We start from the raw sequence: 221,029 nt of genomic DNA, 5'->3' as shown, positions 1-221,029 counted from the left end.
GAAGGATCGAGTGTGTTTACGGTGTATGGAACCACCGTAAAATGGTACTGTGACACTCAAACCAATGCTGGCACCAAAACAGTAACAGCACAAACTGCTGGCCAAGTGCCTAACGTGCCACTGAGCTAAATCCTAAGCGCAACTTCAACAGCTCTGAGCAGCAAAGCATTGATGCAGCACAGAGCAGTTGTGGTCAAACACAGAGATCAGCAGTTATCAAACGTGGTGAAAGGATGAGTACTGAGGAAGACCGAGCTGTAAAAAAACCAAAACCTACATGCACATGAACTTCAACAAGAAGAGAATTTGCTACTGCAATCAATAAGGAGCTGGATACTACATTCTCACCAATTACTAAAGACATAAGTTAGAGGTCACTTACTTGGTATCTTGAAATGACAGCGGGAACTGTCACTGTGTAAGCACTTCTTCCTGGCGGTGACAGGTGCCATCAATGACAGCAGATGCAGTAGTGATTTCATTGCTGGCATGAAAAATGGTTGTTGTACTCACTCTTCTGCATGGCAGGTTTTTTGCATTTGCTCCTCTCTACTCTGCCCTGGTAAGGCCTCATCTGCAGTACTGTGTCCAGTTCTGGGCTCCCCAGTACAAAAAAGACAGGGATCTCTTGGAAAGAGTCCAGCAGAGGGCCACAAAGATGGTGAAGGGCCTGGAGCATCTCCACTATGAAGAAAGGCTAAGTGAACTGGGTCTGTTTAGCCTTGAGAAAAGAAGACTGAGAGGGGACCTGACCAAGGTCTATAAATATCTAAGGTGTGGGTGGCAGAGCGGCGAGGCCAGACTTTTTTTTTTTCAGCAGCGTATGGAGACAGGACAAGGGGAAACGGCCAGAAACTGCAGCATAGGAAGTTCTGCACAAATGTGCGCAAGAACTTCTTTACGGTGAGGGTGACGGAGCACTGGAACAGGCTGCCCAGGGAGGTTGTGGAGTCTCCTTTTCTGGAGATATTCAAGACCCGCCTGGATACCTACTTGTGCGACCTGGTGTATGAACCTGCTTTGGCAAGGGGTTGGACTCAATGATCTCTGGAGGTCCCTTCCAACCCCTACGATACTGTGATTCTGTGATTCTGAGAAGCTGGCAGGAAGGAGGTAACTGTGAAAACTGTGGGTACCCTTATCCATGCTCTTGGGAGGTTGCACGTGACCACCACACAATTTGCTGTAGGCAGTAGGCATGGCTCAGAGCCATTAGAAATCTGTGCTCGCATGGAATTTCAGGTATTGGCTGGGCCCTTGCCCAAGCAATTTTCCAAAAATCCAAGCAATTTTCTTACTGAAGCATCCAGTGGTGTGCCAACAAATGCAGAGATCATGGCAGTAGCTAGAGGCAACACTTGCGTGTGTGCTCTATGGCTGTGTAAGGGGGGGAGTGTTCTCCAAAATGTTTGAGCTAAAATCTAATTCAAGTTACAGCTGCTATAAGAAAACACAATGGTGATATTTGTAATCTACACCCAGAGCATAGCTGTTTCCTTCAGCTGTGGTTAGGAAAAGGCTGGTGTTGCCCATAGCAACTGTGTGAAATTTTACTGCTTTTTTCCTTCTTTTGCTGTTGCCTGAACTTGGGAGAGATGTGATAAAAGCATAGCATCTTGTTCTTAACTATCTGATGCTGCTGGAACTGACCTCTGCACGGCACTTCACTCAGGACCAGCGTAGCCTATAATGCACACCACAATTTCAGAAGAGGATATCTATCACAAGAAGTCTGGATTCACTGATAAAGCTTGACAAGCAAAGGACAGATCAGACGATATGCTGTAATCTGAAATCAGATTCTGAATGTCAGTCTCATCAAGAATCTGAAGTCTTTGATAGAAAGTATCCCAGATTCTCCTCACACCACCCTTCATTTAAGCCCAGTTTGCAAAGAGAAGCTGTGGGTGCCTCAGCCTGGAGGTGCTGAAGGCCAGGCTGGATGAGGCCCCAGGCTGCCTCATCTGTGGGGTGGCAACCAGCCCACGCAGGGACTTGCAACAAGATGGTCCTCAAGATCCTACTTAGCTATCTATGCCAGCTGTCCGTGTGCTCCAACAGTGACAGGGCCTCACTCTTCAGGTCTGAACAGCTGAACTGGCTGAGAGAAGTAGAGGAAATGAGGGTGCAGGCAGGAAGAAAACTATCAGCCAAATTTTCAACAACCATGCCAGCAGATAGCACAACTCAACTGATAAGATTCTTTCTCTTTTCAATAACACAATGGTAGTAGTAGGATGGTAGAAGAGGTTGAAATCCCCCACAGATATTCTGTTGCATTTGTTGTTGTGTATTGATGGCAGTAGAGAGGTGGTCCGGCAAAATGGCGTCAGGCATGGAAGTGTGGATGAAGCAAAGGTGTGTCATTAAATTCCTCCACGTGGAAAACATGGCACCCACTGACATTCACCAGTGCTAGCTGAGTATTTATGGAGACTAACCAGTGGATGTGAGGCAGTGGGTAGTGTTTCATCAGCAGTAACAGCAACACTGGGTTACCTCTGTTGGTGCAGGTTTTTACAAACAGGCTCTTGTTCATTGTAGCTAATGGTGGTGACTACGCTGAAAAACAGTATTTTGTAGCTGAGAATTTGCTCTATCAAACAGTGTTCTTGTGCTCTTTGTATCTGCTTTAGTTTCTGTGGAAATAAATAGGAGGCATTGCCTTTGGAGCAACACATGTATCTAACTTCAACCATCTTGCTGTCTGCCAAGCTCATGAGACATATCTGTATGAGTGAGCCCCTTACAAGAAGTTATTGACAATATCTTACCAGTAACTACGCAACAAATCAGCAAGTGTATTGTGAAGATTCATGAGTTGGTTGTAACCAGTGAAAGCTTTTGCATGAAATAGAAAGCAGTAAAACAACAGCATAGTTGGTTTGGAAAGGTCAATTTTTTTTTAATAACTGCTCTTCTCTCCAGGTTATGTTATGCAGTTACAAAGTAGATAGAAAAAAAAACATAAGTTTCTGGGAGGAACTAGTTGTCTTTTAGAAAAAAACACTCATATTCATTACATAAATAACAACTGGCACTTCAAGGGGACACGGCTGGACAAAAGCCTTAGACTTTATAAACTGTGCTTGATCCAGTAATGTGTTGAGGTCCATTCTGTTGTATTTGAATATATTCAAAACTGTCACGACCTTCTGGTGGCAAAAAAAAAAAAAAAAGAAAGAAAAAAGAAGCTATGTGTTAAGACAGTGGATTAAGTTTACAGCAGCATTCTAGCTCCTCTGTAGTTTGGCCAATGATTTCTGGGTCATATTTCACGGTAGTTGTTCACTGAGGCAGTATCTAATTTTGAAAAAGCCTCTGGGAGGAAAAGACTGACAAAGAATGTTAAAAAGCAGGTATGATTGCTTAGCAAATTCAGACTATCCCTTTTCTTATAAAAAAAAAAAAAGAAAATCTGTAGTCAGAATAATTACATAGATGCTTGATTTAAAAATGTAACTATAATTGCTTGATAATTTCAGCTTATAAAAATATTAGTTTGTCAACTCTACATACTTCATGGTGGTAGCCAAGCTAACTTGAACAAGCAATAGGGCGCAGTCCTATAACAGCAGCAGTTAAAGAAAAAAACATTGCCTAGAGAGAATCAGGCCTGAAGCTTTACTACAAAAAAAATTAGACTCCTATCAAAGTTAATCCCTGCTGGAGGCCCATTCTTCCTTTGACAATGCCATAGCATTGATCATACAAGGCCTTACTGAAAGTGCCAAAGCCAAAATTATACCATTTAACAAAAGTGCATGAAGTAATAATGAGCTAAGTGCTCATCCAGTACAGTATCTGATCTGAAGTTTGAGAAGTGGCTCAGGTGGCAAGACCACTCTTTCATACATAAAATGTACCATTTTGTTTTGTAGGTGAAATACCCAGAATGTCCCCCACAAGTGCTGATGAACTGTTATCTTCAGATACATGCTTGTATACAATTTCCTAACCCATGGACTTTTATTGTAAAAAAAGACTAGTCTGGACTGAAACTAATTGAGAATAGAATCCACTATAATGTCAGAAGAAAAGAAATTTTTGTGGTTACATGTAAACTTGTGATAAGCTTTTCCAAGAAGAGGGTACATTGACAGTAAGAGGGATGGGATACAACAAGGAGCAGTGACAGCCTGCTTATGTAAAGGTCAGGCCAGCCTCGTTGTATACTTTGAAGACTTTCTCAATTGCATTGACGTAGGCAGCTGTTCTCAGGTCCAGACCCAGGTTGTACTTCATGGCAGTACGCATGATTTGCTGAAATAGAAAAGCTTGTATGAGATTTCTGCAAGTTTCCTATAGGAACCACATCAGATTCTGCATGCAGGATCCAAGTAGGAGCGTAAAAGCCCCTAATACTGCTCCCAGAGCTCCCAGAGCTCAGATTCTTTGAGAATAATGTCTAAAATTTCTCAGTTCTCTGTATGTCTACAATTTAAGAGGTCTCAAATCTCTACAGGGAAAAACAAGATTTCAAGTAGTGTTTCCATGCTAATTAGAAATACTTCATAAAGGGATCAATCTAAAACTGCTGATGCTAAACAAAGGTATTCTTAAGTACTTATTAGGCAGGTACAAAAAGATAACTAATATATGTTTCTATTCACCATAGCTTCCTCTAGAAAATACTTCCAGATATCATACATTAGTCTCTAATGTTTTCTACGCCCAGTCAAACTTGGTCATCACTGCACAAAACAGAAACATCTGAGAACAGTAGTCATAAACTGCATATGTATCTAATAAATTCTGCAGAATACATTTGTCAGGGAACTGTTAGGTCACAGCCTGAACTGATGACTGAGCATCTGGTGATGGGGTATGGCTGGCCCAAGGAGCACAGCTGCAGGCAATTTCCCTGTGCTTCTCAGGTGACTAGAAGTGGTGGACCCTAGGTCCATCTCCCCAACACTCCAGCCCATTTAAGGCCAGGCTCAGAGGGGAGAATGTTTTGTTGATGAAGGTCCTTTTTGGAGAGGGAGTGCTCTGTGGCCAGAGACCTGTATCACCAGCTGGGTGAGTCAGCTTTTTTCCTGTTTTTGAGTATTGGTATTCCAAATATTACTTTTCCTAGTATTGTAAAGAACTTATCAGAAGCAGTTTCACTGCTTTATGGGACAAACAGCTTTAAACAAGATGTAGCAAAGCCCTAAGTTCTTCTCCTGTGCATAGATTAAAGCAATACTTACTCGAGCAGAACGCTCCATTGTATAAGCCAACCCAGAATGGACAATATCCTTCTCAGATGCACCCTGCAACAATACACAGTAGGGTCAGGACTTATTCGTGCATACAAGAAGGTACTAATCCTATCTTAAGAACAGTAGATAAGATTCTTGTAGCTACTGAAGCTTGCTCTTTTTTTTTTTTTCTTTTTCCTTTTTTTGCAGTGACTGATGTTCAGACAAACTGAATTGCCATTACTTGAAGTGATAACTATGGTCAATTTGAATGTAAAACTTAGATGTAAGTCAGTGAAATGTAGTTTCCAATTGCATAATGCTAGTGTTTTCAGTGATGTTGTAACTACTGCTTTCAGCCTTGAAAACATGTCATAAATGTTAAACAGAAAGTCTCACGAATTAATAACTTCTCTAAGTTATTTCATTTATTTTGAAGACAAGTTTTAGGAAGGGCATAGATTCTCAATTCATAGATTAAAGCATATTAGCTTTGTGCAGCTCCTGAATGACTTAGTTCCCCTTGAAATGTAAATGCACTGAACAATAAATAATTGAAACGGCCTGACTTGGGATGTTAGTGTCAGTGTTCCATCATTCTGACTACTGTCATTTACTACTAATTTGAGACTTGGCTTCATGAAATAGATGCTTTCCCTCAAATACTCACTTGGACTGTAGAAATTACTAGGCCAGTTTATAAGGCTTGTGTTGAAGAGGTGACAGTAATGACTTGAAGCCACCACAAGTATTTATTATGCTATTCTTTCAGTGTAACACTTTTGCAAATGCCAGCACCATACTAGATCAGTCTACTCCTGTCATCTGACAGCAAACCAAGTTCACACGTGCCTCCCCTGATTTACTAAGGGAAGGATGTTCTGATAGTTTTTCTAATTCATTTTTTTCCCTTTGATTATTTGCCCTACCTTCTCCTGAGCTTATGTATAAAAAAACCACTACACCACTTATCACTTCCATACATCCCTTGGCAACAGTTCTACAGCTTAACTGACTGTTGGAATTGTTTATTGGCTTTGTTTGACAGCACCTTATTCTTGTTCACTCTTCCATCCAATGATGGCTGTTCTTATCCATCCATTTTCACATCACTCATTGATTACTATCTCTGTACTATTTCAGATTAATAGGACTTGGATTAGGTTGTTGTTTTATGTGGAACTTCTGTATCTTTGACTATTTTTTTCTGAGCTGTCTACATCACAACACGATAAGATACAGGGATGAAACCTGCATGCAGAGCTGAGAAGGCAGGCATATTCCAGACTTAAATTATGGCATTGTCAGTCTTACACTGCCAATCTTCTTTTCATTTCAGAATGATTACTAACACTGTATTTGTGTTCTAGTTGCTGTGCATTTCTAAGCTTATGCTCAGGGACATGATTTAGCAGAGGGTTATTAGGGTAGTATGGTTAGGTTGTGGTTGGACTTAATGATCTTTAAGGTCTTTTCCAACCTGAGCAATTCTATGATTCTATATTCTGTTGTTACCTCCAGATCTTCCTTTTGAGTTCAGATAGCTGAACTCACAACTTACCATTTTGTACTAAGATTTTTTTCCCACCCTATATTGGTACACATTAGATAACACTTAATTTAGATGACCTTTTTTGCCCATTAATACAAGTCTTAGAGGACATTCTACAGTCTTGTCTGTATTATCTTGAATTTACAGAAATACTATGTGAAGTTGTCTGTAGTATGGGTTCTTTGAATGAATCAGCAAATAACTTGCATTTGAAAGTTATGCAAGTTTCATAACTTTTTATGAAAATTTTAAGGATCACCAAGTTCCCATTGCCATTCTCATTGCTGCCAACAATCAGACCAGGCCTGATTCAGCTTGGCCTTGAACACCTCCAGGGATGGGGCATCCACATCTTCTCTAGGTAGCTGTGCCACTGCCCCACCACTCTTCTTGTTGAAAGCTGTTAGAAAACCCTGGTAAACTATATTAACAAGACTTCCAAAACAAATTCTGATAGTCTCTGAAGCAGTACTTCTTGCTATAAATGTTTGACAGACTTTGATAGCCAGGAATCAAAGAGATCATAGAATCTATGTATTGATCAGCTTAGCCAGCAGAAATATGAAGTATATTGTAGACAAAAGTATTGGCAAAAAAAAACAACAAAACGTAGTCATCTCTTGACTAGTTTGTTTAAAAACCAACAGAAAACCTTCCTCATTCTTCTCCAGGTTAAAAAATCCACACATCTCCATCTGAACAATGGATGGAGATGGTGGAGTTTCTCAGAGCAACAGACTGTTAGGTGAACAGCAACATGCAACTCTGATATGATTAACTCCTGAAATCTGAGGTAGTCATAGATGGAAAATATCCAAATTGCCATAGTGTTGTTTGCACAAAAAGAGATGGCACTTCATACTTTTCTAATAGGAGATGGGGGTAAGCACTACTCAGTGACAACTAAAACACCAGTGTTATCAACACTATTTTCATTCTAAATGCAAATCACAGCACCTTAACAGCTACTATGGAGAGTACTAACTCTGAAAACAGGGTAGTACTTTAAATACCCATCTAACACTACAGAACAGACATGAACACAGTAGGGGAACTGTTAGGATATGATTGAGCATCTGGTGAAGGGATTTGGCTGGTCCAGGGAGCATGGGCAAATTATTTGCACTTGTGCTCCCCATGTGACCAGAATGGAGCCTTTCTGAGCTCCATGTAAGGGCCAGCCACTGAACAGAGAGAACCACTGAACAGAGAGAACCTCTGACCAAGGCTGGTTCCTGAGAAGGAATGGTACATAGCCAGAGATCCCCTTCACCAGCTGGGTGAGTGCCATTCTTCTTTCTGTATGTGACTATTGGCCTACCTGCAAATACTTCACCTGTAGTGCCAAGGATCTGTCAGAAGCAATCCTGCTACTTCACGAGCAGAACAAACAAAATGAGTCTGTATCAAAATTGTAGCTTTATAATAATATTGGAGATAATTCACATGTGGCCAAATAGAAGGGAAAAAAATGGCTTATTTCCTGTATTCTTAAACAGTTCAGATCACTTGCTTCCTTCAATTGTTTGGCCATCTAGCCAATAGTACTAAGGTAAAACTTTGACTGCACTTATAATATCAGGATACAGCTACAGTTAAAGGGAAAAAAGCAAACAGAGCGACTACTTACTGATATCCTATCTTGAAATTCTGCTGTAGGCACAACTGGAATAGTTCCACCATGTTTCCCAAATTTTCTCTCCAAGCTTTCCTGTACTGACACTACAAATGAAAAAAAGCAGAAGAAATGTAATGGACAAGGAAAGGACAACTAACAAAAGGATTTGCCTCCAAATCTTCCAGCATTCCATGGCATGAAATGCAGACTCTGGGAGCAGGGCTGAAAGAAGGGTCATCTTAATTCTTTCCTACTAAATAGGAAATTTGCTGTTTGGTACTCCATCCTACCAATTAAACAGTGAATGAAAGCAGAACTGTGCACTTACTCAGCAAGTGGTAGTTTGAATCCCTTTCATATTTAAAAGTCAAGCGGCCATAGCTGACGTGGTTCAAGTTTTTCAGCCACTCAAAATAGGATACTGTTACACCACCAGCATTCAGGTAAAGATCCTGCAAAGAAACAGTAAGTGTGTTGAAATGTGATCATTAGATAAAGACAGTTCTATCCTACTAAGGAAAAGCAAGTATGATTTGCAAAATACCAAACCACATTATGGTAAGACAATCCAGTTGTTGTTCCTACATGACAAAGTATATCTCTTCTGATCTCTAGGGATTACTTCTACTGATTTACGGAGGACTTGACTTGAAAATATATGAAGTTCAGGAATGCTTGGCTATTCTATTTTAGCATAATTATTTAATAGAATTAATATATTTTTAGGCTAAGTCAATGAGTTAAGATAGATCAGCCACACCTTTTTAGGTATACTACTTGATCAGGATGCTCTCTTACTTTGTTGAAGAGGATGCTGTCATACTTTTAGATCTCATTCTTCCAAGTTACCACTCTAGGCAACTTTTACACTATATAGTCTGCAACTAACAATTCTGTTGGGAGTTCAACCCACAGACAAATTTTTACAAACTGGCCAGAGTGTTAAGTTAACTTGGCCTTCTTTCTTTGCTTACTGGACTACTTAGGTGACCAAATGTCAGGTAACAGACATGCCAAGCTACAGATTTACACAATCACTGTGGGTAGTTACCTCTTCTGAACATGTCACTTTCATGTAATTATCTCTGGGCACTTAGAGCTGTAATGAAGTCTCTTTAAGTAATTATTACAAATCTTGAGCAACACTAATGCTCGCTTCTAAGACACTAGCTGTTTATAGTTCACTGAAATATTATTCACTAATGAAAATCAAAGGTCATAAAGGAATCTTACAGGAATAACCATGATATTCCTCTCCAAGAAGATTTTGTCAGCTTCAGGAGTTGTAGGTCCATTGGCACCTTCAGCAATAATCTAAAAGGAACCACAACAGAAAAATTGCAAACTTGACAAATGTATGTTTCTGTCCATATTAATTATTGAATACTAGTATTTATAGTGTCATTCTCTATTTTTCATTTGTTTTTGAGTTCTCCAACTTACTTTTGCTTTGACTTTGTGAGCGTTGGCCTTAGTCAGCTGCTTTTCACTTGCAGCAGGGATGAGAATGTCACAGTCTGTTTCCAGAATACTGCCCTCAAGCTTCTGTGCTTTAGGGAAGCCCATGATTGTCCCATGTTGCTGTTGGAAGGAAACAAACCAGGGTGGCTTTAGTGCATGTACTCAATTTACTTCCCTTTTTCTAACTTAAAAAAGGGAGAGAAGGAAGAAGCAACGCTCTAGAAAGATAGGGATGATACGTCCTATCTTTAATTAGCTTGCTTTTTGTGTTTTATTTACTAGTCTTGTACCTCAGTCCAATATGATTAAGGTGTAATTGCTCTGGCCAAAGACACTGATAAATGTCTGGGCTCTGGTATTAAAATAAAACCTGCTGTTTCTTTCAACTCTTAAAATACAAGACAAATACAATCTTTATCAAATACTGAAATGATCCACTAGTCTCTTATGCACAGGCTAAGTTGCATCACATGAAATTCAGAAGCACCAGTTGTGAGAATTCAGTACTACAGTGACAGCCTTAACTTAATTGAGGGTCTTTCCAGCTTTCTGAGAAAGGGGGGTGAAGACATTCACATGCTCTCCATGCAAAAGATGACACCTGAAATAACCCCTTGGGAACTCTGTGGAATCATAGGATTGTCTGGGTTGGAAGGGACCCTTAAATGTCATCTAGTCCAACTCCCCTGCAATGGACAGGGACATCTACAGCTTGATCAGAGCTTGGACCGGCCTGACCTCGAACATCTCCAAGGTTGACAGCACCACACAGCTTGGTGTCATCTGCAAACTTGCTTGGAGGTGCACTTGATCTCACCATTGATGTCAATGATGAAAATGTGTCCCTCAGCGGTTCTTAAACCACTTGTCACTATCTCCATCCAGATATTAAACCACTGACCACCACTCTTTGGGTTATCTCATAACTAGTTCCTTGTCTGCTGAACTGCCCATTTATCAAATCCATATTTTTCCAATTTGGAGAGAATGACATTATGAGGGACTGTGTCTAAGGCCTTACTGAAGTCCTGACAGATCACGTGTGGCTCTTCCCTCGTCCATTAATGCAGTTACACCATCATAAAAAGCAACGAGGTTGGTCAGGCAGGACCTATCCTTGGTGAAGCCATGCTGGCTATCCTTTATCACCACCCTTTCTTCCATATGCCTTAGCATACCTCCCAGAAGAATCTGCTACATTATTTCCCCTGGCATTGAGGTAAGGCTAATAGGCCAGTAGTTCCCTGATCATCTTTCCTACCCTTTTTAAAGGCTATATTGCCTTTCTTCCAGTCACCAGGGACTTCACCTGACTGCTCTTACTTTTCAGATGTCATCAGAATGGCTTGGCAACTTCACCAGCCCATTCTGTCAGGACTCTGGGATGCATGTCACTGGGACCTTTCTGGATCCTTAGGATCCTCAGGCTGCTGTGAATCTGATTTTTTTTTTTTTTGCTTACTTTTTCTCCCTCCAGTTCACACCTTCTGAACCATTTGCTCAAGGGTTGTGAGTAGAGCAGTTGCCAGTGAAGATGGAGGCAAAAATGTTGAATACTTCCCTTCTCTTTGTCTGTTGTTACTACCCTGTCTGTGTTGCTCACTAGGGAGAGTATGCCCTTATGGACTTTATTTTTCTGGCTGATGTACCTATAGAAGACTTCGTTATTCTTCTTTGTGCCTCTTGCCAAGTCCAGTTCCAATTGGGTCTTGGCCTTTCTGACCTCATCCTTAGCTTTCACTGTCTATGCATTTTCTCTTTGCTCTCCAGTTTGACCAGCAGATCCCACTTCAGCCATGCCTGTCTCTTGTCTTCCTTTTCCGACTTCCTACACCAGGGGGTAGAGAGCTCTCATGCCCTAAGGAAAGCTTCCTTAAACATCAAGGGCAGAGAGTAATGGCCTAAAACTTGAACTTGCCCACCTGTGTGACCTGTTGTAGGCTGCATGCTTTTGTAGGGGATTGGGCTCTTGAGGTCTACAATTCTGATCTGACAGCTCTGCTGCACTCCCATGTCCTTGAGGAAAAACTCCTGGGGAGTTTTGTTGACTTACTGAAGTTCCAGTTGATCAACTTCCAGTTGATATGAAAGCTGGTTTTCCTAAAATTAAGCTTCCTGATTTTACCCTGCCTGATACCGCTCAGAAGTGTGAATTCCTCCGTTACATGGTCACTACAGCCCAGGCAGCCTCCAATCCTGATGTCACTACTCAGTTCACTTGATCTGGTGAGCAACAGGTGAGCAGTGCATCCCCCTTGCTGGGGCTGTCTATTATGTGGCTCAAGAAGTTACTCTTGATAGACTCCAGGAGCCTCCTGGATTGCCTACAGCTTGCTTTTTCAGCAGATGTCAGGGTAGCTATGAGGCATTACTTTCAGAGCAAGCTACGTATTTCATACTGGTCTATAGTCATCCCATATGTTTGCAGAGCTAGCAAAAATGAAAGTATTTCTGCATAACTAAGTTTCATACCAATTTGTAATCTTCTAGTTCCTTTGGGTCAATCCCATCAGGATTCCATATAGAACCATTAAATTCTCCAACAGCAACACATTTTGCTCCAAAACGGTGCAAGTATCTCATAGAATGTAAGCCCACATTACCAAATCCCTGAAAGTGAAAAGAGAGAGGAAAAATAGTCAACTCTTCAGCTAAAATGATTATTAGTAGGGTTTATATAGGTTTGAAAAGCTGTAAATAGTTCCTTATCTATTGATATGTCTTGGCATTTGATAGTGTGCATAGGAACAATGGAAGAAATCTGTGTTACTGGTCTGAATACTACTGTTGAAATTATGTATTTTAGCTGGCAGTGCAAAACTGAGCTACATTGTTTGTACTGGATAAAGACAAGAGAATTGTTAAAGTTACTGTGAAAGGTTCAAAATGATATTTTATCAACACTAGAAAATTATGACTATGTATCCTGTAAATGGTGTGGTCTTAAGAAGAATTCATGCATTTTTGTATAACCGTTCCAAGTTCCAACAGACATTTGCAGACCAAGAAATATTCAGTTTGTTTAAAGCTTACGAGCATAAAACTCTCCTGGAATGAAAAACAATAAACATAGCTTCCTGCTAGTTGTGTTTTAATATGAAAGGTTAGGTTGTTTCTTGAATGCTTTTGGAGCTGTCCTGTACAAAACAGATTGTTTAAATGTAGGTAATCCTGCATTTTGTTAGCAAGGAAAAAACCTACTGCCCTCCACGAAACTAAATTTTAAGTCATTATTCAATATTCTAGAAGTGCAGGGATAGTGTGATGCTGTCTCAGTGCACGGCAGAGATGTTTGTGTGAGCCCACTGGTTAACTAGAAGACAACTTAAAGGTTACAATCACAGTGTTTCTAAGAACTGATATACTGGTACTAACGACAACTCAAAACAAAGCTATCCCTCAAATCCTATATTTAGCTTTCTGTTCCAAGCTGGTGAATAGAACACAATACTTATTAAAATTTTAAGAATTATAATAAGTGTTACTGAATACCAAAGCCTTCCAAAATCCAACAATTAGAACCTCCAGAAGCTTTATGAATGCTGAAGATGAATATTGAATCCTAAAAATTTAGGATGATGTGTTGGATTTTTACTTTTCCAACTGTTCATTCCATAGTATAATGAGAATTTCTTTCTCTCCCTCATTTTTTTATAAATGCAATAAATGCAGTGTAGGCAGCAAAAGTGTCACAGCTCATTTAAAAGTATGCAGTAGTTCCTGGAACTCCTGTAATAGCGTTTCACTTTGCTCTTTGCAGCCAATGCTCATAAAGAGTGGAGTTTTGGCTCCATGCCCACACAGTGCCATTATAAGGTCTGTTCTTATAAAACAGTCCAAATTAAAGGGCACCTGTGTTGCTTGAAAAGCATTTCTAAACTTTGAGAGTAAAGGTTAACTCAGAAGTCATAAAACGCTAACAGGGTTTATTGCTACAGCCCTTCTCAAGAGTAGCTCTGTAACTTTCTTCATCACGTTTTTCCCTCCCATTGAAAGAAAAAAAGTTACCTGAACAGCAAATGTTTTATCTCCAAATCCTGGAGTCATTCCTAATATACTCATATACGATGCTTCATTGATGAAATTTTCAATTCCATGGAAGAGACCACGGCCAGTTGCAGATATCCGTCCATGGATCCCACCCTGGCTGATGGGTTTACCAGTTACACATGCGTGTGCATTAATATCCTGTAGAACAGCGAAGGAGTTGTGAGTTATTGAAGTAGTTAAGTAATAGTTAGAATGGAAACTTTGTACACCTCAGGGATAAGGGGAAATGGGTATTGAGAGAATTGGAACATAATTCAGTGTATATACATCTCGTTTGTAAGTTGGTCTCTTTCCTCAGCTTTTGTGAACAGCTTCTCAGAAGTACTCTTGCAGATGTCAGGGAAGTTGCATAATTGGATGTGTTCTACAAATTTTCTGTTGCATTAAAGTGCATGTGTTAATGAAAAACTGCAGCTAATTATAGTGACATCTTATTGCACTGTTAGCGCAGAGCAGATCTTTAATAAATCAAAAAGCTTTGAGGGATGTTTTTCAATATTCACTCCTATTATAGCCAAGCTTTTCATCATTACTCTTGACATTTCAGCTTTTTAAAGGGCTCAGACATGTTCTTGTACTAGTCCCAACTAAAGCTAGTTAATCATTTAGAAGCAGTGTTTAGTGTTCCTTTATAACAAATTCAGTTGATGAACTACATGTCCAATACCTTCCTGTTGAAAGAATACAGGTATAACTTGATCTCTGGGGAAAATTGACAGTATGAAGATCATACAGGAAAGTAAGATATTTTAGTGCTTTCATTCAGAAAAGCAGTATATACAACCAAGACACTCTTACTTCATACGTGCTAGACAGCCAGCCAAGGAAACAGTAGACTATTTAAAACCAGAATGAAATTTTCAGTTGAAATTAATAGTTTGAAAAAACTTCTCCTGAACTACACATTGCTGGGCTTTGCTCCTCTGTCACCACCAGTTCCCATGCTCCCACACCCTCGAGGCATGGTCAGACAGTGCCTTGGCACCTAATGTGAGTGAAAGAGCAGGGATGAAAGGGAATCCACAGTAATGAGTCTGCCAGCAGCCGGATGGGTTTCTCTTTTGCCAGCAGCGTAGACGCTGGGAGGCTCCCTCCCAGTACTTGTGCCAAATACATTTGCATGCCAGTGGCCCGAGTGCAAGATGCTTGGTGAGAGGAAGGAAAGGAGCGGATAAAAGTGGTGGCAAAATGGCAGGAAACAACTAGAGCCATAATGGAAGCTAGAACTATTTATTGTGTGAAAATGATAGTGAGTTAACCATAGTATTTAACAGCCCCTTTTTGAAGGCAATAAAAACAATGGTGGACTTGACCACAAAATTCACTAATTCAGTTTCCTTAGGTGTAGCTGCATTTCTTTCGTAAAGCTGTATGCTCCCTCTGGTGGCATATCCACTATAAATGAGATTTGTGGTGGTGGTTTGCAAGGGAACAAATTGGCGCAGTGTTCTGAAGTACTACCAGATTTTCATTCTGTTCTTTAGGCTGAAAATGGATATTTTTTTTTTTTGTCTTCATGCATTCACAAAGGAGGAAGTAGTTTTTATACAGTCTTCTTTCACACAGGAGAGCGTACTTATTTAAGTTCCTTCACATGTCATATCAGACATTGGGGACAGGAAGTACAGAAAAGTGGAAAGGATGACTTAAATCAAGAACTTTAGTCATATTCAGTTCAATGATCTGGAAACTTGGGATGGATTTTCTGGAACAGTTAATGTGGTAGTTAAAGACTTGCACGGTTTGGCAAGAAAACACAGCGTGCTCATGCTGAGGGAAGGTTCCAGTCGTCTTAAAGCCACATATAGGAACCACTGTCAATTTGGGGAGGGTGGGGGGTGGAAAATTAGCACACCTCAGCCTGCAGAAGAGGCAGCCTTCTGATAATGAAATTTTCGCTCCTATTTATAAGCTCCTTTTTTACATGGGTAGATAGTGACAGGACAGGGGAATGGTTTTTAACTAAAAGAGGGGTGATTTAGATTGGATGTCAGAGGGAAATTTTTCACTTAGGGGGTGGTAGGGTGCTGGTACAGGTTGCCCAGAGGGGCTGTGGGTGCCCCATCCCTGAAGGTGTTCAAGGCGAGGTTGGATGGGGCCCTGGGTGACCTGACCTAGCGCCTGATTCAGTGGTTGCAGCCATGCCTGCAGCAGTGTCAGAATTAGATGATCTCTGAGGTTCCTTCCAACTCAAGCGATTCCATGGTTCTTATAATGAGGAGATTATACAGTATTTTCTTTTTTTTTTTTTTTGGCTGGAATTAAAGACTTCTGCATTAGTCTCTGAACTTAGCTGGTGAAGTTCAGACACTGAACTTTTGCTTGTATCTTAACCCTTTTCTCTGGTGCAGTAGTGTTCTCCTTCCTTCTCCAACTTTCTGACTTTATATGTTAGGTTTCAAACAATCTCTCCCTATCTAATTCTTTTATTTGATTTTACCTTTTCACTTCAAGCTCCATGCACACATCCTTTGCATCCACTAACGAATCAAGTCTGTAGATACCTCAGATAGCTCCCATTCTCCACAGTAATCTTTCCACTCAAGTGAATACAGTCCTTTTTATAGCTTTCACTTTTTTTTTTTTCCTCCCCTGAGTTATAGTTAGCTTCAGTTTTGCTCAGTAGTCATTTGTCTCTTAGCCTGCTTCCTCCCTTCCCCCTTGGTCACTTCAATCTATTTCATAGTACTTCAGTCACAATTTTAGTTCTTGCTGTCTCAATCAGATAGGAATATCTTTCAAATAACTCTATAAACTACTTCTCATAGTAGAGGTATGTTCCAGAGGTGTTGCCCTCTTCTTCTACACCTGGCCATTTTCCACAATAGCTTGCAAGTCTCACTATAGCTACTGTTTTCTCTTCCATGTAGAGTCAACTTCAGAAAATGAAGTATACTTGATTTAACCTTTTTATTTAATTTTTAATTCACTTCTCAGAAAAATCCATCTAAACCCTCTCAATTGTCTTTGGTCAAGAATGAGACACTGCCATTCAAGGAGAGCCTAGGAATAAGGAGCTGTTGTAGCTTAATTCAAATTGTAATTTTATCCTCAGTAGTGGCTTTTTTCAGTGATACGTGTATGCCTAGAACTATGTAACAAGCTGACGTGAATGAATGGAAAGAATAAGATTTGTTTCCTTGTTTAGTGTGTAATATTCCACTACATTTAAAACACATTTCTGTACAAAATAGTGTATGAACTGACTATTAACAAAACTGGCTGTGTGCTGAAAGCCTTCCATATCACTTTTAATAGAGCAATGCTGTTGCATTACAGTGGAATATGCATTTCAATGCAATGAGTTAAATGTTAAAACAAAATGCCTAGATACAGTTTCCTTCAATGTTGGAATGTTAAGTTGTAACAGGGGAGCAAGCTGTCACTTTGCACCTTCTAAGTCTTTCTGACATCTTCCAGCTTTTCATCAGTTCTAAAATTTTATTTAAAACATTTACATGTGAGTAACAAAAAGCAAGTAATGTTTCAGACCTCAAAGCTCTGTACACATGCTATTTAACTTGACTAATAAGCAAGCTATGGCCTCTTCCTCATGGTGTTTTTTCTCCCATAAGGTAATTTGTATTGTATTTCAGATCTAGAATAAAGCATGCCATCCCCTCCTCCTGCTGTTAAAGGACAAGACACCACAGGGTTAGCATTCTGACAAGAGCCTACTTTCTCAGGAAAGGCAGGCTTGTCTTGTACAGATATACCAGAGAGAAATGTGTGTCAGGTAGCTCTAATGCCTTGCTAATGGGAGCATATATCCTGCTGTACTGAAAAACTGTTTGAAATAACTGCAAAAGGTGAAAAGAAAGCATCTTTACAATTCAAAAGTCACTTGGTTAGGCAAACATGCAGTTGCTCAGCATATTTACACCCTAGTATGAAGCTATGGCAAGACTCCTTAGGAAAGTCTGACCTGCTGAAAAAGCAGAAAAGGTCTGAAAGACAAGCTAGAAAGATTGGATAGCATAACAGCAGAGTCCTAAATAACTTACCCAGATTTTTTTTGCCCTATTTGTCAAAAATATACAATATTAAAGGTTGCCTAGTCAACAGTAATACTTTTGGTACAGTCAAAACGGGTACAAATAAGGCAACAAAGATGAAGGTCAAATAATGTGGGTTTTCATCTTAGTGTTGTACTAATAAATGAGAACTTATTTATATGGTCTGGAGTGCTCAAAATCAAAGCTTTTACTTAATGCTTGTAAGTTCAGTAGTCTGAAAGTGAAATATTTCAGTACTTCTAAGACTATATCCACTATTAGTAAACCAATACTTAGCAAATTTAAGTTTGTAATTATAGCACTGATGAAAAAGTAGGAGCAAACAGTAGAAATAGAAAAAAAAAAAAAAAAGAATAACTTAAAAAACAATACATTTTTTCTGAACAACCACAGTTACAAACAAGCTTAATTGAAGCCAAATAAATAAAGCGTTAGCCTTTAAAGTTGTTTTTCTTCAACTGTCCCCTAAAAACCTTCTAACAGTTTTTGAAAATACACTTAGATCCACATAATCAAATAAAACCATATGGTTAAGCATAATGATGATACATTTCTAGACGTAAGTATTTCTGCAAAGACTAAGAAAGTTTTCATACTTCAAAGCCTCTGCTCAAAACTTACATAGTGTCCTATTGTACTGGCGTAAGTGTCAGCAATCCAAGACATCTCCCTCTCTCCTGTGCTCATATCAGGAGCAGGCACATCAACTCCAGGACCTGTTGGCAACAGTGAAAACAGCTTTTAAGGATCGCACCTTAATAGTTACCTTCAAACATTATTCCCCTGGGAATTGAACATGGCTTGGCAGAGGGGAGCTGTATTCCTGCTTAATCCTCTGTTCATTATTCAAGGAACTGATTCTTCTGGATTCAGTTCAGTTTTAAATGTTGTATCATGCATTTGTACAATACTATCAAAAGCATCAACCTTTCACACAAGATGCTCAGTAAAATAAAGATCAGTCTGTCACAATTCAGAGTAAAATAACCCATCAAAAGTGCAGTTTCACTTTTAGCATCATCACTGTAACAAGAAGGGCGATATTTAGGTATGATTTCTGTATACCATGCTGTTATTTTTGCATTAGAATTTTTTTTGCATCTGCTTGAGTTAATAACTTTTATTTGAAAATTGAAGATAGGACACTCCTTGCCATTGCACTGTAGTACACATTTGATTTTTGTCTTTCGAGAGACATTACATCTTAGGCTTTTGAGAGTACTTTCACACATCTGTTGCAATAGAAGCAAGTTCTGTTTTTTCTAGGTAACTAAATTTAGCATTTACACAACCTATTTAAGATGTCTCACTCAGCAAGATCTTAAATCTAACTCAGTCTCTACAAAGTTGTTTTCTAAGTATTTGGAAAAGGCTTGTGGAAACTACATAGCAACAACCACAGGTTCTGTTACAGCAGGCACCTATACTTCTTGCCTGTGTTTCCCCTGCAGCCTATGGTTGTCATGGGTGAAGTCAGCAACTTTCTCTGATGTGGACCTTCCACTTCCTTCCTCTGTTTCCTCAGATGTATGCCAAAAGCCTCAACTGAGATGACAGTTACAGTGAAACAACTTGAACAACTAGAAATTCGCATTGCAACAGGTCTGGTCACAACTTTTATGATGTTTCTAAGAGAAATGTGAGTCATTTTGGATCCTGTGAGCTCAGCTGTTGTGGCTTTTCAGAGCAAAATGAAGATCACAAAGAAAAGTTAAATACAGTTCATTTTACAATTAAATTGCAATGACTCAATTTCTGGCAGCATTTTGCTGGAACTATTACGTCAAAATTATTTTCCGATCTCAAATGAATTTAAGCATATTGTTTAGTGGCTCCTCCTAATGAACAACAAATCAGATTCCTAAGTCTTGACAGTAAAAATTGTATGCAACATACCAATGAAACCTTTTTTCGCCAGCTCCATGGTAAATCTTCTTGTGATCTTTTCCAATTCATTGTCCTATAGAGAAAATGTAATAAACATTACAAGAAATCATTAGTGTTCATAACTACTTGCTAAAGCCTATGCGCAAGACACATTTCTTTTTTTTTTTTTTTTAATTTAGGATGATTCATGTGCTGCTTATACAGTTTATATGCCTTTTCCTAACATACCCTTGGTATTCAGACAGTACAAGGAAATGTTTGACTTTCTTTCTGTACATTCTGATCCTTGACAAGTTAGGAGTGCAGCACAGGAAGAACCACCTGTGCAGAGATTTCCATCACACAAATCTGATATCCTATGTGAGAGATTTATACCTAGTGACAGCAATAGCCAGCCTGGGGGTTACGTTACGCAATCAATGCAATTTAATTACTTTGCACAAATCCTTACAGACTTCTGAGCTTAGAATATCTGCTATCTACTTCAGGAATCTTTTGTATGCAAGCTACTTTAATTAGGGAAAGAAGGCAAGCCTGTAATAAGCTTTTTATAAGCCAGGTTTGTTACCATTTACACTGGAACAATACATTAAAAGGTTTAATGAAGCATAACACTATTTGTCAATATGAAGAGAAACACTAACTTTTCTAGAAACAATTAAATGTGAGCTTTTTTTTTTTTTTTCAAGTTGGTATTGTTACTAATCAGGTTCCAAATTACTTGTTTTCTTCTTCTGACTTTGAGGAAAAAAGTAATGACTAAGTAACTGAAGGATCCAACCTTGGAAACAGATCTGTTTTGTACCTATTGCAAGCACAAGCTAAACTCAGCCTCTGCAGAGGCAGAAGTGGCAGGAAGTTTCAAGTGGTCAGTAATACACTTAGAGCCAGTAGGAGCTGAAGTACTGAAGCTGGCAGGCTTCAGTACTGCAGTTAACTATTTTTCATCTATGATTAAGCTTACTGTGTAGTTCTTGGGATTGATCTTCACACCAGCCTTTGCTCCACCAAATGGCACATCTACAGGAATGCGAAGGAAAATAATTTTATTTTTTTGACAGTAAAGGCAGAGCACATCAATAATGTGTGAGCAAATATGTTTGTTTTTTTTTTTCCTGATGAGAATTGAGTTTTTGCCATGTTTAGGTCTTTTCAAGTGTAAGCTACAATCTGATCTGGGTCCTATTAAAAACAGGAAATCTTTCAAGGGCAGCTTGAAATTTGTCTTTCAAATTCCAAAGTTGGTTGTTTTGAATTTTCTATGTTGCAAGGTTTCGTGCTTAACTTGTTTCCAGGAGGTGCTACAGCTTATACTTTACTGTTTTATCTCAAATTTAGGAGTCCTAAGTGATGCACCTCTATGTTCAATGAGATACTGTTTACAATCAGATAATGCACAGATTCTCTCCAACCTGCCCTACACTTTAGCAGTCACACATGAATTGTAATTCATTATAACCTGTAAAAAAAAAAGTTTATCACTCCTCCATCTCCAAAGCTTCTGTGTGTGAATCCTTTACAGCCTCTATCTGTTCCCTTAAAACTAGCAGCCTACTAATAAGAGCTTGATACACATTCAAGAAGCACTTTTACAGGGAAGAAGCTACCAGAATTTGGACTTAGCAAATGAAAATGCAGCTTTATTTGAGCTTAGGTGTCAGCAGTAACAGCAGAAGGAATATATGCAATTTGTTTTGGCCCCTATATTTTTGTTTCCCAACTTGCTAAATATTTTAATCAGATTAGTGTCTAAAACTTAATCCTTTAGATGCTTTTCACTGCTGATGGCAATTGAAGATTATGTCTTTGCTTGAAAAATCATCACTTACCAACCACAGCACATTTGTATGTCATTAGAGATGCTAAGGCTTTCACTTCATCCACACTAACATCCAAGCTGTAACGAATACCTGCGGAGGACAGGAGGAAAAAAGAGAATTCACTGAACAACTTCACAGACACTTACAAATTGAGAAAGTTAACCCCAGGCCTGTATTTATTAACTGCTTTAAGTCTTCGATCCTCCATTCTCCTACTTATTTATCCATTTTTTAGCTAGAATTCAAGACTTCAGCAATTCTGTTAAGTAGTTTAACAGAAGCAATCAAGCTTGAGAGGAAGACAAAGCACACTGATCGATGACCTAGAGTAGAGTTCTTGAGGGGCTGGTAAGGCTCACCAGCATTCTCTAAGATCTTTAGCTTTGCACTTCATTCATTGTTTATACAAAATCAACTGTGTAGCTGAATGTAACTTACTAGTACATGTTTAAATCAAGAACTTGCTAGAGTAATGCAAGCTGCTAAGTTGTCGTGTGTTGGCTATGGTCCAACAAAACCATACGTAGCATCAGAGCTCTGACTACTAGATGCTGCCAAGTAACAGAGAGCTGCAAGCCACTCCTCTAATTCAAATCTGTTCAAAAGATTTTGATGGAATAACTATTCCAGCCAGCTCATGTGTGACTAGGCCACCCACCCCACAATGTGTGAAAGACTGCCCTCGCTTGTATTTCCTGCTCTTACTCTTCCAGCAGCTTTGCTGACAAACAGTCTCAGTGCAAGTTCAAACAAATTGCTGTGGGTTGACAGCAGTGAGAGTGCAAAAAAATAAGAGATCACAGCCTTCAAAGTTGTTCAGAACTTAGAAGGAAACGATTACACAATGGCAGGGAGACCTGTCACCTGCCTGACTCTTGCTCATTTTCTAAAAATGGGTTGTAGCTCCCCAGTAGATTGAATTTGATGTTAAAATGGTGGTAGTTGCAGTGGAAAATATTTTCTAGCCAAAATGATAGGATGTGTATATGCAGAAGCCTAAAAATGAAATTTAGGACCAGCACAATGTCCAATGTTGTGGGACAGCAAAAACAAACAAAAAAAATACTTCTAGTGCTGTGTTAGCTTATATTCAAGTTTCTCCTACATCACTAACTAGACAACAAAACTCTGGAGGATTTATTCTCTTCTCCCTCAGCTTCCCAAATTCTTGGCAGTAGGTCGTGCCAAGTTTCACGGTGGATTGTAGCAGGCACAGAGTGTCCTTTAGATGCTAGGACAAGGCATCACTAATTCCTTATTATGTAAAGAGAAGACCATGTTCAGGTCCTTAAGAGTGAAAAAGGCCAGCATACATTATCCAGACTAAAGCACTGTGCCACTATGAAAGCCAGGCCTGAATGATCTGGAAACCATCCCAGTTTCAGAGGAACTGAGTGCTGCTCAAAACTGAGGGCCAACCTCTGCTTTTTTTAAGCCTGTTCAATTGGGAAAAAAAGGCCCAGTCCTCTACAGAACAGAATTTAAATTTAGTGTGTATATGGGGGAAGGGTGGCCTCCAAAGGCGAAGTAATGAGTTTTTGACTTAGGCAGATGTGAAGGTGTTACTTCTGAGGTTCAGGAACCTCTCTCAAAGGAAGTAATCTTTGAAATATGGGATCTATTAAAGTCCACCACAACAGCTGAAGATAAAACATACCTGCTTTTGTAGCAGGTCTTACTCTGATCTTTTAGAGGAGCGGTTAAGCTTTTGTGGAGCCTTGAGCAAGAGCAGACTCCACAGTGTCACCGACTGTCCTGCTTGGTGGTCCTGGCCCTGTAGGTATGCTCTGCAGAAGGTTTCCTCCAGGGAATGGCTGGAGCCAGTAAAGTCTGAAGCCCCAAACCCTGCCAAGCAGGAATGAACTCTGCCCCTCCTGCCCCACCAGAACCAGGACGTTGTGTATTGATTCAGCCCACATAGTTACTCAGACTTCACCAGGTTATGTACACAAAGCTGTTCTGCCAGAATGATGCCAGTACTACTCCTGCAGGCACCTAATGTGTCCTTTGGTGATATATGGAATCAGCAGGGAGGTTAAATAATTCAGGATAGCTGTTTTGTACAGTTTTAACAGGGAACCAAAGTACAAAAGGAGGGATTAGCTCCCTCACGCTCCATGTGGAGGATGCAGTATGAACAGGTGAACAAAGAGTAGTTTGACTGAAGACTCATGCAGAAGCTCTGGTTTAGTAGCAGTAGAGTCACAGGTTGCTGTAAATTTTATTGTAACAAACATTAAACTTTTATACCAAGTGAACTAGGGAAAAAGCCCCGAGGCTAATAAAGTATCAATGTGCTTTCATCTGAAACGCCTACTTGTCACCCATCAGAATAGGGACAGCTTTTAGAATTGAGACTGAAATTATCCTTTTATATTTTGAGCAGAATTGAGCCTTAAATAGTTGTAGTTGAAATGGCTTGTCACATGGTTTGCTGTAGTAAATGAGAGACTAGGGAAATCTGACTTGAACCAACTTCACTAGGCACTTTATTCTAGTTTATCTGCTAAAATGTTTTATTATGATGTCAGGTATAGCTCACAGTGTGGATTTCAGGTTCCCTGACAGGAAGTTCTTGCCCTCTGTGGCATGGGTGGATAACACTGAGGATGTGCCAACAGTTTGTTCTGCTTCATGGCTTGGCTAGGTACTAATTTTCAGGAGCTGTCATTCTTCTGCAGCAGGCCCACCTCTCACCAAGGATGTTTTCTGTGCTAAGCTGGTAGGACCGATGAGAACCAGGCATCTGAGAATGCTGTCCATTCCAAATGCAAGGGGATGCACAAAGATAAAAGACTTAATTTCTGTTCTATTTAGATGTGAGTGGAATTTAGTTTGACAGCTTCCTAATTTGGCAGGAGTAGAGCATTGCCATTCATTTGTATGGCTCTTTTGGCAGTGTTGCTATGTATTCAACAGTCGGATTCTAAAAATGGACCGCATACGAGGATAAAAAATTGTGGGGTTTTTGTGGTTGTTTTTTGTTTGTTTGCTTTTAAAGACTCTTAATACATGAGCAGTGAAAGTAACCACTACACAGCCTTACTGGTTTTTGAACCCTAGTACGTTCTACACAGTAAGTCACTGGAAACTTGGGGCTCTCACAGCAAGCTAGCCAGACAACATAATTTGAAGAAAGCCTCCAGTTACAGTATGAGTCACTGCCATGGAAAATACTTTTCGTTGCAAAAACATACAGATTCTTGTTCTAGTTAAGAATTCTCCTTCCTTGCCCCACCCCAAGAAATTAAACAGCGTGCTAAGCCCGAGTTTGTTTTTCTATGCGCGAGACATTCCATATGAGGAAATATTTTCATTTTAGTGTTGTTTCATTACTGGTCAGCAGAAAGGTCAGGCTCTGCATTGTTTTAGCTTTTAAAGCTTCCATTTTCTGACCTGTATTGTGGAGATACACTCCACCCGATTACCTCCTGCACTGAGCCCAAAGCTTACTTTGGTCACAGTAAATTTTGCTTATGCTATAAAGTTAGATTCTTAGATATCACGCATTCATCTTCACTTAGCCAAAAAGAGGTAGCAAAGTTCTCAAAGTACGGTACTTTCTGAAACAAATGTCAAAGCAGTAATTATCAGCATGACTGCATTTTGGACGCTGTGATTATAGAAGTCAGTTACCGTTTTAATTAGCAGGTCTGTACCAACAGGCATGCAACAAAGATCTTTTTCTTTTAAAGAAGTCTCCACACCCTCCTAGATTTTATGTTGTATAGATTCCAGCCCGTTCCGTCACACTCAGCACGTGTTACGCTGCCTTAGTAAATGCTGCATACAGAATCATCAACTACTGGAGGATGATTACTGCTCTTCTATCATGCCTAAGGGTCTGTTTAAATGTAATACCGCACACTTAAAGTTGGTGTCATTGTTTCCTGATCAGCGATGACAAATGATAGTGCCAACATACGCTCTTACCACTAATGAGCATGAAGCACTCAAAGCCAAGTCTCAAAACTAAAGCATTGCCATAGCAACCAAGCAAAACACTCAGAGAGCTGCACCTCCTGCACTGAGCTAATCTTAGCAAGTCTCTCAGCTTCACCACAACACGGAACAGATTCCTATCTCAGTTTGAATTATTCTTGCCTAGCAGAGGCTTTTGTCCTGCGCTGACTTCAGTGTTCTCTTCTGGTTGTAATTATCATTTGAGCTTTGAAACTTAAGTGGGTATTTTACAGGTCAGTACTCTTGTTCATATGGTGCTCTGCGTCTGTCTGCAAAATGCTTGCTCATCACAGCAGGCATTTCGGGACAGAGCCATCCTATACTATCTATACAGCACGCAGCTGAACAAGCCTTACGATCTCGTCTGAAACTTTTTTAGGAGTCGCTATGGCTGTATTATTCTCCCACTCAGCAACACTGGTTTCTGCAGTGGCTATGTGAGTTAACAGCTCATCTGACCCCACCCAGAGGCTGACACCACATCTAGAGATTCACTAAGAATGCCCGTGCTGTTAAAACTACTCCACAGAATCCGTAAAGCAACTCCAGCGTTTATTGCAGTGCCTTAGTTCTTCATCTCTAGATTATGTATATGACTTTCATATACATAATCTAGAGATGTTTGGGAAGTATGTTTGGGAAGTAAACAAATGAGACTATGGAATGTACTGATTTCAAACACTGCGTATTAGCTACAAGGATATATATATAACACAGTAGAAACAGATCTTCTAGGCAATCCTTAAGCTCTTTCAAAAAAAGTACATTTCTCTAAGTCCAAATACCAGCAATCCTTTTAGCCTTCCCTATAAAGAAATTACTCAACCTTATTTAACCATATGAAAAGTGTGGTAAACAGTACAATGACAAATTAGTAATTATGGAAGACTAAGAAATTGCAGACAAATCTCTAACAAAGCAGGATGAGTAATTCAGTGCTGGAAAATAAGAATATTGTTCAACAATCAGTTGCAAGAATTACTCATCCCTAAATTCAATTCACTAACTGCCAAGGGAGGAGTATTTGGTTCTTCACATGCAGCATTAACCAGCTCCAACCTGGGGCAGGGGAGATGCTTCCCACCATTCTGATCTGCTCAAGAGCATTTCTTCAGTGAGCATTAAGGTACTCAACCAGGCAGAACTCGTCAGTATACAGCTCCCTGTGTACTATTAACAAGCTGTTCTATTACTTGAAATGTGTATAAACATACATGCATGTACGTTTATTTCATTCTGTGCAGAGAAAAATCAAGAATACTGTATTACAACAAGCCTCTGAGGGCACTAGTAAGATATTGCATTTTGAAAGGTGAATACAGCAAATGTTGTCTAACACTGGGCAGGCACATCCTACCTGAAAGAATACATGCAGAATACTGCTAGAAGGTTGGATCTTATCTACAGAGCTACCTCAGCACTACCTAAAGGATGAGGTTGTCCATCCAGCTGCACTAAGGACAACGAAGTGGTAGGTAAGGACTGACATAGGGAGAGGCAGTGACACTGCTTCCATGCAGACATTAATACTATCAGCATGGGTGTGTGCAGTGGGCGGAAATAACAGGCTGGCCATGGCAGCTCAGATGCCACCGGAGCTGCAAAACAGTAAGCCAGTGCTGGCACGAAGCAGGTAGACTCTACGCTGTGCTTAAGAGTCTAGATCCTAATGAGGTGGAGCTGACGCAATTTATGCAAATCAGATGCATAGAATACCTGCCTGGATGACCCAGAGAACATGAGGGAAACTCAGGCGAGAGGTTTCCCTTCCTCACTCCCCCACGTGTTTATCCAGCAAGCCCAGAGCTGAGCGCTTTCTCTATAAATAGACAAGGAGCCAACAGTAGCGAGGGAAAACAACTATTTAAATCAAGGACAAAGCTGGCTACTACACAAACTGTGGGAGATAACTGCGTGAGAAAGCAGAGACTAGAAAGATTAAAAACCAGAAGGAGGTATAGCCTGTTACTGGAGTATCAGTGGCAAAAAAAAACAGTGCTAACGGTCCACTGAAAAATACTAGGTTAGAAAAGGACAGCAAAAGCATAGGCTGCACATTCCTTATCCTGGGGTTTTTTGTTTTTTATTTTGTTCTTCGATTTATCTACATATCCATTACTAGTCTAATTTAAAAGTTTGTTATCCTACAATAAGAAAACAGAAACACAGAAAATAAGGCGCTTGTATAAGCTTTAGCTCTAACACTGCAAGTGTTACCAGGGTTAGGCTAATTACCCTTTTTTTGTTTAACTTTCAGATTACTTCAAAATTAGACCTGTTTCCATGGTTTATTTCAGGTTGCTGATGGTCTGTTTATTGTTCATTTCTATATCTTATCCTCTAAGACCAATTGGGACGAAGATACAACCTCAGGACTTTCAAGCAAAATAGCAAAGCAACCCCAGATCAACATGGTTGAAGTAAAACTGAAGTAAAGGTGCCTTACATTACTATCCCTTATTTTTCCCTCTTAGGGGAGTAAACCATGGCAGCCAAGCCACCACAAGGGATTGTACTGGTCTGTTGCAGACAAGGCTACCAGCATCTATGCATACTGTTCAAACAAGGTTATGTGCATAACTGCAGCTGTTTGGTGACTGGATGCTGAGATTAGCTTTAGCCATTGTATGGGGCTGCTGAATCATGGCCTGAACCTCTGATTGATCACCTGAGGCGAGCAATGAGTCAGCCACGGGAGCACAAGTGAAGGCAATTCACCTGTGCTGCAGGAAGGGGTGGAGCCTGGCTGCACCTCTCCTAGAGCCATTTAAGAGCTGACAGCCAGTGGGAAAGGATTTTATTATTTTAAAATAATAAAATATAAACTTATTTTAAGGAGTTTATTTTGCGAGCCCAGGATAGGGTGAGTGACTTTCTTTCCTTACTCCAATATAACAATTACGTTAGCCAAGCTCCTGGATATACCATACCATCTGTATATCCATTGACTATACAGCTATAGATTGCTGCAATGAAGAAACTGCAGCAAAGGTAAGACAAATAGATGTCACCTTATGCAGTACGAAACTCATTAACATGAACTTGGGACAAGTAAGAAGGAAAAATGCTGATAGGCAGAAGAAAAGCTGCCAAAACCAGAAAATAGGATAGTTCTGTAATACTGAAAAATCTCCTTCCATGAACCAGCCAAAGCAGCACCATGTAAAAAATCATCAGATTTCTCCGACTCCAAGTCAACTGAGCAAGTGAAATAGATCATCTGTATTCTAATACAGATCATAAACAGAATTTTAAAGTAACATATGACAAAATTTTTTGAAACCCCTATAGAAGTGGAAGTCAGAATCTACCCTGGAACTGAAGATTTTAAAATTTTTCTGAACTGAGGAAGCAGATAAAACTCGGGGCAAGTTGGGTGAGCACAAACAAAAGGTAGGTTGTTTCCCAACTCGGATTTATTTGGTTTCATTGATAAGAGGTCTGTTGTGCAGTCAGCTAATGTGAAAAGGCTTTAAAAATTTTAAAACCATTTTATAGCTGTATCTCCACAGTAAGTGCTGCCTAGCAAACATGGAATCAGTTCCATACTACTGAGTAGGTAGGAACTCAATAAGCTTACTCGTATTTGCACAGTGGTTACTTTCACTAATCTAGTCCTTCATGCTAACCTATGAAGGAAAACAGTTGTCAGCAGACACATGAAAAAGTAGCTTAACCAGTTGTATACCTTCCTCAGAACCTGATAAAATTATTTACAAAGATTCATTATTTTAAATAGTAACTGTGTGGATACTTTTCAATGGAGTCATTTGTATTCAGCCATTTCGTTTCCTGTACTCTATTTGTTTTGTTTTAGTTCTTCAGCCAGCTGTCAGTGCAATGAATAAGAGCAGCTGTGGTTTCCTGTTAATTCCGGCCACTAGCATGCAAGTCACTACATAAGCAAGGGAAAGAATAATCTGACCCACTGCATGGATCCAGCTACCATGAGCATTAGTCCCGTCTTAGCAATGCTCCATGCAAGAAAACTGCTCGTGTCCACGAATATCTGAAGGACTGGTGGCAAGTGGATGGGGCCAGGCTCCTTCTGGTGGTGCCCAGGAACAGGTCAAGAGGTAGTGGGTACAAAGTGGAAGAAAAGAAGCTCCACGTGAACGTGAGGAAAAGCTTCTGCCAAGACAGCCCATGGAGTCTCCTTCTTCGGAGATACTCAAGACCTGCCTGGATGCTTTCCTGCATCCTGCATAACCCACTATAGGGAACCCGCTTTAGCAAGGGAGTTGGACTCTGATCTCCAGTGGTCCCTTCCAACCCTTACAGTTCTGTGTTTCTGTAATATGTTTTCAATGGGATGTGGAGGTACTCAATCAGTTTCTAGTCCAGCTAACAGCTCACTTGCAGAAAACGGAGTGTTTAAACCCTAGATTTGAGTATTGTGAGATCTATCGCTTAAATTTGTGACCGTTTTGGAAAGATTCCAAAGCACAGGAGAGAAGCCTGTCAAAAGAAAAAGAATTGCTACCTTTCCGAGTTGCAAAGATTTGCAGTTCTCAGAGTCGAGAATTATTTTATCTAAAAATTAAGTGTTACAAGATGCAGAAAGTTATTTCTATTTTCTCTCTCTCAGCGATGTGAAAAACAAATAACAAAGTTACAAACACAGACTTCCTAAAACTGCTTCTCTTGGCCCAGAGAAGGGCTACATGCAGTGCTGTGCAGTGACAGTGTCTGACGCAATCAAGTTGGCTTGTGTTTCTAGACCCACTTGGTGGGAGAGGGAGATTAAGTAAGCTATTAAATAATTTCCTATAATATTAAATGTGTATTAGGATGTTAGAAGTAGGCCATTAAGAGCATCATGCTTGTTCAGGAACGTGACAGCCAAGATTCCATTGAGGTACAGAAGTTTGTCTACAGAAAAACTTAGGGCTGATCTTGAATTTGCCATCATCCAGCCCAACCCGTGTGCTCTGCCATTCCATCTCTGCACCAGGCCAGTCACCTGCTCAGGACCCTGACTTTCAAGGCAAGCCTCTTATGACATTTGCTCTGCTGAGTTCTGCCTAATTGCAGGCAACAGAAATGACCACAGGAGGAGGTATGCATGACCAGTAGTTTCTACTGGCATGCATCACCTGCATGCGCTACGAGTTTTGAATCTGCTTTATAAAGGTCAACTTTAAGGAGTTTGGCACTTTCTAGTGGACTACTAGGCAGGGTTTGAGGTTTCACCAAGGGGTGAAAGTACAGACAAAAAAAGTTGAAGATGACATCAGTAACTGAAGAAAAAAGATTCTAATGGCTACAGTGCTAAGCTATAAACATAGGTGTTCGGTAGAAATGGTAAGGCGCTGCTTAAAGTGCAAATAATTCAGTCTCTGTTCCCCCAATAACTGAGCTCTCTCCAGGTTTATAGTATTTAAATAATAATTTTTAAAAAGTATTTGATTTACAGTTTCTCTTGGTTAGTTCCTGGTTAAATCTGTGAATGAACACAAACAAGAAAGTACACAGAAGTCATACAATCATTCATGAAGAATTTTAGTATGGATGTGTGTCCAGAAATAAGGAGTAAAACTAGACAACAACCTTGAAAATTTTAAAATCCTTTATTTCCTGCACTCACACTTGAATCTTCAAGTGTTCTTCCATCACCTGTCTAAGCTGCAAACAATGGTATTTAATATTCATCAAAGCTTATTAATATGCATACCATGTACTTTTTCCGTAGAGGTCCCTGAAGATGCAAACCTAAATCCAATTACAATTGTACAACTGTACAATATCTCAAGCTCCAGGAATGCAAGGAAGATGAGAAGTATAGTGCTTCTTCAAAGAGTGACAGAGATGACAAAGAGTATTGATTTGCTAGTGATTACCTAGCTGTTAAATAAAGGCTCAGTACGAATTATATGTCCTTAAAAACATAACCTGTGGTATGGGGAACAATTGATCAAGCTACTTCACACTAAGTGCAAAGCCAAACTTCACAAGCCTGCATCAGTGATATTAGGAGCTGTGCGACTCCTACTGCTCTGAAAGTCTTCCAGCTGCCAGCTCACCCCCTTCTTTTAAAAGGTGACCTTATGTCCCTTGCTGCTTCTTGCTGGTGCGAATCACTTAGGCTGTACTCTGGACTCAGTGCGTGGGACACTCACTGCAGCAAGTTTTTCCATTTCATACTAGGGAGTTTGAGTTACAGTGCACTGGGCTTTGTGTATTTTTTTTTCCCTCCTGTGGAATCTACCAAGATTCTAGTTTTAAAATCACTTTTAGACAAAAACTCACATGGTTGGTGCACTCCAGACGGATGCAGAAATAACTTTATCACCTCTTTTCCTAGCAGCTTAAGAAATGTTTCTGGTTTGCACACCTCTTTAATAGCAGGTTTCAAGCAGCCTATCTACACGTACTGTATCTCACGTCCTGTTTAAATAAACTATAAATCCAGGTCTGTCATCTGATAATAAGCAAATCCCTACACAGCACTGGAAGGTAAAATCCATTTGCAATCGCACTGCATTGAATAGAGGGTAAAGAAAACATCACTGTCAACTCCTTCCTTAACCCACGGTGTGGAATGGCACAGGGAGAATAAAGACAAACCCTTAGGGCTGGCTATTTTCCTTAGCTGTGATTTCTAACTGCCTTGAAGTTTTCAGTGCATGAGAATCATGTCTCGAGCCGCATTATTTACTTCTTGCATCTTTTGGATCTTATTTGAGACTGCAAGAAGAACAGTTGTCCATAGCATCAAGCAGTAAATCCAGGAGCCTACTGGACTGAGGAAGCAGCCATGGACCACAGCCCGCAGGGCACAGCTGTAACTTTCCACACACGCTCCAGTGCTGGCTCCAGGCTCACAGCAGACAGGCTTAAGAGACGCTGCTGAAAATCAGGGAATTCTGCTGAGGATTTATAGAGATGCTGATGTGGAACAGAGGGTAACTGATAGCCAAATTGGTTGTTTGTTCACGTGCAGAGTGTTTTGTAATTCTTCACTGCGAAAACAAACATTCCTCCGGTTCTGAGCAGCGCCGATAGCTTCCAATACGTCATGTCAGATCTTAAATAGCATCTTATAATTTCATTTGCTCCCGAACTGTGCTTCATTACCCGCCCGCAGCTCTCAGGAGTAACACAGGCAGTACCGAAAAGGGCTTTGTGTGAACAGCAACAGCAAACAAGCGTAGCGTAGGCAATGACAGCTCAGCCGCCGGTGTTTGACAGAGAGGGCAGCCGGGCAGGCCGGCGTGCTGCGGGCAACCCGGTCAGCCACCGCCGCGGGTTGTGCGGGACGTTACGAAGGGGGGAGCCGCGTCAGCAGGGCAGACTGTGCCGCAAGGACGGGGGCGCTGCTCTCGATAACGGGCCCCGCAGCTCCGGCGCTAACCGCCGCCCGGGCCGGGCCCGCCACCGCGTCCACCTCCCCCGTTCCCCCGGCCTCAGCACGGCGCGTTCCGAGGCAGCCCGAGCTCGGGGCCCCGCGCGGGGCGGCGCGGCGCGGCTCTCACCTCCTTTGCAAGGGGTGCGGTGCTGGCTGTGCTGCGCCCGGTAGCCCTCGATCACTTCCCACTCGCCGTTGTCGCGCTTGATGGGGAAGGAGACGCTGAGCACGTGGTTGCAGGGCTTGATGATGCGCAGGATGCCGCGGACGCGGTGCCGCCGCTCCTCCATGCTCTCGCGGGTGCGCAGCCCCTCCACCAGCTTATCCTCCACGATGCTGGCGCCGCGGTCGAAGAAGCCCTCCACCATCTTGAAGAAGTTGGGGTCGTCCTCCTTGTTGGCCGCTTCGCAGTAATGCCGCCGCGGGCAGCGACCCCCGCCCCACGCCGCCGCCGCCGCACCCCCGGCCGCCGCCGCCACCGGCCCGCCCGGCTCCGCGCCCGCCAGCACGGCGCTGCCGGCCAGGCGAGCGGCCAGCTGCTCCCCCAGGTAGCGGTACATGGCGCCGGCGCTTCCGCTAGACACGCAGGGACGACGCGTGGCGGTGCCGGTGCGGCCGCCGCTCCACAATAGGCGCGGGGCGCCGCCGCCGCCGCCTTTAAACGGCCTCGGGGTGGGGGGGGGAACTTGCGGGTAGTACGGAGAGGCAGGAACGCGCCGCTCCTCGGCTCTGCGCATGCGCGCCCCGCCCCCGGCGGGACGCGGGGGGAGCGGTGCGCGCCGCCGCGGCCCTTCCTTACAAAGGCGCCTCCTGCGCGCCTAGGAAGGATTGCGCGCGTGCGCGGGCTCTGCTTCGCTGCCGCCTTTCGATCAGGCCCGCGCTCGGCCTCCGCCGCGGGTAACGGCGCCTTGCAGCTCCGCTCCTGTGGCGGATTACTGCGTCCTGGTGGCGTGAGTAGCGATAGCAGCGAGGCCCTGCGTGTGCCCCGTGCCGGGCGGCGCGGCGTGCCGCTGTGAGCGGAGCTGCGGGCTCTGCATGTGACGGCGGTGGGGCTCTGAGCTTTGTCCGTGCTGGTGCGTTTGGAGCACCGGTACTGCTGCTGTCCCGTGTGCTGAATGAGCTGCACGGCCACCTCGTGAAAATAAGTAGCTCCCTCCCGTGTTAGTGCTTCAAATCGCCTGCGGAGGTGGGAGTCAAAAAGCAGCCGAAAATTATGTGTGCCATCCCGTGTTCCCTTATTACAGGTGGTGAGCGGTCAAAGGTAAGCTGATTAGAGAGGTTTATAAAAAGCCTGTCAGGTATGGAAGTGGCAGTTGTAATAACTAGAGGTTAACAGCATCTTCTTTTTCGTAGTGTGCCATCAGGAGGCTCATCTTTGAGTAGCAGTGTTAAGAAAAACCAACTGGTTTCTAAGGTAACTTTTATTTCATCTTCACATCCAAGAGTTCCACTAACCTTCAGTTTCCTGTGAAATATCAGTCTTATATACGTGTGCCCTTCTTCATACATGGAAATATATATACGTGCATGTATAGTATATTAATGTTTTTTACACTAATACCTTCATGGGTAGGCTCTGAGTATTAATCAGACTTTGCAATGGGGTCATTTACCATTCTGTGTGAAAGATTGCTCTAAGTTGTTACTAAAAATGTGCAATGAGGGAGATGAACAAGCTGATGTCACTTATCTAAGCTTCTGAAACATCTCTATGTACTACTTGATTACTTTTTAGCTATGCATACAATAAAAAACCACTGTATTGTGCCTCCATGAGGAAATGCAATTTTAAGGTGTAATAGTTTCAAAGCAAACAAAATCAAATCTTATGTGTTGAATTTTAAAGCCTGATGGATAAAATCAATTCTGAGTCTCATATTCTTTTTGCCTTAACACCAGAATATTATGTGGCTAACTAATTGAAAATCTACAGCTGACCAAGGTAATCCCTTTCCTATGTCTAGCGTCATTAGGAGCTATTTTATAAGTGAAAATAAAAAGCTAAGAGGTCAGTAAGGCTCAGCATAGTTTTTTCTGTCAGTATTTTTCAGTTGAACTAAAATGTCCCTAGGATGAATTGCATTATCTCAAGTTAGAATAGCTACTACTAGTTAGCATCCCAGTTGCCATCCTTGTTGGCTCACCAGAGCAGGTGAGAGAACACAGAAAATGGAAATGAGGACTCTGTGCAAGACTTAGCAACTTCACTCCTTTTGGCTGAGCCATTTTGAATCCAGAGTAGACCCAGGATTGCCTTCAGTTCTGAATTTTCAGTATGAGCATCCTTTGGGTGATGTTCATTCAGTGCATTTGAGCTGAGAACTAATCCTTTTGTGTGCTAAACTGAGAAACTTTCTGGTAACAAAAATGCAGTTTGAAATGCTCTGCAGGTGGAATTGGAGTTGTGTCAGCAAGCTTTGAGTATTTGGCCTTAACACATGAAGTGTTTAGCATTTCTCATGCTTTTCTTATCAGATAAATTGATTATGCAATAAAATCCAAATGTTGTTTGTTTGCATATCTAAGAACTTTTTTCTAGTGACTCTAAAAATGACTTGCTTTGTGAAATTAAGGCTGTAGTCCAGTGGGGTAATGAAGCATCTCTTGAAGTTGAAATGAAGTCTTGTTCCTCATTTAATTCCATGTATCAGTAATTTTATATCCCTAACTTATGTCATCAGAAAACACAGAAAATGTTTACTTTTCTTGGACATGCCGTACAGCACTGGTAATGTTGCAGTAGTACATACACAGGTGGATCTCTCATGAGGAACATAAAATGGTGCCATACGAAATTGCATTTGGGGTACGTGCATAAAACCATGGACAGTATTGTGGATACAGTAATGCGATGAAAACAAATTTATGTTGTTTAAAGTATTCTGAGGTCTTCTGGAAAGGAACTTGGTACTTTATATTTAGTGCCATTAAGATCACTGGGCGTGGAAACAGTGCGGTGTCTCAGTAAACTGACTAGATAAGCACAGAACTTGGCACAGTTATTCTGCGAGAGTTGAGGCTGTCATTGCAGCCTGAAGGAAAACTGCTCAGTCTCTGAGATGTGTGAATGGTTGAATGATAGCTACTGTAGAACAGGAGCACGTAGATCTGTCAGGAGTACAAACTGCAGTCATATTCCTTTTGTTTAAAACACTGTACATGTCTTTAAAATATAGGGTATGCAGTAGGCCATATGTATATGAGGTCTCACAGTAACATTGGAATTACTTGCATATTGTGGCTAATTATGTTACAATACTATCAAACAACAATCTAATAATTATACTGCAGGTCTCAAGGCATTGTCTAGCTTTACAAATTGTGATTTCTACCTTGACAATGATTTTAAGTTTCATGTTAAAGAAAATGTAGAAAGCATAGATGTCTCTACTTGAAAATCTTGTACGAGCAATGTCTTCAGAAAAGTTGGGGGAAACTGTTTAAGAGTGCGTTCCTTCTTACATACGTAGGTTTCTCTGACATTTATGCTTCCTCCTTTTTCCATGGGAACTACATCAGATTCAAAGAGCACAATAGCACTCTAGATAGATCAAGTTCTCCGCAAAAAAAACATTTGTTTTTCAACATTGTCTCCACCATTAGTTATGCATTTTTGCCAGCCAAGAACAAGGGTTTGTATGCCATGCTTGTAAAAAAAAAAAAAATATATATATATATATATATATATATATCTGTGTGGTGGTTTTGGAACATAGCTTGTCTTCCACATTGCTGTTGCCACTGTTGAAATGTGCCACCCACCACCTCACTGTGCTCGCATCCACTGTTTGGACTCTATAAATGTTTGGCAGGCGTTGGTGGTTGTTAACAGGTGCCATTTCTTCTGCATGGAGGAATTCAGTTCTGCCCATTTACTCCACATACCCTTCCATGTCAGATGCCATCTAGTTTGATTAGCCCTCTGCTGCTATCTGTCACACGGCAACAAAACATAAGAGAATATTGATGGGAAGGTTCAACCTCTACTGCTATACCATCAACATCTGCCTCCAATGCTACAGGCCAACATAGTAACATAGGAGGCATTACGTTTGGAGCAGCCCTCCTATATAATTTTCATAAGGTATGCCGTGGTTTAAATATCTAAGGAAGCTTTACTGATCTAAGCTTAGTTTTCATTCACAATTTGTGAATAAATTGCACTATCTTTTAGAGCTAAATCTTTGTATCATGTTTTTTACTTGTGTTCTTTTTATACAAAGCCACTACCTGACGTAACAGGGAGAAAGTGAAAAGTGTGGCACAGTCATCTGGCTTCAAGATCCATTGCTGGAGGGCTGGCTCTGTGAGAAGCCATTAGAGGCAACAAATTAATTAGATGAATCCCAGAAGACTATGTTTTAATTTGACTTTACTACATAAGCACTCTTCTAAAATGAACTCCTGACTAGAAATCTTCAGTCACCTCTTAACAACAAATTAGAGGCTGAAGTTGATGGGAGGATGTTTCATAGGCAGTGTAAGATAACAATACCTAAACATGTCTGCTTAGAATCGTGGAATTGTAGGGGTTGGAAGGGACCTCTGGAGATTGAGTCCACCTTTCCTGCTGAAGCAGGTTTCCTACAATAGGTTGAGCAGGAAGGTGTCCAGACTGGTCTTTAATATCTCCAGAGCAGGAGACTCCACCACGTGTCTGGGCAGCCTGTTCCAGTGCTCTGTCACTCTCAATGTAAAGAAGTTCTTCGTTGTGTGTGTGTGTGTGGAGCTTCCTGTGTTGCAGTTTGTGCCCATTACCCCTTCTTCTATTGCTGTGTACCACTGAAAAAAGTCTGCCCCCATTGGCTTGGCTCCCCTCTCAGCATTCTCTTCTCCAGTCTGATGAAACCCAGATCTCTCAGCCTTTCCTTGTTGTATGGGAGGCACTCCAGGCCCCGCATCTTCTTTGTGTCCCTCTGCTGGCCACAGAGACTCTCTGCAGAAGTTTTTGAACTGAGGAGCCCAGATTTGGATGTAGTGTTCCGTATGTGGCCTCACCAGGGCAGAGTAGAGGGGAACGATCTCTTCCCTCAACCTACTGGCTGCACTTTTCTTGATGCACCCTAATATACCATTGGCCTTCTTGGCCACAGATGCACTGGCTCAAGGTCAACCTGCTGTCCACCAGGCCAACCCCATCCTTGGATCATCTTTTTCAGAGCTTGTTTCCAGCAGGTCTGCCCTTAACTAGTACTGATGCATGTGATTACTCCTCTCAGGTGTAGGACCTTACCCTTGTTCTTGCTGAAGTTCATCAGGGTCCTCTCTATCCAACTCACAGTCTGTCCAGGTCTCGCTTAACTGCCGGCGCAGACTTCTGTGTCAGTTACTCCTCACAGCTTTGTATTGTCTGTGAACTTACTCTAGATTGACTCCATCCCTTCGTCTAGGTCACTGATTAAGGTGATGAACAGGACCAAACCCAGTACTAATCCCTGGAGAACACCCTAGTTACAGTGCTCCAACTAGACTCTGTGCCACTGATCATGACCTCCTGAATTCTGGTAAAGAACTATTAATCCCTTATATGTTTGAGGTATCTAAGCTAATTCTTAATAGCTTCAGCTGTGTTTAGCTATACCAGTGCTGGGAAACAGGCTGGCAGAATTTTTCATGGGCTCCTTGATACAAAATAACCTGAAGTCAGTGATTCTCTAGGTAAGCTGCAGAAGTTAGGTATATACATGCTGGAGGTTGGAAATGTGCACTCTGTATTGTGGTTAAGTTGGAGAAGAGGTATGTGGATGACTCAGATAATGTTTGAAAGCTTCCAATACATAATGTTACTAGTGAGGTGCTTAGACACCATTGGTCTGATTTTTTTCACGTTTTATTTTCATGACTACTAACTCGAGTCTAACATCTTGTTCATGTGTATATGCTAAGATTTGTCGCTCTATTGCGCTATAGAGAGTGCAACTTTGAATTGTGTGGGAACCTGTCAGATTAAGGTTGTTAGGGAGTTTGGAAAATGAGAGTCTGAAGTGTGAAGGTTTTGTTTTCTAAGCTGGAAATGTTGCCACAAAAAAGATGGGCAGCTGAGCGAAATAATAATAATTCAATTTATTATTGAAACAATCTGAATGCTTTTCAATTGTCCTGGAAATCTGAAACAAGGTATCATTTCTTGTTTCTGGTGATAGAGTTAGTTGTGCAGAATGTCAATGTGATATTTTCCTAATTATATCAAGTGAAAGGCAGTAGAAAAACCCTCAGTAAGGGGAACGCATCCTGTGCCAGTTTGTCAGAGCACGTGTCAGAGGGCAGCATTCTGAGCTTTTTAAACGTTAATAATTCTTCTGTAGAAGTCAGAAAATATTGAATTGATTCTGATAACTGCCTCATGAGTAAATATGCTTTTGATTGCTGTGAAAAGTGGCGGTGCTTATGTTTGTCACTTTGAAAGACCTTCTGTCTCCATCTGTTTATATTGTTGCTGTGCGTGATGACTGAGGCTGCCAACTGCTTACTTCAGCTCTGTGACAGAACAGATATAAAAAGCTCTTCAAGTACACAGGAGATAATGTCCTCATCACTTGTTTATACAGTCCATAGATATGCAAAAATTTTTGGTGGCGTGTTTTGGTACTGTGTTGCCCTCAGTGCATTTACCTACTAGTAGGCGTTTCCAGGTAATACGGTGGAAATATAAAATTCTTTTTATAAAGCTTATTTTCTGTAAATTCATTTCAGGTCTTCAGATTTGTAGGACAAAACAGCTTTCAGGTTTGATCTGAAGCATGCTGGAGTTGACAACAAATTAATCTATTTTCAGTGACCTTCCAGTCAACGTGGCATTCATTAAGCAATAGAGGCTTTTGCAGGTCAATTTAAAGACTTCTCTCACTTCCTGTATTAGTAGGAATCTGTTAAAGCAGCTGTTTTGACTCTGTGGAATAATAGCTGGATTTCACTTGGTTCTTTCTCATGTCCACTTTAAAAAACAAAAGAGGAGATTATGCAGCTACCAAACAATATATTTGAGCTTCTCACCCAACTGTCAGATGTGTTTGAAAAAGCTAGCAAAGGGAAAGCTTGCATGCATAAAAACATTCACAGATACACTGTGAGCTTGCAAGCTTCTCTGCCCTGAAGAGTGGTAGGAGTAAAAGTGCTTTAGTCAGTTTGCTTACCAGGAGTTGAGATATTTCTTTAGAGCAGTGTTTGTTTTAGTCAGCATAACGTAGTAGAAAGTATGGCTTGACAGGGCAAATTAAGAGTAGTTGGAGAGTAGCATTTACAAAAAAAATCTTGATGGCCTTGGGTATCTGGCTGAAAATTGTACCTGAGATTCTAACAGCCTGGAATCCCAGCATCAGAGATTGCAAACCAGCTTTTTCTTGCTTTTAATACTTAATTGATAATCAGAGGTTCTTGTTGATATAAACCAAGAGTCTTTTTGTTTTAAGTATAAATACTAAAGCTATTATGAACTAGAGGATACTAGTCTCCTGTAGTGCTTCTGTTCATATTTCTTTGAACAAAGTCAGCTTTATCCTTTTGTTTAGGAAGACATTGGTTATTGAATCTGTTGTTAGAATGTTTTAATGTTTAATTCAAGGCAGATTTATAGCATTAGTGTCCTTTGTGGAAGATGGTAGTGGCTGAAGTGCAGAGTGAAAAAATAAGTTTGTTAATTCATTTGATATTGGAATTGTTCATCAGAGTAGCCTGAAAGAATGCTAGATAGTATTTTTTCAACACATAATGGATTTTCCAAAATTTTTCACTGGCTATCCTCAATGTTATAAGTGCATGTGATGTCTTTCCTTAGTTATCTTTCGCAGACCTCAGCATTGTTCATGGTGGCCTTGGGATCTAGAGATCTAAAACAGGATGTGAACTTGATCTGACTCATCCAAATGGAACCACAGAATGGGATAGTTCTGTTTTAGTTAAAGTGTCCCGCACTCTGAGCTCATTTGTGAACTTTTTTGTCTTAAATAATTTATTTCAAAAACCAAACTAGATATTCCTGGTACTTTTAGTCTGTTTTCTAGTTAAATGAACTGGTTTTTAAGTCGTGTCCTCCTGTGGAAATACTGGAGCTCCTTTTCTCTAATCATTTTCTTGATTATTCTTTGTTGTCTAAGACTGTCAGTGTTGGCAAGATAATGCCTTACTATCTGTTTTATTTTATTGCCTCTGATTTTATTTTTCTTTACTGGAAGTCGAAGTTGAAGATAACCAATCGTTGTTGGTAGCTGATTTTCCTTAATTTAGGAGTATTTTATTGTTGTCATCTGACTGTCAGTTTAAAAACATCAAGGATTTGTAAAAACACTTTTGAAGTTATTTTTTTGCTGCCTTATCTGTTTTGTAGGTAAAGTGGGGTTTGTCTTCAGTAAAGATCTAACTGGCAGTCCAAATAACACGCAATTATTGTTAGTGAAGTCAGCTTTCTTGAACATGAGTATATGCTGTGTGTTCACCAAATTTGTAGGGCGTGTTGGTATTGTGGCAGTTGTATAAATACAAGTGCTGTGTAACAACATGGTGCTATGTAAGCAGAAATAGAGCTTCTTCCTCTATCTGTTGTATGCCTTGTGAAGGTAGGAGATTAGAGGCAAGGGAAAAGCCAGGCTCCTTCACTGTTTCTGTTCCTTTGGTATACTTTGTGCCTCACTGGTGAACCCATACTTGTAATGCAAGTCTATGAGTGTTATTGAGTTCTAGATTTAGTTCATTCTTCATTATGTGACTAACTCAATGAAGGCTATTTCAAGTCAAGGAAATTAATGGGCCTGTTAACTTAAGGAAATATATATTTAGCAAAGTGTTGTACTCTTATCACCTTTTTTCTCCCAGAGCATGCAGGTCTTAGTCATATCAGAACATTGTACACTGCCTCAGCACTTAAATCTCAAAGGAGTTCTTAACATTTTGAAAACCAAGACATATTTGTGTGGGTTGGTCCTTCACAGTACATAAAGTAGGAGGGAACCTGCTTCAAATAGTATGAAGTTCAAGAATGGAACAAAAAAAAAATCTAACATCAGGCACACTAATAACAACTTTGAATTATTTGATTATTTTATACTTATATAAGTGAGCACCTGAAACCTTGCTGAAAATATGAAAGCATTTGACTGAAGGCAGTAACTTATACTGCAGGCAGAGAGGAAATTAGATATAGAAATGGACTAACTGTTTTGAAACGTCAATAGGTAAACTGTAAAATTGAGTTGAAAAGGTTAGGTTTGTGATGGTTATCTAAAAGGCAGAGGATTAGCATTGAGCAGTGGTAGTGCAGTATTTTAAGTATAAGCATGGAACACTTGTAGTAAGTTCTCTGCTAGCTTCACTATACTGTGTGGGCTGAAGTAAATTACTTTCCTATCTTCAGTTCCCACAAGAAAAGAAGGTAATTAGGTCTTCTCTACTTCAAGATATGGGGATGACAAATACATTATGTATCATTTAGAACTTGAGCAGGTTTTGCAAACTTCGGATTAGTAATAGATGTAGGACAGAAATTATGAGCAACTACAGTATTTATCCTCTGAGAAATGATCCTCTGAGGAACCTATGGAATTTGCTTTTGTAACAAATTTTGTATACAAATTTTCTGTCACATATAGGTTTTCTCAAGCCATAAAGTCTTAGATTCTCTTATGCAATAAATAACATTTCTTGTCTGGAATGTTTATTCCTTGTATCGGAGCACAATAAATTTTCTCAGATATTTTCCTTGCTTGGAACAGAATTAGCTGTAATGAAACTAGAGTTCATGTATGTTTTTGTAAGTATTGATGAAAATTAGCTTATGTAAAATTTCCAGCTTCTATTGGATTGAAATTAATACTAGGGAAATGAGCAAAGCCTTCCCTGTGGGAGCAGCACATGCTCTCTGTAGCTGCCTCTGTACGTTATTTTGGTGCATTAGTTTGAATGAGAGTGGTTGTCGAATACAAAGTAGGTTTTTCTAATAGATTTCAGTTGTGTTTGTTTAGTGTGTCTGAAATAGTGTTTTTTTTCAGGATGTCTTTATCTACCACTTCAGAGGATGACGGGTGGAAGGAGGGTAATATAACTTGATCTATGGCTATATTTTGTTATAAAGTTTACTTGCTAAAGTGCTGAGTTAGGTGAAACTACTCAAAGGAAGTAGATATTGGAATTGGCATGGACTGCTTGGGAGTATGCCAGTGTAGATATGATTGTGACTTTGAATGTGCTGAGAAGTCCTGTTAGATCAATTGAAAACAGTATCGTTTCTTGGGCTGCATTAGTACTCTTTTTCTGTTTTGTTTTGCCATCCAAGGTAGATCATTAGAGAATATAAACTCTGGAGACACAGAGACCAAAGTGACTTTCCCTGTCAGATCATTAACTGCCAATCCTAAATTGACCTGTTGCAGTAACATGGTGTAGTTTAGTTATTCCCTGATCTTCCAGTGTACAGCAAGGTGACCTCAGCAGACAGAGCTTTGACTTGTCAGCCACGAGGTCTTTTCCTTTCTAGAGTAGGATCAAATCTTTTATTTCATCAAAGTTTGTTAAGCATTATTAATCTGGAAAATCAGTGGCAGGCTTTCCACCAATAGTACTGCTGTTGGCATCTAGCTCTTGACCTATGAATTCAGTATTTCCTTCTAAAGATACTGGAATTGGACCAGTCATAAATTACAGTGAGTACTGTTACTAGTACAAAGTGTGGTGGCAGATTTGTTGTGGAGCCTGGATCTAGATTGGCAATCTAATGGAATATGTAAAACCTATTATAACCTTCTAAATAGGAACAACTTTGGTCCCCCTTAAAACTGCTTGTCTTCATATAAGATTAGCAGCTGAATAGGTGATTTACAGTCCCTTCAAGCCTCTTAAGATTTTTCCACCTCTTTGTAAAATACTAACATTTCAGTGAGATTGGTTTTTGAAAGTTATGTTTGAGTCAAGACCTTTCTTTACGGTCTTTCATAAAGCTGTCTTAAGTGTAAGGCTGTGACTATGGGGAGAAATACTAACTTGGTGCTTTGATACAGCAATACACACGCCTTTGCATTTCTTATCAGTGCAGGATGCTACTTACGGATATTTTGTTTTTACTTGCCAAGTAAAAATGTTCAAGATGTCTCCTAAACAATGTGGCATTTGAGGGATACTTGGAAAATAGTATTTGGAAGTCGAATGGCTTCCAGGATCAGAACCTCAGACATGAAAATGTATCTGGATTAAGGTAAATACTGCTTTAGAACATTTGATTTCCCAAGTTAAAGGGTAGATGTAAGTAAAAGGGTCAACCAGGTCGTTTCCATTTGGGATTAGAATTTTAGTTTCCTTTACAGCTGGAAGAATAAAATGTGGGTTTTACAGGTTGAGAAAAGAACATCAAGTGATGTCAGTGTACAGAGGAATTAAGTGCACAATCAGATTTCGAGGTTCTTAACTCTTTCAGTGTTATGCTGATACCTTTTCCCTCTCACATTTTTGCAGCTATTAACAGTTTAAGATGGCGGTACTTTGGATGCTTTACTCTTCATTCCCTACCAAACCAAATATTTGCTCATCCTTCATATGGATTAAATCTTTGCTAGTTTTTTTTTTTACTGTGATCCAGATGTTCAGTTTTCTGCATGGTCTTTCTATTGGCAGCCACAGCTTATAATACATTCTACCCTATATTGTGATGTTATAGGAGTTCTTCTTGACAAAAGCTTCAAACATCAATGAACAGTTGCTCATTTGTTACTGAATACCATATTTGTTGAACATTAATCTGTGTTTTGGGAAAGATATCTTTTCAGTTACTTCTGATATTTGTACCATAACTGTATCTCTACTTGCTTTTTGGGTTTTGTGCTGATACTTTAGCTGTTTATCTTTAGTTCTTAGATTTTTTTCTGTTCCAGTGTTTCAAAATGATTGTGTTAAATGATAAGTGATTACATTTCATTTCACGTTAAGTTGTTAGGAGCTCACAGCCCCTCATTTGCATGATATATTGGCTTTACCAGCACGATAAATCTCTCCGTATAGAATTATAAACATCAATGTAGGATTTGCAGTGACATGTCAGGTAACTCAGAATATCAGCAGAGATAAGAATTCAACAAGTAGTACATTTTGTTCTTTGATCAGTTGTAAAGGTTGCAAATACCTGAAAAAAGATAGTAGGTGGTCTGTTTAATGTAATAGCTTTTTGTTTTTCTGCTTTATCTGCTATCTTCTTAAGAGCTCACAAATGGGGTTTTAATTGTGAATTTTATGGGAAAGGCAAGAGCAATGTGTATTTACTCATTAATTGTTCTGTACTCAAGACAATAGCTGGTTATACACCATGTCCTTCAGGCATTTTGAGTTCCTTCATATTTTGTTTTTCTACTGGTCTTGTAACTTTTGGTACAAAGATTGATCATCATCTGTTATGCAGAGCACCATCTTCTCTCACTAAAGATAATTTCACCTTAAATTGGGTTGCTAGCGTGAGTGAATGTGATGAGCATGTAGATATGTGGCTCAGTTTTATCCCAAGCTGTTTGAGGGAAGAATTAGGGGTGTCTAGAATATTCCCAAGGGTGAAAATAAGTGAAATAAATGGTTTTAAAGATTGTTCAGATAAGCTACTTGTAATGCAGCAGGTGGATAAAGCTGTTCTCATCCTTAATGTAATACAGCTCAATAATGAGGACTGTGTACTACTGTAAGTAATAGTTCTATGTTAGAAAGTTATTGAATTCAAGGCAATTGAGTGCCCAACAATAGAGTGATAATATCTTGGTACAAACAGTAATTGAGGTATTGCCTCTAACATTAATACAATGAGGAGAAGATATATCTTCACTGAGAATAATGAAGATACAAGAAGGCTTTAATCAGTAGTTATGCTGCTGAGGGCTTAAAACAGTAGAGGAAGATGAAAGATGATTTCTAACACCTCATCTTGAGGTTTTTAATTTTGTCAGAGGTAGGTTTGGGTTGCTGGATTACTGTGGGAACAGGTGTTTGTATAGCCTATATATATATCAATGCTTCAAGCATTTTGTGCACGGTGATAGACGGATTTTCTCCAGTGGTGACATCTTCTAGCAAATACATGGACCTACCTTTTTACTGAGTAGAATAGAAGTTGTGATTTACAACTTCTAAGTTGTCCAAATTACTTCAAGTTACTAGGGGAGGGTGGCTGGGGAGCAAGAACTTACCTGCCTTTGAAATGGGGGAAATTTACGTCTAAAAGGCACCTTTGGTTCAGTCAGCTGTGTTGATAGTTACTCAGTGTCACCTGTTCTCTGTTAAAGCTTAACTAGTTTGCTAAACTAACATCTATCTAAACCATTGAAATGGAAAGGCTTATCTGTTAAAAAGCTGATGGCAATTAATTTCGTTTATGTATCATTTCTTAATTTCTTGATAGGCAAATGCTAAAAAAAAAACCTTCTAAACTTTTTGAGTCTTGAATTTTTAAAGCAGTTTAATTTAAAATAATCTGAAATTTTATCCTGATTTTTTTCTTTTTTTTTTTTCCCCCCTGCAGCACTGTAGTAAATTAACAACTTTACTCCTTATCCATAATGCTGTGGAAGTGTTTGCTTGGTTGACGTTCATGGAGTCCTATAAAGAAATGGGCAGGTACATTGGTTCTGTAGCCACAATAAGAAACAAGCATGTGCAGTGAACCATCTGTGATCTCTGTAGTGCCATTCACCGTTGTACAGAACCAGATTGGCCCTACTCTGAAGGTTAGAGCTGCTAAAGGTAGCTTTATCTCTGAAACGAGCCTTGCTGTCCTTTTAGATCATATCTTTCAGTTGCTAAGGCTGAAATGTATTTCTTGGGAGTTAGAGGGAAGGAGAGAGTCCAAGTTGGCCTCAAGTTTTCTCTGTATCTTCAAGAATGGAAGCTGCCTTGTATCCAAATTACTGGATTGTATCACTATTGCTTGTATCACTATCATGTAGTTAAAAATCTGACTTGTTTCAAGTGCAGTGCTCACATCAGAAGCATGTTGTATGCTTTTGAGGTCTAAGATCTATGGAAAAACTGTATAAAGCCACCTTTCCTTTCCTTTCTTCCTGAGCTATGAAATTATCACAAGAGATCTTCTGTATTAAACATAAAATCGTAAGTTACGTTGTACCGTACAAAAGTAAACTAATATCCCTACCTGAAGGATGTAATTGCATACAGAATACATAGTTAAAATGTTCAGAATGTGGCTGTTCTGATGGTGCCTGGTACCATGTTCTCAGTCTGGTCAAAAAATACTAGTTCCTGTTTGTAGAAAGGTGAAGTGTTTGTTCTTATGGAGGGCTCTTGCATATAGAGCGAGGAAGAGAACAAACTCTTAAGCTGTTGGTGTACAGAGTTCTTGTGGACATGTACGTTATCTGGTTGCTACCAGAACTGTTCAAGTAGTTTCTAGTTTTACACAGTCCTTGAGCACAGCTTGATCCCAGTGATTGCTGTTATGACTCCTTTGGGTGAGTGGGTGGCCTTTTGAGTTAACAAACATGTAACTTGAGTTGCTTAATGATTCTGACGGGTTAAAAATATACCACTAGACTTCAGAACGCAACGGGAAGTGTGACTTTTTGTTAAACTCTAGTGCTAACGTATCCAGTTGTGAAGAGTGAAAGGTATTTTAGTAACACTTACAGACAACTGATTTGCATAAGGCTTTTTTCATTTCAGGAAAGATAGGTTTTCACCACCCTGTCTCCCACAGTGCAAAGGCACAAGCACAGCAGTCTTACCTACAGCTTTTGTCCGAAACATTGATCTCCAGTTTTTATAATATCCTTTTTTGAGTCAATGCTTTGTAAAGAAAAAAAAATGTTATTTTTTTGCCTGCTGTAGGATGGGAGCCACATACAAAATGGGTGAGTAACTTCAATTTCTTGACTCACTACGGTGAGTGCAGTTGTGAGAGCTCCTTTGATTATGGCTATTTGTATGCTACAACCAGTTAATCCAAGTGCTGCATACATGTTGTGGAAGATGGATATTAGAAACTTCCATGAAACATGAAATACCAGCTTACATGTTTTGAACCTAAGTGGAATCTTGGTTTCTTTGAGAAATGCATTAGATATCATAGAATTGCTTGGCTTGGAGGGGACCTTAAAGATAGTATAGTTCCAGTTCTCTCCCATGGACAGGGTTGCCACCATGTAGATCAAATGGCCCAAAGCTCTGTTCAGTCTGGCCCTGAATATCTCCAGAGATGGGACATGAGCAGCCTCTCTGAGCAGCCTGTTCCAGTGCCTCACCACCTTCTGAGTAAGGAATTTGCTCCTAACATCTAGCCTAAACCTCCCTTCTTTTAGTGTAAAACCATTCCCTCTTATTCAATCACTATCAGGCTGTGTAAAAAGTCAATCTCCATCTTTTTAATCAACTCCCTTTAAATTTGGAAGTTTATATGAGAAGATGTACTTGTCTGTTGCACAGTATAATAGTGATGTACTGGTATTTGTATTATTAACTTGAAAGGCATTTACTGTCTTAAAAATACATTTAAGAAAACCTCACTAAATCAAAGGTCAGTGAATTGTTACTCAGTTTGGAAACTAATTGTTCTCTTGATTAAAGAATTTGATTGTTTTTTTTTTTTAAATAGCTAAACTTTTACAATAAGAAAATAAAAACCTGATGCAAGCCTTGTATGTTTTCTTTTTTACCTTGATCCTAATGAATAAACAGGCATTAATCTGATGTAAAGGGCTGCTAGATCTTGTTTCTTTGACAATGACAAACTGCCTCATTTTCATCTTACGTCCAGTATTTATTAATCAACCTCAGTTTATCAGAAGATTTAAATTGTGGAATAGGTTTTTACTGGTAGTTATGTTTGTGGATAATTTTCTGCAGACTTGACCTTTTTTTTTTTTTTCCTGGGGGAAAAAAAAAATCAACCCCTCCCCCAGCATTTTTACTCTAAATTGTGAAGTTTTGGACTATACTGCAGTATCTGGAGGAGTATCTTTCCTTGGCAGAAAGTACAGTAGCTCAGTTGTCTGCAATACTTCTCAAAGTGAAGGGTTTATAGAATGCATGTTCTTTAAAACATGCACATTGCTTCTGTGTATCTCTGACCTTTTACCTTTATCTTTCCTTCCTACTCATAAGGTCACTGTTCTAAAGAACTTTTAACTTCTTTTGTTTGTAACAGACACTGTTCATCTCTAATTATGTGTTTTTAGTGTATTGCAAAAGAAAAATCAATAAGTAATGTTTGTTGCCTAAAAGACAAGATCTTGCAAAGCACAAAGGTGGTGAGGAAAGAACTATCACATGAATCAAAAAAAGTACTGCCTTTACCTTTATTCCAGTTCTCAGGCAAGAAGGATTATCTCAGTGACTGAACTGGAAATGTGTAATGTTTGAGTTGCCAGATTTTTTGCATCATTTGGTTTCAAAAAATTTTTTTATATTCATATTTAATGCACCTGTTGAATAAATACCTAAATACAGTCCAAACACTTAGAGAAAACATCTTAATCGCAGATTAAGAGAAATATTTCTGATTGGAGCTTTTTTTCTTTTCTTGCCCAAGTTGCTCAGACATGTTGTATGTTCATATCTTTATCCCAGTGTTGTTCAGAATTTAAAAATGTGTGAAACTGTCACTACACTGCATGCAGTTGGCTCAGTTTTTTGAGGTTATTGCACAGCTAGCTACAGTACCTGGCTTTTTAAAAGACATTCAAGTTTTAGAGTGAGACTTGAGCTTCATAGTAAAGGTGTCAGAAGTGTTGCCTGTGATATAGTTAGCATTCTGCATCCATTTTTCCTTTGGCTGGTGAGTGTCTTAGGAGATTTTCTACTTAACAGTCATACTGCATGACTTCTTTCAAGGAAAGAAACTATAGGATGAATTTAACTGGAAGTGAATGCTGTGAAGATGGCTATTAAGAGTTGTTTTTCTGTTAGGTCAGTGCCACTGTCTTCTAACTACAGATAGAAGTGTAGAATCAACCATGCAAATGAGAGAGGGGTAGAAAAGCTCACATTTAAGATTTAAAATATCCTACTTATATGTATTTGTTTTCTGAATAGCCAAATTTTCAACAGGTAGTGACCAATGAATTTTTCATATTGTAGGAATCAGTTTATGAACTACATACTGGTTAAAAGGTTCAGCATCAAACAAGATCAGAACTTCAAGTGAAAAGAGCACACTCTACTTATATCTCAAAAAGAATTTGAGAAGGGGAAAGATGCACGTTTCCATGATATTGCTTTAATTCTTTTTCTGACACATTACTGTCTGTGTAATTTTATTTATTGCTTAAAGCCATACTGTGTAGAAGACAATGAAATTGTAACCTAGAGGTAGAACTTCTGCAGCTTGCTTTCTGTGCATAGAGCAATAAAGCCTTGATGACATCTTACTTGCATATCATTTTTAAAATCAGGAATTTATGCCTATGACTATCATTCATCACAACTGATGAGCAGCTGAATCTGTCATGCTCCTGCTCCCTTTAAATTACCTTGGCCTAATGCTTAAGTGATTATCATAATGAGTGGATACCCTTAATGAAGAGTAAAACAGGGAATAAAGCAATTTTTTTTGAGGTAGTTTGGGAGGTATTTAACTTCACAAAAGATTTCTGGAGTACCTCTATCAGAAGAGGAATTTTCAAGCAAATTTGGATATCTCGTTCTATACACAACAAATTACTCTGATTTAACCTTTAGTGATGTAGTTGTGCATTTTAAAAACTTAATTTGAAAAATTCCTGTCTTGCTGTGTCCGTTGAAGGAAATATTGTGTACCGTGATGTATTTCTTGCAGTAAGTAACTAATGTTTAGTTGCAATGTCTTGCAAATGTGAAACTTGCTGATGTAGCTACAGTTTTTTTAAAGATCATTGACCCGTCAATCAGACTCTGACCATTTCAGAGATAAAAGGGTAGGCTTTTATTGGCTCTCCAGATAAAGCACCTTTTCACAAATTAAGAAATGGTGTAATAATTAACAGGTATAATGGATATGTGCATTCAGTTTTTGGTTATCTTTACGAGCTTTAGCTCCTGTTATCTTTGTAGTTAACCCCTTTCTATCCACAGATTTCACACAGAATCACACACAGAATGGCCTAGGTTGGAAGGTACCTCAAGGATCATGAATCTCTAACTTCCCTGCCACATGCAGGGCCACCAACCTCCCCATTTAATACTAGACCAGGCTGCCCAGGGCCCCATCCACCTGGCCTTGAACATCTCCAGGGACAGGGCATCCACAGCTTCTCTGGGCAGCTGTTCCAGCACCTCACCACTCTCATAGTAAAGAACTTCCCCCTGACATCCAACCTAAATCTTCCCTCCCTCAACTTAAAACCATTTCCCCTTGTCCTGCTGTTATCTACCCTTTCAAAGAGTTGATTCCCCTCCTGTTTGTAGGCTCTCTTTAGGTGCTGAAAGGCTGCAATGAGGTCACCCCGCAGCCTTCTTTTCTCCAGGCTGAACAAGCCCAGCTCCCTCAGCCTGTCGGATCGCGTAAATACATGATTTAAAAAACAAAAAATTTGTGATAGTTGTGCATCTGTAATATGGTTAGACTGGCCGTTTTCTGCATTTTCTTAAAAGATTAATAGTAATTCTTCTTTCTCTCTAGAGCAAGAGAACTTTGGTAGCAAAATTCATTACATAAATACTAATGTTGTTCTAAAGATGGCATAGTAATGATTGTTTTTAAACAATTTTACCTACAGGGAATTTGCCCAAACTATTTAAAAGTATTTTTTATAGCTGTGTGCCTTGGGAACCCAAAGGGCCAACCATAGTCAGGGGTTCGTCAGGCCCAGCACTGCCATTGAGTGAGGGGAGGGATTGTCCTGCTGTGCTGTGGGGCCTCACCATGAGTATTGGGTGCAGGTTTGGTTATAAAAGGTATGTAAAACTATTGTAGCCCTTATTTCAATGCTCTTTTAAGATGGCGAAGACAAGACATACGGGGGAGTGGCCGATGTCCTTTGGTTTGTTCAGTCTAGAGAAGAGTCTGAAAGGAAGCCTCGTAGTAATAACTAGGTTTTTGTAAAAACAATTATGGCAAGATACTGGCTTTGTATCTAATTCAGACACTGAAAGCTCTTGCAACTCCAGCCTTATAAACTAGCCTCTAAATGTCGTATTATCCCTCCTCAGCAGCCAAATTGCCCTTCCAGTGTCCCCAGAACTTATCAAAGACTAATATTGGTGGGCTCGTTGACAGTGCAGTTGAATCCCATTTGTAATTTTTTTAAGAGCTCTTCTGAGCATTCCTTAGGCCTACTCTGAGGATATAGAAAAGAGGAAATTATTTTTACTGGAACACATAGTTTACTTAAGGTTTGATGCACAAATGGTTGAGGTTTCCTTGTGGAACTAAGAAAAGCCTCTGATATCTCTTGCAGGTTAAAAGGACAAGCAATGGACAGTAGGACTGGAGCACCTGTGGCAGGTTAGTATTCAGCCCTAGTGAAAGTTAGTTGAAATGAAGGAACTGTTCCTCACAAAGCCCATTATTTTGTTGATCTCTGCTAAATACTTTAGAAATAGCACAGGTCAGCATGAGAACTTAAGTGCTTTTATATTTTAGCACACACGTAGAAGAGATCTTTGTCTTTGGTTTGAACGTCTCTTTCATCTGTTCCTTCTTACTGAAGACCTAACATTATGTTACAGTGCACTTGCTTTAAAAGGATACCCAGTGACTGATACTGACATAATTTAAAAAAAAAAAAAAAAAAGGAAGATGGTAGTAGGGTAGTAGACTTAATAAAATTTGAAATGGAAGAAAAAATTTAATCTTTCCAGTCAGGTTACAGTTCTGAAGTTCACATAAAATAGGAGTAACAAGTTCTGTTGGTTGTAGTGGATCTGTTCTTGAAATTATTTTGTGTTGTGAACTGGAGGGCTTTTTTTCTTACCTATCTCTTAACTTGTTTAAGGATTCAGCCTCACTGTCATAGATTCGTAGAATAGCTCGGGTTGAAAAAGATTTTCAAGATCATGAAGTCCAACTGCATCCTAACCATACTACCCTGACTCTCCACTTCTATTGTCCCTGAATAATTCATCTGCCTTTCTTTGCTTTCTTACCTGATCCATTATTTTCTATGTTGAACTGGTAATTCTTCTTGCTTATTAGTGTTTTATCATTCCATAGTTATGTAATATACAGCTTTCACACATATAATTGTCCTTTAAAAGTTGTATTCCTTCAAGCAGTGATTTAGATGTATGAATATAATAGAAATGTGCATACCTTGCTCCAGTTTAAGTATGATTTATTTTGCAGGTGAGCTTATAACCGCAATATCACTTGCTGTGTTTTGCAGCTTTTTTTCTATTTTGTGCTGTGTTCTGACTGATTTCAGTGCTGTTTCCTCAGGTGCATCTACAAGGCACCTGAATTTAGGCTTCCAGGATGTTTGTAGGTTTTTTCTGTTGCTATGAGCATTTGACTGTGCGGATTTATCGACCCCTGGTGGATTGTTAAGAAAACGGCCGTTAAGTGCTAACTGTAAGGGCTGCTCCGAAAGTAATGCCTCCTGTTTTATCTCAGCTCTTGATGTCAGAGGTGGATGTCAGTGATATGGCAATAGAGGTTGAACCTTCCCACCAATACTGCATTATATTTTGTTGCTGTGTGACAGATGGCAGCAGAAGGGCAGTCTGACAGAATGGCGCCTGACATGGATGAAACAGAGGTGTGGAATTGAATTCTGCCGTACAGATACAATGACACCCACTGGCATTCACTGATGCTTGCTGGACATTTATGGAGCCCAAAGTGTGGATGTAAGCACAGTGAGGTGGTGGATGCCACATTTCAGCAGTGATCAGTCGGTTATCTCCACTGGTGCATGTATTTGTGAGCACGGTGTGCAGGCTGTCATTGATTGCTGGTGAAAATGCACAACTAATGGTGGAGACAATGTTGAAAAATAATGTTTTATAGCTGAGAATTTGTTCTATCAAAGGGTGTTATGAGGCATTACTTCCAGAGCAACCTGTATTTTTGATTGCTGTGTCTGTTTTAATGCTGTTTCTTCTGTTTACAGCTGGATTTGTTCCTGAATTTCTCAGCTGGTGCTGTTTCCTACCTCCACAGAATTTCTGCTACGACAGCTCTTATTAACATTGCTGCTAAAACTTAAACATGTCACTAGGTGCCTGCATTTTAATGCATACAATGCTTTTAGCTGTATCTGAGTATTTAAAAATGATAGTTTAGCAGATATCTTAAGAGAAAAACGTATCTTTTTTAGTATGTGAGCTGAATTTTTTTTTAACAAGCTGGAAAAGCTAGGAACTTGGATAGCATGATAAAAAATATGAATTAACTTCTAAATCATTTGCTCAATCTACACTGTGACTACTTTGTTTTTATTAAAAATTTATAAAGATATTGGTAATATCCTGAGACCTGGCCTTAAAATATTAGATGACCTAATGTAGTGGTTTTTCTGCTAAACCAGGCTTGTTAATTTATAGCTGCGTAAAATCATGCATTTCTACCAAATTCTTCTAAATTAACCATAAGTAGCTCTACTTTTATTATTTATAATTTTAACTTATGTTTATAATATCTAAACACAAGTCTGCTCAGATCACGAGTAAACTACTAATAAAATTTGATTCCTGAGAACTTTGTAGAATCTATTCATTAAATTCTGATCTTCACTACAAATCTACATCTGCCATGTTTCCAAGTATCAGAATGAGAAATGAATTGGTATTCTTTACTTACTTGTAAAGTAAGTAAACAGGAAGTAACTTCCATTTTTTAATAGTACAGACTTTAAGTGATGTTTTCTATCAGTGGTTAAATATTCCTTCAAAGTTTATATACCTTAAAATAAGGAAAAGTTTGCATATAATATTTGGCAGCATTTAGTACTGTAGTTACTGTGTAAACCACACCATTTAAAGTTTAAAAAAAAAAATAAAATAAAATGTCAGAAAGACCTCAAATTCATATCTTTGTTGGAGCACCCAGTATTCCAAGCCTGCTAGAGGTGTCGGAACAAAGTAGTTCAGTACCTGCTGTTGAGAAGTGGAAAGAACTCCACTGTTCCTACGATATACACAGTTTTTTTAATGAAGAAAACAAAGGCACTGACCATTTAGTGTTTCAGGCAGGAAACTCTGTAGTCACAGCAGTTCCCACAAATGATTACAGTTCTCAGCAGTCTGAACAGAAGAAATTAATGGTAGAAAAGGAGTGTTTGAAACCTTTTGTACCTGTGGTAGTAACTTGTGCTACTTCATCCCAAAAGACGAGAGGTTTAACTTATTCTGGTTTTCAAATATCCAAAGATAGGCACATATGTGCAAACACAGATGAGGCTCCAGATTGCCTTCCTCAGAAATTAGTGAAATCAGGTAGACAGGATGAACAATCACAAGGCAGTTGTTCAGACCTCACTGAAAGAAAACCCAGTCACTTAGAAATTAGGGACTCTGACATTTCTGATCTGGTTGGTAGTACAAAGCAGATCAGCATACACCTAAGGTCTGTGGAACAAGGTGTTGAATCGGATCACAGAAATGATCACCATGAACATTTAAGTCGATATCTGAATATGTTTTTCCCCAAAAATCAAGAGTCAAAAGCAAAAGGAGAATTAAGTGACTGTTCAGATCTTGCAGTGTCGACTGATACTGAATTTCGTAGCATAATGACTTCAAGTCAGATAGCTGCTCTTGCACAGGATCACTTTAAGAACCGGAATGCGATGCAGAAAAGAACTGCAGAACTATTGGAGACAGAAGGACAGAGTAAGCGCAAAGAAAGGCAATGTGATGACTACCAATTGGAATCTGATGCTGGAAGATGTCTCTGTTTGGCTGAGAATGAGTGTAAGCAGGAGTATACAAGTTCTCCTGAACTTTTCAGTTCTGATGGTGATGAGAAAAACATTGGCTTTGAAGATACAAGAAGAGAAGAAAGCTCTAATGAAAACACGGGGGAGTCTCATGAATGTAAGGTTCCTGCTGGGCAATTCATAAATGAAATCCATATTGAACCATTGAGCTCGGGGATACTGTGCTCTCAAGTAGAAAGCTCTCATAAGAGCTCTTATAAAAGAGCCCACGAGTCTGAAGATCTTTTTCATATTTTTAACACAACGCTTAAGAGGCAGCTTAAATCAAAGAGAGCTAAATTGAATTCTTCCCCATCCGGTCCTGGAATGACAGTGGGTCAAGAGAGGATGGAGTTCAAGCCTCAAGGGAAACTACTATCATCACTTAAGGACTGCTGCTGCAAAAATCAAAAGTACAATGTTTTGGTCACCGTAGTACACCCATGTCTTATCAAAGAAATACAGATGAAGTCCAGACCCAAATCTTCATGTAAAGTTCCTGTAGCAACAATCGTAGTTATTGATCAGTCAGGAACTAAGAGAAAGGTGGTGCTGTGGCGTGGTGCTGCGTTTTGGTCACTCACTGTGTTTCCTGGAGATGTCGTATTACTTACAGGTGAGAAGTGATTCTGGTTTGTTTTTAAATATGGATCTTAAATGCCTGTTGGAAGTAGACCAGTGTGTAATTAGTAACTTGGAATTATGGCTAAACATCTGTCAGTTTTTTTCTAACGTCACTTGTATCACTCATATCACTCAGTCAGTTTGAATTATTATGGTCATCCTGACAGTGTAACCTGTCAGTGTTTTAAGGGGAGAGTGCTGTTACAGACCAGATGTTAGTTATTTCTTTTTTGAACTTCTCTACAGCATATGACGATGGGTACTGATGAATACTTCGTACTTGTTAAAACATATTAGAAGCAAAATGCTCCCTTTGTTAAGAGAATACTATAAAATAGAAAACTGTATTGCATCTAATCTAGGTCTGGAGTTGATAAGAACTTGATAGCTATCTAAATGTTCAGGTTTTGCAAAAAAAAAAAAAAAAAAAAAAAAACAGGAAAAAAAATATAGAAGTATTTTTGTTTGAGTAGTTCAGTGATATCTTAAAGATGCCTACATCTCTTTCTTAACAAGAGTTCCTAAAGTAAGCACTTATATTGCATTGGTAGTTATTTTAAAGCAATTGAAGGTAAGGTGGGCTTTATTTTCTGCTTAGACTTGCGTACTCCAAAATACATCAAAAGTATTTCTAGGTAACCTCAGTACTATATTATTTGCAAGAAGTGTTGCACTGTAATAGCTTAGCAATTTTGCTTATACAACACTTGCTGTTGGGCTATTAAATATTTTATATGAAGGATAAAGCCGAGCAAATTTGATTAAGTCTTCTGAAGGGATGTTGGTAGATTAGAAAAATCGCTGTGCTTCAAAGTGATATCTCTGAAATTCTTACTTCATATGATCACTCCTGAAAATGTGGGTGGTGTTATAGCTTTGGCACCTTCCTGCCATCTTGCAGTTGATTAAATTTGGCAGTTTGAATGACTTAATTGGTGTGTGTACTTTTCCCACATTTTTGTGCAAGTCCCTTGCATACATCAATGTCAACCATAGGTGTCTTATACATTAAGATGCAACGTGTCCTTGGTAATGAAGAAGGCATAAGGCAGGGAGAGAAGGAGAGGGCAGGCAAACAAGTTGAGGATGAAGAAGACATAGCAGATGATGAGAGACTGAGAGAATAGCAAGCTAAAGAAAGAGGAGAGTCAAAAGTAAAGATCTGATGTGGAGCCAACCTCAAGGTTTTTGTTTCCGTAGCTGAGAAGATAAATATGGTACTTCAATACAGTTTGCACAGGAATTAATAAGGTTGCTTTTTTCTTGCAGATATCATGATGCATGAGAATCACTGGTATGGAGAAATAATGCTGCAGTCTACATTTACCAGTCAGTTACTGAATCTGGGCAACTACTCAGTTCTCAATCCAGAAGAATGTAAGATACCATTGCATAAGTTTCCTTCATAAAATTGTGTTAAAATACTAGTTTGAAGTAATGCATTTATTAGCAATGCCTCACATGTAGATAAAAGTAGAAATGCAGGCAGCTGGAAAGTACAAAACACTGTAGGTAGGTTCACCAGGATCTTGTAAGGCTTAAGAAAATGAGAAGATCAGGGAAAATTATTTACAGACTAATAAGCATGAAGACTTCAAAGATAACTGAGTTGTGGAGCACTGGGGGAAAGGGGAAAGATAGCACAAGTGTTCCTGTGTACTTGCTTTGTTCTTAGTCTTCCTGACATTGGCTACTCTTACCTATTTAAGACAGGTTTGGGTAAATGATCAAGAATGGATGTTCTTATGAAGTTACAATACCATGCCTCTTTCTTCTTTTTGGTGTAACTTAAAATACTGCAACTATAGTTAATGTTGGGGATGTTATTAAGAGGAGGCAGATGAAGTACAGTTTAATTTTGAATCAAGTCTTGCACATCTCAAGCATTTCTTGCCTTAGAATTCTCAGAACAGATTTTTTTGTTAGTTTAAATTTTCACAGGTGATAGATTTTTAAGCTGCTAAGCTCAAAAAAAGGAGAGTCCCTCTAATTTTGGTTGTTTTTATTTAAGTTTACCCTGTAGTGAATGGTGATGTTCTCCATGGCTTATTGGCATATGTATCATCAGAATTTCCTCACTTTAGAGACATTCCACGAAGGCAAGTTCAGAGACTGGACAGTGTTCAGTATGTTCAGCTCGACCAGCTTCAGCCAAACACTTTGGTTCACTCAATCTTAAAAATTATCAGCATTGCCATATTAACAGGTAAGTTCATGCTCTGAACATCAAATTTCAGAACTTCAGAATCGCCTTGTAAAAATGCTGTTTACATTTTACCTATGGTGGGGTGTTTCCTATTCCATGCTCAAATTTTTTGATACGATTCACAAATAAAACTTGTGAAGACCCACTCATTGAGGTCACCGTTGGAGAAGTAGGACTAAAGAGGACGAAAATGACTGAAATCAGCTGCTGAGTGAGGTTATTGCATGCTAGCTGATCAGTAGCATGTAGATCTGTGTGAGAAGCATGCAGGCAGTGGACATGGACATGGTGTTCCTGCTCACTGAGTGGCTGATGTGTTTTCACTAAGGAATGTGTAGTAGGAATGCTGGAAAGACAGATATACTTTATCTACAGTGAAAGAACATGAGTTAGTTTTAATGGCTCTTGAAACTCAAAGGTGCATTCTTGTTGTAGACTACTGCTTTAGAAAAATGGCTTGTTGATTAAAGCATTGTGTGAGATAGTCAGGCTTCACTAATTCAAACCTTGCTTTCTATCTGACTTCCATTGTGCCTCACGCCACCAAAGGAAACTTATGATTAGACTGTAAACCATATGATTTCCAGAATTACACAATTTTTATAGAATTATCTCTTTTCTTTATAATAGAACTGTGCTCCTTTTTAGTGCTTTGTTCAGAACGTTTTTGTTTTTTTTCCTTGTTAGTGTAGATTTTAAAGCTAAGCATTAAATTCCTCATTTCTTAAATATCTGCAGTTTTTTTTATTGTCCTTACGTGTGTGTCTGTGCAAGTTCTCTATAATTTTCAACACTGAATTTCCAGTATGAATCTATTAAGATGTCTCACGGCAGTACTTGTATTTTCTTCATGTAAACAGAGCAGGAAGTGACCTCGTTAAGGTGATTTGTTCTGGAAATTTAAGTTTCCTGTGTATTGTGAGGACTCCCAAAGTATTTTTGTCACCAGTTCATGTGTTTAATGCACTATTGCTTTTCACAGAATTGTAGAACCATGGAATGGCTTGGATTAGAAGGAATCTTAATGATATATACTTAGTTCTAACAGCAGCAATGCCAACCACTGCATCAGGTTGGTCAGGGCCCCATCCGACCTTTACTTGAACATCTCCAGGAATGGGGCATCCACGGATTCTCTGAGCAACCTGTTTTAGTGCCTTTCAAATAGTCACATTCCTTTCTAATAGAGAATGCAGGTATTTTGGAATTCCTTTTACAGAAGCCTTTTTTTTTTCATGTTAAAATTAATTTGCTTCCATTGTTTTGTAATCAGGACATACATCAGCTCTTAATATAGAATCATAGAAATGCTCACAAGGCTACATGAGCTTATTACACTTACTGCAGCAGAAATAAGTGATGCCTTTTAGATTTCTTGCCAGGAGGAAATAACAGTTTCGTCGCAATTTCACACAGTTGGAATCAGTTTGAGGGGCTAAATGAACAAAACCAAACTGAATCAGGGTCATCTTATGCAGTGTTTTGCCATGTTTTTTCTAACCACTGGAAAAGGACTTCCCCTTTTTTCCATGCTTATCTGCTCTGATTGACTTATTTTATATAATTTATAATATATAATGATATTCATCTTAATTTGATCTTGTTGCACTGTCATCTTGTGTTAGTGCTTGTATTGGTAGGAAGGAGAAAAATGCATCCATTTTGTCAACTGAATTGTCAGAATCACCTTTACTCATTATAAGTTGAGATTTTTGAAGATAGGAATCTTCTATTACATTGTACATATCTCTGATTAGGACATACTTAAAGCATGAGGTTTTGTTCAAAGATTCAATTAATAAAAATAATTGTTATTTAGTGTGGAACTGAAACTTAGGCATTATCCATAGGTAAGGATCTGTAAAAAATCTTCATTTTCAGTTTATATATACTGTCTATATTAATTTGTACTGTACATGACTGTAATGAATTGTGAAAATTTGTAGAGCTGTTACTTGAGTATATTGCACAGAAAGTACATTAACTTCAATTTCCAATTATGGCAGTCTGTTGCTAAGAGGTTGAGTACAATTTCTTTCTACTTACACTAGTCAGGATGATGAGTAAGAGATGCTCAAAGATGCTTAGATACATGCTAGGGTTGCTAAGTAGTGAGGTGGATAAAGGTAAATTAATATTCTGTGTGTTCCTTCAAACCAGATTGATCTTGCTGAAGAAATCACAAAATGTTTTCATTCTGTCCTGAAGAAGTCATAGGTATTTTCTTGTTTACCTAGAGTTGCACTCAAAACATAGTAGCATGGTTTTATCTTGATATTGAGGTGTGTATTTTTTTTTTTGTTAATGTGCTTTGTGCCATATAACAAGTCATAATTTCAAACTTTCCAGAATCTGTGTATAGCTACAGAGGAGGCTACCAGAGAAAAATTATTCTAACAGTAGAACAGGACAAAGGTCAACAGTACAAGATGGTGCTGTGGGGAGCAGGGGCTGCCTGGTACCCTCAACTTCAGAGGAGAAAAGGTAAAAACCTTTATAGGTTACTATCATAGGATTTCTCTGATTACAGTAAAAGCTTTAAAATGTTCAACTGGTCATGTTTTCTATTCAGGTCTCCTTGAAAAGGTCATATTTTGAAATAGATTTTTAACAATTCTCATCTATTTGGGAGTCATGGCATCAGCAACTTATCAGCATCAGTGAGCTCATTTTACAATACTGAGAAAGTGTGAATATTCCCAAATTTGAATCTAGTTACAAGATGCACTGGAGCCTAGTTTCATAACTGCAAATAAAACCAAAAGAAACCAAGTAAACAAAAAAAATGGCGTAAAGTAAGCTACTAGTTTTGGTACTAGTTTTTCTCAGTCTTCCAGTTGCTGTCTTTTTTTGCATGAATTGCTGTTTTTTCTAATTCCCATTTGTGCCGTCTGCTTCCTGCCTCACCAGAATTAGGTTACGTATCCCAGCAGTCCTGCTATCTAGCCCAGCCATTAACTGACAGCAGCATTTCTTGCAGAATTACACAGCCTGTGTTTTAACTGTGACAGTAATTGTTCTTTTAGAAAATCTGAATCTAGGCTTCTAAATTGATTACTCAGAATTTGCATTTCTCATTAGTGGATACATTTAGGAAACAAATACTGTATTACAGACCCCTTAATAAAGTTAGTTGTCATATAGTACAGAATAAAACCCAGAAATCTTCAACAACCTCAGATAAATTTTCACTACAATAATTTTTACATATAGATTCTAAATTCTTCCTGTTCCTCTTGAGTTTAGAACTAATTTGTACTCCTAAATACATAGCTGCAGGACCTCCCACCTGGACTATTTGAAGAAGGCAGTCCAATTTAAATACTCACCAATTAACTTCTTTACTTGAAATCTGCATGGCTTTTACTTTGTGCATACTGTGCTGTGGGCAGGTATGTGCTTTTTATTAGACACGTGTTTAGAAATTTTATGTGCTGGAAAATTACTGCTTTAAATACAGAATTTCTAATGTATTTTTAATACTGTGTATTGAAGCTTAAAAAAAAAAAATTGACAATGTCACAAATAATTTCTAAGACACAAAATGATATAATTCCCTGATGCTTCAGTAGAAAAGCAGAATGGGTGATGCAACTGTTTCTAACTTTGAGCACTTATATTTCTCTGTAAAACTTGTCTTATTCTCCAGCTAGATTTCTGTGTATCTAGTAGCTAGTGTTTTAATGATTAAAAGATTATATCTGAAATTCAAGATAAGAGTGTTTTCACAACTGTTCAAATATGTATCATAGACCAACCATGAACATTTGGTCCAGGTAAGACAGCCAGAAAGATAACTCCCACGATACTGAACAAGAATACACAAGACAGCAGCTAATAGTGTGAGTGGGTTACATGAGGAAAGCGCGTGATCCCGTTCTTGCTGCTAGTGATAGAACAGCTGAGGATACACACTAGGTAGCCCAGCCTTCTAGAGCAAGGAATGAGGACTTGTGATTTTTAAGCTGTGTATATGCTTGGATTGCACAAAATTCTACCTCTTCTAAGAATCGAACAACTGTTGGCAGTAGAAGTTCAGTTTTTCATCTCATGATTTAAAAAAAAAAAAACACTCAAGCTTCCAGTGTACAGTCATCACACATTCAGTTCATATTTTATTTTTTCTTCTTTAGATGGTGGTTACTGAAAACATTAAATGCGTTTTTGTGAACCAGTATTCTTGGGGGACTGTTATTAACATGGGGTAAAATTCTGAACTCATTGAAGATGGGGAAAATGTTGAGTAAGTTTTCAAGGCAAATATGAAAAGCGGTGTATTTTCTTGTGTTGGATGAATACCTTCATGGTTTAAAAAGGAATGTACAAAAGTATTGCAGCAATGTTTGGTATATTGACCTGAAAGTATTTATGCAAGGATATGAGAATGTGAGGAAGCGTGCCATGTATGAAATCAGTCAATATTTTGTTTGGCTTAGTGAAAAAGGGTTGTATTATGATATTTAAAGGGACTGAGTCAGATCCAGGGGCATTCTCTTTCCTTTGAGGGTGTTGAGTAGCATTTGACCGCTGTTTGATAGGCACAGTCCATATGCCAGCACAGTGTGGAAAGCTGTAACTCTCTGGCGTTGCCAGGATTGAAGCATACCTTTATTTATTTATTTATTTTAAACATTCTATCTGTCACTTAGGATTCTGCAGTTATTCAGGAGTGAAGTCTAAAACCATTGGAGGTGACAGCCACGTAGATAACTGCCCATATCCTTCTACAAACATTACCACCCGTAACCGTCCTGCTTTAGGGCATATCTCTGGATGGTATTCCTCAGTAGTTGCTTAATCTTAGGCAAAATCAGAAATACAAGAGACAGCAATAGGATCTTGCTAGTGTGAACATTCCAAGGATGTTCTAAGTTCCAGCCTTCAGGAACAGGGGAAGTTGAAGGAGATAGAGAGTATCCTTCATTTCCTCATTTTCCAAGAGCACAAGGTAGCATGTCATAGGTAATGTATGTAAGGGATGGCTCCCAAAGTATGAAGATGATGCCAATGCTGAGTTCCGAGACCAAATTAGGCTTGCAACCTGTACTTTTATCATACCATAATACTGTTCAAACTTGTCTGGGACCCTTTGGATGGCTTCTCTTCCTTCTTCGATGCTCAGCTTGGTGTCATCGGAAAAATTCCTCAGGATGCACACAAATCATCACTGTGACTAAAAACTGTTAAATATGATTTATAGCAAATGTTTCTGGTTTTGTTTGACCTAATAGACAGCTAAGCACCATGCAGCTGTTTTCTCCCTTCCCAATGCTTCCAGTAGGAGGAGGAGGAGAACTGGGGAGGAAAAAAAGAACTCATGGGTTACTCAGTCTCATGACTTCAGTTTCCTATAAATTAACCAAGATATAAAAATTAAACTCTCGTTTACTTGTTTTCTGTTCTGAAGGTCATCTGTGGGACTTCAAATACCTTCTGGTCCAACACAGTTCTGTCTCGGGTGACTTTGAACTGCACTCAACTCCATGGTCATCCTGTGAGTGTTTGTTTGATGATGACAAAAGAGCAATTGCATTTAAAGAAAAGTTTCAGAAAAGCAAAGCATCCCTTATGAAAGTGACAAATCTCTCAGCGCATTTGGAGGAAAAATGCTCAGGTAAAGTTGTTATACTTAGCACTGTAGTGTCTATGTAGTGTAATACATAGCTAAATAAAATATTATTGCTGTCTTTCTCCAAGTAATTATTTCTTAAACTTAACGCAGTTCTGAGAGCCTGAATTTATTCAGCAGGCTACTGCTTGGTGTCCAGCCTAACTGTGAATGCAGCTTTAATTCTGTAAGCACAGAGGTAAGAAACTATTGCCGTGTGGTGCTACACCACAAATTGCTTTGGAACATATGGAGAAGTACTGCTTCTTGTTGCCCACACCAACTATTGTAATAATGTGATTTGCCTCTAAAAGAGTTTGTGGGATACTCTTTGATTCTCTAGAACTAGAGTAAAACAACTGCTGCTGTTGAAAACTTCAGAAATAACTTAGTGTTAAATGTGCAGAAGTAAAAAAAAAAAATTAATTTCAAAGCATTTATGTATAAAACCAGTGGAAGGCAAATTGTTAAAGCTCTACTTTTTAGTGTCTCTCTGGACCAGGATGGAGGCAAATTAGTTTCTACTTCTAGTTGTGGTTTATATTATACTTCTACCCACCCCACCCCACTTTTGAGAGCAGAGTGTATAGGTGATTTTACCAAACTACCGTGTGGATGTATCAGATCATGGGCTTGTCACATTGTCATATCATAGTATTTTTCTGGATCCATAACCTGTATTTAAAACTTATCTAACATAAGATTGGATTTGCTGGTATACATTGAGATCTATAGATCTTCATGAAATAATTTTCCATTTGTCTTTTGAATGTTTCTATTTCACTCTGTGCAATTACACTCAATCATCACCATTATATTCATCTTATAGAAGCAACTGAATCTTCTCCTAATGATGGTGTTTCTTTTACTTCCACGGTAGATATTCTGTTAGCCACAGAATAATGTTCTTCAGTTTGGCCTATCTCATCTGAAAACTTGTGTTCCAACATCAGCTTTCTTCTGAAAGAAAATAATTTTGATTGCTTTCTGGTACTGATGGACTTTGCCAATTTTTTGCAAATAATTGCATTTTCTTGATATTTATTCAGGCTTTTCTATGTTGGCATTTACTGCAGCAGTAACTAAGAAGGAACTACATCTGTAAATTTTTAGATTTAGTATTAGGCACAATAATTCTTCACTGCAGAATAATCTCTTAAATATGACAATGAGCTTCTAATGAATAAAATTCATAAGGCCTTATTTGTGATTTTGTTTTTGAATCAGCTATACCTGTTCCTTTTGCTTTATCTATAAAACTGATTGCAGTTTTATTTGAAATTGTTGTTTCTATAGGAGTGATCGAAGTGAAAGCCCGTGTCTTACAGCTGAAGTTTACTATTTCAACTGGTCAGTACAGGCAGCTCATCTTTCATGCTGACACTTCGCTGGAGTTTGTTCTGGCTTCTCTGCCTATAATTACATACTCGGGTTGTGCTAAATGTGGCTTGGAACTTCAGGCAGATGAGAACATGATCTACAAGCAGTGTTTTAGATGTTTGCCATACAACAAAGTAAAAATATTCTACAGGTAAACAAGGAAAAAAAAATAATAAAATCTTCTATTAGAGAAGTGAACTAAAATTTTCTTTCCTTTAAGTTCTTGCCCTACATAATAAATTGTGTACTTCAGGTGTGATTAGTCTTCTCTGGTTTTCTAGGCAATTATCGAAGATCAATTCATGAATTGCTATATTAGTTTTATACAAAGAATTCCACCTAATCCTTGTGCAACTTTTTTCCTTCCTTTGAATATTGTGTAACAAGGTTTATCCAGTTCTGTTTCATTGAGTTAGGATGAAGGAGGAGCTTAAGGACCAGAGTAAAACTCCTTGTGCCTCTTCTTCCAGCCCAAGGTTGTGTGTTCACGCATTTTCAAACACATTTTTAAACTGGTGGAAGTAGTACTAACAAATGATTTCAAAAGCATTCTTCAAGAGCAGGGATGTGAAGCTATCAGTAGATGGCACTGTGACACAAGAAGTATGCTTACTTTAAGAAACAAAACAGATCTAGTTGATGTAGAAACACCATTAAGTAGTTTTATTAAACTCATACATTTCAAAAGCCCAAAGTAAATTCAGGTATCATAGCAAAATTATATGCTGCTTTTATCCTACGAGGGAGAATGAAGTGCAAAAAGTTCCATTTTTAACTGAAAAGATTCCCCCACCTCTTTCATAAGATGAAAGTGAATTGCATCCATTTGCCCTCTCACTGAAAAGGAGAGAAAAATGAAAACAGATTTCTAGTGTTTGGATCGTCAGCATTTGAACACATGTTGATGTTGAATGATTAGTCTGTAATTTGACATGCTTCTTCAGGGAGGAATAGGAATTAATAAGCCTAATATAATGTTATTTTAAGAGTGCAAATATTTAAGATACTAAATGGATAGTATGGTAGGATTTTTATACTTAAGAGAATTATGTTGTCTTAAATCTATGGATCCACTTGTGCACATCAATGTAGTAATTCCCTGTGTCAGTGCTATAAATCACCAACTTTGTCACTGAACTTTGGAGCCCAGTTTTGTTCATCTGCTGTGAATCCAATTTAGCATCTAGAAAAAAAAAAGCTAAAGATGCAAGCTTAGATGTGCGTATGTGTGCTTAAATGGTTTTCTTTTATCTGTATTATTGTATGACTGGAATGCTGAACATTTATCTTTACTGAAGTGCTGTACAGTGTGTAAGTACTTCCATAATCCTTCTGGGCTGTGATGATATGAATAAGAGAAGTTAGAAGAATTCCTGAGAACTAAGAGACAAGGAAGAAGAATTTCTATTGAAGAACTTACCTACTATCTTTAGACCACCTTCGTCTTTGGTTTTCAAAGCTTTACACTTCATGTAGTGGTACTTGGTGGTAGCAACAGGCAATTGCAGATTAATTACTTCTTATTCTTTCATATTTTTAATGAGTTTGTTAATATTCAGTGGAAGCACAGCATAGGTGGCAATGATCTCTTTGTATGTCATTCTAAACTTCCAAACAGGTTTTTACTATTATGATTGAGGGTTACTAGTATTTGTGAATAAATTGCTTCCCAAGGACTTCCTTGGTGCTCTCTGAAATCACTGCAGTTTACAGCAGTGGGATTTACTGACACCCCACAGCAGCAAGAATGCGGGACACTGTGCAAAGTAATTAAAGATCAGTAAACATTAGAAGCACCCACTGACAAATACCAAAAAAGGAACTTGTGTTAATTTCCAAATGGTCATACGAGCTTAATTTGTAAGACCATCTCCTCTTTGGATCTGATATTAATAACCACTGTGCTGACACCTCCGTTGAAATACTATGCCAGCTTACATAAATCATGGATGTATTTTCGAGCATTTGGTTTCTTCAGTAATGGCACAATAAGACTGTATATTAGTCTGGTGTTGTTTTACTTTTGTTACATTTTACGGAAATTGAAATGGTTTTTTTCAGTGTTTTCCTTGGCATTTAATCTTAGTGATTGGAAGTGTCAGTGGGAGATAAAGTGCTTGCAAAGCTGCCAACAGATTCTGACAGTTTTAGTTTTTTTCATATAGAGTAGACTGATGAAGTTCCACAACTGGTCAAGTGTAAAATGTTAAATAAGAGCTGTTATTGATTTTTGAAATGCTGTAACTTTAAGTACTTGAATGTGTGTGACTTTGTTGTCATTCACAGAATCACAGAATGGCCAGGGTTGAAAAGGACCCCAAGGATCATGAGATTCCAACCCCCCTGCCACAGGCAGGGCCACCAACCTCCACATTTAATATGAGACCAGGCTGCCCAAGGCCCCATCCAACCTGGCCTTGAACACCTCTAGGGATGGGGCATCCACAACCTCTCTGGGCAGCCTTTAACTGTAATAAAGCATGCATACAGAAAACCTGTGGGTGTGTAAATTTTCCTGCATTATATTTTACTTATACAGGACTTCAGATAACTTGGGAGTCTTACTGGAATGAAAGACTCCTTCAAAAAAAACCTCCCTTTTTCAATAATCTCCCTTATATTTATGCTGTTTTGTTTTTTTTTTTTTTAAAGTCATTTGTTGCAGTTCTCATTCTCTTTCAGGAGAAGAGATTACTAAAGCCTGGCTTTCTGCAGTTGTCTCATAGTAGGGCTTACTTGTAGCTTTAGAAATTATGTTAACATTGTGTAGTGATATTTCGTGTATTTCAAGCTCATGTTCTAACTGTACAGATTTGACAGATGTGTGCATAGAAATTTTCCACTTGATATTTTGGAAGATTGTATTATATTGTATAACTTCAATTCACAAATTTTGCTTCAACTAGATGAAACGCAGCAGCTAATTTTTAAGAGCCTTTTGTTTTTGTACCTAGATCTGCTTTGATGACAGTGGAAGATGGAGGATGTGAGATAAATATACATGTGGTGTCTGAGCTGATGGAAAAAATCTTCCTTAATATTCCTGCAGACTGGCTGAACAGATCAGTAGGTACTGTTCCATGAATGAACTTGCAGTACAAATACTATAGGCAGCAAAGTTCTCAGTGAAAAGAAAATTTTTACTTACTGACAGTTAAGATATGTATGGGATTGTTGTTTTGGATAAGTCTGATGAACATTCATGTGGTATATGAGACTTAGAAAACAAAGGGGGAAAAAAAGCAACCTAAAGACAACAGAATTTTTCAGATAGCAACTGAAACGAAGTTTAGAGTTGAGTAGCAACAGTAATAGGTGAGATTATATGAGTATCTATTATACAGTATGTAACTAAAGATTTGGCCACTAAATGGATTCCTTACATGCAAAACAAAATCTCTTTTAAGCTTTGAAAAATAGCTGCCATACATTGGTCATGTAAATAACTATGAACGGTGTTTAATTTTAATTTCAGGGGTTGGAAGGTCCCTCTAGAGATTGAGTCCAACTCCTTGCTAGGGCAGGTCCCCTACAATAGGTTGCATAGATGGGCGTCCAAATGGGCTTTGAATATCCCCCAGAGAAGGAGAGTTCACAGCCTGTCTGGGCAGTCTGTTCCAGTGCTATGGCACCCTCACTGTAAGGAAGTTCTTCCATATATTTGTGTGGAACTTCCTACACTCCAGCTTTTGGCCATTACTCCTTGTCCTATCACAATACACCACTGGAAGAGTTTGGCTTCTTCCAGTTGCCTCCTGCACTTTTTATAAACATTGATCAAATCTCCTCTCAGTCTTCTCTTCTTGAGGCTGAACAGGCAAGTCTCTCAGCCCCTGTGTTGTTTCCATTGGTACATCTTCATTTTGTACATAACTTACAAGTGTTACGATTCAACAGTTGAGAGAAACACGTTTGATATTGTTTTCTTAAGAAAAAGGTGAGAACCAAATAATGTCTTATTTGGATGCTAGTTTATTCTTCTGATAATTCAGTGTAGCTTTCATAAAACTTGAGGTAAAACTTGAATGTTAGGTGGTATTGTGAAAGTTAAGAAGTAAATTGAATTGTTGTGTCTTTTGCAGTGCCCTCCTCGGATATAACCTATGGCATGATAGTTGCAGATCTGTGTCATTCACTGCTAGCAGATATGGAAGCATCCTATTTGATGGAAATCAGAAGCCATTTTGTGCTAGATGAAAACAGCTATCCTTTGCAAAAGGACTTCCACCTGCTAAATTTCCATCCTGATCTTTGAAGCATCAACTTTTGCAGTGACTGAGTAAGAGACTGTAAGACATGGATTGCAAACCTAAGGAAAATGAATTAGCTCAAGGAAGCAAATATTTTAAATATAAATAATCACAAAAGAACGGGTATGGAATATGTGCTGATTATATATAGTATTGCTGTAAAACTTTGAAATTGTTGTAAAATAAATGAATATATACGTTTTTAATCTTAATAAACTCTTGCTGATATCTCAATTTTCTTCTCTCTGGTGTTATCTCTAGTGTTGAGACTGACTATTTTTCATATGGCAGATTGAGGAAGACAATTGAAATGCAGTAGCTTGATTTTAGTCACAGACAAGATAAAAGAAAAAGATCACCAAGTTACAATTGATTGTTTTTGTGCTTGCTCTCTGTTGTGAGTCTCTTAACAGCAATATTTCTACTGTTCTGCCTCAGTGGTTTTGCTGCTATTTTCTCTTGTAACATCTGTCTGAGGATCTAATCTTGTGTAGCTAGAAGTTGTTGCAGTAATCTCAGAGGTTTCAAATAATTGTAAATGGTGCGTTCTTTTAAAGTAGTTCTTTAGAATAATTACATTTAATGCGTTTAGCTGTAAGGTAGCAAATAAATACGCATAGTCGCATTGAGCCAATTTCAAAATTGGTTACAGCCAATTTAACACAAGTTTCTCCTAATTCAATCAGATTTAGAAATTAAATTGATTCTTTTTAAGGTCTTAGAAAATACTATCAAAATACACTTGTCAAAAGATAGAATAAATGATGACGTTACCTGACTTTATAAAGCAACAGTCTGATAACTATTACTCTGAAAGTGATCAGATAGTGATCAATATTCTATTCTGATGTAAATTATGCCTCCAACTAAGACTAATTGCCTCTTATTATCTCTCTTATTGAGACAAGCTGTAAGGTATAAATCATATTTTCTATATTCTTTTAGATTGCATTCTTGCATATCTTTACCTGTGTTGTTCTCAGTTAGTAAATGTCTCTACATAACATTTCAGCTATCCACAAGCTTCAGACACATTCTCAATAATATAGACTTGATTAAAAAGAGAGCACCTACCCTCCCCTTAAACCCTTCTGTTTTAATCCCTGGCTATATTCTATTAAAAAAAAATTCCCATTATTTTATTCCATCTCTGAATGTGTGACTCTTATCTCTTACGACTAAAACTGCAGTTTTCTGAAACTTTTTCAGATGAGTTGCAATGAGTGCTACCTCACTGTTCATATTTTCACCATTTGTACCTCATCCCATCTATACTTCACACAGCACTCCCCGATTCCAGATTGTGGGTTACTTAGTGCTGGGGGAGAACATACAGAAAGAAAGAATAATTTCAGTGTTTGTATTTGTTTAAATGAGGCGTAAACATGAATATTAATCTGGTATGGATTAAAGTATTCCAGGAGTTCTTTTAATAAGACTTAGGAAAACCAGACATCAATTATGTTAGAGAAATTCTAAGATTGTTTAACATCCTGTTGCTGTGCAGCCTCATTAGGATGATTTGATAGCTTTGGAAGGAAGTTGTGCCATCTGGATTTGCTGAACTATGTGCATCTAACTGCTGAGTTCCGTGTATTGTGGTTGTGTTGCTGGCTGACTTGGTCCTCATTCTCTTCTCATGATCCTTTCAGGTCCCTCTCTCACTCTTAATAGTGTTCCTTTTTGAAATCTGATTTGTGTCATGTAACAGTGTAGTTCAACGTCAGTTTAATTTATTGTAATGCTGTAGCTTCACTGATCTTTGCTTTAGTAATTTTTTCTTGGAAATTGTAAGTCCCACTGCCTTATGTTTTTTACTTTAGACTTCTTTCCATGCATTCCAGATTGGAAGTCACTCTATCTTTCTGTCCTACTGTCTGGCATGAGTTCTCCTTCCCAGGAGCCATCTGGTCCATGATCATCTGTAATACTGTGTTGCCTTTCTGTTATATCAAGATGCTGTTTTTAGAGTGTTTTGTTAGGAGCAGGTAGTCACCAAATAAATGCATCTGGCCTCTCAGTTCTTCATTTAGGGGAAGGAGGGACTAATAGAGCTCATTCGACTTAGAAGCCTAGTGTAAGAATAATTGTAATTAGCAAAGAAGTTATGGTAGAGTATGACGTACAGATAAATGTTCTGGTTGAGTAGTGGCAGGGTTTCTTCTCTAAAAAAGTAACTTTTAGAACAAAAGTGTATTCTTCGTTTCTGCTGTAAAACAGGCAAATTGCTGCTCACTACTACTGAAAGGGATTGTTTTTCTATGAGTACACGATAGCGTTATTGTAGAGCTTTAGAAATACTGAAGTTTTTCAGTAGCAATGGGAGTATTGAGAAGAGCGTCACATTTCGTATAATCTTACATCTCTTTGCTGCATGTTGGGTGAGGGCTTTCTGTGCTATGCATCTTAGTGTGACAATAGCACTGCATTGTAGTGCTTTGATTAATCATATCTTTTTCATTACTGGAATAATTGCTGTGCAGGAAGAGTCAAAATGGACCTTTTTCATTTATTTTGCTTGAGAAACATGAAGTACGCTGGTAAGTCCATTTAAATATTCTTTCATTATTTTTGGAATTTAATACTGCATATTGGCTACACTTTCTGTGGTTTTGTAGTTAAATTTAGGTTCGGGACAGTATATTCATTTGATGGAGATACGATATTTTAATATTTGATTAAATTCTAACAGCTGCACTCTTATATCCAGTGATGTAGCAAGACAGACCTAGAATACCATTTAATGTTTCAGATGAGTGATCAGGTGAAGAGGAGTATTCTATTTTAACAGTTCCTCTCAGGTATATTTTCATTGGTTGTATTTTCCTGTAGATGTTGAGAAATTGAAAGGTTTTTTAATATTGAATTAACATAGTATCTTGTTTGAAAGGAAGTTGACTTTATAGAAATTATGGTCCTCTTGAAACATAATTGTACAAAATGCTTTTCTGCAGTAGCCTATCTGGTTTATGACTGTAGGGTGTAAAAGGTGTGAAGGTCAGGACCCTAGTGAACAGTCAGGAAGAGAAGAATTGTATTTATTTTGAGAGAAAGTAATTGCTTTGAATTACGTTGCAGAACAGTAATTTAATTAGTGCAGGAAACTACCACTAAAACAAACATAAATTCTAAGGGCTTCCACCAATTGACTGAGTTTTCCATGTAAGAATGTCCATAGTAGGTCAAACCTTAATCTGTGCTCTGTTTCCAGCAGAGAGATATCTGAGGAGACGTACAAGGACAGGTTGGGGTTGGGTTCCAGACTGCCAAGGACCAAGTCTTCTGATTGTGTTTGGAGAAAGAAAGAATATACTTTTATTCCTGCCTGCGTAGGAGTGTTAACTGTTCAAAGATTTTATATCCTTTATCATTAGGTTTTAAAAGGCAATGAGAGCTTCTCCATTTGTTTTTTGTCCATAGACTAATGCTGTTTAAGTGCTGTAGCAGAGAGCATGCCACTGTTTAACCAGCTCCTTAGGCTTGCTGATCATTTCATTCCAGTGTTCTAGTTCTTTGCCTCGGCTGTACATGTATGGCCCAACTACAACACGCCCCAGCACATGTGATTCTGAGGGGAAAGAAAAGCAGTTAGTAATTAACACCCATGAGTGCTTATCTGGAATATACATTAGAATATTAACCTTTATTTCTCTAAGAAATTCATGTTCTGAAAACTATGTTTAAATACATTTCTTTTTGCCAAGGAATCTCCACTGGATCTACACTGGAGAGTTCCCTAGTTTTATGTGCTTCCTAATACTGAAAGTGGCTATTTGGTCAGTTCAGACCATGTTGCCTATGCTCTAAATTACAATGAGATTAAGGCACACAGTTCTGTCTGTCTAGATCCTCTACCCAAGTGTACTGTTCAAGTGTGCCCTAGTTTAAGGCACTGACAAGCTCAGCAGGAGTTGTATGATACTCTACCTTGGGAAATAACAGATCTAGCTACTGAGACATCAGGTGGGAGTCAATACACGGGTTCCATTTCATGTTCTGCCACCAGCTAACTTTCTGCTCTGGGATTAAGCTGATTGTTTCTTTTTAACTATGTAGCCTCGGATGGGGAAGATAATTTCAGGATTTTTGTAAGGCATTTCATCATCTGCAAGTAAAAAATGATGAAAGACTCAAACACCGATCCTAATCCTTGTCAATCCTCCAAGTCAAACCACCTACCCATAAACTCATCTCAATTATTATTATTTTCTTTTTAGATCAGTATGAATCCAAAAAAGAGTATTAATGTTAAATTACTGAGATCAGATTGGCACAAGGGAGGATTTTGCATTGTGAGCAGTAGAAACACTGAATTCTGATTTGCTTCTCTAAGCAGAACTCTTTAATGGATTCTCTGATAATTATTAAAAGGTGTCCTCAAGCATTAGACTTTCCGCTAGGCAGGGGAAATGTTTGTAATCTTTCTTGTATCCCACTGCCTGAACTGCTGTGATAATTAAAATTACTGCTCATCTTCCAAATATTGTAAATGGCTTCAAAATTTTGGAGATGGGGATTTATATGCATAAGCATTCACAAATGATAGTTGTATAAGCTTGTTTCCTTAGAATACCAGAATGAAACAAAAATACAGCAGTTTGTGTTCTGATAGTGACTAGCCTACAGTTGCCTTTTGCTAAATTTTTCTCTTCTGAAAGAGACATACACTTACTGCAAATAAGTTGTTCTCCTTTTTAAAGAGAGCAAATAACACTCCAAAGCTTTTTGATATTATATGATTAAAAGTTGATGATTTTGAGTCCCTTCCAGGTTTAATCCTCTCTGCAATGTAATAAGAGATTTGACAACTGTAATATGTAGCTTACTTTGTTCAGTGTTCTGGAGCACAGATAGACTCAGGCTTGCTGCATCCAGCTCTGTCTGATTTGCCTTGAAACTGAAGGATTCGTTATACTCTGGATTGGGAGATCCCAGAACAGCTGCTGTCTTTTTACTTCTGACTAACTTATTATGGTTCATTAATGAGACCTTGACATAGACACCTTGTAGGGGGAGAAAGGAATAGATATCAGAGGCAGTTAGGAAGGCTTGAGCAATTTTTTACTTTCAGGAGTGAATGCCAAGTATAAAACTCCATCATAAATGATTGAAATGTATATGGCAGTATGGTAATGTGTAACATTAAGCAGAGAGTACACAGAGGGTGCAGCTTCACCCTGCCCTTTCCAACGCAAGAACTGTTGAAAAGAGCAGTCAGGTTCTTACCCGTCATCCTTGATCCTACATTCCTGTACCCTCCTTCCATCTGATGTTTTTTTCTTTAAACTACTGATAAACAAACCTTTATTTTCATGTAAGTGGTCACAGTTGATCTAACACAAGGGTGGCCCTGTAGGCTATACTTGGATAGATAGAACTGATATCTGATTTCTGATAGAACTGTATCTGTTTGGGGGGAACTAATTCTCCTATTCAGTGAATATTGAAAAGGTACTATCGATGACTTCTGGTCGTGATATGAGGAATTTTGTAGAAAATCTGTAGAAAAGAGGAGAACAATTTTAAATGGTCTCTGCTTTGTCGTCTTGGAAGTCACAAAAATGGTGATAGGGTGGACAGGGTGACAACAAAATACTTTTATGCTTTCTGTAGGGGACCTGTACTGTATTGTGATCTTACTCAATCTTTGACAGGGAGATTCAGAGCAGACTAAAATTACCTCAGTTGTGATACTGTGTTTACTACGCCCTGCTATTCAGTTCATTAAGGTTCGTCTGTGTAACAAAAACAATCAGAAATGTCAGGACTGAACCAATGTTGGCAGGCTCCTCGTGTCTCCTGGTTATTTCCACAGATCCACAAGGCTCTCACTACTATTAAGAGTCTGCAGGATATTACCTGAGTGCTATATATGGAAAAGTGTAACTATGTAAATTGTTCCACACAATATCTAGCTTTTAATTACTTCACTACTTCTTAAAAACACACTTAATTCACCTGAATTTAAAAATAAATTTCTTCCTATGGTCTTACGCTATGCATTTTCTATCGAAGATTAGAGCCCTGTCAAGAGCTTCTCATTCCTGTTTCTGTAGGATTTGCTAGAGAATCTATAAACTTATTTAGAGGTTATCTCTGAAGTCAAACATGCTGGTAACAGCTTGTTCACAAGAAACCTTATGGTTTGTGATTTGTCTGTACAGAGAGAACTAAACATCCTTTAGCTGCTAGATACTATTTTGCACTTACATTGTTTAGTTTCAGAGCCCTTCACTAAATCACTAAAGTTCTGGGCACAACAAAATTTGTTTTCAACATCTGAGGCCAAAGGGCACTTCAGTAGGATGTCCCAGAGAAAAAAACAAAAAACAAAAAGCAGTGCAGGAAGGGCTAACCATTGTGATTCTATGCCATGGTCCTTGAAACAACAGCCAGGCCATCCTAAATTGGGAGTTTCCTCCAAGTTCAGTTCCCCCTGGGATAGCTGTTCAGTGCAAGCAGTTGTTCTGCAGCCCTTAACCTTTTGTCATTTGCCTCAGGTCTTTTCCCTGGGGCAGCTGTTAATTCTGCACTGGAGTGCAGCAAAGCAATGATTCTCACTGTGTTCAAACTATTAAGAACCAAAGCCAAAACACAGCAGAACCAACTTATCAAAATCTAATTACCTCAGTAACAAAATACGGTTTGTTTTCATTCAAACGGCTCTGTTTATTCGTTCTATTGAGAGTCACTCAGCATAAAGCTGGGTGGACTAATGAGGAAGGAACAAATTGGAGCAGGAATTCGGGAGCTGGTAGCAAAGAGGAAGTGACACTTACTGGCAGCACGGCTCTCATCCTGGAGCTTTAATCCCCTTGCCCTCAGAACCACCACAGTAAGACGACTCAGGTAGTCGTTGTAGCTGAGGGAGAACTGGATATCGCCGTTCTCTGAGGGAGTCTTGGAAAGCGAAATAGCATTCATCAAATGTCTGAAAAACTTGTCACACAAATGAATCGGAGGAGGGAGCTGTTTCTTCATGCTAGTGCTTTCTGCTACACCAAGGCAGTGAATAGCAATGGCTTTTTTTACGCTGTTGTGACATTTGATAACACCGGTTAATCAGCCTTCCTGAATCTTCCTTCCTCTTGAACTTTCTGCTCTCACAATTTCAAAACAGAAGGAAATAACATTAAGTACTTTCTCGTGTGACTCTGAACAATTGGATAATGCCTGTACAGCTGCTTTTGGGCTGCAGGTTCATAAGAGAGGAACTTGAAATCCAAATAGTTAGCAAACTGCAGCATCTGATGTATTCAGTACAACACATTTCTATCTTACCGTACCCTTCCAATACTTGCAAGAGAAGAGAAATTGAACAATGCCAAGCAGCCTGGTGCGTACCTACCTCGAGGTTTTCTTTCTCCAGATCTCTCCATACGACTACTTTGCTGTCATCAGTTAAGGTTTCATTTTTCAGTGGGAAGATGACTTGGCCTAGGAGGTGGTGGTGCTTCTGCTTATCAACATGATAAACCAAAAACTTCAGAGTCCTCTGAAGCAATGTTTTACTGGAAACCTGTACAGGAAAAGGAGGAAAATAATAGTTAAGCTATCTGAGACTTTTCCATGCAAGCATAGCTTCAGAAGAGGAATTTCACAAAGAGTGACAAAAGTAGGTGGAGATTTTCTTTGGTTATTTCAAGTCAGCACTCTAAATTTGCCCAAAATTTTAACTATGAAGGAATCTGAAGATCCAAGGTAAAGCAGTTGATTTGTTAAAAATGCAGAACTAGCAGTTTTTCAACCCATGAACATCTAGTGCTATGATAAATTCACTTCTAGAGACAAATGTTTAGAAGTCTGTGAACACTTTTAGTTGTCCGAAACTTAAATTTCCTTGGTTTTAATGCTTGTTCTGTGAGGGGCATGGTTTAGTGTGTATAGTGGTGATGGGTTGACAGTTGGAGTAGATTATCTTGAAGCTTTTTTCCAACATTAATAATTCAATGACACCTGCGCAAAGCTGCTTGCTGCAGAAGCCAAGCTTCTAGTTCTACAGCATTATACAAATACTGTTCCAGACACCTCATGGGTTCTAATTTCTAGTCTGTTTTCACTGTAAAGAAATTAAAAGCTATAAAAACCTCAATATAGGTATTCATTGGACATCTAGAGCTGCTGGGCTGCAATGCTCAACCACAGTTCATACTGGGGTTATCCTTCACAGGACAAATTCTGGAATCCTTCACTTGGGTATAGACCACAAGTAAGGCTGGTTCTGGAGCCACAGACTTGGGTAGGTAGCCTGGAATCTCCAGAAGGCCTAGTAATAAATTGCACCTCCAGTGAAAACACTTGTGTCTTGGTAGAAGTATGTAGAAAATTCATTTCCACAAAATGTGCTTTAGTTCAGTAAGACAAGATTTGGAAACAAAAATCTGCTTCATCAAAAGTACAGGTACCTGGAAAACAAAGTGTTCATCAAACTGCGGATTAAGGGTTTTACGCTTTATTTTAGACTGCAAGTAGCGTCTTTCATCAGGCAGCAAGTAGATTTTCACAAACGGACTGCAGGAGTCAGTGGGAGGCTGCAGCTTTCTGGCTTTTATCAAGGAGATGAGGAGCGTTTCTGATGCTTCCTTATATTCTATAGAGAACCAGAGACGGCCGATGTTGCCGTCAGGAAAGTCGGTCTCACTCTTGTCTTCTGGAAACTTGTACAGCTCTGGGTTAATGGTCCCTACAATGTAAGCTCCAGCTTCACAAAATAAAAAGCATCAACATGTTAGTTTCAAGACTGTTGTGGGCACTATTGTAACCATTGCTGTTCTAAGGAAACCACATTTATCCATCTTTGCATAATATTCGGATCTGAATTACTTTTCCCTCAAATCTGGGAGTAGTTGTAGGCTTGTACTGTGCAATGCAATGTCTGATGTGCCTTCAATGAACATGTTTCATAATCAAGCTGCCCTTCCAAGAGCTGTATTTTTGAAATTCATACCCAAAGAATGAAATGACGACCGTGGCCCAGACTGGGGAGTCATGCAGGAGTTACTGTCTTCCTGAATTTGTTCTTCATTTGTCAGGTTAATCCAGTCTCGCCCATGCAGTGTTGGTGGAATTATAAACGGAACGCTTTTGGATCTGCTCAAGACATCAACAGCTACTGATTCTTCTAGTTTAAATACAGAAATCAAACTTGGTAATAACAGTGATATGGTTACTTATCTTAGATGAAAATAAATAAATAAATACAGAGAGTCACAGGTGGAAAAAGTAAATATCCTTGTTTGTAAATATCCGTGTAATGCCTGGAGGTCCAGCAAGGGACCTCGGATCTGATGTCTTCACAGATCCTTCACCCCTTTCTTCTCTTTTACAATTAATCTTCCAAAGAAAATGAAGAACTAACTGCAGCTTGTTTTAGAGCTTCAAAGCCCTTGGTAAGAACTAAGAGAGTTTCCTTTCAGAACTGAAGTCCTAATGCTAAGATTCTGTATTCTATGTTTGAAACTACCAGGTACAACACGGACACCTGGGCCGTATTTGTCTACGTAACAGATAAAGCTATCCATACAGCAATAAAGCTCATCTATACTACTTTTTACATAAATTACAAATAATCATTGCATTCATAGTTTTAGAAGAAAACAAAGCAGAACATATATATTTAATCAGATCATAGCTGATTTGAATTTTGCCAGGTTAAAGTGTCTACTTTAAAAAAAAATTATATACCTTGTGCTTTTTGGTTGAATTTCAGAAGATGACTGATCTTGCAAAATGGCATTCACAGGTGTTGTTTTGACGGGATTAGGGAACTCTTCATAAGAATAAATAAGGCAAAACTTCTTCCAGAGCAAGTATGCAGTTATTCCAATGAGAACAAATAAAAGGATCCCCACTATTACACTTCCAGCAACAGTAACTACTTGTTCTGTACAAACAGAAGCACACAAAACATGACAGCAGGATCAAAGTTATGCACCTTTTGGAGGGAGATGGGAAAATTAAAAGTAACATTTTCCTTTACATTTTAAAAACATTCTAAAACGTTCTGCTCAAGTGCACTCTTTTGTCTTTGGCTGTATTGCAATATAACTCCTGAAGATGTGTGTCATCAGCAGCGAAAGGAAGTGTTCAGGTATGTTAACAATGACTGCAGTGTAAGAGTCGACAGATGGGGGAAGAACAACCCAAGCCCTAGTCCTTACGTATCCTTATTTTCCTGTAACATAAGCACTTACCTTAGCATGGCAGAAGTGCTGGAGCTTTTGTAACAGAAGAAAAAGAAAACCCAGGAGCACTTACATACAGGAGGTACTACTACTTTAGTTTGTTTTGGTATACCAATTCTTCATCTGTGAGACTAGTCCTGGCACAATGAACAAAGCAAAGGTCAGGATGTTTTTCATGTTTCCTGATTGGTAAAGGCAAACTTAAGTATCCAGTACACACTGTCTCCGGAATCCTGATTATTTCAGATAAAATCAAATCTTGCATTACGTGGGTTTTCCTATATTTTTTTCCAATGAAACCGGAAACTTAAGAAATTAATTAACAGGAATATAAGGAATTGCGTTGCGAAGATTTCTTTTTAGGCCAAGAGCAGACAGTTGATAGCGAACTTCAGTTCATTGTCTTACGTTTGCTGAATATCCTAGAGTAAAATGCCGTAGAGACAACTTCTGCACTGCAATTTACACCAGCTTGCCTTGGCCCAGCTCTGAGCTGTGCACTGACACATGGCTAGGTCTCAGCGAAGAATTGATCCTCTCTGACAGTGAGCCCGAACTGCAGAATTCTCTTTTTCTCTATACTGATGGGAGATGAATTCGGATCAGCTGAGTACTGTGCAGTGACTGAGCTTGGCTCTCAGGGTCTCCTCTGGAATCGCTGCGACAGAGCCCTGGTGTTCTCTCACAACTTACACTGACTTTCTCTTCTCCGGTTTTAGGGTGCAGACTGGTGGTTGAGAGTGAGATCTGAACCTGCCTTGAACGTTGGCTGCCACCAGTGAGTCATTTCCTTTTCAAATACCAGAAGGCAACCAACTGGGTCAGGCTTGTCCGTGTCTGACCTAAGGATTGTGAGGCTTAGGCTGGAGTGCTTTCTAGCTCATGGTTAAATGTTCTGAATGGGAGAGGTTCCTGACCAGAGTTAATGTAAGAAATAATGTGGGTAGGCTACGAATTTTGCTTTTTGGGAACAAAAATGGAAATCCAGAAATTCATAATTATGCTTCCCTCCTTTATCTGAGTCTTTAATGAGTGTCATGTACTATACTGACATCTAGATAGAAGAGCTTGATTAAAATCTACCCCACATTATCCGCTATCTCATACAATTCTGATACTGTGTGGGCAAGCTGAGGTAGTCTGCTGAGATGCAGCCTCCTCAGGAGGGGTCTGTAACATCCAGCAATAAGTAAGGCTCAGAAGAATTGGAGAACTGACTGCAATTTCACATGGCCTTCCTGCACTACTTCCAATAGGTAGGGACTCTTCCTGATTGGATCCCAGTGTCCTGGAGCACAGCAGCACCTGGGCTGCCTTTCTTTCTGGGCAGTCTTCCCAAGGTAAGAAGATGGCTGCTGCTATTCCATATATTCATTAGCACCAAGGCATTAACTCAAACTGTTTTCAGCACCTCTCTGATTAAAGGTTCCTGCTTTTTCATCTCTTTTCTAACTATTCCTGTTGCACCCTTTTTATCCGTGCTTCTTTTCTCAGTCTCTGAACTGTATAAAGATAGCCATAAAGCACCCATAACCTGTATAGATACGACTCATCTGGTAGTGGTGTAAGTATTTATGCTTTAGTTTTTCTGTCTGTGCTTGGCACATACCTTGCAATTAGTCACATGGCATAGCAGTAGAAATAAACACAACATAAGCACAAGGTATTCAGTCACTCGTGGTAGCAGTTTGGAGTAACAACTTCAAAACTCGTAGTATAGGAAGCAAGCTGCAAATAAATGTATTGCTGATCTTTTCTTTGTTACCATGTTGCAATGGGTGATATGGAATGTCCTTGGGCTACAGAACACTTATGTAAACACTCTGCTGTAAAATTAACCTGGCCACAGTGCCACCAAGGCCTTTTTCCCATCCTATCTCATTTTCCTGCCTTTGGTACAATCACAAGAGCCGGCTTTTTTTTTTCTTCTTTTTTTCTCAGCTCCCCCCCAGGTGTGTTCCCTTAGCTCTCTGCAGGCATTGGTTGCCTGTGAGCCCTCTTGTCAGCTGTGTATCCAGGCCCATGGAGCAGCCTCCCTGTTCCTGCCTATTCTACAGCAGTGAGCACTTTGCTGTGCCTTCTTCCAGGCTGGATACACTTTGGTATTTAGCCAGGCTTATTAGTGCAGTACTTACTCTGTGGAACATGAAATGAGTGCCCGTTTGATGTGGGTTAATATTAACATGAGGACAAATCTGGTTGTGCTACACTAGTAGCTCGGTTTTCCCTTATAAAAATGCACAGTATGAGGAAATATCTAACAAATTCAGCCCTGAGCACAGAAATCATAGAATCACAGAATGGTCTGGGTTGAAAAGGACCACAATGACCATCTAGTTTCAACCCCCCGCTATCTTCAGGGTCGCCAACCAGCAGCCCAGGCTGCCCAGAGCCACATCCAGCCTGGCCTTGAATGCCTCCAGGGATGGGGCATCCACAGCCTCCTTGGGCAACCTGTTCCAGTGTGTGTGTTCATAGGGCATGCTCAAGTGTGTCTTCAGACAGGCAGCCAATAGATCTATAGCTTAGAAGGCCTGATGCAGAAAAGTGCTTTAATTTAAAGCCAGTGAAGGTAAATAGAAATGAGTGATTTGCTTCATAGAGGTGTTGTATCAAAAATACAAATACTGATGGCTGGTGGTTCAGCTGTCTGGTCTACCTTTCAGATGTTAATATTTCAGCGAGCTCAGCTGGGCTCTGTTTAATGTGTGTCGTCTCCAATCCCCAGTCCTTAATGCGTCCAGCAGCAGTCCTGTGTTCTCCTATCACATCTGTCATTAAGAACAGAAAGCTGAGTTGTGCTGTGATGCAGCAAAGTACAGCAGCTGTGTCCTGATTTTGAGTAAAAGCATCAGTTCATCATTTCTTCTTTCATAAGTTTGATGTCATGAATTTGTTCAGTGCAAAATAAGTATTTCTGAGACATTCTCTGCCAGTGTGTCCAGTTCTGCTGGTTTAGTTATTGCACTCATTTCAGCAAAACTACCTGGGATTTAATGAGGGTAAGGAGCATTTGGCTCATTTTCTTTAGTTAGTTCATCTTATCTGATCAGATCAGAAACAGAACCAGTGGTTTAGGGCACAATGTAGCACTGCTTACAAAGCCAACCACTGAAATAAGTTGAATCCATTGTGTGCCAGGACGAAATATGTATTTTCTAGAACATCTACCTGCCACTGTGAGCAATTGATGTATTGTGTTGTGCTGTGGCATAGGATCGTGACAGCAGCCGTGGAGCCAACCTGCTGGCACTACACTTCGCAGTGGGGACGTGTGTATGCTGCTTGGGGTGCTGACAGAGTCACAGAATGGCCAGGGTTGGAAGGGACCTCAAGGATCGTGAATCTCCAACCCCCCTGCCACAGGCAGGGCCACCAACCCCCCCCATTTAATACCAGACCAGGCTGCCCACGGCCCCATCCAACCTGGCCTCGAACACCTCCAAGGATGGATGGGGCATCCACAGCCTCTCTGGGCAGCTGTTCCAGCACCTCACCGCTCTCTCTGTAAAGAACTATGTGCTGACAGCCTTTATCACAACACAGAGAAACACTGGTGTGTACCTTGTGCCTCTTTGGGTCTGGGCCCCTTTTTGTCTAGCATCTGTTTTTAATAAGCTTTACTCAAACTCCTCTGTAAGCCGTTTGGGGCGGTGGCCAGGCACTTCTGCATCACAACTTTTAATCCCCATATAAACACTCAGGTTTATCAACATTTCAGCTATTAACACAGGCAGAGCTTAAGCCGAATGCTGGATTGACCCATTTGCTCAGGTGCTTGGGGGCAGCCCCGCTGCTCTCGTTGCCATCTCCTCGGCAGCTGTGGGCCGCTTTCCTATCTCCCGCCTCCCCCTGACCCCCGACACCGCTCCCAGCCCTTACTTACCAGGCATGAGTGCTTGGGCTCCTCTCGCAGCTCGCCTCCATCTGCCCCGCCCGCGGCTGGCCGGGAGCTGCCGCCCCCCCGGGGGCCTGAGAACGGGCGGCCCCGCCCCGAGGCCGGCTGACCACAAAAAGCACCTTGGTGCTAATAGTCTAATCTTTTACACGCATAATAACTGCAACCAGACAGATCTTAACTAACACATTCACTTGTACGTCGTGCAGGAGTACTTCTTCATCCTAACTCCTTCCGCCTGCCAGTGTTGGCCTCTTAGCAAACGCAGTAAGAATCTGTACCTTCAGTTTAATGTGTGCTTTGCAGCAAGGAGTTGGAGGTGACTGTTCCCCTTTACTCTGCCCTTGTGGGGCCCCATCTTGAGTACTGTGTCCAGGTCCGGGGTCTCCAGCACAAGAAGGATGAGGAGGCGTTGGAGTGGGTCCAGAGGAGGACAGCAAGGATGCTCCAAGGACTGGAGCACCTCTTCTGTGAAGATAAGCTGAAGAAGGAAGCTGGGCTTGCTTCTCTTGGAGAAGAAAAGGCCGCAGGAAGACCTCAGTGTGGCCTTCCAGCACTTGAGGGCAGCTTATAAGCAGGAGGGGGACCGACTTTTTGTGCTGTCTGATCATGATAGGACAAGAGGGAATGGCTTTAAATGAAAAGAGGAGAGATTATGATTAGATGTTAGAAAGAAATTCTTTACTCAGAGGATGGTGAGACACTGGCACTGCTGCCCATGGTGGTTGTGGGTGGCCCTGGGCAGCCTGATCAAGTGGTCAGCAACCCTGCCCATGGCAGGGGTTGGAACTAGATGATCTTGAAGGTCATCTTTAACCTAAGCCATTCTATGATTGTATGCATTTATGCAGCACCGTTTTAAATTTTGCAACTACAAACCACATTTGCTGTTCTTCAGGATAACCACCGACACATCCTAATTTAGGATGCAGAGTAAGTGATGCTGAATTCTCCCTTTTTTAATGATTTTTGTAGTATTAGCTATGAGAACAACGAGTCAGGCCCCCAGCTATTTCTTGCGTATTTTTCTCTTCTGTTTCTTTTGTTATTAACTCTGATTGCTTATTTATACAGTGTTTTTGGAAATAGTCATTCTCAGGGAATAGTATAGCTCATGATATGGGGGAGGTACCAAATAGTCCATGATTCTACTGTGTGTTTGACACCACTTTGCATAAGGGTGCTTTCTTTACTTCAGTGAAGGTTGGTTGGCCTTGTTTAGTGCAGTGGAATGAAGATACTGCTTTCCTAGCTGCTCTCTTCTAACTTGTAGATGCCTCCTAGCTTCAGCTCAGCTGAAAGTGAGATGGAAAACGCAGATGTGATCATGGAGGAAATGTGTAGAAAAGGTATGCTGCTGTAATGTTGCTCTTAAAACTTCTGAAAAACAGAAGAGTTTGAAATGGATAATAATTTGTTAAGGAATTGTGGTTAAATGTCAGAACATTCAGTCTAAGGAGCATTCTATAGCAGAACAGCTTTCTAAAATGTTCTTTTTAAAAAGATGTTGTCGCCATGCTCCTGAGACACCAACCTAAGTAATGCACCTGTTTGCAGCCTTTATCTTATATCTTACTACTTCAGTTGGATAGCTTTCGGATGTTTGCTCAGTGTATTTTACACCACTGAGTTTCCAGTGAGGTGGATTGCATAGAATTACTTAATGCTGTTTGTGGGAGGAACACCCCGTGGCAGAGGATAGAGAAATACTTAGAGAAGATGCTGCTGTAGAATCACAGGCACCAGATTGTTAAGTAGTGCTGGCATAGTTCAGTTGCTAGATTCCCTCTAACATGTGGTCTCTGCTGTAATTTATTAACATTCTTAACGTTAGATCAGATTTCTTTCAATGAAAAGATTTCTTTTATTATTTTTCTTTAAATCCAGGCATTTTAAGTGAAATCTATTTGAGTTCTCCAGCCATCTCCACCACTTCCTTGCACTTGTGAGTTTTGACTTTCACATTGGTGGCACCTTCAGCTAGAATGACTTCTGTACAGAGGTAGGTTTTCTTTCCCAATTAATATGTGGCTAATTTAATTCAGACTAATGTTTCAATCAGGGACATAAAGGACACGAATCTGTGGGGAGCTCTAACAGCCACCCTCGCTGCAGCAAATAGATTACATCAGTATACAGAAGTATAATGGTGAATGGCAAAATTAATCAGGACTTAGAATTTCTATAGTACATTTTATTCACAGTCTCCCAAATTGTGCACCAGCCTTAATTACTGGTAGTTAACCATCGCAAAAGCATTTTGACATAATAGTTATTGTTAACATTATTTTATAGATTGCTTAATAACTGGAATTCCTCCAGATTCACACTTGTGTACTGGAGATAAGAATTTCTTCCCACAATCTGCTATTGGCCTTGAGCTGACCTCTAGTTCTTGGCTTTAGCGAGCTATGGATATGTGAGTATTTTATAAAGGAAGATGCAAATGAAAAATCTAGTCTGTCATAAAATATCCTCTGGTGGATCTGTTCTGGGAGCCATTTGTTGGTTTCCTTTCGAAAGAAAAGTTGGGAGTGAAAGAGAAAGAGAGCTGGGACGTCCAGAAGGGATCCAGTCCCCCAGAAATGCTTTCTTTCAGCTTCGCTGTTGGCAATTGTTGCCTTGAAGCGCTCAGAATGTCTCAGGTCATGATCCAGAACTGCTCGCAGTAGAACTGCAGGTATGAGGCAGTCAAGGCCAAAATGGGGAATAGGAGAAAATCTTCACCAGCTGCCACGTGTGCTGCCTCTAAAGGCACCTAAGAGAAAGGCAACCAGACAGAGAAAATGGAGAAGCTGAAACCTAACACAGGAACCCCACTTTGGGTTCCAACTCTGGTGTTTCATCTTGGCCCAGTGAACCCCCTGAATCTGTAGCTAAACTTGATGTTCCCCATGGAGAGATGGGCAGAATTCTCATTGGACTTGTGCAAACCTCCCACCTGAGTCTATCTGTCCCATCAGCTTCTTTCTGAAGCAGAACAGCTCAGAGGTGCCTGTGAGCATGTGAAAAACAGGGCGTGCTGTGCAAGACAGATTTTTCCATGCTTTGATGCTCTTCTATTGCTATATATTTGTGTCCCCGACAGCCAGGAGCACAATGCATTCACTGTCTCCTAAGGGCCTTCTTAAAGATCTTTTCAGCTGCGTTACAGTATGCCTAAAAATGTACATAGTCTGCATGTCAGGGCTTCTATGGAATTTAGAATGTTTCTTTTTCTGCCTTGTATTTTCCTCTTGCTCTTACTGTGCTTTAACAACTGGTTATTCCTAATCCTATTAGGAATAGCTCATCCTCCTGCTCAAAGTTGGGCTTTGGTGTGAAAGTGAAGCAATGCAGTATCACAAAAAGCTTTTTTGAAGGTGACTTCTCTGCATTCTGTTTCATACAGAGGAAAAAAAAAAAAGTGAATATATGCTGTTTAAATGCATTCGCTTATTTTACAGTAAGAATTTTGGAGATGGTGTGTGCTTTGTTGTAATGTGTTTGCATGGCATATTTTTGCGTTGAGAAGGTTAACAGCTGTTGCTGTTCTAAATAAAAATCAGTACAAAATGTTCCTCTAGAAAGGCATTTAATAACAAGCTCCAAATTCACAGATGTTGTGCATGAGGCCTACAGGGGCTTCTTGCAGAGGAGGTGGCTGGGGAGCTCTGTGTTGCTTGATTTTAGAGCTTTTAAAGGCAATGTCTGCCTTCTTGTTCTGGCTCTTACACCACTTGGCCTTGGTAATAGAAGTCTAAATTGTGTAGCTGGGACAAGGCCTTGCACGGTTACTTGTGTACACATACAAAATGAACCCCTTGCCATATCTTTGTTTTCATACTTTCCTACACGTATGATGGCATAGCAATTGCACTGTGTGCAATGCAGCCCCAGTGGGTACACTGGAAATGTACAACTGTGAGCAAAAATTGATCTTTCTTTTGGGGAGCTTGTACAATTGGAATGAAACACTGAAATCTGAAGATCTATGGCTTCTGTAGTTGTTTCTGTAGGCGCAGTCACCCAGTGACCTTTCTGTATATAGCAGTGGCAGATTTTCAGAGTCTATCCCACACATTTGTATTTAAAAATAATGGTAAGGTAACAGTGCCCAAAATCTGAGCAAAATTAGTGAGATCTGGAGGATCCTGACTGGAGGGGAAAAAGGATAAAGTTTTCATGTAATTAAGTCCTAATGGTATGGAGTTCAGTGACGCTCCTCTGCAAAGCTGCTGGAGGCTGTGGGCCACCTGCAGCTCTTTGACTCCATCTGCTGGGTTGCAATGTGCAAACGGCTGCACAGGGCTGTGCTGGGTGACTGACCCAGCTTTTGGCTCTGACACGGATTCAGTGTGGTCACAGGATGCACTGGGAAAGCATCGTAGTATATAAAGGGGCTCGGTATGAAACGACTCTGTGCCTGTCCTTGTACTGCATTTGCCACAGAAATAAAGATAAGGAAGACCATTCACAGAATGGGTGGTGCTGTACAAATAAATTGTATGCACCAAAAATAAGTTATGACATCTCCTAAGTATCATTGATACAATGGTATTTGGCCCTAAATGCATGTAATTCCGTGAGATATCAGTGGGCTCTGGTCTGTGTCGGAACCCCCTGTTTTATTAGAACTGAAATCAGAAATCAGTCACATGGGCAACATCACAGAAGTTCACATAACTTCAATTGATGGGGGGGGGCGGGGGGAGGGGGGAGGGGGAGTTCATTTTGATTCAAATAAAAAATCTAGGCTAGAGCTTGGCCAGCCAAATAAATGGGAGGGGGGGGCAAAAGAAGCAGATGTGGGCAGGCTAGCAGTGACTGAACCTGCTTGCTGCAGCCTGTTGCACACTGCCTGCTCCCACTGCTTATACTTTCTTCTCCTAGGAGGCAACCTAACCGTTTCTGTTCCTTTTCCAGCCTGAGGTCTGGTGGTACAGCGTGACTTTGGAAATTCTAATCTGAAGGACACCTGCCTGCTGTTATCCAACTTATTATAAAACTTGGATTGTGTTTACAGAGAAGCACATTGCTTTTTAGGACCCGGTACTTTTTTTTTTTTTTTTTTTTTTTGTCCTACCAACCTACTTTTTTTCTCAGAGAGAATGAATGAGGGCTCTGTGAACATTCTGTTTGTGTATTTGGCAACTAGGGGGCCAAAGGATGGGAGAGAGTTAAAGATTTTCTTTGGATTCCTGAGACCTATGAGTCAGTATGTCCACGAGCAAAGGTTACATAAACTAATGGATTAGAACAAGATTTAGTTGCATAAACACTGTTACTGCATTTCAATCCATCACAGAGTCAAACCTGCAGATTATTGTGGGCAGATCTAGCCTGAGGCTTACAGTCCTTCTCACTGAGTTCTCTCTGGCACCAGTCTAACTTGAAATGGCATTGTTTCCTTGCTGTGTGGAGTTGCTTGGAGATCTGTGTGTACTACCTTACAGGTTTTAGTTGTGCACGCCATATTTCATGCACAATACTGTTGCTCTCTGTGTCTTATTTGGAATGTCATCCCTGTTATATTGGTTGCATAATTGTTCTCTTTCATTTAACCAAGGATCGCTCCTGTTATGAGGGTGAACCAATAAAGGCAGCCCCAGAGACTGTATCTAAAGCCTCTTCACATTCCCCTGAATATCCAGAAGCTTCTGTTGTCCGTCTGTCTTTCCGTCATGCTCTCTCCCCACACATCCTGATCTCTCAACTCACCTGAGGGATATCAGGCTGGTTTAAGAGTGTTGAATGTTAATCTAGAGGGCTGCCAGACAACCACACTGTGATGATTCTGAGCCGAACTGCTTGCGAATATTCCAGGTCATATGAGAAAACAATACCTTTCTTGGGGCTGCACAACTCTGTTTTTTTTCAAAGTGGTTCAGAGTGGGAAATTATGTTCCAAGCTGCAGTTTTCTTCTTGTACAGTGTTTTCCTTGGTACTTTCCCCAGCTTCTTGCTGATACTGTTTCCTCATTTTACATGTGGAAACTGAGGCATAGAAGTTCAAATCTTTATTTAGATGTCTGACTGCCATTAAGCAGAGCCAGCTGTCTCGACAGCACTTAGCCCCCAATATGAGCTACAGGTCAGAAAAGACACCAGTACTTTCTTTTTTCTATTTGTTGTCCAAAGACCAATTAATTATTTGACTCACATTTGTGAAAGGAAACTAAGGACCATTATTATATACACTAATGTGCTTTTGAGAAGACTTCAGACCTAAGACATATAATAGAATAAAATTACTGCCCTTCTCAAAGAGTAATGTTTTGTCCTGTTTGTTTTTCTGCTCCCTGTTTCTTTGTTTCTGAGAATCCAGGCGCCTAACAGAACAGATGGAAGATTTGCAATAAAATGGAGAGTGGATCTAAACATGTGATTACATTCTCAAAAAGGGCAAAGCTCTTGTGGCATGAGAGGCAGCTTTAAGCTACCTCAGAAGTGGCTGGAAGCATTTTTGCTTGGTTTTGTTTGATTGCTTGTTTGTTTTTCACAGTGGGTTTTTTTTGTGTGTGTTGGTTTTTTTTTTCTTTCTTTCTTTTTTTTTTTTTCCATGTGTGCTTCTATTTAATATTTTTTTCCTGCTGGATATTAAGCAACAGTGGAGAACAATGGTTATGCACAGGGGGAAGTGAGATCTGGGCAAAGCAGAAGTGAGAGCAGAGTCCCTTGTTTTAGGATGAATTTCCTGACATGAAATCTTATGGTTTACACAAAATATGCCTAAAAGAGGCATCTTGTTTGCATTCTTCATAATCAATTGTTATTCTATTCCTTTGGTAAAACAAAAGGAAAAGTCTTTGAAACAGATGAGATTGCTTATACCAGCAGGCTGCCTTCTAAACTGCCAAGGCAAAATCAGGGTGAAAGAGCTGCTCTGCTTTGTTGAGCAAGCTGCTTTCAAAACCAAGATAGGGAGAAAAAAAAGAAAAAAAGAAAAAAAAAAAAAGTAGATGCTGTGTCTCTAAAATACCAGTTTTCACACTACTAGAAAGCCTTGAAAGCTTTCGGAAAGATTAATCCCCCAGTAAGAGTACCACATCTGTGCTGCTCCTTGGAAAAAATTGTCAGTAGCATTACAGCATTATTCCCAAGAAGCTTGAATGTAGGTGACCTGCCAGATTTCATAATTGACCTTATGATGTGAACAGATGAGATAAACCCAACAAATCATCTTTCTTTTCACAGACATAATAAGTTAGAGAGGCTCATCGTACTGGCCACAGCTGGGCTGGCCTTTGGGACACTCCTTTTCCTAAATAATTCCTGGACATGGAAAGATGCTTTGTAGCTCTCTTTTTAAGTTAAGCATATATATATATATATGTATATGTATATATCATGAATTGCTTTCTTAAATAGAATGTCAGTATGTGTTCAAACGGATTCTGTTGGTAAATGTCAGTGCTTTTTAACATCTTTATCAATGACATCAATTTTTGACAATTGATCAATTTTGACAATGACAGAATTGAATGTGCCCTCAGCAAGTTTGCTGAGACACCAAGCTGAGTGGTGCCGTTGACACGGTAGAAGGAAGGGATGCCATTCAGAGGGACCTCCACAGGCTTGAAAGTTGGGCCCTGGTGAACCTAATGAGGTTCAACATGGCAAAGTGCAAAGTTTTGCACTTGGGCTGGAGGAATCCCAGGCATCCATACAGACTGGAAGGAGCGGTCCTTGAGAGCAGCCCTGTGGAGAAGGACCTGGGGGTCCTGGTGGATGAAAAAATTAACATGAGCCAGCAGAGTGCCCTTGCAGCTTGAAAAGCAAATGGTACCCTGGGCTCCATCAGAAGAAGGGTGGCCAGCAGGGACAGGGAGGTGATTGTCCCCCTCTACTCTGCTCTTGTGAGGCCCATCTGGAGTACTGTGTCCAGGTCTGGAGCCCCCAGTACAAGAAAGACACAGAGCTGTTGGAGAGGGTCCAGAGGAGAGCCACAAAGATGATCAGGGGACTGGAGCATCTCCCCTACGAAGACAGGCTGAGGGAGCTGGGCTTGTTCAGCCTGGAGTAAAGAAGGCTGCGGGGTGACCTCATTGCAGTCTTTCAGTACCTAAAGGGAGCCTACAAACAGGAGGGGAGTCAACTCTTTGAAAGGGTTGACAACTGCAGGACAAGGGGAAATGGTTTTAAGCTGAGGGAGGGAAGATTTAGGTTGGATGTCAGGGGGAAGTTCTTTAATATGAAAGTGGTGAGGTGCTGGAACAGCTGCCCAGAGAGGCTGTGGATGCCCCGTCCCTGGAGGTGTTCAAGGCCAGGTTGGATGGGGCCCTGGGCAGCCTGGTCTGGTATTAAATGAGGAGGTCGGTGGCCCTGCCTGTGGCAGGGAGGTTGGAGATTCACAATCCTGGAGGTACCTTCCAACCCAGGCCATTCTGTGATATCTTTGAATTACAGCTGTTGTCTGTGAATAATTTTATTTTGACTTTTTTTTTTTTTGGTGAAATTTCTTATCTGATAGAGTTGTTTTCTTTGTAAAATTTCATTTAAACTGTGTTGCCTCTGTCGAACTGAAGGCAAATTGTCAGTTCTATGCTTTCAAGTGATCTCTGATGTATTTTGCTTGCTTAAAGTGCCCATGAAAACAATCACTGTGCTAGCTGATCTGACTGTAAGTCCTTTGGGTTGGCATGAGCACTCAGATTAACATTTGGCAAAAGCTGAAAATCTGGCACTGTATACAGAGTAGCAGTTTCAGTAGGGGCTAGCAGTATCTGGAGTGGAGAGCATCTAACTGGTTCTGTGCATAATGAAAGTTTATTTTGCCTGTGGTGCATTAGCTATTATTTTGAAAGTTCACGCAGTCCTGTTCTGCAGTGCTGCTAGTCTTTAAAAGCACTCAAAAATATTTTACAATGGCGGTGTCCAAGATCTGATCTGAATTGGCTGTGACAGATGACATGCAGGCAAACGAGCAGTATTTACCCCTAAGACAGTATGCTGTTCCTGGAGGGCTAAGTTTTCTTGTAGACCAGAAGGTGTTTCAAAAATGCATTAAACTAAAATTGACCTGGCTGCAGGTGCAGCTTCACTGGCTTAAGTGGCTTTGAATCAGCAGGCATGAAATAGCAGCCTTCCAGGGTTTGCAAACAAAGCCTGCAGGCAGAGATACCAGCAAACTGCAAGCAGCATTTTTGTGAGTCAGCTCAGAGAGGCACTTCTTCCCTAAAGAAATTCATGAACGTAGGCTGGAGTTAGCCTAATGTATCTGAGGATACCATAGGCTATTGGCTTCTTGGTTTCCTGTAACTGTGAACATGGTCAAAGGAAGAAGAAGAACAAATTCTACAAACTTGGATTTGAGACATCTTTGTGCCTTTTCCGATTACACGAAAAATTAAAAAGCTGGGTACCCACCACAATGTTATGTGTGCCAATGGTAGGTATGCTGTTCAGGTAACAGCTGGTCACCAGTATCTCTCAGTAAGAACATTTTGATGCTTTCATTGAAAACTGTCAATCTTGCTGGACTTATCAAATCCTGGATGGGAAATCTATGCGACTCTATCCTGTACAGGTTTTAAAGAAAATGTGCTATGATCCTCGCATTTTATTCTGTACATGTTCCTGGGATATGGGACAACTTGAGACAGATTTGGAAGTTGCCTTTGATTGGGAGGGTTGTGCATGGAGTCATTTCAGTTTGTATCCTTAGAACAGTGCTGGGTTATCTACAAGTGCTGGGGCACATCTCAGCACCTCAGCCAACACTTCTTGTTGGAGTAAGGAAGCAACTAGCAATAGAACTAGAGGGAATGGTCTAAATTTGTGCCGGGGAGGTTCAGGTTGGATAGTAGGAAAAATTTATTCTCTCTTCTCTTAAAGGATGGTCAGGTGCTGGAATGGGCCATGCAGGGAGGTGATGGAGTCACTGTCCCTGGAGGTGTTTAGGAAACATTTAGATGTTGGTTTAGTGGAGAAATATTGGAGGTAGGTGCACAGCTGGACTGGATGATCGTGGAGGTTTTTTCCAACTTTGGTGATTCTAGCAGCGCTTGCAAAGTCCTATACTGTTGTGGGGAGTTTGCCTGAGCTGCTAGGAACCACAAAAGGAGTTCTTTGGAACAAATGGGTTCAAGGAACTTCTGTTTCTAGCCTTGCAGGGCTCACAAGGTCAGCACAAGCTGCTGACTTGAAATGCCTACTCTGCTTCATTGCTGTAATAAACTTGTCGAGTGAAATAAAGCCAGAAGGCTGCTGCTGACCTAGGCATGGCTTTTAACCCCTGAAATGCCTTCTGATCTGCAGCCAAAGGAGCAATTTCTCAGTGTGTGTGTGTGTGTAAGGATCTCTTAGGAGCAAAACCTGACAGCACATAGAAAATGACTTTGTTTTTGAAGGCTTCTGGTTGCAATCTTGTGTTTGCAAAAGCATTAGGTGGGGGGGGGAAGGTTTTGGCCCCCCTCTGCCAACCGAGTGGGCTGTAAGGTGGGGTTCTCCCACCAGAATAGGACAGGACTGGACAGGGGATGCTCAACAGGAGCAGTGATAGGGAACCTTGCCATGTCAGGGGGTGCCCCATGAGGCGCAGTAATTTGTGGCATATTGCTTTTCCCATCTCTCCCAGTCAGCTCAAACATTCTGTCTTTTGAATCCATTGGGACAGATTAGTCACCAGTCCATGCCTATACAGCTGGTGCCTTTTGGGGTGTGTGTGTGTGTGTGTGTGTGTGTGTGTTTGCTTCTCTGTTTGTTTATGCACTAGATTACCAGAAGGTAGAATGAGGGTAGAAATTGAACGCAGCCAGGGTAGCTTGGCCCAGCTGCCGGCTCCTCTATATACCTTCTATCATTTTCTTTCTCCCTCATTTCTATCCCTTTCTCCCTCATTTCTATCCCTTTCTCCCTCATTTCTATCCCTTTCTCTCTGCTCCTCCTCTTCCTGCCCTTCTTTGCCTCCCCTCCCCGTGTTTCCCTGGCGGCACTGCTGGCTCTGCACAGGCCCTGTTCTCTAATCAGATGAAGCTGCAGGATTATCTCTCTCCCTCCCTTCTAAGCTCCATTTTATTTCCTCTCCAGCCAAGGGGGAGGCAGGAAGGGGCGTCACCTCTAGGCAGAGGAAACCCCCATCTCCCGGTCTCCTGCCTTTGATGCTCTCTAGCAATCCCCCCTCCTTCCCCTTATATACTCACCTTAGTGTTGCATCAGGCGGATCAAAGAGCCCAATTTCTAAAGGAAATCTGAACTTTTTTGGCTTTCATTCTCCACAAGTTTCTCAGCATCTATTTTAAATCCCCTCCAAGTAGCTTGGACAGGGAAGCTGGATGTGCCATCTGTGAGTAGGGGCAAGGTAAGGACCACGGGAGTCACACATTGCCTGTTCTCTCATCTCCTGTAAGGATACCGTTTTTCCGGCAAGTCTTTGAGAGTAACAAAGCAGATGAGGGGAAGGGAGAGGAACTGCACAGAGACAGAGACAGGCTTCTGTAGGTGCTGTGCTGGCAGCAGGGGGTTGGTAAAAAGCCTAAAAAGCCAAGGAAATTGTAGTTCTCTCTTTTAGTAAAATATGAGACCTATAGCTCAGCACTTTAATGGAATTTAATACAGTTCTACACGTTGTGGGGTTTTTTTTCTGTGTTTGTGTCTTTAACTGAGGTGTGTGTGTATATGCCTGGTAGCAAGTATTTGTAGAATAGACTTGTCACCCTATTTCTAGATTATATATGGCTTTAAGTGTTACTTTTTGGTGCTAATCTACTGGAGAATGGTTTCTTTTCTTTGCCACCAAGCATACCACATGCTGGTTTTTTAATTCCTAAGAGGTTAATGCCTCACACTGGAAGGAAAACAGGGAAATACTTCAATGCCTTCTGAATGTCAGCTTTGTTTTTACACTCTTCTCTCCCGAATAAATAATCAGTTACTATTTAGAACAACCTTTAATGTTTTCATCTCAAACAGGAATTTGTATTTTTAAAGGCTGGAAGTTCAGTTTGGTTTGGCTTTTTATTGCTGTTAGTCAGTGTTTTTCATCAGAAATCACTGTAGAAGACTGTTCTGTGCATACGTCGCAGTTCCTAACCTGTGATTAAATGTAAGAATTTGTGCTGATGCACTTGTGGGTTTGAGGGAAGAGGTTTAAAAGGGGTAGGGAAAGCAAACGTTTATTTCTGCATTCAGAACTTAAAGCATAACAGATTGGCTGGGAAGATAACTACTGGATATTCTTCATAATGTGTTGAGGTTTGCATAAGAATGATGAACCATGCAAAGATCAAAATCTACCTTTTTTCCCAGTGATTCTCATTTTGATGCAATTAGCCAACACACAAATATCAGTGATTTCCTCTCACCAGGATGTAGATGAGTCTGCAAGTAGTTGTTTGCACGTTTAAAGTTATGCAGTAGGACTGTAGTAAGATCTGAGGAATCTGTGTGTATAATAATTAGATTAGGGGGAGGTTTCATTTAAGAGGGTGGATTTGTTGAGTGCTTTGTTTTCTATGCCATGGCTCAGCCACTCTGTAGAAGCACTGTTCTCTGAATGTAAGGTTTGTTGGTTTTGCTACCCAGACATTTCTATTTGAGCTGTGCTCTGCAGAGTTGTAGTTAGAGTGTAGATATTGATGCTTTCCTAGGGCTGCACAGACAACAGGAGCAGTAAATGCCATACGGTATTGTAGTGTTTGAGCTGGCTTATGGCATCAAATCTGATGAATATCCATTAGTTAACCACTCCAAATCCACAATTTTCCTTACACCGTAAACTATATTATTTCAAAATAAACTTGAAAAGCAAGGATGTATGAGGGGAAGCGGCACAAATAAAAATCATTATTTATGATCATTATACTTCTGAAAGTTAGTTTTTTCTTGGTTTAGAGCAACAGCAAAATGATGTACATTAGAGGTAGCTTTAAAGCACTCCAGATGTGTAGAAGTGTTTGCTATACCGGTCAGATAATGTTATATTTTCTGCAGGATAATTCTGTACAGAAGAGCAGCAGAATCCTTTCTTCTTCAGCAACTCTTCTGGAGATTAGAGGCTGAATATGAAGTGTATTTGACAGATCCCTTGCATTTGGGTATTGCCAGCTGTTATGCACCTTTCAGGAGAATGCAGTCTAGGAAAGCAGCTTTCAAAGAGAATTCTGTTAATGGTATTTATTCATTTTCCATAAGCATTTTCCAATGAATCAGAAAAAAATCCTATTGCTGTTACTATATACCATGCTTTTATTGTTGCAAGTGACCTTAAAGGGACGGGGTGATTTTCTTATTTACTCAAATAAATCAAAGTTTATGTCTTTGGCAGCTGTATGCAATATTTTGCATGTTTGTAGTCCCAGAACCAGTCTATTCCCAAGAACAATATAGCATGAATCATAGGCTGCAAATAATATTACAATTACTCTGTCAGCCTCTCACTTTTAAATTTTTTTTATTTTTCCCCTGCTACGATGAGCAACACCATGGATTTTGTGAGCACTGGCATTTTGGTTAATTCTTGTAGCTTCACTGTACAGTAATAAGGGAATTACAGGGGAAGAAAATAGGAATAAGAAAAGGATCTCTGTAATTTTGGCCTTTTCAAAATGGAGGTTGTAAACCATCTTACTCTACAAATAGGCATGTAGAAAGCAGTGTTATGAAAGTGCCTGAAACTGCTTTTATTTCTGTAATAGCAGATCATGTTGATGTTCTTTCCTAAGATAACATCCTTGATGTTTACTTGATTGTATATTAAGAGTAGTCAGGCAATGCTGATGGGTTTTTAACTCGCATAAATGGTAAAGGTGTGTGTATGTACATTATCCTGTGTGAAAGTGCTTTTTAGCTATTAAAGCGTCTAGAATATGTGAATAATCCAAATTCTTGGTGGTCTTTTTGTTTTGTGGAACGTGGAGTAGGGAGGTGATGCTTTACTGGCAAGAGAGATCATGTTTCTGTGAAAGCAAAAAGAGGCAAGGAATGAAAATAAATATTGGAGTACAGTGGCCAGGAATATCTATTGGAGGGGTAGAATGAGAAGACAAGTAACTGAGAGACGTTAAATGAGCTGCTCTCTGGTTAAGATCTGTAACACAGTATTTATTACGGATGTGTTAGAACTATTGAATTCATCTGAAGATATGCAGCAGTTAGTCCATGTATATGTTAGGAACAGTCCTGTAGGACTTGGACTCTTTAGTAGTAAATGGCAGGAAAGATAGACTCTTTCCTTTATCAAAGCTGTTAAAGGACTTCAGACTAAAGTTCCACTCAGAGCAATTCTTCTTAGCAACAAGAACCTCCATGTATCACTCTGGGGCTGCAGAAGTATATATGCTCACTCAGGAGCAGGTGCAGACTGGCTAAATGAAAACATCAGCAGCCACATCTTTTCTTGGTGTTCAGTGTGAGCATCAAGTGCATGAGTATTTCAAAGAGTTGTTCTGCACCTATGAAGCGTCCTAAAAAAGATCACCTTTGAAATGACCTATTGCTCTGTGTTGGGTATCTTCCCAAGTTACAGCTTAGCTCTTGTGCACTGTGCATCTGATACGAAGCAGAGAAAGGAGTGGGAGACTTTCTCCTTCTACCGAATATTTGCTAATTAATCTTTAGCAAGGGCACACCTATGAAGATTAATGGATTGAACAGATGTGAGACCTTCATTTGGCTTGCAGAAGCTTTACTCCAGACAACAATGCATAAGACTGACAGAACTCAGTTCATCTGAGTTGAACTGGACAACTAAACTTCCTTTTCAGCTCATAAACTGTACAAACGTGGTGTGCAAGTTGGAGAGATGGTGAATACACAAGGTCTGAACTTGGTTATTTTTAGGCTTTTGAAATTATTTTATTGCTTCCTGCAAAGAGTTTGGTGGAAGGTTCAGTGTCTGTGACTGAGCAGGGTGAATATACAGGGTGGATAAGAATGTCCTGAAATGTTGTCAAGGACAAAGATGCATTCTGTTTCAGCAGCTTTTCTTGATTCTGAAATAGCCCTTAAACTGTTGAAAGAGTAGAACGCTTTTTAGCAACAAGAAAGTTGCTGATATATTGGAAAAGAAACCTTTGGAGTTGCCTCGTTCATATGTATCTCCTTGTCTGTACAGTACTGGGGTTACTCTTCTGACCTGTCAAAACTCGTTCCTGTTTTACCTTGTAGAAGCTGCAAATTCCACTAAGCCATTAAAGAAGATCTGTCATTTTGCAATGACAGATGAAAACATAAGATGATGAAAAGAGAAATAACAGAATCATTCAGTTTTGAAGAGACCTTGGGAGCTCATCTTCTGCAATTCCTGATCAAAACAGAGATGGCTATGAGGCTAGATGAGATTTCTTAGGTTTTTGACCACCTTGGTCTTGAATACATCAAAAATGCTTGAATGCCAAAGAGTTCCTATAACATTGAATAATTTTACATAATTGGTATCTTGTTGCCAGTAGTTAATAAGAGATGCTTAATGAGTTCTTCCAACAGTCCAGGTAGTACAGGTAGGATCTGCCTTTACCCTGCTGATGAGAGGAACCTGCATTGTCTTGCAGCTACTGAATTCCTCTCTTCATACTTCAGTATTTGTGTGCCTGAACATGACTAAGTGTTAAATAGGAAGTAGAGGCTATTGCAGCTTGTTTTGTGGTTGAAATTGGCTAAGAGGAGAAGAATATAAACAAGAGCTCTTGAGGTATTTCTTCATATGCACTTGAAGTTGAGCTAAAAATTGCAAGTTTGGTCTGCTGCTTTTATGTGTCTTGTTTTTTCTCCCTGTGATCTCTGATGTCAAAGGCTTTGGATAGCATTTTGTGAATGTAGACCTTCTTCTACCCAAATTCTAATGCTTTTCTTCTCCCATTCTTGAGAGATTAGAGGGATACTCTTTGTTTCTGAAAGCTACAGACAGTTACCTGCATAGACCCGATTAGATTACAGAGTAAATGGGAAAGCTTTTTTAGACATCACATTTTGGCAAAAAACTACTACATGTCAAAACATCAGTTTTGAGAACTCTCCCCTGTTTCTGCTGTATTCTTTGCTTTTGTAGTTTAAAGGTAGCTTATACTACACTAGGGCAAAAGGAACTTGTAGCAATGCTATCAAACATAATCGAATAGGCATTTTAAAGTCCATTTCCTTACCTACATGACTAAATGTATACACCACTTATCCCTTTGAACAGAGACTGCAGTGTGAACCCAACCTTAAATTTGCTACAGAAGCTTCTCTAGCTTCTGCCAGAGTGAAAAGTTCATCCAAGTAAATAAAAGCTTGCACATGAACAAAGGTCTGCAAGGCAACGTGATCTCTGGTTGTGTCTTCTCTGCTTATAAAAAATGTAGTGAATCTACTTGTAATAAATCTTGCTACGTAATACAGCTGCTATTAGCATGTATATTATCTACATTATATTATCTGTATGTAGCACATAGATGACATGCATTTAAGAAACTCTCTCGGTTCTGGTGAAATAAAACTACTGTTAATACTAGTTTTATATATTAGGAAACCCTTGTCTTAAATTTGTCCAGATAGATGAGTTTTCTGCAAGTGCAACATGGATTTTGTATAAAAGATGCTGTTTGTTTCAAACCAAATATTAGTAAAGAAGAACTAGAATATGCTCTTCTCAATGTCTAGTATCTTTTATCCTGGGATTTTAGAGTACTCTGTGATCATGAATTAAGCCTTAAATATCTACATCAGAGGCTTCTGCATCTAATCTCTGAGTCACAGATGAGTAAACTGAGTCACAAAGTGAAATGACTTGCTCAGGGTCATACCATATATCTGTAAACAAAGAAGCAGGAGGCAACTGTTTCCTCTTTCTAATCACCAACCAATTATTTTTGGTAATTTGGAAGTCAGTCCTCTTTTGTTCCCCACCACTGCTCAGAGCAATTGCTGGCTGTAGTTAGATTGTCCTTCTGAATCTTTCTGTTCTCTAGTATTTTGTGTACAATTCATAAATGCTAACTTTAATAAGGAATTTGTGTTTTTATTGCCCTTGGTATTTTGCAGAGGAAAATGAAAGAACAAGAACTGAGGGTAAACTGCTAGGTCTTGCTAGGTAGTTTGCTAGGTAAGTTGATTTAGGCAAGAAGAAGAGTGCTACTACACATCTAAGAACGTACCACCTTTGATTGTTTTGATGGGGCAACTTTCAGTCTGTAAACATCTTCTCTGGACATCACAGATGTTTGAAGATCTTCAGATTACTGTTACCTTTGCTTATGTCACCACTATTCCTGCTTGGTGTCACTGTAGGAATTGCCATCCTTCTGCTAGTAATGGTGATATATGGACATTGAAGCTGCTGTGCTCTGTAGAGTTTTCAAGGCAGGCTTGAGATTTCTTTGTTTGCCACCCTAATTAGCTCTAAAGCTGTAGTTGCTGGCAGTGTAACACAGAGCCCAAATGAATAAGATCATCTAGGAGACAGGACATATTATAGGAAGGCTTGGCACTTTGGCCACTTTCTTCCCGTCAGTACGCTTGCTGGCTGTCCATGGACTCGCTTTAGGTGTCAGATGCACCTTAATTTGTCAGAGTGGAGCATCACAGTATCTGACTGCTCTTGCAATCAGCAGTAACTACCTACAGTGCTCAATCCTGAAGGCAAAGCTTAGGGTATCCATATGGCATAGAGGCTAAGCCAAGCTGAGTTCATCTCTTTCCATTGTTGTTATTAAGCTTTCAAACAAACAACAAAGAAGGTAGCTTAAGAATTTTCTGCTGAGACGTGAATTTACAAGTGGATACCTGATTTACTCATGTTTGGGTGGGATTTTAGATGTGCAAACTGCTGGCTTCATGTAAGGAGGTTGCACTGATATGTAGTGGTACTTCCTCACTGTGAGGCTGGAACAGGCCATAGACAGACTGGGTTTCCTGTATGATATTTATATTCATGATACTTCCCAAGAAATGGTGAGCCATGCAGTTTGCACATGTAGGCAAGATGGGTAGAGGCATGCTGAGCAAGCTATAGCCATGTGTTTTTACACAGCTCCACTGAAGTGAGTTTACTGTGGGGACACACTGTTGTGACTGAAAGTGGACCCAGAAAGGTAGATCTGAGAAGGATGAGTCATTTGATTGCAGACCAGCCCTGTTCCCTCATACGTTGATGGAGTAGGTTTTGAAACTTCTGGTGCGAAGAAGAAAAGATTCTCTAATGTCTGTCTTGAAATAAATCCAAATGTGGATAGGTCATTGCAGATTTTCTGCATTAAAGATTAATTTCTTAAAAACATTATGAAATGTTTTTCTCATGGGGCTTCTATTATTCCAGTGGATATCAGTAGCTAGCAGATCTTACTAGCGTAAATCTGGCAGTTGAATTAACAGTTTCTGTTCTGCTTAAAGCAGCAAGGCAATTACATGAATATACCACTTCTGTAGGCATACACTGTTCACTGTAAGCATGGTTCTGCATGAGTGCTGCATGATATCACGTTAATTAAAGCCTCAGCTAATGAAACCATCTGATTGCACAAGCATCTCAACATATTCAATTTTTAACTGTAAAGTTTTAACACTCCCAACAGAATAGGATAGCTTTAAAGAATAAAAAGAGCTGTCCATGTATTAACAATAAGCATCAAGTACAACTGTACAGTATCTCATGATATTTTAGCTCTGTCAGTTATGTTCCAGGGCAGGCTGTACTTGTGGTCAGTCTGTGTGTACAAGCAGGTACAGTAATGTTCTGCATATCACAGTTTTCTAAAAAAGATCAAAATCCTAAGCAGATCTTTGAAGTTTTTTTTCTGGGACAGTTGATTGAACAAAGGGCAGTGGTGAAGAAGATGCACACTTACACAACCTGTCTTGTGGTGGCATCAGGACTGCATCCAACACATGCCTCTCTTGTGATAGAGTATAGCCCTCTGCTTTTCCAGTAAGTTATTTACAGCCCAGTGTGAATTTCCCTCTCGGGAATTCCATTAAAGTTATCATAAAAATAGCTGTCTTTGCAGTCATACTTCTTAGCCTCACCTCCCTTGTCAGTATCACTTTAGAATATAGACTCCCCAGATCTTGTTTTCCTTCTTTCTCTCTCCCCTGGCTCACTCGCTGCCAGGGCCATTTCAGCCTTTTCTTTTGATTCCACTTGGTTCTGAGCATTGATTTCCTGCCTCTAAGAGCTTAAACTCCTTCAAGCGTGCAGTGATTTAAGCAACTTCATAGCCTGTGTTTACCTAGGGGTTCACCTCGGGCTACTGAATTTCTCTTTCCTGATTCCATCCAACAGCTGAGTTTTACCCACTTCAGAGGATAAGTACATTAGGGACAATTAAGACTGATTCCCAAAGTAATCTGTAGCCTGCTTTCACGTCTGCTTGTGGCAGATCTCTTCTCTCCTTCCCTCAAATGGCTGAGGGTGATGCATGCTGTCGGCATTAGCATTCTGCCTTGAGGTATATGGATAAACAAATGTTTGAACATACTCATTTCCGACATGATTATTTAATTATCCTCTGGTGAGGTCTTCGATGACCAGGCTGCCCATGTTAACCTCAGGATTTGATTTCTATCATCTTGATGCCACACACAGAGTCACCACAGAGAGATATCTGTCCTGCATGCTCAGCTTCAGCTGGTGGAAAGAGAAGAAAGCCAGAATTGGAAATATTTAGTCAAGCCTGGCAAGAAAAGTGATAATTAACAGAAATGAAAGAGAAGCTGTGAATAGTCTGTGTGCATTCTGCAGTTGTAATCTATGCTTTTGCCTTGCTGAACACTGAGAGCCATAACTCTTCTGCTCTTGTATTTCCTACCCTGTCACATCTTCCTTGTCTTACAAGGGGAACTACAGTGATCACCCCTGTCACCAATGCTTCTTGTGATGCAGGGGAAGCAACAATATACAGTCAGACCTGAAATATCTTCCCAATCACAAACACAGTCTGCACTGTTCTGTTATGAGCATCTAATGGTGTCTGTAGATGCCCAGATCAGTCTGTTTTGTAGATCTATCTGGTACTTGGAAATGACCTAAAATATTTAGAGGATGGCATCAGTGGATTTAAATGAACAAGGCATAGTAAATATATAATATTATTCTAAAATGGAAAGCCAAAAGGAAGATGATGGATTAAAGGTGAAGTAATTGGGGTTTCAACCTGATTCTGTATTAATCTGGTTGCATTGATTTAGTGTTACTTACAGAATTTAGAGAAAGACCTGAAGTTCCTTGATGAGAGCTATATTTTCCACAATTTCAACTTCTGCGTTTCTTCCTTGCCTTTACACTTCGCCAAAATAAAATAACAAACCCACCAAAAACAAATCCCAAACACTTGAATCTCTAAGCTTTTTAACGTGGCTAATCCTGTTTTGCCAATGCCTTTCAAATGGTTTTACTACCCCCTGCCCAACAGTAGTGATTACTGTTAATGATTACTGTTAGTGATTACTTTAAGATGAGTGAAGTACGATGGAGATCCTAAGGCTTCATATTATGAGTCAGTCTTGAGTCAGTGCAGAACAGACCTTTCTTACCTTGTGCAAGTTACTGGTAATTCTCAAATTGTACAGGCAGGACCAGGTTATTTAGACACGGCTATACTTCATTTTTTCATTCCGTTGGTATAAGCCTCTTTAAAACGAGTATAGCTCTAAAAGAAACCAGTGTCTTACTGAAAAAGATTTCTTTTCATGTCACTTGTCTTATGGTAAACTTCTATCGCAGGAATTTGGTTGTAGATGCTAACAATGAAGATGCATTGCTCGAAATAGCAGCCCTGAAGACAACACGGTGTGAATGTGCGGCATTGTTTCTGCTACCAAAGGTAACTTGGATGCTTAGGCAGAAATTGAGTTATTTTTGTTATTTCTGTATGTGTTGTGTCCCAGACAGGTGTTAGTAATGCTTCTGGCTAACTAACAGCTGCCGCTTAGGCTGTAATGAACTTTCTGCTATTTTAACCATAAACTGTTCTTGCCTTTTCAAATTTATAACCATGCTGTCTGTAATAAGATTAAGCAGAGTTAAGGACCTAGATATAGCAGCCTTCTATTCGAGTAAATCTTGTAAGTTCATTAAAATCACACTATTCTCTTGCTACAAAACACACGTCTTGGAGCATGGTGCTGCTGCAGAAGTTCTGTTTCTCATATGAAGCTGGTTATTGTGCAGGTTGTCAAGGGCCAGAAGAGTACAAATGAAGTAGCAAATTCTGGGCAAAGACCTTACAGCCCAGAAAGTCATGTGTTCTGTCAGAAAGAGCTGGCGCTCACCGTGGAGTATCCTAAAATGATCAACTGTCAACCTAAACCTTTGGTATGGATCAAATCCCCTAACTTCCAAATTCCACATGTGCAAATTAAAGCTCTCATCTCTGTGGCTGACTCTGATTTCATCACTTACTTTGTAGTCAGGTGCTGGTTTTGAAAGCATAGAATGTAGATAGGAATCATTTTTTTTCAGATGCTTCTAAAAAATAGATACTACTTTTTTTTTAATCTCAGTGCAAGACCAGCAAAATGAGGAAGGGGGAAACAGAGTGCAGCCACTATTACAGATTTGTTGATTTGTGGGTTGGACATCAAGGTTATGCGAATGAAAAATAAACCTTTGAAAATGTAGATAAATAAGTCCTTGGTATTGTATATATTTTTCTAGTGTATAGGATTAAAATTTACACAAAATTCCTATTCATTGCAACTTCTGAAACTAAATTGCATTGTTTAACTTGTTAGAAAATTCATCCCTCATCACAACTTCAGTTTTTGTGATGACAGAGTACTTATGTAAGGTCATTGTGTCGTAGAATTTGTTAAGTTACGGTGCTGATTTTTTGCTTGAGACACCACCCAAAATAGAAAAAAAACACCACTTTTCAGGGCTAGCAGATTCAGCTGCTGTATTACTATCAACTTTGCTTACCGGAGGAAATACAAGCACTGCTAGATTTGTTATTAACATATTCTCTTCTACATGCCAATATTCCATGTTACTCTGCTCGTTATGAAATCCAGGATTTGTTTTGTGGGTGCCTTGTTTATTATAACGTTCTTATGAAACCCACCAGTGCAGAAAAGAAAGCAATCACTACCAAATACATGATACAGGGGCTGAAGACAATCATACTGGCTTAGGTAGTACTGAATATCACACAGAAGCTTCTTCTTCACATGGTGTGATAGCAATAAATTACTCGATTTTACATCCAATTGTGATTGCTGTCAAAATTGTACTTGGATGTGTGTCCAAGCAATATAAAAGTGCCAAAGTATTTGAAACAATAGTTATTAATATTTCAATAGATAATATACATGATATTTAATGTTCTGAGACTAAATTTACTAGTGTATTAAATAGGTTGCAACTTTAATCATAAGTCATAGCAAAATACACGTTTGTTGCTTTAAAGTAGTTCAGTGGAATTAGTGAAAGCAACCTAGATTCCCTCATAAGCTATCTGAAGCTAAGCCAAAAATAGTGGATGTTAATTCCATTTCTATCCTAATCCTTTCTCTGCTTGTCTAACATTTTTCAGTATATTCATAACAGGGTTCATGCTTTCTTATTTGTTCATCTAGGTGCAGATTCCCTTAGAACTTACAAAATGCAATGGCTCTGCATGACTATAAAATTACAGTAGAGAGTTTGTTTTGTTGTTTTGTTTGTTTTCTAAATAGTGTAACGTGATTCTCACCTGTCCCCAGCCTCTCCCTGCTAAAAATGTGCATGTACACACCCAGATATGTTGGCTTCTTTCTGCTTCTCATCAGCTGGATGCAATCTGCACAGACTCGTGTTGCAGCATCTCTAATGTGTGTACATGCAAGAGCTGTGCCACCTCTTGTAGGGAGGTATATGGTACTTGCAAAAATTCCTGTGTACTCTGGGGTGTCAGCTCCAGCAGTGCATACGTGAAAGGAGAATGTTTGAGAAAGTAAGTATGGAACTGCATGTCAGTGCCAAAGTCTTTGGAAGAAAAGCGTGTACACTGCTTTGCTTGGAGCTTATGCCACTGGTCTGTTTTTGTAGAGTGGGTGGTCTTTTTCTGCTTCCTCCCTGTGCTGATGTTAGCAATTGATGGGGCTGGATGCTCAGCTGGATTGATGATCTGGTGTAGTGAGTGCTAAGCCAGATAAAAAAAGGAGGAAAAAAAAAATCTGGGTCAGCAAGCTGACGCAGTTTGACACAGCTGCGTGCTCACTCATGCTAATGCAAAATGTAGTGGGAACATTTTGCTGTAGCAGAGGTCAGCAAAGGCCAGACCTACCAGACATTTGTTCTGTACCCATCACCTCCTCACAGAGCTCCATGGGTGCACATCTGGCTCAAGGCTCTGCCTGGTAGTTGTGTAAGGGCTTGTAGCTACAAGGGAGTGAGGGGGAAAGCAAGAGGTGGCCTTATAAATGGGGAAGCGTTTGAGCTGCCTGTGAAAATGTGACTGGATTTCTCACGGTAGAGAAGTGCATTGTTCTAAAGAAAGATGATTCATCTTGTTTGGATGGAGCTTTGTATTCTTTCTTAGCCTTTTGTTTTGTTTTTCCTTCCCATCCTTAGCTATGTCCTGAATATGTGATGAGGTGTTGTTTTACGTGACTGGTGTTTGTTCATGTTGGTTTTTAAGGTCTATGGCCCACGTTTGGTTATGTTTTCAGCTGCAGTTGGAGTCTATATGGGTTGGACAAAAAAGCATCCTAAAGTGTTCTCTTTGGAGGTTTCATTTTGAACATCATGCTGGGTATTCTTTCCAGTGATGTCAGGTCTGTTGCGTTCTAGCGAATGTGTTGCTGCTCTTTGTTTAGATCATGAATCAAACTGAAATTTGCAGTACCTCTGGTTACACAGGTTCCTGCAGAAATGATGCATAAAGAAGGAATACGGAGATCTTGGTATCTGTGTATATGTACATATTTGAGCCTTGTGAGCTTTCTGTGAGAACTCTTTAAAGCTTCCATAGCCACGTAGCACTTTTACACCATGTCTGTTTGAAGCTTTCTTTCATTTGAGACTGAATATTTCTGACAGGATTTCCATCAGTAAATATCATTTCATCCCAGTGTGTGTGAGAGCCTTTGCAGGTGTTGACTTGTAAAGAGATTAAATATAAGGTCTTCGCCTTGCAGACTGCTACGCTCTGGTGTTTAATCCTATTGACTCCTTTGAACTCTTTGTGGCAGACTATACCCATAGGTATAAGTGGCTGCAGGATAGATAACATTCTGGAGGAGGAGATGAGGGAAGTATTTTAAACCTGTCCCTTTCCCAGCACGTGCTTTTCTTCTAAGTGTTGAGCATGATTTTGTGAGGGCTTCTGAAAAACTCTTAGAAATAGAGCAATGCCAAGGCTGCACTTGGGCAGTGCCTTTAGCCCCAAGAGTCTGAAATTTCATTTGCAGAAGGAAGTATGCTTGTGTTGTTATCCCTGGATACCAGCAGTCAGTGGAGTCCCACAGGCCAGAGAGGCTGCATGCTGTACAGAGTGGGTTTGCTGCAGTTGGAGCCTATAATTAGTTTAACTGCTAAACTCAGCAAACATGAATGAAGGAGGGGAGATTGCCTTTTTTGGCATACAGTTTTATTCAAATGTGAGCAAATCTTCATGCTAAAGGATATTGCTGCCAATTGCAAGTCCGCACTGCAAAGCACTCAGCATGATACCTCTAAGAGATGTGATTCCAAATAATAGTACTTTAAATGTTGTCTTGTTCAGTGTGATTTCATTATGGAAAAATAGCCAAGGCAGGTGAATTTCAAGTGATGGCAATGTTGCAAGATGAACTATTAGCTTACTGAAGTTAACATTGAAAATGGAATTACAAGTGTAAGCAGCGATGTCTGTTTGGATCAAAACCAGAGCTCTTGGTTGACAGATGGAGCAAAAAAGCATGCTCTTTATCAGTTACATTGGCAGATGACTCTTTGAGGCTGTAAATAACACATGAGAAGCTTCTCACTGAGAGTTCTGAATGTGCAGCCTTGCCCTTTTGGTCTCTTGGTCTTATGAGTGAACTTCCCTAAATTCTGCGGAGATAGTACTTGAGGTTGTTCAGATGAGTACTGTTAATAAGTAGAAAACACTGAGAACTTTTCTATATTACCTTCTCAAATTGCTTCTTTTTCTTCTCCACCATTTCTTGCAGATCTCTCCCTTTTGCCATGTCAGCTGACAGCCACCAGCTCCACACTCATTCCCGCAGGGACACGCTAAGTTCTACTTGTCATGGTCTCTTGAATGTCAACAGTCACCCCTTGTCAAAGAGCTCCTCGAGTCTCATTTGTGCTGGGCATTCAAGTTTGGAATGGCGAAGCAACAAACAGGAGCTTAAGAAAAGCCACAGCAGCACTGTCTGCCAAACCCTGGGACATGAGAGCAATGCCAGAAGTCTACCAAGTCCTAGATGGTCCTTCTCACAGTCTGGGTTGATGGGACTTGAATCAGTGGTCCAAACCATGAACAGTCAGTCCCCCGATAACAATTCACAGAGCAGAACTAAGACTACAAACCATTTTCTTACCATTGAACAGACCCCAGCATCCTGGGAAGTGGGTGACACGGAGATGTGTGTAAAGAGCAGTACTGTTGAGAATGTTTCTTCAGCCTGTTTTAAGCACCAGCAAAGCATGGGTAAAATGGATGAACCAAGAGCTGCTCTCCAGAGAAGCCACTCAGACCTAACCTGCAGTTGCAAACAGCAGAGTTACGTCACTCACATAGAAACCAGTGCTACTGATTCCAGCCTTAGCTCTTCCAACAGCAGGCACGGTCCATCAATGGTGAAGATGTCTTTCCAAGCAGAAAGATGTGGATCAGAAATAAATGAAAATACTCACTATCAAAACCTTGTGACTCATCTTCCAGCTCTACCTATAGACCAAAAAGTACCCACAAATACCTTTGACAGTGGTGGTATTTCACATAATACAACTGTTTACACAGATCCTGGAAGATTTCACAGTGCTGTTCTAGGACCCCACATGCCTGGAAATGGTTTCTCCAACAGGACAGTGCTCAGTCAAGCCACTGGAATTATTCATGGTGGTCTGACTTACAGTAATATTCCAAACTCTGCATATTCACCAATGGTGATGGCAGTTCATAACAATTCTGCAGTTCCCTGTAATATAAGACAGGACTCTTGTATGAAAGTAGATGCCACTGTCCCTGCCTATTGCCATTCTTTGCCCATACCATCTATACAGCTTGTTCCACGGTTGGTGTGCTCAGTTAGCGAGTCGGGAAAAGAGCAAGCAGCACCTGACTATTTTCATTCCTTTTCCACTTCAGACATTCTGACCTATCCTAAGCTTGTGTCTTCAGTAAGTGAATCAGGCCTGGATGCCAAGAGAGTCCTGAAGTGCTGTAACGTTCCTGGAGAACAACTACAACATGCTCAACGCTGTGCTCAGCAGGAGAGAGCTTCTCCAGAAACACAGACTGCTTGTGTTGCTTTTAGCAGCCAGCTAACAACAGACATAGCAATGAAAACTAAAGATATGTGGACTATGACCTCTGCAAATGATTTAACCAAGGGACTGAAATCGGCTCTTGAACGCAGAGATGCCGAGGTACAAACTCTTCCAACCATGGAATGCAAATCTGTGGCAACAAGCCCAGCAGCTTCAGCAGAAGGCCACTCACATGTGTTCCCAGAGGTAAACCTGGAGCAAGACTTGGAGGCTCCCAAGTCTCCGGTACGGGAAGTGAGATGGGATGATGAAGGAATGACATGGGAAGTGTATGGGGCATCTGTGGATCCAGAAGTCCTTGGTTTAGCCATTCAAAAACATCTTGAGATTCAAATAGAACAATTCCAAACAGAGCCTGTTCAACGGACTGGGAAAAATGATGAGGATCCTCTCAACAAGGAGCCGTCTTCTGACAAAATGGGGAAGAAAAGACCATTCAGAACAATGATGCATTCTCTGAGATATCCGAGCTGTTGTGCTCGATCAAGTACTGCGGTGGAGTGAGCATAGCTCTAGGACAGCCACAGCCATGTTGGGGTTTTTTGTTTGTTTGTTTTCTCAATTGTAAATAAATGCTGTCTCTCAAGCGTTAACACAGTACATGTGGACAATCCGCTTATGGATAAGTGGGAAAAGTTCAGTGGCCATCAAAAAGCAAAGCGTGGAAAAACCCACAGTTGAGCTATGTAACAGAGGACATACAGTTTTATCTTCCTCATGCCATCTGATTGTGTTGACTGTATTTAGTGTAGCACTCTTATTCTTCTATGTTAATTTTACATCATATTTTAAGGAATTAGACTTATTTTATAAATGATGCATCTTTTAAAAATAATGTTGAATTTTTTAGTATTTTCATGATTTAGGGCTAGGAAACAAAGTTAGAAAATGATGCTTTAATATACATTCTTAGCTTTCCACCCTACTCCCTAAGTTTTGGGATTCGTTTTGCTGTTAATTTATGCTAATGCTGACTATAAACCCACTTGAGCTGTAGATAAAATGAGAAACTAGTGTAATACTATATTACAAATAATTGTAACTTTTGCTACATAATTCTGCCATGTCATTTCAGTATTACTAGCCAGAACTCATCCCTTTGCAAGCTGGTGTGTAGTTGGAGGATGCTCCTGCAACTTTCATGTAGTTATGCCGAATTACAATCTGAACATACAGATGTGATGTTTACTAACACAGATGTAAAGTATTACCAAAGATGACTCATGTTCTGTGAATTACTTACTGAGTGCTTGTTTTCTGAAACAAAAGCTGTTCATATTAGTCTGTCACCTGATCATATTCTACAAATCAGAAGCGGTTTGGGTTTTCTTATATTAAAAATAATTTCCATCGAGTTCTTTGTATGTGCATCTATCCTGAACAGTGGTAGTTTTGCTGTGGCATAAACCACAGAGAACAGTTTGCATCTAATCTTTGCCTGTCTTGTGTTCCCTTTCTGCTCTGATGTCAGCTGTCTGCTGGAAGTGAGACTTTGTGTCTTTACCAAAGTACAGCTAAAACTAAGATTGTTCCTTCTGAGTGCCTTGGTCACATGGGCAGCTTCAAGATTTCCTTTTTCCCCAAAAACTATTTAAAAAAAATCCCAGTGAAAAACTTCTGTATACCATAGTGCAGAACCTGTTTGAACTGAAAGATTTGTCAAGAAAGCCGTAAGTAGCAAAAATAGAGCTTGTATGTAAGGCCTTCCTATGCCTTTGAAAATTATTAAAATACAAGACATATTAGTGGAGATTTAGAAAAAAATACTGCTCATCTGAATGTTAACTATATGGATAAATGTTTTGTTCGTGTGATGAATGCCACTTCAGAGGAATTTGGGCTCACTACATTTTTTCCAGTTTAAATACAGTCAGCGTATACATTAAGTATTCTTCATGTTAGACCTCTGTTCAAGTGTTTCTCTTGTAAAAGTGACAACTGTATCTCTGTTTTTGAATGCTTTCTAACTTATGAAAATCCAAATCCATTACATTTTATTTTGACATAAAGTAGAAAGAGAATTTGCAGTAGATTTATAACTGAGTGGGATGCTTATCAAGAAAGCATAAAACCTGAGTGTATTATTTTCTTGAGATTACTTTCTCTATGTTTTAAATAAAAACCTGCTAAAGTTAAGTCAAACAGCAAAAACAAAGAGTTGCTTAGTCCAAGTCATTTCATTTAGTTCTAAATTCATTGTATTTATTTGTATGTTTCTTTCCGGAAAGTGTCAGTTTGCCTTCGGCTTCATGCTGCTGAAAGAGACCTTTCAGTTGCTACAGCCTAAATCCTGATCTCACCCTTCTTTTCCTTTGTTTCTTTAGGAATGCCTGCTCTGGAATAAGCTTCTCTTCACTTCTAGGCATAGCTTAGGAAATGTTTGCTGCACTGCCGAGCCAAAAATCTCTTTGGAATGATGTTGCACGTGGTCCTCTGAGACTACTGCTGTGAGTGGGAGGAAAGTGCAGTCACATGTTCTGTGCTCAGAGGTAACCACAGAAGTTTCAGAGGAAAAAAAGGCATCTCTACTGTACAGACTGGGTAATGTATTTCTTCCTGATCGCTTCTCTGCTAAGAAATAATGGCAAGCTGGGCTAATTGCATTATTGGATAGACATTTAGTCTTTTAAATCCAAAGCAGTAATGACCTGTCTGGAGACATGCTGAGGTAAGAGGCCTTCTGGAAGGATGTTACTCCTTATTAAAAATGGAATAATACAAACAGCGTAGCTTTGTTTAGGAAAAGCAGTGTGTGATGAAGTTACAGTTGAGCAGAATTACTGAGCAGAGACAAGACACAGGAATCCCAGCCCCAAACAGGTAGAGGGGACAGATGCCCTCTGGACACTGCTACCTCCCTCTTTGGGGGGCCTTTCCAACTGTGAAATTGCAATGTTAATACGTCATTGCCATCTGTTCCTTTCAGACATGCTGAGGTGATTAATTTGTTGTCTTAAGCCCCTGGAAAATGAAAGCAGTCTATTAGTGCTAAGTAATACTGTTAATTGGCAAGATAGAGGGTGGCAGCATGTGGATTTGAGATGGAAATTAGTCATTCTAATCAACTCCCGCCACACCAGTTAAATAACCACGTATAACTTGCTGCATTGGTCAGTTGTGACTTCCCCTTTTAGGAGACCTTAGAACTTTAAGAGAGAAGAGTTTTGGTGTCTAAGCTTTCTTTTTGCTCTATTCAGAATTATAAATCTGAAATGATGAACACAGCATGCATATTGAGCTTCCTTCCAGAGCCTTGTTATTTAAATAGGTCACAGGATCTAGCTGACCCTCTGCAAATAAGGAGACTAATAGCTGTGAGCTCTGGGTAGAGCCCCGGCCTGCTCTTTCTGCAAGTGCTGCACGTAGGGTGAGAGATGGGGCATAGGTGCCTTCGAGTGAGCTTAGAGTCTGTGACATCCCACTCTCCTGCCTTTCTGAAGGAGCCAGTTCTATACAGCCATGTGGTTTGTGAAGGGCAAGAGACGGGTAAGTTCCGTGGGTTAGCAGCAAGGTTGTTCCTTTTCTCATTCAAATAGAAACTTGCAGCCACAAATTCTGCCCAGTATAGAAGTGGATGCGCTTTTTCACTTCTGCAAGCTGAAATGAGCATACCCATTTCACTGGGCAGTGCCCCATGCAAAAACAGTGCTGCTGAGTCACTTCTTCTTCCTGAAGCTGCTGTGCACAGAGGAAAGGTCCCGGGAAAGCAGCTGAACTATGTGGAGTCCCAGTGCAGGACTAAGCACCCAGCCTGTCATGGCTGGCCTGTGTGAGAGAATGGAATTGGGTGCATATCCTTTTGGTGGTCACTTGGGTGTCCGCTTCCACCCTTCTCACTCTCTGGAAATGCTGGTCTTGAGCCATCACATGTCCAAGGACCAACATTTTCAGATCGCAGAGCACTAAGCTGTAGCTTGAAAGTCTTTAGAATCATTAATCCTATCTAATGTGTGACCTAAACAGATGTCATCTATCTTATTAGCACCCTTTCAGCATACTACAGCTATGCCGCTCAGACAGCATGAGAAGGAAGCTTAGAAAACATAGAGAACCTAAGCAAGGAAATGACAGCACAAACCTGTTTCGTGCCAACCACCTCCAGCTCACCTGCTCCAATGACAGAGCCATGTATGCGGCTCAGCTGCGTAGCAAAGGAGAGATTTGTCCTGCACACAGCTGAAGGCAGTGTCAATTAGTGAATCTGGGTCAAGAGCCTCCCATGAACGAAAGCACAGGGCTCGCTGCTCCCAGAGCGCATCTCTGAGCTCCACCTGCCGCTCAGCAGCTGGCGTGCCGCCCGGCACCGCTCTTTCTCTCCTTTGTTTTCTAATTCCTGCTCCTGCAATTGTAACTGTAAAGCAGAGATGTGGTCACAGCTCCCTGTGCAGCGAACCTTGCAGAAATACCCGTTTCTTTGTGCCTTCCGGTGCAAAACAGCTGACAAGCAGCTTTTTGTTGCGTGCTGAGCAGGTAGAACCATCTGGGCTCGGGTGCTGTGATCTGCCCTGACAGCAGGAACAGGCATTAGTGGGCTTCCCCTGCCACGCACACATCACTCTCAGTAATGACACATGCATGAAGAGTCGGTCCCTTCTCTTTTGGCTCTTTCCACTGGTTGCAGGCAATTTACTTGCCCTGCTTCTGGCACTGGCTGTGCTGTTTGTTTCTTCACCCCCCACACTGGCACTGGGCTGAAATCCCCGCACACACAGAATTTTAAAGCTGCCTTGTGATTGCACTGTTTGGAAAACCCTACAAATGCTATTGCCTCAGAGAACTCAAGATTAGAAAAGCCTACACGTCAAATTAGCTTTATGCTTTATATTGCTCATTTCTTTCTTTTTTTTTTTCAGTGATCTGTATTTGCTAAATCTTAATGATCTTTCAACCTTAACTTCACTCTAGGAGAGTCGTGGTTAATTTAGTGCCTTGCTGCTGTATCTGCTTTCTTAGAAAGGACCTTGGAAAAAGATGAGACAAGTGGTTTGAATAAGTGAAGAGACCTGTTTTGATTGCGTGATGTCTGTCTGTTGTTCAGCAACTCATTTCTCACATCAAGTAAAAGCAATTGCTAGAGCCATAACATTGCATAGTTGTCAGATAAAGCAGCCCTTGTGCCCTAAGCCTGCACTGAGAGTACTTCCTTTTCTGACTGTTCAGGGCACTTTGGGTTTTCTCCTCCTTAGGTTCTCATTTAAGATTTTGTTTGTTCTCTCACAGAAAAAAATAAGAGCATCTGGGTATTTGATGCCTTTATGTGGACCTAAAGACTTCTCTCAAGTGGGGTTATTAAAATTGGAGCCTGTGCCACATGTCTGTCTTCTAAAGAAGATGATTAATAACAGCCATCTTTCCACTCTCCCATGTCAAGTGGAAGGTTATGAATGGAGAAATACATTGTGCAGGAGTACTTTTTATTTGTTTCTTTCTTCACTGTTTTTTATATTTCTAATCCAGATGCAGAGTCTTTGAAACTGCACATTTTTTCAGAGACAATGTCTGGACACAAGTCTGACTGCTCTCCCTGAACCTGCATCTGAACTGTCCTCAAAGCAGCCAAACAGAAAGCTGCTGTCTTGCCCTGTCCCCTGAACCAGTCAGTTGCAAGGTGGGAGGCATGAGGGCTTTCAGTCCCAAATCCAGCTCTTCAGGAAACCACAGATGTCTGAAATGTGAACAGTGAGCTCTGCCTACACTTGCACGGTAAGCTTTTCCACTAACATTATGACTTGTTAAATTTGCAGCATTTTTAACAGCTGAAGTGTATCAGGTATTTATTAAAAGAATTTGACTGCGTAGCATATGCAGGAAGTGACACAGAATTTCTGGTTAAACTTGAGCATAGGAAGTTCTGCAGCAATATGCGAAGGAACTTCTTCTTGGTGAGGGTGACAGAGCACTGGAATGGGCTGTCCAGAGAGGTTGTGGAGTCTCCTTCTTTGGAGATATTCAAGACCCATCTGGATGCCTACCTGTGCAGCTTGCTGTAGGAGCCTGCTTTGCAGTGGGTTGGACTCGGTGATTTCTGGAGCTCCCTTACAGCCCCTACGATTCTGTGATTCCTCTACTGAGTCTGAGACCAGTGAATCACTGTTGGGATGTGACTTTGCTTATTGAATGCATTTCTTTGTGTACTGTAGGCTGGCCAGCAAACTGTGGCAGAGTATTTCAGCCAAAGGCCACAGAGAGAATTATATCAGGCAATAAAGTAAAGCCACACTCTTGGCCTTGGCAAGTTGATTACAAGTATGCACAGCCTTTATGGCAGTTTTTCAGGAATGCAAATAGTGCTGCCTCGGAAGAGGCTGCTGTTGAAGCCAGTATAACAGAGACAAATAACTCATCATGTTGGCAAATTCTTGTCTACCTTTAGGTCACTCCTGCTTACCTTGAAGACATTGTCAAGCCTATTGTATCCTACAAAATGTACACAGAAATTCCTCTCCTTCGTAAAGCATATGTGTGTTGCAGTGTGTATCCATCATATCTGAACTAGGTGTGCTTCTCACTTAGTAAGGGGGAAGACATGCAATTAATGGTCATTAAAGAATCTTCTGTTTTTGCAAAAGTGCATGTGTATGCAAAGTGTTTACTCTTTGAGCTGCGTCTGCCAGCTAAAGCTTTGACAGGTATCAGCACAGAGAAAAATGAATTGGGAAAAAAAGAAGAAAAAAAACAGGAAAAGTTGAGTGAGGATTAAAATGGCCATGCCTGCAGTTTTGCTTTAGAGATTTGTGGGATGCATTTTCCAGGTGTGTATTGTGCAGAAGATGCTGTGTTGATAAACTGATGAACAACTGATGAGTATTTGGACATGCTTTTACCAACGTGTCTTTGCATAGCTTATTCCATTCTAATACTTTCATTGCATACATGAAGAAGCATGTAAATAAAACACACAAATACTTTTCTCTAGTAACTCCTATTGTGCATTTCTATTATCAAAAGTTAATCTGTTCCTTTAGTCTGTCCTACTCATAGATAACATGTCCTTGGTTAAAACCGCAGTTGTTGTGGTTTTTGCACTGACAGGTTTGGACCAGAACAAGTAACAGATTTGTGCATTTCTCTGTTGAACACCTACCACAGACATTGGGTTCTCAGTGCGGCACGTTGCTTCCAAGTAAGTTCTGCCTTTTGTTAGACTTCCTGCAGAGAACCTTTCTGGGAACATCTGTACATGACAGACAAATATGGAGTTTGGTATAATCCGTTCTTCATTTCATGCAAAGTAGGATAGGCAAATGAAGTTTGCACAAGTGAGATTCTTAAACTAAAGAAAGTTAAAAGTACAGTGCGAGGTGCAGGGAAAGGTTATCTGAACATCTGTGTGCAGTATATGAAAGGGTCTGCATGGGAGTTCGAAGCATTTGGCTTATCTCTGGCGTTGAGGTGGCTCACCATGGAAAGCAAAGACTGAGTGTGAGTAAAACCAGTGCGGAGAGCTTTGAAAATCTGCTATGGGGCCATGAAGTGAGGGCTGTGGAGCATTGTCAGTTGTCAGTTGTTCTGGGCCTGGCCGGCCCAGCAGGACAAGCTGGGGAGGGCAGGGACAGGGCTGGTGGCAGCTGTGGGAGTGCGTGTCAGGTCATGGCCTGTCAGGAAGGGGACCAAGGATGGACGTCAGAGGAGGTGTGTGTGTGGGAGTGCGAGCTGCAGGGTCATGGAGACGAAGGGAAAATGGCCTGTTTCCAAGGGAGAGCCTGATACGGCTGTCCTGCGGGCAGTGTGCCATTTCCCTGACGTCTGCAGTCACGGCTTTAACTGCAGGCTGTGCTTTGGCACTGCTGCCTCGTACAGGGCACGGCTGGGAGAGGGCTCGGCTGTCCCGTCAGGGCACCTGGCTGAGTCTGCCTGCAGCTGCACTGCTGGCAGTATCACTTTCCCTTTTAAACAGTGATGTGCTGCCCAGTATGGGGTAAATTACACTGTGAGGTGTGTTAGACTGTGACGCACCACTAAAAGGAGTCTGGTCTCATCCAATTGTCTCCTGCACTTTAGATATTTATAAATGTTGACCAGACACTCTCTCAGCCTTCTCTTCTCCTGAGACAGGCGAGGTTTAGGTTAGATATTAGGAGGAAGTTTTTCACCCAGAGGGTGGTGAGGCACTGGAACAGGTTGCCCAAGGAGGCTGTGGATGCCCCATCCCTGGAGGCATTCAAGGCCAGGCTGGATGTGGCTCCGGGCAGCCTGGTCTGGTGGTTGGTGACCCTGCACATAGCAGGAGTTTGGAACTACATGAGCATTGCGGTCCTTTCCAAGCCAGGCCATTTTATGATTCTCCAGGCTGCACAGACCCAGGTCCCTCAGCCTTTCCTCATACAGGAGGCGCTCCATGCCCTTTATCATCTTTGTCATCTCCCGCCCCGCGCTCCTTAGAGATCTTTTCCAACTCCATCACTCTGCGTCGCTATGAGCCTTGCGCGCCACGACGGCGCAGCCGTTCCTTCGTGCCGCCAGGCGGCGCTCGGGGCGGTGGTCTCGCGAGAGCGCCGTTTATCTCCCGGCAGCCGCGGCGCCGCCGTGCTGATCGCAGAGCGCCGCGCCGGCAGCACGGGGAGGGCACGGTGAGTGGGGGCTGCGGGCGGGTACCGCCGGATGTCGCTTCCTCGGTGCGCAGCGCGCCCTGCAATGCCGCCGGCTGCTGATGGGGACTCGGGGAGCGCGGTGCCGGGGCCGCAGCTGTGGTGCGGTCCTTCTCCCCTAAGTAGGCTCCCACACCCTCGCTGAGGGGCCCGGTCCATGGCGATAAGGCGCGGGGCTGCCCAGCCCAGCCCTGGGGAACGCCTGCGGTGCCTCCCGCTCGGGCCGCTGGGAGGCAGGGACGGGCGTCCTTACAGCGTGGGGTTATTTAAGGGGCCGAGGAAAGGGAAAACGAGCCGTCAGATCTTTCCGTAACGCAGCGACGCTTCGGCCGTGTGATTTCTGACGGAGCAGAACAGCCATTTTGCGAGAGCCGCCGGGCTGCGTGAGGGAAGGCGGCGTTTGCCGCTCTTTGTGTGCGCCTCGCGGGGAGCCTCGAGCGGCAACGGCGCCGTGAGGCGGCTGTGAAGTGACTTCGTCAGGCGGCTGTGCCGGGGAGGGCTCAGCTGACGGGCGTGCTGTGATTCGGCTGCTCATGTGGTAAGATGGCTCCTGAGCGAGAGGGCTGAGAGACAGCTGTGTTGGTCGGTTTGTTTGCATGGGGGACTGAAAGGTGCGTTGTGGTGCTTGCAAGGGTGGAAAAATAAAATAAGTGAAAAACTTATGGTCAGGCTGCATTTAAAGGAAATGTCTCAGGGAGCCGCAAGCTCCACGGATGGCTGATTCTAAGGGATGTTGTAAAGAGTGCATTAGTGAGGTGAAGGGTGTGAAACCTTGTAGAACAGCAGCTGGATGAGCCAGGCTGTGTCAGTACGAGGACAGAATGGCACTTGCAGGCTGTTCTTCCCTTCCTCGGCAGCTCTGCTGAGCCTCACTGGGATCAGCTCCCAGCTGCTGGAGTTTGCTGGCTAGACAGAAATGCCAGGGGCACGTGAGCAGCAGGGAGGATTGCCTAAGCTCCTGTGGTTGAGCCTGTTGTCAAATAACTGTTGTTTTTCCTGTGGTTGCATAAATTCCGTGGGCCGAAGCATTCCGGAGTCTGCTGTTGCTCCTGGAGAGAACTTCATCTCTGCTCAGAAAAGTTTGTCGCTGTGGAGTCTCGGGCTTTGTTTTTCCCTTTAATAGAGAAGTAGTGCAGATGGTTCTTCGTAGGATGCCCTTCCTCTTTCCTTAAGGAAACCTCTAAGAATTTATTACTGTGCTTTAGGAACACGCTAAGAATGAGTCTGCCACAAGACAGAAATAGAAGCTCTTGCAGCAGCGAAACACTGGCTAAGTGCCTTCAGGCGAGGAAGGACTTGGAAACAGCTATCTCTGGAATTGTCAAAGCCGAGCAGCAGATTAAAGAGAACTGGCGAGAGGTAATTTTTCATTTGTTAAAAATGCATTAATAACTAATGTGACTTCACTGACAGTTGAAATCATTCCAGAGTACTTTCTGTGGGGAAGATGGTCTGAAGTTTTCCAAGAGATGGGCAAATATCTTGGCCTGTAACCTAGGCATGCTTTTGGTGAAGTTGTTCTGTACTGCTAGCCTAGGCATGCAGGATTTTCTAAAGCTTTTGGCTGAAGTATCTGAGTAGTGAAATGTTGTGAATAACATCGCTATTTGATAATCCTTTAGAGGCAGCTTGGAAACTTGCACTGACTTGTGAGTCATGCGGTGTTGTGGGTTACTGTGGTTTAGAGCTTGAGGAATAAATTGTTACAAAAATACCACTTCTGACTGAGAAATAATATTTTGTAATCTGTGCAGCATATGCTCATTGGTACTGTTTGACAGCTACAGCAAAAATGGAAAATGTTACCTTGCAGGTTAAAGCCAAGATTCACAGCCATATCAGTCGCCAGCTGGAATGCCTGCGCAGCCGTGAGGTGTGGCTGTTTGAGCAGGTAGATCTCATTCAGCAGCTGAAGGAGGAGGCATTGCAGCAGCAAGCTCAGCAGCTCTATTGGGTAGGAAATGGTTGCATGTTCATTTTCTTGCACTGGGATTTTAAAATGAACTGCGTCTTTGCAATTATTTTCTTAGTTTTAACCTGGGAAGCCCAAACAATAATGAGTTTTTTGTCTTTCACACAGTACTTGGGACAGTTCAATTGCCTTATTCATCAGCTGGAACACTCCTACAATAACGAACTAGCAAACCAGATTTCAGTTTGCCTGGAGAGGTAAATATTGATTACAATGCAAGCTAACACAATTGGTATCTATTTTGACTTACAAATTTAACCCCGTTTGTGATTCTGGAAGAACTAATAATAGACCTGAGTCATCATTTCTGCATTTTAGTAGTTCATAGGGGTAAGGTTTTTAAAGCACTGTGAAATATGATTCATCTTCATCTTAGATTGGAAGAAAACAAATGAAGCAAAACCATAAAAAGCAGTGGGTGTACACATTTATGCAGATTTCTTCTGATTTTAATTGGTGATGGCAGTTGAAGTAAGAAGGAAAAACTTGTGTTTTGCTGTTTACTTTGCTCTAGTTTGTGAATTTGCATCTCCTTATTTTTTTTACGAGCAGTAAAAATCTTTCATTTTTGCTAATTATTGCCTAGTCAGTTCCCAAAACAGGACAGGTATAGAAGATTACAATAAAAAAAAAAAAAAAAAAAGTCTGTAACTCTCATCTTACTCTTTCAGACTGGAAAGTCTCACTCTTAAACCAGAGGAGTCTTCTGTTCTAAATTTTGAGGCTGATACATCGTACCTTCGCCAAGCTATTACCTCATTTGGTTCAATCAAAACAATGGTAAGCATCGAGATTTTACTGGATCGTAGTACTTAAAGTCTGTGTATATATAGTTAGAGCTTGAATAACTCTTGTTTAGAAATCATATAGTTTACTTGTTTAGTATTTAGACAGTGGTTTTTTAATTATTACACTTACTTCTGATTTTGACTGAACTTAGATCCAGTTATATGTTATGTTACTTTGGTTGTATTCTTACTCTTTTCCAGCAACTGAAAAATTAATGTTAACTGTGAGCATCTAAAGGAAAATCTTACGTTGTGGGAAGGTGTCTGTGCTGTAGAAGTATTTTGGGATTCTTATGTAAGCAGTGTATCTTCTATATTATTGGAGATCATTCTCTTAAAGGCAGTGAAATGGAATTAGTGTTTTTATAGCAAATCTTTATTGTATTCTGAATATTGAAAATTGTTGGCTATTAGGATTGGATCAGTTGTAATTGCACTTGGCTTCTGCTTCTTAGAAACTGAAAAAAACCGAGATTTAAACTGAACTGTACTTCTCTTTTCTTATAGCAAAACTCAGAGAGAGAGAATACTTCTCCTTGGTTCCCAGGGCAGAATTGTGCCCTAACAAACTGTGAGCAGGTAAGATTAGTACTCAAATCTGTTGATGTTTAGCTGTATCAATGGTAAAGGGAGAACTGCAGCACAGTGTGTTAGCCTGCTTGAGGAGTGGTTTCTGTTTGTGAAGGTATCTGAGTGGCCAGTAGCAGCTGCTGTGCTCAGCAATAGTGATCTGGTGTTCTAGCTGCTCCATGAATAGATGTACAAGAAGATAATATGGAAGTGAAGTTGGACTGTCAGTCGGATGTCTTAAATGAATGGTCCTTTATGTTGTCAGGTCAGGACTGGGAGCTGTATAATTTGTTTTAATCCAGGAGGTCATGGGCAACAAAATGCTGGGCCCTACACAGAAACAGTGCTGGTGAAGGTTTGGAGGGCAGCAAACCAAAGATGGAAGCGTGGTCAAATTTAGGGGGTTATGACTAGGTAGAAGCTGTAGAAGCTGTCACTTCCCTTTGTTGTCTTTTGCTCTCTGAACAATCTTGTATTACAAAACAGTCAATGCAGTGGCTTGAAGTCATAGAGATGACTGAAGATCTGCTTTTCTAACTAGAATAAATACTGGTTCAGTAATTCTGACATGTACTGAGTATTCACTTAGATGTTCACCTTCGATTGCTTCAGCAATTAGACAACTTGATAACTAACAATGTTTTTTTAATCAGCAGAAAACACTGTGTGGGACAGTGGGCACCTCGCTTGCTGACTGGTTACTTGGAAGCAGACCTGTGGATGTTTGCCGGGCTCCATATATTCCCAGCACCAATCTTGAGGAATGGGTTACCCAAAAATCTGTGTCAGAACCCAGCCAGGTATGCCATTAATGCACTAATCTTGTAAGGAGAGAATTGTTGCAGGTAGAACGTGGTAGAATTTAAATCTTCTGTAATTTTGAAGTGATGACTATGCAAACAGTTATTGAAACATTGCTTTTTAGTGTCAATAACTGTATTTCAATGTCTTTACTAGGATTTAAGCTCTTCCAAAGTCTGCTATTTTGAGAAAGCCTGGGGAAACTTGAAAGATTTGGAAAACTGGCTCCTGCGCAATCAACAGCATCATGTTGCTGGGAAGACAGATGGCCCTGGTCACAAGGACTCCACCTTGACTTCCAACTTGTCCTTTTCCATGGAAAATAAGGTGGAGGAATTGGAATCCCTTGTGCAAGAGGAGGTGGATCTTTCCGACTGGCTGCTTACACCTGGCGTGGAAAACGGAGGTAGTGCTTCAGATGAGAAATGGAAGCATGAATTTAAACCTTTTAGGGAAGAATTTAATTGCAATGATTGGCTCCTCAAAGCTGAAACATGTACCAGTTGTCGTGGCAGCCAGATCAAAAGCGTGGAAATTGAGAACCTGGGAAATCTGAAGTGCCTGAATGAGCATCTTGATGGAAAGAAGTTACCCACTACATCTGCTGTAAATGCCTGGCTTCTTCAGCACCCCCAGGCACCTTTTAAAATGGAAGATGTGTGCAAAGCTAACGAGCTGTGTAGCAGCTTCTCAGAGTGTGTGTGTGATGAAAACTGTGGAAAAGAGGCTCTGTGTAAATGGCTTCTGAAGAAAGAAGGGAAGGATAAAAATGGAGTTCCGATAAGCCAGAAGGCTGTACCAAACCCAGAGCACGAGAAGACAAAGTCTCTTGTCAATTCCTGGCTTAACCCTTCACAACAGCTCCCAGGGGAACCTGTTAGCGCCGAGAAAGTGGATTATTCAGCAGAGATAGCAGAACCCTTCAAAGTACTGCTTGAAAGGCCTCTGACAAGCTGGCTCGCCAAGTCTGAGCACAAAGCAGAAAGTGCAGATGAAAAGGCAAGCAGAGAGAAAGTAAACAGTAGTTCCAGAAGTCCCTTTGTGGACCTCTTGGCTCCGTTCCACCACCCCTTGAACGTAAACAGTTGGGTGTTGGCTTCAAACAACCTAGAAAATGATAACCCGCCTCCAGTGGAAGATAAATGGCTCCTACACAAGAAAGCACAAGTAAGCATATTCATAGCTGTTTGTTACTGCTGTGTTTTAAGCCGATGGATGAGTTTATTGTTTAAGAACTTTATGCTTATCTTTTTTTCTGAATTCATAACTCTTCTGTACAATATTGGCTGATAATTTTTAGGTTTTTTAGCTCTCTTAATGTCTTCATTGATTATTACTTAGTTATTTCAGTAGACTGGGCCAGTGTTTCACATACAGCAAGAGTTAATTTTTAAATACAAGTCGTCTTCATCTCAGAGATTCAGGATACAGGTGTTTTTTCTTTATGAGTGCTTGACAGACTTTGAAGATGCATCAGAATGTGTAGCTGACATTAATGAAGGTGGCCATTTTTCCAGGAGTTTGGCCTTCCTACGGTTTGCGACCTGTTTGCCTGCATGAAACTCAATGGAGGTAACGAGAAGTGGCTGTGTCGCACCACTCTGCAGGTAGGGTGCACTGACTGTGTTAGGATATCTGCACCTAAACGTAGCTTAGGTACCAAATAGAGAAGGCAGTGGCTTTCATCTTCAGAGTTCTCCAAATGTAACCTTTAACGACGTTGAGATTTCCTGCCCATATAGCATCTTAGCAGCTTGGGTCTTTTGCTTTGTCATTATTCCTTCTCTTGATTCCAGGCCAGGAAAGGAGTTGCTTACATTCTTGAGTAAAACAGTTCAACTGATTGACACTTGATGAAACCTTGTTAACTTCTGTTGTGACTAAAACATGCAGTTAACGTTTAAATGCCTAGGCAACTTCTTTCTTGTTTTGGTAATGCATTTACACATGACATTGTGCTTATCCTCGCTGTCAAAATAATCATAGAATCATAGAATGGCCTGGGTTGAAAAGGAGCACAGTGCTCATCTAGTTCCAACCTCTTTGCAGTGTGCAGGGTTGCCAACCACCAGACCAGGCTGCCCAGAGCCAGATCCAGCCTGGGATAACTGTAATTGTTTTTAAAATTCGTGGAAAGCCGCCTTCTGAACAGGTGCACGTCAAACCCTAGAAGGCAAGGTACTCCTTTTAGCAATCGTTTTAGTAGGATTTTTTTCCCAGTCTTACAAATGCTTTTGTTCAAAAGTGCTTCTTTCTGTTTATCGCAGATCAAAAAGAATAACCCTGTTTTAAACTTGTTTAGATGTGAAGAACTGGAGGCGTTGGGATTGTCCCCTTCCTGCTGACGAAACGCACATCATGCTGAGTGACTGCAGCCAGCTGAATTCTCGTCTTGGTGTTTGGGGGTCTGCTTTGTCTTTTACAATTATAACAGAAAAAGAAATCTTCATATAACAGAGTTGTGGTGCAAAATACGTCTTTTTGTTATGATTTAATTTTGAAACGTAAACCCACTGAGCATAAGCAATCTGACACTATAGAGATGTTAGTCAATTCGTATGTTAGGGGATTACCTGCATCTTCTTTAATGGGCTCTCTCTTGAAATATATTGAAACCAGTGCAAGCATAAAGCAAAATCTCTGGTGCTGTGAATCATCCACCTTGGCCATCCACATTCAGCTGCCACAGCTTTGACAGGAGCTGGATTCTAGCTTACTGGGGTTGCGAGGTAGCTTAGACTGTGCTTGGAATTAATTGTTTTTAATTGAGCAGTCGCTAATTGTAAAGGTTTCTTTTGCATCTTATATTGGTGTGTCTCCCAGCTGAGTACGCATAGTCTAAATTTTGAATACCTCAGTTTGTGGAAGCTGGCACATGACAGGAGAGTTGGTGACATGGTTTGCAACTTCTTGAGCCCTTCAGAGGACAGGGTAGACATTGGTCTGACAAAGGAAAAACAAAATCGGGTTGGTGGGCTTTTCCAGAGCGTTAACTTCGATGGCATCGGTAGGGCCAGAACCTCCTGTGTCCGCAGCATTTAGTAACTACTGGAATTTCATGGAAAGAACTGTAAAATTAGATGTGTACGTTTCTGCTAGTTTTAGGTAAGTCATGATGAGCTTTTATTGATTAAGCCAGTGGAAAGCAGGCATCCTAGCCAGGTGGCATTTAAAGGTAATATTTGGGGAATTGGATTCCTTCTCTTCAGATTGGATTTTTTTTTTTTCTTTTTTAATTGGGAAGCACTGGCTTTGCAAACTGCAGATCCCACTATCTGATCAATTTTAATGTTTTAGCTATGAAATTTCTTACTGTTATCAGTATGAAAGTGAGGGTTTCAGTAATTCTGCTCCCTATAGCCATACACATACAGCTCAGGAGATATTTTACGTCTTGAGTTCGTAGGAAACAAAGCGACGTTGGGTGGAAATGTGGATCACACCTGTCAGTTTGCATGAGAAACTGAAGTTGCATCATTCCTGCTGCAGCTTCTACTCACTTCAGACTTAGTGACTAAAAAGCCTCCCCTTTTCCCTATGGCTGAAGCCTGCCTCGGAGTAAAAATGATTTCACTTCCTTACAGTGCTGTAGAAATCAACAAGATCCAACCTCGATATGTGCGCACACGTTGCTGTCTGATACAACCTGTGTATTTGTTCCAGTTTTTGGGCTGAGGAGTACACTGCACACCTGAAACTGGACCCCAAAAGGGCTTGACATCAGTGGACCACTACCTAGAGGCTTTTGTACTTCAGTAGTTGGAGCTTTCTACCGAAAGCAGAAAGGTGCTTCTGAAGTTCACTTTTCTCCTTTGAACGTGTCTTTGTTGCATGGGGAGATGTACTGTGACTAACTCCAATAATAGCCTAATTTGATTAGCAGTTGAACTTGATGAAGGTGATTAAAGTGCAGCCCACCTCCTGTAATTCCTCGTAGTTGTTGTGTGCTACCTTATCAGTTCATTATGAGCCTTTAAACCTTGGGGGTATGTATTCCTTTACTTACTCAACTGACTTATCACTAATTGATATTTATGTAAAACATTAATTAGTCTTTTCCATTAAAATAATTGCAGCCAAGCTGTGTGGTGTGGCTTCTTTGTGGAATGGTTAATAAAACTGCTAGACTTGCCTGGGTAACTTCTGCTCGGGTGTTGCTGTGGCTCTGCTCTCACTCCAGCACTGGGTTTGTGCTTCAGTTTGCTGCTTGGCCCCCACCTGCGCTGTAGTCAGCTGCCCAGGCCAAGGAACCTTAGGGAGCTTACTGCCATCCCTGCAGTGAACAGAAGCTCACAGACACGTAGCTGGTATGGCTAAAGCACTGGCCTTTATTCAGGAGCTGTAAGAAACACAGGCTTAGACAAAATGGTGTCTTTTGAGTCTTAAGTCTTTAATATTGAAGGATTTATGAAATTTTGTTTTTAATATGATTCAGTCCTCTTCTATATCCATATTGTGTCTGCCTGCACAACTGAAAGCTGGTTCTCTAGCTCTTGAGCTCTCCTTGTTGCATATTTTGCTTCTCCTTTGAGGATTTCCCATTCCTTTTAAGTGGCACTGTACCACAAAGAGCATTCTTCTGTGACGGCGTGCAGCTGGGCCTGGCAGCCCTTCAACCTGGAGTTTCTTATGTGGGTGTATGTGCACATAAGCTTTTTTTCCTAAATGGGCTAGACCTTCCCTTAGCAGCCACGTGTGGAACTCCTGAGATGTATCCTGAGCATAAAGCTTTCACAGACAAGGACAAATAATTATTTCAGATCTTCTAAGTACAAAAGGAAGACAAAATAGCAGGTGCAGATAACACTTGATAGCTTTGCAAGCAGTCAGGAAGGTTTTCTTTGAGCTGAGGGGGTTAGGCTGATGTCTTGTACTGAGGAACTGGGTGAAAGCAAGGCATGGGCAATCCCAAGCAGGAGAGCATGAGCCTGGTGAAGGGCCAATGCACCCCAACAGCAGGGCTGCTCATGGGGCTCATGAGGTGTGAGGCTGCCCAGTTGTTGGGCTTGTACCTGCTATGCCACTATATCTGGGCAGGGAGAGGGGGATTACACAGCAGGAAGAGGTGCCTGAGTGGAATGCAATACCAGTGCTAATGACAGAGCACTAAAAATGGCTGTGGTACCTCCCATGTCACTGTGGAGTCTGGCGTGCAGCAGCACAGGCCAGTATGCAAGTATACAAAGCTTCATTTAAAGCATACTAATTTTCTAGCTATACCTCTATGCAAAGAGGCAAAATGTGATAAAACCTAAACTGGAATTGCCCCCTGTCCTTTCTCAGTCCCACGTTAAGTCAGAGGAAACGTAACCTGTGAGCCCTGGATCCTTTTGCTGTCCTGACGTACATAGCCCCACGTGTTTTCAGAAGCAGCTTTTGCTTCATTGAGGAAGTTGACGTTGCTACCTTGTGACTAATGAAATTTCAACCAATTCCCCCTTGTTACCACAACTCATCTGCTGATAGGGAATGCTGAAGTGGGGTTTGCCTTTCTGCTCACTGCTCACACTTTACTGGTGACCGCAGCAACATAAAGCATGAGAAAGATGCTCTCTATAATCCTCCCTTACAGTTTATGCAGTTTTGCTTTGGAGAGCTTGGAGCCACCAAATATGAATGTGTGTGTTAGTGCATGCTGCTACTATTAGATGGCCACTGCTCCCATTTTTTTTCCATGTGAAAACTGCAGCATTCCAAGCTAAATCCCATGCAGAGCTAGCTGCTGCTGTGGTTGTATTTCATAGCTCAACTATGCATCGCACTATATAAAAGCAGGTTAGGAACCACAGCTGTTAACAGCCTTAGAAAGAAAGCTTATTGCAGAGCTCTGCTCTGATGCAAGCAGTTCCAGGCAACAATCCTTGCTGAGCATGCAGAAGTACAACTCCTATTAAAGGTGACCAAAAAACATGGACTGGGAAGAACCCTCAACACCAATGGGGAGGAAACCAGCAGCTCCATCTGAAATTGCATGCACCTTTCCCATGTCCCACCATCAGCACTGCACAGCTGGTGCCCAACTCACCTTTCTGCAGCTGGAAGCAGGACACAGTTTCTTAAGTGGTGCAAACCTAAAGAGTATGTGCTAAAAGGTCCAGCCCTCATACCACAACACCAATACACAACCCGCTCTGAATGAAGTGGAACATAATAAGCTTTAACAAGAAACAGCATTTACAAAGCAGATGGAAAAAAAAATGGTTATCTTTCCTTTATGTTAGACCTAGTTAAATGCTGGCAGAAAGCACCTGCTTTGAGCTGGCAGCCAAGCAAGGTCAATGGAGTGCAACTGTGAAGTCTCCTTCAGGAGAGAGGCTCCTTGACAGAGAGAAAAGCACTGCTAACTTTCTTCTTCTACTTTGTCTCTATTTTTGTGCAGTGTACGATAACTATCAAAAGCTTTACAGGAGGTTATTTATTAAGTAGTATCTCTCTTGGTTGTTGTTTTTTTTCCCTTGCCTTTGTCCTGTCCTGGGCCTGCTTAATTACAAACTTAAGGAATGAGCTGTTGAACAGTAATCTTGATTGCTGATTTGTAATTTACCGTTCCATTTATCTACAAAAAATGCTATCAAGCATTTCACAAACCATTTCACGGTTTCACTTCAATGCTGGTAAAGGCGTAGATTCATCACATCTCTGTTTCACCAGTAACCTATAAGAACTATTTGGGGATTGGGAAGAGAAACTGAATTATTAAAAAACCAGTAAGAGCAAGCAAGAGAAGTACTTGTATTGCTTGGTTTCTAATGGCTGGCTGAGCGAGCTGTAAGGTCCTGGAGCACCAAGGTGCTTATAACCCAATGACAGCTGTCTTGCAATAGTAATTGGTTACTGCCCTCCATCCATACACAACTTCTGTGTTTGTTACAAGTCAGGGAGTGGCACCAGCCCCTGCCCAGCGTGCCTTGCTGTCACCACGCATCAGGGGACAATCAGCCATCCATCACTTCCCCTCACCCAACTGCCTCATGACTCTATCACAATGGGCCTTCAAAGCTCAACTGTAAATGCAAATCACTGGATGCAGGACGTCTTTGTCTCAACAGTAGCAGGAACAGCAAACCATAGAAAAGGTTGCATAAGTACCACCCTTTTTATTAATTACAATATCCCTTTTAACAGCTTACCCTGAGCTGTAAGAGCAACAAGCCCTGCCCTGTGCCAGTTGCTGCTGGAGGCTCCCACCTGCTCTGGCTGCCCAGATGCTGTTGACAGACTTCAGTGAAGGGCTCTATGGACAGAGCCTTTATTGTGCAGCAGCAGCACTCATCTGACCAGACCTGGCAGCACAGCTGGTGCAGTGATGGGACTCAAGCAGGCTGAGTGGCTTTGGCCCAGGGCTGGCTGGTGAGCGTGTCAGGGAGACTGTCGTGGTGGCCGCTCCGCTCACTTGCAGGTCCAACAACTATCAGTGCCTCCAACAAGGCTGGCAGGAAGGAAAGGGCCAATCCAGCCAAACGGCAGCAAGAGGTTCCTCCCAGCACAGCTTCCTTCAGTTTCTCACTAATTGTAAATAGAATAGGAAGGGGCACCAGACAGATCTCGCAGTGACTGGATTGGTGACTGCGCAAGCGTGTCCTCTGCCCGGCGCTGGCTGCCCTGCTCAGAGGGACTGCCGGGCAATGGAGCCCTTCATGTGCTCCCAGTTGTTATACAGAGCGTAGAGGCCAGTGAGAGTCAGACCTGCAATGCCCCCTCGTGCTATCCCACGCACTCCACCTGAAAAAGAAGAAAAGCTCATTAACACCGTTCCACGCAATCAGCAGCAACTCCCAAGAAGTTGTTCACATCTACAACATGTGCTTTTTTGAATAACCTTCCAGAAGGGGTGCCTGTGGAACGCCTGAAACCAACAGCTAAGCTCAGGAGTGGTGGTTGATCACCCCAACCCTACTCCTGCTCGTGTAACTTCTGCCACACTTCTGCTAACATAGCACCACGGCTTTAGAAACCACACAGAACAGTTGAAGTAATGATGACTTTTCCAAAGTCCTACTGTTTCTATTTCATCTTTCCTCAGCAGAGGTTTCCAGGCAAACATGACAACCTCTCGCTTTAAGAGCTCCTCCAGTTAGGGTTTCAGATGGGGAATAACGGTCCTGTATGTCCACCACAGTCACTAGATTTGAATGGAAAAAGGGTAGGATGGCAATAAAGGAACAGGAGTGATGTGTGTGTGACCTTGGGAACCAGAGGCTGAAGAGGGCCATCAGACAGAACTTACCACTACTTTTTGGTATACTTTAAACCTTCTGAAAAAAAAAAATAAAATAAACCTTAAAAAAAAAGCAATAACTGTCAAGAACTTCCTAGAGCAATGCGTTGAATAATTTCCTCAATTCCTATATTCTTCAATTTTAAAGTCATTCTGCAATGGCAAAGACTGAGAAGCACAGACAATAAATGATGCATATGTATGTATAAAGCTACTTAGTTGAACCGGAGGATTCTGTAAGTAAAAACACAGTGCAGGTGTGGCCGCTGCCAGTGCATGGCTGGGATGTGGGAGTCAGTGGCACCACAGCCTCACACACCCCACATGAACTGCAATGTGCAGTGGCAGAAGGGGAGGGAGGCATCTGTCCCTCCGCTGTTACTGAACAGCAGAGTAACAGCAGAACGGTTGTGTTCCTCAGGAGCAGGGAGTGCATTGGTCAAGTTCCCAGAATATCCTCTGACCGCAGGGGAACATCTGAGAGTGTGACTCAACACTGGGGAACTTCAGAGTTTGATTCTGCATTGTTCATCGGTGCCAAACTAAGCATGCAAGATAACACACACCATGGTGGCCAGATGCCATGCGCCCACTTGATAAAGTTCCTCAGGCTCGAAAGGAAGCACATCCCAGTAATCAGCGATGATTATTCTTTTCTTTTACCATTAGGGGCCATAAAGCTGTCTCACAGGAGTGCATTTAGGCTTTTTTAGTTGGGCAGGGAGCTGTTGGCTCCAGCTAGGCTGAGACAGCCCTACATGCGCTGCAAGATCAAACAGATTTCACTGGAGCTGTTAAAGCTGTTCGTGCTGCTGGATATGTGCTGCAACCAGGAAGCTGCAGAGCCAACAGCAGAGCTTGGACTCCGTAACAGAGGTCACATCTGGCTGTGGCTTTCTAGAAACTTCACTGCTGGACTTACTGTGATGACTGGGGGGTTTGGATAGAAACTTGCTGAGGTCGCTGCCCTCGCTGCTCCAAGTAGAGCTCTGAGCTCTGAGTAAGAAAAGCCATTTATGCACCTATGTGCCTAAACCAGGAACCCAAAGGCAGACTTGTGGCTTTGGTAGCTCAGCCTGACCTCGCTGCAAAAAAAGCTTCTCAAAGGAAGGGCTCACAGCTGGGTACACAGCCAGGCACACACAGGCGTCCTGCTGCTGGCTGAAAGCCACACGTATACCATGTGCAAAACCTGCAAAAATACCATTTGCTCATTGCTTTTTTGGGAAAAATGAATTAAACATTAGCCTAATATTCTGCTGCTTATATTAAGTAGCAATTCTTTGTGGAAGAAACCTCCAAAAGAAGGCTCCTAACCATGCAGCTCTACAGAGAAGTGCATGAAACATGGCACATCCCCACAGAAAGTGAGGCGGCATGGGGCTGTGACTGCCCCTATAGGCCCTCCCTTAAGCTCCAAGCCCTATTCTCTTCCTTTCACCTTAAAGTCATATTTTCCTTATAGAAGAAAGGTTGGTTGGAGGCTGATGGAGCCTGATTGTGAGGGAGGTCAGGGTTTTATAGGAGAACTCTTTAATGTGCACAGTGGAGCCATCTTCCAGCATCCATACAGGCTTGGTGCTGCTCCTAACAAAAAACAAGCATTAATACTGTCATGTGCTAAGGCCAGTCAGGAGAGGAGGGAAGCCCTACTTAGAAAGCATCAATCCTACAGGCCTGAAGCATTCTGCAGGTCCTGCACAGAATTTAAGGCCCCTTGGACTTTGCCGAAGATGCATCAAGGGAAGTCTGTTTCATGAGCAAGAAATGATGCAGCTGAAAATGAGTGCCTTACTGAGTTAGTTAAAAAAACACCACCAAAGCAGAAACCACATAAAGAACTTTCCTTTCCATAACTGATTTCCATCTGAGTAGAAGCCTCCAGGTCTGTGGCAGACACTGAACAGCACTGCAAAACGCAGCCGAGTTGCCGGGCAGGAAATGTTAAGCCCTCTGAAAAAATCACCTTGTTTCTTAAATAAACAAAAAAATGGAAAAAACCTCTCCCCTCCCATCTCAGCTGTGTTTCCATGATAGCCAAGTTCTCACCCCTCCTCTGTAATCGCCCTCTGCAGCCCTCAGATACCAACTCTGCCTCAACAAACCCTGCTAGAAACGAGACAGCGGGCCTCCCATCCTGTATGCTGGGCTGAGATAAAGGCCCAGCTGACAGACACTTCTGAGAGCAGGTATTTTGAGATCAGACAACTTTCAGGATTGACAGCTGAGAAGCTGCTGTGGGTTTCTGAAAAAGCACCTAATGCTCCCTACGTGACAGTGTGGTTAGTTTGGCTTTAGTTGATGATCCTTTTCACCACAGAGTACTGTCCTTTATCTCTGAAACATTTTACATGCATAGCACACTGTGAGATGACTCACTGTATTCTAACAGCAGATGCAGTGAATTTGACTCAGTAGGGAAAAATGTGACCTACACTGTTCAACATGAGGGCAAAATCTTCCATTTCAGACTTTGCTGCCCGCATTTTCAGAATGTATTCTCAGAGCTCTCATTTCCTGGATGTATAAAACAAGAACATTCTATGGTAACATTAGGGATGCCTTAATTGAAAGCCCAGCCCCACCCATTTATGCCCAACAAAAGAACTAATGATTAGTTTTTCCTCTCCCTCTGATATTCAGAGTGGGAACAGCTTCACTTCCTTCAGGGCCTGTAGGAACAAGGTGTTACTTAAATGACCTAAGGACTCGGTTTTTCACATATACAAGGCAACCTCAGCTTTTTAAGAGAATACTGATGTCTAAATACCTGACAGATATGAAGTTTAAAGTTCAGAAGCAAATCATTTACTTGCTTTTCTCTGAATAAAGCAGTGAATTAAGAGACGCCAGAGCCACAGCTGCAGCAGCCTGCTAGCAGTTTTTTCCCCTGCCTCCCCTCCCCAGACAGAAACCAGGGAAAAAAAACACCTGTCTGGCCTAAAGAAAAATAGATTGAATCCAGAAGGAAGACACCTTTATAGCTCACAACGTAATTAGTGAACCCAAGCACCCTTGGCTCCTACCAGTGTAGTTCACAGAACTGATCTTTAGCTCTAGCGGACTTTACTGCCAGCAGTATATTATTCAGCCCTTCCTAATTCATGGCACACTGGTTTCAAGGGTTGTGTTCTGAGATTTCCAGATGACAAGTACCGCCTTTGGTTATTGCTAGCATCCATTTCTCTTCAAACTATTTTATACTAAATTATGTACCAGCTACTGTGCAAAAGGCAAGAGAAGTTCTATCAGGCTCCTATTGTAAACAAAATTAATTCAGCTTGTCCAAAGAGTTTATTCTTGTTCCTATCTCACCTGCTGTACAGTGGAAATAAGTTATCTAACAAGAAGAACATCTACAGCCTGCGTAATGCTCAGGATAAAGGTTATTGAAGTTTTCTGTTTAGTGAACTCTGTAAGGCTACGGTGAGAAACCACTGCCTGTCACCTGGACTCAGACCAAAGGCCCTCTCAGCTCAGTATCTTTTTCCTAACTGATCAATACTTAGTGCAGAGCAATCCAACATTTCTTTGCTCTACGATGTTAGTATGTGTGCTTTGTAACCTTTCAGGACAAAAACACTCATCTAACAGACCTTAACTTCTGCCTTGGTCTGAATCCAAAGAATAAAGAGTACCTAATCAAAAGGAAAAGCCATCTTTCTAGGCTTAGGAAATCAGACTCCCTTTTAGTCAATCCTGTTCCACTTTCTTAAGCTGCTGCACTTTTATTTCATATGCCACTGACACGGGAACACAAAGGGCTTTCTTTCATCCCTCACACCGAATGTTCTGGATGGAATTTAGGCTGAGAGCTTCAGGTGCAGCTTTCATGAAGTGCAAAGTCTGGTGCAGCAAGTTCATACCGAACATGGCTACTTTCAGGCTAAGTGCTGGTAAGTAACCACAGCATTTTACCAGCAAGAAAGTCAGAGACCGCCTTGGACAAATGGATCTGCAAAAGCATGCTGTCTCCAAGCTCCCCAAGTTAGTTCCACTTTCAAACTCTACTCACAGCACCTGCTGACATAACCCATACAGTGCCAAGATGGATTCTACGCTAACGATCCCCTTCTTGCAGCAAACTAACCTACGTGATTGGATGCAAGGAGGTCTGTCAGAACTCCTGGGGACTTAACTGCTTTAGTCACCTGCAATGGGGAATTCTCAACGAGTAACACCACTTCCAACGAACACAGGACAGCAGAATTGCCACAGTCAGCACTAGCAGATTTTAATATTCTTTTTATCTCCTCACACACAAGCTGTGGGTTAAGGAGTCTTGCACAAACCTGCTTGCAAACTGCTGGCTGTAGGGTGTGGGTGCTGTCAAAGCCTTCTGGCTGCAGGCATTCTGGTAATGATTAACACCTTTGCAAAGACAAACTGTGAACACTGGGACCAGTTTGGGGCAACAAACCTCCAAGAAGTCTTCATACTATTTTGTTTCCTGTCCACCTACACTCTCTCAGCAAAGGCCAAATCACCTCAGTTTCAGAAACAGTCTACAGGAAGGCTTTGTACAATACACAAAAGAGCATTTTTCCAGCACAGCAGGATTGCTGATGTGATTGCTCCATCAGTGCCATCCTTAAAAAGGAACCAGAAAGTCAAAACAAAAATACCTGCCTTACTTTAGACTGTTTCTTCTTAAATGCATTTCTCATCTCTTCACAAAAGAGAAATGATAGGAATGGAAAATGTGAGTGCTTGAACAACACTGTCTCTATCAACTCTGCATCCTCCCTTGTGCATTACAGAATGGACTTGATTTGGGAGGGGGTGTCCCTGGGAGTTTCTGACTGCTGTTGAAATGTTAGGGTTTTCACAGAAATGTTTCAGCTTTCAAATTGCCCCTTTTAATGCCAATACAACATGGCATTCCACGTAACATAAAATGATTACAAGCTTAGAGTACATCACAGACCTGAACTGATCCTTTGCATATGATGTAACAGAGGTATTTCAGGGCTTTTGGACGCATGTATTGGTGTTGGGTAAAGGCATAGCTTTTGAGGGAAGCTTTACCATACTGAATGAGGAAGGGTACTCTGTCTTAAGGGGACAGGAAAGGAAGCGTGGGAGAATAAGCAGGAGGAACAGAGCATGAAAGGAAAAAAGGAAAATATTTAACTTCTTCCAACAGATGTGGCCAACATCTTTTTCACTTCCAGAACTAATCCTTAAAAATAAAGGTCTACTGTGCAGCTCACATTGCCTGTGAAAATGTATTTCTTTTAAGTTTCTGTGCAGGAGGTATAGCAGAAATCCAACACTGTGACGAATACACATTTATTCACTACACTTACCTTTATCAGTGTGACTATGACCTCAACAGATCATAGGTTACAAAAGAAAAGTTCCGCTGTGCTCTGGTAATTTTTTTTTTTAGTGTCAGATGACTGCATGGGACCAAAGTAGACACGCATGGTTGCACTGCACCAAGAAAAGATCACACTGAATGCCAGTTCCATACTTCTGAAAGGCATGGGGGAAACTTCTTCTGGAGTGCAAGATGGCAATCGTGGCAGAATAGAATTCTTACATTTCCTGTAGCCTATCCAGCTGTAGATGGCCATCTAGCAGATTCCTCAGGAAGTCCCAATTAAGTAACTGATTGCAAGAGAGCTATATTCTCTAGCAAGGCTAAGTGCACCAGTTGGCATTTCTAAAACTGCTCCAGCCAATGACTGCTGCTTTTAATTAGTCTAAATCAACGGAAAAATAAGGTATCTCAGGCTGCTTTGTTCCATACATAAAGATGATATTCAAGAACATTTCTAAAACACTGAGGCTCAGCAAAATATGCAAAAGTACAGAGGTTAATTACAGAATTATCTCCTCATACAGGTGAATAATACAGCCTAACTTTTATTGAGGTACATAAAACGCCTGTGGTACCCAGTAACTCTCTAAAAATTATGATCCCCTCCAATTGCTGAGCCTGGAATAATAACTTCTGTGTTAGCAGAAGTCTTGCTGATGAAGTTCAGACCTTCTCTTCTGCAAACAACTCAATATTCACCAGCAAACTCACCTTAAACCCATGCTGCTCTAACATTGCTGGTCTTGATCACTGTGCAAAGATGAGAGTCCTACCACAACAGCTGTACAAACACCCACGTGATAGCTTTACAAATATATTAACTTCTTTCTGCATACTTTAACGATACAAATCCATAAAATCTCAGGTTTAGAAAACAATCATAAGGCTTCTTTAAGTGTTCCATTTGAATTCCTGGTTTTCCTCCTCCTCGGATGTGACTTTTGTTTTTTTTTAATTAACCCCCTTTTGGAAAATAATTTTGTCTTAAACTGTTTAAGACTGTGCCAGATGAATGTTTCGTATATGCTCAGAGAAGGCCACGGTCTCTTCCTATTTTAACATTTCTGTTATTTCTTAACCTTAGAAGCTGACAGCATCATTTTTTTCCTTTTTGGTATAAGTAAACAATTTCAATTAGCTGAAAAAAGATACGCAACTTCACCAGATCTCACAGGTAGCTGAGACATAACCCACAAACTGTTTTTCACACAATTAAGACTGCTGAAGGGAAACTTGCATTTAAAAAGGTAAATAACATTTCCAGCAAAATTAAGCTGCATTCTTTCCAACTTGCAAAGGTCTAACAATAACCATGAGAGCCAAATTATGTTTGTTACATACATATGCCAAATAAACAGCCTAATGCTTACTCAGCTTTACAATGAGATCATCTAAAGAGTACCCAGCTTGTTCTTGGCTGCGCTCTTCAGGTATAGCAGGAATAAAAACAACACTCCCACAAGTCTGCTAGTGGATGCAAGGAAATGGGAATCTCCTTCCACAGTGAAGGAAAGGTTGGAGATGAGAGGTGAGAAATACACAGAACACCCTGACTGCTTCAAGATGAAGCTTATTGCAAGTCACTCATAAGACAGCTGCAACTGCAAAAAGCTATGTTCCAGTTCTATGCCTAATATACCATTTTTATACTCTCAATTATTGGAGCAGGACAGTATTTAGAAAAAGGAGCAAGTCCTAATAACTAGAAGAAAGAATGAGAGGAGAAGTAAAAACATTTTGTCACTCTACCAGTGCTTTTGTATAGCATTCCTGTCAAGGTTCCAGCAGCTATGGTATTCAGGTCATCTTCTGCACCTCGTGTTTTTTCAATGATGACTCCAAAAGCACTGTACAGCAGAGCTGGGAAGGAAGAGTATTAAAAAATTCAAGTTAAAATTCCCACTGTCTAAGACACCACACTCAGAATCAAGGCTCAACGTAACTAGTAAGATTGTGCATAGGTTTTCTATCTTTGGTGTTTATTCCAGCCCTAATAATTTTACAGATGACCTTTCTCTAGCCATAGTTTGGTCATAAAGTAGCATTACTTGTGATATCTGTACTATCTGAAGACATGACAAACAGATGATATGAAGCAGTGGCTGAGGCTTAGGCCTGTTTTGTAGTTCAAATTTGTTTAAAAGCTTTCCAAGATTTAACTTTGTAATGTCAGGCTTTATATTGCCCTCTGGAGATGGCACAAAACTAATCAGCTCAACACTTTCTAGATAACAGACCAAATTGTTGTCCACAAATCACCAAGATTTAATGCCAGTTGTTTAGGTGTAGCATTCAGAACATTTTTCCTGCAAAAATGCTTGGGATTTGACATATACGACTGCTTCATCTCTGCCTCATAGGAGAACTTTGTCCCCAGACTTTGGAGAAGTCTGTCAACTATTCAGAGAAGAGAAATGTGTGAACTTCCAATATGTATGCATATACAGCTTAAACTTTCTGTACAAAGGAGAAGCCCTCCCAAACCCACCCCAAAGAGTCTGATGGTCTAATCACATTTCAGGCTCAGGACAGGAGAGTATGTCACGGGCTTCAAGTGGTGACAACATTGTGTCACTTTCATCTTTCATCTGCTAAGAGTTAAAATCTTTATTTCTGCTACAAGCAGCCATATTAAAGTTGATGAGACAAGCAATAACACCTTTTTCCAGACAGGCAATGGTGGTTTTCACTGTCTTAATTGCATGTTGTATGAACAGTAAGGGGAAGGAAGAGCTACATTCAACACATTCTTTTAAATAAAGATGTTGCTGCCTCCGTTTAGGAACAGAATGACAGAAATTGTCTGTAGCAACAGAAAGAATCTGATACACAGAAATGCTGACAAGTGAAATAAAATGCAAAAATTCTTTAGCTTCTTTCAATGATTTTCTCCAGTACTTAGGATGATGCAGAGCTAATACCAGCCTCCCAGGCATAAAGTTCTGCTTTACTCTGTGACTCATGAAGTCATACTTCGTAACAAAAGAAACAATTTGTTACTGGAACGCACAAACATTTTCTTGAGTAATCTTTCTTCAAACACAGCTGAAAAATCCTGTTAATGTGTCACTTACCTTCGGACCTTGAACTGCAGTGTTCCTGCATCCCATTTTCCAGAAATGTTTTGATTAGAGCTGGAATAGAAAATACCACTCCCCCAGCACCCCCCCACCACCACCACCACACACAAAAAAGAAAAAATCCTAGGCAAATGCTTCCATTTTTGAAAATTGTCATACTCAGTTATTTGGAATCCCATGGTCTCTACATTATGTCTCAAAAGTTGATGACTAAGTTAACTGGCAAGCTAATCTACTCTTCAGAAATAAGACTGAAATAAAATGTAATAAATGCAATTTAGCCTATGCTTTGCATTTTTTAAAAAATTATGATATAAAATACTGTAAGGTTGTAACACTACATAGTTTGTTTTACATACTGATCATTTATCTCCCATTATCACTTCGTGGGGCATTGAGTTCCATCACTGGTCAATTTCAAAACAACATCTTTTCATCATTTCTCCACTTCTCACAGAAATTCCTTACTGTGAGGATGCTGAGCACTGCAACAGGTTGCCCAGTGAGGTTGTGGATGCCCTCTCCCTGGAAGCATTCAAGGCCTGGCTGGATGGAACTGTGAGCAACTTGGGCTAGAGTGAAGCGTCCCTGCCTATAGCAGAGGGTTGGAATCAGATGATCTTACAGGTCCCTTCCAACCCAAACCATTCTATGATTCTATGACCCTCCTTTCAGAGTAACCGTTTATTCTTTTTCTGACTGGGAGGTGGGATGAGAACACCAGCCAAAGAGCTTATATTTTCCAGGACTTCAGTTATTCCATCGACATTCATGAAGTTCCCATACATCGTTTTTCTGAAGCAATTATTTTTTCTGTTTCCCTCACTCAGTTTACAGAAGTTCTCCCATCAGGCTTTTGATAATTTTCTTTGCTCTTTTTCTAATCTGTACTAGTTATAAGCAATGTCTAGACCTGAAGTTGGTATCACATGCAATTTTTCTACCCAAGCTAACACCATAAAACTACAGACTTTTTCAGTGGCTACCACATTTCTTCCGCAGAAACGTTTTCATTTTTGCCTGGAGACAGACATCAGGGAATGGCTCATATAACCAAAATCTCTTTTTAGGTTGTTATTTCTTTCAAAAGGATCCAAATCTTTTTGCCTTAAGTTGTAGAATTAACTAGAATTTCCTAACCATTAAGTATTAACTTTAATTTTTTTGTCTGTTCCTTTTATTCCATAGCTAGATTTCTTGTTTCTCGTGCACTAGGAATACTATTCATTAATTAGAGGCTTCTGACTACTTCCTCTTAAAATTCAATTTTGGCCTTTCTGCTGAAATACTCTCAAATTCCAAAGAAGCAGATGCAATTGTTCCTGGTGGATGTCAAAATGAAAATGTAGAAGGATATTTTCTCCTTGACATAGGTACATACTTATAAATTGTCTTCTCTAAAAATGACAAGTTCACTTACCCAGAGATCCCAGAGTGTTAGCCCATAATGCTCCTTGCCTTGTCACCATATTTAGAATTCTGTAAAGAAGTTAAAAAGATATTAAAAGCTTTAGTGCTCTACGAAGGCTTTACAGTCAGGCATTATTCTAAGCCTGAGAATTAATGCTATTGGATTTATGATAGCAGGTATGAAGTGTTTATACTACACGTTTATTGCTGAAACTGGAATAACTAAAAAAGCCTTCTAAAATAGAACAGTCAGGAAAAGCACACAACCTGGCAATACATAATCTCCTCCATCATGCATATTCCAAAGAGCAGGGCATGCACTCCTAAAGGCAAATATTTATTTCTGCCTAGTCTTAAGAAAATCTGTCTTTCGAGACAGACTCGCGCCATATCAGGATCTGAATCTCTTCCCTTTAAATGACTTCTTAAACCTACTAATTTGTTTGTAACACAGCTTTTCGTATCACTAGCGAGAACGATTGATACAACTGAGTTGTTTTAACTGTAGCATCTCCAAGAAAGCCAGAGTGCTCTTTTAGAAGGTGCAAGCAAAACAGAGATCATGTGTCAGAGAGCATGGTGACACCTAAATGAGTGAGATGGGAATGAAACACAAGTCTGAATAAACTTTTATCAGTGGGAAAGAGGAAATCCTGTATTTCCATTTGTGAAAAGGAGCACACAGCAAAAGTAAGGCACCCTAAATATTTCTGCATGTATGCTTCCGGACTAGTACTGAAGAGCAAAATGAAACCCTTAGCACACTCTCAGGGAAGCACCACGTCACTTCTTCTTGGCATCAGCTGTCACCAGAACGGTGACAACAGCCAGAAGAGATGACTGATTTTTATCTCCCAGCAGTGTAACACCGCCACAGGCACAGTATTGCCCTGGACAGCTGACTACCACTGGAGCTGAGTTCATCACTTAACGCAGTGAAAATGTTACACGTTGTATTCCTTCTCATTTGAGTTCATTTGAATTCATTTCTTACTACTTTTCCTCTTTCCTAACTAGGAGAGGAAGAGAGGCTATTTCTGAGCATGGTTATATAATAAACTTCATTTTGAAGTGAGGAAAACACCGAAGAGACTAGGGTATTGACAGTCTCCTTCTCAAATCAAACCCCAGCCCCATTTTGTCAACATTCCATCAAGTCAGAACTGATGAGAAAATTATTATTTTAACACATGAAATACCACAAGATATCTGAAGGCAAATAGCAGCAAAATTCGTATTTTAAAAAGTGTATATTCAGGATGAATTTAAAGGAGATATAGATAAACATTTCTCTTCCTTGCCTTTGATTAGGAAAAGGCCGAAACTAATACATTAATTCAAGGTGATGACGATCCTCAACATGCCTTTTCCCTTGGAGGGCAAGGATAACGGAGCAGCAGCGTGTGCAATGACTGCCACCTGCTGGGCTGGACCCATCAAAATCTGCATGAAAACATGTATTTGTCTAAGCTCATTATGAATGCATAAAGTACAATTTTGTTCATCTATGGAAGAGTCGTAATTCTCATGGGAAGTATTCTGGTTTTATCTTTTACACTACAAATGGTAAAGAAGGGGATGGAAAATACAGAAACTGTTTTAAAAGGAGAAGAGTCTGTACAAACTGGACTGTGAAATAACAGCACATCGCTTCTATAAAATTCCCTTTTTCCAAAGTAGTTCAGAAGAATGAAAATAGTCTCCCTCAGTTATTTCGCTCTTCTGGTTTGCGATGTCTCCTTCAAAGGCACTTATGTTCTCTTATAGTGGTGTCTAAACTATCAAAAATTATGTAAGTGTACTGCATCCTTTCAAACAACGAGATAAGGTATCAGCTTGGGAATGCTGGGGATACTCATAGATGCTGTAATCCAGAAAATCTTATACTTTGTGTAGGGGAACTGTTAGGTCATGACTTGAACTAGTGATTGAGCACCTGGTGAAGGGGTGTTGCTGTCCTGGGAAGTATAGGCAAATTGTTTCCACCTGTGCTCCCCACTTGACCAGAAGGGGTGGACTCAGAGTGGAGCCACTCTGGGCTCATATAAGAGCCAGCCACTAAATGGAGGGCATCTTTTTGGTCTAGGCTGGTTCCTAAGGAGAAGTACTGCACAGCCAGAGAGCCCCTTCACCAGCTGAGTGAGTTGTGCTCTTTTTCAATACAACTATTAGACAACTATTAGTTTACCTGCAACTACTTTGCCTGCTATTGCCAACAGTCTGTCAGAAGCAATTTTGCTTCTTGGTGAGCAAAATATTTGGTGTAATTAGCAGAATTCTGGGTAAAGCATCTACAACTCAAAGACAGAAATGGTATTCTAAAGGCTGCTCTAAAGACTGGTTAACCTGTCCCTTCAGTGGTGGATTAGATGACATCATGAGATGCTGAGTGTTTTAAATGAGAAATGCAGAGATGGTCAACCCAGTGTCCTGTTTATATTACAGACATCTTGGGTCTTCCTTTTTAGAATCCACATTAGGGGAGTGATGCATGCTTGAAACCCCAAGTTAGGATGCTGTATAATCTTCTGCTCCCTGCCCCTGAAGACCTTGTGCCAGGGACCCATGAGGTAAAGTGGCCTTGAAAGATGCAGATAAGACCAGCTTGGCTTGCTTGTACTGCAGAGGAGGTTACTAGAAGAGGGGGGAATCAGTAACTTTGCAAGTAATTGGTACATGTATCCCAGAAATTATAATCCAAATCCCGATTTTCATTGTGAAGGGAACGCAGATAGTGTTGCTTTAGCAGGTCAGAACAACCCCAGTTCTGGTGCCTGACATAATCACCTAACCATCAATATTGGGCAGAAAAAAGCGAAGTATAAATGACTTCAGCATGTCCCTGTTCTGGCAGAAATACTGGCCCAGGACTGTAATATGGCACATATTTTACCTTGGAGGATGGACTTTGCTTGTTCTGGTACTGGTGAAGTAGTTGTTTTACTCTCCCTGAGATGTATGACCTGTAAGACCCCAGGAGGAGCAATGCCGCTCAACTGTGACGTGCTCTAATGTCATTGAAGAGTCCTAGTAATGTTCTCTTCAATAGCATCTGGTAGTGGACTTTATTGAAGAAAAGAACACCTGGACACTTGGAAAAATCACACAACGTGTATGATTCTGCAACAGCTACAAACCTCATGTGTGTGATCCTGCAACAACTATGAAGCCTGCTTGCACAAGTGAATCTCTTTACTGACTTATGCCCATTCCAGGTGGGAATTATTGACTGTATAAATTATGATCCCAATACATGAGCTTATCTCCAAATGCACCTGTAGGGGAACTGTTAGGTCATGGCCTGAGCTGATGATTGAGCACCTGGTGAAGGGGTGTGGCTGGCCCATGGAGCACAGCTGCAGACAATTTACCTGTGCTTCTCACATGACTGCAAGGGGTGTACTGTGGGTCCACTTCCTTGGGCTCATTTAAGAGCCAGCCTCTGCAGGGAGAACCTCTCCTAGACAATAGCTGCTTCCTTGAAAGGAGTGTTCCACAGCCAGAGATCCTCATCACCAGTTGGGTGAGTCAAACATTTTTTCCTGCATATGACTATTGGTATTCCCCAATAATACTTTGCTGGGTATTGCAAAGAACTTGTCAGAAGCAATTTTGCTGCTTTGTAGGGCCCCAGTCACTGTTCATGATGTGAAAGGGTAGGATGTAGGCAAACTGGTAGGTCAAGGTTTGAACTGGAGATTGAGTACCTGGTGAAGGGCTGTAGCTGCCCAGGGAGCACAGGCAAATTGTGCACACCTGTGTTCCCCATGCCACCTGGGCTCATGTAAGGGCCAGCCACTGTACAGAGAGCACCTCTTGGGCTTAAGCTGGTTTCTAAGAAGTGCTACATAACCAGAGATCCCCTTCACCAGTCGAATGAGTACCATTCTTTTTCTATATGGTTATTAAACTACCTGCAAATACTTTGCCTGGTATTGCCAAGAATATGTCAGAAGTCATTTTGCTTCTTGGTGAGCAGAACATCATACAATGCTTGCTCAGCAGCATGCAAATCCAAGCAAGCACATCTTCTGCTTTCTAATTTCCTTCCAGTTCTGATAAGTTCAGGAATGCAGAGAGAACTTGCTCTCAGATAAGTAAGGGAAAAAAAACAGCTCTAAACAAATTGCTTCTTTCGGGAATACTTCAACAAATACAATCACTGCCTTGACTTTGAAATAAATTTCTATAAATAATAAAGCTGTAACTTAGTCTCTCAGATATTTAAGAGAAGTCAGAAGACATAATTGTCACTAAATGAAAAATGAAGGTATTGAACCGAACATCTTTAATCTAAAAACACCTCATAACTCAATGTTGACAAATTTGGACTCCAATTCGTCTCTACTAAAGACACAGATACATTTAGTTTTGCAGTATGTTTGGAGCTAATTTTGTTCTATCCTGAAAAAAACTTGTTACTAAGCTGAACTTCTGCAGTCAAGCACTTACTGTACATTTCTAGGTTTTGACCATGCCATGTTCTGAGTCTCCTTCAAGCCAAGTCGCAAGCCATTCAGCGCACCAAATGCTGCCCCTGGTTAGCAGGAAGAAGAACAAACACTAGAAGTAGGCACTGAGAAAACTCAAAGTGTACAGCCTGTAGTTAAATAGCTGTTTATATAAGACTACAGGTAAAGGCTGTTGTAAAAGCAGGAAAAAGTGAAAATATGACACCTACCTGTCATACAACATCCTCCAATGGTGAAAAAGGCTAGCTCAAATCTGCCCCGAGTTTTGTTGGCTCCTGTGGGTAGGATAAACTCATCTGTATCCTGGAGGGAAAAAAAAAAAAGCACAAATTTAAATCAGATACACTTGGAAGATACAAAATGTAGACCACACTTGCTTCTTTAAACCATGCAGTGAATTAAAGCAAGAACAGATGTAAGCAGTGTTTCTGGATATGTTACCTACAGCAGTTTTATATGGAATATAGTTGTATATTTCAATAAGAATGGAAAAATACTTCAAAACCATTAAATGATTTGGGTGCTTTTTGTTTTCCAACTATCCTAATTCTCTATAAATAATACCAAGCAGCCAATCACAGAATGGCTTGGGTTGGAATGATCATGAATCTCCAACCCCCCTGCCACATGCAGGACCACCAACCTCCCCATTTAATACTAGACCAGGCTGCCCAGGGCCCCATCCAATCTGGCCTTGAACACCTCTAGGGACTGGTAGGCTGTTCCAGCACCTCACCACTTTCATAGCAAAGAAACCAAGCCAAGGAATCTTATTATGTGGTCTTAGCAACTATTTTTTCTGTATCCTTAAGGAGGCCACAAGAGACCTGCTGTCATTTAAAGGTTTTTTTTTTTTTTTTCAGGTTGTGTAGTGCTGTTCCTCGCTGAGCAACCTATACAGATGTAGAAATGCATTAAGGTTTCCCACTACTTTGATGCTAATGGAAGTTCTGTGTGTATTAAGTATTTTGCTGCACTCAAGCGACCAATCCTTAAGATGTGGGGAGAGGAGGAACATGGAATGCATTCGAAATAGCGATGTCATGCATAAAAAATGTGAGGCTGGTAGTTTTTACAGTTGTATGCCCTTATCCCACAGAAGCTGACTTGTATTCTTATAAGTCAGATAAATTTGAAAAGATGATGAGCTAGAGAAACCTGCTGAAAAGCAGCACATGGTAGAGGTAAGGTCAGCCAAAGCACTTTAACTTTTTATTATGAGACACTGAAAAGATGCATAAGATTCTCAACAAAAATGCCGACTTTCCCAGGGAGGACTATTCACTCCATGTTCAGAAAGTATATGAATGCTCTTTAAATACAAGGTTACTTTGGAGGGTATTTTGGGAAGAGGTTTAAGTAACTACTTAATATTTTCGAATACTCAGCGACAGCAGGCAAGATAACTGTGCCAGGGAATCCACTTAGGCAGAGGCATATCCCTTGTTTCCTACAATTATAGGCTTGTTGTGTTGTAACCTTAACTGCAGCAGCACAGAGTGAAAGAGGAACAGAAACAGCAGCTCCTTAACTTTGTTCAGAGCTTTCCACTTTTGCACCATGAATCAAAAGCACACATTAGTAGATGCTATATGTCTGGTGACCTTCAGCACTACTTCTGCAAGGTGTAATGATCACAGACAATATAAGCCATATATAAATAAAGGAAAAAAATAGCATGCGTCCTTACTGGATTAACTTGAATCTTTTCACTCTTTTGTTTATACTAGTGGAAAAGCATTACAGAGTTTTAATTAATTTGTTTTTCTTACAACGTAGTGGTCTATGATGTTAGCTAACATGAAGATGTGTTAGGAAACAAGCATGCTAGCCATTCCTGACAGACGTGGGGGATGTGCCAAGTGCCCAGATGTGAGAGAGCTGGCCATGTGCCTGGTGGTAGGGAAAGGAGGCATAAGAACTCCTTCCACTACTGGCACATGGACACAGTATCCTTGCTGATTTTGGAACTGGTTTCGTAACAGAAACCATTGCACTGTGCGCTCGTATCAGACTTGGAACTGACCCCCATTTGCCACGTGGGGGCCGTAGGCACTACACTGCCCTGCGGGGATTCTGAGGCCTTGCAGCACGGCCACAAGATCCTCAATGCAAAGAAACAAGCGTCCATCTCACCTGTACGAGGTACTTGGGGTCCAAGCTCAAATACGGTGACAGAGGGCTCATTCCCGTTACTGGGGACAAAGACAAAAAGACCGCGATGACACAGCTGCGTGCGGCGGCCCCACACGTAGGGAGCTAACGGAACGGCCCTCGTTCGCGGGCGCAGCGACGAGCATCGAGCCTAGGGGCGGCCGCAGAGCGGCACGAAGCAGGTACCGCTGACCTCACCGCGGGCCCGGCGCTTCGCCGGCCGCGTCCCCGCCCCAGCCCCGCCACGTTGTCCCGGCAGCGCCCCCCGCCCGGCCCTCTTCGTCGCCGGCCGCTACTCACGCGGCACCCCGGCCAGGTCGGCGTGCGAATACCCGGCCCCGCCGGTGCCGAAGAGGCCGCCGAGGCCGCTGCCCTTGCTGGTGCTGTTGCCGCCGCCCTCCATGGCGCCTCCGCGCCCGCCGCCTCGACCTCCGCGCTGCCGTAAAGCGACGGTGGCGCCGTAGTGAAGAGGCGCGGTCGTGAAGCGGCGCCCTCGCTGCTTTCCGGCGGGGCGGAGCGGAGCGCGGCAGGGCGGCCATTTTGGTGCGAGGCGGGACGGGAGCGGCCCGGCGCCGCGGGCCGGACGATGCGGGAGGGCGAAGTCGGCGCCGCCGCGTCGTCACGCCGTCCCTGGAGGGCGGCCGCCGCCCGGCCTCGGCGGCCGCTGGCGGGCCCGCGCGGCTGAGGCGGGCCGGGCGGGCGGAGTGGAGGCGTGCCCGCCGAGGATGAGCGCGGGCTGCGGGCGGGACCAGCCCTGCAAGAGAGCCCGGCTCAGCCTCGGCGGCGGCTCACGGGGAGAGCAGCGGCCGCCGCCTCCCGACGGCTACCCGGAGGGGTCCGGGGGGGGCGGCTCCGTCACCGCCGTGGGGAACAAAGGTGCGTACCGGCCGGAACGCGGGCCCGGCCCGGCTGCCCGCCGTCTCACGGGGCCATCGCTGCCCGCCTGCGGTTGCCTGTGGCCTAAATGACTGGTGTTTCATCTCTGCGTGCGGTGAGATGGTGCTTTGCGATGAGGGCTGCTTGTCAGTCTAGCTAAATTTTTTGTAATGATTTTTTTTTTTTTTTAAGTTCTGTAAGTCTACTGTTGTGATAAGGAAACTGCAGGCCTTCCTGACCCCCTTGGCAGCAGTGGCTGAGCCCCCTGCCAGTCAGAAGCAGTAGGTAGATGAGTTCACTTGGCAGAGGGAAGGAAAGAGAACTGCAGCCACTGGACAACTGCACAGAATTGGCTTTAAATGACAACAAAAAGCAAAATGAAAACATCCTTCGAATGAAAAATACTTTCCTGCTTTGAGATTATATGTTTTTTTCTCCCAGCTCCCTGGAGCTTCTATGTAATTATTTCATGGGCTGTCCTAGTGCAAGCTTGTCTGAAGCGTAACATCACAGAGATGTGATCACATTCACTGGACCAATGTAGGGGGTGCTGAATGTGACAAAATTGTCCCATGCGTTTGGTTTTTCTTTAGGGGAATAAACACTAGTAAGCTTTATGGATAGTTTATGGATAGAGTGAAAAAGAACAGCTTTTTTTTTCTGAGCATTACTCATGTCTAGTGTGCACAGTCTTGATGTGAAGTCTCTCTCAGTATGTGGCATACAAGTGAGGTGCTCGGCTGGATCTTCTAGAATGTCTTCTCTACAGATTAATTTGGAAGTTATGTAATTTCACTTCATTCTGAAATTCAGCAGCCTTTCAGGGCTCTCTGTGTTGCTGGTGGTAATTAAATGTGATAATGCCAGCTCTAAAGTTCAGGTTGAAGAAATGGTTTTAAGTTGAGAGAGCAAAGATGTCAGGAGGAAGTTCTTTACAGAGAGAGTGCTGAGGTGCTGGAACAGCTGCCCAGAGAGGCTGTGGATGCCCCGTCCCTGGAGGTGTTCAAGACCAGGTTGGATGGGGCCCTGGGCAGCCTGGTCTGGTATTAAATGGGGAGGTTGGTGGCCCTGCATGTGGCAGGGGGGTTGGAGATTCATGATCCTTGAGGTCCCTTCTAACCTGGGCCATTCTGTGATCTGTGATTGTTTTTTTTTCCCACTCCAAGGCAATTTTTAAGTATGGTCTAGATTAAAAACAAAAGTCTGGAATTTACAAAGGTTATTACTAAAACTGCAGCTGCTGACTGTGTTACAAATGGAATATTGCATCATGTGTAGTTTTAATAGTGTCTGAGTGCTTCCTTTGGTGGGGATAGTAGTGGAGAATTATTTGTGGTGCTTTTGTCTTCATCTGGTCTTATTCACAGAATCACGGGATGGCCTGGGTTGAAAAGGACCACAATGACATCTGGTTTCAACCCTCCTGCTATGTTCAGGGTCACCAACCAGCAGACCAGGCTGCCCAGAGCCACATCCAGCCTGGCCTTGAATGCCTCCAGGGATGGGGCATCCACAGCCTCTCTGGGCAACCTGTTCCAGTGCCTCACCACCCTCTGTGTGAAAAACTTCCTCCTAATATCTAACCTAAATCTCCCCTGTCTCAGTTTAAAACCATTCTCCCTTGTCCTATCACTATGCAGTGTTCATGTGCAATTGTGTTGCAATGTCATCATACTTCATGTAATAATGTAGTGCATTGTGGTTTTTCAGCTTGTAAACAACGGACAATTACCACTTGGTTAGAGAATAAAGGACCCAAGACAACTGAGTCCAGAAGGTAAAACGTTCGCCAGAGCTATTCAAAAGTGGTGTTCTTTGAGTGGACCTGTGCAGAACTGAGAGTGCAAGTTGCCTGTACTGGTGGCTACTGAAAAAAATTAACCTTATTTCTGTTTTTTTGCTTTTGTACCACATCTCCTGAGTGTAAGTGCTTGACAGAGTTTTGCTACAGAAAGCTAACTAACCTCCCTCTCTCCCAGGAGTTGTAAACCTTTTTGCTGACTTAGCTTCCAACTCACTGTTGAGGTTGCTCTTGTAAAGAAAAAGATGAGAATGTGTGGCAGAGTAAGGCAGAGTGGGGCTGCTGCTTCCAGAAGCAGTCAGGCAGCTGTAGTTATCAGACCATGTCTGTAGTCAATGGCTTTGCCTTTTGTTATGACTTAACATAACTCAGTAATGGCTGAGGGTTTCATCTGATAGTTCTGTATTCAGCTTGCAGCTGTTAATTTATAGCAAAAAGTCAATTTGAGTCCATCTCATTGGGCTGTGATTATATGTAATATGGTGTAAATCGGATCAGAATTTACAGGGTACTCAAAGATGTTTAGGAAGCATCAGTATTGCGTGGCACGTGCTGCAATGTGAGAGTGTTTTCCCAATGGGGTAGTGTGCTAGGAGCAACATTTTCTAGGTAGTTCAGTTCTTTTTGATTTTAACTCTATCTTATGTAGAGTAATATCATTTATCACTCTTCTTTAGTCATCACGGTGTGAATATATTAATATTGGTGTTTGTAAATAATTGGAAGTTGAGATCTGTAGCAGTGCTAAAATGATCGAGAAAAGCCAGGAAGACTTGTGAAAATGATCAGTGCAGAAGTATGGAGGGCTCAGGTACAGGCTCACAGTTACAGTGAGCAAAAGCACTTTACAAGGCAAAGGTAAGAGGATGCTTAAGGAGGAAGTGAATAATTTGGATTTTTTTTTTTGCTTTAGAGTGTAGGTTTGTATGCTCTCTTCCAGCTTTACTGACAGACCAAAACCTAAAGTTCTGCAGTTTGTAGAAATCATTGCTTGCAATTATTGCTTTTAAAAAATTATGTACTGAAATATCTTCTGGAGGTAATACGTTAAATTTCTTTACTTCTCTTCCGCAGTCTTCAAAGCAAAATTAATAACAATACTGAAGAAAATACCAAGATGACTTCTGTTAAAAAAGAAAATGTTTGTGAGCATGATGTAAAACAGCTAGAGAATATTTGCCAGCAAAATTATCCAGAGGTATCTGGGGAAGTTGGCACAAAGCACGTAAGTTTGCCTCAGACAGGCAGCATATGTAACTGGGAGGCGGAGGGCAGAGATCTGATCTCAGACAGAGTGCCTGTGAAGGCAGAACAGACTGGAGAGGCCTTTAAAAATGCCAACATCGATCAGATGCACAGAACTGGCAAGGAGGCTCAGAGACGGTGCGAGGAAAGTGGTGACATTTGGACTCAGAGGAAACGGTCGTCTGGCCAGTCTTTGAAAACGGGAAATACAAAACTTTCTTCAGAAGATACTGAGACAGATGGGCAGGTGGTTTTGTGCAGCTCACAGAAGCTGAAGAGCTGCGGTTCTGTTGATACAGGTGAACAAGAAGAAGGGGATGTCGTTCCAGAAAGCCCACTTTCAGATACTGGTTGCGATGCTTGTGTATCCCGTGTTGGAGGTCCTGAGAAACTGAGCAAATGTCGAAGTAGTTCAGGGGATTCACCTGCTTTTGAGAAAGAAAGTGAACCAGAATCACCCATGGATGTGGACAATTCCAAAAATAGCTGTCAGGGGTCGGAGGCTGATGAGGAAACGAGTCCACTTCTTGATGAGCGAGAGGAGAATCATACGGCCAAATCTGTAAGCAAATCTTTCAGAATTCAATATGGGGATGCTGAACTGGAGTCAAGGAAATCACGGTTTTCTACTAAGGGTTGTGAAGACTTTGAGGGAATAGATAATTCTGTCAAGGATGATGGTCTGCATATAAAACCACCTGGGATCTCTCCTGTTCCATCATCGGAAAGCAAAGGTGCGAAACCAGGAGTGAAGAAAGACTCCAAAATCACCTCTCATTTCATGAGGATACCTAAAATGGAAGAGAAAAGGTAGTGTTCCTTCTGCCTCGCCTGTTTTGTTCACACTTAAAAGTTCTCTTTCCCAGGATAAACTTTGGAGTCTGAATTGTGCAAAGAGCATTGCAAAATGCATGTAAAGGCATGAAGGTAGCTCTGATGTAAACTTGACATAACTTGTTTTTAACTGGACTACTTTTTAATGATACTTTTATTTAGTGCAATATTTTTAAATATTAGATTTGTTAAAACTGGGAATTAAAGAAACTAAATGAAGGTGATTTTATTTACTGGGGAAGTGTCTTAAAACTGTGAGAACTGATGCTTGAAAACAAATTGTGGTGCAGGATTGCTTTCCTGAGCTTAGTTTTAGCATTTATTATTTCATTCAGAACATTTGAAGAAGCTGATGTTTTGTTGTTTTTTTCTTCAGTTTTCATCTTTGCTGTCAAAATAAGTGGATTGGTTTTATTGAAGCATCAATGCTACTGATGCTCTGACACCAACAAGAAAAATTCCATTTGTTTGAAAGAAGTTGCAGTGATGTGTTAAATTTTTTGGCAGGTCTTTATTTGTAATTTGGGGGAGAGGAGGACTAATGTCACTGTATGCTGGATTTTGTGTAAGGACAATAAGATGATCTATGCACTGGAGAGCTCAGATTCAAGTGGGAGCTGGGAAAGTAACTAAATGGCAAATGAGAAAGTAGAAACAAGAGGACATCATAAGCAATTATCTCAGTAGACTAATGTCTCCTAAAGTAGGGCAAGAAGGTATTTTGCACGTCTTTGCTGGAGCTGCTACTGGATGCAAGGAGCAGCACAAGCCATTCTTGTTGTGGCAATGAGCCTGAGGGCAATAGAGAGCAGCTGGCTGGTGGTGGGAGCTTGCATTTGAGAAATCTGGGGAGTTGAGTGGCTGAGAGTGGACTTTGAAAACAGAAACCAACAGTTCTTAGAAAATGGGATAAAAAAAATGGGCCTAAAAATATCTGTCATTTCCTTAAGTCTTAAAACATGAGTTTAGTGAATATTCTTTTTGCTAACTTAAATTTGCTGCTACTATAACAAAGCAGCAGAGGCTGAATGAGACAGGCCTGTGTTTGTCAGTGCAGGTGTGTGGTGTGTTGCAATAATTACACATTTGAGATGGGAAACTGATGGAAAGTTTCACTGTGTGCATTGGTGGGAATCCTAACAGTGCTTTACAGAACAATTAGAGGGTAATATATGCAGCAGTCGAGATGTTCTGAGCCTAAGCAAGATATGAAGGGTATAGATCCCTGTGCCTTGCAAAAAGTGGCATTGTCTGTAGTGCTCAAGAGGGCGGTTTGCAAATACTAAAGTTTTCCTCTGTTACAGTTAGGCCAGGTTACAGCAGAGAGTGGAGTGACTGAAATCATAACCTGGGGAAATAGAAGCAATAGTGATTTGAACAGCTCTAAGTCATCAATAGTGCCATGCCAGAGTTATTCTTTGGCTCTCAGATAGGCATGGTACACCTGTACTAAGTGTCATGCTGCTGTGGTTGCCCTTATTCATGTGGTCAGTGTGGTCTGGGGCTCTGCTCGCACCTGGGGGCACTGGCATGAGTAGACAACATGAACAGGTTGGACAACGTCTTTATCCAAGGGTGGAATGATCTTGCTAGGGGGAATTCAGAACTTTAAATAGTACCTCAAAGCGTAGGCTTTTAGCTTTTGCATTTTACTCTGAGAACTTTCTCTTTTGGATGAGAAACATCTGGTTTGTCCCATCAAAAAACCAGCCAAGACAAAATCAGATTTCAAGGAACGGTCACAGCAAAAGCCAGCAAGTAAACTGGCTCGGTTATAAATGTAACCCTGAAGTGTTAAGTGTTTCTATTTGCCTACCAAGTTTTTCAGTGGAAATAACATTTTTCAGTGTGTTTCTATTTGAACAGCAGGAAAGATAAGTGCGAATTCAAATCTCAGCGAGCAGGAAGGAAGATCCCTAAGTATGTGCCACCACCTCTTCCAACTAATAAGAAGTGGTTTGGGACGCCGATTGAAGAGATGAGGAGAATGCCCACGTGTGGGGCTCGTCTTCCACATCTGAGACCCTCAGGCAATCATACAGTAACTGTCAGGGTATGGTACTTCAGTGTATTACCTGAAATCACATTTCTTACTGGGCTGTTCAAAATATGGAATGCTGTATCAGTCTCTTAGTATTAGCAGGCTGTGAAAATCTTTCTTTGCCATTCTTTTGCAGCAAACTGGGGCAACTGATTTTCCTGAAAATCAAATTTTTTCGTGCTCATAACTAAGATAGTAACATCCGGAATAAATGTGGTTATAGTTTTACTGCTCTAGCCTGATAGGGACAAATATATATATAATTTTTTTTTTTTTTGCATGAGAGTGTGTAGTTTCTTGTCAGAGCTGTAAACTGAGAGTTTGTTTGCAACTACAAATTGTACTAAAATGATTTGGTGTTATGTTTTGATTGTCATGTGATTCTGTTTTGAGTTCAAGGTGTACAGAAGGTTCAAGATCTGGAGAGAAGGGGGAAAAAATCATATGCAAGTGTATCAATGAATGTTAGACCAAATCTGACCTATGCCTTTAATCTTTTAGAATAATGTGCAGTCGAATTGTTGTATAAATAAAACGTGAGCCTGTAAGGTCGTGGATGAATCCTAGACAAAAGAAAAGCACATTAAATTGAAGTGCAAGTTATGAGAAAAATTATTGTTATCAGGGAGCTCTGTAGCAGACCAGGTCCTTAGGAACATGGTAGTGCCCAGTTTTTTTTATATTTCTGATATTATGTGGAATAAGCTTGGAATATTACTGTATCTGTAACAATTTATTATCCACTTCAGTGTTAAAGACTAAAAATGTTGGTTTTGTACATGGATATGATTACATATATACATGTGTTGGGAACTGTTTTGACAGTATTTTTTGAAACTATGTAGGTACTTCTTAAATTCATAAATAAGGAATACTTCAGATGAAGGTTGGACATCAAACTGAGTTTGTATATAACTTCTAATGTGCATCAAGCAGTCAGATGAGTGCATTCCTTTCACCGAATCTAAGACTTGAGAGGACCTTAAAGATCCTCTAGTTCTGAGATCCTGCAATTTGAATGGAACTGTGAAATTCTTCTTCGTAACCTTCTCCTTGAGCATTCACCTTATGCTTTGAGCTGTAGCTGATGTTACTGTGGGTTTAATGGTGAGATTGTTGGGTTTTTTTCCTAACTGAATGCCCATCACATTGCTTGTTGTAGCTTTCTGCATTCTAAAGGAGTTGGGTTTCAGATCAGAGTTTTTTCTTAACTCAGTCTGTGCTTATTCTTTATTTCTTTCTTTAAAGGAAGTAGAGCCTGAGCTTCTTTCCTCTTCTTCCTGTGTTGTAGGTAGACCTTCTGAGGGAAGGTGAGGTGCCTAAACCGTTTCCAACTCACTACAAAGATTTGTGGGACAACAAACACGTTAAAATGCCCTGCTCAGAACAAAATCTGTATCCTGTAGAGGATGAGGTAAGATAAAATGCTTACAGCTGTGCAATAAAACTTGTTTATGTGTAGATTTGTTTCCAGTTTGCTGTTCTTTCACATGTACTCTGTTGACAAACTGTGTACGAAGTTGGAGGACCTGGTAGATGAACATATGTGGTCTGAAAACACTATATTCCTTGTTGTGATGCTTAAGAAGAAGGGGAAGATATATATTTTTTCCTTCTAGTAATTATTTTTCCAAACCCTTGGTAGGCTGGTGTGTGCTTATATATTTTTTTTAATAAAATTATTTGGGTTGCTGACAAACGTGAATGAAACTGTTACAAAAGTACAGATACTCAATATATCTTTTTTAGAGAACTTCAGAAATCAAGAAACACTTATAAAATGTTGTGGCAAGGAAGACAATTATTACTAACTGTATCTTTCTGATTTGTATAATTTCATCTGACTTTATTTTTGGGCTTTTGTTTTGAAGAATGGAGATAGAACTGCTGGAAGTAGATGGGAACTAATCCAAACTGCCTTACTCAACAAATTCACATGCTCGCATGATTTGAAGGTAAGCTTCTCAGTTTGGAATTGGCTCTATATAAATAAAGCTATAAAAGTACTTTCAGGATCTTCGTGCACTGTTGTAAATGATTCTAGTTTACTCCTATATTTTATCTTTTTTATAATGATATAAACAATCTCTGCTATTTGAGGGATCCTTCATGAATTCTACACATTCAGAACTGGAGATTGGGATTTTTTTTTTCTTTTTTTTTAATTTTCCCCTGCTGGTCACTTCTGATTGTGCCTTTCATTTCTTAAATAACAGCTCTGCTGAACCACTGTTATAAATATAATAGCTGCTAAGCAGCATTGTCAAGGTCCTGTATTTAGTTCTCTATAAAGTACATGGTGTTGGCTTTCTTGGTATTTAAAATCAAGCGACATTGTTTTTGAAACTCCAGTGCATAATCTGTTTTCTTCCCAGTTTGGATTCTCCTAATAAAATTGAAGGGTTAAAATAGTACTTTTGGTGTTATTTGGAGTCTGTTTTCCTATTTGGTTCACTCTATTTGGAGTAATTCTGCAGGCAGACTAGGCAGGATATTCGATGCTTGAAAAACAGCTGCTTGGAGTGGTAGTTGGCAGTACACACATTAAATAAGTAACGTAGCCATTAAGTAACTTTAATAGGAAGTCACTCAGTCACAGAGAAATTACATTTCTTTATTGTGGAATCTACAAAGACCTTCACACAAATACTGAAAAACCCACTTTTGTAAGTGGGCAGGAAGTCGTACAAACTGCATTGTGACGAAGCTGCTTTGAGTTTCAGTTAGATCCTCGGTTGGCTGGTCGTTTTTTACATTCCTACTGGCTATTCGCTTGCCTATGCAGATACAGAAAGAATTGTGGATCTTCCTCTGTCTGGTGTATTGTTAAAATACTCCCTGCATAAATCTTCATGCTGACATCTGTTGTCAACATCAGATAATTATACCTGACTTGCTAGTTTGCTGAGGGTACATATCACCTTTAATCAGGATAAAAAGAGTAATGTTTCTGTGTTAGAGGGGAGAACTGTACCTGAGAGTTTCCATGGTTTGCTTGATGTGTTTGCTTGTTACTTGACTGCTTAGAACTTTTTAGTACAATATATGCAACGTGCTTGTGCTGTGATAGGTGGGGAAAAAAAGTTCAGATACTTAAATGTTACCACCAAATTTCTTAGGTGTTGTTAAAACAAATTCTGTATAAATCTATACAGAGCTTTTGGTCCAGTGATAGCTGCCAGTTTGTGATAAATGTAGCGTGCAGGCTTTTTCTATAACCAAAATGAAAGTGCAATGCCCAGACAGAGGAATTTGAGACAATAGCTCTTGACAATAGTACATTCCTCTAAAATGGCAAGAAAGCAAGTTGCTGAAAAAATCCTTGATTTTTGGAGACTAATTTACCTGCTGATGAATTTTACTGTTCTTGTTGGCTTTTCAGTCAGGAATTAATCAATGAATTGTCATTTGTAGCAGCTTAGAATTGCTGTCTGTTTTCTGCTAAGAATAGTGTGAGAGGCAAGAAAGGAGGTGTGTGCAAAAGCTGCAGGTGTATTTGAAATGAGTAATTGCTGTCCCTTAGCTTCCTGTGTTACCATTGTTTGATTTGGTATTCTTCTCTAAGTTTTTAAGGCTGATTCTTAAGAAGGGCCTCGTTGATTTTGTTATGGTTGTGGTTCTTTAGGCTACTAAACTGGTAAAAATTCTGCTAGGTCCTTTTTCTCTAAAAAGAAGAAGAACTGGGCAGGGAGGGATCTTTATATCATGGGTTGTAGGCAGACACAAGCATGCTTTGTTTTGGGGTTGATTTTTTGTGTTTTTGTTTTGTTTTGTTTTGTTTCTGCAAGGGTAAGCTTGTAGGCTACAGTTTATTTGATGCTGGACCTGAAATGTGAGAGTCAGTATTGTTCAGAATTGCACCGTATTAATAGAATCATGAAATGGCCTGGGTTGCAAAGGACCACAATGCTCATGTAGTTCCAACCCCCTGCTACGTGCAGGGTCACCAACCAGCAGACCAGGCTGCCCAGAGCCACATCCAGCCTGGCCTTGAACATCTCCAGGGATGGGGCATCCACAGCCTCTCTGGGCAGCCTGTTCCAGTGCCTCACCACCCTCTGTGTGAAAAACTTCCTCCTAATATCTAACCTAAGCCTCCCCTGTCTCAGTTTAAAACCATTCCCCCTTGTCCAATCACTATCCTCCTTCATAGCCACATGAATTCCATTCACGCGGCTCTGTGGCAGGTTGTATCCGCTCGATGGAACTGTTTCTTCAAAAAGGAGATCTGATAAAATGTTTTTTCTTTTGTTAAGAGAGTGTTTCTAGGCTTTATTTTGTTGTGCTCTTTCCGCAGGAGGCTATTCTGAGATACAACGTTGCTTATGCCAAGAAGTGGGACTTCACAGCTCTCACTGATTTCTGTGACAAGGTAAACCACGTTGATTTAAAACAAGAAAAGCGAACTGCAAACAACTGTTTTGTCTAGGTGCCTTAATACTTTTGGCTTATTTTTCCCTTCGCAAAAGTAGAAGTATTGCTGTTGTTTATGTGGATAGTTATTTGGCTGATAATGTCAGTTAAAATGATATTTAGTCTTTGTAAACAAGATTAATTTTGAATCAGAAGCTAACTTGTGTGCTCCAGTAGCAACTAAGGTTGTTGAAGGCAAGGTGAGAAATGTCTTTTTTTGTTGTTGTTGTTGAGGGAAACCAGGTTTATTAGTAGACCGTGTTAACATTTCCAGTGTGATGGTTTCTTGTAAAAAGTTTTTTTTCTTTATTTAAACATCTTTAATGCTGTATTATGTGGTGATTGTATAGACTGTGCTGTGCTGGTCTGGCAGTAACTTTTTGCTGTATGCTGAGATGATGAATTGATAGTGTGAAGCCTTTGAATGGTTGCATTGGTTTACGTGATTTCATATTACCTTCCTGGAAAAGGATGGAATAAAAAAATGAATAGTAGGTGCAAATGCCACTTGAGGTATTTTTAATGTATGACTTGGTTTAATTTCTGATCAACTGTCAGCTAAAACAGTATGGGATGAGATGCTATAGGAAATGTTATACTTTTCTTCCAGCTCTTAAGTTATGTTCACATGTGCTCCATTTTTGGAGGGAAGCTGCATTTAGGTTCAGCAGAAACAAAATTTGTTAGTTACATGTTTGGTTGAAACAGATGTCTGCTATGTTCATCTGATAAAGAATTGCTTTTTGCTGCCTCTTGCTGATAAGGGCTACTGTTTTAAAGAACATGTTCTGTTTCTTACACAGTGTAATGTTGCTGACAGAAAGAAATGCAGGTTGTGCTGTATGTACTCGCCATGAGAGCTGTGTGTACTGGCCCATCTTTCCTGTTATTGAGATTGTCATTGTCAAACTGTGGACTTCTGGCCTCTTTGCTCCTCTTGTACTACCTGAAATTGACCTGGCCTGTTCAACTGGCCTTCAGCTGTTCATTCTGGTTGTAAAGTATTAACAAATGATCTATTTAAAAATCTTCTCAGGGATGTTTGCAACATATTGCTACAAAAGAATATGAGCTTTCATAGCATGTATCTGAGAATTTGGAAACAAGGATGATTAAACAGAGATCATCAGCTGGGGAAGTAAGTAGTGTCAACACCCACCTGAGAAGAGGGGACCAATAGGGAAATGAGCTGTTGGTGAAAAGGCAACTTCTGGCACTTGGGAACAGTGATGTGGTTCTAAGGTTCCATATAAGAGCGAGCAGAACTGTTTTAAGATGGATTTTGGAGAAAGCTGATGTAGCTCTATACTGAAGGATAGTGAAGCATTATAGCAGTATAATAGGTCCTTGTAAACTGTAGGAGCAAAATCATACACTGGCTTTGTTTATTGAGTGTGTTGAGTTTAGTGGAGGGAAAGCATCTTATACAAAAAGATGCTTAAAATCTTCTCTGTTATTAAGGTATGTGTGAACTCTTCAGACTTTGTAAATCAGTAAGCCTGCTCATCTGAGCAGCTTCTGAGTGAGGTGCTGAGGTTCTCTGTGGAAATGCCCTAATATACTAGCTGTAGTGGAGTGTGCCTTTGGAAATTCTTGTATCTGGGAGCTAGTAATTAAGGGATTTCTGTGGGCTACTTGTTTCCTTGTTAATCCCATGATTTTGAGGGAACAGGGAAAGCATTTCAGGTGATAATTGCTCACTACAAGTTGAGTGGTTTGCTTGAAAAACACTGGTTGAGTAACCAGGCAAAGGAGAAGCAGCTCAATGGGGAGCTTGAGAAATAGTCACAAGCAGATATTAAAAAAGAAAAAAATAGAGATATTAAAACTACTGAACTATTTATGAACCCCAGATAACTATTTGTATTCTTGGGCCCTCTGCTTAACCAATAATTCTGCCATGTGATTAAGAGGGGAACTGGGTCTGCAAATCTAAGGGTGTCTGCATCAATGAGTCATTTGGTCCATTGTGATTAGATATAACTTACTGAATGCAGATCTATTAAACTGAAGCATCATTTGTTACTACATTTTCTGATTTTGAGCACAGATTACTTCATCTATTAATCTGGTAAATGTTCATATTAGTGGGTTTATCTTATATCATGTTTCATATTTTATTTTCCTTCTGAGTTATAGAGTCAAAATAGTTTTCTTTCGAAATTCTGCTTGTAAGATTCAAATTAATTTTTTTCTAATAACAGTAATAATAATTCCTGTTATTTACTAGCAACAAAATCAAAGACATGAATTTTCTTAGTTAATCATTAAGTTAGAATATCTTAAAGTTGGAAATAATTTAAATTGCCTCTACTGACACAACAGCAAAGAACTGCTTTTGCTCAGAACATTGAATTATTGTAATATCTATACAAAGTGGTTTCTTTTTTGGAGGAAGAAGGCATATGATCCATTTTGTTTGCTTAGCTGGGAGATGCTTCTGTTGCCAGTCTCATGACTTAATAAAATGGGGGACAAGAGCTTAGATTGAGAACCCTGCTTGAATCTACTGGAATTTCATAGTTATTTTTAAACGCTCAAAATTACATACAATTTTAGATCTCTCTTGTGACAGCCTTTTAAGGTTTTCAAAGTTTGTTTTCATTCTCCATTGAGTTGAAAAGTTGTCTGTTTGTCTGATGATGGAGTGACTTCCTGTGTCTTGGTGTTTTTGGCGAAGGAAGAAAACTTATTGCTGATGTGTTGGATGCAGTGAAACCATGAGACCTGCATTCCAAACCATTTTGCTCCTTTCTAGACAGGAGTTCTGTCGAAGAACACCTGTAGCTCATTATTATCCTTGAATGCTCTGTTGTGTGCAGGAATCTATTTTGGAGGATAATTTGCTAAAAACTGTTCCACTGTCATGAAAAGCACGTGTCTTCCCAAGCACGTACCCTGACAAAGGCAGATGGGCCGTTCTGCAAAGCATTGTCAGAAGAGGGAGCCCTCACACTATTTTCAAAACAGTATCTTGGATGCTCGTTCGTGTTTGAAAGTAAAATTCCTGCTTGTGCAATGAAGTAAGTTTGGGGGCTTGGTGGTGCTGCTGCTTTTTGCTGCTGTTCTTTTAAAAAGTTCACAGTACTCACCAGTAACATATCTAAAGTTCTTGGCTTATTTTCTTCAGGCATCTGACAGCTTTGTTGTTTTCTGTGTCATTTCCATGCTCTTGTATTGATTTGCTTTTGTATTTGTCTGTCAATATTGGCTAACAGGCTTAAGATTTATTCAAGTTCTTACTTACTGGATGGAAGTTGTTAGTGCTAACATTTTTAATCTTACTTGTATGATGTTTATAACTTGAAAGTCATTCTTCCACCTGTTTTCCTAGAAATAAACTAGAAGGCAGGTAGGAAAATATAAACAGCAAGTAGAAAAGGAATTGTGAAGAAACTGCTGTGGATTTGGCTATCTGGAGACCCACAGCAACCTGGTCCAGATGAGCACTGTTTATAGGAATGGTCCTCGCTCATGTTAGGTTGGCAACCTTTTGATCAACAGTGCTAGGTACTGTAGTAGCTTTGTTGTTTGCTTGTTTCAGTTTGTTGGCTTGTTCTCCCTTGTGGATGGGCCCTTCTCCTTCCAGGAACATCCACGTTCTTTTGCTCTTTCCTGAGCACATAAAAAGTTGTCATTCAGGGCTTATTAATGCCTCAGTCTAATCTCCAGCAGTAGCAGCTTCATTTTAGGCGAAGAGAAGCAGTCTTCACCCTTAAATGTTTGGGCAAATAAATTACTTGTAATATAATGACCTCACACTATTCATTGCTGAAAAGGATTAAATCCAGATCTTACGTGTGAGATTAAAAGACAAACTGTAGCCTCTGGTGATTACTCACACGTACAAACTGTAAATATTTTGACTCTAAGCTTGAACTCTTATGGAGCATAGAGTGAAGATAAAGTTCAGGTAAATTTGCGTGGCATAATCAGTGATGGTCTTGGAGCTTCTGTGAGTCACCTGAAGAATGCATCATGATACATCTTCCAGGTGTTCACTTTGTGTCTATAACGGGTTTGTTTGGACTCCTTCTCTGATAGAGAGCTTGTATCTGGGAGATGGAGAAACTATAGTGAGAGGAGGCAGGAATGAATTAAAGGTACATAACAGCTTTCAGATGAGGAACATCTAAATAGTTTAGATGTCTCATTTCTTTATTTTAGCTGGGAGAGAGATGAGCAGTGGATATGACAGTGGTATCCTAAAAGAATAGCGGAGAGAGTGAAGAGGAAATGAGTGTTTGTTCTTCTAATACAACAGTGAAGGGGCACTATATGAATGATCTAAGCAGATATGGTTTTCAAAACCTGACAAAAGGAATTAATTAATTAGATAATGCTGTGGAACTCCTTGTTAAGTAATGCTGAGGATGCTAAGTGTTCACATAAGGTTTTGAAAGGATTGGCACAAATCCCTAATAGGGAGATCCTGTTGGCTTCTATGTAGTTACTGTGACGATTTCTGGAGATGTTTGGAATGTCGATGACTCCAAGCAAAGGCAGTGTTCTCAGGGAGTGCTGCTGATGAGTTGCATTGCTTGCTGTTGAATTTTTCTATGTCTTTTCTTGATCCCAGTTGATAAGATTTGTGCCTACAATGAACATTTGTCCATTTTTGCATTATTAGAACTTTGAGTTGAAGATGGGGGACAGAAGTGATCTTGTCATACAGGTTGTATTCTGATGTAGCACCAATAGGAGAAGTTGCTGAAATGTAAGAGAAACTGTGTGCTTCTTTCTTTTAGGGCAAAGTAGTTAAGGGAAAACACTTCAAATAAACATGAGTTGACAGCACTTATGCCTTTGAAAATCTGTTTTTTTCAGGCACGCTGCAGAACTTCAGCCCCTTCGTGCCTGGTTGATGCAAATAGGAAGGCATGAACAGGTTTTGCTATTAGTACCTCCTCAAAGATGCTCTCACGATCCATTCTATAGTACTCAGTTTCCAGTAGCTGCATTTGGTTTTTGATGTATGAAAAAGCATGTGCATGCTTTCAGTGACTATGGATGTTTTCTTGTCTGGCTGTCTTCTGAGAAAGCTGTCTGAAGCCACTCAATCTGTGTGTAGATTCTTGTCATCTTATTTGCCTTTGATTCCTGTGTAATCCAGCATTTTGTGTAAGGAACGCTTTGTTCTGCAAACTTTATTGCAGACAGTTGTTTTCTTTCACAAAAGAAGCTGCTTCATTTGTACGTTGAGATTTATTCTATGAAATTGAATGAAACACGTTAATGCTCTTGTAAAAAGGGCAGTTTCTTCTACTTAATTGCTGAGAGAAATCTTTGGCATGAAGGGAAAGGAACAATATAATATGCTAGTTTGTCTTGTGTGCAATCTTTGATAAGCATTATTTCTTATAGAAACTTAAAACATAAGTATGTGCAGTATAAATATGCAAAAAATATCTTTTATACATGCAGCCTTTCCTATTTTCTGTAAATATCATACATCCATATTATATATTATCTAAATTTTGGCATTTATATGGATATGTGCACGTAGTTTAAGATACTGCTTTTTTCCTTAGTGGCTGTTCTGTGTGGTTTCCAGAATACAGGAGGGTGGTCTTAGAGGTGCAGCATACGATGAGTTTTATTTCTGTTAGTCAACGCCGTGCGCTTAGGAGCAATTCAGACAAATGGAAGAAAACCATGGCAGTTTTCACTGGAAGACCTTGTGAGTTTGTCGTGCTGAATTGGTGTTAAAAAGGTAGAACATAGGTAATACCTACAGAATGTGCCCGCTGTGTTTGTTATGTAAGTTCAGTTTCTCCCTGGAATGAAATCTAGTATAGTAGCGCATTGGCATGAACGCTTCCAGAAAATGAGTCAGATGCAAGTAGTTGAGTTGAGGGAGCATGCTAAGTGTTTGACAGCTTAGTGGTTGCACTTGTGACTCTCTACCAGAGCTATGTCAGCTTCCTCTCCAGCAATTGGTTGTGTTTTCAGATCTCTGAGCTGATAGGAGTGAAATTAAGAAATGCTTCTTTTCCAAAACTGCAATTGCAAAGCATTACAGCCACAGAGTAGTACAGTCTGTGGTCTTAGCCTTAATAACCTTTATTAAATAACCTTAAACTTAATTTCTTCATCTTCTTAAGATTGTTACTCAGACCATTTCAGAAACTATACTTCCGTTTTCTACCACTGTTTCCGTATCTTCATGTAAATAGGAGACTGTAAGTGCAACATACCTGAGGATGATGTGAGCTTTGCATTTTCATTCATTTCTTGAAACAGATTACGCTGTTTTAGGAACAGTTTTAGCAACTGTTAAGTATGTGCATATCTTGGGAGATTTTTGGTTCTCATAATGCTTTACATCATGCGTCTTCTAGCAGGTCTTTGAAATTTTCCTGTATGTTTTGTTGTTTGAATGACTTGCTGGAAAATAATAAACAAACAATGCTGTAATCAGTGGTATTGGCACAGAGAGAATTTTGAAGTACCACGTTGTTCTGGTGAGTGGTTTTTTGAGAAATCATTTCTATAATTGTTTGGACAGTACTAACAGAAGTGAGCATTGTACAGAGATGTCAACACGGCAAAGGTAGGCTTTTAAGCAAGAAATCAAATGTCCCAAGGCTGAAAATAGCCTATCTGTTGTTCTTTGCCAGATTTCATTTTAGTCCAGATGTTTTCAAACAATTTTCATTACATCAGATTATCTTTTCCAAATCTAAACTGAAAGGTCTTTTGAATGTGCCACAAAGGGTTTCCTTTTCATAGCAACAGAAATATTTGTCCCCCATTGTATGAAATGTAAGCTTTTCTGGAGGGAGAGGGAAATAAGCATCTTGTATGCTTTGAAAAACGTTAAGAGCTCAGCATCGTCAAGGTGAAATAGCAATGTGTGCTGAGTGACAGGCTTATTATTGTAAACTAAATAAATACTGTTATTTTTTCTTCTTCCCAGTAAAACAGTTGAGTCTGAAGTGTTATTCTGTAAACACCATCACAGTGACCGTTGTGTCATCTCAGAATTATCAGGGAAGGGATTGCTGCGTATACCAGGTGCAGAGTTGTACTTATACTGTGTCTGAAGTACTTGTGAATATGTGAAGATACATTCTGAAGATCTTGTCTATCCCAAATGAGTATCAGAAACTTATTTTGGTTGCTGTGGTTTTCCTTAGCTGCTTTATGCCATTAGATTTGTGATGTCTGGAACATTGATGATTAAAAACTCATGAGAAACTCTCTGAAATAGCTGTAGTTAAATGTGATGACTTTTGAATGTCAGTTCAAAAGTTCTTAACAGATGATTTCAAAATCATAGTGGTATTAAACTTCTACCCTCCCTGCCCTCTCCCCCAACCCAATTGCTCTGGGGAGGTAAAAGACTGGGATGAACCTGGGCACAGATCTTTCTCATGCTTACCTAATGGCAGTTGGCTGAAAGATAGAGGTTTTCATTTCTGTGGGCTCTGCTGTAGAAACAAAACAATTGCCCTTTTCAGCGTGTTGTACTTGCCTAGAGAAAATCATAAGCATTTGGAAAGCTGTCTTTTGGTCTTCACAGGAATCTGCCCTTGCTTTGGAAGTGGTTGTGGCTCTTCTGTTCAGGATATGGCTGCTTTTGGGGAATGTACAGGTGGAGTTTCCTTGGAGCTTATAGCAAATCAGGATTCAGGTTTCACTCACTGACAGTAGGACAGTGGCTGAGGTTAGAGTACCAGTGTTGTGAAGTATAAAATGTGTTTTTAAAACCATTAGAGAGAGATGCAAAAATATTCTCTTCCTTTCTCTCATAAATGACTGTATTTTATCTCGAATGCTGAAAAGCTTTAAGAGCAAAGCTGCTGCTGTTAGGGATGATACACCCGAGAGAGCATTTCAGAGCTGGATTGGCAGAAGACGTGAATGAGGCTTCAAGGAAAAAAAAATAAACAAAAATGAATTAACCTCTGTCTTGTTAGCTGTCTTATTTTTTCCTTTTGAAGTGTCAGTTTGTGGTTTTGATAAATGTCAGAAGCATTCTTGCTCTCAAATAAGATTCTTCCTGCATAATCTGGTTCTGTGCTGTTTTTTTCCTCCTCCCTCCAAAGATTACTTTGTCTTCTCTCTGGTTTCTCATCGGCCAAGTGCTCAAGAAATGAGATGGATTTGACAGCCAAATGTGTTTCCTGCTGAATTAGTTCTGTAAGGGAACTAACTATAAGGAGCCAGATGTCAGTATATTCTTTCCTGCAGCTATGGAAGTTCATTAATTTAGTAAAACAGAATCTAAACAAAAACATCAGGGGGTTTGTGCCCCTCTCAGCCTCCTCCTCCTAACTTTGCTACCAGAGTTCAAGCTTGTTTATACGTATAATTTTTTGCCTTATGACAAATAGTCTTTTATGCATACAAGTTAGTGGGCTGCAGCCTAATGTCTCTGTCTAGTTCCAGGTATGTCAGTAATTTAGGCATGTGTTTAAATGGATTTCATCTATTCAATCCAGAAGAAAACTCTTTTCAGGTGGAGTGTGACTATGAAGCTTTTTCCCTCCAGGTGTACTTAGCTAATACTAGTTTTAAAAGATATGTGATCAGCACTTGTTTGGGCTTCAGTTTTTGTTTTAAGTTCTCTTTCCAGCTGTTTTAAATAACCTATTGAGTAAGTCTGTTTTCAGGATTCTCAAGCATTTAAAAGCATGTGTAACAAGGACTAGGGGAAGAGAGAGAATGCACCTTGGCAATCTGAGGCTGTTTTAGTCTTCAGTAAAAGACCCAAATGTAATAGATGAGGACTGGATTGTTTCACTGACAGTGAGGAGCACAAACCGTGGACGAAAAGCATTGGAGGTCTATATGAGGCAGGACAGCAAGCAAATAAGTACTGGCTGTTGGGGAATTAAGGGAAAAGGAAAACGTTGCACACCGCATCAAGGACTGGCTGTGGGATTGCTTAAATATGCTGAAGTTTTTCTGTAAGCATCATCTTAAAGGAAAATGTTGGTAAGAGTGGAGATGCTTCAGGTTGTCTTGAAGATCTTTAGAATACACTTAATGTTACTTCAGTTTCCCATTTTTTTATTGAAACATTATCATTATTGAGAAGTGGACACGCTCATCTTGCAGAGCAGCTGAGCTTTTATCTGAAGTCAGTGACAAGGAACCTTTTGGAAGACAGACATAGTATATACTGAATGGGAGGGGAAAAGCATCATTTAAAATGCTTATGAATAGAAAGAGACTTAGCACACTTTAGAAAGGTCTGAGAAAACCATTCGGAGTTGTGTTAGGCTTGATAGCTCAGATTCACACCAGGTTCCTTGCATGTTGCACTGGGCAAGCCCTTCTCTTGGCAGAAGTGTGAGTAGCATTCCTTTGGTCACATAGCTTTTAATATTCTTGTCTTTGAATTGCAGACCTGAAGGAGTGTAGTGGTGTTGTCTAGGTGGATTAGCCATGCACCATGCTACGCTTCTGTTTGCAGCTGAGTTTCTTAGCTTGAAAGTATTCATCATGTACATCTTGGTGTTGTGTAAAAATAGAGAGTGTTTTATTTGAGACAATCTGAAGGTACTGAAGAAAAATAACAAATTCTTGAAATTAGGGGAATGAATTTACTGTATGTACAAAGCAAGTACTCCATTTATCTAATTCATTAGTTGGAGACCATTACCACCTGTAACCTTATGACTGCGAACATTAAAATAGCTAGGAAGGCTGTTACTGGGAAGGCAGCTCAGTCTAGTAGCTGATAATGCAAACAAATGAGGTCTAAGCACAGACAGTGCAGTGGCAGCTGGGAAGGAAACAACACACAGAAGGCTGTAATCCCTTAGAATGAGAGAATCAGAAGTCTCAGTGAATGCCTCTCTTCCCCCTCCATCCTTAAGAAAGTGGTTCAGTTGGTCATTGTCCAGCCACAAAAGGATAATGTGAGGAAATAAAAACAAATTGAAAACATTAAGCCACTGCTGTCCTAGCACATTGTTTTGCCTGTTAACCTGATTATTCTGCCTTTCCATGTGATAGATGGAGGTGTCCGAGCTCCTGTTCTGTATACATAGCTTGTTTGGTTTGATGAGCTGTCAGATTTAGATTTAAACTCTACCGTGGCTATCAACCCGAGCTACCTCAGATTCTTCTTACTTGAACTGTCAGCCATGCTCATTCGTTACATTTTGGAGCACTAGTTTATAGTGACAGGAGACCATTACTTACAGCAGTGTTTAGTCAAGCTTCTTTGCTGCACTATAAATGTTCATTTTGCAAAATTGCAATGCAGGTTTGGCCAGGAGCTCTCACCTGTGCTGCTGCTTGAAGATCCATTTGCACCTTATGGTTTGGAGCCTTAAGTCATGTTAATTTAATCAATCACCCCAGTGCAAATACAGTTGAAATCACCGAGTGATTTCTTTGGAAAAAGGCAGTTTGTGTTTTCTAACTCTGATTCCATGTAGCTTTTTCCTTAGAAATACCCACTGCTTTTATTTAATTTGTTTTTGCATGATTGGAGGGCTATTGATAATTTAAGATGCAAATACTAAGCATTTAAAATTGAAATTCAGTCTTTTCTCTTAACTTTTGCATAGGTGTAAAAGATTGCACGTGTTTAAAAGCTACTGAATCAATGCAGATGTTTTTGCTTTGTTAAGATGCTTACTTAACAGCTTCACACCAACTAAACTATTGTTTCCTCAGTGAGAAGAGTTGCCTTTGTACTCTGCTGACCAGAGGCACTGCCTGGTTCTCTTTCACGTGCCCCTGCCTTGCACCACGTCAGTATTTCAGGACCTTTTGGTAGACTGATTTGACTTGCTAATGCAATGGAGCATGATCCCTCAGATTATTATTCTGTGGAATTAGCAAGCTGAAGGATCTCAGGAAGATGGGGTGGATGTGTCTGGGGGTGAAGAATGGCACGTGACTCTTTCAGCAACAATAAATAAGGATATGTAATAGGACTCCAAATATGCTGCATTTTACATCAGTACAAGTTATCACTTCTGAAGAGTTTCTTTCTCAAAAAATCTTTATTCGTTTTTGTGACCAGGTATTCTTTGTGCTGCTGCGAGGTTCTCCCAGGTTGGTGTTTAGATGTGGGATGTCTATCAGATGGAGCTTCTGGGGAGAAGTTCAAGCTGTGCTTAAATAGGAGAGCATTCAGAACCAGGAGCGCTTAGGTTTCCTGGTGTTTCAGCCAGAGAAGAACAGAGGTGAGGGTTCCTCTGTGAGCTTAACACTCACATAGATCATCTTTATGTTGTGGGATCTTTTAAGTGACTTGTCTTGTGGCAGTGTAGCCCTTTGAAAAAACAAAACACAACAACAAACACTCATTTGTTATGTAGATGTAGGAATAATCTGCCTGAAGTACAGTGAAAATGCATCTGAGCATTTACACTCCCAGATTTAGATGGATTTCTAGTGGATATCCAGTAAAAATAGTATATAGGAATAATAGCATTAGGAAGGTGAGAAGAAGCAGCACAGTTTAAGTTACAAAAGTAAACTTCCTAGTTACGTGTTCTGAATCAGTTGAGCAGTTCCTGGCCCGACCTCTGCTTAGGGAAGAAATTCTCATACTATTGTTGTATTGTCTTAAAAGAAGCATAAAGAAAAGGTTGAAGCCTTGACAGTTCTGTCAAAGTCCGGTGCCACTGTGTGTCACCAGATAAGTGATACTGCAGTCTGTGGCAGTCAGCAAAGCATGGCAGCCACTACTTATATGTCAGTTTTAAAAGAGAGGAAGCGTTGCCCAAAGGGGAGAGAATATCAGAATTTGACAGCCCAGTAGACATCAGAGGTTAAATGTCGTCTTTTGAATAGATTTAACTTACATATTCATTTTATTTATTGAGGTCTGAATTTCAAGTTCATAATGCTTATTTTGTTTCTTTCTGGTACTTAAAGACATTGCATCTTAGAACAAAGCAAAGTTTCCTGCTGGAGCAGATAATGGTAAAGATGAGGTGGGTGTTTGCAATATCTGACCTGTGCTATATAAAAATGTGTGTATGCAGCCAATGGCAATAGAAAAGAGAATCATTTAACCAAAGTATTATGTTCTTGCTCAAATAAATATTTTTCGGATCTTTTAGGCTCGCTGTTCTTTGGAAGTTCTTGTTTCAATTTAAAATGTTTGTGTATCTCCCCGAACAGCGTACGTAGTGCATGGGAAGTGACTGTGTAGGTATTGGCGTTGTTCTTCTGTTTCCCTCTACACTTCCCTGCCATGTGTTGTTTGTCCTTTGAGAGTATTTGTATATGTTGGTTTTTTTTGTTTTTAAACTTCCTGAGCTCACTTAGTCTTTTGTATCACTTCAGATAGAATGGAGTAATGCAGAGAGATGCTTCTGTAGTTGTTTTAATGGTCTTGAAAGAACTGAAACTGTGGGCCTTTACACAATGTTTCCGGCTTGAACCGTATGGACTGCAGTGGGCTTTACAAAGTCTTATTTTCTTTTGCTTGAACTCAGAGCTGGCAGCTGTGACTGAGAAGAGAGATTCTGGGTCAGTGCTGACAACTCTATGTGCTTTGGCAGCCAAACATGCGACAGTGGGCCTGGCAGCGTAGGGTGGGAGCTGAGAATAAGGCTGAGGAGCTTGACATGAGCAGGTCTTGAGTGTAAAAGCCCCGAGAAGCATTCTGAAACCTGGGTGTACCTGTGCCTGCCTTTTGAGTGCCATCAGTTCTGGGAACACAGTTAAAGAAAGAAGCTGAAGACCTTGCAGCTTCAGCATGCAGGAACTTGAGGCTGCAGCCATTTTCATGTGTGAGCCAGTGGCTCTGGATTTTGGGGGAACGTGATGGGGTGTGGCCAGGCTTGCATGCTCTTACAGCATTTCATGTTGCAAATGCTGAGGACCATTGGTCTGACACAGCAGTGTATCCTTAACAGGGCAATGTCACAGATGCTTGCCTCAGACAGTGACCTACATTATCAAAGGAAATTGAATCCTTTGAATGCTTTAGTGGTATTGTAATGATTTATATTATTTGTGTTGTGAATATAATTCATGTGATTTTTTTTTTATATTATGAATTTCATTCATTGTTTTGAAAAATATAATCTAATAAACTTAAGATTGCTTCATAGTGTATTTGATCTGTATATTGGGCGGTAAAATTCAGTGAGATACTGTGATTATAAAGTTCTAAGCATTTGATTTGCATTAGGTTAATAGGGTCTTTTTCATCTCGTTTGAAAGGGCTCTGTTTTCAAAATCTTTTTTGTACATTTTGTCATTATTGAATCACAGAATCACAGAATCACAGAATCACAGAATTGTAGGGGTTGGAAGGGACCTCTAGAGATCATCGAGACCAACCCCCCTGCCAAAGCAGGTTCCCTACACCAGGTCGCACAGGTAGGCGTCCAGGCGAGACTTGAATATCTCCAGAGAAGGAGACTCCACAACCTCCCTGGGCAGCCTGTTCCAGTGCTCCGTCACCCTCACCGTGAAGAAGTTCTTACGCACATTCGTGCGAAACTTCCTATGCTGCAGCTTATGTCCGTTTCCCCTCGTCCTGTCTCCACGTACCACTGAAAAGAGACTGGCCTCACCACTATGGCCGCCACACCTCAGATATTTATAAACCTGGATCAGGTCCCCTCTCAGTCTTCTTTTCTCAAGGCTAAACAGACCCAGTTTACTTAGCCTTTCTTCATAGGGGAGATGCTCCAGGCCCTTCACCATCTTTGTGGCCCTCCGCTGGACTCTTTCCAAGAGATCCCTGTCTTTTTTGTACTGGGGAGCCCAGAACTGGACACAGTACTCCAGATGAGGCCTTACCAGGGCAGAGTAGAGGGGGAGGATCACCTCCCTCGACCTGCTGGACACGCTCTTTTTAATGCACCCCAGAATGCCATTGGCCTTTTTGGCCACGAGGGCACACTGCTGGCTCATGGCCAATCTGTCGTCCACCAGGACGCCCAGGTCCCTCTCTGCAGAGCTCCTCTCCAGCAGCTCATCCCCCAGCCTGTATTGGTGCATGCAATTCTTCCTCCCTAGGTGTAAGACCCTACACTTGCTTGTGTTGAACCTCATCCGGTTTCTTACTGCCCAGCTCTCCAGCCTGTCCAGGTCTCGCTGAATGGCAGCACAGCCTTCAGGCGTGTCAGCCAATCCTCCCAACTTCGTATCATCAGCAAACTTGCTGAGGGTGGCCACTATCCCCTCATCAAGGTCATTGATGAAGATGTTGAACAAGACCGGACCCAGCACAGACCCCTGGGGGACACCACTGGTTACAGGTCTCCAGCCAGACTCTGCACCACCAACGACGACCCTCTGCGCTCTGCCAGTCAGCCAGTTCTCAACCCACCTCACTGTCCACTCGTCTATCCCACACTTCCTCAGCTTTGTTATAAGGATGTCGTGGGAGACAGTATCAAACGCCTTTCTAAAATCAAGGTAGATTACATCTACCGCTCTTCCCCCATCCACCCAGCATGTGACAGCATCATAGAAGGCCACCAAGTTGGTCGAGCACGACCTCCCCTTGGTGAACCCATGCTGACTACTCCTGATAACCTCCTTTTCTCCCAGCTGTCTGGAGATGGTATCCAGCACAAGCTGTTCCATCACCTTTCCAGGGACGGAGGTGAGGCTGACAGGCCTATAATTACCCGGATCTTCCTTCTTGCCCTTTTTGAAGACCGGAGTGACATTGGCTATCCTCCAGTCTTCAGGGACCTCCCCTGTTGTCCAAGACCTCTCAAAAATGATGGAGAGCGGTTCGGCAATGACCTCCGCCAGCTCCCTCAGCACACGTGGATGCACCCCATCAGGTCCCATGGACTTGTGGACCTTAGTACTGCCTAGGCGCTCACGCACATCCTCTTTCCTGACTAAAGGGAAGTCTCCCATTCCCCAGACCCTCTCCCTAACCTCCAGGGTGTGGGATTCCTGCAGGGGAGCCTTTTCACTGAAGACAGAAGTAAAGAAGGCATTCAGTATCTCTGCCTTCTCAGCATCCCCCGTTACGAGGACCCCCCCCTCACTTAGTAAGGGGCCCACATTCTCCCTAGTTTTCCTTTTGCTATTAACATACTTGAAGAAGCCTTTTTTATTATCCTTTATCACTTTAGCCAGATTCAATTCCAGACGGGCTTTAGCCTTCCTCGTCGCATCCCTGCAGGCCCTGACTACATTCCTATATTCTTCCCAAGTGATCAGACCCTTTTTCCACATTTCATGGACCTTCTTCTTTCCTTTGAGCTTGCGCATGAGCTCCTTGCTCATCCACAAAGGTCTCCTGCCACCTTTTCCCGATTTCTTGTTCACAGGGACGCACCGATCCTGAGCTTGGAAGAAGAGCTGTTTAAATGCTGACCAGCTCTCAGAGGCCCCCTTACCTTCTAACACCCGAGCCCACGGGATAGCTCCAAGTAGGTCCCGGAAGAGATCGAAGTTGGCTCTCCTAAAGTCCAGGGTAGCAATCCTACTTATTGCTTTGCTTCTTCCGCTCAGGATCTTGAACTCCACCATCTCATGATCACTACAACCCAAACTGCCCCCTACCTTTACTTCCTTAACAAGTCCATCCCTGTTGGTGAAAATAAGGTCCAGTAACACCCCTCCCCGCGTCGGTTCCTCCACCACCTGCATCAGAAAGTTGTCTTCAACACACTGCAAGAACCGTCTGGACCGTGCGTGCCTGGCTATGTTGGTCATCCAGCAAATATCTGGATAATTGAAGTCCCCCATAAGCACCAGTGCCTGGGAACGTGACGCTACATCCAGTTGCTTTCGGAAGGCCTCATCAGCCTCCTCATCCTGATCAGGGGGCCTGTAGTACACCCCCACAACAGTGTCACCCTTACCAGCCTGCCCCTTGATTCTCACCCATAAGCTCTCCACTGCTACATCACTCTCCCCCAAGTGAAGTTCAATACATTCTAGCTGCTCTCTCACATAAAGAGCAACTCCACCACCCCGCCTAGCCAGCCGATCTTTCCTAAAAAGCACATAGCCCTCCATGACAACATTCCAGTCATGCGAGCTGTCCCACCACGTCTCCGTGATCGCGATGAGATCATGACCTTGCGACCGCACGCAGAACTCCAGCTCTTCCTGTTTATTCCCCATGCTACGCGCATTAGTATACAGGCACTTAAGAGAAGCAGCATCCCTCCACCTCTCTCCAAGCCTTTGAACTCCACTGTCTCCACCCATCAAGTCCTGTTTGGAGCCTCGAACTGCCCCCTCAGTCCCAGCGGTCGTCATTTTGTCCCCTTCCCCCTTCATACCTAGTTTAAACACCTGTCAATAAGTCCCGCCAGTTCCTCAGCTAGAAAAAGTGTTGAGTTTAAAAGCTTTTTAAATTTTGTTGTTTATTTACTTATTTCCCTTTTTAACTAGATTCTTGAAGATGCAGAGGCCCAACATTTATTCCAGTCCATTCTTCCTGATATGGTCAAGCTGGCGCTCTGTCTTCCTACCATCTGCACGCAGGTAAGCAAACACAGCTAGCTAGCTAAGTGCTCTCAAGCAAACCAGTTTTCTGTAAAGTAATACTCATGATTAAGGTCAAAGGATCAGTCGCTGTTACATTCTTAATAAAAAATAAGGCTTTTGTACTGAACGTAGCTGAGGCCTAGGGAGCAGAATGGATCGTGCATACAATCATACTTATCAACTGGAGTACTTGAATAACGGTAACACACATAATTTTTGCATTTTAGAACTCTTAATCATAGAAGTAGTTTGTTCACAAAGCCTTCCCTGGGAGCATGGTTTGTTCTGTTGAGAGCATCACAGTACTTGTGCACATTCCAACTTCAGTTCTTCGCTGTTGTAACAGGAATCAGTTCTGTTGGTCCTAAAGCTAATGGAAACCTTATTGTGAATAATTTCATTGAAGTGAATAGAATTTAAGATGTATGATAACACATTAGCAGGGTTAGGACTCTAGTTTGTATGCTCTTTTGTCACGGTTTTCTTAATTGATTTTGTTAAACTGGAGCAGGAAAATCTCCCTGCTACTACTAATAGACAATTTCAAACAGTGCAAATACTCCTTAAGCACTTTTTAGCTAGTTGCTGTTGGAAGGATTTTTTTTATTTATGATGTTAGCAACTTTCTAAACACAGTCAAGCACAGGACTCGCTAGGTCATGCAGTAATGCCTATCGTAATACTGTATTGTTAACTGTAGTGTTAAGCAGTATAAATGTTTAAGAATTTTGTCAGACTTTTATTTTTTTGTGATACGTAAAACTAGACTTATAGCACTTACTGCAGAGAGCTTTTTAGGCTTCTTTCCCCCCCGTGTGTGACTTCAGACATCATAATATAGCTTGTTAATGAAATAGTCAGAAGACAGAATGAGATACACAGTGAATGTAATAATTATAAGAATGAAAGAAATTGTCTTGTGGAGTCAACAGAGCTCTGTATTCAACAGTGTAAATTAGCAACTGCTTCTATATGCACAACTAAAGGGATTAAGTCATGTCTGTTTAGCTTCATGGAGCTAAGCTAATGGTGATGGCTGAGAACGTTGGAAGAGGCAGTCAAAATAGTTCTCTACTTGCTGTCAAGGGGATTTATTATAATTGTTACTGAACTCCTTGGTAAACAGACATTTTTGTCCTGATCACGTAAGCATATTGTTGTTAAATAGAATGACTGGAATATGACGAGGGAAAATCTCGTATCAAGAGACAAAGCCTAATAAAGGAAAAGGTGGCAATACTTAAGTTTGGTTTCCATTTCTTTGTTTCTCTGTAAGTTGGAGAAACTCTGTCCAGAGTCAAAACACCAAATAAAAGGCTGAAATTAAGCTGTGCTTTTTTGATTATAGAACCTTTTTTTTTTCCTCTGATTATAAAAGATCTATTAATAATCTACTTCCTGCAACGATTATCAGTCTGTTGCTTTGATTCAGGGAGGCCAGGAATAAAAAAAATGGAGCCGCTGGGTGACAATTGTGGAAAGACCTCCACCTTCCTTTGTAAATTGTGAACAATTTATTGTAGCTGAAAAGACTCCTTAGTAGGTTCTTAGGTATTCAACTATCAAAGCTGATTTTTTTTTTTTTTACTTCAGTTTTTAAGATTGCCCAGAAACTTCAAATACTGCATGTTTTTCCCCCTCAATTTCCACTGGTTTTGTTTGATTAGTTGTGTTTTCTTGGTCTCTTTTTTTTATTATTGATTAGAAATCTGCAGTTTGTCAGCAAGCCTTTTCCCAATTGTCTTGAATAAACTGTTCTTGACTTTAATGGTTCTGCTGATTAAAGAGTTCACCAATGGCTTAAATTAGTCTTGCTCTAATTTAACAAATGTAATTTTGTGCTCCTGTTTTTTCTTTTAAAATGGGTAAGCTAATTATTTTTCTCTCTCCTTCCCTCTCTTTTCTCCTGGCCCTCCCTCCCCCTCACCTCTTTTGTTCCCACTTGGTAGCCAATACCTCTACTGAAACAAAAGATGAATCACTCCATCACAATGTCACAGGAACAGATTGCTAGTTTTTTGGCCAATGCTTTCTTCTGTACTTTTCCACGTCGCAATGCGAAGATGAAGTCTGAGTATTCCAGTTATCCAGACATTAACTTCAACAGGTATGGCACTTAGGAAGAAATGGAGCTGATAATCCTTCAATGAAAATATTGTTGTCATTCAGGGGAGAAACCTGTTTCTTCTTCCATGTTTTTAAAAGATTGTTGTCACTATTTTCAACAGTTTACATTATTTTTTTTTTTTTTAACCTATCAGGGACCAGGAATCTATGTAACTGTAAGAAAGATTCTTGTGCACAGGAAGATGTTTTATATTCCAAGTTTTCCTTTTGTTTCTCTGTGTGCACATGCACAAATAGTCCTACAGGGACATAGTTAAGCTAATGCAATTCTCTTTTTCCTTGTAGCCATTTGTCTACAAATGACACAAATGACAATTTCAGTTGAGCTTTATATTATAAATATTATAAAGTTATAATATTTATAATATATTATAAATATATATATTCTATATGTATTTAAATGAAAAATCAGCATTCCCCCAGCCATGTTCCTGTTGTCATCTTGTGTCAACAGTGGTAATCTGCAAATTGAGTCAGATTAACAGAACTTCACTCCTCATCAACCTAGTAAAGTTTTAAGACACAATATGAATTTAACTGATGATATTTTGATTTCTAAACAAATGCTTATTCTTTTCTTTCCTTCAACACTAGCATGCATACAGATTTGATTAAAGATTTTCTAGCATCTTTTTTTTCTTAAATGTTCTTATTTCAGTTGTGGAAGGAGATAAAGGATGAGAGCATTTCCTGCTGCATAGTACCAAGTCCACAAAGACTTCTGATTAGAAATACAAATGGGTCGACCTTGCATTTAAACATTCATTATCTGGAGGTTTTCTTATTCCCTTGCAGTTTATACTTGTGGTTTATATGCTCTGAACACTGAGATGAAATATGAAGGTGGTGTTACCTGTGATCCAGCACTCTTGGGCACTTAGTTGTGTCATAAGAGCCATGACAGGTTTGAACTTCCCCAGATAAAGCAAGTCAGGTGTACTGATGCAGTAATAATAGTTTTGATGCTTGTTGTCGTGAAAGCTAGCACAAGCTTATCTACACTGAGTATTCTGAAGAGAGACCAGAAAACTGTACTTGGCTCCGGTTTGCTGACCAGATTTTTGTTCCAACGGGGCAGTGTCATACAGAAGAGAAGTATTAGTGGGCATTTATGCCTCATGGAGCTCAGCGTGTTCATAGTAACAACTAACTGGGGAGTAACCATCCGTTCATTAGAAAGACTTATGTCCAGTGCTGTAGAAGTGTACAGGAAGGGTCTGGACTGGGTTCCATTTGACTGCTCCATCTACATACTTTTAGATGATTTTTTGAGGACTTATGAAGTATCAAGTTTTTATTGTGACTTAAGCATAGTATGTATCAATTAGTTAAATTATCAGCTACCCAGTGAAATGTTGCAGTTACTGGAATACACTCACAGTCAATGAACATTGCATAGGTGCATAAATTCACAGTAGTACAGTGTAGTAGTAGTGGTTAACTCAGGACATGATAATTTGAACTACTGAAAAATAAAATAGCCTTGACTGTGTATTAGGGAAATAAATTACTGCCATAGATTTTAAAAATAACCTGTAAAAGCACTTAAACATTCAGAATTTTTGCCTTATTCTGGTCAGTCCTTGGTTTTCTTATTTTGCCTCTAAGTGCCATCGCTCGAAGTGAATTCTAGTATTATTATTTTGAAGGGATAACACAACAGTCTTCAGACCTTCCTCTTACATTATGTATGATGTAATGCTCAGCTTTAGGCCATGTAAGGTAGAAAGACACTTTTGTCTAAATGCAAGAATGTTTACCAAACTGGAAGAAAGAAGGAAAGATGATGTTCTCTCTTTCCTGAGGATTAAAAATGTCTGTTCTTCAAGAGTTTGCCAATTTACGCATTTTTTTAGAGGAACAATTTCTTTCCTAATACTTCATATTTAATCATTTGTTGGACCCCTTTGTTTGTTATCAACTGCAAAATACAGGTTAGTGAAGTAGGAAAGGTGTCTGGCAGTAGCTAAAAATAAAAGCGAGTGTGTCAGTGAGAGGGGAGCTGATGGGATAAAAGCTGGAGCCTGTCTAGTGGTGAAGAGAACACTACAAGAAGTTACACTGTTTTCCATCATGTTACTGTCTGTAACTAGACTTCAATGAACTCTAAACTGATGGGAAGAGGATGGACGGTACCTCACTTGTTTTTTCCTCTTTCTGTCAATCTTGTATTTTCTCACCCTAGAAAGTTAGTTCTGTAAGAGCGAGGAAGAACAACAAAATGCCACGTTTTCAGCTGGTTCAGATTTGCAAAGATGACAAGGTTTGTTTCATTGCAGCATGTATTTTTTGGGTTTTACAGAGAAGCCTTTCATGAAGCTGGGTGCATTCAAAAGGCAGCAGGCAATAGCTGAAATCGAAGTGCTTGTGACTTTTTTTCTCTTGATACTAATGATTTAAAGGCTTTGGGGACTATTGCTCTGCCCTGCTTAGGAATGGGCATAACAGATTGTTCTACACAGTAACTCTTTTCCCCCACAGTCTTATTGTCTGCAGTTTTTTTCCAGACTTGGTTCTTTCCTCAGCATAATTTGTCTGCTGCGTGACTGTGAATGGATTACTGTGTTCCTTGGGCACAGGAAAAAAATCTGCCGTGGTTCCATAATGAAGCAAAATTACTGAGCGCATGTGGGAGAACTTATTTTTAACAAATGTTCCATAATTCCACTATGCATGTGCTTTCTGCATTAATACAAAAGGCTTTCACTCCTTCCCTCAGCTCTTGAGACTGAAAAAATTGAATTTTGTGCCCTGGGTTAGAAATGCAACTGTATAGCCTGTTTCTTTCTTGTGCTTTTCAGCTTTATGCAGCAATCATTTATCATTCACTTAATACAGACTTAAGTGTACAAACAGGTACTGATGTTTCAGTTATGTTTTCTGTAATTTTTTTTCAAGTGCAGTGATGTCCCCCTCTTCTTTTCAGTCTTTCCTTCTGTAGGTTTTTGTGTTAGAAAGTAACTTACTGTGATTACCACCCAACACAGTCAAGGTGCAAATCTGACATAACAGCAGATGCTCAACACAGAATACTGAGAATATACTTTTTTCTCTCTGTTCAGCTTTTTCTGATGCGCCAGTGCTCAGCACTGTTACTGTAGCATGATGGCATGTTGTTTGAATGCACTAATAACTGCATCTGATTGGAAGGAAGGCCATTCTAACTGTTAGTATTAACATAAATCATCTCTGCTTCATCTCTTCTGTCCCTCTTGCCAGTCGAGGGGGGGGACAGAGGGAACATTCCTCATTTGACATTGCAGCACTTAGTTTAATAGCACGTTGTGACACCGAGTGCCTGTTCTGATTGTTCGTTGTGCTGCAGAGGCCAAGTCACTCATATAATGAAATACTGTGTAATTTAATTAAATTCTTCCCTTTAGGACTTGGCAAGGATTGGCATCTTGCAGTTCTTAAGTTATTAATAACATAATCCATTAAAAATGTAGTTAATAAAATGGAATTCACAGTTTAGCTTAGAGAGCCAGGATATTTATGAATTTTAGTAAATGGAATAATGTCTCTTTGGTGGCCAAATATTATTAGAGGATACAAAACAGCATGAGGCGTTGCTTCCCTTTATACCAAACATAAAGCCAAATTTTGAAAGTTCAATCTTTATCTCAAAAACGTTTATGTAATATATTAACGTGGAAATGGATTAGGCAGCTTTCTGCAAAAATATTCCATTACAACAGAAAGAATTGCACTTGTCCTCTTAACCTTCTTACTGATATGTTTTTTGTAGAAGTTGCATGTTGCTTGAATGTGGAGGATTAGTTGCGTCAGCTCTTCGGAGGTGATCTCTACAGTTGTGATGATGGTTGCATTTGAATGCAGTTTCTTCTGGTAATACTGAGAATGCATCTTTACTGTGGGTAGTTTGTGGTGGCTTAGTGTATCGTTTTAATAAAGAGGGAGGAGTGCTTATTATCAAAGCTAAGAGAAAACTCTGCTTTTTTTACATTTATTTGTGAGAAAATACTGAAATGCAGTGGAGTGTCAGGTGAGAATTTCATGCCCTTGTTGACTGAGGTATCAGACCTGTGTCTTACTGCCACAGCATCTTGTAATTTAGAAAGCTACAAAGCCTGATTGTGTGTAAAAGAAATGTAGAAAGGAAAAAAAAAACAAGAACCAAACAGCGATAATCTGTTGCAGTCTTACCTCAGTTCTCTGGGTGACCAAAAAGAGAACTGGTTTGTCAAAGACCCCTTCTGCTTTTGCTGCATCTTTGATCTGTTCTTAGCTGTAGCATCAAGTTACAGTAAGTTCACTGTTCTTTTTTGAAAAACAACTGTAGTTAACTGAAGGCATTAGGCAGCTGTAGTAGCTGCCATCAGAGCAAGTGAGGATGTATTATAATTAAAGAGAGCATGCCTAATAACACAAACCTGGTGGATCTTCTGGCACGTATGTTAGTGAGATGCTGTGCTCTGAAAAGACCAGTATTCTAGTAGGACTGACTTTTTCATCTTTATCAAGCAAGCTTTTAAAGCAATTTCAAGTGATTGGGAATGAGGGGGGGAAAACAGTAGTTAAGATGTATGTGTCTTTTCTGGAATGTATAATATATGGAAGGAAATGGGCAAACTGTATGGTACGTTTGTACAGGGGAATTGAAATCTAATTTACCAGTAATGCAATTGTCTCTTCATAAACAACATCAATTTTGCAACACTAATGAGTATTCCCTGGGGAATAAATTATCTGATGACTTTAAGAGAACTTGATTTGGACTGAGAGATGCATTGCTCCTCTGACAAGTGGCTCTAGGTTTTCTCTATGGTTTTATACATTGAGCCTACAAACCCAGTCCTGTTACCTTGCCTCGGGTCTGTGTTCTTATTAGCATGGATTTAAGTAGAGTATTATCTCCTGTAAAAAATTAAAATTGGCATTTTTATGTGGCAGATGATGCCACATAAAATTCTTAATAAGTCTAGTAATTGCTGTAGTGATTACACAGTACTCTGAGTACCTCCTGGTTACTTCAGCAGACACAGTAACTTGTTACAGAACTGAATTTTACTGTGCTGTGAGATGTTTTATTTTAGATGCTCAGTGTAAAGCGTTGCACCGTGCTGTTGGGTGCTGAGTACTTAGGGTTGGCATCTCAAGACTCTAATCTGAAGGCGAAGTTCTAATTAAACACAAAGGTGTTGCACATTCTTAAATAACTTGATGTGATGACGGTTGATACTTACGTCGCAACAGTAAATAAGAAAGTGCCTGTGAGATTGAATTACTGAATATGTTGTTTTTCTCCTATTTGATGCCAAGGGAATTCAGAACCTCTAAATTGCTTTCTCTATGGGCTGTTTTAATACAGAAGGGTGGAATTCATGTTATTAAATGAAAATACACTAGGCACCAGGTAAACAGAACTGATATTACTGTGCCTGACTTGTATAAGTTCACGCTCTGTTTTCCTGTTGTCATTTAACACAGCAGGTGGCTCAGCAGCACACAGTCATTCGCTTCCTCCCCCCTTTCCAGTGGGATGGGAGAGAGAACTGGGGGGAAAAAATACCAAAAACCATACAGTAGAACTCGTGGGCTGAGATAAAACTAAGAGAAAAAGAAAAGGATGATAATTATGACAAGTGTGTGTGTAACAGATGATGCACAAGTAGTTGCTCACCACCCCGTGACTGATGCCCAACTAGCCCCCTGAGCAGTGGAAGAGATGAACTCCCACCCCCTTCACAATTCCTCCTGCATGATGTCATACTGTATGGAGTATCCCTTCGGCCAGTTTCAGTCAGGTCTCCTAATTCTGTTCCCTCTTAGCTCCTGGGGCCCTTCACTGCAAATGGCCTTGGCTCCCTAGAGTGCTGCTTAGGAGGCAACTGTACACATCAGTGTGTTATCAACGTTGCTTTTTCCTGGAATGAAAACATAGTGTCACACCAGACACTCTGAAGACAACAATTCCATCCCAGCTGAAACTAAGAAACCTGTCAGTATCTGTAAGGTTGAGATGGTGACTTTTCCTTTTGTGCTCACTAGTTGTTTATCTGCCTTTCATCTCAGGGCAGGTCATCTTGTTGAACTTAGACTGATACGATGTCCAAAGTTCATTACTGAAGCTTTAGTATTCTGAAAAGCCTTAATTGTAGTTCTCACTTAAAATACTTTCAATAGCAACACGACTTCCCAGAAAGAATCTATATTTTATATTGAACTTGCCATTTTCAATTTGTTCTAATTTCCTCATCTTAAATTATGTGATTGACTTTTAAGTATTTAAAGCTGTCTGGGGCAGTGATCTCCAAACTCTTCTCATCACACACCCTTTATCAGAAAAGAAATTTCTGATGTATGTACATTTATTTTTTTTTTCTATATGCACATTTGTTTATAAATTTTGTACATGTACTACTGTGCTAATATGGTCTATGCATTATGAAACATGCATGAAAAAGAGGAATGAAATACTGCGTTTCTCTTGGCAAGGGGGAAATGTAATAGTGGTAATGGTAATAGTGAAAGTCTTGCTGCTGTGCACTTGTTAAGAAAAGTCTTCAGACAGTATCTGGCTGGAACTAAATTCTATCTTTTTACTGAAGTGAAGCTTTAGTGATTTAATTTTAGTGTGGTTTAAAATGTGGCCCCACCCCCAATACGCAACCAATTGAAAAAGCTTTCTCAGAAGATACTTCAGTCAAAGAATGCAGGTAACTAGGTAATTCCCATTGTTTGTATATGATAGACTGACTTGCTGTCAGATGTTGAGAGAGATTATTCTAGATCCTGTGCAATTGTATATGCACATAAAATTATATATAAATTCTATATACAAATCACATATCCTATGGGATTCTCTCTCTGTTCGTGTTTACACTTACAGATTGCCTACCCTCTGAAAATGCTATTTACAAGTAATCTTAAAGATACGTGTGACTAAAGCTACAATGGGCACAACTGAAGAAAAATATCAAATAATATTGTGACGGAACTGTTACTGAGACAAAGTATTTTGGCCAACTCTGCAAATGAAAGCTTAGAAAAAGGATTGCTTACAAATACAATAACATTTTTGAAAAAGTAAGACCTTTGTTCTTCTCTCAGAACTTCATGGAGGAAAAAAGATTGCAGGAGAAAGATGGTAGGGATGATTCATCGTGCTCCCTGGTGCAACTGATGTAATCCTCAATGATTCATTTATTGTGCCAATTGACACGTGATGAGTTTTTCTTTTAGGGTTGCATGATTCACTGTGAAATTTTAGCAGTTCGTGTAGAGATTGCTAGCAATTGAGAATGCTCAGCTTTTAGATGTAAATAGCCCTTGATCTTATGGAGAGCAATAAGAGTTGGAAGGTAACATCTGAGCGTGTCTCCACCCCTACATGTATACATGGACTTGAAATGTAACAAGATAGAAAACCAAAGATACCATGTTCTATTCATTTTTAGGGTATTTTGCTATTCTGTACAGTTCTGAGTCTTAGGTTAGGTTCAGATTTGCACGTTAGAAACATGAGTGTACTCTGAAAAGTTCAAAAGAGCCCAACTTGTGGATGGGAAGGTATGGGCTGGGGGTGGGACTCTCATTATTAGCAAGAAAAGTTTTCATGTAGCCACAATGACTCAACAAACTACTTTTCTTATGCTATTGGCACACCTAATGTCTTCTGTTTTTTAAATCTCTGACCTTGGTTGTCAGAACAACTAACTGTATCCCTATAGGCATATCTTGCTAATACATCTTTTATTTGATTAGCATCACTGCAGAGCTCTGTTTGGTGGTCAGCCCCACAAGCTTTGTGCTCTGGTGTCTGGCTTCCTGCTAAGTGGAAGTTAGCTGCATGGCAGTAAGAACATCTTGTGCAGAGCAAAAATAGCTTACGTATGCAGTTAGAGGCAATATTTCAGTTGCTTCATCTGAAAGTGGGGCTTGCAGTACTTTGCATTTGATTTAAAGTGCACTTCATTTGGCTGAATTCTTTAGTTTGAATTAATGTTTTTTTTGGCCTTGGGTTCTTGTCAGTAAATTGGTTATGTGGTTTCCACTTATATTTTTGGTTAGGTTTTTTTTTTTTTTTACTAGGATCTGTGTTCCAGCACTTAAAGAAGCATTTATATGAATATATTATTGATGTCCTCATATAGCTTTGTTCTCCAAAACACAGGTATTTGCACCAGAAATAAAACCTTCCATAATGTTTCCTAACTGGTGTTTTCCAAAATAGTGCCCTAGATTAAGATGTTCCTAATTTTGTAATATTATCCTCTCTTAAATCGGTGGGAGCAGGTCTAGGCCATTTCTTATTTTTTCTCAGGCATTACTTTGCTCACAGACGTAACTGGTTATGTACACTGCGTCCAAGACAGTATGGTTGCATGTATGCATAGAGTGTAAGGTTTATGGTTTCATTTCTCTTCAGTTTCTACTTCTGACCTTAGTATAGCTTGGAATCACTGGCATCACTGTGTGATATGGTTTCTCTGGAAGTGTAAAAGAACATATGAAGCAGTCAAATTCAGCTGAACTAGTACCAGTAATCCCTAATAAATAGGTAGCTCCTGTGAAGGTGTATTGCTAATTTTTCATCTACTAAAACATGTCAGAATTTTTCCACTGATCCGATTGGCCTTGAAAACAAATCCCCTCGTGTACTGACTGCAGTAAAACATGTGATGTATGGTTGCAGGATGCGTATTGCTCCTAGGTCAAAATGCAGATGACTTTTGAACCTCGCTGTATTTTTCTGTCCCTACTGCAAGGGGAGTAACCCCCTGTGACACACAATGCCTGTGTCAGAACTTGGGCCTTTCCAAATTCTTTTGTGCCTCCCTGTGACTTTTACACAGTGCTAGTGGCCAGAACAGAAATACAGAGATAAGATCTCTCTAATCGTTATTGTAATTATGGAATGTGTTTGGGGAATAAATCTGCTGTAAATGAGATTTTTCAGAAGCAGCTGGCATTACTGTAGCTTTGATCCCAGGAGAGAAAGAAAAGAGCTGTTTATCACAGCTTTTACTGCGAGAAAAGACAGGCCAGTGCTGGACATCTCAGATTTAAATATATATATATACATTAAAACGTGAGTATGTGTGTATAAGTATATTTAGTTCAAATGCCCTACTGACAGTGACCACGTTTTGGTTTCATCCATTACAATTACTTACCAAGTTCATCTCCCTTGCTGTCGCCATTTAGCTTGATCTGCCGTTTGTCAAGTGTAGTATTTCCAGCTCTTGACTCTCCCTGCACAGACGGGTCTGTTTTGAAGTAGGCCATACACATATGAAACTGGCTGTCATGAAGTCCTGATTGGTTGTTCCAAGGCTGAAGGCTGTCATAAGATCTTTTCAACCATAAAATTAGCTGCTTTAACTTTTTATAGATTTTGAATAAATATTGCGTAAGAATTTTTGAATACTAGAAAAACCCATCCTGGTTCACTACTGAAAGCTTAGTCTACCTGATAGCATTCCATTTTTAAAGACAGATTGACATTTTGATGCGTGGAAACAAATGAATAATGTTGTGTCATTGCTTTACTCGAACTGTTGTTTTGTGGTTTATGGCTGTAAGGATTGGTAGGGGTGTTATAACTTAAATCCTTAGGGCTTTCACTGTATCAGACTTCTTTCAGTGACCTTCCTGCTCAAAGGATATTATTTCTGAAGTCCTTACTGTTCTTCCTCCCAGTTAAATTCCATTATGTGTTGCCAATAACAATGCCTTGTCACTTTGCTGGAGGGGAAATTAAGTAATGTGCGTTCAAGTTGCCGGAAGAGGGATGATGCAGTAAAAATATTTCAGTTAACCTTAAAAGCATGCATTCACTTAATAGCTAAAAATTGGATGCTTCCTTTTAATGCTTAGTTTTTTACAGATGAGTTTGAGAATGCCAGGAGTAGCCCAGCAGATAAAGCCGTTTCTATAGGGGGAGGATTTATCTCTTTAGAAATGCTGCTAGTACCGTGCAGTTCATGAAAGCACTGTAGTTGCGTTAGTTCTTCTCAGAAGTTCACTCAGCTGTAAGTAGGGTAAGGCATTTGGATCCTGGGGTGTTCAGTGCGCGTGTTTTCACCTCTGGGTCACTGATTTCAATCCAAGCTAGGTCATTGCAAATAAGCCTGGTAGATTTTTGGAATCTTCCTTTTGAAATTATGTTTTTTGATACTTCAAAATCAGCCTTATTACCTTCATCAGAAACTTATCTAGCAGGTCAACCTAAAAACTAGCTTTATTTGAAACAAATTTTGGCCTTCTGCCTTTCAAGTGCACTACATATGTAAGCGTGTAAATATGCCTCCTGCTGGGGGTGTACAATCTCAGTATTTGTGTAGATTTCAGTACTGGTGCCTCTGTAACGAGTGGTGTAAGGGTATTGGTTCCTGTGTGGGATCATGGCAGTTGAGGTGCAGTGTAGCAGCATTGCAACTAAATGTTTTGTTGTAGAAAGAACTGTCTAGACAGCCCTGCTGTGTCCTACTTGTATAATGCTGAAGTGGCTGACTTTAAGGAGGGCAGACTATTTTTCAACTTTCACCTGTAAGTAGCGTAACAACTATGCTGTGCATCCCTGAAATCTAATCTAATTAATTTTGCCTTGTTTTCCAGATTGTTTGAAGGACGGTCACCAAGGAAGCCTGAGAAACTTAAGACCCTTTTCTGCTATTTTAGAAGAGTCACAGAAAAAAGTATGTACTTCATTTCATTTCTTTTTTTTTTTTTTCTTTTTTTGAGCTACAAAACATACATAGAGAATTTAATCCCATACATAGAGAATTTAATCCTATTAGATTAAGGAATGGCTGTGCAGTGTTATGATGGAAGTATCTAACAAAATCCAGCATGCTGAGTATGCTGATATTCTTTCAGTCTCTTGTCATGTATAGATAACACATGTAAGTTTTCTGCATGAAGCTAATTCTTCATTGTTTTTTTTTATTTTTGAGATGGGTGTGTTTGTATAACATATACATATACATATGTAGGTTCAGATTATATTTTCACCCCTCCTTATTTACATGTATCTGTTGTACATAAAGTGTGTGTGTTTCTATATACATTATACAAATTTTGTGTTTGTATATAAGAAATTAAAATATACATGCGTTGACTTGATGCACCGTATCAGAGTGAGAATGTAGAGAGAACTTAACACATGTGGTCATTAAAATCACCAGTGCCGTAACCATCCTTAAGGATTTTGGTACAGTCTTGAGGCTTCCTGCAGCGTACAGGCTTAGTGCTTTGACTGCAGCATTTGTAATTCAAAGTGATTTTTCCTTACTTTTGTTGGCATTTCAGGTTTTTTGCTTCTGTTCTTCCAAAGCAAAGCTGCTGTGAAGTTTTCCCAGTTGAAAATACATTAGCTGATAGCAAGATGTGAGATGTCTTCAGCTCCTTTAGAAATGAGTGTGGTATTTTCCCTAGCATGCCTAGTCAGATCTTCTGCTGTTACCACTGATTAGAGCGTAAACCTAAGCTCCCAAAAAATACATTTGTTTTTTGAGAGTGCTGTCGCAGAGCTCATAAATTCCCTTTTTGAGGAGAAAGGGATTTGACTGCAGTTAACTATATCATATCTGCAGCAATATCTTACTATAATGTTTTTTATAGGATGTTTTCTTTACACTGTTAATATCATATTCTCAGAAAAGTTTGTTCTTAAAAGCAAAAAAATCCACAATTTTAAGCTATTTCATATTATAAACCTCTTTATTTCATATGTTCCATCAGTTTATTATTCAGTTGATCAGTTTATTATTTTGTTTCATCTCTAATTAAATGCAGCTACCTCCTCTTTTAGCTAACAAACCTCAAGAATCTCAACAAAAATAAATCTCTGTGGTAAAAAGTGAATTGAGATCTGTATGCTCAGATGAGGAGAGCTGTAGTATAGAGGCTCTTTTCTAACACTCAAATAATATTTTCAAATTTTTGCTGCTGTCCCTACCTCTGTTGGAAGCATGCTTGATGAAAACTACTTCTTAATGGTAAAACGTCTAACAATCTCATGAGACTATTGCGTGCTCATTTATTGAATTAAAAATTCGTATTGTACTTTTAAAAGACCCCATTTATTGGGATTTTTTTACTTTGAAGACGTTAGTAAGATTGAAGTAATATAGCTCCATAAATGATTGTAATAATTTCACAATTCTTTTTTATTGTAAATGGTAATTGAATTCCTTCTAAAAGAGCACAGAGGAGGCCACATAAGTGGAAGATTCTCTCAATAGGTGAATGCCTAATTTATGAAAATGTTGCCACTGATAAGAATTCCCTTGTAGAAAAGCATTCAGTTGCTGAAAGCTGTATCTTATTTTTTCAAGAGAAAGCAACTTTTTTTTCCTTCTGTCTCCTTAAAAACCTTACAGTTTTGAAGAAAAGCATAGTGATATTTAACACATTTGAAAGACTTTGTGCTTTAAATTTGTTTTCATGGTTTTCCACAAGCCAACCCAATAGACTTAATGTATCAAACAAATGAGACCAAACAAAGTTTTTCTTAGGATGACGTCCTCTAATAAGAGCCTGACGGTTTCTTTTTGTAGCACAACAGAAATTTTGAGTAAAGCAAGGAGAGATGATGACTGTGCATTCTCTCTGCAGTGAGAAATAGCTGTTTTTTTTTTTGTGAGTGCAGAAGTCCTTTTGCATCTGCTTTTCACTAGGATCCTGACAGTAATGGCTTTATTTACGTAGTACTTGTTTGGAAATATGAGCTGCTGCTTCGTCCACACATAGCTTGAATGCTCCGTGTTGCTTATTGGGGTTTAAAAACAGACACCTCCGGAGGCTGACAATTTCTGCCATAAGTGACAGCGCGCTTTACTTTTATGTCAACCATCAAGTCTTTTTGGTAGTGTTTACAGTTGAAGTGATTTTCATTTAACACACAGCTTTTCCTTGAAAAAATACTCACACTGCAAAGAAATGAGTGATTTTGGCCTTCATAGTGGTTTCAGTTCAAGCACAAGCTGCCAGGGGAAGATTCAAAGCTGCTTTTGAGCAAAGTTAATCTCTCCTGTTTCTGCCAGGAATTATGTTGTAATCAATGTAGGGACAAAAGTTCTAGCAGTTAATATTTTTTTCCTGGGGGTTGCTTTCCCTGTAGAACCTACTGGATTGGTGACGTTTACAAGGCAGTGTCTCCAAGAATTTCCAGACTGGGAAAGGTAAGTCAAACATGTTGTTAAATGTGAAGATTAGCTTAAATTATCTATAACCTGAATCCCATCAATGTTGAATTGATTCAGACCTGCAAGTGATCACAGTAAACGTGTTTGTTTTAGTGAAATGTACAGAAGGAAGTGGATGAAAGGATACAGATAATTTGAACGTCACGCATAAATCTGTGTGCCTGTGAAGCCAGCAAGTTCCTAAGTCAAGTTTTAGAACAGTAACATCTTTTGATGCTTGAGAGTGTAAAAAGGGACAGCTCCAAAAGGGGGTTTTGGAAAGGCAACTTAATCCTTCAGATTTTTTAACCACATTATGTTAAGGTGTGTAAGAAGGTAGATTTTGGATGAGTTTTGTCTTAATGTCTTTGTGCAGATTCTGTCATCATTTTTTTTTTTTTTCTGTGCAATATTTTTTCCTCAATGAAAGATCTCAGAAAAAGCTGTCTAGATTGCATGTCACCTATGAGGGCACTATTGAAAGCAATGGACAAGGCATGCTACAGGTAAGTTTATATAACAGTAGATGTGGCTTTATGTCATGCTTATGTCATTTTTATGGTCTGCCAGCTTAAATTTATATAAGCTTGGTTTAAATGACAAGATGTTATGCATGTAAAGGAAGCATCAAGATGAATTCCACAGGCAGTCTTAGTGCCATCAGTATTCCCTAGCTCATTGAGTTTTGTTACATGTACCTGTTACAGAAGTAGCTGACAGAAAATCACAAGTCCTGGACAGCTTCAGGTCCTTTGGTTCAAGCCAGAATCAAAGATTGACAAGATAAAAGTTTCAGGCTGTAATTTTTATGAGCTGCCAAGGGGTTTTATTTTGTTTTTGTTTTGCTTTTGAAATGATTGTTGTGCCCCAGACGGTGACCGGGTCAGTAGTTCAGGAGACTTCTTGCTGCTGCAGCACCACTGTTTCAGTCTGGGAGACAGTCAGCTGAAATAGATTGGTAAGGAGGGTGTCCTGTCCATATTGATAGTGAGGAACATACTTCAGTTGTCAAATCAGCTTAAAGAAAGAAGTCTGTCTTCTGGAGTTCAATTACCGAATAAATAAATAAGTAAATAGAACATCTTTAGCCAGGAAAATGTGATGTAACCTTTTTTTTTAATTATAAATTTCCATGGGCAAGTAGTTTGCATAAATAGTAGTTGCTTTTTTTTGAATAAAGCAATTGCTTTTAAAACTATTGTCCATATAAAGATGTGATATGAAAAATGTTATTGCAGCCAAAATGAGAGCCCAGAATTTCACAGTTTCAGGCAGAAAGCTTAGCAGTCAAAATGATGTACCTTTTTCAAGTGCATTTCAAGGAGAATTTGTAAGAGCTTCTAAGTACAGAACAACTGATGTGGGGCAGTACTGAGCTGAAAGTGCTTTGTGTGGACAGCCAAGGCAGGAAGCTTCTTAAAGGACAACTTAATGATTCCTCAATGTCTCTAAAATGCAAAAGGGATACTGTGATCTGCTGTTCCTATCTTTCACATTTCAGTAAATATTTCATTTTAAAATATATGCCCTTTCAAAAAAATGAATTCGGAGCCTTTGAGATGCATAATTTTTTTTTTTTTGCTGCGTAATCTCTCACTTGTCTCGTTTCTTCTCACAAGTAGGAAAGGGAAAAAATTAAGAAGGCGTGCTGTTAATCAGACTCTGTCCTGCTGCTTATTTTTAAGTGATAGCAACAGATTTCAACAGAGCTGAAGTTTGTACGTGGTTTTATTTACCTTATTAAATGCAAGGATTTTATGCTGTTTGATTGTCTCATAATGCTCCTGGATATATTCTTGTTAGGTTGATTTTGCAAACCGTTTTGTTGGCGGTGGTGTCACCGGGGCGGGACTGGTACAAGAAGAAATTCGGTTTTTAATCAACCCAGAGCTGATTGTATCAAGGCTCATCACTGAAGTACTGGATCACAATGAATGTCTTATCATCACAGGTTAGTCTTAAAAGTAAATGTTCTGGTTTTCTATGTAGAAAACGTGTTTCAACTTGAAGTTTCATGTGTTTAAACTCTGCAGGAAAAGATAGTACTCATTTGTCAATGAGTTTTCTTGCTCAGCCCACCTCTTAAGGCTGTGGGGCCACTGTTCCAATAGACATTTGGTGAAGGAAATGAAAACAAGTGATGGCAAGCACATAAGTGTTACGTAAAACTTTTTTTAACCTTGTATAATAGGATGCTGAGTCCTGAAATGCATTTTTAGATCTAGCTAAGAAATGGTTTGGGGCAATAGAAGTCACAATTACCAGTTATTAGTAGCTAACATTTCTGTTGTGTCAAAGCAGGATGGATTTGTTCCTTGTTGCAATTTGGAACATTTGTGCTGCCTCTTGGTCACCAAACAGGAGGAAGTGAAAGAGAAGAAAATCAGCATCCTTTAAAAAGGATAGAAAGTCAGGAAATGTCTTTTGATGATGTTTATCTTTTAAGTTACAAACACATGTTCATGGTACTTATTGCAAGTTGTGTTTGTCACTTACAACGTAAAAACTAACTGCATATGCAATATATTATTGAGAGGTTGAGTATGGAGATACCTCTGTCCAGTGCTTCACTGAAGAGATTTTTCCTTTGCTTTTAAACATCAGTCTTAAAATTTCGAGAGCTTTATTATTCCTTGGATCAAAATAGTGCCAAAATAGCTGATGTCTCTAGCAAAAACTGGAGAGGTCCAGGAAATGCTGCCTGTGTCTTGGTTCCAAACATAAGTGATGCACCTTCATGACTGGGGGAGGGGGGAAAAAAATTATTTTTTTTTTCTTTCTAGCCATTTTTTATTGAGAGATCAAAATAGAAAAATAGAGTAGTAGATTATGTATACTCTGTTTTTCAGCCTACGGAGCCTCTATGGTTTTCAGTCTTAACCTTTGTAATCTTTATAAGTGTGTTTTGTTTGTTTTGTTTTTCCACTGTGCCTTAATCAGTGCCTTTTCTCTGACATCTTTATGGTAAACTTGATTTAGTGATTCACTGAAAAATAAAAATCAGAAAACTCGTGGCCAGCACTGATTGCTGTTGTGAATTTTGGATATGATGATATAACAAAATCAACGTATTGAAGTGCTGTCTTCTGGGCGAGGCTCTTCTGGGAAGGGTAAAAACAGTGCAGCTATCAGTATGTGTTATAATGGATTGGGAGAAACATGAAATGAATTTTTGAAAGAGTTTCTTCCATTCCACTGTGGGGGGAAAAAAAACCAACAGTGATTTGGTATCAGCAGATAACAATGGGGGTGTTCTTTAGCTGCAGAGACATTCTTTTAGTTCTCCTAAGCCACTGCACTTTATGGTGTTTGCATTTAGTGTATGTGATAGTATTTTTCTCTAATGGAAATGGATCTTCTATCATCTTCCTACATTTCTTCCATCTTCGTAGCCAAGTCTCTACTGTGTGTCACAATCCTTCTGATGAATTATGTTCTTTGTAATGTATCTTGTCTCAGTGGCTTCATGGGTATAACTCTGTAGCCTAAGTTTGCAGAAGAGTCTGAGAAATAGGAGGGAAATTAAATTCATTGTGATTGTGTGGTATCTGGTTAAGATCAGCGCTGTAATGAATATGGAACTGGTCATGCACAAAGTTCTTCTACACAGACTGAAATGTCAGCAGTGATGCCAAAGATTCTTACGAGTACACTTCTGGTAGAGCTGTGAAAAAGTGTCTCTGTTTTTCATTCAGTTGTTCTGCGTTTTGTTGTTTTCTTATTTTTATTTTCCTTTCAGTTGGCATATGTCCAGCCAGCGTTAAGTGTGGGTGAAGCTGTGTTTTGTGTTTGCTTTAAGTCTACAGATAGAACAATGGCCATTTTCTGAGACTTCTAAGCACATTATCCATGCAATAAACTAGATCAGGTAATTAGTTCAGCTGAAAATTTACTCATAGGAAAAAAATGTTTTTCAGCTGGATTAGCTGGCTGATCGTGCCACTGTCTGAAGAGCCAGATGACTAATGCTGGCACAATATAAGGGCCAGAAGAACTGACTTAAAGAGCAGGATCTTCCCCTCACCTTTGGCAGTAAATAGACATTCATATCAGTGTCTACAAAATTGAACCTTTGCTTTTAACACGTGCTCCTTTTTTTTGCGTAGCTAAGGGTGCTGATACTTCAGTGGTACAATCTGTAGCTCAGACAAAATACCTGAGGGACAGCGTGGCATTTTTCTTCCCCTCTATCCTTGGGAGCTTTATAACACCACATAGATCATATGCAATTGAAAAGCAAACCATGGGAGTCTGAGAAGGGTGGATTTCGTGAACACTGTCCCATAAGCACATTGGCACTAGAAATTTCACTGTCCTCATACTGTATCTGCAACTTTAACTAAGAATGCATTTTTTAATTACACTTGCATATGCTTTCTTCTGAGATTGGGTAAGCTTCTGTTTATGTAGTAGCTTGCTTTTTGGCTTTTTTTTTGGCTTTGAGGAAAGAAATTCATCACAAACTTTTGCACATCTAATTTATCCTGTATTACATTCAGTCTCCCTGCAGCAGCAGCTTTTATCCCAGTGGTTCACAGGCAGAAGTGCTGCCCATTGAATAACTCTTTTTATCTGGCATATTTCCAGTGCTTTGCTTATGAAAACCCAGTGATTTTCATTAGCCTTAGGTTCCTGGGACATGAATTTAGTGTTTGTGTGATTTCTTTGAGTTTCTCTTTTATTGATTTTTATCTATATGCATTTAGTTGTTTGTTTGTTTCTCGATGCTTTTGTCATCGTACACTGCACTTTTATAAAAATTAATGAAAGCAATGAACCTTTGAAAAAAGCAAGCTTCATCCTTTGACTCATTTAATCTGTCCTCGTCAATATCTTCATCATCTCATCTTTTCTTTCCATATGTTAGGCCACAAATGTTTCCTTTCCCAAGTTGAAGCTAAAGGCTGCCAGAAAGGTCAAGCACTCCCTTTGTTTCTCTTTTCTTACTATTTGCTCAGACATTTTGCTCCAGCATATCAGTAAATCTCAATTTTGTCTAGGTCAGGAAAAGTCTTAACTGATGATAGATACAGTCTACGATTCAATTAGAAGGCTGATTTTTGAATAGCTAAGCTGCTTCTAATTGTCTTGTGTGTAAGGATGTGAATGAATATATATATGTATATATATAGGCATATTCTGCCATCCCTTTTATTTTGACTTCGGTTTTGGAACAGAAAGTGAATTTCTGGTGAGCAATCTCCTACCATCCCAATCACTTTGATTAGCAGCTTTTTTTTTTTTTTTTTTTTTTTTTTTTTCAAAATAGCCTTGGGTGGAGTTTGTTCTTGGTGTGCTTAATCATCTATAAAATAAATAACGAGTGGATAATAAGGCAGATGAGCTCAAGAAGCACTGATAAGTCTGTTACAATGGATTCGTGTAAATAGGGGAAATGTTTTGAAGTATAAGCAGTATTTTAAACATTTTGAACAGTTTGTGTTTCATATGCTTGAGACTACAGGAAGGAAGTGTTCAGATTCCCTTGGCAGATGATGTTAAAAGTTGAATAGTCTTATGTTTCTGATTTTTTCAGAGTTTGTTTTTTTTTTCTATTTAGAGATTGAAAACCTTTGAGGTTAAATTCAAACATTTATCTTCTTAGAATATCACCAATCTATGCAATAGGCATCACTCTTGTCTGACTAAGCATATTTTTTGTGCCGTCGGTTACTTTAAATGCTCACAGGTCTTTGTAAACTATTTTTCTGTTATATTTATAGGTGTAATTGCTGGCACAGTCTGTGATTAAGGCATTGCTTTGAAGTCGTCATCTTTTTCTTATGCTATTGGTGACTTGTGCCAAACTGTGCCTGTATGAGATGGAATTTTCCAAATGAGGTATTCTCATCAATGTACTACTTTGGAAATTCATCTCAGAATTGTTCAGAGGTTGCAAGCCCTGCATGGCAAAACCTGATTTTGCTGTAGCATTACTTAAGGGTTTTTTTCTGTGCATTTTTGCATCCCCAGGTTTTTGAAGCAAGGACCTGAAGTTTGGTTAGACAGGATGAAAGCTGGCTTTTTAACAGGAGGCAAGAGTCATGACACTTCTAGAATGCTCTCCATGGTCTCAGTAAAGACTGGAAAGGTACTTTGCATAATAGAGCAGAAATAGCTAAAATTACTAGGTCTTTACAAGCTACTTTCTTACAGCCTTTGATGCTTGTCAAGATAACCTGCTGGGCTTTTTGGCAGAGCAGTTTGGTAGATGTGGTTTTGTGGCTTCCTAGGCTTTTACAGAAGTATCCTCTTTGGTACTGACCGCCACAGCTGGGCTCAGTGGCCTTCCAGTACATTCAGCGCTGTGAATTGCAGTAATATCTGAGAATTCGTGTCAGGAACTGCAGAGCAGGAATCATGCTGAGCAAAAGCAAAACAAAGTAACAGGAGGAAAAGAGGTGTTACTGGGCAGCGAGCCTTGGAAGCTTAGCATTCTTACCTATCACAGAATCACCAAGGTTGGAAAAGACCTCTAAGATCATCCAGTTCAACCATCCACCTATCACCAATATTTCCCACTAAGCCATACCCCTCAGTACAACATGCTAAATGTTCCCTGAACACAATATCCCTATGTAGGATCACTCTCAAGCTTGGTGGGCAGCAGTCGGAGTAACGCTGATGTCCTGGAAGTCTGCTTTGTTCTTACCATGGAGCTTCTCTGTGGATTTACAGATTTTAATTTTATGTGAGAGAAATGAAGTCATTTTGTGGAAACATACAGCTTGCTACAGATGCTTTTAAATCTTTACATTTTTCCTCTCCTGTTTCCTAAGCTGTAAGCCCAGCTTTTTGCTACTTTGTGATGAGGTAGCATTGCCGTGTTTTAGTAGTGAAGTGACTGTTTTGTTATCATGTTTACAGGCAGTAGCAGTTCTCCGTCCTCATTTATCAGAGGGGGAACACTCTCCTTGGTCTGTCTTCTCCTGCCTACGTACCTGTAGAACCCCTTCTTGTTATTTTTCACATCCCTTGCCAAGTTCAGCTCTATCTGTGCATTGACTTTCTTGATCTTAGCCCTCCACACGTGGACGATGTCCCTACATTCTTCCCAGGCTACACAACCCTGTTTCCATTTCCTGTACATTTCCATCTTTTCCCTCAGTTTAAGCTGCAGTTACTTAATCTGGCAATGGCAAGTTGAAAACAGTCTCATAGTTGTATGTGCACTGGATGGCATACTTAGGAGATCTATGTTTGTAACATCTGCCACAGAACATCACATTGCATCAAAAAAAGCTCTTACTGGTTTCAAGATGACCTTGTATTGTTGTGTATAGATATGAACCTCTAGCTTTTGGTTGGTGCTTAGGAGAGCTGTGTATCCATTCAGAGAAGCATTGATTCCTATGGAAGATTTTACAAGAGAAAAATATTTACGTATTCTTATGTAATATTGGAAATCATTTGTCTTTCAGGTACTGAGCAGTACAGTGAGTATACAGGTTATGCAGAAACTTACCGGTGGGCAAGAAGCCATGAAGATAAGACCCCAAGGTGAAGTTCCACATAAGTATTTCAAGTGAAGGAATAAACAAATGTCTTAATCAAAGCACCAAAACTTTAAGTTTATTTGCCTTACTATAGAATGTTATAGCTTGATCCTACTTTCTTCAGAAGAGCCAGCAAGCTAAGAAAGTTATCTCCTGGTGCTCATGATGATACCTGCCAACATGTCAATTCTTAGATCAACAGGTTTTAATTATCTGTATTGAACCCAGAGTTTTCTGAATATAACTGAACTGTGGATTATAATACCTCCCAGGAATTTTGACAGTGATACCATGAGTGCTGTGGTGCAGGTGATATTAGTGTGTCAAAATAAGATTTAATACCATGAATCTGAGAAGAAATCTCTAAGCACTTGCATTTATTTCCCCAGCAGTGCTTATGTAGTGAATGCACACAATAATCCATTTTGTATTGGATGTGGCTTTGCACAACCTGATCTAGTGGGGAGTGTCCCTGCCCAGGACTGAGGCAGGAGAAGTTGGAATTAGATGATATTTAAAGGTTCCTTCCAACCCAAACAGTTCGGTGATTCTATAAATTCTGGAGGAAGATAAAGGGCCAGAGTGCTTTTTTGACCTTTCAGTGTTCCTCTGTACTGAATAAACAGTGCCATTTAATGAGATGTATTTCACTTTTCTACTTTCTCGTTCAGAGTCTGGGTCGGAGGATTTATAGATTTACAAGGGAATCTTCTCTCTTTTCTGATGCTTTTGTCAGCGCTCCGTTGTTGTTACAAGCTCACCTTTCTAGTGTCTTCTAATGGAAAAGCTCTGCAGGGAACTGCTCATCTCAGATCATGATTGTATGGCCAATATTTAAGAACTAATTGTACTGTCATCATCTTGTCTTCTCACTCCAAATTTAGGGATGAGTGGCAGCGGCGCTACACTGAAATTGTTGCCATAGATGCGTTTCACTTCAGACGTTTCCTTGATCAGTTTGGTCCGGAGAAAATCAGAAGAGAGCTCAACAAGGCAAGTCAGTCACTTGTTAAAGCAGCCTGCAGCCTAAGGCTGTTTCATTAATGCTTGCAGTACCTTTTAAAATATTTTTGTATTTGTGTGTGTCTTCGGTTAAGAAAACAGTTTATCTATCTTCATCTAATGGTGTACTTTGTTGAAGTAGAAGCTTGTCAAACAGAGTGGTTTATCCTTTGATACATAGTTCAAATGGGCAGTTTACTCAATCTTCAAAAATATAAATGAAGTTTGGATACATGTTCTGCTGACTCTTCTCTATCCTGCTCCTAAATAATGTTTTTAAGTTCTCTCCCCACGATTGGCTCTGCTGAGTCCCTTTCATTCAAGATGGAGTAGGAGGCACCTCGTGTATTTACACAGTGACAGTTCATAAATAATAAGTCCTACTTGCTTTTCTCCTATCTTCTGGATAAACTTTTGAAGTATTTACATATTTATCTTTTCATATATTGATGTAACCTTGAGCTGAGATCTGACTGTCCATAAATTTCCTATCTATTCACACAATATCTGTAAGAGCTGTTACAACTGAATGGGTATAGACGTGTCAAACAGCTTGTAGTGATAGGAACATGTAGAAGATTGATAAATGAGGCTGGTTCCAGTCCCTTAAACAGGTCTCTTAGACTGACATCCAGAAGCAGCATGTTTCCTACTGATAGATCTTGTACATGATCAGTGATTACTGTATATTTAAAGTGGTCAGTCCTTAACCTTATCCTCCATTAGCTGTGTGTGTACAAAACTATATAGTTAGTTCCAATAGCTTTTGATCTTGGTGGTTCTAGTTGTCAAGATTGCCAAGCTCATGAAATCTTTGACAAAGGAAGCTGGAACTGCAATGAGCATCTTTCCTCTCCACTCTTCTCCCTAATTTGGGATATTGTTATAAGATATCTGAGTTTCTAGGTTGTTCCTACTGTCGGTCTCTGCCCTGGACTGTCTGTGGGGCTTTTGTTCAGCTGATTGCTTTTTTGCTGCTTCTCTTGAAAATAAAGCAGTCCTTTCCCATCTTTGGAGGTGATGCTTCTGCGTTGATGGATTGTTGCGATCAGTGAACTGTTTGTGAATCTGGAACCCTAGCTTCCAGCCTGCACTGATGTTTTCAAAGTCTTTGCTTGTATCCCATTCTTAAATTTTGTCATAACAAGAGATACTTGGTATCAGACTCCAGTTCAAACAGGAAATTCTCATAATATAAGTTGATAACAAGATTAATGGGTCATATTGAAGGCCTCAGATGTTAGCCTAAGACACAGACAGTGAGAGGTCTGTGGCCTGTTGTAGCAATGCAACACTCTTTTCACCGTGCAGTTGAGTATGAAAATGTTTATACATTTACATTATTTAGCATACTTACATTTAAGTTAAAAAAAAAAAGCATGCTTATATGATAACAGATGCAGCAGGCCTCTGCTTTAGCTAGGGGTTTAGGTGTAAGATTATGCTACAATTGTTAGGAGGTCCCCTACTTTCTGTAGTGCAGGAGAGCATGAAATTCTATAGGGTGAGTTTAAAATAAACTCAAACATAGGGCAGTGTGTTCCTAACTCTCAGCTAGAAGAGGAATGTACCTTATTCTTATCAGTTCATTTTTCCTCCCAGAAATGATGTGCAGTCCTGAACGACTAATTTTAATTTAGTCTAAAAACTTTGGCTTCATGATTGAAGTAACATTCATCAGCTTGTTGCTTTTTGGTTGGAAATGAAATTAGCCCTGACGGAGACAGTAAATAAATTTTGTAAACCATGTCTTGGTACAAAATGCAAATGATTTACACTAGCAAATTTATGGTCTGCCTACCATTTTCAGAGTTATTGATTGGATTTAGATTTTTAACATAAATTACAGTAGGTACGTGAGGCTTTCATATACTGTGTCAGTCTGACTGGCGGTGTTTGAAGACTGGGAGTATTTAAAGGAAATCTGAACTGTGAGTGAATGAAGTTCTTATAGTAGTAAAGAGAACTAAGTTTTTAAGTGACTGATGTTTTTACAAATCAAATGTGTTCAACTGTATTCGCTGGGTTTGGTTCTTCCAGTTTGTTCTAAAATCATTGTTAACCTTACGACTTTTCACGTGTGGGGGAAAAAGAAGGTGGTAGAATAGGCTGCAGTCTACTTTTTTTTTTCTTTAAATAAATTGGGACAAGGTAAGCATAAGTATATGCACGCAAGCTGTTAAATATGGATTTATTAGTAGGCATTGCTCAGTCTCTGTTTGTTTCCAGAGGCTCTTTTGTCCATCTGTTATTTTGGAACATTAAGAAATGATTGAAACAACTTGAAGCAAATGATTCTTCTTACAGCTTGCCTTTTCTTAGAAGCCCATATGATTTCTCTCTTTAACATCTACTTGTTTTAAAGAACCAGATGTTCTCTCTCCTTCTATGAAAGGTGTCTGAGGCCGACGTTTGTTTCTGGTTTAACTGAAAGCAAGGTTAATATTGTCTGAATTTAGCTAGTCAGAATGAGGGAGAAAAAAATTCTACAGCATGTCAACATTAAGATTTGCAGATACTTTTGTACAAGATGTCATAGCTCCATCTTTGCTTGTCCCTTAAGATTATTGCCTCATGAAGTCTGTCCACAGAATCACAGAATGGCCTGGGTTGGAAGGGACCTCAAGGATCATGAATCTCCAGCCTCCCTGCCACATGCAGGGCCACCAACCTCCCCATTTAATGCTAGACCAGGCTGCCCAGGGCCCCATCCAACCTGGCCTTGAACATCTCCAGGGACGGGGCATCCACAGCCTCTCTGGGCAGCTGTTCTAGCACCTTACCACTCTCATAGTAAAGAACTTCCCCCTGACATCCAACCTAAGTGTCTCTCTCAGTAATTTTTCCAGTTGGAATTTCCACTTTCCAAATGCTAAAGAACAACTGATGTACGGTTGGGCTTGCAGTCATAAATGTCGTGGAGCCTGTTTTGATGACCATTGACTAGTAATAGTAATGATAAAGGTGACAGGTTCACACTTATCGAGAAATGCATCCCAAAAAATTACAGTGTACGGAGTAGTACAGAACTGACATGTCTCTTAGGTGTACCAAAAAGATGTGATAAAATCTACTGTTTAAAGTTCTGTTCCCTGCTCCAGCTGTTCTGTTATCTGTAGTTTTCAAATCCGTGGAAATCTGTACCTGCATTTAATTTTTAACTTGGTTCCAAAGAGGGCAAAATTATTCTTGCCTTAAAAGAATGCCTAAATAAAGAATTTAGTCTTTAATTGCTACTGTGGTTTACTTTCATCTTAAAGGAAGATTAATGGTATATTGAGCTTATTTGATTTTTTTTTTTTTTTTTTAAATTGCTGGAAGACAGTACTGATTGTTAGCATTCAGTTGTTTGAAAATAATGCACCAATGTGCCTGTCAGCTTCATCTTCTGACTCTTGTCTGCCTGCAGGCCTACTGTGGCTTCTCTAGACCCAATGTTCCACCACAAAATCTCTCTGCAATAGCCACAGGAAACTGGGGATGTGGTGCCTTTGGAGGGGATTCCAGATTAAAAGGTAAATTGTAGCAAGACATTAAGATTCAAATGAAACCATGAACTTAGATTTTAATTTTTGATCTTTTTGGGGGGCTAAGTACATTTTTTGGTTTTGTTCAGCGTGAATAAATTGTTGTCAAGAATTCAAATAGTAGTTAAACTGTCTGTGGACCTGGTTCATTAACTTTGATCTTTGGACGTGACTGCTGTGACCTTAAATACTAAAAATGCATGCTGTTTTTCTATGCTATTTTCAGTTTAAAATTTGAAATAGCCATGATTGTTTCTGAAATGCCAGGTTTACGTGCTCTTGTAGCACCGAAAACTTCAAAACCACGGATATTGAATATTAGCTCACTCTCATTTTATCTCGCAGTTATGTAACTCTGTTAATCTTCCTGAACCAGTCTTTACAGCCTTTGCTTAAAAATTAATATCTCTGCAAAGCTCTTCAAAGTACTTGCTCATTTGGAAGGTTTCAGAAACTTGTTGGCAATGTTTAATGTCTTGCTCTGTGATAGACTGCAGTATGCCAGAGAGGCTGTCAGTCACTAAGGCATGCTTCTTTCTTTCCTGTCTCACCTGCTGTCTCTCACTTTCTCGTGTTCTTTTATTTTTGAATAGAGTATACTTAGTGCAGCAGATATCACGTGCCTACTACGTTCGTGTAAGACTTTTCCCATCAAGTTAAGAAATGGCAGATCCTGATGTTTAAATTGATTTATGGAATTTTAAGCATAAGTTAACATTTTGGTTATTTTCAAACTTTTGGGAAGTATTCAAAATTAGTTTTTCTGAACAACTTTGGGGAGGGGTACATTATCAGACAAACAATCACTGGGCTACCAACTTCCATGAGTTTTCTATCCAGTTGTGGTTTCTTCACTGAAAATCTATTTTTCTGTCAATACTCATTGCCCTGCTGACAGCTGATTTTGATTTCTTTTAGGTAAAATGGGTTGTCATGTGCAGAACATGAATACCAAATTTTTCAGTAGGATCTGATCATACTTGATTATGATTCATGCTAGGAAGGTTTAATACATGTTCTGATTTTCGTTATCACTTTTTTTTTATGAGTTTCCAATTTAAAAAAAAAACACAAACCATACTGTTCATCTGATCCAAGTTGTTACGTGTTCAATGCTAGATGTAACTTATAGAGTAGAGTTTGCTTGCTGGAGGGCTTGACTTCGTTGGCTATCAGTCAGAGCTCAAAAGCGAGATATGCTGACAAAGACCAGGAGAGCTGAGTCCATTTGGGGAGGAAACCCATAAAAAAAGATGTTTTAGCCGACAAAGAAATGAACCATGAGTTGCTGAGTCTATAAATCTACTGTGAACTTTCAGTTAAGTTAAAATTAAACTAAAGGTTCAAAACGTGAAGTTTTTCTCTGTTTTCTGGGTCGACCTTTTTTTCACCCTGCTCCCTCCCATTTGACAGAATTAACAGTTAGCAGCCAGTGCTAGGGTTACAAAAATGCGCATTTTAATCTATGATTGTACTCTCAGGTCATCTCCTGTTCTTTTGCTAGGCCTTAAAAAGGAGCACCTCACTTCAACCATATTCTTCTTGGAAAGCAAGCTTGATTTCTTAGTTGACTCTGCAAAATCAATACTTAATAAAGCGAATTAATTGACAGTGATGTGCTATCGGGCATGGAGCTCGTCTTTAATATGTGGCATTTTTCTTCAAGCCAGTTCTAACTGGGAATAAGATGACAGTTCTTGTTTTGGTAAATTACGAGCTACAAAAAGGGTACGGTAATTTGGCTTGTGTGTTTTGTCAGACTACGTTTGTACTTGATATGTGATAACCAAATGAACTCTTGTCTATTTCTGATGCTTCTTATGCAATCCTAACTACTAAAGCTGTTTCTCCATTTCTAAAATGCTCTATAGGATTATTTTGAACTGCAAATTCTTTCTGTGGTTTCACTTTACTATGACCAAATTTGTTACGCTGCGGAGTAATCTCTTACACTTTATAGGGATTCATAATTTCCTCATTTTGGAATATGCTTTCAAACTCTGAGATTATCAGTATCACAATTTATCGAACCCAAAGTAACAGTATTGATCACACAGGCTTGCAAGTGTATTGAAAATGACAATTTCCGTAGATTAAAATGTGTTTTGCATGACATTCTTACATTTGAAAGGATGATGGTGTTCATCTATTGTCTGAATCTGTAACAAGACTTCAGAACAACCAAGTAGTTTGATGTAATCAGATATAATTAAGTTCCATTATGCAGTGTCGAATGGGTTTTTTTGATCATCAGATAAGCATAGTTACAATCAAGGTCACAGATGATGAGAAAGAAGCCTTCGTGGGGGAAGAAAAAAGTATCTGGCTTTATGAACCAAGAACCCAGTAAATAAATGAGACATATTTCAGCTTGGTTGGGAATATTTCCTTTGGGTGGAACATAAGATTTGAAATGCTGATGAAATATGTTTATCTGATTGGGAGAATTTGGAAGATCTTGTCTTGTTTCTGAAGCCGGAGGATGATTTAAGAATTTACAGCTACAGGGTTCTGTGCAACTGTCTAAAAGGCTTTTTTAAAGTGTTTTATTACTGAAAATGCAAAAGAGATTTTCTGTATTGAGGCATCTCATAAATACCTAAATCTAAATTGTAACAAATATGACTAAGTACTCTTTTTGTGACTTGGTGTTATATATCTGAAAAAATAAGGTTTAAGGGGAAGAGGCTATTGAAGGACTTGTTTTATTCTGAAGTCTTGGGCTCAGTGGGTGGCAGGAAAAAAAAGTATTCCTTCAGGTGCGGTTCCTGAAGAGTTAAATGAAATTTTTGGGTGGCATTTTGTAGACCCAGGAGTTGGACTTAATGATCCTTATGGGTCCCTTCCAACTTGGGATATTCTGTGATTCTATGAGATCAGATCAGATCTGCCTGGGGCACAGGGAACAAGAGAGCCCCAGGATCTACTGCTGGCGGTCTTTTCTGTACCTTGTTTCTTTGTGGATGTTTCCAATGGTGCTGTATTGCATTAATACTCAAAAGGCTGACATTTGCAGAAATTTTGACTCTCGTTTCATGAGATTTATAGGGAGTCAAAATAAATAGTGGAGTACTTGCAGTATTTCTTGTGTGAAGCGAAACTGCATTGTTTGTTTGGAATTAATATGAAGATTCATTAGATTCTGTTCCCCTGTGCATGCTAGTTAATTAGGCCCTTTAAAAGCTGAACTACTGAAGCTTTACCAAATCTACAGCTGGTTCAGTAGTTTAATTAAATATCATTCCCAGATTGAGATTAATTTCACATGTGCTTCATGTAATTTATAATTTTAGCTATGAGTCTACGAGACTTTTGATTAAAGAACGCAATATTTTAAGTCTCTTTTCGTAGCCGAGCTATGACAAGCTTTCAATTTAGCTTCCATTGCAGGTGGTAATGCACTACATATGCTGTTTTATTTAGAATAAAATCTTTCCTTTTCTACCCAATACGTACAGATAATTAATTGTGATTGATATAGTCATTATGAGGATGAACACTGAAGCTGTAGGTTCTGAAACAAAAATGGTTTATGGGAGTTTGTTATTTGGACTGATGTAACATAACCTTAAAGGAATGTATAATTGATGATACGTGCCTGTGACAGTCCAACCTCACAGTATTGCTTGGGGAAAAAGCTGTGCTATTTAATTTATTTAGTTATTAGTTGGGTGCTTCCTCAAAGGGTCTGGCTTTTTACTTCTCTCCCTTCCCAGGTGCTCTTCCTTACGTCAGTTCTGGCTCTCAGTAAACCCATCACTCAGCCAACTCAACTGCTTGTCTTGCAGAGAACAGTTAGCTTTTACTCTCTTGTCAGAGGACTTTTCTGCCAGGTTGTTGAATGGAGTTGGCTCAGTGGAGATGATAATGAGTACCTGAGAGCGGCAACAAACAGTGAGAAGCGACCAGAGCCACTCTCTCCAATTACACCTCTCCAATTACACAAGCATTATCTTGGCTCAGCTAGATTATTGGCCAGTACCCCAGATAATTCTCTGTGTAGTGTAAATCTCCAACAATCTGTTTCCAAAGTAAGGATCATCCTTGTTCATTTTCCCTATAGCAAAGCCAGTCTACTTCATAGCGTTAGCATTTGACAGAACATGAGGTGCAGCTTAGTTCAGGGAGTTTGACACAAAACTGGAAATAAACCACAGTCGCATTGCTGACATCATCACCTCCCTTTTTAGAGGTCACAACAAGGCACGATATTTCATGCTGTGCACTTTGATTGTGGGCAGAATAGACACCTTAAATTGTATGGTAGAATCATAGATCTCCACTTGGGAGATTAAAAAAACCAAATTGGTCAGCTTCTGCTTTGTGTAGCTTATGTAATGAAAGGATTAGCTACGTTCCTTCAGAAGAAAAGAGGAGAATGTAAATTCTATTCTGACCTCATCTAAATTGCTTAAACCCAGGATTATAACAGGATGGTCTACTTTTTTTTTTAATGTTGTTGGATGTGTTTATTGGTTAACTAATGGCTGTATGCAGCTTAGGACTGGGGAGGACAGACAAATTTTTTATATATATATATATATATATATATTTTTTTTTTTAAGGGTATTCTTGATCTGAAAAATTATCTCTAGTGGCTCCATCAGAATACTTCAATACCTAGCTTTGTTTTAAAAGTGGAAGTAATTTTCTATCTATTGTTTGCATTGCTTTGCAGTGTTCACCTGAACATGTGTGGTACAATTATTTGCTGTAAAACTTATGCTGCGTTTTGTCTTGCATTCATGCATGTGTTTTTTGTTTTTTTTTTTTCCCCTTTTCTTTCAGCCTTAATACAGATATTGGCAGCTGCTGAGTCTGGACGTGATATTGTTTATTTTACCTTTGGAGATGTGGAGCTGATGCGAGATATTTACAGTATGCATACTTTTCTCTGTGAGAAGAACCAAACTGTTGGTGAGCATAAGCCTTTTCATACATGCAGACTACTGTATAACTGGAAATAATCCAGTAAGAATTATTGTCATCAAGTCCTGAGCCCAAGCAAATGGTCTTGGTGTATTGGCACCTGTTTTCAAAGTGGGGAGCTCTTCTGATACAGGGTCAACTCAACAATGTTCATCTGACTTCTAGGATCCTAGAATAGCTTACTTAGGAGTTCTTCTCCAGAGTTTGGAAAACATAGATGTTGTAGATGTAAGACTTGCAAAAGTTTTTTAATACAACTTTAAAGGCTTAAAAAAAAATAAAATCTGCTTATACATTCTTGGTAGATTGGAGTTATAGTGCTTTTGGCTTGATTTTTATAAGGAAAAAAAAAAAAAGTAGTCAGATCTGTTATCCAGCTGCAATACAATGAAAGCAGTGTATCCACTGCCCCCACTGTAATTTTAAAGAGTCTTTACTTTCAGGGACAAAAGTAGGAAGCTTGGTAACTGGCAATACGTTTGTAAGTGGTACATATGGGAATTAATGTTCAGATAGCTGAGCAGAAAGAGGAGGAAGTCTGACTGTATTATGAAGAAACTTGGAAACAGTAGGGTGTCCCTTGTGCAATTGTCTAATTCCTCTTTCACTGCTCATTTAGAGATGTCACTTGGCACTGTTTCAGGCATTTCTAGTCTTCAGTTGCAGCTCTACCTTGTTCATAGCATGATTTAATATTTCTTTAAACATGGTCTTTGTTTTCATTTTAAGGGGATGTTTATAGGCTGCTACTCAGATACTACAATGAAGAATGCAGAACCTGTTCTACTTCAGGACCAGAAGTGAAGCTGTACTCTTTCATATATAACACCATTGAGTCCTATGCAGATTCTACAGATGATGATGAAGAAAAAGGGTTGTGCTTTGAAGATTAAGATAAATGTGTTTAATCGGAATATTGTTCAACTCCTCCCACTCATTTGAGTTGCTGAGTGGAAAGTATGAATTGGATAACTTGATTGCATTGGTAGTTATCAAACATCCAAAAATCTACCTTTTGTGAGGCAAGATATCTTGTTTGGTGGCTTCATACATGAAAACCTTGTTCAGGTGTGTACAGAGAGGATTTCTCTGGTAAATCTGGTTTGCATTACACCTTGTTTAGCAGGAGATTTTATAAACACTTGTATTTCAATCAAGATATTGCTGAAAGATTTCAGAACATTTCTCTAGACTTCTTGCTAAGCATAGTGCGGGAGTACGTGCAGTCATATAACCCCCGGAATGATTTTAGAGATAAACATTTTAATTACTGTTCTTATTGAAAGTTGTAACAATTTGATTACCTCCTTAAGACTGCCGCGGTACTCTGGTTGTTCTTATCAAAATTTTCCTACATTTAGTTTAAAATGTCCTGGTTTTAATATACTTTGTAATAAGTGGCCTAATGTGAAGATTCTGGAGGAGCTATAATGCATTTCAGAACTGCATTATCTTGGTCAAATTACAAAAAGTTATCATGAAGAAGCAGATAGAGTCTGAAGAACAGATGGGTGGGAAAATGAGCTATGTGATCAGAGTTAGAAGCAGAAGGAAACATTCATGTATTAAACTTCTAAAACCATCTCGTTGGTGCTATCTGTTACAACACTGAACAAGGTCATAAGCATATTAGTATACATGAAGTTCCTCAAGGATCACTGTTGTTGACAACTTCATTTGAATTAAGGTCTGCTGTAATTTTGTTGATACTCTCATATCAGTTCTGCCTTATTGCAGCATGTGAGCATTAGATTCCTGTGGGAAAACAAATGGAAGCCACTTGCATATCAGTGGGAGGAAAGCCCAGGCTACAGATAAGAACATAAGGTTTTGTGAGGAATTTGCACCTATGTTGTCTTAGGCGTGGGAATAGTAACATTGGAGAGAGTTCAAAAGATCTGTAAAAACTGTGTTTTTAGTGTTTCTGTGAATACTAAATTATTGTTTCTGTAGTATGTTAATATTTTACGCAAATCTACAGATAAATAGGTGAAAAAAACTTTCTAGATCTACGTACAGGGCCGATTCAATGAAATGTTTTCTGTTAGTAATTAAACCCAATTTAAGTTTAGGCCAACGTTGCTAAATTTAACCCCTTCTGGGTCAGATCTGCCTGGTCTGTCATAGCTGCTCTCTGAGCTATGCAAGTAACAACATCAGGAAATGTAATGAGCTATGGCTCTAGTATCAACAAATCCTTTTGGCTGGTGTCTGTGATAAAACATCTCCAAGCCTGAAACGTGACCTACTAATCAAACAACGGAAGCTGTTGGTAGTCTGGCTGGCAGTAGAGCACCCACTACTTGAGCTGCTGTGGTATGGAAGAGCAGTATCAAATTGTTTGGGTTACTTACAAATGACTTCAGAGTGCTACACCATTGCATCAGTGCTGCAGTGGGCCGCTAGGAATTGTTCCTTCAGCTGTGACACACAGCAGCTTGGCTGATTTTTGTCCTATTATTCCTGCCAGCTATGGTTTTCTTCACACACATCCGTGTCAAGGAAAAGATTTACAATAGAATTTGAGGCCCCTCTTGGTGTTTGCAACTTACATCCTCTATCTTTGCAGAAATCTTTTCTCCTGCTCCTTGTGTTTTCATGTGGGCTGAGATTCTGGCAATGACAGAACTTCTAGATGCAGTGCTGATGACAAATGTACCCGATTTATTAAGAGCTGCGAGACAAAATTGGTGCTACCTGCCACATCTTCACTGTACTACTCAGGATTTCCTATAGAAAAGGTGAACACAAATTGTTCCAACCAACTGGAAGAAAATACAGCAAAAAGTTTTAGGTGGCCAGATCTGACTTCCCCTTTATCATAAATACATTCTTCTTTATTAGCGCAATATTTATTCTTGTTGTGAGGGGAAATTGATTCTTCTGTTAATGAAAAATGTACCAAATAAGATGGCATAAAATTTTAGTTTAGAAACAGAAAAAATATATATTTAGTTTTGGAAAGATTCTCTGAAGTTCATACAGTAGTGTATTCAGTTATGTTTTTGGAGTGTCAGCTATTTCTAGGAAGTTCCTAGTTCTGTCAGCTATATTTTCACTGATACTGGAGACTTTTCAAACAGGGGAAAGAACAGCTTCTGAGATTGCTCTTTAGGATATGTTTCCCATACACTTTTTCCTATGAAATATGACTACGTGGACAGGAGAAAAAGAAAACTTGTTTTCTGTTTGATGTCATCTGAGTAAGAATGATCTATCCCGTGTTCTGCCTTGTGTCCCTGAACTCATAAAGGGCAGCACTGTAAGAACTGACTTCGATTGCAGGTGGGCTGGAGATGACATTTTTCTTGGTTTCTTTTGTTTTTTCTGGACGATAAAAAGCCAAGAGTTGAAGAGTTACCAATGGTGTTAGATGGCCATGGCTTTGGAGTTCAGTAAGTGTTGAAGTGCCCAGAGTGCTGCGTGGGGAAGGAGGAATTTTGAATGAGCCCAACATGTAATCTGCACCTCACTTTTTCTATCCAACTACCACTCTCCATTTATAACCTACCTGAAGTGTTTTCTTTAGCTGGAGATGTGTTTTGGTGCTCTTGGACATAGCATGGAACAGAAGGCCCGATGCTCTTCGCAGCCTAGCAAACTTCATCTTCACACTTCTAGAAACCTGGAAATCTGTTTATGGAGTATTGTTCTTTTTTTTGTTGTTGTTATTATTGCTTTAAGGATGTTTGTTATATGTTTTCGGATAAAAAATAAACTTCCTACCAAAACTATTGTTTTATACTTGTTTTAGCAGCTAAACTGAATGCTTAGTGTCAAACAACAGGCAGTCATTTAGATTGCAGTGTTGCCTCCTAGTAAAGTTTGGTGTCAGAGTGCTGCTGTTTGTTGTACAGCTCTGGCACCTAAACTTGGTTATGAGGTGTTCTTCTGAGAACCCATTTCTGTATATATTAATTTATAAATTGATGAACTGTTCCTGACGTTCTTATAAACTACAGTTTATGCATCATTATATTCTATTGATTTTTTTTCTGGATCTGTATGCTAATGTTTACATGACTTTTGTAGGAATACAATTAAAAAATTGATTGAAGCAATGTGGTCTGCTTTGTCTTACAATATACTTTCCAGGACTGAGAGATTCCAGTACATCTGAATGTACGTGGCCTAACAGGAGTTGTACTATTGACTGCCAGTGCTGCAATAGCAGTAAATCTAATAATTCTCTCAACATAATATCATAATTTGTTCGTCGTGTATAATATTGTAGCAGTTGATTCATTGTGCTTAGTAATTAAAAAAGGAAGAAACTATTGCAAATTTGGATTAGTCTTAGGAGAGCCTGAGGGCAGTTGAAACAACAACCCTTGAGAGCAGCTCCCCAGTTAGAGAGATTCTTGGTGACCACTCTACTTGTAGTTGCACCTTTTTGCAGTTGCTCCCCATTTTCTGGCTTATTTATACCTCTTTTTATCTTCTAAGAGTAAGTGCCATACCCATAGTCACTGTGCATTAGCTAGGTTAAAGAATAAATTCATCCAGTGGGTTTACTGAAGGAAACTCTGGGACAGGTTAAATTGTACTTGTTATGCTCACATTTCAGTTTTCAATAGCAAAGAAAATGGAAAGGCTGATCCTCAAGCGCTGCTTGTTCCTGGTTTTAGATTTAATCGTTCTTGTGCGAATGGTCAGAATAACCAATTGCCTCATGGTGATACCAAGTGTTGGACAGCCTGGAAATGGCAGCTCTGGTAGCATGATGACTGGGTAGAAAAGGGTTGATGTGTGTTATAAGCTGTAAGGATAGGGATCCATGAGAAGTAGTATGTTTTTGACAAGAATAAAAGCATGCAGAAAGCCATGGAAGTAGCAAGATGCTGCAGCCATCTTAAGATTTTTAACTAAAAATTGAGTGGTTCATCATCTCGTTTTGTGCTAACAGTGTTTTGTGCTCGTTCATCATGTGTTAAATGAGTCTGACCTGAGAACCATGTAGGAGGTATCTGTCACTGATAGCTCCATTACAACAATATCATCAATTTCTGCTTAACTGAGCTGTCAAGCTGGGGTTAGATCGCCTGCTTCTGGCAAGCAGCGCTCGGAATGCAGTTAAAGGAAGCTCTAGTATGTTCTAAGTCTTCCTGATAATACTGTGGTACAGTGCTGTGAGGCTCATGGATGCACAGAAGACACAGACACCACGCTGCGTGTGCTGAGTGAGATACAAACTGCTGGCAGTGCAGGTTGTTAATGCACAGTAGAGGTACTGCCTTATCTTTGCCATCTGACTTCGCTGGCTGCCTGGCATCCGCACATCTTTGCGTTTACAGACAACTCTGTTCCAGATCAAACGGATTGCATGTGGAATGCTTCCTTTAGCTAACTTGCCTTAAACAAAAACTGCCTAGTCCTGGGCTGCTAGTTCTTTTGGTAAGCTGAACAGGTGATATCAAAAATGGGAGACATGACCTGTATTTTCCTCTTCAGTATCTAAGAGAACCATTTTGGTATTCCAAGTTTTCAGGGCAACAGAAGAAAATAAGGGGATTTCTTCACCAGGTGTGAAATGGTAAAAGTGTGTATGGTTATGTAAACATTATTCGAAAGCTCTAATTCAAGCAAAAAAAGCTGGAGTTTAGCTCAGAAGACAGACGAGAAATGGCAAACTATTTCCTTTAGTGTCTCCTTACGTAGTAGCTGTTTTATTGTCTGAATTTAGCAGGACTAATGGTATTAATAGCATTTTTGTCTAGGAGTATGGTTGCCAAATGACTTTTGTGTAAATTAAATTTACACTGAGAATAACGTCAGAAGTGCATGAGAAATAAAAGCTCTCTGAATCGTGGCTAAGTATGCTTTGCAATGGCTGTGCAGGATCTGAGAACTTCTCAGGCTGGAGAACTGCTGAAGGAGGCACTGCGTCACGTCCATTTTGAAGTTCAGTGGGGAAACAAGTCTAAGCACCTAGCGTGGTCATAATGTTGCAACTTCAAAATTGAGAGTAAGAAATAAATGGGAAAAAAAAAATAAGTTTCTGATGAAATATTCCCATTTCCTTGCATGTCTTCAGTACTAACAGTTCTGTTAATAAGTCAGAGTAGCTTCTTCCTCCTCTCTGTAATCTTCATCACCTAGGCAAGAGAGGAATTGTCTATGTACAGGGAATGCAGGACGTTCCTTCTAGCATGCATTGGCTTTGCAGTCCTAACAGTTGAAATACAATATAAAATTCTTCTCCCATTGCAGGGATTTTGCCTGCTCAGCTCAGAAAGGAAATCCATTTGTTGAATCAGCCTGGTATGCTGTTTTCCAATCAGGTGTACCTGCAAGGGAACAGTGGGCAAGTTAATTATCTTGAACTATGAATTAACGTGGGTTATCACTAAAGAAAATTAAACTTTGTTTACTTCCCTTTGGAAGCAAAGGAAACTAAATCCAATCTATCAATTTTGAGGAGCATCCACTTAAGGTTTAGATGTACTTTACCGAATCAACTTTAGAGATGCATCAGAAAAACCTTCCTGCATCTTTCTTAGTAAGGAGTTCACTTCTGTTTTGATGCACGCTTTGTCTTCAGCTGGAAGCTGATGGAAAGTGCTAAATGTGTTCATTTCTTCCACTCTGCAGAACAAACAGAGACAATAAGGATATTGTATAAATCAGCGTTCAGTCATGGCAAGAAGTACATTTTGCTAAGATCTGAAGATTTACATTTTCAAAATTTAAGGGTAGGAAAACTGCTTTGGAAAGCTACATTTCATTACTGAATAACAAAAAGATTTTTTTAAAACGTACTGAGAATTGATTGGATCTGAACCAAAATGTCATAGAAATAAATTAATAGTAAGTGCTTCACATTCTTTGTGTCATGGATAAGGTCCTAAAAAATAGTATTTTCAAATCCAGAGCTAACTCTATCTTCAAAATGCCTGCATTATAAAGTAATTATTCTGTTGGAGTTCTAAGTCATTACTTACCTGTTGCCTGAGGAATTTTATAATAGAACAGTATTAATAAGATGTAGAAGTACAGATTTCATAACTTAATCTTTGCGGTAAACAAAGATATTTTCATTCATAATTACTTGAGTTGCTGCAAATATGGGCCAGGAATTAAGGGATGTTATGTGAAAAATCAGAACTTTGAATTTTGAGAAGACCAGTGTGTGCTGAGAAAGCCTTGAAAGCCCTAACTTTGAGATAAGGAGGTTTCTAATTCTTCCATGCTGCAAATTTCTGCTGAGTGGCATTTAGACTTCATTGACAAGGGGAAATGGTTTGAAGTTGAAGGAGTGAAGATTTAGGTTGGATGTCAGGGGGAAGTTCTTTACTATGAGAGTGGTGAGGTGCTGGCACAGGCTGCCCAGAGAGGCTGTGGATGCCCCGTCCGTGGAGGTGTTCAAGGCCAGGTTGGATGGGGCCCTGGGCAGCCTGGGCTGGTATTAAAAGGGGAGGTTGGTGGCCCTGCCTGTGGCAGGGGGTTGGAGATTCATGATCCTTGAGGTCCCTTCCAACCCTGGCCATTCTGTGACTCTGTGATTGTTGATAATGACAACTCCCTGTGCTTTCGTGCTGAAAAAAATCACCTACTGATTGATTGGGTCCACTAGGCCTTCATTTCACCACCTCCACATGCATAAAAAAATAACAGCCAAATCCAGTAGATTAAAAGTATAACAAATTTGAACCTTGTTTTTGCTATCTGGAGTTCAACCATTTGATGGCAGGCAATCGTGAAGACTGGATTTGTTTTTAAAATGAAAATTAAGTACACAGTCAGCCAAAAGACAGGTAACTTGATGATGATTGTCTAAGGTTTTTGAAGTCTTAAAATTGTTTATCAGTAATTGGCGAGTGAAATCTGGAAACAACGAGATGAACTTGCACCTTCTGTGTCACAGTTTGGGGCAGTTCTATGACTGACAACAGGAACCTCCTTTGCCTACAAGGATAGCTTTTGGCTCCGGTAATTTGAAAGGCTTCAAGGCTAATCAAATCCTTGCTTGCTCTAAACAAACATTCCCCTCTTTTTCCCTCAAATCTTGATTACATGTAACCTTCAGATAGCCTCAAAAGGTCAATAAATTACTTCCAGATTGGCTTCTGTTACAGCCAGTAAAAGCCCCATGTAAAACTGTACTCATGAAAAATGGTTAGTCAGTGGCCAAATAATTCATGTGTATGCTTAAATGAGCAAGATAAGGCTTTGCTGTTCTGAAAATTTGTGACAATGAACCAATAGATTTATGACTTAAAAAGTTAAACCCAATATACCCTGATATCTTGTAATACTTGTGCAGTGCTTCACTGCAAGGTGTGCACTGAAATTATAGATTGCAATGAGCACATCTTGTGCCGGCAAAATTGTCTAAGGAGGGCTGGGTGGAAACATGAGGCAGAAGGTGCTCAGGGACTTGTGTCAGGGACAGTCGCCTGCTCAGAGTTAATGAGATATAGGCAGTGCCCATTTTGTACAAAGGTAAAATTCACAAGTGCCAGAATACTAGACCTCAGGCATGAAACCCACATGTGCTTTGGCCTGTGTTAGAGCACATGTTAATTCCTTGTGTGAGTCTTTGTTTACAGAAAGGGATTTCTTTATATCCTTTTGCACTCTGGTCCGATGGCCTCATTGCCACTCTCCTCCTCAACAGTGTCTAGCCAATGATCTCAGCCGTGGCCTGCAAGGTTCACCCTGTCTGCACAAGGAATCATAACTCAGCCTCCCGCTCACTTCTGCAAGCCTCTACCGCATGCAGAGCGCCTGTTGTGACTGTATGTGCCAGCTATTCTTAGCAGCTTTGGACTACGGAGTGAACTGTTTGCTTCAAACTCATTTACATAAGGTTTGGGCTAATTAGAGTCCACAAAGTGATTTACAGTCCTCGCTCTTCAGAGTGAGATCTTTCACCTGCTACAATGTGCAGCAGTGGCAATGAGTGAGGATCGTAATTTGCTAGCTTGATTGAGTAAGAGATGACAGGATTTATATACTTTGCACACATCTTTAGAGAGCCTTCAATTTTTTTCCTTTAATTGGCTTCAGTGAGAGCTTTCCACAGGCACTGTGCAAATCCAGCAGAACGGGTGCTGCTGTTCCTCACTGCAGTGTCTGGAATTGCCTGTGACTGCCATAGCAATAGGAGAGATACAAATCCAAACCCAACATCACTGTGATCACAAAACTCATCTCACTGTGGACTCAGAGTCATATGGACTCACTATTTCACACAGAGGGTGGTGAAGCACTGTTCACAGGTTGCCCAAGGAGGTTGTGGATGCCCCATCCCTGAGGCATTCAAGGCCAGGCTAGATGTGGCTCTGGGCAGCCTGGTCTGCTGGTTGGTGACCCTGCACAGAGCAGGGGGGTTGAAACCAGATGATCATTTTGGTCCTTTTCAACCCAGGCCATTCTATGATTCTATAATTCTACCTTTCACTAAATGGTTTTCTACTTCATGCAGTGTCCTGTGCATTGACGGTGGGATTATGATTTATCAGACTTTCACACAGCTCAAAATGCTTTAAAATAGAGCTGCAGCAGTACTGTTTTCATGCTAGTGAAACAAACACTCTAAAAGCATCCATTGCTCACTGCCCTGATGAGAAGACTAGAGATATTAAAGCAGTTACGCTGTTGTACCCAGAGCACCACAACTGCTTCATGTTAATGAGCTCAGCATCAATGGATGAAGATTTGGTAAAATAGGAGGATTCACGTAATGAAAGCAAAACCTGCAAGGAATTTAGAGCAAAATGAGAACAGTTAATGCTGAATTAATAAAACAAGCACAAAAAATGGCATGCTTGGGGCAAGCTTTGGCTGTTGTATATTTTCCTACAGTGTCACCATTATTTTCATAAAAGGTGGAGTTGTGAAACATGAACAGTAAGCTCACCTTGATAACTGAGATGCTCAAGCTATTTCTTACTTTACTGGAGAACAACTTGACAGTAAAATACAGGCAACAAAAATTAAAAGCACAACGCTGTTCCAGCTATGAACCAGAATCACTCTGATGGTGCCTAGCTGTTTCCAGCACTGTGCATGTTTCCAAATGGCCACCATTTAGGAAAACAGGAAATGATTGTTATACTGTATGTGACAGATGCCCATTCTTTAACCCTTGGATATTTTACATTAACACTTTTCTTAAAAGTCCCCTTGGCTTCAGGCAGCAGAGCTGAAGGGGGCAGGAGCTGCAGGAGGAAAGTGTTAGAAAGAAATTATGAAGTTTTAACTGTAAACAGGTTTGGAGAGCAGCTTCAAAGGATCCCATCAGGAAAACAGACACGGTGCCAGAACAAAAATAAACAGAAAAGGCTGTTTAGTTATTGCTGTATTACTCGGTAGGGATAGTGCATCTAAGAGAACTCTAGCTTTGAGGCACAACATGGTGTTGATTAGTGCAAATAAACCTCTTCAAGAGTCACCTTTCAGCAATTACAATCAGACGCTGCCACTGTAGCTTCAAAAGCTTCATTAGCAATCCTTACTCCCAGGGAAAACTGCAAATCTCAGACGCCCTGGAAGTTTTAACTGACGGAGATCTATCTTGCCTCATGTGTAAGATAATTACACATTCCCTCACCAGGATAAAGAGCATTAAAAATCAAAATAGATCTTCCTGAAGAAAACACTGCCAGTGGTTAGACTAAGAGATGAGGATAATTTTCCTGCCACGTATGATGATGTCAGCTACCCTGAAGTTTTATTTTCTCCTAAAGGAATGATATTAAAAAAATACACAGTATTTTAGATGTAGGTAGAAGGAAGCTATTGATTTCTAAAAAAGATTTCTATTTTTGTTAAGATTCTCTTATGAAATACCTGAAAATATTAAAACAATTTTCTAGCACTTTTCTCATAATCCATTGTTAAAATAGAAAAAAATACTGTTTTTCTAATTCTTTCTGGGTTAAGCAGTTAGTACCACTTCACTCACTGTTAACATACCAAATGCTGGCAGGGCGTTTTGCATTTCACAAACATCTGAAATCCAATTGAATTTCTACTGAGTTTCATTTGAGGCTATTCTCTAGCTTGTCTCTTGCTAATGGATCTTTGGCCAAAGCCCACCTAGAGTCCTGCAGTGTGATTCTATGTAGGAATATGCCTGGTGACTGAAGTTACTTGAAAACAACCTGTTGGCCACAATCAGTTGAGAAGCAGTCTTCTACTTTATCTGGGCTTTCCGATAAAACGTTCTATTCTTCTCAGATACTGTTTCCTCCACAGAAAGAAATTTCAGAAGAGAGAATAATTGAAAACCAGCTAAATGCTATCCATATAAAACTGTACGTAAGAATGTCTGCAGACCAAATAAGTGTGAAGTTGTTAACATTAGTTTCTGTTGTGAAATTGGTATGAAAGGTAAATACTCCTATCACACTTGAAGGAACTTTGGAGATCATCCAGAGCAGCCTCCTGCTCAAGGCAGGGTTAACACTGAAGTCAGAGCAGGACTTTGTCCAGTAAGGTTTTGAAACTCCAACTATGGCAAATCTACTACGTTGCTGTTTATTTAACCTTGAGTGAAAAGTATTTTACTTTTACCTGGACTGAACCATCTCCATTTCTGAGTCTCTCACCCTCCTGCCAGGCACTACGGTAGAAAGCATGGCTTTTTCTTCTTTGTATACTGCTCCCAGTTATCCCACTTGCTGAAGGAAGAGCAGTGATTATTTCCCTGAAGCTGCTGGCTGTGCTTCTGTTAGCACAGCCTGGCGTGCTATTGACTCTCCTTACTGCCAGGCTGTGGCTGACTCATGTTTAGCCTACCCAATACAAGAAGCAGCACCAAGTTAGAGGTGATTTTAGTGCCCTTCAGGTACTCAGTAGCTCACATTTATTTTGGGAAGTCGGGGATATTACAGAAGTTCATGGCACACAAAGCCAAGTTTTCTGCAAGCAAATGGAATGCAAATCACCAACGTGAAACTCACCACATGAACTTAGCTGCCAAAGATGTCATAGATAAGTAATATGCTTCTCCTGTGTAGGACAGGGAAGGGAGAAAAGTTTGATAAATGATACCACTTGACAAAAAGAGAACATATAAGAGACTGGGAGAAAGCACTGAAGTGAATGGAAATCTGCCACTCATGCATCAGAGTTGTGGTTTCACTTGTTGACTTTGTAATAGTAAGCAAAATGTTCTGAATCTGGCTGTGCACCTGCTAAGATAAGAAGCAGGGAAGGGTAGTCCTAGATGGTGGAACCCACTTGAGCCAACTTGAGCAAACATCATAGGATATTCACTGTCTCTACTGTTAGGCCAAAAGCAAGTACATTTGAACATTTCACAATTGTCTTACTTTAAGATTTGGTACTTTGGATGTGAATCTATCAATCTATGGTTTTAGACTTAAGTTATAATAAACACATTAGGAAATAAAGTAAAATGGAGTTTCTGTGCTTGGCTGAAGAGAACTTCTGATAAGTGTCGTCAACATTGAAATTACCGGTAACAATGGAGAGTTGCCAAAAATACATAAATAAATATATCTATCTCAGGAGGGGGAGCTCTTAATGAGATTGTCCTTCTCTGAGTAATCCTGTATCCAGACCACCTCCTATGAGATTACCCTTTGAAGGAACAAACCTACTGAGAAGTCATGCTGTGTTATTGAGAGAGTTGTGTGAAGCAATTAACCTCAGGAACCTTGGTGCTGATTGCAAGTAGCTGCTGGTCTGGCAAGGAAACCAATGTACCAAACTAAGCAAGAATAGAGGCAAGGCGTTACAGTCATACGATGCTAGACAGTAATAAAAATGACAAGTCAAACTGTGCCCCTTGCTGTTCAAGAGAACTGAAGGGCAACAGGTTCAATTTTCAAGAACAAATTGGTTCTAGTCCTGTTAAAATGTGCTTTGGTTTGGTGGTTCTAGTTCTGTTAATTCCTGCCTAAGTTAAGACATGAGACAAATAAACAAGAAAGCATGTCAGATTAAAGCTGACATACTAGAGAAAATAAGGATAAATGTAAAAACAACTCACGGTGAGGTGGCATGTCTTTCAACACAACAGAAAATTTCCTATCTGACTTCCATTTTAGGATACTATCACAGTTATCCTGTATCACGTATTTTATCTAGCACAACGTATAACATGAATTCTTTTGATATAGAGCTGGCATGAGAATGATCCTAAGCACGCTGTCAAACACTCAGGCTCTGTGTCTGCTCTGAACTGCAGATTTTCTAAGCTTTCATTCCACCAACGGGCTTCCACCCCAGACAATTTGAATGTGTGACAGTTCAGGAGGAAGCAAGGATGGTGCATGTGTCTTCCTTTAGGGGTAAGTAAAAGGGAAGGATAAGCAAACAAATGGGCAAGTACAGCTAGAACTGTGAATGGAAATTTTAAGAATTAGAACTGGAGCCGTACAAAAATAGCAGGCAACTGTCCACTGCGGGGCCTGTTCACTGCAATGGTATTCAAGGTCGCCTTTGACACGTGGGTTTCCCTCTGAAATGGAAGATAGGTCTGCTTGTCTTCGCTAATTTTTAATTGAATTTATGTTCAGTCAGCAGAGCATGATTGCTCTAAAGATGGCTTCTGTCTGCTCATAATAAGGTTAAAACTCAATCAGTAGATGTAGCAACCAACAATATTTCACCACTTGCCA

General features: G+C 40.2%; 7 protein-coding genes and 2 non-coding genes across 19 annotated transcripts; 5 read left to right on the top strand and 4 right to left on the bottom strand.

Moving 5' to 3' along the window:
* Nucleotides 1-2,880: 2,880 nt before the first annotated feature.
* Nucleotides 2,881-33,617, bottom strand: GLUD1 (glutamate dehydrogenase 1). The gene is made up of 13 exons (XM_085230102.1): nt 33,029-33,617; nt 21,600-21,680; nt 20,735-20,790; nt 19,780-19,843; nt 18,505-18,599; nt 13,826-14,005; nt 12,290-12,427; nt 9,800-9,937; nt 9,590-9,670; nt 8,685-8,808; nt 8,369-8,460; nt 5,196-5,258; nt 2,881-4,263 (listed from the first exon to the last, which is right to left on the bottom strand). The coding sequence occupies exons 1-13, from the start codon at nt 33,459-33,461 to the stop codon at nt 4,144-4,146; spliced, it is 1,665 nt and encodes a 554-aa protein (XP_085086228.1). The 5' UTR covers nt 33,462-33,617; the 3' UTR covers nt 2,881-4,143.
* Nucleotides 33,618-33,640: 23 nt separating this feature from the next.
* Nucleotides 33,641-70,005, top strand: SHLD2 (shieldin complex subunit 2). 2 transcript variants are annotated; one of them, XM_010714172.4, is made up of 11 exons: nt 33,641-34,162; nt 34,255-34,315; nt 52,245-52,291; nt 53,898-56,319; nt 57,597-57,704; nt 58,339-58,533; nt 60,883-61,017; nt 63,941-64,147; nt 65,438-65,672; nt 68,476-68,587; nt 69,604-69,761. In XM_010714172.4, the coding sequence occupies exons 4-11, from the start codon at nt 54,792-54,794 to the stop codon at nt 69,619-69,621; spliced, it is 2,538 nt and encodes an 845-aa protein (XP_010712474.2). In that variant the 5' UTR covers nt 33,641-34,162; nt 34,255-34,315; nt 52,245-52,291; nt 53,898-54,791; the 3' UTR covers nt 69,622-69,761. The 2 variants fall into 2 exon arrangements, with proteins under 2 accessions (XP_010712474.2, XP_010712472.2); XM_010714170.4 differs by having other exon boundaries at nt 33,643-34,162; nt 68,476-68,591; nt 69,604-70,005.
* Nucleotides 70,006-72,793: 2,788 nt separating this feature from the next.
* On the bottom strand, nt 72,794-83,991 carry SYT15 (synaptotagmin 15). 5 transcript variants are annotated; one of them, XM_010714175.4, is made up of 9 exons: nt 83,842-83,939; nt 82,615-82,726; nt 79,456-79,654; nt 78,719-78,892; nt 78,177-78,472; nt 77,120-77,290; nt 76,551-76,671; nt 74,598-74,774; nt 72,794-73,339 (listed from the first exon to the last, which is right to left on the bottom strand). In XM_010714175.4, the coding sequence occupies exons 3-9, from the start codon at nt 79,505-79,507 to the stop codon at nt 73,203-73,205; spliced, it is 1,128 nt and encodes a 375-aa protein (XP_010712477.2). In that variant the 5' UTR covers nt 79,508-79,654; nt 82,615-82,726; nt 83,842-83,939; the 3' UTR covers nt 72,794-73,202. The 5 variants fall into 5 exon arrangements, with proteins under 5 accessions (XP_010712477.2, XP_010712475.2, XP_085086229.1 ...); XM_010714173.4 differs by lacking the exon at nt 82,615-82,726 and having other exon boundaries at nt 78,719-78,861; nt 83,842-83,991; XM_085230103.1 differs by lacking the exons at nt 82,615-82,726; nt 83,842-83,939 and adding an exon at nt 79,965-82,607.
* On the top strand, nt 83,949-90,920 carry LOC100543721 (uncharacterized). The gene is made up of 4 exons (XR_004160453.2): nt 83,949-84,786; nt 85,127-85,202; nt 85,741-85,855; nt 88,759-90,920. It is a non-coding gene; the product is annotated as an uncharacterized LOC100543721 (transcript).
* Nucleotides 90,921-94,721: 3,801 nt separating this feature from the next.
* Nucleotides 94,722-111,429, top strand: GPRIN2 (G protein regulated inducer of neurite outgrowth 2). Of its 2 annotated transcripts, XM_085229851.1 has the most exons (3): nt 94,722-95,134; nt 104,471-104,570; nt 108,883-111,429. In XM_085229851.1, exon 3 carries the CDS (start codon nt 108,899-108,901, stop codon nt 110,711-110,713), a length of 1,815 nt encoding a protein of 604 aa, XP_085085977.1. In that variant the 5' UTR covers nt 94,722-95,134; nt 104,471-104,570; nt 108,883-108,898; the 3' UTR covers nt 110,714-111,429. The 2 variants fall into 2 exon arrangements, with proteins under 2 accessions (XP_085085977.1, XP_085085978.1); XM_085229852.1 differs by lacking the exon at nt 104,471-104,570.
* A 7,215-nt stretch (nt 111,430-118,644) lies between these two features.
* On the top strand, nt 118,645-127,008 carry NCOA4 (nuclear receptor coactivator 4). 4 transcript variants are annotated; one of them, XM_010714165.4, is made up of 10 exons: nt 118,645-118,779; nt 120,003-120,156; nt 120,611-120,751; nt 120,878-120,966; nt 121,441-121,549; nt 122,065-122,136; nt 122,784-122,927; nt 123,085-124,095; nt 124,446-124,535; nt 125,231-127,008. In XM_010714165.4, the coding sequence occupies exons 2-10, from the start codon at nt 120,016-120,018 to the stop codon at nt 125,234-125,236; spliced, it is 1,803 nt and encodes a 600-aa protein (XP_010712467.2). In that variant the 5' UTR covers nt 118,645-118,779; nt 120,003-120,015; the 3' UTR covers nt 125,237-127,008. The 4 variants fall into 4 exon arrangements, with proteins under 4 accessions (XP_010712467.2, XP_010712465.2, XP_010712468.2 ...); XM_010714163.4 differs by having other exon boundaries at nt 122,781-122,927; XM_010714166.3 differs by having other exon boundaries at nt 122,781-122,927; nt 124,430-124,535.
* A 2,997-nt stretch (nt 127,009-130,005) lies between these two features.
* TIMM23B (translocase of inner mitochondrial membrane 23 homolog B) lies at nt 130,006-148,057 on the bottom strand. The gene is made up of 7 exons (XM_085229853.1): nt 147,889-148,057; nt 147,571-147,629; nt 145,644-145,737; nt 145,415-145,499; nt 140,973-141,031; nt 138,222-138,332; nt 130,006-130,650 (listed from the first exon to the last, which is right to left on the bottom strand). The coding sequence occupies exons 1-7, from the start codon at nt 147,989-147,991 to the stop codon at nt 130,535-130,537; spliced, it is 627 nt and encodes a 208-aa protein (XP_085085979.1). The 5' UTR covers nt 147,992-148,057; the 3' UTR covers nt 130,006-130,534.
* Nucleotides 141,676-141,875, bottom strand: LOC116216917 (small nucleolar RNA SNORA74). Its single transcript, XR_004160588.1, has one exon. It is a non-coding gene; the product is annotated as a small nucleolar RNA SNORA74 (small nucleolar RNA).
* Nucleotides 148,058-148,097: 40 nt separating the features above from the next.
* PARG (poly(ADP-ribose) glycohydrolase) lies at nt 148,098-211,491 on the top strand. Of its 2 annotated transcripts, none has more exons than XM_031554350.2 (18): nt 148,098-148,464; nt 150,175-150,241; nt 151,340-152,320; nt 154,214-154,397; nt 155,677-155,799; nt 156,257-156,340; nt 158,683-158,757; nt 175,104-175,196; nt 177,149-177,306; nt 187,911-187,990; nt 190,417-190,477; nt 190,911-190,986; nt 192,284-192,431; nt 197,902-197,980; nt 198,861-198,969; nt 202,388-202,493; nt 207,294-207,422; nt 208,164-211,491. In XM_031554350.2, the coding sequence occupies exons 1-18, from the start codon at nt 148,314-148,316 to the stop codon at nt 208,325-208,327; spliced, it is 2,868 nt and encodes a 955-aa protein (XP_031410210.2). In that variant the 5' UTR covers nt 148,098-148,313; the 3' UTR covers nt 208,328-211,491. The 2 variants fall into 2 exon arrangements, with proteins under 2 accessions (XP_031410210.2, XP_031410209.2); XM_031554349.2 differs by having other exon boundaries at nt 154,211-154,397.
* The last annotated feature ends 9,538 nt before the right edge of the window (nt 211,492-221,029 follow it).

Source organism: Meleagris gallopavo, chromosome 8, assembly GCF_905368555.1.
Source record: "Meleagris gallopavo chromosome 8, MGAL_WU_HG_1.1, whole genome shotgun sequence".
NCBI classification, from domain to species: Eukaryota; Metazoa; Chordata; class Aves; order Galliformes; family Phasianidae; genus Meleagris; species Meleagris gallopavo.
Note: the sequence above shows the minus strand (reverse complement) of the source record. Positions and strands in the feature narration are given on the sequence as shown.

Bases quoted from the DNA above. Each gene is read 5' to 3' on its own strand.
- SHLD2 (XM_010714170.4), top strand. From the start codon at position 54,792: ATGTCAGAAAGACCTCAAATTCATATCTTTGTTGGAGCACCCAGTATT. The intron at 61,018-63,940 runs GTAAAAACCTTT...TCTGTTCTGAAG, and splicing joins TCAACTTCAGAGGAGAAAAG to GTCATCTGTGGGACTTCAAA. The intron at 68,592-69,603 runs GTACTGTTCCAT...TGTCTTTTGCAG, and splicing joins CTGGCTGAACAGATCAGTAG to TGCCCTCCTCGGATATAACC.
- PARG (XM_031554349.2), top strand. From the start codon at position 148,314: ATGAGCGCGGGCTGCGGGCGGGACCAGCCCTGCAAGAGAGCCCGGCTC. The intron at 148,465-150,174 runs GTGCGTACCGGC...GTGGTTTTTCAG, and splicing joins CACCGCCGTGGGGAACAAAG to CTTGTAAACAACGGACAATT. The intron at 158,758-175,103 runs GTAAACCACGTT...CTTTTTAACTAG, and splicing joins TCACTGATTTCTGTGACAAG to ATTCTTGAAGATGCAGAGGC.
- GLUD1 (XM_085230102.1), bottom strand. From the start codon at position 33,461: ATGTACCGCTACCTGGGGGAGCAGCTGGCCGCTCGCCTGGCCGGCAGC. The intron at 12,428-13,825 runs GTAACTTTTTTT...TTTCACTTTCAG, and splicing joins ATAAAACATTTGCTGTTCAG to GGATTTGGTAATGTGGGCTT. The intron at 5,259-8,368 runs GTAAGTAGTCGC...GTATTGTTGCAG, and splicing joins AATTTCAAGATAGGATATCA to GGTGCATCTGAGAAGGATAT.
- NCOA4 (XM_010714167.4), top strand. The intron at 120,752-120,877 runs GTAGGAAATGGT...TCTTTCACACAG, and splicing joins AAGCTCAGCAGCTCTATTGG to TACTTGGGACAGTTCAATTG. The intron at 122,928-123,084 runs GTATGCCATTAA...TGTCTTTACTAG, and splicing joins CTGTGTCAGAACCCAGCCAG to GATTTAAGCTCTTCCAAAGT.
- TIMM23B (XM_085229853.1), bottom strand. From the start codon at position 147,991: ATGGAGGGCGGCGGCAACAGCACCAGCAAGGGCAGCGGCCTCGGCGGC. The intron at 145,738-147,570 runs GTGAGATGGACG...TTTTCCCTCCAG, and splicing joins ACCCCAAGTACCTCGTACAG to GATACAGATGAGTTTATCCT. The intron at 130,651-138,221 runs GTAGAGTGACAA...CTTCTTTTTCAG, and splicing joins AATGCTATACAAAAGCACTG to GTGGAGTGCGTGGGATAGCA.
- SYT15 (XM_010714173.4), bottom strand. The intron at 78,473-78,718 runs GTATGAATTTCA...TATTTTGTGAAG, and splicing joins GTCGTCATTTCATTCTTTGG to CTGGAGCTTACATTGTAGGG. The intron at 76,672-77,119 runs GTAGGTACGCAC...TCGCTTTCCAAG, and splicing joins TGGAGAAAGAAAACCTCGAG to ACTCCCTCAGAGAACGGCGA.
- GPRIN2 (XM_085229852.1), top strand. From the start codon at position 108,899: ATGTCAGCTGACAGCCACCAGCTCCACACTCATTCCCGCAGGGACACG.